This window comes from Pristiophorus japonicus, chromosome 2 (genome assembly GCF_044704955.1).
Source record: "Pristiophorus japonicus isolate sPriJap1 chromosome 2, sPriJap1.hap1, whole genome shotgun sequence".
In the NCBI taxonomy this organism is placed as follows: Eukaryota; Metazoa; Chordata; class Chondrichthyes; family Pristiophoridae; genus Pristiophorus; species Pristiophorus japonicus.
Window position 1 is genome coordinate 150,496,316 of NC_091978.1, and position 227,723 is coordinate 150,724,038.

Consider the following 227,723-nt stretch of genomic DNA (forward strand, 5'->3'; position numbering starts at 1 on the left):
GGAGGGAGAGGGGGAGGAGGGAGAGGGGGAGAGAGGGAGGGGGGAGAGAGGGAGGGGGTGAGAGAGGGAGGGGGGTGAGAGAGGGAGGGGGGGAGAGAGGGAGGGGGGAGAGAGGGAGGGGGAGAGAGAGAGGGGGGGAGAGAGAGAGGGGGGAAAGAGAGAGGGGGGGAAGAGGGAGGGGGGAAGAGGGAGGGGAAGAGAGGGAGGGAGGGAAAGGGGAGGGGGGAGAAGGGGAGGGAGGGAAAGGGGAGGGGGGAGAAGGGGGAGGGGAGAAGGGGAGGGGGGAGAAGGGGAGGGGGGAGAAGGGGAGGGGGAGGAAGGGAGAAGGGGAGGGGGAGAAGGGGAGGGGGAGAAGGGGAGGGGGAGGAAGGGAGGGGGAGAAGGGAGAAGGGAGGAGGGAGAAGGGGAGGAGGGAGAAGGGAGGAGGGAGAAGGGAGGTGGAGAAGGGGAGGGGGAGAAGGGGAGGGGAGAAGGGGAGGGGGGGAGAAGGGGAGGGGGGGGAGAAGGGGAGGGAGGAGAAGGGGAGGGGGGAGAAGGGGAGGGGGAGAAGGGGAGGGGGGAGAAGGGGAGGGGTGAGAAGGGGAGGGGAGGGGGGAGAAGGGGAGGGGGAAAGGGGAGGGGGAAAGGGGAGGGGGAAGGGGAGGGGAAAGGGGAGGGGGAAAGGGGAGGGAGGAAGGGGTGGGGAAGGAGTGGGGAAAGAGGAGGGGGGAAAGGGAGGGGGGAAAGAGGAGGGGGGAAGGGAGGGAGGAAAGGGAGGGGAGAAGGGGAGGGAGGGAAAGGGGAGGGGAGAAGGAAAGGGGAGGGGGAAGAAGGGGAGGGGGGAAGGTGAGGGGGGAAAGGGATGGGGGAGTGGAGGGAGAGGGGCTGAACGGGGGAGGGGGGGAAGAGTGAGAGGGTGGGCTGAACGAGACCCGCCGCCGCCGGCTCCCAGGGGGACTTTGGGCGGGGCCCGTCCCCAGCGAGAGGTCGGGTGAGCGGGCCCCGCCGCCGACGAGGTAAGATGTCTCAGGCCACTTGGCCCAGGTTAGGGGCGACGTCCCTTCAGTCTGAAATAGGGTAGTCACCCGTAGAAGGGACGTGCTGGGAGTGCCAGGACTTACAGCGCAAGCACACAGCTGCTGGCACTGTTTTTGGCGCAGGGCTGTAGCTCCGCTCCCAGCAGCTCCTGCTGCGCCGCGCCGAGCTGGAAATGGGCCTACAGATATTGGAGAATCGTGAGGTCAGTATTCGGCGCAATTTTTGTTTTACAAATTAGGCAGGCCTCTTCGATGTCTGCCATTCTAGCGGAGGTCTGAAACTTGAGCCCCATGTTACTTGGAAGGTGAGAGTCTGGGTGGGGTAGAAGAGCAAAGGGATCGCGGAGTAGATGCATGGGTTAACAAGGCCATAAAGAAAGCAAACCAAGCACCAGGGTTTATTTCTAGAAGGATAGAATTGAAAAGTAATGAAGTTATGCTAAACTTGTATCGAACCTTGGTTAGACCACACAGAGTAGTGCGTACAATTCTGGTCATCATATTATAAAAATATTATAAATCATCATCATCATCATCATAGGCAATCCCTCGGAATTGAGGAAGACTTGCTTCCACTCTTAAAATGAGTCCTTAGGTGGCTGAACAGTTCAATACGAGAACCACAGTCCAATACGAGAACCACAGTCCCTGTAACAGGTGGGACAGATAGTCATTGAGGGAAGGAGTGGGTGGAACAGGTTTGCCGCATGCTCTTTCCGCAGTCTGCGCTTGATTTCTGCATGCTCTCGGCGATGAGACTCGAGGTGCTCAGTACCCTCCCGGAAGCACTTCCTCCACTTAGGGCGGTCTTTGACCAGGGACTCCCAGTGGTGATGTTGCACTTTTTCAGGGAGGCTTTGAGAGTGTCCCTGTAACATTTCCTCTGCCCATCTTTGGCTCGTTTGCCGTGAAGGAGTTCCGAGTGGAGCGCTTGCTTTGTGAGTCTCATGTCCGGCATGCGAACGATGTGGCCTGCCCAGCGGAGCTGATCAAGTGTGGTCAGTGCTTCAATGCTGGGGACGTTGGCCTGGTCGATGACGCTGTTGTTGGTGCGTCTGTCCTCCCAGGGGATTTGTAGGATCTTGTGGAGACATCGTTGGTGGTATTTCTCCAGCGACTTAAGATGTCTACTGTACATAGTTCATGTCTCTGAACCATACAGGAGGGCGGGTATTACTACAGCCCTGTAGACCATGAGCTTGGTGGCAGTTTTAAGGGCCTGGTCTTCAAACACTTTTCCTCAGGCGGCCGAAGGCTGCATTGGCGCACTGGAGGCCGTGTTGAATCTCGTCGTCAATGTCTGCTCTTGTTACCAATTTAATCAATTTCTGAATCTAAATGCTTAATGTAAATTTAGAAACGGGGTCTCAACATGGAGCTCTGGTACCCGCCCCTCCTCAGCATGTCCCTTCACCATAACTGAGCTCTCAACTGCATTGAAGTTTCAACCAGATTAGAACAGGTATTTCACATCTTCATACTTGTGATCATCAAAATAAATGGATTTTAAAATTCTATCACCTTTCTATATTAAAAATCTTACTTGTATGCACAATTCCTGCCTGGAGTGTTTTACTTTCCGTCGTTACATTTTGTTATGCTTTTGTGTCAACTTCTTCCCATTGTAAGTTCCTGTGTCATTTAACATGTATTTTGCCCATTAAATTTATAATGTTGATGGCACTATTGCAGGTGACTCTGCAGCAGCTATCAGAGTTGCTTGTGCCAGTTCAGCCATCATCTTGATTTTCTTCCCCATGATTTTTCCTTTTAGCTTACTTTAAAACTTTACTGAAATGGACCTCCATCTATTATCCACTAAATACAGTTCCTGTACAGTATGTGGGCTTGCATTTCATTGAAAACTCATTACAAGTACTTGCAGTAAATGTCACTCCTGTGAGTGACATTATAATAGTGTGACACACAATAGCTGCTATTTTATAGTGAGTATTTTAGAGTGCACAATTTGGCTGCTCAAAATGCTTTCTGAAAAAAAATTCATCCACCTTTTTTTCCTCTAAATGAAATTTCTAATGCCCAAAATAAGGGTTTAAACAAAATAAAAATTCATTTCAGAATAACTAAATAAAATGTATCCATTGAAGGCAGCCTTTGTTTTGTAATGTACCAAAAATTGCCTTGAAACCAGAATAATGCCTTCGCAGTCCACAACTACACCTGTTTTAAATATGTAACAAAATGACTCACCATCTTATGTAAAAACAAAAATGCATTTGAGTGCCTTGGTATTCAAAAATTCTATGAAACTTTGGTGTATTAATGAACATGCCAAAATGTTAAGAGCATGAATTTTTGAGCTTCTAGGCAATAATCCAATATATTTTAGTACCTTTGCTTCTTGAATTTCCTTATCAGCAATTTCGAGTGCAATTTCTTTGTCCCTCTCTAACTGCTGTGCCAAATGGTCGATCTCATTCAGTTCATTACATAAGTGCTCATTTTTGGTGCTCAGGTTTACAACCTCATTTGCTGCATCACTTTTTTTCTCCAGAAGCTCCTTCATCTGCTTCTCCAGATCACAGTTAGTTCGCTGAAGATATTCAACCTGTAATTATCATTTGAGAGGGAAAATAATCCTGAGTATGGCACCTATATCATAGGATAGTACAACATAAGTATGAATTGACAAAAGGTCAATGAACAAAATCACTATATTGCAAATTCTACTAACTCCAAAGTTGTAAAGCTATTGATTGATTTACAACGATCTTCTACTGTATGAGCTACTGCTTGCTTTACACATTTTGTCTTATGATAAAACCATCAAAACATTTGGACACCAATTAATCTCTATCCCAACCACTTAAAAAATCCTGTACAAATTTGGTCCTTAAATCTAAAACAAATAATCCCCTCATATCCTCCACTCCAGATGGCCTTTCAACTATTCAGAGAGGACAAACCTACATCTTAAGTTTTACATTTGATTATGCTTCTATGTGAGGCACACTCCGAATTAATAATTATAATTTAATAAATATTTTAAATTGTGTGCAATTTTATAAGTCACAATTGAAGGCATTTAAGCACTGATTTTAACTCTAGGTGAGAATCAGGTGTGGAGTCCCCCAATACGTCATTAGCATTAGGCCTGGGCATTTTTCTATTTCACTGACAGACATCTCTACCGATTGCATCGGGAATCAGGCAGCCTACCCACACGATGCATTGGAATTTCCGGCGCGCCTCCAGGGAACAATTTAAAGCAGGGATGCACCTCTTAAAGAAAGGTTGTAATCGCCACTCTGATTTTGCTTAACCAACTGTGGCTGAACTTTTTGGCACGAGATGAGTCGAAGGGTTGCGCCCCTCCCTTGTCTGATGTCTCCATGGAGGAAATCAGTGCAAGGACTTCCCCATCAGCTGCAGGAGCATCCCCAGGGTCACTAGATAGAGCTGACTGACTGCACCAGAAGTGAAACAACAGCATCACCCCCAGGACCTGGGTTCAATGTTGAAAGAGGTTCAATGATCTCACAATAGCAAGGGTGAGTCTTCACCTCTCTCAACAGCACCTAACAACACTCCTGTCACCCATCCCACTCTTAACAATTCCCTCCCCTCAATCACATCCTTCAGTGTACAATCACAAGGACACACTGCAAATCTTGTATTTCTCATTCCAAATTTTATTTTGCATTCCTCCTTTGTTCTCTTCACACCACACACTAACACCATTTTTTCCTCCAATCCTTGCACTTGCATAACCATTACTCTCTCCCTCAGTTCACATTACTTGGCTTTACATTCATCACCTCGCCATCTTCATTTCATCTACTTCTCGAACTCTCAATACTTGCACAAATCCTACACGTCTTTACTTGCTTTTTCAATAACCTCTCACTAACTTTTCACCCTCTTCCTGCAGGACATTGCAAGGGAGAGGATGAAATCCAGGGGAGCAGTCACTAACATCAACACCCTCAACCCAAGCAGAACAAGAAACCGTGGAGATCAGTGGCCCGCACGAAACCTAGTTTATCCAAATATCTGTCAGCTTAATAATCCTCAAGGAAATTTACCTCAGAAAGGATTTCAATTAAATCATAGTATATGATTACTTAGTCCTTAAATATTGCAAACTAAGGATTTTAACTCGCACCTGTAGGTTTAAGTGTGCTATAAGGCGCTCATTACTTTTGCTTTTAGCTTCAAGAGAAATAACATCGTGAGGACGACCACCTTCAAGCGTTCGGTTCAGGCGCTCTATTTCCTCGTCTCTTGCTTCAACCTATAAAAGAATGGTCATTAAGCATATAATAACAAAGGTGATTAGGGTGAAAGTAAATGTTTTATGTATCAAAGCAATTGGAAGTGGATATTGTACTGAAGGAGAGTCCATGCCATGTTTCTCTGGAAAGCTTTATACAATTGGTGCTTAAAATTATGCAAATTTAATGCACCACAGTTGAGGTGAATGCATAGTCTCTGAATGCAAATAACCCGAATATAAAGGCACTTAATAAAGATACACTCCATCCTCATTTTAACAGTCCTTCACAGAACATTGTACATTATAACAAGTTTAATAAAAAATAATGAATATTGCACAACAAAATGCAAAATAAAATTTGAAACGTCAGTTGTCACAGTTCATTAGTTTTCAACAGTGATCCAAGAGACTTATGATGATAGGGTGCTTTTGTAAAGCTTAAATTCAAATTATATGCATTTTTATTTTAATAAAGTCTTAGTGGAAGTGTTACATATGATCATAGAATGGTTACAGCACAGGAGGCTCTCTGCAAGAATATTTACAATATACATCAGTGTCTTGGATGAAGGAATTGAGTGTAATATCTCCAAGTTTGCAGATTACACTAAACTGGGTGGCGGTGTGAGCTGTGAGGGGGACGCTAAGAGGCTGCAAGGTGACTTGGACAGGTTAGGTGAGTGGGCAAATGCATGGCAGATGCAATATAATGTGGATAAATGTAGGGTTATTTACTTTGGGGGCAAAAACACGAAGACAGATTATCTGAATATTGGCAAATTAGGAAAAGGGGAGGTGCAACGAGATCTGGGTGTCATGGTTCATCAGTCATTGAAAGTTGGCATACAGGTACAGCAGGTGGTGAAGGCGGCAAATAGTATGTTGGCTAGGGGATTTGAGTATAGGAGCAGGGAGGTCTTACTGCAGTTGTACAGGGCCTTGGTGAGGCCTCACCTGGAATATTGTGTTAGTTTTGGTCTCCTAATCTGAGGAAGGACGTTCTTGCTATTGAGGGAGTGCAGCGAAGGTTCACCAGACTGATTCCCGGGATGGCTGGACTGACATATGAGGAGAGACTGGATCAACTGGGCCTCTATACATTGGTGTTTAGAAGGATGAGAGGGGATATCACAGAAACATATAAGATTCTGACGGGACGGGACAGGTTAGATGCGGGTAGAATGTTCCCGATGTTGGTGAAGTCCAGAACCGGGGACACAGTCTTAGGATAAGGGGTAGGCCATTTAGGACTGAGATGAGGAGAAACGTCTTCACTCAGACAGTTGTTAACCTGTGGAATTCCCTGCCGCAGAGAGTTGTTGATGCCAGTTCATTGGATATATTCAAGAGGGAGTTAGATATGGCCCTTATGGCTGAGAGGATCAGGGGGTATGGAGAGAAAGCAGGAAAGAGGTGCTGAGGGAATGAACAGCCATATCTTATTGAATGGTGGTGCAGGCTCGAAGGGCCGAATGGCCTACTTCTGCACCTATTTTCTATGTTTCTATGTTTAATACTTCAGCTAGTCCCACTCCCCCGCCCTTTCCCTGTAGCCCTGCAATTATTTTTCCTTCAGCTACTTACCAATTCCCTTTTGAAAGCCACGATTGAACTGCCTCCACCACCCTTTCAGGCAGTGCATTTCAAATCCTAACCACTTGCTGCGTAAAAGGTTTTTCCTCGTGTCGCCTTTGGTTCTTCTGCCAATCACCTTAAATCTGTGTCCTCTGGTTCTCAACCCTTCTGCCAATAGGACCAGTTTCTTTCTATCTACTCTGTCTGGTCCCATGATTTTGAACAGCCATCAAATCTCCTTTCAACCTTCTCTTCTCTAAGGAGAACCATCCCAGCTTCTCCAGTCTATCCATGCAACTGAAGTCTCTCAACCCTGGAACCATTCTTGTAAATCTTTTCTGCACCCCCTCTAAGGCCTTCACATCCTTCCTAAAGTGCGATGCCCAGAATTGGAAACAATACTCCCAGTTGTTACCAAACCAGTGTTTTTTTATAAAGTTTCATAACTTCCTTGATTTTGTACTGTATGCCTCTATTTATGAAGCCCAGGATCCCATATGCTTTTTTAACCGCTTTCTCAACCTGCCTTGCCATCTTCAATGATTTGTGCACATATATCTCCAGGTCTCTTTATTCATGCACCCCCTTTAGAATTGTACCCTTTAGTTTATATTGCATCTCCTTGTTCTTCCTACCGAAATGTATCACTTCGTACTTTTCTGCATTAAATTTCATCTGCCACATGTCCACTCATTCCACCAACCTGGCTATGTACTCTTGAAGTCTATCACTATCCTCCTCACTGTTCACTAGACTTCCAAGTTTTGAATCATCTGCAAATCTTGAAATTGTGCCCTGTACACTCAAGTCCAAGTCATTAATATATCAAGAAAAACAGTGGTCCTAGTACCGACCCCTGGGGAACACCAGTGTACCTTCCTCCAGTCCGACAAACAACCGTTCACCACTACTCTATTCCCTGTCACTTAGCCAATTTCCTATGCATGCTGCCATAGTCCCTTTTATTTCATGGACTTCAACTTTGTTGGCAAGCGATATACTAATTAAAATATTTCCAATTCACATGCCAACTCATGGTTGTGACAACTATTTATTATTTTGATCATAGGTAGAGAATGGAGAAGCTTAGGGAGAGAATTCCAGAGCTTAGAGGCTAGGCAGCTCAAGGCGCAGCCATCAATAGTGGAACAATTAAAATCGGAGATGCGCAAGAGGCCAGCATTGCAGAGATTTCAGAGGGCTGCAGGAGATTACAGAGATAGGGAGGGGTGAGGCCATCAAGGGATTTGAAAACAAGGATGGATTATTAAAATTGAGACATTCCCGGACCAGGAGTCACTGTAGGTCAACGAGCACAGGGGTAATGGATGAACAGGTGCGATTTAGGGTTTGGGCAGCAGAGTTTGTGGTTGAGCTCAAGTTTATGAAGCGTGGAAGTATGAAGGCCGGCCAGGAGGGCATTGTAATAGTTGAGTCTAGAGGTAAAAAAGGCATGGATGAGGTTTTAACAAATGAGCTGAGTCGGGCAATGTTACGGAGATGGAAGTAGGACGTCTTGGTGATGAGCGGATATGTGGTCGGTAGGTCATCTCGGGGTCAAATATGACATCAAGCTTGCGAACAGTATGGTTCAGCCTCAGACAGCTGCCGGGAGAGGGACCGAATCGGTGGCTGGGAAACAGAAATTGTGCCGGGACCGAGGACAATGGCTTTGGGGGCAGGGAACCCCCAAACAGCTTCCAGGCTGCATTCAATCAGCCTTAAATATGGCAATAAGAGGTTACTGAGAGAAAAGACTGAGAGCAGGGTGTTGAACCATTTGGAGCAGGGCATAGCAACCATTTGCTACAACCAGCAAGAGAATCACGTGATTAAAACACATTAGGACAGGCTGAATCATAATTCAACACCATGTGCAACACAATCCTTTGTTTACCAATAAAGCATTTCTACATTTATCGAAGAATCCGTATTTATTGGAGTGATTTATAAACATTTAAAACAAAATACTCCCAAAAATTGAAGGATTTTAAAGTATTCACAACACAGCTTACTATTCCCCACTGACATTTATAATAAAAATAATCAAACGACCATACGTTGAAAAAATCAAATGGCTATATATTTATTTAAAAATCAGACATCCTTACACTATAAAGAAATCAAACACCTATACATTACAAACTTCAAACCCCCATACAAATAAATTTAAATCCCAACACTAAATGATTTAGAACCTCATGCAAAAATTGCCTGGCTGCCAGCTCCTTACTTACCTTTGTACTACCCACTCTCTGTTTCCTGTCGTGGTCAGGATTTCTCCATCGCCACCTGCAACCCTGTTGCCTAGCCTGATCTGTTCCAGCACTGCCTGCTCTATTCACTGCTGGTGATCACCCAGTGTCCTCTGCAACTGCCTGTTCTGAAGGGATGAAGAAGCCTTTTCAACTTCCCCATCCTGGGTGATCAGTAAAGGCTACTCTCTGTTGGTGGTAAAAAGTTGCTCCCGAGTAAATTTCACTAATGTTGGAGCAGTCTTTTCCAATATCAGGCTGAGGAAGTTCAAAAACGTACACGCACAATTGTCCATACAGGAAACAACCTGGCTGAGTTTTAATGGCTGGAAAATGGGGCTTGTGGGCTGGATCTTGCTTGTGGGATATGTTTCTTCACCTCCAACTTGGAGGACAATTTAATATATTTGCCTTTTTAACTCAAGTTCAAGCCAAAAATGCATTTCATGTACAATACAAGCATAAAGTCCTTTGTAAATGAGGTACTGAACACATTTCTTAGAATGCAGAAGCAGGAATATGCCAGTAATCAGTTTGATCGAAAATCAAGATATATATTTGCCATTTTTCATTTCAATTGACCCATTCGTATTTTATTAAAAAGAGAAAATAACAAATATCAAAAGTTTGTGTTCAGATGCGACCATCTCACCTGCCTCCGGAATTTTCTCATCCCACGATCTGATTTATCCAGTTCATCCTTCAGATTTTCAACAGTTTTCTGCAGGTCCAGTATTCTAGGAAAAAACATCACAAAAGTCAAAAGTAAACTTAAAATAAGGATTATCTGCATCTCTGAGATAACAAGAATATACTGGAGGAAGAACAGATTTAGTAAAAAAAAACAATGAATGAAAATAGGGTTTCCAGAACAAGAGGGCACAATCTTAAAATTAGTGTTAGGTCACTTTGGAATGGAATTTCCACTCAAAGGGTAGTTGAAATGTGAAATTCTCTATCAAAAGGCTGTAAGTGCTGGGTCTATTGAAATTCTTAAGACTTGAGATTAGATTTTTATTAGGTAAGGGTACAAAGCATTATCGATCAAAAGCAGGCAAATGGAGTTGAGGTACAGATCATCCATGATCTAATTGAATAGAACAAGCTCGAGGGGCTGAATAGCCTACTCCTATTCCTATGCTTTACTGGTCAATTCCTGCACCAGTGAGTTTGGATCACATTATTTGCCGTATGATCACACCACAAATAACTGAAATCAAGCTTAATCTAATCATTTAAAAATGTTAGCAAGTGGCTGTCTTGTCAGCCCTTTATTAGCATTAGAGCTATATATTTATATGTATTATAAAATATTATTTATTTGCATTCTAGTATGAGATTGTTTCCATTTTAAGAAAGTAAATAAAGCACCACATACAACAGAAAAAAGAAAATAACTTGAGTCGCATGTGAAAAAGATAAAATTAAAGTGACTTGAGGGTAGGTCGTGTCTGACTAACTTGATTGAAATTTGAGAGGAGATAACCAGGAGGGTCGATGACGGCAGTACGTATAATGTAGTGTATGTGGATTTTTAGCAAAGCTTTTGATAAGGTGCCACATGACAAACTGGTCACGAAAGTAAAAGCCCATGGGATCCAGGATAAAGTGGCAAGTTGGATCCAAAATTGGCTCAGAGGCAGGAAGCAAAAGGTAATGAATGGTTGATTTGTTGTTTTTGTGACCGGAAGGCTGTATCCAGTGGGGTTCCGCAGGGCTCAGTGCTGGGTCCCTTGCTTTTTGTGGTATATATCAATGACTTGGACTTGAACGTTGGGGGTATGATTAAGAAGTTTGCAGATTACACAAAAATAGGCTGTGTGGTTGATAATGAAGAAGAAAGCTGCGGACTGCAGGAAGGTATCAATGTACTGATCCGGTGGGCAGAACAGTGGTAAATGGAATTCAATCCAGATAAGTGTGAGATAATGCATTTGGGGAGGTCGAACAAGGCAAGGGAATGCACATTAAATAGTACGACACTGAAAAGTGCAGAGGAACATGGAGTGCAGATCCACAGATCCTGAAGGTAGCAGACCAGGTAGATAAGGTGGTTAAGGCGGCATATGGAATACTTGGCTTTATTAGTCGAGGCATGGAATACAAGACGCACTCATGGAGGCAAGAAGGTTATGCTTGAATTGTATAAAGCACTGGTTAGGCCGCAGCTGGTGTTCTGTGTGCAGTTTTGGTCACCGCATTACAGGAAAGATGTGATTGCACTGGAGAGGGTGCAGAGGAGATTTATGTTGCCTGGACTGGAGAATTTTGGCTATGAGGAAAGATTGGAGATGCTGGTTCTGTTTTCTTTGGAACAGAGGAGGCTGATGGGAGACCTGATTGTGGTGTATAAAATTATGAGAAGCCTAGATAGAGTGGATAGGAAGGGCCTGTTTCCCTTGGCGGAGGGGTCAACAACCAGGGGGCATAGATTTAAAGTAATTGGTGGGAGGTTTAGAGGAGATATGAGGGGACATTTCTTCATCCAGAGGGTGGTGGGGATCTGGAATTCACTGCCTGAAAGGCTGGTAGAGGCAGAAAGCCTCACCACATTTTAAAAATACTTGGATGTGCACTTAAAGTGCCGTAACCTACAGGGCTACGGACCAAGAGCAGGAAAGTGGGATTAGGCTGGATAGCCTCTTGGTTGGCCGGCGCGGACACGATGGGCCGAAATGGCCTCCTTCCGTGCTGTAACTTTCTATGATTCTATGATAAAAACAAATAAAGCTAGCAAGTCACTCCTGGAGATTCCATACTGCTGGACTGCTTTGTTGAACTGAATCCATGTAAGCTCAGAGCCCTTTATTTTGCACTCTGACCTGGGACACTATCTACTCTATCCTTCTTATCTAGGTTTTGATCCAAAACAATTATATTGGACAATCATAGGCCCCATTTTAAATCTGTAATCTAATGTCAAAATTAAATGTCCTATTTCACTGCCTTAATAATAAACAATTTTACTGGAGTGCGAGCAGCAGTGAGTCTGGGGATGTCGGAGGCCGAAAAAAAGCCCAACGTGGTGAGTCGGAGAGGTGGGAGTGCAAGCAGCAGGGAGTCCGGAGACGTCGGAGGCCTACAAAAGGACCAATGTGGTGAGTCGGAGAGGCCGGAGTGCGAGCAGCAGGGAGTCCGGGGATGTCTGAGGCCTACAAAAGGCCCAACGTGGTGAGTCGGAGAGGCAGGAGTGCGAGCAGCAGGGAGTCCGGGAACGTCTGAGGCCTAGAAAAGGCCCAATGTGGTGAGTCGGAGAGGCCAGCTTGTGCAGCTGCAGCAGGGAGTCCGGGGACGTCGGAGGCCTAGAAAAGGCCCAATGTGGTGAGTCGGAGAGGCCAGCTTGTGCAGCTGCAGCAGGGAGTCCGGGGACGTCGGAGGCCGAGAAAAGGCCCAATGTGGTGAGTCGGAGAGCTTGTGCAGCTGCAGCAGGTTGAGAAGGCAAAAAAGTAGAAAGAAATCGAAAGATGACGTCACAGCCAAGTGATTGGTAAGTGGTTTTTCTTTTTCTTTTCTTTATCAGTAAGTAATCTTTTAGCATTGTTGTTGCCAAATTAAGTTTATCTAGGGGTTAAGTCATGGCAGGAGAGCTAGGACAAGTGTTATGCTCCTCCTGTACTATGTGGGAAGTCAGGGACGCTTCCAGTGTCCCTGACGACTACGTGTGCGGGAAGTGTGTCCAGCTGCAGCTCCTGACGGACTGCATTGCGGCGCTGGAGCTGCGGGTGGAGCACGCACGATGCTGAGAATGACGTGAATAGCACATTTAGTGAGTTGGTCTTACCACAGGTAAAGGGTACACAGTCAGATAAGGAATGGATGACTAACAGGAAGAGAAGTGCAAGGAAGGTAGTGCAGGGGTCCCCTGCCGTCATCCCCCTGCAAAACAGATACACCGCTTTGGGTACTGTTGAGGGGGATGACTCATCAGGGGAGGGCAGCAGCAGCCAAGTTCATGGCACCGTGGATGGCTCTGCTGCACAGGAGGGCAGGAAAAAGAATGGGAGAGCGAGAGTGATAGGGAATTCAATTGTAAGGGAAATGGATAGACATTTCTGCGGCCGCAACCGAGACTTCAGGATGGTATGTTGCCTCACTGGTGCAAGGGTCAAGGATGTCTCGGAGCGGGTACAGGGCATTCTGAAAAGGGAGGGTGAACAGCCAGTTGTCGTGGTGCATATAGGTACCAACGATATCGGTAAAAAAAGGGATGAAGTCCTACGAGACGAATTTAGGGAGTTAGGAGCTAAATTAAAAAGTAGGACCTCAAAAGTAGTAATCTCAGGATTGCTACCAGTGCCACGTGCTAGTCAGAGTAGGAATCACAGAATAGCTCAGATGAATACGTGGCTTGAGGAGTGGTGCAGCAGGGAGGGATTCAAATTCCTTGGACATTGGAACCGGTTCTGGGGGAAGTGGGACCAGTACAAACCGGACGGTTTGCACCTGGGCAGGACCAGAACCAATGTCCTAGGGGGAGTGTTTGCTAGTGCTGTTGGTGAGGAGTTAAACTAATATGGCAGGGGGATGGGAACCTATGCAGGGAGATAGAGAGAAGTAGAATGGGGGCAAAAGCAAAAGATAGAAAAAAGAAAAGTAAAAGTGGAGGGCAGAGAAACCTAAGGCAAAAAGCAAAAAGGGGCACATTGCAGCAAAACTCTAAAGGGGCAACGTGTGTTAGAAAGACAAGCCTGAAGGCTCTGTGCCTCAATGTGAGGAGTATTCGGAATAAGGTGGACGAATTAACTGTGCAGATAGCAGTTAACGGGTAAGATGTAATTGGCATCACGGAGACATGGCTCCAGGGTGACCAAGGCTGGGAACTCAACATCCAGGGGTTTTCAACATTTAGGAAGGATAGACAGAAAGGAAAAGGAGACAGGGTGGCATTGCTGGTTAAGGAGGAAATTAATGCAATAGTAAGAAAGGACATTAGCTTGGATGATGTGGAATCGGTATGGGTGGAGCTGCTGAATACCAAAGGGCAGAAAACGCTAGTGGGAATTGTGTACAGACCACCAAACAGTAGTAGTAAGGTTGGGGACAGCATTAAACAAGAAATTAGGGATGCATGCAATAAAGGTACAGCAGTTATCATGGGTGACTTTAAGCTACATATTGTTTGGGCAAACCAAACTGGTAGCAATGCGGTGGAGGAGGATTTCCTGGAGTCTATTAGGGATAGTTTTCTAGACCAGTATGTCAAGGAACCAACCAGGGAGCTGGCCATTCTAGACTGGGTGATGTGCATTGAGAAAGGACTAATTAGCAAACTTGTTGTGCGCGACCCCTTGGGGAAGAGTGACCATAATATGGTAGAATTCTTTATTAGGATGGAGAGTGACAGTTAATTCAGAAACTAGGGTCCTGATCTTAAGGAAACTTCGATGGTTTGAGGCGTCAATTGGCTAGAATAGACTGGTAAATGAAACTTAAAGGGTTGACGGTGGATAGGCAATGGCAAACATTTATAGATCACATGGATGAACTCCAGCAATTGTACATCCCTGTCTGGTGTAAAAATAAAACAGGGAAGGTGGCTCAACTGTGGCTAACAAGGGAAATTAAGGATAGTGTTAAATCCAAGGAAGGGGCATATAAATTGGCCAGAAAAAGCAGCAGACCTGAGGACTGGGAGAAATGTAGAATTCAGCAGAGGAGGACAAAGAGTTTAATAAAGAGGGGGGAAATAGAGTACAAAAAGAAGCTTGCCGGGAACATAAAACTGACTGCAAAAGCTTCTATAGATATGTGGAGAGAAAAAGATTAGTGAAGTCGGATTCAGGTGAATTTATAACGGGGAACAAAGAAATGGCAGACCAATTGAACAAATACTTTGGTTCTGTCATCAGGAAGGAAGACACAAATAACCTTCCGGAAGTACTAGGGGACCGAGGGTCTAGTGAGAAGGAGGAACTGAAGGGTATCCTTATTAGGCGGGAAATTGTGCTCGGGAAATTGAAGGCCGATAAATCCCCGGGGCCAGATAGTCTGCATCCCAGAGTACTTAAAGAAGTGGCCATAGAAATAGTGGATACATTAGTAATCATTTTCCAACAGTCTATCGACTCGGGATCAGTTCCTATGGACTGGAGGGTAGCTAATGTAACACCACTTTTTAAAAAGGGAGGGAGCGAGAAAGTGGGAAATTATAGACCGGTTAGCCTGACATCAGTGGTGGGGAAAATGTTGGAATCAATTATTAAGGATGAAATAGCAGCACATTTGGAACGCAGTGACAGGATCGGTCCAAGTCAGCATGGATTTATGAAGGGGAAATCATGCTTGACAAATCTTCTGGAATTTTTTGTGGATGTAACTAATAGAGTGGACAAGGGAGAACCAGCGGATGTGGTCTATTTGGACTTTCAAAAGGCTTTTGACAAGGTCCCACACAAGAGATTGGTGTGCAAAATCAAACACATGGTATTGGGGGTAATATACTGACGTGGATAGAGAACTGGTTGGCAGACAGGAAGCAGAGAGTCGGGATAAACGGGTCCTTTTCAGAATGGCAGGCAGTGACTAGTGGAGTGCCGCAGGGCTCAGTGCTGGGACCCAGCTCTTTACAATATACATTATTGATTTGGATGAAGGAATTGAGTGCAATATCTCCAAGTTTGCAGATGACACTAAACTGGGTGGCGATGTGAGCTGTGAGGGGGACGCTAAGAGGCTGCAGGGTGACTTAGACAGGTTAGGTGAGTGGGCAAATGCATGGCAGATGCAGTATAATGTGGATAAATGTGAGGTTATCCACTTTGGGGGCAAAAACGCAAAGACAGATTATTATCTGAATGGTGGCAGATTAGGAAAAGGGGAGGTGCAACGAGACCTGGGTGTCATGGTTCATCAATCATTGAAAGTTGCCATACAGGTACAGCAGGCGGTAAAGAAGGCAAATGGTATGTTGGCCTTCATAGCTAGGGGATTTGAGTAGAGGAGCATGGAGGTCTTACTGCAGTTGAACAGGGCCTTGGTGAGGCCTCACCTGGAATATTGTGTTCAGTTTTGGTCTCCTAATCCGAGGAAGGATGTTCTTGCTATTGAGGGAGTGCAGCGAAGGTTCACCAGACTGATTCCCGGGATGGCTGGACTGACATATGAGGAGAGACTGGATCAACTGGGCCTTCATACATTGGACTTTAGAAGAATGAGAGGGGATATCACAGAAACATACAAGATTCTGACGGGACGGGACAGGTTCGATGTGGGTAGATTGTTCCCGATGTTGGGGAAGTCCAGAACCAGGGGACACAGTCTTAGGATAAGGGGTAGGCCATTTAGGACTGAGATGAGGAGAAACTTCTTCACTCAGAGAGTTGTTAACCTGTGGAATTCCCTTCCGCAGAGAGTTGTTGATGCCAGTTCATTGGATATATTCAAGAGGGAGTTAGATGTGGCCCTTACGGCTAAGGGGATCAAGGGGTATGGAGAGAAAGCAGGAAAGGGGTACTGAGGGAATGATCAGCCATGATCTTATCGAATGGTGGAGCAGGCTCGAAGGGCCGAATGGCCTACTCCTGCACCTGTTTTCTATGTTTCTATTATTAAGTTCGATAACAATTCAATTGATGTGGCTTCACTGTTCAGTTAAGAATTATAAATACCTACCTATCATCGGCCACATTCAAGAGATCCAAAAAATAAGGATCTTTAGTATGAATTTGTGGTGCTGATGCAATCCCTGATGGAGGAATTGGCTGATCAATTTGCATTCGCTGTCGACGAAATGGGATGGAGCGCTTTCTACCACCTGCAAAAGAAAAAAAGTTAATTGCTTCGCAATAAATCTGAGATATTTAATTTCAATTTCCAGTTCTCTTCAGATTTGTATTGTACATACGTTCCATGTTTGGCACTCCACTAAGATTGGCTTGCCAGATCCCGTTCCTTTACTTTAAGGTGCAGCTTTGAAATAACTTTGTGGTTTAAATAAAATAAACTACCCCAACACAGATTAATCTTGACATCTGTACAATTTGACAACATTTCGACCCCTGATCTTTGTAGTCCTCCTCCATGAAGGAGTATACAAAATTCTTGGTAACTGGGTTACACAAATCTATTTGTTCTATGATGTCATTTTGTGACCTAACCTTCTATGATGCAATATTATTTACTGAGCATTTGGTGACATCAATGCTATTGTGATGTCATTACTTCAAGGCCATATTTTGATAGGCTTTCTGATCCAAATATTTTTGTCTACAATTCTCTACATTATAATTGACCAGAACTTACAGCCAAGCATTTACAACTCACTTGTGCTCTTGTTATCACAAGAGGGGATTTCATCAAGATAGTATCAAAGGTCTGCAGTGACAAAAACATCAAGAACCAAAATGCTCGCATACCAATGATTAGCAGTGAGTAAATCTGCTGTTAGATACAAATCTCCAAAAAAGATGATCTCAGGTTGCTCACGAGTGTGCAATTGAATGAATATTGGGCCGCTACAATTATTGGGCTCAGGGTCCACATGCCACAGAGAAAGTGGTCCATGGTTCCTACTCTGATACTAATCCAGCGATCCACCACTGGAAAAGTGCATACGTGAAAGTACGTCTGTGTGGACTTGTGTGACACATATCAAGCAATGGTAAAATAGCTTATCAAGGTTAACACCAATGTTCCCGTTAATTTATTTTGGGTGCAGGGCTGCGCGGCCCATTCAAAATTCGAAGTGATTACTTGCACATAGATTTTTGTTTCCTTCTGCGCATGCGCACGGTCGCCCCCGCCCCTTTTTGCACATGCGTGGCCGATCCACTTCTGCGCATGTGTGCCATCAGATCCTGCCGCGCATGCGCGATACACCACTGTTGCGGCTCAGTGAAGCGTGGACCACGGCTTCTTCAGGTGCGTGGGTCAAAGCCCGGGAGAAATTGGATCGAAAAGGGGGGGGGGCGTGGGAGGAGGGTTTTGAAGAGATTGGAGCGTGACAAAGAGGGAGGTGGGGGTGGAGAGATCAGAGAGGGCGAGGGGGGACGGGACGGGAGGAGAGCGAGAGAGGGCGGGGGTGGGGGGAGAGCGAGAGAGGTGGGGGGGAGCGAGAGAGAGGACGGGGGGAGAGAGAGAGAGGGCGGAGGGAGAGAGAGAGAGGGCGGGGGGAGAGAGAGAGAGGGCGGGGGGAGAGAGAGAGAGGGCGGGGGGAGAGAGAGAGAGGGCGGGGGGAGAGAGAGAGAGGGCGGGGGAGAGAGAGAGAGGGCGGGGGGAGAGAGAGAGAGGGCGGGGGGAGAGAGAGGGGCGGGGGGAGAGAGAGAGGGCGGGGGAGAGAGAAAGAGGGCGGAGGGAGAGAGAGGGCGGGCGGAGGGAGAGAGAGGGCGGGCGGAGGGAGAGAGAGGGCGGGCGGAGGGAGAGAGAGGGCGGGCGGAGGGAGAGAGAGGGCGGGCGGAGGGAGAGAGAGGGCGGGCGGAGGGAGAGAGAGGGCGGGCGGAGGGAGAGAGAGGGCGGGCGGAGGGAGAGAGAGGGCGGGCGGAGGGAGAGAGAGGGCGGGCGGAGGGAGAGAGAGGGCGGGCGGAGGGAGAGAGAGGGCGGGCGGAGGGAGAGAGAGGGCGGGCGGAGGGAGAGAGAGGGCGGGCGGAGGGAGAGAGGGGGCGGGCGGAGGGAGAGAGGGGGCGGGCGGAGGGAGAGAGGGGGCGGGCGGAGGGAGAGAGGGGGCGGGCGGAGGGAGAGAGGGGGCGGGCGGAGGGAGAGAGGGGGCGGGCGGAGGGAGAGAGGGGGCGGGCGGAGGGAGAGAGGGGGCGGGCGGAGGGAGAGAGGGGGCGGGCGGAGGTAGAGAGGGGGCGGGCGGAGGTAGAGAGGGGGCGGGCGGAGGGAGAGAGGGGGCGGGCGGAGGGAGAGAGGGGGCGGGCGGAGGGAGAGAGGGGGCGGGCGGAGGGAGAGAGGGGGCGGGCGGAGGGAGAGAGGGGGCGGGCGGAGGGAGAGAGGGGGCGGGCGGAGGGAGAGAGGGGGCGGGCGGAGGGAGAGAGGGGGCGGGCGGAGGGAGAGAGGGGGCGGGCGGAGGGAGAGAGGGGGCGGGCGGAGGGAGAGAGGGGGCGGGCGGAGGGAGAGAGGGGGCGGGCGGAGGGAGAGAGGGGGCGGGCGGAGGGAGAGAGGGGGCGGGCGGAGGGAGAGAGGGGGCGGGCGGAGGGAGAGAGGGGGCGGGCGGAGGGAGAGAGGGGGCGGGCGGAGGGAGAGAGGGGGCGGGCGGAGGGAGAGAGGGGGCGGGCGGAGGGAGAGAGGGGGCGGGCGGAGGGAGAGAGGGGGCGGGCGGAGGGAGAGAGGGGGCGGGCGGAGGGAGAGAGGGGGCGGGCGGAGGGAGAGAGGGGGCGGGCGGAGGGAGAGAGGGGGCGGGCGGAGGGAGAGAGGGGGCGGGCGGAGGGAGAGAGGGGGCGGGCGGAGGGAGAGAGGGGGCGGGCGGAGGGAGAGAGGGGGCGGGCGGAGGGAGAGAGGGGGCGGGCGGAGGGAGAGAGGGGGCGGGCGGAGGGAGAGAGGGGGCGGGCGGAGGGAGAGAGGGGGCGGGCGGAGGGAGAGAGGGGGCGGGCGGAGGGAGAGAGGGGGCGGGCGGAGGGAGAGAGGGGGCGGGCGGAGGGAGAGAGGGGGCGGGCGGAGGGAGAGAGGGGGCGGGCGGAGGGAGAGAGGGGGCGGGCGGAGGGAGAGAGGGGGCGGGCGGAGGGAGAGAGGGGGCGGGCGGAGGGAGAGAAGGGGCGGGCGGAGGGAGAGAAGGGGCGGGCGGAGGGAGAGAGGGGGCGGGCGGAGGGAGAGAGGGGGCGGGCGGAGGGAGAGAGGGGGCGGGCGGAGGGAGAGAGGGGGCGGGCGGAGAGGGTGGGGGAAGGGGGGAGGAGAGGATGGGGGAAGGGGGGAGGAGAGGGTGGGGGGGAGGGGGAGGAGAGGGTGGGGGGGGAGGGGGAGGAGAGGGTGGGGGGGAGGGGGAGGAGAGGGTGGGGGGGAGGGGGTGGAGAGTGTGGGGGGGGGGGTGGAGAGTGTGGGGGGGGGGGTGGAGAGTGTGGGGGGGGGTGGAGAGTGTGGGGGGGGGGGGTGGAGAGTGTGGGGGGGGGGGGGAGGAGAGTGTGGGGGGGGGGAGGAGAGTGTGGGGGGGGGAGGAGAGTGTGGGGGGGGGAGGAGAGTGTGGGGGGGGGAGGAGAGTGTGGGGGGGGGAGGAGAGTGTGGGGGGGGGAGGAGAGTGTGGGGGGGGGAGGAGAGTGTGGGGGGGGGAGGAGAGTGTGGGGGGGGGAGGAGAGTGTGGGGGGGGGGAGGAGAGTGTGGGGGGGGGAGGAGAGTGTGGGGGGGGGAGGAGAGTGTGGGGGGGGGAGGAGAGTGTGGGGGGGGGAGGAGAGTGTGGGGGGGGGAGGAGAGTGTGGGGGGGGAGGGGGAGGAGAGGGTGGGGGGGGAGGGGGAGGAGAGGGTGGGGGGGGAGGGGGAGGAGAGGGTGGGGGGGGAGGGGGAGGAGAGGGTGGGGGGGGAGGGGGAGGAGAGGGTGGGGGGGGAGGGGGAGGAGAGGGTGGGGGGGGAGGGGGAGGAGAGGGGGGGGGGGGGAGGGGGAGGAGAGGGGGGGGGAGGGGGAGGAGAGGGGGGGGGAGGGGGAGGAGAGGGGGGGGGGGAGGGGGAGGAGAGTGCGGGGGGGGGAGGGGGAGGAGAGGGGGGGGGAGGGGGAGGAGAGGGGGGGGAGGGGGAGGAGAGTGCGGGGGGGGGAGGGGGAGGAGAGTGCGGGGGGGGAGGGGGAGGAGAGTGCGGGGGGGAGGGGGAGGAGAGGGAGGGAGAGAGGGGGCGGGCGGAGGGAGAGAGGGGGCGGGCGGAGGGAGAGAGGGGGCGGGCGGAGGGAGAGAGGGGGCGGGCGGAGGGAGAGAGGGGGCGGGCGGAGGGAGAGAGGGGGCGGGCGGAGGGAGAGAGGGGGCGGGCGGAGGGAGAGAGGGGGCGGGCGGAGGGAGAGAGGGGGCGGGCGGAGGGAGAGAGGGGGCGGGCGGAGGGAGAGAGGGGGCGGGCGGAGGGAGAGAGGGGGCGGGCGGAGGGAGAGAGGGGGCGGGCGGAGGGAGAGAGGGGGCGGGCGGAGGGAGAGAGGGGGCGGGCGGAGGGAGAGAGGGGGCGGGCGGAGGGAGAGAGGGGGCGGGCGGAGGGAGAGAGGGGGCGGGCGGAGGGAGAGAGGGGGCGGGCGGAGGGAGAGAGGGGGCGGGCGGAGGGAGAGAGGGGGCGGGCGGAGGGAGAGAGGGGGCGGGCGGAGGGAGAGAGGGGGCGGGCGGAGGGAGAGAGGGGGCGGGCGGAGGGAGAGAGGGGGCGGGCGGAGGGAGAGAGGGGGCGGGCGGAGGGAGAGAGGGGGCGGGCGGAGGGAGAGAGGGGGCGGGCGGAGGGAGAGAGGGGGCGGGCGGAGGGAGAGAGAGGGCGGGCGGAGGGAGAGAGAGGGCGGGCGGAGGGAGAGAGAGGGCGGGCGGAGGGAGAGAGAGGGCGGGCGGAGGGAGAGAGAGGGCGGGCGGAGGGAGAGAGAGGGCGGGCGGAGGGAGAGAGAGGGCGGGCGGAGGGAGAGAGAGGGCGGGCGGAGGGAGAGAGAGGGCGGGCGGAGGGAGAGAGAGGGCGGGCGGAGGGAGAGAGAGGGCGGGCGGAGGGAGAGAGAGGGCGGGCGGAGGGAGAGAGAGGGCGGGCGGAGGGAGAGAGAGGGCGGGCGGAGGGAGAGAGAGGGCGGGCGGAGGGAGAGAGAGGGCGGGCGGAGGGAGAGAGAGGGCGGCGGAGGCAGAGAGAGGGCGGGCGGAGGGAGAGAGAGGGCGGGCGGAGGGAGAGAGAGGGCGGGCGGAGGGAGAGAGAGGGCGGGCGGAGGGAGAGAGAGGGCGGGCGGAGAGAGAGAGAGGGCGGGCGGAGGGAGAGAGAGGGCGGGCGGAGGGGGAAGGGGGGGGAGGAGAGGGTGGGGGAAGGGGGGAGGAGAGGGTGGGGGAAGGGGGGAGGAGAGGGTGGGGGGGAGGGGGAGGAGAGGGTGGGGGGGAGGGGGAGGAGAGGGTGGGGGGGGGAGAGGGAGGTGAGGGTGGGGGAGGAGAGGGAGGAGAGGGTGGGGGGGAGGAGAGGGTGGTGGGGGTGGAGAGGGTGGTGGGGGTGGAGAGGGTGGTGGGGGTGGAGAGGGTGGGGGTGGAGAGGGTGGGGGGGAGGGGGAGGAAAGGGTGGGGGGGAGGGGGAGGAGAGGGTGGGGGGGAGGGGGAGGAGAGGGTGGGGGAAGGGGGGAGGAGAGGGTTGGGGGTAGGGGGAGGAGAGGGTGGGGGGGAGGGGGAGGAGAGGGTGGGGGGGAGGGGGAGGAGAGGGTGGGGGGGGAGGGGGAGGAGTGGGTGGGGGGGAGGGGGAGGAGAGGGTGGGGAGAGGGGGAAGAGAGGGTGGGGGGGAGGGGGAAGAGAGGGTGGGGGGGAGGGGGAGGAGAGGGTGGGGGGGGAGGGGGAGGAGAGGGAGGGGGAGGAGAGGGTGGGGGGGAGGGGGAGGAGAGGGGGGGGAGGGGGAGGAGAGGGAGGGGGAGGAGAGGGAGGGGGAGGAGAGGGAGGGGGAGGAGAGGGTGCGGGGGGAGGGGGAGGAGAGGGTGGGGGGGAGGGAGGGAGGGTGAGGGGGGAGGGAGAGAGTAGAGAGATTGGAGAGAGCTGGTGGGGGGAAAGAGAGATCAGAGAGTGGGGAGAGAGCAGAAAGAGGTGAGGGGGTAGGAAGAGAGATCGGGGCAGGGGGGAAAGAGATTGGGTAGAGATCAGAGAGTGAGAGGGGGGAGAGATCAGAGAGAGAGGGGGGGTGGGGAGAGATCAATCGTGGGGGGGTGGGGAGTGGGAGATCAGAGAGAGAGAGAGATCGGGGGGGAGGGGTAAAGATCGGAGATAGAGGGGGAGAAATTGCAGAGAAGGGGGAGAAATCGGAGATTGGAGGGAAAGATCGGAGAAACAGGGGGAAGAGATCGGAGAGAGAGTGGGGGAAAGGATGAGAGGTGGTGGGGGGGGGGGAAGGGATGAGAGGTGGTGAGGGGGGGGGGAGAGAAGGAGGGGGGGGCGGAGAGAAGGAGGGGAGAGAGAGAGAGGGCGGAGAGATCGGGGTGGATGGGGGTGGGGGGAATGAGAGAGAACGGGGAGATTTTAGCGGGGGCGGGGGGGGAGGAGATCGGAGAGACAAAGGGGAGATCGGGGGGGGGGGGGGGGTGATAAGAGGAGGTCAGGAATGGTGGGGGGGGTGGGTATGGAGAGCACAGTGGTGATGGATAAGATTGTGAACCCGGTCTAAAGGGGTTGAGAGCAAGAACATCATCCAGATGGTAAGACTGGATGAAATCCAGAAGTCATGACACTGTCATTTCATTCACAAGAAACCCGTTAACAATCTGTGACCTACACACAGTGCCCCATCTATGGTTGGGGGGATGGGGAAGAGAGAGAGGTTATGAATCTGTGGGGGAGGAACTTGGGCTGGAGGAGAAAGTCAGGAGCCTGAGGGGGGTGGGGGTGAGGGGGGTGGGGGTGAGGGGGGTGGCGGTGTCAGTGGGGGAAGGTCAGGAACTTGGGCAGGGGAGGTCGGGAACTTGGACAGGGAAGGCGGCGAGAAGGACATGGACTCGGGTGGGTGGGGGGCAAGAAAGAAGGAAAGGTCAGTCACTTGGGCGGGGGAAGAATGTCAGAAACTTGGGGGTTGGGGGCAGGAACTTGAGGGGAGGCCAGGAACTTGGGCTGCGGGGAGGAACCTGCTTGGGGGGAGGAACTTGTTTAGGGGAGGGTGGGAGATCTTAACCCATGAGTGTGAGCCTTGTCTGTTACAAGTGAGCTCTGTTCTGTCTGGAGTCGGCAGTCAGAATGGCTCAAATTACTTTACAAAGTCACTCTTTACGTCGGCAGGGTGGATCTAATTACACATTCCAGAGAAACTGTTGGATGTGTCTTATCCTCCAAAGGGACCAATCAACAATCAGGTCTTGTGATCAAGGGGACCCAATCAGAGCTTTAGGTGTTGCAAATTAACATGTCCTTCAAAATACCACGTGCACAATTTTTAATTGAAAAGCCAGCAAACCGGCTGCACAGGAGATCCAGCCGTGCAGCTTAAAGGGATCATTGGGTCACACATTAATGGCTATTTGGGTGAAATATTCAAGACTGAATCACCACTTGCAGTACTGGAGAAATAAATTGCCAATACTTCCAGGAAAGTTTAATTTTTCCTGATATCCTCTTATTGCATATTAGGCAGAATCTTATTCTTGCTATTATCCAGCACTAACATGAACACTTGTAACCACCGTACCATTCATCTGCAGACATAGGAACTGCTAGAGAAAAATAACCTGTTCCATCGAGTTCACCATCAACCACCCCGATAGTCGCATGATACAGCAAACATGGAGTTGTTGGCAAATCATTGCAATCAATCTGGATCAATTCATCTATAACAGACCTAGACTTCTTAGATGTGGAAATCTTTGGTAACCATTGGTCCAAAGTCACCTGTTCTTCCCAGACATGCTACATTTCTATCATGTCATGTCTCAAATTACTCATATACTGTATCCCAAAATATTCTTTTGTGAAAGAAATCCATCTAGAAATTATGGGGCAGTGGTACAGCATAAAATACCTGCAACATATAATAGATTGACCCATCAAAGGTTGATTAAGAGCTCTTTATTTATTCCAATACTTGCCTCACTGCATACTGTTTAGATAAAAATTCTAATGAAAGTCTTATCTTTTAAACTTAACTTATTTTTAGATCCTTGCACGTTTAGAGTGATCGAGAAGTCGTAGACATATTTGAACTTCATCCATCAACAATCTTCCAACCACAAGGAACAGCGCGGAGATCTGATGTTTTCTATGTAACTGGGGCCATGAAACCCAAACAGGAAAGGGAGCGACTATTCCAAGCACTAACTTGGAGCTCAAGAAAGGAGTGCATCCATTCACAGCGTAGATACATCAGAAGTGGACGCCTGGGAGCCAGACTGGATAGCGTGATTGGGCAGGAGTAGCTGCATACAGCCGAGTCAGAACATTATTTTTATATATCATCAATTTGCATCTTTAAAGCTTTAAAGTAGAAAAATATCATGGCACTTTACAGAAGCACGGAAAAAAAAGGATGCCGAGCTAACAAAGGAGTTTCTGGTTCAATATTTGCAGTCCGGAGGACGGCAAACTGGCTGCGTTTTCCGTCATTCCGCCTTTGAAACTGACCATAACTTTGGGATTTGGTGCAGGCGGAAATTCTGAATTTGGGGTCTATCATTCACTGCTCCTTCACAGGCTGCACTTTGCCCTACCCACCCCCGCCACCCCCCCACAAAGCCGGCAATCAGTGTAATCACTCAAATCAGGGAAACTGACAAAAACGTTGCCACTTCCGCAATAATTACATTGGTTAGACGCAAAGTGATTCGGTGTAACTGGGGTTTTAACAGCGTATTGATGTGGGCCTGAAAAACTAATTTTATTTTTGTGCAGTGTAAAATATATCCATTTTAATAAAAATGTACATTTTTAAGAAACTTAATATATATATATATTTTTTTTAGTTTATTCATTGTTATTTCAGGTTTGCCTTTTCCACATGTGAGTGCCCCAATCTTGCATTTGCTCTCTCTAATATTTTTTTTTAAACTTAGAATTTTAAGAGCTTACCCACTTCCTGGTTCGCTGACTGAGAATTCTGTGTTGTAATTGGCTGCTTATACAGCTTGTTGATGTCACAGCAGCTCACAAGGGGATCCCCACTATACTCCACTGATTTGAATTGAACGTCAAAAAACCTGAACTTCTCAACTGAAATCGCGAGATCTTTGTGCGAAGCTTACTTCGGGGCCAGCGGTGACGCCTTTGCTTCGCCGCGGATTGCAAATTGCGGGCCATTAGGAGAGGTGAAAGCAGTGGGTTTTAAGGAAAGTCTTAAAGAAAGGGAGGTGGAGAGGCAGAGGGGTTTATGGAGGGAATTCCAGAGTGCTGAAGGTACGACCATCAATGGTGGGGCAAAGTGTGTGTGCGTTGTACAAGAAGCTGAAGTCAAAGAAATGCAGAGTTTGGTGGGTGGGGTGGGGTGGGAGGGGGGGGGGAGAGGTGGAACTTATAATGCTGGAGAAATAGGGAGGAGAAAAAAACCACAGAGGGATTTAAATGCAACAATGAAAATTTTAAATTGGAGGCATTAGAGCCGGAAGCTAAGGCGATCAGGATGATGAGGAACTGGGATAGTGCAGAATAGGATATGGGCACCATGGTTTCAAATGAGCTCTTTAATTTATGGAAGGTGCAGAAAGGATGGCAGGCCAGGTGAGTATTGGTGTAATCAAGCCTGAATATAATAAAGGCATGGTTGGGGTTCAGTGGCAGAAGGGCTCAAATAGGGGCAGAGGTGAGATGATACAGTGGTGGAAACAGGCATTCTTAATGATGGAAAGGATATTGGGTCAGAAATTCAACTCAGGGTTGAATAGGATGCCAAGACTGCAAACAGTCCTGTTCACCCTGAGGCAGTGCCTTGAGAGGGGATGGAATTGATGGTGAGGGTGAAGAGTTTATGGTGAAGGCAATGGCTTTGTTCTTTCCAATGTTTACCTGGAGGAAATTATGGCTCATCCAAGACTGGATGTTGGACAGTCTGATAGCATTGAGGCAATGGAAGGGTTGAGAGAAGCGGTGGAGAAGTAGAGCTGTCTGTCATCAGTGTATATGTGGAATCTGACCACATGTTTGCCGAAGGTCAGTTATGTAGATGAGGATGGGAAGGAGGCTCCCTTGGTGATGGTGTAGGTGCAGGAAGAGATGTTATTGCTAGAGATGCTCTGGTTACAGAAGCATGGTATTAGAGAAGGATGGAGTGATCGACTGTGTCAAAGGCTACAGAGAGATTGAGGTGCAATAATCCACAAAATTCAGAGACAATGTCATTTATGACTTTGATTAGGAGTGTTTCGGTGCTGTGGGAGGGGTAGAAACCTGATTGCAGAGAGTAAAACAGTGAGTAGAATCTACCAAAATTCTCTGGACTCTGGGGAGGTACCATCGGATTGGAAAGCAGCTAATGTAACGCCGCTGTTTAAAAAAGGGGCAGACAAAAGGCAGGTAACTATAGGCCGGTTATAGTTTAACATCTGTAGTGGGGAAAATGCTTGAAGCTATCATTAAGGAAGAAATAGCGGGACATCTAGATAGGAATAGTGCAATCAAGCAGACACAACATGGATTCATGCAGGGGAAATCATGTTTAACTAATTTACTGGAATTCTTTGAGGATATAACGAGCATGGTGGATAGAGGTGTACCGATGGATGTGGTGTATTTGGATTTCCAAAAAGCATTCGATAAGGTGCCACACAAAAGGTTACTGCAGAAGATAAAGGTGCATGGAGTCAGAGGAAATGTATTAGCATGGATAGAGAATTGGCTAACGAACAGAAAGTAGAGAGTCGGGATAAATGGGTCCTTTTCAGGTTGGCAATAGGTGATTACTGGTGTGCCACAGGGATCGGTGCTGGGACTACAACTGTTTACAATATACATAGAGGGGATAGAGTGTAGTGTAACAAAATTTGCAGATGACACAAAGATTAGTGGGAAAGCGGGTTGTGTAGAGGACACAGAGAGGCTGCAGAGATTTAGATAGGTTAAGCAATGGGCTAAGGTTTGGCAGATGGAATACAATGTCGGAAAATGTGAGGTCATCCACCTTGGAAAAAAACACAGTAAAAGGGAATATTATTTGAATGGGGAGAAATTACAACATGCTGCGGTGCAGAGGGACCTGGGGGTCCTTGTGCATGAATCCCAAAAAGTTAGTTTGCAGGTGCAGCAGGTAATCAGTAAGGCAAATGGAATGTTGGCCTTCATTGCGAGAGGGATGGAGTACAAAAGCAGGGAGGTTCTGCTGCAACTGTACAGGGTATTGGTGAGGCCGCACCTGGAGTACTGCGTGCAGTTTTGGTCACCTTACTTAAGGAAGGATATACTAGCTTTGGAGGGGGTACAGAGACGATTCACTCGGCTGATTCCAGATGAGGGGGTTACCTTATGATGATAGATTGAGTAGACTGGGTCTTTACTCGTTGGAGTTCAGAAGGATGAGGGGTGATCTTATAGAAACATTTAAAATAATGAAAGGGATAGACAAGATAGAGGCAGAGAGGTTGTTTCCACTGGTCGGGGAGACTCGAACTAGGGGGCACAGCCTCAAAATACGGGGGAGCCAATTTAAAACCGAGTTCAGAAGGAATTTATTTTCCTAGAGGGTTGTGAATCTGTGGAATTCTCTGCCCAAGGAAGCAGCTGAGGCTAGCTCATTGAATGTATTCAAATCACAGATAGATAGATATTTAACCAATAAGGGAATTAAGGGTTATGGGGAGCGGGCGGGTAAGTGGAGCTGAGTCCACGGCCAGATCAGCCATGATCTTGTTGAATGGCGTAGCAGGCTCGAGGGGTTAGATGGCCTACTCCTGTTCCTAATTCTTATGTTCTTATGTATAAGTTGCAAATGAGATGGGCATGGAGTTCGGAGGCAACAATGGGATAGAGGGAACACGAGGTGGGTCTTGGATGAATTGAGCTTGGAGAAGGCAAAAGCGGAGATGGGAGAGAGATTAGAAAGAGACAGGATTTCAGATCTCGGGTAGTATTAGGACTGGGTGGTGGTTTGGCTTGGTGGGTAAGGGTAAGGGGGAAGACTGAACAGATGGTCTCCATCTTGGCGAGAAAGAAATCCATGAGATTCCTGCACTTGTAGTTAGAGGTGAGGTTGGAGAGGTTTAAAGAAGCAGCTGGTAGTGGAGAGAGAGAGAGAGTGAGGGAGTCTGGGGTTATCTTTGTCCTTCAGGATGATCCTAGAACAGAGTAGTTTAGGCAGAGGACAACGAGGCCTGGTAGAGCTTGACGTGGTCCAGTCAGATCTGGTAACGGATGGTTCAGCCAATTGTGCACCAAGTACACTCAAGTGTGTGTCCTTTGGACTTGAGGCGACTAAGATAGGGCTGTACTGAGAAAATGACAGAGTTGGGAGATGCTGAAAAGGTTTCTGGGGATCAGGGTATCAAAGATGGAGATGAAGGAAAGGTTGAGCAAATAAACTGCTACAGAGACATTGTAATACGTGTGGGGGAGAACTAGGTTTCAACTTGTATATCAATATATTTCAGTTATTGAAGTTTAATACTTCAAACAAGACTTTATTAATTGAAACAATGTCCTACAATGTATGTGGAGTATATTATCCTATGTAACACGTGGTGAATTAAAACCCAGTACAGGGGCAACGTCGAGAATCCGGACTTCCGGAATCTGGACTGTTCTGGAATCCAGACGGATCGGTGGCAGGGTCGACCGGAATCCGTAAAATGTTCCGGAAACTGGACTCGATGACCCCGGGGCCCCGCCGCTGCCCGACCTTGGGCCTCGCCGCCGCTGCCCTTACCTCGGGGCCTCCTCGGTGGGGTCCGCCTGCCCGAACGCCTCCTCGGCAGGGTCCGCCTGCCCGAACGCCTCCTCGGCGGGGTCCGCCTGCCCGAACGCCTCCTCGGTGGGGTCCGCCTGCCCGAACGCCTCCTCGGCGGGGTCCGCCTGCCCAAACGCCTCCTCGGCGGGGTCCGCCTGCCCAAACGCCTCCTCGGCGGGCCCGCCCACCTGAATGCCTCCTTGGTGGGGCCCGCCCGACCGCCCAACAACATACTTGGCGGGGGCATGCCCTCCCAACAGCTCTTCATCGGGAATCACCCCCCCCCCCTCCCCCTCCCCCCCGATGTTCCGAAATCCGAAAAAACCCGAACCTGTGCTCAGGTGTCTCCAGATTCGTGATGTCAGAAAACAAATCGAAAATCCAGAAAAGCCCAGAATCTGAAACGGCCTCGGTCCTGAAGTTTAGGCACTGCACCTGTATTGATCCAGTTCAACTCGTATGATTTAATCACTGATTCAGCAGGAGGGGGAAGAAAATCGCAGAGTTACCCAAAACAAAGTATGCCTGGCCTCCACACTAACTGTGCCTATACATCTTACATTATATTTTTGAAATGCATTATGATTTTAATGTGACATTGGTAAAACACTAGCATGATTTTGAAATCTCTCCCACTTGATCTGTTGCTGCCCAGGAATATACATGCTACCTGGAGGCTAATATTTCATCAACTACTGAGTCGATACCTGATCAATGGAACTCACATGCAATAGAATTTATGAACAGGGAGAGATTCTAAATTTGGAAACAGAATGCTACTGTTGGTGATTGGAACAGTGAATTCTGACCTATCCCCTCGAACTATACCCGCCAGTCACAAAATCGCTTTGTTCCACTTGTTCATATTAAGATTGACTTCAATTAGGGCTACTAGAAATGAGTGTAGTAGCCTCTGAAAGAGTGACAGGGATCCACATAAAATGTTTTTTTTAAATCTAGAAATAAAATATGCACAATAGACTTCAATTAAAACATTGAAAATATTTTCAAAGTAGTAAATTACAATTATCTTTTTACTTTCTCCATATCCATTTTCTGTGTATGTGGAAATTCAAATTATTTCAATATACTAAAAATATTAATATTCTAAAACGAGAAACCCAAGTGCTTTTATATTCAACTGAGTGATTTTCTCTCTCCCCCTCCCCTTCCCACCCCCATCCCCTCCCCTTCCCTTCCCCCCCGCCGCCACCACCACCGGAGACAGTTGGCTCTGAATTGCTTCCGATGCAGGTCTGAGGTACTGGCCCCATTGACGTATGATGACAATGACAGCAGGATAACAAACCCTAGAATAGATTTCAAATTATATTTCTCGCCATAATTCTAATTCAATACAGTTATGTAGCACACTCCGTCACTGCCCAGCAGCACATTAGTGTGTACCAAATTAAAGCATCATCATTACATCCATATTTTCTTTGAAGGGAATGAAACAAATCAGATATGAAAGTAGTAATCTTACCTGGAGTTTGAACCACTGCTTGCAGATTTTTCTCTTGCAACTGCTGGATCTTTTCATTCTTTGCTTTACTCTCCTTCTCGACAGATCGCACTTTGTGCACATACTGGTTATTTAAGAATTTCAAATCTGCAGTGTCATGTTCCAACTTTCGAATGGTGTATTTTAAATCTTCAGGTTAAAGGAACAACAATTGAAATAAAATCACACCTCATAACACAGCAGCCAGTTTAATAGGTCAAAAAAGCAGTAAAACAGTGTAGAAATGGCCTGAATTTTACTGAGCTTTTTAACCATACTCTTCTTACTGAGCTTTTTAATTGTACTTCCATATACAGCTCAGGTCTTAAACACCTAGATTGTATGGGCCGGTAATGGAAAGAGCACTAAACTGGAGAACGGGGGGAAAATATGGTGCACAAGGTTCTTTTGGCCCCAACTGCACCCGTAATCTGATAGTGCTTCCTCCACCCATTACAATTGCATAGCAAAAGTGAGTGGGGAAGAAATAAAGCAGCAAAGATCCAGACTCATGGATCTTCACCCACTTTTCCAATTGCCAAATATTTTTATAGAATGTCTTTGAAATGCCCAGCAAAATAAATGTTAATATCCATTTACACATGCAAATATTTACATCAACTTGATGTTAACACTTAAACTGTGATATACATTTTAGGCAACATAGTGCACTATTTCCTGTTGAACTGGGATCCATGGCTCAAAATCCAGCTATATTTGAATTAACTAATCCTTAGTGGGCAAGTTTCATGTCGATACTCCCACAGGTACAAGATGGTGTCAGAGAAGTACATGCTCACACCATCTCAGCCTCTGAGCTAAAGACAGACAGTAGTGATGGCACAGCTTTATTCACACAGCACTTTCATACATAAGAACATAAGAAATAGGAGCAGGAGCAGGCTATTCGGCCCCTCAAGCCTGCCCCGCCATTCAATACGATCATGGCTGACCCGATCATGAACTCAGGTCCACTTCCCTGCCCGCTTGCTGTACCTGCATACTAACCGTTTGTGTTTCATGCACAAGTACCCCCAGGTCCCGCTGTACTGCAGCACTTTGCAATCTTTCTCCATTTAAATAATAACTTGCTGTTTGATTTTTTTTCTGCCAAAGTGCATGAGCTCACACTTTCCAACATTATACTCAATCTGCCAAATTTTTGCCCACTCACTTAGCCTGTCTATGTCCTTTTACAGATTTTTTGTGTCTTCCTCACACATTGCTTTTCCTCCCATCTTTGTATCATCAGCAAACTTAGCTACATTACACTCGGTCCCTTCATCCAAGTCGTTAATATAGATTGTAAATAGTTGGGCCCCAGCATTGATCCCTGCAGCACCCCACTGGCTACTGATTGCCAACCCGAGAATGAACCATTTATCCCTACTCTCTGTTTTCTGTTAGTTAGCCAATCCTCTACCCATGCTAATATGTTACCCCCAACCCCGTGAACTTTTACCTTGTGCAGTAACCTTTTATGTGGCACCTTGTCAAATGCCTTCTGGAAGTCCAAATACTCCAAATCCACTGGTTCCCCTTTATCCACCCTGTTCGTTACATCCTCAAAGAATTCCAGCAAATTTGTCAACATGACTTCCCCTTCATAAATCCATGCTGACTCTGCCTGACCGAATTTTGCTTTTACAAATGTCCTGCTACTGCTTCTTTAATAATGGACTCCAACATTTTCCCAACCACAGATGTTAGGCTAACTGGTCTATAGTTTCCTGCTTTTTGTCTGCCTCCTTTTTTAAATAGGGGCATTACATTTGCAATTTTCTTATCTGCTGGGACCTCCCCAGAATCCAGGGAACTTTGGTAAATTACAACCAATGCATCCACCATCCCTGCCGCTACTTCTCTTAAGACCCTAGGATGCACGTAGCATGTAGCAAAACTTCCCAAAATGCTTCATAAGCAAAGGTCAGACCAAAATAGAAGTAAGGGAGGAGTTAGAGAAGGATATTCAAAGAGGAAGCTGTTAAAGAGGCTTTTGAAGGAGAGGAAGATATATCAAGGAGGCTTTTGAAGGAAAAGACAGTACCACTTATGCCTTTGTCACTTCCAGACTCAACTATTCCAATGTTCTTCTGGCAAGCCTCCAAACCTCATAAACTTCAGCTCATCTAAAATGATGCTGTCTGTATCCTATACTTCCCCAAATTCAACTCCGCAATGAGCTGTTATTGCTACACTGACTTCCAGTCCCCAAACACCTCCAATCTAAAATTCTCATCCTTGTGTTTAAATACCTTCATTACCTCGCCGCATCACACCTCTATAACTTCCTCCAGTACTACTTCCTCCAAATCTCTGTTCCTCCAACTCTGGCTGGAATGATTATTCCCACGGCATTTTTGACTCTCTCTGCACATGCACGCCCATTTGTTACTGCGCTTGCCCACTCGATCCGGTTGTGCATGCGCAGTACCAAACGGTGCAGCGACCGCAGCTTGCACGGCCACATTTTCTTTGGCTCAGTACGGAAAAGGGCAGGAGATCGAATGGTTTGGGGGGGAAGGAGGGGGAAGAGTGGTGGGGGTGATGGGAGGGAGAAAAGAGGGGATCGGGGGAGGTGGGGGGGGGGGAGGGGAAGAGGAGCTCGGGGCGGGGGGGGGAGAGGAGCTCGGGGGAGGTGGGGGGGGGGGAGAGGAGCTCGGGGGGTGTGTGGGGGGGGGAGAGGAGCTCGGGGGAGGTGGGGGGGAGAAGGTGGGGGGGGGGGGAGGTGGGGGGGAGGAGGTGGGGGAGAGGAGGTGGGGGAGAGGAGGTGGGGGAGAGGAGCTCGGGGGAGAGGAGCTCGGGGGAGAGGAGCTCGGGGGAGAGGAGCTCGGGGGAGAGGAGCTCGGGGGAGAGGAGCTCGGGGGAGAGGAGCTCGGGGGAGAGGAGCTCGGGGGAGAGGAGCTCGGGGGAGAGGAGCTCGGGGGAGAGGAGCTCGGGGGAGAGGAGCTCGGGGGAGAGGAGCTCGGGGGAGAGGAGCTCGGGGGAGAGGAGCTCGGGGGAGAGGAGCTCGGGGGAGAGGAGCTCGGGGGAGAGGAGCTCGGGGGAGAGGAGCTCGGGGGAGAGGAGCTCGGGGGAGAGGAGCTCGGGGGAGAGGAGCTCGGGGGAGAGGAGCTCGGGGGAGAGGAGCTCGGGGGAGAGGAGCTGGGGGAGAGGAGCTCGGGGGAGGTGGGGGGGGAGAGGAGCTCGGGGGAGGTGGGGGGGGAGGGGAGAGAGGAGCTCGGGGGAGAGGAGCTCGGGGGAGAGGAGCTCGGGGGATGTGGGGGGGGGGGAAGAGGAGCTAGGGGGTGGAGGGGGAGAGGAACTCGGGGGAGGTGGGGAGGGGGGGGGGGGGAGAGGAGCTCGGGGAAGGTGGGGGGGGAGGGGAGAGGAGCTCGGGGGAGGGGAGAGGAGCTCGGGGGAGGTGGGGGGGAGAGAGGAGCTCGGGGAGGTGGGGGGGGAGAGAGGAGCTCGGGGAGGTGGGGGGGGGGGGGGTAGAGGAGCTCGGGGGAGGGGAGAGGAGCTCGGGGGGGGAGATGAGCTCGGGGGAGGAGATGAGCTTGGGGGGGGGGGAGAGGAGCTCGGGGGAGGTGGGGGGGGGGGAAGAGGAGCTCGGGGGAGGTGGGGGGGGGGGGGGAGAGGAGCTCCGGGGAAGGTGGGGGGGGGGGGAGAGGAGCTCGGAGAAGGTGGGGGGGGGGCAGAAAGAGGAGCTCGGGGGGGGGGGGGGGGGGAAAGAGGAGCTCGGGGGAGGTGGGGGGGAAGAGGAGCTCGGGGGAGGTGGGGGGGGGAAGAGGAGCTCGGGGGAGATGGGGGGGAAGAGGAGCTCGGGGGAGGTGGGGGGGAAGAGGAGCTCGGGGGAGGTGGGGGGGGAAGAGGAGCTCGGGGGAGGTGGGGGGAGAGAGTAGCTCGGGGGAGGTGGGGGGGGGGGGAAGAGGAGCTCGGGGGAGAGGAGCTCGGGGGAGGTGGGGGGGGGGAAGAGAGGAGCTCGGGGGAGGTGGGGGGGGGGGAGAGGAGCTCGGCGGAGGTGGGGGGGGAGAGGAGCTCGGAGGAGGTTGGGGGGGGGGAAGAGGAGCACGGGGGAGGTGGGATGGGGAGAGGAGCTTGGGTGAGGTGGGGGGGAGAGGAGCTCGGAGGAGGTTGGGGGGTGGGGAAACATAGAAAATAGGTGCAGGAGTAGGCCATTCGGCCCTTCGAGCCTGCACCGCCATTCAATGAGTTCATGGCTGAACATGCAACTTCAGTACCCCATTCCTGCTTTCTCGCCATACCCCTTGATCCCCCTAGTAGTAAGGACTACATCTAACTCCTTTTTGAATATATTTAGTCAATTGGCCTCAACAACTTTCTGTGGTAGAGAATTCCACAGGTTCACCACTCTCTGGGTGAAAAAGTTTCTCCTCATCTCGGTCCGAAATGGCTTACCCCTTATCCTTAGACTGTGACCCCTGATTCTGGACTTCCCCAACATTGGGAACATTCTTCCTGCATCTAACCTGTCTAAACCCATCAGAATTTTAAACGTTTCTATGAGATCCCCTCTCATTCTTCTGAACTCCAGTGAATACAAGCCCAGTTGATCCAGTCTTTCTTGATATGTCAAGTCCTGCCATCCCGGGAATCAGTCTGGTGAACCTTCGCTGCAATCCCTCAATAGCAAGATTGTCCTTCCTCAAGTTAGGAGACCAAAACTGTACACAATACTCCAGGTGTGGGCTCACCAAGGCCCTGTACAACTGTAATAACACCGCCCTGCCCTTGTACTCAAATCCCCTCACTATGAAGGCCAACATGCCATTTGCTTTCTTAACCGCCTGCTGTACCTGCATGCCAACCTTTAATGACTGATGTACCATGACACCCAGGTCTCGTTGCACCTCCCCTTTTCCTAATCTGTCACCATTCAGATAATAGTCTGTCTCTGTTTTTAACCACCAAAGTGGATAACCTCACATTTATCCACATTATACTTCATCTGCCATGCATTTGCCCACTCACCTAACCTATCCAAGTCACTCGGCAGCCTCATAGCATCCTCCTCGCAGCTCACAATGCCACCTAACTTAGTGTCATCCGCAAATTTGGAGATACTACATTTAATCCCCTCGTCTAAATCATTAATGTACAATGTAAACAGCTGGGGCCCCAGCACAGAACCTTGCAGTACCCCACGAGTCACTGCCTGCCATTCTGAAAAGTACCCATTTACTCCTACTCTTTGCTTCCTGTCTGCCAACCAGTTCTCAATCCACGTCAGCACACTACCCCCAATCCCATGTGCTTTAACTTTGCACACTAATCTCTTGTGTGGGACCTTGTCGAAAGCCTTCTTAAAGTCCAAATACATCAACTGGTTCTCTACTTGTCCACGCTACTGGAAACATCCTCAAAAAATTCCAGAAGATTTGTCATGCACAATTTCCCTTTCACAAATCCATGCTGACTTGCACCTATCATGTCACCTCTTTCCAAATGCACTGCTATGACATCCTTAATAATTGATTCCATCATTTTACCCACCACCGATGTCAGGCTGACCGGTCTATAATTCCGTGTTTTCTCTCTCCCTCCTTTTTTTAAAAAGTGAGGTTACATTGGCTACCCTCCACTCCATAGGAACTGATCCAGAGTCTGTGGAATGTTGGAAAATGACTGTCAATGCATCCGCTATTTCCAAGGCCACCTCCTTAAGTACTCTGGGATGCAGTTCATCAGGTCCTGGGGATTTATCGGCCTTCAATCCCATCAATTTCCCCAACACAATTTCCCGACGAATAAGGATTTCCCTCAGTTCCTCCTTCTTACTAGACGCTCTGACCCCTTTTATATCCGGAAGGTTGTTTGTGTCCTCCTTCGTGAATACCGAACCAAAGTACTTGTTCAATTGGTCTGCCATTTCTTTGTTCCCCGTTATGACTTCCCCTGATTCTGACTGCAGGGGACCTATGTTTGTCTTTACTAACCTTTTTCTCTTTACATATCTATAGAAGCTTTTGCAGTCCGTCTTAATATTCCCTGCAAGCTTCCTCTCGTACTCTATTTTCCCTGCCCTAATCAAACCCTTTGTCCTCCTCTGCTGAGTTCTAAATTTCTCCCAGTCCCTGGGTTCGCTGCTATTTCTGGCCAATTTGTATGCCACTTCCTTGGCTTTAATACTATCCCTGATTTCCCTTGATAGCCACGGTTGAGCCACCTTCCCTTTTTTATTTTTACGCCAGACAGGGATGTACAATTGTTGTAGTTCATCCATGCGGTCTCGAAATGTCTGCCATTGCCCATCCACAGTCAACCCCTTAAGTATCATTTGCCAATCTATCCGAGCCAATTCACGCCTCATACCTTCAAAAGGTACCCTTCTTTAAGTTCTGGACCATGGTCTCTGAATTAACTGTTTCCTTCTCCATCCTAATGTAGAATTCCACTATATTATGGTCACTCTTCCCCAAGGGGCCTCGCACAACGAGATTGCTAATTAATCCTCTCTCATTACACAACACCCAGTCTAAAATGGCCTCCCCCCTAGTTGGTTCCTCGACATATTGGTCCAGAAAACCATCCCTTATGCACTCCAGGAAATCCTCCTCCACCGTATTGCTTCTAGTTTGGTTAGCCCAATCTATGTGCATATTAAAGTCACCCATGATAACTGCTGCACCTCTTTTGCATGCACCCCTAATTTCCTGTTTGATGCCCTGCCCAACATCACTACTACTGTTTGGAGGTCTGTACACAACTCCCACTAACGTTTTTTGCCCTTTGGTGTTCTGCAGCTCTACCCATATAGATTCCACATCATCCAAGCTAATGTCCTTCCTAACTATTGCATTAATCTCCTCTTTAACCAGCAATGCTACCCCATCTCCTTTTCCTTTTATTCTATCCTTCCTGAATGTTGAATACCCTTGGATGTTGAGTTCCCAGCCCTGATCATCCTGGAGCCACGTCTCTGTAATCCCAATCACATCATATCTGTTAACATCTATTTGCACAGTTAATTCATCCACGTTATTACGGATACTCCTTGCATTAAGACACAAAGCCTTCAGGCCTGTTTTTTTAACACCCTTTGTCCTTTTAGAATTATGATGTAGTGTGGCCCTTTTTGTTACTTGCCTTTGTTTACTCGGCCTTCCACTATTGCTTTTTACCTTTCTACCATCTGTTTCTGACTCCATATTACTTCGCCATATCTCGCTGCATAGGTTCCCATCCCCCTGCCATATTAGTTTAAACACTCCCGAACTGCATTAGCAAATGTTACCCCTAGAACATCAGTTCCAGTCCTGCCCAAGTGCAGACTGTCCCTTTTGTACAGGTCCCACTTCCCCCAGAACTGGTTCAAATGTCCCAGGAATTTGAATCCCTCTCTCTTGCACCACTGCTCAAGCCACGTATTTATTCTAACTAACCTGCTCCCTCTACTCTGATTAGCACGTGGCACTGGTAGCAATCACTACCTTTGAGGTCCTAGCTCCCTAAATTCAGCTTGTAGGACCTCTTCCCGCTTCTTACCTATATCGTTGGTACCTACATGTACCACGACAGCTGGCTGTTCACCCTCCCTCTCCAGAAGCATTCAAAATGGAATAGAAATATTCGGTAAACTATTGCAATTTGCTGCATTCTATTTGATATTGCTCATCAGTTACTATTAACATGTTCCAAAGTTGATAAGTCTACGTGTTTATTCTACCACTTTCCAAAGTCTAGAAGAACACACATGGCGCGTGACATATCAAGTAAGCTCAGTACAGTTACGATGGCTAGACACAGAGCATATAAAAAGGTACAGTACCATTTGTAATGAACAGGGATTGATAAGGTTTTTAAGTGCTAAGCAGGAGAGAAATAACCGAGTAAAAGATGCAACAGTGAGCTTAATGAACTAAATATAGACTTTTTAAATAAGTGCCAATTGGGACAAATAACTGTGTGACATGCGTAAGCACACATTACCTACCTACCACCCCACCCCCGCAAATTTGTCAGTCAGTATAGAAATTGAACATGTGGCATTGGCTAGATACCCCCTACTAGATGATGGAAGGCAATGACGTGGAAAGTTTGGGACAAGTTGATATACAAATCAGTTCTTAAATAAATCCATTACTATCTAAAACAACTTCATAATCAGCTGTCTAAACATAGGCACATAACACCATACTGCTCTCACTTTTAAGATTATCTCTGGAATCTAATTAGACTTTCATGCCAACTACAATTAGCTGATTAATCAAGAAATTATTTTGGAACTTGATTGTAAAAAGAGGAGCTCGGGGGAGGTGGGGGGGGGGGGGGGAGGAGGGGAGACGAGCTCGGGGGAGGTGGGGGGGGGGGAAGAAGAGCTCGGGGGAGGTGGGGGGGGGGGGAAGAATAGCTCGGGGGAGAGGAGCTCGGGGGAGGTGGGGGAGAGGAGCTCGGAGGAGGTGGGGGGGGGGGGAAAGGAGCTCGGGGGAGGTGGGGGGGGGGAGAGGAGCTCGGGGGAGGTGGGGGGGGGAGGTGGGGGGGGGGAAGAGGAGCTCGGGGGAGGGGGAGAAGCTCGGGGGAGGGGGAAGAGGAGTTCGGAGGAGGTGGGGGGGGGGGGTGGGAGAGGAGCTCGGGGAAGGTGGGGGGGAAAGGAGCTCGGGGGAGGGGGGAGTTGAGCTCGGGGGAGGTGGGAGAGGAGCTCGGGGGAGGTGGGGGAGAGGAGTTCGGGGGAGGTGGGAGAGGGGGGAAGGAGCTCGGGGGAGGGGGAGAGAGGAGCTCGGGAGAGGTGGGGGAGGGGGGGAAGGAGCTCAGGGGAGGTGGGGGGGGAGGGAGAGGAGCTCGGGGTAGAGAGAAGCTCGGGGGAGGTGGGAGGGGAGAGGAGCTCGGGGGAGGTGGAGGGGGTGGAGAGGAGCTCGGGAGAGGTGGGGGGGTGGGGAAGAGGAGGGGGGAAGGAGGACCTTGGGGTAGAGAGGAGCTCAGGGGAGGTGGGGGGGGGAGGCGGGGAGAGCAGCTCGGGAGAGGTGCGGGGGGAGAGGAGCTCGGGAGAGGTGCAGGGGGAGAGGAGCTCGGGAGAGTTGGGGGGGAGAGGAGCTCGGGCGAGGTGGGGGGGGGGGGGGGGGAAGAGGAGCTCGAGGGAGGTTGGGGGGGGTAGTAGCTCAGGGGAGGTGGGGGGGGGGAAGAGGAGCTCGGGGGAAGTGGGGGGGGTTGGGAGAGGAGCTCGGGGGAGGTGTGGGGGGGGGGCGAAGGAGCTCGGGGGAGGTGGGGGGGGGAGTTGAGCTCGGGGGTGGGGGAGAGGAGCTTGGGGGAGGTGGGAAGAAGCTCGGGGGAGGGAGAGGAGCTCGGGAGAGGTGGGGGAAGGAGCTCGGGGGAGGTGGGGGGGGGGCAAGAGGAGCTCGGGGTAGAGAGAAGGTCGGGGGAGGTGGGGGGAGAGGAGCTCGGGGGAGGTGGGGGGGGGGGGAGAGGAGCTCGGGAGAGGTGGGGGGGCGGGGAGAGGAGCTCGGGAGAGGTGGGGGGGGGGAAGAGGAGCTCGGGAGAGGTGTGGGGGGGGAGAGGAGCTCGGGGGAGGTGGGGGGGGGGGAAGAGGAGCTCGGGGGAGAGTAGTTCATGGGGAGGTGGGGGAGAGTAGCTCGGGGGAGGTGGGGGGGGGAGAGTAGCTCGGGGGAGTTGGGGGGGGAGAGTAGCTCGGGGGAGGTGCGGGGGGGAGAGGAGCTCGCGAGAGGGAGGGGGGGGAAGAGGAGCTCGGGGGAGGTGGGGGGGGGGGGGAAGAGGAGCTCGGGGGAGGTGGGGGGGGGGAGAGAGGAGCTCGGGGGAGGTGGGGGGGGGGAAGAGAGGAGCTTGGGGTAGAGAGGAGCTCGGGGGAGGTGGGGGAAGAGGAGCTCGGGGGGGGGGGGAAAGAGGAGCTCGGGGGAGGTGCAGGGGGAGAGGAGCTCGGGAGAGGTGCAGGGCGAGAGGAGCTCGGGAGAGTTGGGAGGGGGGGGGGGGGGAGAGGAGCTCGGGGGAGAGTAGTTCAGGGGAGGTGGGGGAGAGTAGTTCAGGGGAGGTGAGGGAGAGTAGCTCGGGGGAGGTGGTGGGGGAGAGTAGCTCGGGGGAGGTGGGGGGGGGGGGAAGAGTAGCTCGGGGGAGGTGGGGGGAGGAGAGTAGCTCGGGGGAGGTGGGGGGGGGAGAGGAGCTCGCGAGAGGGAGGGGGGGAAGAGGAGCTCGGGGGAGGTGGGGGGGGGGGGAAGAGGAGCTCGGGGGAGGTGGGGGGGGGAAAGAGAGGAGCTCGGGGGAGGTGGGGGGGGGGAAGAGAGGAGCTTGGGGTAGAGAGGAGCTCGGGGGAGGTGGGGGGGGGGGGAAGAGGAGCTCGGGGGAGGGGAAGGAGCTCGGGGGAGGTAGGGAGAGCAGCTCGGGAGAGGTGCGGGGGGAGAGGAGCTCGGAAGAGGTGCGGGGGGAGAGGAGCTCGGAAGAGGTGCAGGGGGAGAGGAGCTCGGGAGAGGTGCAGGGGGAGAGGAGCTCGGGAGAGGTGCAGGGGGAAGAGGAGCTCGGGAGAGTTGGGGGGGGGGGGGGGGAGAGGAGCTCGGGAGAGTTGGGAGGGGGGGGAGAGGAGCTCGGGAGAGTTGGGAGGGAGAGGAGCTCGGGGGAGGTGGGGGGGAAGAGGAGCTCGGGGGAGGTGGGGGGGAAGAGGAGCTCGGGGGAGGTGGCGGGGTGGGGGGGAGAGGGGAGAGGAGCTCGGGGGAGGTGGGGGGGGAGGGGATGTGGGGGGGGGAGGGGGAGAGGAGCTCGGGTGGGGGGCTGTGGGTGGGGGGAGAGGACTCGGGGTAGAGAGGAGCTCGGGGGAGGGGGAAGAGGAGCTCGGTGGGGGGAAGGAGCTCGGGGGAGGTGGGGGAAGAGGAGCTCGGGAGAGGTGCGGGGGGAGAGGAGCTCGGGAGAGGTGCGGGTTGAGAGGAGCTCGGGGGAGGTGGGGGGGGAGGAGCTCGGGGGATGTGGGGGGGAGGAGCTCGGGGGAGGTGGGGGGGGAGGAGCTCGGGGGAGATGGGGGGGGAGGAGCTCGGGGGAGGTGGGGGGGGAGGAGCTCGGGGGAGGTGGGGGGGGAGGAGCTCGGGGGAGGTGGGGGGGGCGGCGGGGAGAGGAGCTCGGAGTAGAGAGGAGCTCGGGGGAGGTGGGGGGGGGGGGGAAGAGAAGCTTGGGGGAGTTGTGGGGGGAAGGAGCTCGGGGGAGGGAGGGAGAGGAGCTCGGGAGAGGTGCGGGGGGAGAGGAGCTCGGGAGAGGTGCGGGGGGAGAGGAGCTCGGGAGAGGTGCGGGGGGAGAGGAGCTCGGGGGAGGTGGGGGGGGGGTGGGGGAGAGGAGCTCGGGGGAGATGGGGGGGAGAGGAGCTTGGGGGAGGTGGGGGTGGGGGGAAGAGGAGCTCGGGGGGTGGGAGAGGAGCTCGAGAGAGGTGGTGGGGAGAGCTCGGGGGGGAAGTGGGGGGGAGAGGAGCTCGGGGGAGATGGGGATGGGGGGGAAAGAGGAGCTCGGGGGAGGTGTGGGGGAGAGGAGCTCGGGGGAGGTGTGGGGGAGAGGAGCTCGGGGGAGGTGTGGGGGTGGGGAGGAGCTCGGGGGAGGGAGCTCGGGGGAAGTGGGGGGGAGAGGAGCTCGGGGGAGGTGGGGGGGGAGGAGCTCGGGGGAGGGAGCTCAGGGGAGATGGGGGGGAGGGGAGGAGCTCGGGGGAGATGGGGGGCGGAGAGGAGCTCGGGGGAGATGGGGGGGGGGGAAGAGGAGTTCGGGGGAGGAGAGGAGCTCGGGGGAGGAGGGGGGGGTCGAGAGAGGAAGGAAGTGGAGCTTGTTGGGGGGTGGGGGGGCGTGGTTGAAGCAGATGGAGATCATGGTGCAGGTGTAAAGAGGAAGGGGGAGAAGAACATGATCCAGGCCTAACAGAGCACAGGAGAACTTGATCTATCTTCCCATCTGGATCACGTTCTTGCTCTCTTCAATACATTTTTTTAAATTCTGTGTTGGTTCTACAACATGCATGAGATTGCATTTATTTGCCGGACTTGACTATTCCAATGTTCTCCTGGCCAACCTCCCATCTTCCACCCTCAATGAACTTGAGCTCATCCAAAACTCTGCCCCATGCATCCTAACATGCATCCTAACATTTACCCATCACCCCTGTGCTTGTTGACCTACATTGGCTCATGGTCTACCAACAACATTCCCGCTAAGCCGCACGGCCACGCAGTTGTCTGGAGGTACCATGCTGGCTGCATACCAGCTTTTGAATGGGAGATTTTGTGCATGCACAAAATTTTTGCATGAATTGCGCAGCCTGTTAAAGCAACCACACACCCCCCAAAAAACATTGGTGGAATATTTTCCACCAACACTTGGATTTTAAAATTCTCATCCTCATGTTAAAATCCCTCCATGGCCTCACCACTTCTTGACTGAACTCGACAGTGTGAGCGCTGGGAATGCCCCTAACCCGGAAGGGTGAGCCCTGTCTGTTCTCTGAAAGCAGTAGTATAGCTGTGAGCTCCGGAGCCCGGCTGTCACAATGATCTTGCAGGCAGGATCAAATTGTACATTCCAGACAAACTGTTGGGTGTGCCATGTCCTCCAAGGGGACCAATCAAAAATCTGGTGTTGGAAATAGACATGGCCAAGTCTTGTGCATCACCCACTCCAACCATTGGTGGCCACGCCTACAGCCGTCAAGGCCCTAAGCTCTTGAATTAACCCCTTAAACCAGTCTGTTCCCCAAAGTCCCTCTCCTCCTTTAAGAGTCTCCTTAAACCCCACCTCTTTGATCAAGTTTTTGGTCACCCCTCTTAATGTTTCCTTCTTTGGTTTGTTGTCTATTTTTGTCTGATTATGCCTTTGTGACGCACTTTGGACATTCTGCTGTGTTAAAGGTGCTATATAAATGCAAGTGGTTGCTGAATAATATTTTAAAAACTGAAAGAAAAGATTTTAAATCAGAGTTGAAAATAATTTCAACACATTCATGCACCAGACAAAATAAACTCCATTTGTCTGTAATTACAACAGCAATATCGTTACATCAATACTTTAAGAATTTTCTCCAAGCTACACACAGCCCACACATACCTTTGATGTGTTGATCTGACTCTTCCTTTACTCTCAGTAATTCCTGGTGGAGCTTGTTGTTCTCCTGAACAAGACGTGCATTCTCGGCTCTATATGGTTCAAGTACAGAGTCCAAATTCTTGCTCTCTTTTTCTGTTTTTCCCGATGACAGCTTGGCATTGCGGAGGCTTTCTGTAGTGTGCACCAAATCACTGCAACACATTAACTATTGTTTAAAATGCTATAAACAATGGAAACACTCCCTAAATTCAATTAGCAATTAACTTCTTTAAAATTTCCAACATTGCAGGAGATACTCTTTTTTGGATGATTTAGCATTTTCACCACACCAGAACCCCCTCAGACATTAATTTGTTTAATTTTTAACTACAGCTATTTAAAAATGCATTACAGTGAGGACCAACTAGTACGACAGGGGCAGCCAACCTTTTGGAGCAGGGGTCCAGATCCATGTGCCACTACTAGTAACAGGTAAAAATACAGGGTTTAAACTTCTGGGTGACAAGAATTTAAACAAAATATGTACAAAATGCTTTGTCTGTGGTGATCTCCACTGATACAAATACCCATTAAAAAAAATCAAACGCGCACCTATTATACATTAGAAATGTTGCATGGTGGCAACAGTAAAAAGGTGGCATTGTAATATAACAATGTTATCATGTGACAGGGCTATCTAAAAGAAATATTTAAAACCCATCTCTGGAATCCGAAAGAAGAATCAAAAAATATTTTAAATTGCTCGAAAAAACAAAAGCAGACACCCACGGCCAGAAAGGGTAGCAGTGAACTCCTCAGGATTCTGCGAATTTAAGAAGGCACTCCACAACTCGAAAAAGACTTTGCAGGATTCAGTACCAACCAACCAGAGGATGTTAAAACCATAAAGCTGCACAAGACAAACCACAAGGAATGCTCACCACCACTCCACAGAAAACTACCCCAGAAAATGTGGAAGAGACCTAAAATGATCCATAGACCAAAGAAAGCACCCGGCTAAAGTACTCAATCCTCCAGTCCTCTCATGCAAAGATCGGACAATGGTACTCCCTCCCATCCGTAGAAATTGAACACTGGCCCCTCCCACCACCACTCTGAGGTTAGAAAAACCACACCAGAACCCCCTCTCACCACCAGACACATAATTAGCTCGCAGTCCTATCACCCCTCCTCCTGCTGAGGCAAACTCTCCTTGCCCTTTAAATTTCACCTCCCTCTCTGCCTTACCCCTCATCTCTCATCTCTCTTTCGGCTCCTTCTCCTTCCTCCTCTACTCCTCTCCTTTTCTCGTCACTGCCTCTCCTCTCCTCGTTTTTCCTTCTAACCATGCCCCCACTATTTAGGCTGACACTCCAGTGCAGTGCTGAGGGAGCACTGTACTGTCGGATGTGCCATCTTTCGGATGAGACATTCAACCGAGGCCCCGTCTGCTCTCTCAAGTGGATGTAAAAGATTCCATGGCACTATTTTGAAGAAGAGCAGAGGTGTTCTCCCCGGTGTACTGGCCAATATTTATCTCTCAATCAACATTAAAAAAAACAGATTATCTAGTCATTATCACATTGCTATTTGTGGGAGCTTGCTTGTGCACATATTGGCTGCCGTGTTTCCCACATTACAACAGTGACTACACTCCAAAAATACTTCATTGGCTGTAAAGCGCTGAGATGTCCGGTGGTCGTGAAAAGCGCTATAGGGATCCAAGCCTTTCTTTCTTTCTCTTTCTTCTGCCCTGAACCGAGGTATTTTGTCCTGAGTAACTTTCAATCGATTCACAGAAGTGGAAGGAGGCAAAGCTTACAAATATCGAGCCCAGCTTGCTTTGAAACCAGTCAGTCTTGCTCGCAGTTATAAAAAGATTCAGGGTTCTGTATTCTGCCACCTTGTTGAGTTTCTGGCAGTGAAAGGTCAGGGAAGCCCCATAAACTCATAAACCTCCTCAGGGCTTCTCACAAAAGCACAAGCATCCGAAGGAAAACATTGCTAAAAGTATTTTAAAAACAGAAAACGCTGTTATAGATGCAAGCTTAATAATTTTCTTGTAAGTTTTGCAATTTATGTTACAAACCTTATTTCCATAATAAGTCCTTAGCTTAGTGGAGAATCAAACATTTTCAAAAATATTTTGAATGATCATTTTACATTTTCCTATTAGTTTTAGCAGCTCTTTCTGATTGCTAATTCTCGATTGGCTATTTTTATACCTCCTTAGTAATTTTTCCACTCGTTATTGTTATTGTTGTGTTTGATTGGATCTTTGCCAATCTCTTCAGTTGTAATGTTCTGTGAATATGAAATTTCAGCCCAAGTGTAAATGTGGCACAAAATTTACATATAGAAAAGTGTGACAACAAGTGTGACAGGGAAGACGGGCATGTATTTGAACTAGGCGTAAAATTATGACTGTAGGGGCAATTTTATCACCGTCAATACAATACTACAGAATACTTTTAAAATCAACTAAAATATTTACAATGCTTTGAAATGTGTTGTAACTATTCTCTCCACAGAATGAGCCCCTCAACTTGTCTGAAAAATATTGCAGAGCAACAAAGGACACAATGATTTTTTTTTACCTGAAAAGTTTTTCTACCAGTGGGAGTGTCTCTATCCCAAGAGGCTGCCTGTAGCCAAGCTGATCTAAACGCTTCCGCAGGTTTACAAACTTTCTCTCCGAAGTGGTGGTCATATTAAGAAATGTTTCACTGCAAATTTAGGTAAAATCCTAGACGTTAAAACAAGTAGGAAGTATAATACAAGTGATCAAAGCAGATGCAGGAAAAACATCAAAGGAATATTAATGTTAAGGAGTGGAAATCACACTTGCCATACTCCAATCTAATGGCCATAGAAAGAATCTACTATAAGGAAAGACAACAAAGAACAAAGGGAAAAATCTGTAGCACAATGGAAGACAATCACTGTAGAACACTGGCATTTATAACCTCAACAATGCAATACTCTATAGAAAAATAAATCCATTTAAATTATCTGTTCATCTCCCAAAGAGGTAGATTGGTTTAGCTCTGTAAAGAGTGGCTGTTGTATAATACAAGCTAAATGTTAAGTTAAATTAAACCACTAGAAATAGGAATATTAATGGCTGCTATGAAGGCTACGACACGAAGATGTTATCAGGAATGAGAGATTACAGTTACATCGACAGCTGAGAAGTTAAAGCTTTATTCGCTGGAGCAGATAAGATCCTGTGATGACATGGTAGAGGCCTTTAAGATTATGAAGAGTTATGATAAATAGAAACAGATTATTTCCACTGATCAACAAGATGGTAACATGGTAGCTTGAGTTCAGGAAAAATGTTAGTGACACAAATGAATACTTTCCAAACCTCTTGACACAAGGCACGAGTTAAATCAACTGACAAAAGTGAACCCTCAAAAATCTAAAGCCTTGTTTGAAACACAAAAGGGTAATTTTCCAACTTCAGGGACCATCACTCACTCGGATTACATAATGGATACTTTGACACATAGAAACATAGAAAATAGGTGCAGGAGCAGGCCATTCGGACCTTCAAGCCTGCACTGCCATCCTCAGTACCCCACCCCTGCCTTCTCTCCATACCCCCTGATCCCTTTAGCCGTAAGGGCCACATCTAACTCACTTTTGAATGTGTCTAAAGAACTGGACGCCACAACTTTTTGCAGGGAATTCCATAGGTTCACAACTCTCTGGGTGAAAAAGTTTCTCCTCAGCTCGGTCCTACCCCTTATCCTTAGACTGTGTCCCCTGTTTCTGGACTTCCCCAACATCGGGAACATTCTTCCTGCATCTAACCTGTCCAGTCCCGTCAGAATCTTATACATTTCTATGAGATCCTCCCTCATTCTTCTAAATTCCAGTGTATAAGCCTAGCCGATCCAGTCTTCCCTCATATGACGGTCCTGCCATCCCTGGAATCAGTCTGGTGAACCTTCGCTGCACTCCCTCAATAGTAAGCATGTCCTTCCTCAGATTAGGAGACCAAAACTGTACACAATATTCCAGATGAGGTCTCACCAAGGCCCTGTACAACTGCAGCAAGATCTCCCTGCTCCTATACTCAAATCCCCTCGCTATGAAGGCCAGCATGCCATTTGTTTTCTTTACTGCCTGCTGTACCTGCATGCCTACCTTCAATGACTGATGTATCATGACATCCAGGTCTCGTTGCACCTCCCCTTTTACTAATCTGTCACCATTCAGATAAGAATCTATCTGCCTTCGTGTTTTTGCCACCAAAGTGGATAACCTTACATTTATCCACATTATACTGCATCTGCCATGCATTTGTCCATTCACCTAACCTGTCCAAGTCCCCCTGCAGCCTCTTAACATCCTCCTCGCAGCTTGCCCTGCCACCCAGCTTAGTGGCATCTGCAAACTTGGAGATATTACATTCAATTCCTTCATCTAAATCATTAATGTATATTGTAAATAGCTGGGATCCCAGCACTGAACCCTGCGGCACCCCACTAATCACAGCCTGCCATTCTGAAAAGGACCCGTTTATTCCCACTCTTTGTTTCCTGTCTGCCAACCAGTTGTCTATCCATGTCAATACATTACCCTCAATACCATGTGCCTTAATTTTGCACACCAATCTCTTGTGTGGGACCTTGTCAAAAGCTTTTTGAAAGTCCAAATACACCACATCCGCTGGTTCTCCCTTATCGACTCTACTAGTTACATCCTCGAAAAATTCTAGAAGATTTGTCAAGCATGATTTCCCTTTCATAAATCCATGCTGACTTGGACCGATCCTGTCACTGCTTTCCAAATGCGCTGCTATTACATCTTTAATAATTGATTCCAGCATTTTCCCCACCACCGATGTCAGGCTAACCGATCTATAATTCTCTGTTTTCTCTCTCCCTCCTTTTTTTAAAAAGTGGGGTTACATTAGCTGCCCTCCAATCCATAGGAACTGATCCTGAGTCCATGGACTGTTGGAAAATGACCACCAATGCATCAACTATTTCTAGGGCCACTTCCTTAAGTACTCTGGGATGCAGACCATCAGGTCCTGGGGATTTATCGGCCTTCAGTCCCTTCAATTTCCCCAACACCATTTCCTGACTAATAAGGATTTCCCTCAGTTCCCCCTTCTCGCTAGACCCTCGGTCCCCTAGTATTTTCGGGAGGTTATTCGTGTCTTCCTTAGTGAAGACAGAAACAAAGTAATTGTTCAATTGATCTGCCATTTCCTTGTTCCCCCTTATGAATTCACCTGATTCTGACTGCAAGGGATCTACATTAGTCTTCACTAATCTTTTTCTCTTCACATATCTATAGAAGCTTTTGCAGTCAGTTTTTATGTTCCCTGCAAGCTTACTCTCAGACTCTATTTTCCCCTTCCTAATTAAACCCTTAGTAGTCCTCTGCTGAATTCTAAATTTCTCCCAGTCCTCAGGTTTGCTGCTTTTTCTGGCCATTTTATATGCCTATTCCTTGGATTTAACACATTCCCTAACTTCCCTTGTTAGCCACGGCTGTGCCACCTTCCCTTTTTTATTTTTACGCCACACAGGGATGTACAATTGTTGTAGTTCATCCATGTGATCGTTAAATGTCTGCCATTGCCTATTCACCAGCAACCCTTTAGGTATCATTCTCCAGTCTATCCTAGCCAATTCACGTCTCATACCGTCGAAGTTTCCTTTCTTTAAGTTCAGGACCCTAGTCTCTGAATTAACTGTGACACTCTCCATCTTAATGAAGAATTCTACCATATTATGGTCACTCTTCCCCAAGGGGCCTCGCACGACCAGACTGCTAATTAATCCTCTCTCATTACACAAGACTCAGTCTAGGATGACCTGCTCTCTCGTTGGTTCCTCGACATATTGGTCTAGAAAACCATCCCTTATACACTCCAAGAAATCCTGTATATGATTTCCCAATCATTTAAATGAATGGTCAGAACATTGTAAGCGGTGCACGCTCAAATTTCCCTCAAGCGCTTTAAACGGGCAAAGCTAAAGACTTACCTTTACAATGTTTACATGAGCAACACACAGTAAATTATATAATGCGAGTTATCTTAGAACGGTAAAATCTCAGAGAAAGGATCAATTCGTTATTAGCATACTCTTCACATTATGAGCCTCTTTACGTCCCCTTTATCAGACATTTTCACATACCTGTTCTAACGTAGAATGAGTGACAAGAAAGATTTCCTGCTCTTCAGAAAAACTTGTAACAGTGATATCACTATTTGCTGGGCAATGATGGTAAGCTGCCCTGAGAAAGTGATGGTGGCAATTATCTTTATAATTGAGTGGTTTGGTAAGCCACTTCAGACAGCATTAAGAGTCAACCATGGGTAGGAATAGCAAATTTTAAACTCTGCATGCGCGAATTGCTGAGCATGCATTTTGTACAGCTCCTTTTACTGTGTGGAGAGTGGAACTGAATCCTATAAAATTCTTCCAGGAAGGGAGCAACACAGCCAGCGAACAAAGCCCTGGTTCTTTGCTACTGCAGCTGCTCTAAGGTGGCATTTAGTTTACTTCGAATGGCCTTAATTTACAATTTGTTTAACAAGTTCAGCTCCTGTTTGCTGAAATTCTGTGTTAAGCAGTAAGGTAATACAGTAGTGCGAGTTGTTAATGTAATATAAAAATAGCAGTAGGGATTAAGTTAACATTCACATATCTGTGTAAGTGGAGTATTATGTAGTTTAGTCAGTTTACAAGACAACAAAAGCAGTATTTGATGTCAAGTTTGCTTCTAATCACAGTTGATAGAAAGATCCTGCATGCATTCGCTAATGAACTATAAATTAAAACACCTTCTGGGAATAGGGTATTGACCAATATCCACTATAAGCCATTATACTTCCTCCCATCCCGCTTCCTGTAAGGACTCCATTCCATTCTCCCAGTTTCTTGTCACATCTGTTCTGATGATGCCACCTTCCATACACCAGTGCTTCTGATACATCTTCCTTTTTTTTCAACCGAGGATTCCGTCCCATTTTCCGCACTTCTGCTCTCGCCCTGTCCCCTCTCTCCCAAAACCACAACAGGGTTCCCCTTGTCCTCACTTCCACTCTACCAGCCTCCACGTTCAATGGATCATCCTCTGCCATTTCTGCCACCTCCAGCGTGATCCATTCACCAAACGGATCTTCCCTTTCCCACCCCTTTCAGCATTCCGAAAGGATCGCTCCTTCCATGACACCCTGGTCCACTTCGCAATCACCCCCAACACTACCTCCTCTTCCCACGGCACCTTTCCGTGCAAGCGCAGGAGATGTAACACCTGCTATTTTACCTCCTCCCTTCCCACTGTCCAGGGTACCAAACACACCTTCCAGGTGGAACAGCGATTTACTCAATTTTGTATACTGTATCTGCTGCTCACAATGCAGTCTCCTGTACATTGGGAGACCGCTTTGCGAAACACTTCCATTCAGTCGCAAGCGTGACCCTTAGCTTCTGATCACTTGTCATTTTAATTTTGCGCCCCCTCCCACTCTGATCTCGCTGTCCTCAGCTTCCAACACTGTTCCAATGAAGCTCATCACAAGCTCGAGGACTTTGAGCTAGAAATTGTGTAGCACTTCATTTGGGGCGATAATTTTTGAATAATCACAAAAAGTATTGCCAGGCAAAAATGATTTGCTGATAAAGTTGAATATGAACTTCAACTTTAGCGCTCCAAGAGGGAAGTGGAGCGCTAACTCAAGTGCTACCACTTCCCTTAGAGCGATAAAATGTGTAAGAGGGACGGTAGTGGCAGAGCGCTGAACAATGTTCCGTGCAGTGCTGTTGTCTTTAGAGGCTCCTTCCCTTGCTGAAAGGGAAGGGCCAATGATGGGTTGAATGATTCCTAAAGCTCTCTGTGAGGCCACAGGACTTGCGCGACGTGCATTACAGCCCCAAGCACTCAGAGAGTGGAGGGCTGAGGAATCGCAGGTTCAAAAGCAATCAGAAGGCACCAGACTGCTACAAGTAATCTACCTGACCACCACTGTTAAATGTCATTTCCCAAATGGTCAGCCGAGGTGACAACTGCAGTTGCTGTTGTTGATGCCCGGCGATGCTACAGGCGGCGGGAGCGAATATTGCATCCGGGGCCCTGCACACTGGATGACGTCATGATCTACAGGGCGCAAGATGGCGAGGCAGTAAGTGTTAGCGTCAGCACAAAACCACCAGGGATGTTCGCGGGCGTCGGTGAATTCGCTGCGCCCGGTCGATAACTCCTTAGTACCCTGTTCCCACCCCCTGCAAGCATTAACAGGAGGCGCAAAGCAACCGAATTTCTACCTCTTTATAGCCCCTGGATTCAAGTACTGAGTTCAACAATTTCAGATCATAACCTTAGCCTCATTTTTTCGGACAGCAGCTTTTGGTAATGATTCTGCTATGCCCAATTACACTTTCTCTAGTTTCTTTATTTGTCCCATTACCATTACCAATTCCTTTTGTAATTTAATCTCTCCTGCCTTCCACCACATCGCAGATCTTCCCTTTTGTTCTTTCCTACTCTCCCCCCTCTCCTTGCCCCAGTTTCATCTCAAATTTTCTCCAGTTCTGACAAAAGATCATCAACCTGAAACGTTAGCTCTGTTCCTCTCTCCAGAGTATTCCTAACATTGTGTTTTTTTTTTCAAATTTCCATCATCCACGGTATTTTGCTTTTGTGTTGCTGCAGTAAAACACCTTTCTCTGCATTGTGCATCTTCTAATTACAGTTCTTACCTTGTTACTTATTTAAAGAATAACTATTCGAGACAGCTGTTTAAATTGTCAAACTGCATGGATTTCACTGCATCAATTGTACTGCGCAGACACTGGTATGAAAATAAAGATCAATGTTTTAAGTTTTACCATTTCATTAGCTCCATTTAAATTAATTCTGTACCCGCATTGCTTCAGCATCACAAAAATCTATTTTATATAAACATTTTTGCATTGGCAATATTGTAGTGAACCTCGAATGTTGCCAGCCATGCGATGTCATGGACCAATAAAACCCCAACATTGTGCCAAAAATTCCGGCATCACCGGGTCCTTACGAAGTGCGCACAGACCCGGCACGGCCTTGCAAAAGCCAGTTTTACATAACATAAGAAATAGGAGCAGGAGTAGGCTTTTTGGCCCATCGAGCCTGCTCCGCCATTCAATAATATCATGGCGGATCTGATCATGGACTCAGCTCCACTTCCCTGCCCGCTCCCCGTAACCCTTTACTCCCTTATCGCTCAAAAATCTGTCTATCTCCGCCTTAAATTTATCCAATGACCCAGCCTCCACAGCTCTCTGAGGCAGAGAAGTCCACAGATTTACAACCGTTAGAGAAGAAATTCCTCTTCATCTCAGTTTTAAATGGGCGACTCCTTATTTTAAGACTATGTCCCCTAGTTTTAGTTTCCCTTATGAGTGGAAATATCCTCTCTGCATCCACCTTGTTCAGCCCCCTCATTATCTTATGTGTTTCGATAAGATCACCTCTCATTCTTATGAACTCCAATGTGAATAGGCCCAACCTACTCAACCTATCTTCATAAGTCAACCCCCTCATCTCCGGAATCAACCTAGTGAACCTTCTCTGAACAGTGTCCAATGCAAGTATATCCTTCCTTAAATACGGAGACCAAAACTGTATGCAATACTCCAGATGTGGCCTCACCAATACCCTGTACAGTTGTAGCAGAACTTCTCTGCTTTTATACTCTATCCCCCTTGCAATAAAGCCCAACATTCCATTTGCCTTCCTGATTACTTGCTGTACCTGCATACTAACTTTTTGTATTTCATACACAAGGACCCCCAGATCCTGCTGTACTGCAGCATTTTGCAATTTTTCTCCATTTACATTGTAATTTGCTTTTGTATTTTTTCTGGCAAAGTGGATAACCTCACATTTTCCCAAATTATACTCCATCTGCTAAATTTTTTCTCACTCAGTTAGCCTGTCTATATTCCTTTGCAGATGTTTTGTGTCCTCCTCACAATTTGCTTTCCCACCCATCTCTGTATCATCAGCAAACTTGGCTCCATTACACTCGGTCCCTTCATCTAAGTAATTAATATAGATTGTAAATAGTTGAGGACCCAGCACTGATCCCTGCGGCACCACAATAGTCACTGTTTGCCAACCGGAAAATGACCCATTTATTCAGACTCCCTGTTTTCTGTTAGTTAGCCAATCATCAATCCATGCTAATATATTACCCCCAACCCCGTGAACTTTTATCTTGTGCAGTAACCTTTTATGTGGCACCTTATCGAATGCCTTCTGGAAATCCAAATATACTACATCCACTGGTTCCCTCTTATCCACCCTGCTCGTCACATTCTCAAAGAACTCCAGCAAATTTGTCAAACATGATTTCACTTTCATTAAACCATGCTGACTCTGCTTGATTGAATTATGCTTTTCCAAATGTCCTGTTACTGCTTCCTTAATAATGGACTCCAGCATTTTCCCAATGATAGATGTTCGGCTCACTGGTCAATAGTTTCCTGCTTTTTGTCTGCCTTCATTTTTAAATAGGGGCGCTACATTTGCAGTTTTCCAATCCGCTGGGACTGCTCCAGAATCCAGGGAATTTTGGTAGACTACAACCAATGTAGCCACTATCTCTGCAGCCACCTCTTTTAAGACCCTAGTATGTAAGCCATCAGGTCCAAGGGACTTGTCCGCCTTTAGTCCCATTAATTTACCGAGTACTACTTCATTAGTGATAGTGATTGTACTAAGTTCCTCCCTCCCTACAGCCCCCTGGTTATCGACTATTGGGATGTTTTTAGTATCTTCTACCGTGAAGACCGATACAAAATATTTGTTCAACGTCTCTGCCATTTCCCTGTTCTCCATTATTAATTCCCCAGTCTCATCCTCTAGGGGACCAACATTTACTTTAGCCACTCTTTTCCTTTTTTTGTACCTGTAGAAATTCTTACGATCTGTTTTTATATTTTGTGCTAGTTTACTTTCATAATCTATCTTCTATCATTTTTTTCTTAGTCCTTCTTTGCTGGCTTTTAAAAGTTTCCCAATCCTCTGCCCTCCCACTAGTCTTGGCCACATTGTATGCCCTTGTTTTCAATTTGATACCATCCCTTATTTCCTTAGTTAGCCACGGATGGTTATCCCTTCTCTTACAGTTTTTCCTTCTCATTGGGATATATTTTTGTTGAGAGTTATGAAATATCTCCTTAAATGTCTGCCACTGCTCATCAACCGTCCCGTACTTTAATCTATTTTCCCAGTCCACTTTAGCCAACTCTGCCCTCATACCTTTGTAGTCTCCTTTATTAAAGCTTAGGACACTGGTTTAAGAACCAACTTTCTCACCTTCCAACTGAAGTTGAAATTCAACCATGTTATGGTCACTCATTCCTAGAGGATCCTTTACTATGAGATCATTTATTAATCCTGCCTTATTATACAGTACTAGATCTAAGATAGCCTGCTCCCTGGTTGGTTCCGCAACGTACTGTTCAAGGAAACTATCCCGGATACACTCTATGAATCCCTCCTCAAGGCTGCCCTGGCCAATTTGCTTTGTCCAATCAATATGAAGGTTAAAATCACCCATGATTATTGCAGTTCCTTTATTACAAGCCTCCATTATTTATTGATTTATACTCCGTCCATCAGTATAGCTACTGTTAGGGGGCCTGTAGACTACGCCCACCAGCAACTTTTTCGCTTTATTATTCCTTATCTCCACCCAAACTGATTCAACATCTTGATCTTCTGAGCCAATATAGTTTCTCACTAACACATTGATCCCATCCTTTAACAGAGCTACCCCACCTCCTTTTCCTTTCTGTCTGTTCTTCTGAATTGTCAAATACCCCAGAATATTTAGTTCCCAGTCCTGGTCACCTTGCAACCACGTCTCTGTAGTGGCTATCAGATCATACCCATTTGTCTATTTGTGCCGTCAACTCATTTATTTTGTTACGAATACTACGTGCATTCAGATAAAGAGCTTTTAAACATGTTTTTTTACCATTTTTTCCTGCTTTGACCCCACTTTCTGATTCACCTTTATGTTTATACATTCTGTCCCTTCCTGGCACGCTCTGGCTTTTATTTCCCCCAGTGCTACCCTGCTTTATTGCCTTCTCCTTGTTCTTTGACTTTTTAAATTTTCGCTCATCTGAATCCCCAACGCCCACTAATTAGTTTAATGCCCTCTCTACAGCCCTAGTTATTCGCCAGGACCCTAGTCCCAGTACGGTCTAAGCGGAGCCCATCCCAATGGAACTGTTCCCTCTTAACCCAGTACTGGTGCCAGTATCCCACAAACCAAATCCCATTTCTCCCACACCAGTCTTTGAGCCACGTGTTTAACTCTCTGATCTTTCAGGGTGCGATGCGCATGCATCAAAACCCAGCTTTTCCGATCTGTCAAGATTTCGCTTGACATATCCTCCACATCCCCAGAAGGACATTCGCGCGGGAGAGTTTGGGCTATTTGCCCATCTCTTGCCCAGCGAATATCCATCAAACTTTAACGCCTGGTAAAAGCAGGCATATAGCTCACTTTTACCAGCGTACGAGTTTTAAAATATATAAAAATTTAATTTAATTTTTATGTTCAAAACCCTGTCCATTAAGGTAAGTTTATTTTAAACCTATTAAAACACTTTAAAAAAAAATCTCACATTTTTTTTTCTAAAACATTCAATTAACTTTAATTTCAATTAATTTAAAATGTGAGGTGTTTTTTTAAATTATGTTGCATTTCTTGTTTTAGGAGAGTTTTCTCATTGATAGTAATGGGAACTCGTAAAAACAGAGTTCCAATTATCAATGAGAATACTAGACAGTGATTGGTGGTCCAGGCCCATGTGACTCCAGCATTTTTGTACGTACAGGGAAGTCATATCCCCATAAGCTGCGCATCGAATGAAGGCCTCTGACTGGAATCGAAGGCGCCTCCGTGATCACCAGGAATTTCCCCCCCATTAGTTCATGATACCATAGATCAAAAAACACTTGGGAGGAAAAAACATTTTGATCCGTTTTTAGCCAAGTAATAGCTCCCCGTTCCTCTATTAAACATCTACTTGGGAATGCCATCCACACTGCCTCACTGCTGCTACTCCAAGTGCTGCAGCTTTGCTCTGCTCCTTTCCTCAAAAGGCGCATCAAGTATTCCAACAAGTTTTAAGCAAGGTGTGGAAATGTATTTTTATCTAAGCTGATACCATACGGTATTTGTGTGCCTTTTGATTAAAATGGAGTCCTGGCCCTTCCAGAACTTTCTGCATTTTAGCAGCCAGCTTATTATGAACAGCTAAACCTGCTGTTAGATGGCTGATGGTTATCAGACAGCTAGGAGACAAGTCATGCTGAGACAAGTAACCCCCCATGGTGCTCTCCTATTGTCTACACTACAGGAGTTCCATGTCACCCCACCCTTATCTTCTAGCCATTATCTCTTTCCTTTACCTCATCCATTTGAAGCAAACAGGTAAACTGACCAGGAAATTGGATAATCCTGATACAATACAAGACAGGTGATAGCCCATTACCTATGACTCATGGAGTAATGGCCGTTTGGCTTTCTGATAACCCTGACAAAAGGAAATATCTTGACACCATTTCAGGACCAGGATATAGTAATTAACTCTTTATCTGTATTCACTGACTGTGAGACAGAGCAATACACAGGGAGAGGCCAGAACTTGGGTTTTACTGTATAAATATCTTGTGAAGCTGTACCATTGCGGAGGTTTCATTTAGCCCTTGACTGAGTGAAACCTACCCCTTGCGAGCAAGTAAATTAAAAGGGAAACTTCCATCGGAGCTGTAAGTGTCGGAGTCATTCTTTTCTGAGGTCGAGATTTCGACAAAGGCAGCCCAGCACCTTAATCCCAGCTCCAAGCACAGTTCCGAAGCATGTTGAGGTGCTGCTGTAGACAACAAGCGCGAGTTTTAAGCATTCGCACAGGCTCCCTTGGATTCAGAACTTGCAAATCAGCTGATTGTCAAGCACTGGCTCAGCTCCTTCTCTAAATTAAACCAGAGAAGCAGCAACACAACATTCAGGAAGTGACCTTATCGGCCATTCCTGACACTGGCTCATCCTCTGTGCCCTCACCAGCGGTGAGAGCAGTGTCTCTAATTCAGGTTCCGGCAATGCCTCCTTAGTCCCCGAACACAAAGAGAACAGCATCAGCCACCTTTCCCTGCCCCAAATCTGCTACATGTCTAACTTTTTCCAGTTCTGACGAAAGATCATCGACCTGTACCGTTAACTCTGTTTCTCTCTCCACAGATGCTGCCTGACCAGCTGAGTATTTCCAGCATTTTCTATTTTTATTTCAGGCCCCACTGTGTTCTATCCTGTCAAGGTTCAGGCTTCAGGCCCTGCTACATTCCCTCCCACTCCAGCCTCTGGCTCTCCTGAATCCTCTTCCTCCAATCATGGGCCCTGCTCCTTCCACAACCTTGAATCCTTTGGCATGTCCCCACTCCCATCCAAGTCTTCATCTACCGGGTGTGTTCTCTCATCAGCATGCAATATTACTCAAGGTGTTAGCTTCACAACTACCCGGACATCAATGGAACCATTCCAGCTGGGGATGCAAGGTCTGTATCCTCGGCTCCCTTTGAGGTCAGACCTTACCGCATGCCCCCACCCACACCCCACCCTAACTTGTCATGCTCCTTCTCAGCCCAGGACTCAAGCCCAAGTTTCTCTTACACTTATGCAGATACCCATCACATACATTCCGGCTTTCATCTCTAAAAAGGTATAGCATACAAATTCAGTAAATAAACGAAGGAATGTGTGATTTACATGTGGGGACAGTAAAACAGACAGGAGAGAGGGAACTACTCTGACTCTCTGGCAGATGCCCAGGAGCCCACCTCTGGTATGGCAATGATACCATCTCAAAGAGGTGGTACAGTATGACACTTTTTCAGCTTCACACCAGCTATGGCGTAATCAAAATCAACTTGAACAAAACTTTAAAAAGTTCCCAGATGGTTTAATGATTTTTTTTGTTGTAAACTTCACCATAATGTTAATTGAGTCAGTGGTCAGATGGAGATCACAGGGTTTGGGGAGCAAAATTCATAAGTGCAGTGGGGAGTTATAAAATTCATAAGTCCAGCCCCCATAGTCTACACTGCTCTAAAGTATAGAGTCCCAACTTTTGCAAACTATCTTAACGAAGATGCTTTAGACTTGGAATTAGTCTAGTGGCCCTCTTCTGCACCCTTTCCAGAGTCTGAATATCACTCACCATGTGAGGAGACCAAAACTGGACACAGTATTCCAAGTGCAGCCTGACTAAGGCCTTGCATAAGGACAAAACAGTATGCCTCGTCTTATACTCAATTGTCCTATGGATACACTGCAACACCCTATTTGCTCGAGTTATCACATCATGGCTATGCTCATGTACCTTTTAAGGATGTATGCACTAGAATGCCCAAATCTCTTTCTATCTCCATCTTTAATGCCTTTCCCTGGACGGTGTATGAATGTTGAGCATTTGCTCTGCCCACATGCATAACACTGCACTTTTCTAAGTTATACATCATTTTCTAGTCTTGAGCCCAATCTCCCAATACATTAAGATCTGCCTGAATCAGACAAGCCTCTTCTACAGTTCTAGCACTTGCACAGATATTGGTATCATCTGCAATTTTGCAAATTGTGCCCCCAACACCTACATCCAGATCATTAATAAAACTAGTAAAAAGCAACGGTCCCAACACTGATCCCTGCGAGACACCACTGATGATCGGTCTCCAAACAGATCCAAATCCATCTATAATTACTCTTTGCCTGTGTCCTGCCTGCCAGCCAGTTTTGAATCCAGCTCAATATACTTCCACTAATACCAGAGGCTCTGATGCAGTACCTTGCCAGTTCCTTCATCCATCAACTTAGTAACTTTTTCAAAAAATACAATTAGATTTGACCTCTTTTTTTTTTATGAAGCCATGTTGGATGTTCTTAATATGTCCCTCTCTATCCAAGTTTTCATATAGAGGTTGGACCTCTCTGGTCCAGAAACATCCATGGTTCGACATTAACTGGGCCTGAGGGAGAGGAGGGTTTATTTTTTTAAAAATTTTGATTGGTTGGAGCAGCTGTCAGTCAGTGAGTGTGCGCGCAGGTGCTGAGGAAGCCGCCCAGAGGCTGCCAGCTTACGCGCGCACGTACACACACACACACACACACACACACAGGTGCCCGCGCGTTGTCGACGGGTAAGTGTGACTCTCGTGGTTTGTAAAATTCTCTGTTCCGGCACTGATCAGCTCCCAAGGGTGCCGAAGCAGAGAGGTCCAACCTGTATTACATCCCTCATGATTCTTTCAAGCATGTTACGTATTACTGATGTTAAACTGATGGGCCTAAAGTTACCTGGGTCTGCCTGGTCACCTTTTTTTAAATGGGGACTACGTTAGGCTCCTTCTAATCTGTAAGAACCATTTCAGAGTGCAGTGAGCTGTTAAAAATACAGGCCTGGGGCTCACACAGCACATGTCCCATCTCCCGGAAGACCCTTGGGTGGATATCATTCGGCTGCTGCTCTATCTATTTTAAATTCTTAATTCTTTCTAAAACAATATGCTTATCTATGTTAATGTTACTGATAAAACTAGTATTATTAAATTCTAATATTCGAGCATCATCTTCAAGGGTGAATACTGATGCAAAGTATTGATTTAATATTTCTGCCATATTTTGTCATTTGTAACCTGTTCTTGAACACCCTTCAGTCTTTGATATAATAATTCGCACCGTCTCACTCGCCCATCACCCCTGTGCTCACTACATTGGATCCCAGTTAATCAACGCCTCAATTTCAAAATTCCCATTGTTTATAAATCTCTCCATAGCCTCACCCTCCCTTTCTCTGTAATCTCCTCCAGACCCACAACCCCAGAGATGTCTGCGCTCCTCTAATTCTGCCCTCTTGAGCATCCCTGATTATAATCGCTCCACCATCGGTGGCCGTGCCTTCTGTTGCTCTGGAACTCCCTTCCTAAACCTCTTCACCTTTCTATCTCTCTCTCCTCCTTAAACCCCACCTCTCTGACCAACTCCTGCCCTCATTTGCCCTTGTGTGGCTCGGTGTCAAATGTAATTTGAGAACACTACGGTGTAGCGCCTTGGGACGTTTTACGGCATTAAAGGCGCTATACAAATGCAGGTGGTTGTTTTTGGCGAGGACACTGCTTTGTGACAGCTCGACTCGGAGCGAGCAATGGGCCCCGGCTCCCGGCAGTGTGGTTCCCCGAGGCCGCCGCCGCTCCTCCCCCGGCCCGGCCCAACAACCCTTCCTGCCAGCCCTTTAACTACAGGCCGCCCGGCCCGGAGCTCTCTCTTTCTCTCTCTCTCTCCCCGCCCGGCAGTTGCTGGTGTTTCCAACACTGACCCCAGGCCCGGGCCTCCTGTCCGCTTACCGCTGATTCCCCGGCCGCCCCAACTGCTCTCCCAGTGGCTCCGCTCCCGCCGCCGCCCGGACCCGAGTCTCCGCGGCAAGAGTTTGAAAATGGCGCGCACAGCACCCGGGACAGACAGCGCCGCCCCGCGGGGAGTGAGGTAACTGCACCCGGGACAGACAGCGCCATCCAGCGGGAAGTGAGGTAACTGCACCCGGGACAGACAGCGCCGCCCCACGGGCAGTGAGGTAACTGCACCCGGGACAGACAGCGCCGCCCCACGGGCAGTGAGGTAACTGCACCCGGGACAGACAGCGCCGCCCCGTGGGGAGTGAGGTAACTGCACCCGGGACAGACAGCGCCGCCCCGCGGGGAGTGAGGTAACTGCACCCGGGACAGACAGCGCCGCCCCGTGGGGAGTGAGGTAACTGCACCCGGGACAGACAGCGCCGCCCCGCGGGGAGTGAGGTAACTGCACCCGAGACAGACAGCGCCGCCCCGCGGGGAGTGAGGTAACTGCACACGGGACAGACAGCGCCGCCCCGCGAGGAGTGAGGCAACTGCACCCGGGACAAACAGCGCCGCCCCGCGGGGAGTGAGGTAACTGCACACGGGACAGACATCACCGCCCCGCGAGGAGTGAGGGAACTGCACCCGGGACAGACAGCGCCGCCCCGCGGGGAGTGAGGTAACTGCACACAGGACAGACAGCGCCATCCAGCGAGGAGTGAGGGAACTGCACCCGGGACAGACAGCGCCGCCCCGCGAGGAGTGAGGAAACTGCACCCGGGACCGAGCGGGAAGTGAGGGAACTGTACCCGGGACAGACAGCGCCATCGAGCGGGAAGTGAGGAAACTGCACCCGGGACAGACAGCGCCGCCCCGCGAGGAGTGAGGAAACTGCACCCGGGACCGAGCAGGAAGTGAGGGAACTGCACCCGGGACAGACAGCGCCATCGAGCGGCGCCATCGAGCGGGAAGTGAGGAAACTGCACCCGGGACAGACAGCGCCGCCCCGCGAGGAGTGAGGAAACTGCACCCGGGACAGACAGCGCCGCCCCGCGAGGAGTGAGGAAACTGCACCCGGGACAGACAGCGCCATCCAGCGGTGAGTGTGGGAACGGTCTCCCAAGTTTTGGGGTGGGCGGAGGATATCGCCGCTTAGTGGGAGAGTGGGGGAACCGCACCAACAGCCAGACAGCACCACCGAGCGTGGCTGAATGGTAGAACGACGGCACCTGGCACAAGAAAGGGTGAACTGTGCTTTTCACGATCCTTAGGACGAACTTTTTTGAAGCGTAGTCACTGTTCTCATGCAGGAAATGTGCAGCCAAATTGCGCACAGCAAGGTACCACTTATTTTTTAAGTGGTTGGTTGAGCGATAAATATTGGCCACGACACTGGGGCAAAACTTCCCAGTTATTCTTTGCAATGGTGCCATGGGATCTTTTACATCCACCTGAAAGGCCAGACAGGGCCTTGGTTTTATGTCTTAACTGACACTGCAGTGCTCCCTCGGCACTGCACTAGAATCCTAGATTTATGTGCTCAGGTCTCTAAAGCGAAACTTGAACCCACAACCTTCTGATTCAGAGACGCGATTGCTACCAATTGAGCCACTGCTGACACTACGACACGCATCCAAGGAAGTGGAGAGTATTCCATCATACTCCTAATGTGTGCCTTGTAGGTGGGAGAGAGGCTTTGGTGAGTCAGGAGTTGAGCTATGTGCAGCAGAATACCCAGCTTCTGACCTGTTCCAGTAGCCACGACATTTATATGGCTGTTCTCGTTTAGTTCCTAGTTGATGGTGAGGGACTATTAAATGTCAAAGAGAGGTGGTTAGGCTCTTTCTTGTTGCAGATGGTCATTGCCTGGTACTTAAGTGGCTCGAATGTTACTTGAAAGAAAGAAAAATGCATTTATACAGCGCCTTTCACTACCTTGACATCATAAATGCTTTACAGTCAATGAAGTACTTTTGAATGAAGTCACTGTTGTAATGTAGGAAATGTGTCGGCCAATTTGTGCACAGCAAGCTCCCACAAACAACATATGATAATGACCAGATAATGCCTTTTAATGATGTTTTGGGTACGTTCGAGGTACATTCCCACTAGTGGGAAAGGTAAGGCAACTAAAGTCAGGGCTCCCTGGCTGACGAAAGAGATAGCGAGTAAGGGGCCGAAATTCATCAAATCACTGCCCACTGCCGCCGACATTGCTCTTGGAGATCCACCCAGTGCCACTTTCGAGGTGGCTTGGAGCGGGTGGGAGGAGAGAGCCGCCGGAACCGCCAGCGGACATCAACGGACGGCCGAGTGGCACAACTGACTTCCCGCCCGCCGAGCTCCCATATTGATGCGGGCGGGAGTCAGCGGCAGAATGGGAGTGGACCGCTGCAAGGTAAGCTGGTCTGTCCCCGACGGTAAGTATGAAAATCATTGAAAAAAGGTTAGTGAACATTTTTTAATTGGTTTTTCCACAGCGACTTACCTTGATGGGGTTCCTCTGAAGGTCATCCGATAGTTTTTTAATTTTTGTTATTGCTTTTTATTTTTAGGTCTTTGACCCTCCGTGGGCTTGACTCCATCCTCGGTGGCAATGCCTCTGCCACCGAGAATGAGAGCTCCCGCTGGCTGCTGCCCAGGTTGGTGGCATAAGTCCCTCATTTGCCACCCGCCAACCTTCAAGGGACCTTCTTCATGAATATCCTGCTGAAAGTACCGTCAGGTACCTCGGCGGCCATCGGGCGGGTGGAGGCCTTCACCAAATTCGGCCCCTAAGATGGAGCAGAAAAAGAGCACGTATGACAGATGTCAGGTCAAAAATATATCTGAGAATCAGGCTAAATATAGAAAGTTCAAAGGAGCAATGAAAAAGAAAATAAGATGGGCAAAGAGAGGGTATGAGAATAGAATGGCAGCCAACATAAAAGGTAATCCAAAAGTCTTCAATAGGCATATAACTAGTAAAAGGGTATTAAGGGGGGCGGGGGGCGCGATTCGGGACCAAAAAGGAGACCTACGCATGGAGGCAGAGGATATGGCTGAGGTACTAAATGAGTACTTTGCATTTGTCTTCACCAAGGAAGAAGATGCTGGCATAGACATAGTAAAAGAAGAGGTAGCGGAGATACTGGATGAGATAAGAATTGATAAAGATGAGTACTAGAAAGGCTGGCTGTAAGTCACCAGGACTGGATGGGATGCATCCTAGGATGCTGAGGGAAGTAAAGGAAGAAATTGCGGAGGTACTGACCATAATCTTCCAATCCTCCTTGCTAGAGAAATGGAGTATTAAAAATGTTACACCCTTGTTCAAAACAGGGTGTAAAGATAAATCCAGCAACTGTAGGCTGTCAGTTTAACCTCAGTAGTGCGGAAGCTTTTAGGAACAATAATCAAGGACAAAATTAGCAGTCACTTGGACAATGTCATATATGTAGACCATGTATACTAACTGTATAGTCACATAAGATGTGTCACCAAAGGGCACTGCGGTGGGAGACCTGAGGGTCACCTGCATAGGTGTGCAGGGCCCAGTATAAAAGGCTGACCACCATGCTTGTGCCTCACTCTGGAGTTACAATAAATGGGACTAAGGTCACAACAGCTCAAGTACAATACTAGACCTCGTGGAGTCATTCATAAGAATATTAAAGACATAACAACTGGCGACGAGATTACAAACTTTCATGCAAAAATGACTAACGTTGGTGCATTAGAAAAGTTCTCAGAGGGTGAAGATTGGGAAGCCTTTACGGAGCGGCTCGACCAATATTTCATAGCAAACGACCTGGTAGACGATGATCTGACCACGCTGGCAGATAAGCGCTGAGCTATCCTGTTGACCAGTTGTGGGCCCGCGGTCTACGGCCTCATCAGGGACTTGTTTGCACCAGAGAAAACAACGACCAAGTCATACGAGGAGCTCAAAGTGCTAATTCGGGACCAACTTAAACCGAAGGAGAGCATCCTCACGACTAGGCATCGATTTTATATACACCACCGCCCCGAGGGCCAGGAAATTGCGAAGTACGCTGCTGACCTCAGGAGGCTGGAAGGGCCGTGTGAATTCGGCGCATCCCTTGCCAATGCGTTGCGGAACGTCTTCGTAATTAGCATCGGTCATGAGGCCCTTCTTCACAAGCTACTGTCTGCTTAAACCACCGTCACTCTGCAGAAGGCCATCAGCATCAGCCAGGCGTTCATGACCTCAAGCGGCAACTCCAAGCAGCTCCAAGCAGCTCACTCTCAGGACTCAAACCCGGCAAGTACTGTAAATAGAATGGCGCCTTTCATAGCAGAACTGTTGAACGTGAATCTGCCCAGGGCAGAGCATACAGGCCCCCGAGTCCTTTAACACAGAGTCCTTTAACGCTGAGGGGTGCAAACATAAGTCGAGTAGCACCATTCTGGCGTTGCGGAGGTAATCACAGGGCTCATCAGTGTCAGTTCAGAGACTATGTGTGCAAAGGCTGCAGCACAAAGGGCCACTTCCAGCGAATGTGCAAAAGAGCTGTGACTCACCACTTGGAAGAGGAGTCAGCAGATGGCTGTGAATCCAGCACGGATTACGAGGAGATGGCTAGAGAGGCAGCTCAGTCCCAGGACAAAGTGTATGGAGTATACCTGACTGCAGATTGTCCTCCAGTGATAATGGAAGTCGAGATAAATGGCATTCCAGTCTTCATGGAAGTGGACACGGGGGCGAGTCAGTCAGTAATGAGCCAGGAAGCCTTTGAGAGGCTATGGAATGATCAAGCTGAATGACCCAAGCTGGTCCCGGTTCAGGCAAAGCTGCGCACCTACACCAAGGAACTGATATCAGTTGTTGGTAGTGCGGATGTAAGTGTATCCCATGATGGCGCGGTGCACAATTTACCATTGTGGATTGTTTCAGGTGATGGACCAACGATACTTGGAAGAAGATGGATGGGGAAGATTCATTGGAACTGGGAAGACTTCATCCCTCCAGCGATCGACATCCCCCGTGCTCAGAGGCAGAGCAAGCCCCCACCTTCAGTTGGACCAGGCACCGGAGAGCAGATCCGCGCAGCCCCCGAGGCACAGACCGCTCATCACAACTGCGTGGCGATGATCCGGCCGGGATGACTTGAACGCACCTACCCAGTTTCAGGGGCAGGACTCCTGGGGAGGAAGATTGGATCCGAGGGCGCCTTCCCAGCTTCAGTGGCAGAATTCCTGGGCAAGAAGATCGTGGCAGTCGACATCATGGACAGGGAAAATATGGCGTCCAAACCAGGAGGTGCAGCACTAATGGAGCAACGACACGTGGTTCCACGCAAAGAAGACGATTGGGGTAAAAGTAGTAAGGCCATTTTAAAGGAGGCCAGCAACCCGCCATTTTTGAATGAACTGCTTGAAATTGGTAACCAATGTAAAAGTCTTAACGAGCAAAATGTTGTTGAGCGATGTCAGGTGCAAATTGCAATCAGCCAATGTAGCGGGCGAACACCTAACGATCGTATACAGATCCAGAGGGCCACCCAATGCTGTAGTCTGCATCCCCGGGACCAGAACGATGTATCATAAAGTGTCCCCACAGCTGACAGAAGTAGACAAGCCGCAGAGTAAACAACCCCCAGAGAGCAGTATCGATACCCTGCCTCTGATCGGTTTAACATTGCAGGCACCCGATGGCATGAACCGCCATGGGCCAGAAACAGTAAACTGCGCCAAGCTCGCAGTCAGCTACCGTCGCCCACCACCCGGGTGGAAATGGCGCAGCCCACAAACCCACTCGCCACCACGGCTATGCCCAAGAGCGAAGGGTCACCCGCAACGGCTTCTCCGAACGGGACCTGGACCAGCCAGGATCCCAAACTAGAGAGTGCTCACAATGGTGCCCTCAAGGAAAGCAAGTCAGCAGTCCCCTGCGAACTGCTAGACGAGACGAGGCAGCCCCACATTACTTAGCCGAAACGCTCACTCGCTCAGACCACTTCCCAGAGAGCAGCAGCGATACTGTGCAAACAAAAAGGACAGGGAGGTCACAGATACATCAGCTGTCTTTGGGCTTGCCCAACACTAGAAGTAACGGCAAGAGCCCTGAGCTCTGGCAACTCGAGCAAAATGAGCTCACCTCGCCCACAGAGCCACTAGCATGGGGCGCTGCGCTGCCACCAGACGACCCGGATCTCATCCGGCCGTGCTGGAACTAGACTGTACTGATATACCTGTACTGATCATGTAAATGTACCACACAAAAAGAAACGCAACTGTAATCTACCCAACAAATGTACCAAGATGTAAATGTAAAACCCATGTGATGAACTTGAATGCAACTTGCTTGTAACGGGCCATTAGCATGATCTCTGTGTGGGGGGGAGAATGGAGTAGTCATGGACTCACAACCAGAAACCACTGGAACCTCCACTGGCAACAAATCTCACTACCAACCCACCCAAGCTAGAAACGACCCTCCAATGGTCAACCAGGAAGAGCAAAGCCCAGGTCACCATCAATGTACGAGTCAATTTGCATTAAAGACTTGGGGGGGGGGGGAGGGGGGGAGAGAGAGAAAGTGATGTCATGTATGTAGACTATGTATACTAACTGTATAATCACATGAGGTGTGCCACCAGAGGGCATACGGTGGGAGACCTGAGGTCACCTGCATAGGTGTGCAGGGCCCAGTATAAAAGGCTGCCCACCATGCTTGTGCCTCATTCTGGAGTTACAATAAATGGGACTAAGGTCACAACAGCTCAAATACAATACTAGACCTCGTGGAGTAATTCAAAGGAGTATTGAAGACATAACAGACAAGTGTGCATTCATTAAAGAAAGCCAGCACGGATTTGTTAAAGGCAAACATTGTTTTATGTTTTGATGAGGTAACAGAGAGGGTTGATGAGGGCAATGTGATTGACGTGGTGTACATGGATTTCTAATGTGTGTTTGATAAAGTGCCAGCAAAGTTGAAACTCATGGAATAAAAGGGACAGTGGCAGCATGGATACAAAATTGGCTAAGTGACAGGAAACAGAGAGTAGTGGTGAACAGTTATTTTTCAGACTGGAGGAAGGTACACAGTGGTGTTTGCCAGGGGTCGGTTGTAGGATCACTGCTTTTCTTGATATTTATTAATGATTTGACTGTGGGTGTACAAGGTGCAATTACAAAATTTGCAGATGACTCAAAACTTGGAAGTATAGTGAAAAGTGAGGAGGAGAGTGATAGATTTCAAGAGGACATAGACAGGCTGGTGAAATGGGCGGACATGTGGCCAATGAAATTGAATGCAGAAAAGTGTGAAGTGACACATTTTGGTAGAAAGAATGAGGAGAGGAAATATAAACTAAAGGGTACAACCTTAAAGTGAGTGCATGAACAGAGAGACCTATGGTCGAAAAAAACCCGACAAAGACCTGAATATCGATCAGGAGTCGACCTCTTCCCATACGGCGGTAAGAACAGTTAAAAAATCGTAGGTGCGCCAGGTTTCTGGCGGGCCTGAATTTCGGCCCCACCATGTGATGGTGATAAAGAAATCTGTGACATTGACTGACAGGTTTGGTTAATGGACCAGCTGTGGGTTTACGACAGTCCAACAGCATTATGGTTACTTCTACCAACTTTTTATTTCCAGGTTTTGTTAACTGAATTCAAATTCTCAAACTGCCATGATTTGAACTCACAAAGAATTATTAGTCTAGACCTCTAGATTGCTATTCCAGCAACATAACCACTACACTACTGTATCCCTGTCTGAATGAGAACACTGACGTTGGTGCGTCTATCCTCCCACTACACTACTGTATCCCTGTGTAATATTGTACTGGCTCTTTGCTCTTTGTGCACTAAACCCCTATATCTGGATATCCCAAGGAAACCAATATTGAATTAGGGACAGGGAGTCACTAAAATGAATGTAAACAAAATAACAATAATGCAGAAAATAATGGCACTAAAGAGTGACAAATCCCAGGACCAGATTGTTTCCATCCAAGATTTTAAAAGAAGTAGGTGAGAACATTGCAGATTCCTGAACTCTAATCTTCCAAAGTTCTCTCGATTCAGGAATCGTTCCTTTAGATTGGAAAATTGTGAATGTCACTCCGCGAGAGAGGGAAACAAGAGAATTATAGACCAGTAGCTTAACATCTGATGTTGTAAAATTACTGGAATCTATAATTAAGATAATGAAAAATTATCAGTTGATCAGAGAGATCCAGCATAGATTTGTAAAGGGTAGCTCATGCCCAATTGAATTTTTTGAATAGGTGACTAAAGGGAGAATGGGCAGGTACTCTAATTGTCAGGACTAATGGTGCCTCGCAGGGATCTGTGTTGGGGCCTCAACTATTCACCATATTTATTAACAACTTAGATGATGGGATAGAAAGCCACATATCCAAATTTGCCGATGACACAAAGATAGGCAGCATTGTAAACAATGTAGATGGAAGCATAAAATTACAAAGAGATATTAATAGATTAATAGATTTTCAAGATATTGAGGGGAACAGATAATGTAGATAGAGAGTAACTATTTCCACTGATTGGGGACTGTAGGACTCGGGGGCATAGTCTAAAAATTAGAGCCAGACCGTTCAGGTGTAAAATTAGGAAAAACTTCTACACACACAGGGTGATAGAAGTTTGGAACTGTCTTCTACTCGATCAATTGTTAATTTTAAATCAGAGATTGATAGCTTTTGATAACCAAAGGTATTAAGGGATATAGACCAAAGGCGGCTATATGGATTTAGGTCGCAGATCAGCCATGATCTCATTGAATGGCGGAGCAGGCTCGAGGGGCTGAATGGCCTACTCCTGTTCCTATGTGAATGGGTAAAACTGTGGCAAATGGATTTCTGTGTAGTCAAATGTGAGGTCATCCACTTTGAACTTAAAAAGGATAGAACAGAATACTTTCCAAATGTGAAAAGCTATAAACAGAGAGACTTAGGTGTCCATGTACATAGATCATTAAAATGTAATGGACAGGTACAGAAATAATGAAAAAGGTTAATGAAATGCTGGCCTTTATATCTAGAGGCCTAGAATACAAGGGGGGTAGAAGTTATGCTGCAGCTATACAAAGCCCTGGTTAGACCACGCCTGCAGTACTGTGAGCAGTTCTGGGCACCACATCTTAGGAAGGATATATTGGCCTTGGAGGGAGTGCAACATAGGTTTACCAGAATGATCATAGAATAGAATAATAGAATGATACCCAGCCTCCAAGGGTTAAATTATGAGGTGTGATTACACAAACTAGGGTTGTATTCCCTGGAATACTAGATCATACTGGGTGGTATGATCAAAGTTTTCAAAATATTAAGGAGAACTGATAGGGCAGATAGAGAGAAACTATTTCCGCAGGTTGGGGCGTCTAGGAACGTAAGAACAGGAGTAGGTGTAGGCCATTTAGCCCTTTGAGCCTATTCCACCATTCAAAAAGATCATGGCTGATCTGATCATGGACTCAGCTCCACTTCCCTGCCTGCTCCCCTATCGCTCAAAAATCTGTCGACTTCCACCTTAAATATATTCAATGGCCCAGCCTCCACAGCTCTCTGGGGCAGAGAATTCCACAGATTTACAACCCTCTGAAAGAAGAAATTCCTCCTCATCTCAGTTTTATTCTGAGACTATGTCCCCACTTTTAGTTTCCCCTATGAGTGGAAATATCTTCTCTGCATCCACCTTATCGAGCCCCCTCATTATCTCAAACACAAAAGCAAAATACTGCGGATGCTGGAATCTGGAATAAAAACAGAAAATGCTGGAAATCTCAGCAGGTCAGGCAGCATCTGTGGAGCGAAAGCAGAATTAACGTTGCAGGTCAATGTCCCTTCATCAGAACTCATTATCTTAATCGTTTCGATAAGATCACCTCTCATTCTTCTGAAATCCAATGAATATAGGCCCAACCTATCTTCATAGGTCAACCCTCTTATCTCAGGAATCAACCTAGTGAACCTTCTCTGAACAGCCTCCAATGTAAGTACCGTATATACTCGCGTATCCTACGATCTCACGTATCATGCGACCCCTAAATTTTCGTCCCCAAAACATGATTTTATCATATATCTCATGTATCATGCGAGTCACTTTTTTGAGATACCAGATGACACTAGGCTAGGCTTTCAAACAAGTTTAACAAGTACCCAACACGTAACAAGTACCCTAACACATAACAACGATCGAATACAGACCTTAACAACCGAATCATGAAACGAAAAAGGATGGATGAACGATAATGGCTGCAAGATTTGGCTGAAGAGAGTTTGGGAATCAAGAGCAGGTGGTTTACGACGCCAAAAAAGTTTATTTGTGTGGGATATGTTTAGGTCACATCGAGTGGATTCTGTTGTGAAAGCTGTTCGCGAATCGAACACCGATATAGCAATCATTCCAGCTGGCTTGACTAGCGTCGTTCAGCCACTTGACGTATCCATTAATAAGCCATTTAAAGACAATATAAGAAAGAAATGGAATGACTGGATGATGGAAGGAGAGAAATCATTTACGAAGGGAAGGAATATGAAGGCTCCGGATTTGCCTCTACTGTGTTTGTGGGTAAAAAAAGCATGGGCTGAGATAGATGGAGATTTGATTGTTAAAGCATTTAAAAAAATAAATATACCGGTAATAGTTTCATTAAGAATCGTTTCTGTTTTCCTTTGGTAGTTAGCCTCTCAGCTGATTTGGAAAGCGTAAACATTACGTGTGTATCAGCAAGTAAAACAGCAGTTTTATCAAAATCATCTTTATTTGATATACATATGTACTATTTGACTTACCGTAAATGGATACGGTCTGCTTAACAGCCTAACAGCCTAATCTTGGCCAGCACTTCACACCCGCAAATTTTGTATCTCGCATATCATGCTACCCCCCAAATTTAGGTTACAATTTAGGTCTTCAAAAGTCGCATGATATGCGAGTATATATGGTATATCCTTCCTTAAATACGGAGACCAAAACTGGATGCAGTACTCTAAGTGTGGCCTCACCAATACCCTGTACAGTTGTAGCAGGACTTCTCTGATTTTATACTCTATCCTCCTTGCAATAAAAGCCAACATTCCATTTGCCTTCCTGATTACTTGCTGTACCTGCATACTAACATTTTGTGTTTCATGCACAAGGACCCCCAGGTTCCTCTATACTGCAGCACTTTGCAATTTTTCTCCATTTAAGTTATAATTTGCTTTTCTATTTTTTCTGCCAAAGCGGATAACCTCACATTCACATTATACTCCATCTGCCAAATTTTTGCCTACTCACTTAGCCTGTCCATATCCCTTTGCAGATGTTTTGTGTCCTCCTCACAATTTGCTTTCCCACCCATCTTTGTATCATCAGCAAATTTGGCTACATTACACTCGGTCCCTTCATCCAAATCATTAATATAGATTGTAAATAGTTGAGGACCCAGCACTGATCCCTGCGGCACCTCACTAGTCACTTTTTGCCAACCAGAAAGTGACCCATGGTTGACAGCGTCAAAGGCTTTTGTGAGGTCAAAGAAAGCCATGTACAAGGGTTGGTGCTGTTCCCTGCATTTCTCTTATATCTGCCGAGTGGTGAAGATCATGTCCATTGTGCCCCTGAGTGGGCAGAATCCGCATTGCGACTCTGGGAGGAGCTCTTCAGCCATAAGGAGAAGGCGATTGAGGAGGATTCTTGTGATGAATTTTCACGATGGTCGACAGCAGGGAGATTCCTCTGTCGTTACCGCAGTCAGACTTGTCACATTTCTTGAAGATGGTCATGATTACAGTGTCTCTGAGATCTTCTGGCATGATCTTCTCCTTCCAGATAAGAGAGATGAGATCATGAATCTGCGCCAGTGGTGCTTCTCCGCCATGTTTTAGTGCTTCAGCGGGGATTCCATCTGCTCTTGATGACTTATTGTTCTTCGGTTGTCAGATGGTCGGGTTGGGGTTGTGCTGAGATGGTGGCGGGTGGCATGCTCTGGGATGGAGTCTAGGACACTCACGTCGAAGACAGAGTCTCGGTTGGGGAGATCCTTGAAGTGCTCCTTCCAGCGGGCACAGATTGCCTCTCTGTCCTTGATGAGCACCTCTCCATTCTTGGCCAGTAGTGCTTGGGCCGTTGTTCGTCCTGACTGCACTGAAGAATCCTTGCAGGTCGTGGTTGTCGGCTAGCTGCTGGATTTCTTGAGCTTTCTCCACCCACCATCTGTTCTTTAGGTCGCGGGTGTTCTGTTGGACCTCGGCCTTCAGACGTCTGTAGAGCTGCTTTCTTGCCCTCGAATTGTGTTGCTGTTTCCAGTCCAAGAATGCCTTGCACTTGCGGCATAGTAGCTCCTGGATCTCCTGGTCATTCTCGTCAAACCAGTCTTGGTGTTTCCTGGTCGAGTGACTGAGCGTCTCTTTGCAGGTGCTGATTATGGAAGCCTTGAGGGCAGACTAGGCACTGTGAACACTCTGCGTCTCTGGGTCACTGGGAGTCATCAGGTTGGTAGCGAAGTGCTGGCTGAATAGAGCTTTCTTCGCAGGATCTTTGAATGCTCCGGCGTTGATTTTCCTGTGGCATTGTTTTTGTTTTGCGGCAATGTTGATGGTAATGACAGAGCGAATTAGGCGGTGGTCTGCCCAGCAGTCGTCAGCTCCTGTCATGACGCGGGTGATGCGCAGGTCTTTGTGGTCCCTCGCTCGGACAATGACATAGTCTAGCAGATGCCAATGCTTGGAGCGACGGTGTTGCCATGAAGCTTTATATTTGTGTGATACATTATACCGGTTGTACATTAGCTCTATTAGGAGGGTTTCTTTCAACCTCGCGTATGGCATCTTTCCGTAGTGCCACTTCCTCCAGCATGATCTCCAGGTTCTCTTCAGTAAATCGGACAAGTCTTCAGGTTCCTCCATCAATTTTAGTATTAGCAGTCAATCAGAAACGAAGTTATGCCTTTATTTAAATTTAAGAGCTGCTACACTCAAGATTCACCTTCTCCCTCTCCCCAGGTGCAACATTTCTGAAATGTGAAAACAGAGAATATAGAATCATAGAATATTACAGCACAGAAGGAGGCCATTGGGCCCATTCAGACTGCGCCGGCTCTTTTGAATCTTTTGAAGAGCGATCCAGTTAATCCCACTTCTCCGCTCTTTCCCTATATCCCTTCAATTATTTATCCAATTTCCTTTTTGAAAGCTACTATTGAATCTGTAACCACCACCCTCCCTATCAGGCATTACATTCCAAACCCTAACTACTTAGTGCGTAAAAACCTTTTCCCTCATGTCGCCTCTGGTTCTTTTGTCAATCACCTTAAATCTGTGCCCTCTGGTTATTGTCCCTTCAGCCATTGGGAACAGTTTCTCTTTATTTACTGTATCTAAACTGTTAGCGTTAGTGTTTTCTTAGAAGAATCACTCAACACTCAGGGTCGGTTCCAATGCTGAAGCAGCTTTTATTACGCTCAGCGGGAAGGAAAAACTCAGGACCGTATCCAGGTTTCTCTTCACAGAACAAAGAGTTACATGTACCTTTATATGTTTCACAACAGTTACAAAACAGTTTACTACAGCTACACAGCCCATCACGGCTGGACACAAGCCAATCAGAACGATTATAGATTACATATAGGTTCTTTAACCCAATAGAATTAGTTCTTTCATCTGGGAGAAATAATTGGTATATAGCCTTGTTTACAGCAAATGGTTTCCCTCTTATCTTTCTTCCTGGGGAATTAATTGGTTTATGGCCTTGCTCACAGGAGATGGCTTCCTTCTTATCTCTGTCTTCCCAGGCATTCCTACAGTGGGCCTCACAGGGTTATTGCTCGGTCAGTGAACGTTCAACAGTTCACAGTTTGACTACCTGATTTCCCATAATGCCTGGGCAGCCATTTTATGTGTGTGTCCATTTAAGCTTATGTGAGTTTTAAATATCCAGCAGGTGCCTAATGCCTAAGTCTATATATATTTCTACTCTCTACAACAATTCCCCCCTTTCGGTAAAGGGACTAGTCCTAGTCCCCTTTTAACCGACCGTACTGCCTTTATCTGATATTTGTGCACTGCCCGGTACTCCTTGCCTCAACGTGCTGGCCAGTCACGCGGTTTCAGGAGTTCCGGTTGCTTAAATCAAATTAACACAGGCTAGCTCCTCCCGTCCCCTTATCAAACAGGCTTGTTTAATATCCAGGGAACGGTGATTGGTCCGTTTCCGCCGTTTGTGGCGCCTGCATACCTGGCAGGCCATCACGCCCCATGTTATTGCTAAGATTAATTGTATTCCGACCAGTGTGTGTGAAATAATTCGGATCCATGGGTGGATGTTCACATTTATTCCCCAGTCCCAGACCTTTCTCCACCAACTCTGACTTTGTAAGTCTACCTCGGTATCTTCTTTGATTTTAGTTTGTAGCTGGTGATAGAGTTTTACGGATTGCCCCACTCTGAGCCTTAACTCCCGTAATACCTCGGTTAGATGTGGGATAGGGACCTGCTCTGGCTCGTCATAATCCAGCAAATGATCATGGAGCTGATCAGTTACTTCAATAACTTCGGACTTCCGGCGCCTAACCTGGGTGATATGCGCTTGCCCGATCGCGACAGGTCGTAGTGGTGTAAAGCAAAAGTTTGGCTGCGGTATAGGGCACTGCAGGTCATTATACTGGTATGAACGCTCAGTAGTAGAGACGCAGTATCTTCCCCTCCCTCCGTAGCCTGCCCTCGCGAAGTGCATGTGTGCGGGCACTATTTCTAGTACACACCCGTTGGTTCGGTTAAACCCGCACTCGTCTAGTTCCCCTCGGCCCACCGGGTGAGGGCATACTGTGATTTCCCCCCTTTGCTTGCAATCTGCTAGGGAAATCCCAGTAAGTATGTTGTTTCGACGAACGGCAGAGGTGGTGGTTAGGTAGTAGCGTATGGAGACATTTTCCCGTATTACTCCGATATTCTCTAGTTGGTATAAGGGGAACGGCCCTGAGTCCGGCGTTGCTATAGGGATCAACAGGACTATCCCTATCCCGGTAGTCCTACCCATCTGGCAATCTGGAATTGCGGGGTATACTCGGGTCAGTCCCTTCAGAGTACAATTATCCAGTGTCCCCCTTTGGTTCGCCAACTGAGCCAAATGTGAACTGTCTATCCAATCGGGTACTTCCCCGCGTTGGATCTGGTCGAGGTTGTGGCGGATCTGTCCCACCATCCACAGACCATAAGCATGACAGAGTTGCCCCTGTCTTTGCTTTATTGTATCTTCTTGTTCTCTATCAATGAGGTGATTGATGGTTTTAGCGTGAGCTTCCAGGACTGAGATGCCATCCAACTGGATTTCGGCACCCTCCTTTCCTAGGTTGGCCTGGTCTTCCTGGTTTTGCTCCACCCTCTCCAATAACCCCTTCATCACCCCTTTAAGCTGTTCTACCCTCTCATTTAGCCCTTGTATGTCTATCGAGTTCACTACGGAGGTTCCTGTATTGAAAACGGTAGCAACATCATTTACTATTTCCCTCTTCACCCTGGGTGCTAACCCCTGTCCCCGGAACTTACTGGCACCCATGGCATCGGCAGCCTGCTGCATTACGACTTTACTTAATACATTGTACATCTTCCTTGACTGTTCGGTACAATATTCCGGCATCTGGATGCCTGAAATATTGATCAGAACAGGCACAATTTCATGTTTAACATTATCATACAATAATTCCCCTTCGTTGTACATTGCAATCCCATTTTCTGGTCCCTTAGTAGTTATGGGACAAGGCAGTTCTTCGGGCAATGTAGTGATTCTTATGGGGCGCGGTGTCGGAGGGGGTGAGAAACATACATACAATTATATTGCAGCCGCCCCCGCCTCCTCGTAATACCCACACAGCCCCATTCCCTTCTTGCGGATGACTGATTGCTGGGATTGTCCCGGAGGCGCGCAAATTATGTCGAAAGTACATTCATCAGGCCCTATGACATCCCTCCGTTTAATGCATCTGCTCCTTATACCCGTGGAGCACTGTACACATACTCTTATTCTTATTAGGATTCTTATTAGGATTCACTTGTAACCATGCATTAAAATAAGTCCTGTCCTTGCTCCAGTCCTTGGCTGCTGGGATGCACATTCCGTCCGTTAAATTAAACAAGACTCCATAGTTCATATAGTTGTTTATTTCCAGCGTGCTCTGCTGTCCGTCGGTGTTGCCCAGGGTACGTGCATGTCGCAGGGCTATCCATATTACGAGTAGCGCCTTTCGTATTCCCATTCCGGTAAGTATTATCTGTAATTTTAAACAGACGGCCTGGTCGTCACCAGGGGTTAAGTTTTTTTGCTCTACGAGTGTCCCTGTCACCCTGCAAAATCAGAAGGACAAGGTTATAATCGAACCATTTCGAGCTGAATCTGTAGGGCGTGCGCCCGTGTCTTTACCCACTTAAATATTACCCAAACTCCTATTATGACCAAGGCCAAAGCTATTCCTCCAAACATCGCTGTCTGCTTTACCGTTAGGTTGGGTTTGTGGACTACACCTACCCACCGTGGGGTACATTGGCTCTATTGCCAGAGGTGATGGTGCTATGGCTGCGCACTGCACTATCCGTCTCGTCCCGTTATCTCTTCCAGCCTGTTTATATTAGCTTTTAACTCTTCAATTTGTTTTATTGAATATCTATTTCTTTATTGTATCAGGCAAGTATTATTACATAAGCTAGTTCTGTTTTTATTTTTGTTTCCTCTGTTAGGTGAGTCGTTTTTTTTTTCCTATTAAGAAATCCAAATTAATAATGTTCAGTATAAAACGGCTGTCAATGGAAAGGGTTAACTCCTTTCCAGGTTTGTAAGAAGACCTGATGTCATTACGTGACTTCACGTAATCATCTGAAAAAAAAAAGTCTTTGTGCCTTCAAAACTGGCTTCGAAATTAGGAATCCGTTAAACAGCATAAATCATTAGAGTAAACTCCAATGTTTTCTTAACTTCTAATTCAAGTACTTGCCAAAGAATTTTTTTTTTAAATTGTTTTAAAACAAGACCACACATACAATAGCAATTTTGTTTACTGAAATTCAATTCAGTTTTTTTTTAATTTCTCTCTTTCTCCTCGTTATCTTCAAAACCCTCCTGCTTGTTTAGACTGTTCGGGACATTTTTGATAAACACTGTCCATTTTGGAAATCTTTTCAAACTGCATTGAAACTTTTTCATAATTGAAAATTCGAATCCATGTAGAGTGTTTTTTTACTTATTCCAATTTTTTTTTCTCTTCTAATTAAACCAATATCTTTTTCACAGCAAACATCAACTAGTATTTAGTAAGTTATGTCTTTTTCCATTTAGTCCGTTACATCTTTTTTTTTCCTTTCTTCAAATTAGGTTTTGTATTTTACACGGAGGGTTCGTAACTCCATAAAGTTGTTAATTTAAAATCATTTGTTTACTTTCAAAGTGGCGTCTTTATCTTTTTCTTTTTCTCCATAACTGGAATGGAGACCAGCTTTGAGAGTTTGAGTGCTGCTTTTCGTTATCTCAAAATGCTCCAGTTTCAAAGTCGTTACTAAAGCTTGCTGTTTTTTAACATTTTCCAAAAGTTCCTTTTACACCTTCGCAGATAGCTCGCCACTTGCCCAGGAGTTTGACCTGATCAGATTTAATTTAATCTTTCTCTTTTTTTTTTAAATCCACCTCAGTATTTCCTGTGCCTTCTCTGAATATCTCAAAATCCCAATTCAAACGTTGTAATTTCAATCTTTATTTAAAACTTTTTTTTAGAAGCTCTTTTTTTTTAAAGCATTCTTTATCTCATTCCGAGACTAAATTTATGTCTTTCAACCCAATCAATCATTGCATGTTTTCTTTCGGCAAGTAAATGAGCATGTCAAATAAATATTTTGCTCAACAAACCTATTCTTTATTTGTTTATTTTCCTAGCTCCGTAACTTATCATCCGAATAAATCCACACCTGCGTTTCTAACTTAAATGTCTTAAAACTTCCCACATACAGGACAACATTACAAAGGGTTTAAAAAAAGACTTTCACTCTGTTTCTAAAATAAACAGACACTTGCATTCCTCTTCCAACCAGGCTTTCGGAACATGAAAACATAAAAAATTCATTCTGCAGTCAAAAATCACACAGACACTTCTCACTCAACGATCAGACATTTACAACAATCTCTCTTCTTGTTTTGGCCGGCTCTATTTTTGGATCCATGACCTTTCAGGGAATTCGTAGTTTTATCTAAATAATTCCTCACATAACTAATTCCTGAGGATTCCACCCTGCTTTAATCATTTTTTCAATTAGCTTCTTTTGTTTTTCCGCCAGGTGGCGGGTAAGCGACCCTTCTGGTCCCCACTCGAGTTTATTTGTTTTCATGGCCATTCCTGGGTAGGACTACTACCGTTAGGAATCTACTCTCAGAGGTCCGCTTTCTTTCTAGCGCGACTTGTAGTAAACTGTCTCTTGGCTACTGTCAGGTCACAAGTTCTGCTGTTGCACAAACTTATACAATTCTTAAAAACGCGTTTAAGCAATTCCCGCAGTGCTCTACGTATCCTTAACGACTACCTACCACTGCTCAGCCTGTTGGTCCGACCCTGTTCACAGGTTTGGATTCCGTTAGCCGCTGTACACCGCTTGGTTCTATCCCGGGGTATTTCAAATTACACTACTGAGTCCAGAAGATGTCTCTCGGTATCACGATCCCACGGTCTAAGTGTGTTCCCTACGCCTACTTGGTTCCTGGCCGTCACGTGGGACAAAAGTCCTCTTAATTCAGGCTCAGGCTAGGCGTTTGAGATATTAGACCGTCTCCTCATGTCGATCAACCAGCTTCCACCTTCCGCACCCTTTATACTTAAAAATTGTTTTTTATACTCACCCGGGTTTTTTTTTTTCCAAGGGCGTCCAGCGACTCCAGGAAATCCTGCTGACTACGCCATTGTTAGCGTTAGTGTTTTCTTAGAAGAATCACTCAACACTCAGGGTCGGTTCCAATGCTGAAGCAGCTTTTATTACGCTCAGCGGGAAGGAAAAACTCAGGACCGTATCCAGGTTTCTCTTCACAGAACAAAGAGTTACATGTACCTTTATATGTTTCACAACAGTTACAAAACAGTTTACTACAGCTACACAGCCCATCACGGCTGGACACAAGCCAATCAGAACGATTATAGATTACATATAGGTTCTTTAACCCAATAGAATTAGTTCTTTCATCTGGGAGAAATAATTGGTATATAGCCTTGTTTACAGCAAATGGTTTCCCTCTTATCTTTCTTCCTGGGGAATTAATTGGTTTATGGCCTTGCTCACAGGAGATGGCTTCCTTCTTATCTCTGTCTTCCCAGGCATTCCTACAGTGGGCCTCACAGGGTTATTGCTCGGTCAGTGAACGTTCAACAGTTCACAGTTTGACTACCTGATTTCCCATAATGCCTGGGCAGCCATTTTATGTGTGTGTCCATTTAAGCTTATGTGAGTTTTAAATATCCAGCAGGTGCCTAATGCCTAAGTCTATATATATTTCTACTCTCTACAACATAAACCATTCATGATTTTAAACACATCTATCAAATCTCCTCTTGCTCTTCTCTGCTCTAAGGACAACAACCCCAGCTTCTCCAGACTATCCACATATCTGAAGTCCCTCATCCCTGGAACCATTCTAGTAAATCTCTTCTGTACCCTCTCCAAAGCCTTCACATCCTTCCTACAGTGCGGTGCCCAGAACTGGACACAATACTCCAGCTGGGCCTGAACTCGTGTTTTATATAAGTTTAGCATAACTTCCTGGCTTTTGCATTCGATGCCTCTTATTTATAAAGCTCAGGATCCCATATGCTTTATTAACCTGTTTTATTAATCTGTCCTGCCACCTTTAAAGATTTGTGATCAAACACTCTCAGGTCTCTCTGTTCTTGCATTCCCTTTAAAATTATACCATTTAGCGTGTGTTGTCCCTCCTCATTCTTCCTACCAAAATGGATCAGTCCACGCTTACTTTTTTGCGTTGAATTTCATCTGCCATGTGTTCACCCATCACACCAGCCTGTCCATGTTCGCTTGAAATCGATCACTATCTTCTTCACTGTATACTACACTTCAAAGTTTCATGTCATCTGCAAATTTCAAAATTGTGTCCTGTATCCCCAAGTCCAAGTCATTAGTGTATATCAGAAACAGCAGTGGTGCTAGTACTGAACCCGGGATAAACCTCCAGCCCAAAAAACAGCCATTCACAACTCTGTTTTCTATCCATTAGCCAATTTTGTATCTATGCTGCTCCTGCTCCTTTTACCCCATGGGCTTCAATTTTGCTGAGCCTAATATATTTAAATTATTTAAATGATCCGCTCCTGTGGAATCAGAGTCAAACTGCCTACAACCAGTACAAATACACCTGTGTACATTGATAGCTTTGATTAGAGAGTATGCCCTTCAGTTCTAGTCACCAAGATGCAAGGAAGACATTCAAGCCCTAGAGATGATGCAGGGAAGAGTCATTCCTAGCATCTGAGGAAATACCAGAGAAAATTTACAGCCTACAGAAAGCCTTGCATGTATATAGTGCTTTTTATGATCTCAGGGCATCCCAGAGTGCTTTACAGCCAATGGAGTACTTTTGAAGTGTAGTCACTGTTGTAATGTAGGAAACATGGCAGTCAATTTGTGCACAGCAAGCTCCCACAATAGCAATGTGATAATGACCAGAGAATCTGTTTTAGTGATGTTGGTTGAGGGATAAATATTGGCCAGGAACTCAGGAGAATTCTCCTGCAATTCTTCAAAATAGTGTCATGGGATCTTTACATTCACCTGAGAGGGCAGATGAGGCCTTGGTTTAAGGTCTCATCCAAAAGACAGCACCTCCAACAGTGTAGCACTCCCTCAGTTCTGCACTGCCGTGTCAGCCTAGGCTTTGTGCTCAAGTGTTTGATTATGAATTCAAGTCCTGCTTCAGAGGTGAGAGTGCTACCACTGAGCCTTGAAAAGAAGTGACAAAGCCAATCTTACTGAGATATATAAAATTGGAGTGACTATTTGTCCTAACTCTCACTTGTGCTCATAGCGAGAGTTAGGACAAAGTCTCCAACTCCACCACCCAACGCCCCCGATCCGAAATCGGCCCCAAACATCATGTTGCCTCCACTGAGGAGCCCCGAGCCTCTGCTCAGGCAGTGGGTGGCCAGGACCAGTTCCTTTCTCAGCGGCAGTTTGAGTGAAGAGTGTGGGTGGCGGGGAGAGAGAGCAGCGGGGTGGCGGGGAGAGAGAGCAGCGGGGTGGCGGGGGAGAGAGAGCAGCGGGGCGGCAGGGAGAAAGAGCAGCGGGGCGTGAGAGCGGCGGGGAGAGAGGGCGGCGGGGAGTGAGAGCAGCGGGGTGGTGGGGAGAGAGAGCAGCGGGGAGAAAGAGCAGTGGGGCAGCGGGGAGTGAGAGCAGCGAGGTGGCAGGGAGAGAGAGCAGCGGGGTGGCGGGGAGAGAGAGAGGCGGGGCAAGAGAGAGCAGCGGGGAGTGAGAGCAGTGGGGCGGCAGGGAGAGAGAGCAGCGGGGTGGCGGGGGGAGAGAGAGCAGCGGGGCGGCCAGGAGCAGTTCCTTTATCATTCAGTGCCAGTTTGAGTGAAGAGTCAAGTGGCAACGTAAGGTACTCCGTGAGGAGAGATATGGGGGCAGAGGGGGGGGGGGGGAGCCTGGTGGGGCAGGGGGGGCAAGAGAGAGAGAGAGACTAGGGGTGCGGGGGTGGGAATAGAGCGCCTGGAGGGGGGGGGGGGGAAAGAGAGCTGGGTTGGGGATGGGGGAGGGGGGTGGAGAAGGAAGAGAACCTGGGGGGGGGGGCGGGGAGAGAAGAGAGAGCTTTTGGGGGGGGGGGGAGAGAAGAGAGCTTTGGGGGGGGAGAAAGAGAAGAGAGAGCTTGGGGGGGGGGAAAGAGACACAGTTTGGGGAGGGGGGGGGGGGGGGAAAGAGATCGGAGGGGAGGGAACTCAGGGAAGATGGATCATGTTCTTCCAAACCCCTGGTGCGTGCAAGCTTGGTGCGTGTTACAAGGGACATCATTGGGGTGGACGAAATCTGGAAATCACGACACTCACTATTCACTTCACAGCCAATAAACCTGTAACAATCCGCACAAAATACCCCACCTATGGCCAGGGTGGGATAAGGCCATTCACTTGCGCTTGGGTAAGAGACTTAGGCTGTGGAATGCAGCACATGTGCTGTGGTAAGGGTCTTAGAAACATAGAAAATAGGTGCAGGAGTAGGCCATTCGGCACTTCGAGCCTGCACCATCATTCAATATGATCATGGCTGACCATGCAACTTCAGTACCCCATTCCTGCTTTCTCTCCATACTCCTTGATCCCTTTAGCCGTAATGGCCACATCGAACTCCCTTTTGAATATATCTAACGAACTGGCCTCAACAACTTTCTGTGGTAGAGAATTGCACAGGTTCACAATTCTTTGAGTGAAGAAGTTTCTCCTCATCTCGTTCCTAAATGGCTTACCCCTTACCCTTAGACTGTGAGCCCTGGTTCCGGACTTCCCCAACATCTGGAACATTTTTCCTGCATCGAACCTGTCCAATCCCGTCAGAATTTTATGTTTCTATGAGATCCCCTCGGATTCTTCTAAATTCCAGTGAGTATAAGCCTAGTTGATCCAGTCTTTCTTTATATGTCGGTCCTGCCATCCCGGGAATCAGTCTGGTGAACCTTCGCAGCACTCCCTAAATAGCAAGAATGTCCTTCCTCAGATTAAGAGACCAAAGCGGTACACAATATTCAAGGTGTGGCCTCACCAAGGCCCTGTACAACTGTAGTAAGACCTCCCTGCTCCTATACTCAAATCCTCTCGCTATGAAAGCCAACATGCCATTTGCCTTCTTCACCGCCTGCTGTACCTGTATGCCAACTTTCAATGACTGATGTACCATGACACCCAGGTCTCGTTGCACCTCCCCTTTTCCTAATCTGTCACCATTCAGATAATATTCTGCCTTCCTGTTTTTTCCACCAAAGTGGATAACCTCACATTTATCTACATTATGCTGCATCTGCCATGCATTTGCCCACTCACCTAACCTGTCCAAGTCATCCTGCAGCCACTTAGCATCCTCCTCACAGCTCACACTGCCACCCAGCTTAGTGTCATCTGCAAACTTAGAGATATTACATTCAATTCCTTCGTCTAAATCATTAATGTATATTGTAAATAGCTGGGGTCCCTGCACTGAACTGAACCTTGCGGTACCACACTAGTCACTGCCTGCCATTCTGAAAAGGACCCGTTTATTCCTACTCTTTGCTTCCTGCCAACCAGTTCTCTATCCATGTTAATACATTACCCCCAATACCACTTGCTTTAATTTAGCATATTAATCTCTTGTGTGGGACCTTGTCAAAAGCCTTTTAAAAGTCCAAATACACCATATCCACTGGTTCTCCCTTGTCCACTCTACTAGTTCCATCCTCAAAAAATTCTAGATGATTTGTCAAGCACGATTTTCCTTTCATAAATCCATGCTGACTTGGACCGATCCTTTCACTGCTTTCCAAATGCACTGCTATTACATCTTTAATAATTGATTCCAACTTTTTCCCCACTACTGATGTCAAGCTAACTGGTCTATAATTATCCCCTTTTTCTCTCTCCCTCCTTTCTTAAAAAGTGGTGTTACATTAGCTACCCTCCAGTCCATAGGAACTGATCCAGAGTCGATAGACTGTTGGAAAATGATCACCAATGCATCCACTATTTCTAGGGCCACTTCCTTAAGTAATTCTGGGATGCAGACTATCAGGACCCGGGGATTTATCGGCCTTCAACCCCATCAATTTCCCTAACACAATTTCCCGCCTAATAAGGATTTCCTTCAGTTCCTCCTTCTCGCTAGACCCTCGGTCCCCTAGTATTTCTGGACGGTTATTTGTGTCTTCCTTAGTGAAGACAGAACCAAAGTATTTGTTCAATTGGTCTGCCATTTCTTTGTTCCCCATTATAAATTCACCTGATTCTGACTGCAAGGGACCTACATTTGTCTTCACTAATCTTTTTCTCTTCACATATCTATAGAAGCTTTTGCAGTCAGTTTTTATGTTCCCTGCAAGCTTACTCTCATACTCTATTTTCCCCCTCCTAATTAAACCCTTTGTCCTCCTCTGCTGTATTACAAATTTCTCCCAGTCCTCAGGTTTGCTGCTTTTTCTGGCCAATTTATATGCCTCTTCCTTGGATTTAACACTATCCCTAATTTCCCTTGTTGAGCCACCTTCCCCGTTTTATGCCAGACAGGGATGTACAATTGTTGAAGTTCATCATGTGATCTTTAAGTGTCTGCCATTGCCTATCCACCGTCAACCTTTTGAGTATCATTCGCCAATCTATCCTAGCCAATTCATGTCTCATACCATCGAAGTTACCTTTCTTTAAGTTCAGGACCCTAGTCTCTCAATTAACTGTGTCACTCTCCATCTTAATAAAGAATTCTACCATATTATGGTCGGTCTTCTCCAAGGGGTCTTCAGCTGGGGTTAGGGATGCACTTGCGCTGGGATAAGGTCTTCGGCCGGAACTTGGTGGCTTTTGGGGAGATCTATCCTCTGAGGCTTCTGAAGTCAAAATGGAACAAATTACAAATTGGAAAGTCAGTCAGAACTTGGTCTGGGTAGTTCCAGTTACACATTCCAGAGGAACTTCAGGGTGTGGCTTATCCTCCAAGGGGACTAATCAGCAATAGGTCATGTAATAATGGAGAGCCTTTCAGTTAGTACAAATAAACGCATCCATATAAAAGAGTAAATGGTACATTTAAAAAATCAGGAAAACTACTTCTAATTAAATAGTTACAGTAAAATAAGTGAGCACAAGTTCAAATTGGAGAAAGTAATGATGGCAGGAATCAGTTAAAAAGCAATTGTGATATTTTGAAGGGAAGCGTTATAAAATATGATAATTGGAGGCCATTTGACCTATCATGCCTGTACCAGCTCTCAGGGATCTATCATCCACTGTCTCATTCTCCTGTCTTTTCCCCATTTTTTAACCATTTATTTTTTTAAATATGTATCCAATTCCCTTGCGAGTTATTATGGGGTCGACTCCCACACTGTTGCTGGCGGAGCATTCCATAGCCTAAGAACTCTTTGTATAAAATATAAATCTCTCCAAGTCAAGTTTATCCATATATGTAATCATAATTTTAATCACATAGTTCTTCTTTGCTGGCTAAAACAAATTGATAGATCACATAAAGGTTCTAAGTGATTCTGTAATATAGCTCCCAATGCAGCTAATGTTGCAAAATCCACCCCCATTCACGTTGCCAGGCAGATTCTCCAGCACTGAAGCAACTGGCAAAAAAACCTGCACATGTACAAACATGGATGGCTCCACCTCCCACAGATGTGAATTTACAATGCTATCAGAGGCTCCAGCCAAAATCAGCTCTGATGAGCATCACTTCATTTACACACTTGGTTTGCTGCCGAACTTCAAAACCATCTTTGATGGAGTCTATATTTATGTAGCTGAGTTGCCAAGATTGGATCCTCTGTTGCATTGGCCGTTGAATGCTCAAGTATTTGGTTCCAATATTGGCTTTCTTCAGATATGCTTCAATATTACTAATTAACATAAGCTGGAACAGGTACACAATTGTCTGTAGTGCCGGCACTCAATTCAAAACACAAAGCAATAAACTGCAAATGTTGGAAATTGGAAACAGACAGAACATTCTGGAGAAATTCAGAAGGTCTGTCAGCATCTGTCGAGAGAATAGACAAGCTAACATTTCTGTTCTGACAAGGGTCTGTACCTGAAAAGTTAATTTATCTGTAGTCGTTCCACAGATGCTGGCTACCTTGCTGAACATTTCCAACATTTTCTATTTTTGTTTCAAATATGTGTCCCTGTGCACTGGTGTACTACCCACTATGGAATAAATCACAGGCTAAAAATAACACGAGTATGAAGTTCACTTCCTTTTATTGATAGTGTTTTAAATGTAGCGATACATTGTTATGGGCCATCGAGAACCCCTCAGGTTCTCATAGAATTTTACTGTTTACAAAGCAAATGACAAATCCTAGTTGTAGAAATCGATATGAGTCAGAAGGTGAAATGATATTAATTGCAATCCCTAGAGCTCAAACAGTTAGGATTTTTGCACCAACAGTAATTTTCCAGAATAAAATCCAATACAAAACCCAAAAAGTGTTTTATGCCATAAAGCATACTCATTATCAGTAGGTACTTGCAGTGACAGCAGACTAGTGATCAGTTAAATATATAAATCTTCCTTTACTAACACTTAATAACCATGCAGTTCCATTCAAATGCCAGCAAAATAAAGGTGCTGCCTACACACAAAATGTTTATCAAATTATTTAACTTAATGTGATCAAAAATCACCAGTCTTCCATCAGGATTTATTCACATCGTGTACTGAAATATCTCTGTCACCTGCTAGCTCCTCCAAAGACACATTATGATACTGAAAGGAAATTCCATAGGTTTGATTTAGGAGACAGGTTTGTCATAATTGTTACAATAAAAAAGGAGTCTCTCAATTATAATAACGGACTGAAATACTGATAACAGTCTGGCGTAATAATCATTATTTCAGTCTGCTTATTATGATTGTGCAGTTTTAACATTAAACTGTGCAATACTATAGTTAATGTCTCTAGATATTTTAAAGGCTAATTCACTCTACTTTCACAATAATGCACAAGAACAGTGCTTTCACAAAATTTTGCAGTCATGATTAGTGTTAAGAAAGAATTAATGCACGTACATACATCACAAAATAGCCTTCTAAGTGTTAGATAAATATCAGCATTGTATTTCTATTTTGGAATTATTAAAATCAAAGTTGGGGAACTTGCAGACTTCCATGAGTGAGTACATCAGTGCTATCTGCATTTCTAGTGTTAAATCATTTTGATTTTCTATAATAGTTCATCCTATACTGCTCTGTATTGTAAAATAAATAATTTCGCACTCTCCTCAAGTTAGTGGGAATCAAATGTGTAAAATTAAAGGTACATTTTCTGAAGAGCTCTACGCCTAATTCTCCCCCATTCTAGATCCCATTCTATATTCCAAATGTATTTTATGTGGATTGTATTTACTGAAGAAGAGTTTCCATAGTATTCCAAAATCTGTGTTTTAGTATTTCTAATTAAATTAAATACTTCAAAGATGTTTCTCGAGAAGAGTGATGTATTTCACAAAATTTTGCTTTCAATTGGCTTTGGATTTCTGCATGCTTAATCTGCACTTTCTGTACTGTTACACATTGATGTCCCTTTTTCCACAGAAGCTTGAATAAAAAGTAATTTAACCTTTTTTTTTTACATGTTTGACTGCAGTTTATTTTATGTTGAATAAAATAACATGCTAGACATTATCTGAAATGATGTGTTATTTTTTAGTGTGGGCTTAAGTTTTCAATACGACTTCCCCAAAGAAATTTAGAAAGACAAGAGCAAAACATTTATTTATGAAGTCACAGCACAGTTTAGCTCACAGTTCAGCCATTTTACTGACAAAGCCTGACAAGCGCCATTAATGGCAATAACATAGAATATAAGTAATTTGGTTCATTGAAAAATCAAATTATGCACATTAGCCTGGTCAAGAACAGACCAAATTATTCCATCTGTTTAATATTTTGTAATCCCTTATGACCCTTCCCAATCAGGGCATTGGACAACAAAGAAACACACTGCCTAATATTAAAGTTGATTCAGGAAGGGAAATAATGCAGTGCATATGATTTCAACAAGTGACATTAATTATCTAAAGTGAAGAAGTTTTTTTGATGAGACTGCTACTGAATGAGGGGAAAGGTCACAATCTCCCATCTCCAACTTGCCTCTTTATGCCCATTATAAAGATTTAGTAATGACTGCAACCTATCAAGCTAACATTTTTAAATCAAAAAGTAGAATATTCATTAAGCTCCATGAAAGTGTTGGGAGTTGCACTATTTGACTGGCTCTCGATAGATACAAGAGTAACTTTAACAATCTTCTTGGTTTTGTATACAATTTATGGATAATTCAAAATAATTTTATTTCCCTAAAAATTTGAATTGTCCAATAATTTGCATTAATCAGCAGAAATAACACAAAAAGTCAGAATTTAGTGCAAACAATAAAAGTAAATTGAGATGATCTGAATTAAGCAATTTTGAATTAAGAGTAGACTATATATTCTTAATGTTAAATATAAGTAGATCAGTGCTGGTTTTTGGCATTATTCTGGAATATGGTAACCATTTTCATCAGAACAGATGGTCCAGTTATGGATTGTTCGAAGAAACAGTTTTCTTTAAAAAAAAATTTCCTTTGGAAACACCTTAAGGTTCAGTAATTTTTCAACATCTATGAACCTTTCCACAAAACTCTACTAGAAAAAAATTAACGGCCATAGATCGGCCATTGCTCAGAAATTGATTAAATATTTCACTCCAATATGCTGCTAGATATTTAGAGTCAAAAGCTATCTTTTTTTTTAAAAAAGAATATTGCAGACAAAAAGTTATAAGTATTTTAAATCAAACTTTTCTAACCTGAAACTCTTTCATGAAGTAACATGTATTTGTTAACAGCATCATGCATTTGCATCCCTAAGTGAACATACTGTTAGATATATATGTAAGTTAGTTCAAGGCAATGTCAGAAGAACTAACTGCTTTTCAGCTTTGGCCTGCTTTGGTGAGCATCTATGTTCCTATATGCAGGTAACATTAAATAACAATTCCTTCCATAATGAGCTTTTACAGGATTTAACAAAGAATATTTTGTGAAGTTTGCACAGGACACACTTAAAATGATGCCTGACCCCTTGTTACTGTTTACACATATTATTCTTCAGTGAGATTGAGCAATACTAGAGAAATACTCTAGAATGTCCTGAATGGTGAACTCCATAATAATCCCAGAGCCAGGATAACAGCGAGCTATCAGTCCCTCAAAGTGCTTATACTGACGAATGAACTCATCCTGCATGGAATGCCACATAACCTTTGAAAGAAGAAAAATCAGAATCAATAAATGAGACAATAAATCTTTGCACAAGCTGCAATCCAATAATTCACCAATGTATCACTATGCAAAACTATTTTCTATATTCCAAAATAAGATTTTTACAAATGCTTCTATATTGTTTATAGTTTTATAATATAAATGAAGTGCTTTTAATTATTTTCCCTTCATCCGCCCCAATACATATATCATAGACTGAGGGAATAATAAAAACACCAAAAAAAAGCAATTGATTAGTTTCATTGGCGCCGATAGCAAGAAGCTTTGGGTGGGGGGGAGGGGGATTTGAGGGCAGCCACCAATACATGAGACAACATGCATATATTACATTTGTCATTCAAGGTTAAAACTTTGAAGCGACAGTGCCTCAAATAGAGTCTCTGCGCTCATAAATGTGCCAGATACAGTATCAATAAAGATTATGGGGTACAATTTCCGCAGAAGATTGGCAGAACATTGTTTCTGCAGGATTTCGGTTGCTGATACGGTGGGAGATCAGAAGAACCGCTACAGAATATTACACATGATGGCTGGGGTATTCTCAAGAGAAAACATGAGCTGGCAACCTGGTGTAGAAATGGAAAACCAAAGGCGATGTCATTTTACTCAATATAATAGACTATGGGAAGCATTATGATGTGGCATACCCAAACTTTCAAAAAACTGGACAAAGTTTTGCAGGAAAGGTTGCTAAGGCGGTGGGAATTATAGGCTAAAATGGAAATGGATAGAATGTGCTACAAGAAAGGAAGCACAAAGAACTTTCCTCCACCCTGCCAAGTACAAAGAGTTGAGTTCCCCAGGGATTACCGCTGTGGCTCTTACTGTTTCTAATTTTATTCGATTCAAAAACTCAATGCAAACTGGTCAAATTTGCAAATTATACAAAACTAAGGGCAGCAGTGAAATCTGAAGAAATGTGGAATGGATGGACCAGCGGCAGGTGAAATTCAATATCAATAAGTGTAAGGTAATGAACACTTAGGAAATAGGTAACAAATGCAATTTCATGAACGCTGTTGAATTAGCTTAGAGTGAGATTGAGAGAGATCTAGGAATGCTGGTAAACTCAGCATGGAATAGCAATCAACAAACAAAAAATGCACCATGAATTATATTGGTAAATCAGTATAGTATGAGTTGGAAGATGTCATGCTGAAACAGAGCAGCACTCTGATCAGCTTGAGCACTGCATCCAACTTTGGTCATCAAGACGTAGGGGATGCACTCAAGTAATAGAGGCGGTACAGAGAACTGAACCCAGTTGTCACAGGATCAAGTTATGAGGAAAAGAATTGAGAAAAGTGTGTTCTTTAACCCTGAAAGAAGGCAACCGAGGGGAACTTACAAGATAAAAGACAGTAAATGGTATAGAAAAAGTAAATCCAGAGCATTACTCCTTGACTGTGGGCAAGGGGCCTACAGGCTTAAACATGTGAAAGAAAATTTGGGACTGATATCAGGAGGTTATTCATGTAAAGAACAATCAACATTGTGAACGGACTCCCAGGTAGGATAGCAAAGTTGAACTGTTTTGACGAAGTAATCTGATGAACATCAAACAATATTGGATGTTTAGGAACATAAAATATTTGTTCCAAGTTATTACTGGACTATATTTAATGCTAGCAAAGAGAAAATGGGTTCACTCCATACTGTGTCATCTGGATGCACCTGCGCAGTTTACTACACAAGAAACATAAATTGAAGCAGATACAAGCTTAGACATTCCACAGACACTCACCTGCAGCAGGTTTTCCTCCTCACAGAGATGCTTGTCCACTTTTTTGTAGAGGTTATCCAGTCCTTTTTTCACTTCCTTTCCAGGATATTCTTTGATAACCTTCCGTAGCTCTTGCTTGTTGAAGGCTAGCTGATAGCTTACTTCCTCTTCTCTGATACCCTGTGCCACACGAGCTTCAATTCCTTCAAAGAAATGCTGCATCCACAATAAACTACAGTTAGTAGTAACACCACAACTTGCAAAAAGCTTTAGTTTACTCAATGTTCCAAGTACTAAATTCATCAGGCTGCACACAATGTGCTTCATGAAATTAGAAATTACATTAAAAGAGAGAACCCTAGGATTATTCATGACAAATTTAATCTGCAGCAATGTGATTTCAACAAGTACACCTCAACAAACTGTGGCACTATAGGTAGACTAATAGCTCACTCTAGCTTTTCAGGGCTAGCATTGCATTTTATGATTTCCTCTCCCAAAGAATGTTCAGAAATATTTAGTTGATTTTCCACAATTTCTTTTAACTCCAGTCAGTTTTCAAGCATGTCTACATAAAACACACTTTATATTTTAGACTCTACCAACATTAAGTTTTCCAGTGAATCAAATTTCATTACATATCAAATATTTTGTCACATTAGGCGCTCCAACTATATAAAATAAATATGAAAACATTGAAACACCAAACCTCAGTTTCATTCATCTTTTCCAATGATATAATTTTTAAAATTTCTTCAAATAAATAGTATATTCGCAGTGCTATTATTTGTACCTTTACCCTGGTCTGAACAGTTATTTCATGGCAACCAATATCGATGGAAATTGAAATGACCCTTGCATAATGAAGTCACTTATACAGTTTGGACCACTCTGGTCCGGCACTGAAGGGGTTAAAAATCATTAGTATTTCTAAAAGTTTGTGGCTACGCTTAGAGAAGTGTGGGACTGGAAAATATAACTCTCAAAAAGGGAGTATTTGGCAGATGTCTTAGCATAGACAGATAGCATAGAAAAACTAGACAAATCGTCTAGAATAGCGAAACTTTATCTTAGAAGAACATGAGATAATAATACAAAGGAGGATTGAAACATTCCAGTTTGTCTGTCATTAATAACACATGTAATCAAGGACACATAGGTCTGGGAACAAGTTCTTTATAATTATTTAACCGTAGAAAAATAATGATGGAGCACATAGCTAATCAAATAAGAGGCACACGATAGTGACATAATGAAATTGTATGTACCAATGAAATTGTTGTAACTAGGTGAGGTCTTGTTAGGGGAAAACTCCCGTGCATATGCTTCATGATTTTGTATGTATTTTGAATGTATAAAAATAGCAGCCCCAAAGCTGCTCGGAGAGAACGGCTGGTTGAGACACCGAGTTACTGAACTCGAGTAGAGGCGTTTCTCCCTTGATAAAGTTCTTGAAATAAATGATTCTTTTCTCTAAAACAGACCTTTGTTGAATATCTTTGTAATACTCCACAACAGGCACCCTTGGGACTTGACCGATGCTGAAAGAGAGTGTTTTCCAAACCACGTAAGGTCACACCTTACCTAATGACAGCGCCCGGGCTCCTTAATGTCTCTGCCACGCTCTGGCTCAGGCTGCGCAACATGGGCCTTGCTCTCTCTCTCCGTGCTGGTTTGGTGTTTTTTTTTTAAACCCTCCTCTCCCTTAGGCCCAGCTTCGGTGCCTCAGTCAGCCACTTGCCCTTCCCTTTCCTTGCCCAGCCCGCTTACCTCACTGAATAGAGCCAGGAAGCGCGGGAAACCGGGAAGCCACCCAAGCTGGGACCGATACCGAACCACGGATGTTTCTGGATTAGAGTGTCCTGGACTGGAGAGGTACAACCTGTACCATTTTTTATTTTTAAAAAAATCTAGTGTTCTATACCATTATAAACCTTCGTAGTGTTCTTTTAGAGAGCAATATTTGAAACCGTCATCTTGCCTTTAAATATTTTTTGAAAAAGCATAAAGCACTATTTCTACCAACATATACATCACGAACAAAACTTGACATTTTGTGGTCTCCATGTTTGAAGTTTTCACTAATATTTTTCTGACTTCCCTGATGTATCACTGATTTATTTCTAGCTGAATAGTAAGCTTCTTCGTGAACCAAAGAATCGTGGGGTTCCTTACAACCCTGAAAGTCTCACACTATTGACATTTCCAGCATTCCTTTGAAGTGGTGCCACATGGAACACAGTCTATACCTCAGTATAGATTCTGAAAGATTATTGTATCCAGTCTAAGATTCATTTTTTACATCTATGCTATCCCAAGAAGAACTCTTAGCAACTTCAGATTAAGGGCATACTCGAAATTTTCTACTCCAGTGGAATAAAGAAAACTCACATTAAGTTTCTCAAGAGGTTGTCCCAGTGAGTATATTACGTAAGATTGCAGATGTTCTGTATATTTGTGCTTAGCTTCTCTCCTTTCTGTTTCGAGGCATGCAATTTTAAGGCGAGAGAGTGTTGAAAAAATGTGGTGAAAGTTTTCCATCATCACAACATCTCGTGGAGTCTTCTGGCTTTCATTAGCCACTTTTTCCACTGAGAATGGAATACATAAATCATATAAAGGAACACTGTTACAAATACAGATATTAAATCTGTGTATTCAATTCACATTTTAACAGCCTCTCACCATTGTTGTAAACAGCCCGAATTAGTTTGGTGTAGGCCTTGTCCAGGTCCCCCCTGCGCTCAGCAATTCTGAAGATGGACTCTGCTAGTTCTGCAAACTCTTCAAACCCACTAACAAATGGTAGAATTCCAACTTTACTCTTCTTCGATATCTTCACTTCTTCCATCTGTTTAACTTGATTCCACTGAAAGAACATACAACAAAAACAAGCTAATTCAGCTCTATGTATTTACAGATCTGAAATTTGGATACTAGTATAAAAGCTACAACCTTTAGTCATGACACCGTATTTATAATATATAGTAGCAATCATCTGGAGTTTCCTTATCCAATGGATGACCATATTAGATAATGGCCCTAAATTTACAATTGGCGGCATAGCTAAGGAATATGCCGCTGACCTCCGAAAGAAATCCGCACTTACCTGCTGCAAGGCCTCCTTCGAAAATTTGTGTTGTTTTGATGCAGACTTGACTGCAGTGTAGTGCCCACGAATCCCATGGCACACCGTGTGCCTAAGCGTACTTGGGATCACGTGGGGCAGTGCTCCAATCAGGAAACAGAAATCTCCAATGTCCATTCATGATTTTTTAGTCTCACTCACCCCGGTAAATTAATAAATAAGCCAGTCTCTTATTCACCCCGGTAAATTAATAAGTCAATTAATTAAAGAAAAATTACGATACAGAAGGAGACTATTCGGCCCATTGTGTCTGTGCCGGTTGAGCTAGAGCTACCCAGCTTAATCCCACCTTCCAGCACTAGGTCCGTAGCCCTGTAGGTCATAGCTCTTTAAGTGCACATCCAAGTACTTTTTAAATGTGATGAGGGATTCTGCCTCTACCACCCTTTCAGACAGTGAGTTCCAGACCCCTACCACCCTCTGCGTGAATTTTATTCCTCCTCATCTCCCCTCTAATCCTTCTACCATTTGAAATCCATACCCACTGGTTATTGACCCATCTTCTACGGGAAATAAGTCCTTCCTATCCATTCTATCTAGGCCCCACATCATTTTATACATCTCAATTAAATCTCCCCTCAGCCTCCTCTGTTCCAAAGAAAACAACCCCTGCCTATCCAATCTTTCCTCATAGCTAAAATGTTCCAGTCCTGGCAACATCCTCGTAAATTTCCACTGTACCCTCTCCAGTGCAATCACATCCTTCCTGTAATGTGGTGACCTGAACTGTATGCAGCACTCAAACTGTGGCATAACTATAGTGTTTTATACAGTTCTAGCATAATTTCCCTGCTCTTATATTCTATGCACCGTCTAATAAAGGAAAGCAAATCAATAACTGGTGTATATTTCAAGCTGCTGCAAATCTGCCCTCCCCTTACGCTATGCAACCAGGCTCCTGTGCCTGTTTGCACAAACCGTAAAATTTTACTGAGTAATTGCTGGGCAGCTGGTGGGCAATTTGCCCAACTCTGCACCATCAATAAAGGTTTTACAGTTGGAGCGGATGATCTGTCAAGTCGGAACAGATCGCAAGTTCGGGAAGTGCGGGAAAATCCCAGACATGCTGTCCATTTTGAAGGCAGTAGGACGATGTACTCAGAGTATACTGTCATATCGACCACAATTTCTGCCCTAATATATTTTTTGAGGTCAAACAAAAACTCGAGAAACTTATTTGAAACTTTGGTACTATGTGCTGTATAATAATCTCTGTAACTAGTCTGTAAATTCACTCTCCACAAAATCAATTTTGTTAGCACCAATACAGAATTCTCTCCGACCATAAGTTGTAGACTGACTGAGGTTTGTTAGTTCCATCTGATTTTATTGGAAACAAGGTGTTCATTAATTAATTTATTCAACGCTGCGCATTTTTTGTTTTATTGCAATAATTTGAAACATATTTATTGAAGAGTTAAAATTTTAAATCTTACTGTCTAGCCAAAAGACTGTCCAAGTTCAATGCATGGAATTCTTGCTTTTGGATGAGCTATTTTTGTTCTATACCAGGGCACAACAGAATATGTGCACTATTTAAAATGTAACAGTTGCTTTCCTTCACCCAAGTGCTATGGAAATTTAGCTTAAACAAAAGATTTTCAAGTAACCACACTACAAAAAACACAGAAAGCCTAAACTAATTAAAATGGGCCAAGGCTCCCCAATGGCTCAGCTGGTTAATGTAATCAGTAGCTGAGCCCACAATCAAGAAAGACCCAAATTAATTCCCAGTCTATGTTGACGTGTGGGTGCCAAAATTAACCTCAGTATCCCTGGGTTAAGGAGGGGGGGGGGGGGAATCACTATGCCTTGAACCCAGGAAATGTTCCCATCAAGGAGTCAACATCTTCAGCAGAGAAAATTAGAAAAAAGTAAAAAAAAAAATGAAAAAAAAATAGGAGTAGTCCATGACTATGACATAATAACCAGTAATTTTTTTCATTACTTTGAGAAGAATTTGTCTATGTTACAGCTTGTTTCATCATATTAAGACTCTCAGTTTTTGTTTTTATTTTATGAGTTCCAAACTAAGAAATCATTTCTACACACACCTATGGTATGGATAGAATCTGTTGGATACAATACTTGTCAAATAAATACAGCCAACATCATGACATCATGAGGCATAACTTTGGTTAACTGGTCATTTGTTTCTGATACAAATTTCTTCAAAAAAAATACTTACAATGCATTTGTCAAAATTCCTCTTGACGGTCACAAGTACATTTCCTAATGTGGTACTGAGAAAGGAGGCAGGATCCACATTCTCTGCTGTCCAAACGTGATGGCTCATCTTCACCAACATATACAATGAGTTAAAGCTGTCAATCTTGTCTCCAAGTGAAATGAGGTTGTTTAGCTCTGGCTCGATACAGCGGAAAACTTTTATCATCATTGATCGAATAATGCCTGCCTCCTCTTTTCTGTAATTATAAACATGGCTTTTAAACACACAATTAGATGCTTAAAAAAGCCCTACACACAAATCTGAGTTTTCAGCCTTTTTGACATAGAAATTTCCATTAATTAGTCTACAGTCCAAAAACACACAAATAAAAAGGATGGTGCAGCTATTAGAAGATTATTTGATCTTTTGGAAAAAGTATTACAACCAGTGTAGTTCGAATATAAGCTGTAAAAATGACTGAACACCTTTCTTCAAGATAAAGTGCAAATCAAATCCAAAAAATGTCAAAGAACAAAGCTAATTTACCTTTATAACACACAATTATTATGTTTGCTAATAAGCAATTGAAAAAGAACTATGACAAATAGGGAGTTTCAGTTTCAATTCTAATCATAAGTCAACATATTTGAAGATGTTCAAGAAACTGACAGCCACTTTACATTTTGCTGATTGACAGTCAATGTTCAGCTCAAAATACACTGCAGATGATTTTTCACAGCTTGTGTATTCAACAGGCAGTTCCTATGCATATGCATTTAGTTTACAAAACATGTTAAAAGTAAATGCCTTTCAGTTGAGAGCTATTTGACGCAGAAGGAGCAACGTAGCGGCCTGGCCTGGCAGTCTGTGCGGCCCCCGGCCTGCGAGCACCATCGAAGCAGGCCGGGGAGCGGAAGGAGCAGCAGAGGCATACCACTCCAGGGAGCAGCACGTGCTGGAGCAGGAGAGCAACGGCAGTGAAAAGGGACGTCATCAAGGTCCAGGTCGGTGACTGGAGCGTGGGCAGGTACAGCAGGAGCGGCGAGGTTGGGCCGAAGGAGCGGCGAGAGATCGTAGAGGGACGTGATCGGGGCCCAAGAGAGGCGTGAGTTCGGGGCCCAGGGGCAGCATGGGCCAGTCCACACTGTGATATGTGTGCGCACTAGGTCCGTGCAGCAGAGCTGGTCTCCGGTCGCCTTGGTTAATCCTTGCCACTGGGCCAAGACCTAGCTCTCTCAAGCCTGTGTGGTGGCTGGTGTGCAATGGTTACCACACGTTAAAAGAATCCAAGCACAGGTATCTTCCACCCCTCAAGATTTAGTTCGGACCTGGAATTTTAGGTCCTTCATTGAAACACCTGCGAACGTTTTGACGTGGAAGCAAGTCATCCTCGATTCGAGGGACTGCCTATGATGATGATGATGATGATTTGACACAATGGGGGAAAAATTGATTATCGCCCCGTTTGGGGGCGGTAACTTTTGAGAGGCGGGAAACTTAGCCTCAAACACTAAAATTGGCCCCTTCTCAAAAGATTCACTTTAGCACTCCCGGAAGGAAGTGGAGCGGTAAATCAAGTGCGCCACTTCCGTCATGGAGCACTAACAGGACACACACTTCAGCAGCGCTGCACAGTGGGTTGGGCCGTGTAGTGTTGCCACGTATAAAGAGCCTCTTCCTCCCTTAAAGGGAAGGGCCATCGCTGCAGGTTCTGCCACCTCGCCTTTAATTATCAATCCGGTAGCGGCCGGCCGCCTGATCCACGCCACCTGCAGCTGCCAGTGTTTTCGCCCGGCACTGCTGCAGGGGTCGAAAGTCAATTTTGGAGCCAGGGTGCTAACAGATTTGCGATGCGCACGGCGATTACATCACGTTCTCTGGTGTAGGAGATCGGGGCACAACGCTGTAGCGCCACAGCTAAACTGCCGCCCAATATGATGGGAAATGTCAGTGCCACACCTGGGTACGAATGCATTTTCACCCTGTTACTAATGGGAGGCGCAAATGCACCGAATTTATAGGCCAATGACTTGTTTTGTTCTGCAAGTGATCAACTAATTCAGATAGGGTTTTACAACCAAGTGATAAATGGATTTATAGCAAATGCCTATTGGATGAACTCTGCTGGCACTTCAGTGAACAGTACCTGGAACCACTGAGATCCTCCATGTGTACAAGTATTTATTTGATTGGCAGCTTTATTTGATTGAGAGAGTTTTGATTTCCTTTGGTCCCCGTAAAACTTCAAAGGGTATCAGGTTATAAGTGGGGGAGCATGCACCCAGATCACTAGTTCTGAGGACCAGATAGAGCCTAGTGATTGCTTGGGCCTAACAAAACCCCACATACAAGTTGTTAATGTGCAGATCTATATTTAGTATTTGAAGAGTTAGCAAAGCATCGAGTTTTATTGTTAGTGTATTCGAGGGGCAAATATGAATTAAAAGTTCTGTGAAGATAGTGCAAATTGCTGTATTGTCTTAGCTGTTTATCTGTTACTTTTCATAACATTGTTTCATAATTGTGTCTGATAGTGATTATTCTATCACTGTCTAGAATATCGAGAAGGATATTGGTATATCCAGTAAGCTAGATACAGTCTGTCGACTCTGGGGCTCACTACATCACTAGATATCAGGAAGGGAGTGAGGGCTTGCTCATGAAAAAGAACCTTTGGTACAAAGAGGGAAATAGCATAATTAAAAAAAAACAAGGGTGGCAAGTACCTTCTACATGCGTGTACACTGCCGACTACTTAAGTTAGCTGCTAGGGAGACTTTGTCAAGCTTTGTGCAATATTTGATTTACCCTAAACAGAGATTTTCATGAAATGACAAAGACTGCAATGTTGAAATAAAACGGTAGTAATGTAAATTTTTAATTTTCGCTTTGTCACTGTTTGGCAACATTGGTCATAATTTTAATTTAATTATCTGCATTGTAATTGCCGATTTGCAGTACAGTGTTCTTTTACTTCCTAGTTGCATCAACGGATTTTATACTGGACATTCAGCTTCAATAACTGTGAGGACGAGCCTAAAACTGTAATTAAAAACCTGAATTTATCAATTCATGCTAATATGAAAAAAAAGAACAGAACTATGACATGTGTTGCATCATTTTTCTAGTTATTATATTATACATTATGTACATTAACGATTGATGTAGCTAAAATTTATGAGTCCTCATGTGAACTTCCTGTGAGGAAGTGACAGATCCATGTAAATAAAATCTATTATGGCACACTAGTGCAATGTGCTGTGCTACAGAGTGATCGATATAAGGTTATAAAAACTGGTTACCGAGCAGATTCCCAAACTTTAAAATCAGCCAGTATCACTCTCAACACTTCCCAATGATTCCTATTATCGTCAAAGTTCTGGGAAACCATAAAGTTGCAAGCACAGAACATAACATAGTAAGTAATTACAAAAAGATCAAATTATTACAAAAAAAAACATGCTCGTAAGTCCCATTTCACTCTATCTGTTTAGTGGGATGTGTACAGCATTGCCCATTTAGTAACTTTTTTCCCCCCATTTGTTCACGGGATGTGGGCGTCGCTGGCAAGGCCAGCATTTATTGCCCATCCCGAACTGCCCTCAAGAAGGTGGTGATGAGCTACCTTTTTGAACCGCTGCAGTCCAGATGGTGAAGGTACTCCCACAGTGCTGCTAGGGAGGGAAGCCCAGGATTTTGATCCAGCAACGATGAAGGAATGGCAATATATTTCCAAGTCAGGATGGTGTGTGACTTGGAGGGGAACTTGGAGATGGTGGTGTTCCCATGCACCTGCTGCCCTTGTCCTTCTGGGTGGTAGAGCTCACAGATATGGAAAGTGCTGTCGAATATGTCGTGGCGAGTTTCTGCAGTGCATATTGTAGATGGTTCTGAAGGGAATCCTTATTAGGCGGGAAATTGTGTTAGGGAAATTGATGGGATTGAAGGCCGATAAATCCCCGGGGCCTGATAGTCTGCATCCCAGAATACTTAAGGAAGTGGCCCGAGAAATAGTGGATGCATTGGTGATCATTTTCCAACAGCCTATCGACTCTGGATCAGTTCCTATGTACTGGAGGGTAGCTAATGTAACACCACTTTTTAATAAAGGAAGAGATAAAACGGGTAATTATAGACTGGTTAGCTTGACATCAGTAGTGGGAAAAATGTTGGAATCAATTATTAAAGAAGAAATAGCAGCGCATTTGGAAAACAGTGACAGGATCGGTCCAAGTCAGCATGGATTTATGAAAGGGAAATCATGCTTGACAAATCTTCCAGAATTTTTTGAGGATGTAACTGGTAGAGTGGACAAGGCAGAACCAGTGGATGTGGTGTATTTGGACTTTAAAAAGGCTTTTGACAAGGTCCCACACAAGAGATTGGTGTGCAAATTTAAAGCACTTGGTATTGGGGGTAATGTACTGACGTGGATAGAGAACTGGTTGGCAGACAGGAAGCATAGAGTTGGGATAAACGGGTCCTTTTCAGAATGGCAGGCAGTGACTAGTGGGGTGCCGCAGGGATCAGTGCTGGGACCCCAGCTATTTACAATATACATTAATGATTTAGATGAAGGAATTCAATGTAATATCTCCAAGTTTGCAGATGACATTAAGCTGGGTGGCGGTGTGAGCTGTGAGGAGGACGCCAAGTGGCTACAGAGTGACTTGGACATGTTAGGTGAGTGGGAAAACGCATGGCAGATGCAGTAAAATGTGGATAAAAAAGTGAGGTTATCCACTTTGCTGGCAAAAACACGAAGGCAGAATATTATCTGAATGGCGGCAGATTAGGAAAAGGGGAGGTGCAACGAGACCTGGGTGTCATGGTACATCAGTCATTGAAAGTTGGCATGCAGGTACAGCAGGCAGCGAAGAAGGCAAATGGTATGTTGGCCTTCATAGCTCGGGGATTTGAGTAAAGAAGCAGGGAGGTCTTACTGCAGTTGTACAGGGCCTTGGTGAGGCCTCACATGGAATATTGTGTTCAGTTTTGGTCTCCTAATCTGAGGAAAGACGTTCTTGCTATTGAGGGAGTGCAGCGAAGGTTCACCAGACTGATTCCTGGGATGGCAGGACTGACATATGAGGAGAGACTGGATCGACTGGGCCTGTATTCACTGGAGTTTAGAAGGATGAGAGGGGCCTCATAGAAACATATAAAATTCTGATGGAACTGGACAGATTAGATGCAGGAAGAATGTTCCTGATGTTGGGGAACATAAGAACATAAGAACATAAGAATTAGGAATAGGAGTAGGCCATCTAGCCCCTCGAGCCTGCTCCGCCATTCAAAAAGATCATGGCTGATCTGGCCGTGGACTCAGCTCCACTTACCTGCCCGCTCCCCATAACCCTTAATTCCCTTATTGGTTAAAAATCTATTTATCTGTGATTTGAATACATTCAATGAGCTGGCCTCAACTGCTTCCTTGGGCAGAGAATTCCACAGATTCACAACCCTCTGGGAGAAGAAATTCCTTCTCAAGTCGGTTTTAAAGTGGCTCCTCCGTATTTTGAGGCTGTGCCCCCTAGTTCTAATCTCCCCGACCAGTGGAAACAACCTCTCTGCCTCTATCTTGTCTATCCCTTTCATTATTTTAAATGTTTCTATAAGATCACCCCTCATCCTTCTGAACTCCAACGAGTAAAGACCCAGTCTACTCAATCTATCATCATAAGGTAACCCCCTCATCTCCGGAATCAGCCGAGTGAATCGTCTCTGTACCCCCTCCAAAGCTAGTATATCCATCCTTAAGTAAGGTGACCAAAACTGCACGCAGTACTCCAGGTGCGGCCTCACGAATACCCTGTACAGTTGCAGCAGGACCTCCCTGCTTTTGTACTCCATCCCTCTCGCAATGAAGGCCAACATTCCATTCGCCTTCCTGATTACTTGCTGCACCTGCAAACTAACTTTTTGGGATTCATGCACAAGGACCCCCAGGTCCCTCTGCACCGCAGCATGTTGTAATTTCTCCCCATTCAAATAATATTCCCTTTTACTGTTTTTTTCCCCCAAGGTGGATGACCTCACATTTTCCGACATTGTATTCCATCTGCCAAACCTTAGCCCATTCGCTTAACCTATCTAAATCTCTTTGCAGCCTCTCCGTGTCCTCTGCAAAACCCGCTTTCCCACTAATCTTTGTGTCATCTGCAAATTTTGTTACACTACACTCTGTCCCCTCTTCCAGGTCATCTATGTATATTGTAAACAGTTGTGGTCCCAGCACCGATCCCTGTGGCACACCACTAACCACCGATTTCCAACCCGAAAAGAACCCATTTATCCCGACTCTCTGCTTTCTGTTAGCCAGCCAATTCTCGATCCATGCTAATACATTTCCTCTGACTTCGCGTACCTTTATCTTCTGCAGTAACCTTTTGTGTGGCACCTTATCGAATGCCTTTTGGAAATCTAAATACACCACATCCATCGGTACACCTCTATCCACCATACTCGTTATATCCTCAAAGAATTCCAGTAAATTAGTTAAACATGATTTCCCCTTCATGAATCCATGTTGCGTCTGCTTGATTGCACTATTCCTATCTAGATGTCCCGCTATTTCTTCCTTAATGATAGCTTCAAGCATTTTCCCCACTACAGATGTTAAACTAACCGGCCTATAGTTACCTGCCTTTTGTCTGCCCCCTTTTTGTAAACAGAGGCGTTACATTAGCTGCTTTCCAATCCGCTGGTACCTCCCCAGAGTCCAGAGAATTTTGGTAGATGATAACGAATGCGTCTGCTATAACTTCCGCCATCTCTTTTAATACCCTGGGATGCATTTCATCCGGACCAGGGGACTTGTCTACCTTGAGTCCCATTAGCCGATCCAGCACTAACCCCCTAGTGACAGTGATTGTCTCAAGGTCTTCGCTTCCCACATTCCAGTGACCAGCAATATTTGGCGTGGTTTTTGTGTCCAGAACCAGGGGACGTAGTCTAAGGATAAGGGGTAAGCCATTTAGGACTGAGATGAGGAGAAACTTCTTCACTCAGAGAGTTGTTAACCTGTGGAATTCCCGACTGCAAAGAGTTGCTGATGCCAGTTGATTAGATATATTCAAGAGAAAGAGTTAGATATGGCCCTTACGGCTAAATGGATCAAAGGGTATGGAGAGAAAGCAGGAAAGGGGTACTGAGGTGAACATTCAGCCATGATCTTATTGAATGGTGGTGCAGGCTTGAGGGGCTGAATAGCCAACTCCTGCACCTATTTCCTATGTTTCTATGTTACTCACTGCAGCCATGGTGCACTGGTGGTGGAAGGAGTGAATGTTTAAGGTGATGGATGTGGTGCCAATCAAGCGGGCTGCTTTGTCCTGAATGGTGTCGAGCTTCTTGAGTGCTGTTGGAGCTGCACTCATCCAGACACGTGGAGATTCTTTAATCACACTCCTGACTTGTGCCTTGTAGTTGGTGAAAATGCTTTGGAGTCAGGCAGTGAGACACTCGTCACAGAGTACCCAGCCTCTGACCTGCTTTTGTAGCCACACTATTTATGTGCCTGGTCCAGTAAGGTTTCTGGTCAATAGTGACCCCGGGATGCTGATGGTGGGGGGATCTGGTGATGGTAAAGACATTGAATGTCAAGGGGCGGTGGTTAGACTCTCTCTTATTGGAGATAGTCATTGTCTGGCACTTAAGTGATGCGAATGTAACTTAGAAACATAGAAAATAGTGCAGGAGAAGGCCATTCGGCCCTTCGAGCCTGCACCGCCATTCAATAAGATCATGGCTGATCATTCCTTCAGTACCCCTTTCCTGCTTTCTCTCCATACCCCTTGATCCCCTTAACCATAAGAGCCATATCTAACTCCCTCTTGAACATATCCAGTGAACTGGCATCAACAACTCTCTGCGGCAGGGAATTCCACAGGTTAACAACTCTGAGTGAAGAAGTTTTTCCTCATCTCAGTCCTAAATGGCCTACCCCTTATCCTAAGACTATGTCCCCTGGTTCTGGACTTCCCCAACATCGGGAACATTCTTCCCGCATCTAACCTGTCCAGTCCCGTCAGAAACTTGTATCTTTCTATGAGATCCCCTCTCATCCTTCTAAACTCCAGTGAATAAAGGCCCAGTTGATCCGGTCTCTCCTCATATGACAGCCCAGCCATTCCTGGAATCAGCCTGGTGAACCTTCGCTGCACTCCCTCAATAGCAAGAACGTTCTTCCTCAGACTCGGAGACCAAAACTGAACACAATATTCCAGGTGAGGACTCACTAAGGCCGTGTACAACTGCAGTAAGACCTCCCTGCTTCTATATTCAAATCCCCTAGCTATGAAGGCCAACATACCATTTGCTTTCTTTACCACCTGCTGTACCTCCGTGCCCACTTTCAGTGACGGATGAACCATGACACCCAGGTCTCGTTGTACCTCCCCCTTTTCCTAGTCTGCCGCCATTCAGATAATATTCTGCCTTCGTGTTTTTGTCCCCAAAATGGATAACCTCACATTTATCCACATTATACTGCATCTGCCATGCATTTGCCCACTCACCTAACCCGTCCAAGTCACCCTGCAGCCTCTTAGCGTCCTCCTCACAGCTCACACCGCCACCCAGTTTAGTGTCATCTGCAAACTTGGAGATATTACACTCTATTCCTTCATCCAAATCGTTAATGTATATTGCAAAGAGCTAGGATCCCAGCACTGAGTTCTGCGGCACTCCACTAGTCACTGCCCTACCATTCTGAAAAGGACCCATTTATTCCGACTCTCTGCTTCCTGTCTGTCAACCAGTTCCCTATCCACATCAGTCTATTACCCCCAATACCACGTGCTTTGATTTTGCACAACAATCTCTTGTGCGGGACCTTGTCAAAAGCCTTCTGGAAGTCCAAATACACCACATCCACTGGTTCTCCCTTGTCCACTCTGCTAGTTACATCCTCAAAAAATTCCAGAAGATTCGTCAAGAATGATTTCCCTTTCATAAATCCATACTGACTTGGTCCGATCCAGTCACCGCTTTCCAAATGCGCTGCTATTTCGTCCTTCATGATCGATTCTAACATTTTCCCCACTACTGATGTCAAGCTAACCGGTCTATAATTACCCGATTTCTCTCTCCCTCCTTTTTAAAAAAGTGGTGTTACATTAGCTACCCTCCAGTCCATGGGAACTGATCCATAGTCGATAGACTGTTGGAAAATGATCACCAATGCATCCACTATTTCTAGGGCCACCTCCTTAAGTACTCTGGGATGCTGACTATCAGGCCCCGAGGATTTATCGGCCTTCAATCCCATCAATTTCCCTAACCCAATTTCCCGCCTAATAAGGATATCCTTCAGTTCCTCCTTTTCACTCGACCCACTGTCCCCTAGTACCTTCGGAAGGTTATTTGTATCTTCCTTCGTGAAGACAGAACCTAAGTATTGGTTCAATTGGTCTGCCATTTCTTTGTTCCCCATTATAAATTCACCTGAATCCGACTGCAAGTGACCTACGTTTGTCTTTAGTAATCTTTTTCTCTTTGGATATTTATAGAAGCTTTTGCAGTCAGTTTTTATATTCCCTGCAAGCTTCCTCTCGTACTCTATTTTCCCCCTCTTAATTCAACCCTTCGTCATCCTCTGTTGAATTCTAAATTTCTCCCAGTCCTCAGGTTTGTTGCTTTTTCTAGCCAATTTCTATGCCTCTTCCTTGGCTTTAACACTATCCTTAATTTCCTTTGTTAGCCATGGTTGAGCCACCTTCCCAGTTTTATTTTTATTCCAGACAGGGATGTACATTTGCTGAAGTTCATCCATGTGATCTTTAAATGTTTGCCATTGCTTATCCACCGTCAACCCTTTTAGTATCGTTTGCCAGTCTATTCTAGCCAATTCACGCCTCATACCGTCGAAGTTACCTTTCCTAAAGTTCAGGACCCTAGTTTCCGAATTAACTTTGTCACCCTTCATCTTAATAAGGAATTCTACCATATTATGGTCACTTTTCCCCAAGGGGCCTCGCACAACAAGGTTGCTAATTAGTTCCTTCTCATTACACAATACCCAGTCTAGGATGGCCAGCTCCCTGGTTGGTTCCTCGACATATTGGTCTGGAAAACCATCCCTAATACACTCCAGGAAATCCTCCTCCACCACATTGCTACCAGTTAGGTTCGCCCAATCAATGTGTAGATTAAAGTCTCCCATGATTACTGCTGTACCTTTATTGCACACATCCCTTATTTCTTGTTTGATGCTGTCCCCAACCTCACTACTACTGTTTGGTGGTCTATACACAACAGCCATTCGCAATTTCTGCCCTTTGGAGTTCCGCAGCTCCACCCATACCGATTCCACATCATCCAAGCTAATGTCCTTCCTTACAATTGCATTGATTTCATCTTTAACCAGCAACGCCACCCCGCCTCCTTTTCCTTTCTGTCTATCCTTCCTAAATGCTGAATACCTTTGGATGTTGAGTTCCCAGCCTTGGTCCCCCTGGAGCCATGTCTCCGTGATGCCAATCACATCATATCCGTTAATTGCTATCTGCGCAGTTAATTCATCCACCTTATTCCGAATACTCCTCGCATTGAGGCACAGAGCCTTCAGGCTTGTCTTTTTAACACCCTTTGTCCTTTTAGAGTTTTGCTGTACAGTGGCCCTTTTTGTTCTTTTTCTTGGGTTTCTCTGCCCTCCACTTTTCCTCATCTCCTTTCTGTCTTTTGCTTTTGTCTCCTTTTTGTTTCCCTCTGTCTCCCTGCATTGGTTCCCATCCCCCTGCCATATTAGTTTAACTCCTCCCCAACAGCACTAGCAAACACTCCCCTGAGGATATTGGTTCCGGTCCTGCCCAGGTGCAGACCGTCTGGTTTGTACTGATCCCACCTCCCCCAGAACCGGTTCCAATGTCCCAGGAATTTGAATCCCTCCCTTCTGCACCACTCCTCAAGCCACGTACTCATCTGAGCTATCCTGCGATTCCTATTCTGACTAGCACGTGGCACTGGTAGCAATCCTGATATTACTACTTTTGAGGTCCTACTTTTTAATTTAGCTCCTAGCTCCCTAAATTCGCCTCGTAGGACCTCATCCCGTTTTTTACCTATGTCATTGGTACCTATATGCACCACGCCAACTGGCTGTTCACCCTCCCTTTTCGGAATGTTATGCCCCGCTCCGAGACATCCTTGACCCTTGCACCAGGGAGGCAACATTCCATCCTGGAGTCTCGGTTGCGGCCGCAGAAACGCCTATCTGTTCCCCTTACAATTGAATCCCCTATCACTATCGCTCTCCCACTCATTTCCCTGCCCTCCTGTGCAGCAGAGCCAGCCACGGTGCCATGAACTTGGCTGCTGCTGCTCCCCCCTGATGAGTCATCCCCCTCAACAGTACTCAAAGCGGTGTATCTGTTTTGCAGGGGGATGACCGCAGGAGATCCCTGCACTACCTTCCTGTTGGTCTTCCATTCCCTATCTGGCTGTGTAACCTTTACCTGCAGTAAGACCAACTCACTAAACGTGCTAGTCACGTCATTCTCAGCATCTTGCTACTTATCAGCCCAAGCCTGAATGTTGTCCAGGTCTTGCTGCATGCTGGCATGGACTGCTTCATTATGTGAGAATTTGCGAATGGAACTGAACACTGTGAAATCACCAGCGAACATCCCTACTTCTAATCTTATGATGGAGGGAAGGTCATTGATGAAGAAGCTGAAGATGTTTGGGCATAAGATATTGCTCTGAGGACCTTCTGTAGCAATATCCTGGGGCTGAGATGATTGGCCTCCAGCAACCACAACCATCTTCCTTTGTGCAAGGTATGACTCCAGCCAGTGGAGAGTTTCCCTCCGATTCCCATTGACTTCAATTTTACTCGGGTTCCTTGATGCCACACTCGGTCAAATGTCGTCTTGATGTCAAGGGCAGTCAATCTCACCTTACCTCTGGAATTCAGCTCTTTGGTCTAGACCAAGGCTGTAATGAAGTCCTGGAACTGAGTGGTCCTGCCCAACCCAAACTGAGCATTAGTGAACAGGTTATTGCTGACTAAGTGCCACTTGATAGCACTGTCGATGACACCTTCCATCACTGTGCTGATGATCGAGAGTAGACTAATGGGGTGTTAATTGGCCGGATTGGATTTGTCTTGTTTTTTGTGGACAGGACATATCTGAGCAGTTTTCCACATTGTCAGGTAGATGCCAGTGTTATGGGCCCAAGTTTCCACACGATAAAAAACGGGCGCCCCTCCGAGCTGGGCGCCCGTTTTTCACGCCTAAAACGGCGCCTAAAAAAAAAATAATCGCGATTCTGGAGCGTTCTGCAGCTCCTTGTCTGCCTGGCGCGGCGCCCAGGGGGGCGGAGCCTACACTCGCGCCAATTTTGTAAGTGGGAGGGGGCGGGTACTATTTAAATTAGTTTTTTTCCTGCCGGCAACGCTGCGCGTGCGCGTTGGAGCGTTCGCGCATGCTCAGTGTGAAAAAAACATTGGCACTCGGCTATTTTTGTAGTTCTTTGTAGCTGTTTAATTTTTGAACATTTTTTTAATAAAAGCACATTGCCATCAGCATTTGCAGCCTTCTCACTGTCTCCTCCCCCCCCCCCCCCCACCGCGAGAAGAACGGGCGCCTCCTAGCCCCCCGCGGGAAGAACGGGCGCCTCTCCCCCCCCCCCCCCCGCGGGAAAGAACGGGCGCCTCCTCTCCTCTCCCCTCCCCTCCCCCCCCCCCCCCCCCCGCGGGAAGAACGGGCGCCTCAGGCTGACTGCAGAATTCTCCGTGCCTGAAACACTTTCACACAGGTAGGAAGATGGTTTATTTAATCTTTTCTTTGCTTATAAATGTTTATTCAGGTTGGATTTATTTGTATAATATTTGTATAAGTATAAATAAGTATTTATTGCAGAATTTAATGAGTTCCCTCCCCCCACCCCTCGTTCTGGACGCCTAATTTATAACCTGCGCCTGATTTTTTAATGTGTAGAACAGGTTTTTTCAGTTCTACAAAAATCTTCACTTGCTCCATTCTACTTTAGTTTGGAGTACGTTTTCACTGTGGAAACTTTGAAATCAGGCGTCAGTGGCCGGACACGCCCCCTTTTGAAGAAAAAATTCTGTTCCAAAGTAGAACTGTTCTACCTGACTAGAACTGCAGAAAAAAAATGTGGAGAATTGCGATTTCTAAGATAGTCTGTTCTCCACCAGTTGCTCCTAAAAATCAGGCGCAAATCATGTGGAAACTTGGGCCCTATAGCTGTACAGGAACTGCATGGCTAGAGGCGCAGCTAGCTCTTGAGCATAAGTCTTCAGCATGTCAGCCGGGATGTTGTCGGGGCCCATAGCCTTTGCTGTATCCACTGTGCTCAGCCAGTTCTTGATATCATGTGGGGTGAATCGTATTGGCTGAAAACTGGCATCTGTGATGGTGGGACCTCATGAGGAGGCTGATATGGATCATCCACTCAGCACTTCTGGCTGAAGGTGGTTGCAAATGTTTCAGCCTTGTCTTTTGCTCTCGCGTGCTGGGCTCCGCCACCATTGAGGTTGCGGATGTTCATGGAGCCTCCTCCTCCCGTTAATTGTTTAAGTATCCAGCAACATTCAAGACTGGATGTGGCCAGACTGCAGAGTTTTGATCTGATCTGTTGGTTGTGGGATTGCTTAGCTCTGTCTATATCATGCTGCTTCCGCTGTTTAGCATGCATCATTATCAGACCGTCTTAATTTTGTGAATTCTGAACAAATTTAAATCCGAGACTGGCTGAAAGTTTCCCGCAATAAATCACAAGCCGCAGAAAGTTTTCATTAATGTTGGTGCCAAGCACGTTGATAAATCTAATTGCATTACTTACTCAGATGATATTGAGTGCTTGTCTCCCAAAAGGTTATGTGGTCGAGACAAATGTGCCCCATCTACATCGTCCGAGTCTGCCTGATGTTATGAATAAAACACAAAGTAACTTTATTAAACTCCATGTCATTCTATGCAAAGTAATTTTAATATACTGCAAGTCATTCTATTTAAAGTAACATTAGTAGACAAGTCATTCTATTTAAAGTTATTTTAATATACAAGCCATTCTACTTAAAGTAACTATAATATACTACAAGTCTTTCTATTTGACAAACATATCTGGAATAAAAGAACAAAACATAACTTAAATAAAATTCCAACTTTATTTGTATTTTGGGGATTTAATTAAATATTTACCCATATTTAGTCCGCAGCAACTAAGCCTAGTTTATACAGCTGTATCGTCACTTTCAATTCTAAAGCAATTGCAGCTAACAAGGATATGGGCCATAATCTTACTGAACTAAGAAAATGCTGCAGTGGTCCATTTTGACTGAAAATCTATCAGAACACATTAGATTGAGGGTCAATATTGCTTAAAGTCTTGTTTTCATTGCAATATCTTCCTATAGAACCTACTGCTGCTGACCATGAAGAAAGCTGCTCACAAAGATCTCGCAATCTCTGTGGCGAAAACATAAGGTTTCTTGACGTTAAATTGATTGTAGCGCTGTCAAAAAGGTACCCCAGAGCGATGCAGCAGTGACATTATCGAGCTGTCTAAGCAGCCAATCACACTGAAGAATTCTCAGAGACAGCAAACCAGGAAATAAAATTCACTGATTCAATTCAATTTAAAAAATGTTTTTATCGAGTGCAAAATAAAGATCCAGGTCCAGCACGGTTGTAACGGCATTAAAACCCCAGTTACACCTATTCCAACAAGGCTTAACTTTTAATGGGGTGTTTAACAACACAATTAGATCGGAAAAGTTCAAGTTACTGATTGCCGGCTATGGAGAGTCACACAGCCCAGCCGTAAATGACTAACCGCAACTTCAAGATTTCCACGTTTCTGTGCATGCGCTAAATCCTGAAGTTATGGTCAGTTTCAAAGGGATAATGACCACGAACGCTGACACTTTGCCATCATTATCACTGCAAAATCCAGGCCGATATAGTGGACTTTCTTTTGTTTTGATATTATCTATTTGCGTTACCATTAGTCACTTAAATAAAAAAGTTTAGTTATTAAAAACTACTGATGCTTTGTATTTAGGTAAACCAAAGCAATTGATTTCACTTAGATCAGTGGTGAATTTCTTGAGTGTGTTCAGGATAGTTTTCTGCAATTATATGTCCTAGAACCAACAAGAGAGCAGGCCATATTAGATTTAGTAATGAGTAATGAGCCAGATTTAGTTAACAGCTTAACAGCACATGAACATTTACCTAATAGCGATCGTATTATGATCGAGTTCAATGTAGTGTTTGAAAGGGAGAAACACAAAACAGCTACTAAGATTCTAAATTTAGGTAAGGCTCACTTCAATGTGATGGGACAGAGACTGTCCACAGTAAACTGGGCAAATCTGTTAATAGGTAAAATGACAGAAGGGAGGTGTTCAAACAATAATTTGTGATACAGAACCAGTTTATACCCCTAAGGGGTAAGAGCCCTAAATGCCTAAATAAAACGACCATGGACGTCTAAAGAGGTAGGGATAACATAAAACTAAAAGAAAAAGCATACAAAAATGCAAAAACTAGCATATATCCTGACAACTGGGAGAGGTACAAAGAACAACAAAAGGTGACAAAACATATAGGAAGAGCTACAAAAACGGAGTATGAAACGAAACATGCAAGGGATATAAAGATCATTGCAAATTGCTTTTTTTTTTACAATTACATTAAGAAAAGAGGGTGGTCAGGAACAACATGGACTCCTTGAAAACTGAGAATGGTGATATTGTAAATGAAAATAAGGAAATGGCGGAGATGTTGAATAATTACTTTGCATCAGTATTTACAGTAGAGGTAGAGAATAGCATGCCGGACATTCCAAGGAAACTAATATTGAATTAGGGAAAGGGAATCAATAAAATTAACATAAGCAAAATAGCAGTAATGAAGAAAATAATGGCACTAAAGAGTGACAAATCCCCAGGACCAGATGCTTTCCATCCCAGGGTTTTAAAGGAAGTAGGTGAGAGCATTGCAGATGCCCTAACTATAATCTTCCAAAGTTCTCACGATTTGGGTACCATTCCTTTAGATTGGAAAATTGCGCATATCACTCTGCTATTTAAGAAAGGCGAGAGGGAGAAACCAGGGAATTATAGACCAGTTAGCCTCGCATTTGTTGGGAAATTACTGGAGTCTATAATTAAGGATAGAGTGACTGAACACCTTGAAAACTTTCAGCTGATCAGAGAGAGCCAGCAAGGATTTGTAAAGGGTAGGTCATGCCTGACGAACCTGATTGAATTTTTTGAAGAGGTGACTGAAGTAGTAGACAGGGGAATATCGATGGCTGTTATTTATACAGACTTTCACTAGGGATTTGATAAAGTCCCTCATAAGAGTCTGTTAGCTAAATTTGAAGTTCATGGAATTGAAGGCAAGTTATTGACCTGGTTAGGAGATTGGCTGAGCAGTAGGAAACAGAGAGTAGAGATAATGGGCAGGTAATCTAAGTGGCAGGGTGTGACTAGAGGTTTCCTGTAAGAATCTGTGTTGGGGCCTCAACTATTCACCGTATTTATTAACAACTTAGATGATGGGATAGAATGCCATATATCCAAGTTTACCAATGACACAGACATAGGCAACATTGTAAGCAGTGTAGGTGAAAGCATAAAATTACGAAGAGATATTAATAGATGAAGCAAATGAGCAAACTGTGGCAAATGGACGTCAATCTAGGCAAATGTGAGGTCATCCACTTTGGACCTAAAAAGGATAGAACAGAGAACATTCTAAATGGTGAAAAGTTAGAAAGCGTGGCAGTCCAAGGAGACTTGGGTATCCATGTACATAGATCATTAAAATGTCATGAACAGGTACAGAAAATAATCAGAAAGGCTAATGGAAGGCTGTCCTTTATATCTAGAGGACTAGAATACAAGGCAGTAGAAGTTATGCTGCAGCTATACAAAACCCTGGTTCAATCTCACACGCTGAACTGTGAGCAGTTCTCAGCACCACACCTTAGGAAGGATATATTGGCCTTGGAGGGAGTGCAGCATAGCTTTACTAGAATGATACCTGGACTCAAAGAATTACATTATGAGGAGAGATTACACAAACTAGGGTTGTATTCCCTGGAATTTAGAAAATTAAGGGGTGATTTGATCGAAGTGTTCAAGATATTAAGGGGACCAGATAGGGTAGATACACAGAAACTATTCCTGCTGGTTGGGGAGACTAGGATTAGGAGGCATATTCTAAAAATTAAGAGCCAGGCCCCTTCAGGAGTGAAGTTAGGAAATACTTCTACACTCAAAGGATGCTAGAAGTTTGGAACTCTCTTCCGCAAACGGCAATTGATGCTAGGTCAACCATTCATTTTAAATCTGATAGAGATTTTTGTTAACCAAAGGTATTGAGGATATGGGGCAAAGAATATGGAGTTAGGTCACATAGCAGCTATGATCTCATTGAATTGTGGAACAGACTCGAGGGGCTAAATGGCCTACTCCTGCTCCTAAGTTCCTATCAATACATGTCAATTTGAATCAAAGAGAAACATGAATATGCTCTTGTGAACTGCTTTACTTTTCCCTTAGTATTCTTAATAAATGTATCATTTTTCTTATTAAACCAAATTAATATTCTTATACCTAAATTAATATAACCCAACATAATTTGACAAAACGTATGTGAAATGCACTTTAAACAGCAAATTCACATGCAGATATGCATAGTCTATCACAGGTTTGTTGCAATATTTAGGGACCAGTGAAAAATTGAATATGAAAAACTGAGAAAACAGAGTACAATTTGCTGAGTTTCATTAGCAACTACTGTCACACACGCTGCTGTGATAGATGATAAAATATAATTGTGGTACATGTTATTTATAGAACAAATGGATCCATTAGTGACGAATTAGAAGTCAGACCATAAGCTGTATTTTTTATCACACCAGGACACATTGACTACAAAATTTATCCAGTAAGTGCTAAGGAAGTATAATTTCTATACTATATTAATACATTTCATTATTTTCTTTTGACCCCTTACACCATTCCATACTGAAGAGAGCAGACAGAAAACCTGTCTTCAAGCAACAGACAATGCTGCTCTTGAGAAAGGAGGTGCAGGTCCTCAGATTTGGTCACATTCTGAATAGAGGAGAAGTGCTTCCTGCCCCATTCTGTTCAACCCTTTATGAGCCAGTTTTTGATCACTTCCATTGACTCAGTTTAGAAAGGAACACCTTCAGCAGATGCAGCTGAATGGATGGGGGTGGGGTGTCAGTGGGGGGAGAGAGAGGAGTTTAAAGAGGAAATTGAAAGAAAAATAAAACAGCGGATGCTGGACTTAAAGAGGAGTTTGATAGTAGAGGGAAGGAGTCTAATGTTATCTTTGCCATCCAGGATTATCCTACAGTAGTGGCCAATTTTGGCAGACGAGAGTGAGGCCTGGAAGAACTTGATGTGATCAAGCCAGGTCTGACAATGAATGGTTGAGCCAGTTGTATGCCAGGTACACTCAAGTTTTCACCCTTGAACATGAGGGAGTGAAGATGGAGGCCCTATCATGGGGAAATGACCAGGACTGGGGATGGTGATGGTTTGGCGGAGCATTGAAGGTGGAGGTGAGAGAGTGATCAAGCAAATCAACAACTGCAGAGGTAGCCCAATGGCTATTTGTTTGAGAGTGTGGTTGTAAGTTGTAAACTTGGGGAAAGTTTTTCAATGGGTGGATGTAGAAAGAACTAGAGTTCAAGGAGGGTTGGTAAATGTGGGTGATAAAGGATTCAAAAAAGTGGTTGGCAAGAGCTTGAATAGTGATCGAGACCACTGGATTTGGTGAGGATGAAGGACATGCCATCGATATGGGTATGGGAGTTTATATGGAGGAGAAAGGGCAAGGGGAGCGGAGATTAAGATTGAAATGACCAAGGATAGAGTTATTCGGTGCAGTGCCAGACATTTTACATTTAACGTACCAATAGATTAAGCTACACAGTCTGCCACAAGTTCATCAAAAAACAGATCGAGCTTGTACGTAATCATATGGTTTAAGAGTTTTGGGCAGATTAAATTTTAATGTGCTGCATACGGAAACTGACATAAGCATAAAGTTGCTAACACTTTGTATTCCCCTTTCCAATTATTTTTAACTGCTGGTGTATAATCAGTTTTGATGTCTCTGCTGAACTTCCAGTAAAGCTTTATTATTCAAGAGAATGATTACATGGCACTATCTTTATTGACGAGCAATGCAATTTTAATGGTTTCAGACAACTTGCATAATACAAAGGAAATGCATTAAGTCCATAAATGACTAAACCACTACATTCCATTTTAAACTTAAATGGAATGTATTAAACTGTTGAAGTAAATTCCTTGTTGCATTAATTATTTTAACTATGTTCTGAAAAATGTAGATGTACTGTAACAAAAGTAAAAAACAGTTTTCAACAATCATATAGCTTACTTATCTATCACAGCCATACTGGTGGTTGTAATTTTCAAAAAGGGTCACAGTCTCAGAATAAGGGGTCTGCCATTTAGGACTAAGATGAGGAGAAATTTTTTCACTCAAAGGGTTGTGATGCTTTGGAATTCTCTTCTCTAGAGGGCAGTGGAAGCTCAGTTGTTGAGTATATTTAAGACAGAAATCAATAGAATTTTGGATATTAAGGAAATCAAGGGATATGAAGATCGTGCAGGAAGGTGGAGTTGAGGTAGAAATACAATAACCCATTTGGGTCATTGTCTCACAAAACATCAATATGATAAAAATAATGCATGGCTATCCTCCCTCCTCATACATAAATGTGGCATCTCTTTCCACAGCAATAGATTTACTTATGTAGTATAAAAAGGTCATACCACTACAGATCCTGGTAAGGCTGGACTCTGTTGTAGCTTGAAGAATTTGCTAATGAAGTCTTGTTCAGCCAAACACAGGGGCTCTAGCTCACTTAGGACCTGCTCAAAAATCTGCATAAAAGGAAACAATGATTAATACCAGACCATCAAGTTGTATCTTATCTACAACGGGATCCAATGCTAAACCAATAAAATCATAAAATGCCATAAGCTATTGCATGAAGGTGCTCAACACTTTATGTTAGCAAACTTTTGTGTACTTTTAAAGCCAGAATCTTCAGGACATTTATCACTCTCCTGCTCGCAAAATTTCCAAGTAGAAAGCTGTTTCATCTGCATCATTCAAACGTCACTGATATATTTATAAGTGCTACCCTTGCAAGTTACATGCAATTTCCTATGTTACAACAGCGACTACACTTCGAAAGTACTTAATTGGTTGTAAAGCACTTTGGGACTGTAAGGGGGTAGAGTATTGTAAGGGGGTAAGTATTGTAAGGGGGTAAGTATTGTCGCCAAAGTGGAAGCAGACAGACAGATAAAGTGGATACTGAAGGTAGTGAATTGAAATGACACATAAAATGGTCCAGATTAAAGGGCTTATCAGTATTAGGAGGTTGTGAGGAGTCGGGAGTTCCTCCACCTCATGGTAAGGATTGTAATATATCACCAATTGACAGACTGCATGTAAAACCCGCTTATGTATGTAAAGCTTGCATATAAAACTCACTTACAAATGGGTTTTTGGAGCAAGGCTAAGAAGCAAAGCTGAATGGTAAATGAACCATCAACTGTGCTGAACTTTGGTGCAGACTGATAGAGAATGGAAACTTACATATTCAGTACAGAACAACACCTACCAAGGACAGTGGGCTGTCTGGAAACATAGATTGTAGCAGCAGCTGCACCCATGGGAATGAGATAGTTTTGACTGGAGCTCTCGGGAAAGGGATAAGAAACCAGGTGCATGGGAACGAGATAGCAAACCCTTGGAAGCAAGGTTAATCAACACGTCATGAGAAACTGAGGCAAAGTTAACACTGTTGAACAACACATTCCAGCAGGTTGACATGTGATGGGAGATGGACAGGTTGGGAAACCACTCAGCATCCAGTCTGATAAGGGTCTATGAATCAATGAAGCTCCGTTGATAAGCTGTAGGCCAATCGGTGGTCATAGAAGTTTTGTAGAAGGGTCACACACCTCGAAAAGCTGTATAACTGTGCATGTAAAAAGCCTTGTATTTTGAAGGTTCATTCCTGAACTCTTCCCTTGCATGCTTGAACCGAGGTTTCGTCTGAGTGATTCCGTGGTCGCTATACGGGCAGGCGTCGACTCCTTATATCAGGGAGCCCACCTTGAAGAAGAGAAGTCTTCTTTTTACCCCAACAGGGACATTGTGGTTGTGAAAGGCACTATATAAATGCAAGTTCTTTCTTTCTTTTTGATGCCAACGTATGAGCTTTTAAATCTAACTTTGTACTTCGCATAGGTCCTACAGAGTGGTACAAGTATGTGAAGTGGCTGGCTGTTGCAATTCCTATAGAAGCCTCTGGGACTGAGCTTCCATGAGATGGACATGCTATAGATTGCATCTCTTGTGTGGCTGCATGGGCAGCACGGTCCTTTCATCACAAGTGAAGGCATTGGGAAGGACTGCTGAGTGGGCCCCAGTGTGCTGTTACCCTAACAGAGAACAGACCCATTCCTACTATTTCACTAGTTCTGTCTCCACTGATCGGCACGAAGCCAGATGTAATGATACCAATAAGATCAGTGAAGCCCCACGAGATGCTTGTCTGCAACGCAGTCCCAATTGCTTGACTGACAAATACACAGCACTCACAAATATGGCACCCCGGGCTGCCATGGACTGCCCTTTGCTGCCACGTTCCATTTAATAGCATGTGCCTTTATTTTACAAAAAAACCTTTTATGTGCTACCGTACCAAATTATTATAGGTATTATATTTGCAAAGGACCTGCTCAATAGCCACAATGCATGTTTGGCAAGTTTTATTGTACATTTTTACAATTACACTGTGATAGATTCACAATCAGAGCTGGAAACGATATCCCTCTGGAAAATTCAGCATAAACTATTCATAACAACTGGATAGACTGTAGTGACCACCCCACACAGCAACAAAGTTAGATGACGGAGGGCTTGCTGGTTTGGAATCAGTAATTTTTTTATCTGGCTATATACAATACCGGCACTGGGTACCATCTAATATATTTTGCACCATCACTCCTTCCAATATAAGTACAAGTATTCAAAACTCAAGTCTTGAAGAAAAAGATTAATAAATCTGTTTAGACACCTTAAAATCAAGAACAAAAAATGCTGGAAATATTCTGCAGGTCAGGTAGCATTTGTCGAGAGAGAAACAAGAGTTAATGTTTCAGGTCGTTGGCCTTTCATCACATTAACTGTTTCTCTTTCCACAGATGCTGCCTGACCTGCTGAGTATTTCCAGCATTTTGTGTTTATATTTCAGATTTCCAGCATCCACAGTTTCTTGCTTTTGATAAAATCAAGGACTATGCTTAACAGATTTTGTTTTAAAGAATCTAGCTTGTTTATTTTATTTAATTCATTCTTAGCAACCTGGTGCTCTTTAAATAGTATATGAACTGAGCATCATTATTTTCTCTTTTATTAATAGGGATCACAGTATGAAGCTGGTGGGAAATCTGAATCCGGGACTGAAAGTAAAGGCTAGATAATATATGGAATGCTTTTTACCAACATTACCTAAAAAAACTTCAACAGCAGCATCTAATAACAGCTTTTTAATTACATGCATATTTTCATTTTCTAATAATAAAAGCACATGGATGCTTGCATCTTGGAGCAAACATTACACAAAGTATAAAATAACTGCCAAAAAGCTGAACATTTGTACCTCTATATTACTCAACTAATTAAGATATTTACCTTATCAAACTTAGTTCTATCAGCCACATCGAGGTCTGAAGCAGACATGTTTCCCATATCCAGCAGTGAAGATGACTGAGATCGGCGATTTCCTGATCCCTGAACAGATAGTTTGTTTAGGCTGGAGGTGGAACCAGTAAGTTTTCCAGAACTTCCATGAAGACCTGCAGTTCAATAAATCTAAATCAACGACAGCAACTTCCAATCACATTACTGGGGTCCCAAATTGTATGGTATGGTTAGGGAATCAGATCTTTAATAAAAATCAAACATTTCATTTAAAGTCTGAGAGGAGAATTCAGTTTTATAACTGGTAATATCGTGAATGATTGTTCATTATCAACTACATGTTTGCATATATTTTTGAGGGATAATCTTAAAAATAATCTCCTTGGTGAAATGCAAGAAACTAAGTAGTCCAAGACAATATTAGTTTTCGTAAAGGAGAGTTTACTTACACAGTTCTAAAAATATATTAATTGTGTCACTAAACCCAAAAGCACAAGAAAAGTCAGAGTTGAGAAAAGGCCATTCAGCCTATCGAAACTCACCTATAGAGTTTAACAACTGTCTCATTATGACATCTAATTATATTTTGAATAACCCCAATGCTTTTAAATTTAGTAACCTGGTTGGCAGATTATTCTTAATATTTATCACTCTGAGTAAAGAAGATTCTCTAGATACCCATTCTAAATTTTACCTTGCACTAATTTATATTTACGTCCTCTGGATCTACTTTCTTTTGTCTACTCTGAAGTAATAATTTGGATTTATCTTTCCCACGCATTACTTTCCCATTAGATCTGTCCTTAAATTATAATTTTTGTCCATGACTTTTTGCGTCACATTCATTATTAGAAAAAAAGCAGTTAAAACATTGAATTCAAATAAAACAAAATTACACACATTCATATACAATCTACTCTTAATGCAAAGTTAATTCAAATGATCTGATAAAACAATTTTAGCATTATTTTCCCACCTTGCTGTTACTTTCTTTGCTTAATTCAAAAAATTGCATAATTCACATTTTTAGTGCAAAATGACTGTGGATTAGGTATTAACTATACATGAGGGCAAGGGTTATGTCCAGAGGGCAAGGGTTATGTCCAAGAACCTTTTGGCTTGAACCCAAGTTTGCTTTACTATCGGTGGCCAGCTTTTATTCCCTGAAACTGTACTTGACAGCTTATTTGAAAAAATTTAAGTCAGTGAGAGACATCATCTTGAAAAATGTCAAGCCATACTCAGCTTACATCTGCTAGGTATCCGTTTGAAATAGAAAGTTTTGCTGCCTCAATCCTCTGATCCCTAAAAAATATATTTTATGCCATGTGAAACTGTACAACATTAAAGGATGGTAAAATCTACCTTTAATGTTGTCATGTTCAGTATAAACACAGAAAGAAAAGGAGTAGCCCACTGACATTCTGGATGTAAATAACTTAGAGCAAAGATCTCCTGGACTTTTAGACCAGGGTTAAACAATGTACCAAAGCACCCACAGATTCACACTCTGTGTAAAAGAGTCATTTCTTGTCTTAAGTATGAAAGCAATATTTACATCACCTGCTTTTCTCCTAATGTAATTCAGCCTTTACATCCAAACAGAAGACAAACATCACCCCGTAGTGTTCCTTCTGAAGTCCCATACAAACATGTGGCTTATCCCAGATTCTGCTGTATACAAGGCCCTATTCTAGGAAACCCCGTGTTTTTGAATGAGGCAACAATAAAGACAAGTTGCTGTGGCAAGTACGAAATACATATAAATATGAACCTCAAAATAAAGAGAGGGAGAACGGAAAAGATGGTAGGAGGGCAACTTTGCACATGGAGGTCGAGGCATCGCCAAAGAAAGAATACAATATCAAATACAAAAGGGACATGGTGCAATGGATTAGCACTGCACCCCTTCATCCTGGGTTGAGAATTCAACCCACATTGATGGGGTTACTATCTCTTCCCAATGACTATAATGGTTCTATATGTTTGGGCAGGCTCAACCCAGTTCTCCATGGGTGTGGGCAAAACACCAAAAAATTCCATAGAACTGAAGACACTGTAATTGCACGTTGAAGTTATCTACAGCTAATTTTAGGAATAGTGCTTTAAATGGGATTATGCAGCTTTAATAGTATTATGGTTTAGCATCAAAAATGCAAAAACAATTTTCAAATTGATTTGTCACAAGTCTCTGCAGGATTGAAATACATTAGACATACGGTTCCTAAAAAATGCTGACTTTCCAGTGGGACAGTTTTATACTGGTTAATTCCCATTTTGTGCATACTTTTGTGACCACAGCATAGCCTTACTGACCTCAACTCATTAACTACAAGACAGATTATGATGATTTTGTTAAGATTATGATTTCACTGTATTACATACTGATGTATTTACCAGTACCAAAGAACTCTCATTAATACTTCACTTTCACCCAGCCCAAATATTAACTATTATACCAAAAGCAAAATGGAAACTTCTACTGTATTTATATTTGGTTTAAAATAAAGAATCTTTCATGACTCCAGGATGTCCCAAAGCACTTCACACCCAATGAAGTTCTTTTAAAGTGTAGTCACTGTTGTAATATAGAATAATGTGGCAGCCAATTTGAGCACAGAAATGTCCTACAAATAACAATGAGACAAATGGCCAGATAATCTGTTTTAGTGATGCTTTAGTGATGTTGGTTGAGAGATAAATATTGGGCAGGATCTGGAATAGAGCCATCAGATCTTTTACATCCATCCAAAAGGACAGATGAGGCCTTGGCGTAATGTTTCGTCCTGAAGACGGCACCGCCAACAGTGCAGCACTCGAGCTAAAGATTGAGTTACAGTACATGGACGACGCCTGCGTCTATGCACATACAGAGGCTGAACTCCAGGACATAGTTGATGTATTTACTGAGGCGTACGAAAGCATGGGCCTTACGCTAAACATCAGTAAGACAAAGGTCCTCCACCAGCCTGTCCTCACCCCACAGCACTGACCCCAGTCATCAAAATCCACGGCGCGGCCCTGGACAATGTGGACCACTTCCCATATCTCGGGAGCCTTCTATCAACAAGAGCAGGCATTGACGAGATCCAACACCGCTTCCAGTGCACCAGTGCAGCCAGAGTGTTTGAAGACCAGGCCCTCAAATCTGCCACCAAGCTCATGGTTTACAGGGCTGTAGTAATACCCGCCCTCCTGTATGGCTCAGAAACATGGACCATGTACAGACACACCTCAAGTCGCTGGAGAAATATCACCAACCATGTCTCCGCAAGATCCTACAAATCCCCTGGGAGGATAGACGCACCGACATTAGCGTCCTCGACCAGGCCAAATCCCCAGCATCAAAGCACTGACCACATTTGATCAGCTCCGCTGGGCAGGCCACATAGTTCACATGCCAGACACGAGACTCCTAAAGCAAGTGCTCTACTTGGAACTCCTTCACAGCAAACGGACCAAAGGTGGGCAGCGGAAATGTTACAAGGCCACCCGCAAAGCCTCCCTGATAAAGTACAGCATCCCCACTGACACGGAGTCCCTGGCCAAAGACTGCCCTAAGTGGAGGAAGCGCATCCGGGAGGGCGCTGAGCACCTCGAATCTCATTGCCGAGAGCATGCAGAAATAAAACGCAGGCAGCGGAAAGAGCGTGTGGCAAACCAGTCCCACCCACCCCTTCCCTCAATGATTATCTGTCCCACCTGTGGCAGAGACTGTAGTTCTTGTATTGGACTGTTAAGCCACCTAAGAACTCATGTTAAGAGTGGAAGCAAGTCTTCCTCGATTCCGAGGGACTGTCTATGACGACGCCCTCAGAACTGCGCAGGAGTGTCAGCATAGATTACGTGCTCAAGTCTCTGGAGTGGAGCTTGAACCCGCAACCTTCTGACTCAGAGATCAGTGTACTACGGCTGAGCCAAGGCTGATATTTTTAGTAGAAAAAGGTAAGGTAAGCACTTCTGTTAAGTATATGAAAAGGACATCTGGAAATTTTCCATAAAAACAAAAACAATTGGGATAGCAGAGATACTTATGTGCTCAGTGACAAATACTGTGCAATGGAACATTTCCCATTTTTGAACCCATTATTAATGACAAAATTGACATCTTTTGTTTGATGTCATAAAATATTTATAGTTTCTCTAGTAAGGGGAAGGGTACCACTTTAAAATGATTACTGTAGACTTGGTTTCCCTGCATCTGCAGTATTTTGCTTTTGATTCCTCTGTTGGACAGGAATCAACAATCGTGTGTCTGGACTACTATGGTGGGGGGAGGGGGGAGGAGAGGGGCAGGGTCAGTCTGTAATTCGCTAGGGAACATGTGCACAATCACTCAACTGTTTCAATTATCTATTCAATCACTCAGGCCTATGGCAGGATAATACCTAGATGCCCATGACTCTTAAACCATTCCTAATATCTAGGCTTTCAGAGACTGTTCTGAAAAAAAATGATTCAGCCAGATACAACTATATCTTTTGATTGACAAATGACAATCTCGAATTCTTGTGAAACTTGAACTTAAGTAACCTAGTTCTCATGGCAGGGATTGGCAGTTCCATATCCAGGAAGAGAAATATATTTCAATAGCCTTTGCTAATTCAGCAGTTCTTCTGTCTCTACCCTTGTGAAAGTGAACACAATAAAGCTCCATGGAGTGGATGCAACCTCAAGTATACGTTTTATATTACAGACACTGGTTACAGCTGCTACACAGAGACTTTTATCCTATAAATTAGGGCAGGATTAAAATTATGTTCAAAGACATGAAAGCAGTCCTTTGGTCACTCCAGTAAGTCTTTATCTGAAATATTTTCTTTTTCTGGAGTTTAAAGTTTGGGCAAGTGACAGGAGCATTACTGCTCAACCAGACACTATCTGTATTAGCCAAAAACCATGTTATAACCCTTTAACTCTGAAAACATCCAGCTATTTATCATTAGAAAAAATGTTGTGTCCAAAAGACCCAGAAAAGCTCAATGTAAGTAATGAACCAACTCATGAAATATTCAAAATACAAACACAAAGGTTTTTAAACAAAAAAAATCCTTTAATAAAGTAATCAAACAAGATTGTTCAAATTAAAAAGATTAATTTTCTGTCTAATTCAATATTATGGCAATGACATTGTGATCCAAACTGCACTTAAATCTCTAATTGTGAACCTGCAAGGAAATCACCGATTATGGGGCTCAATTTTCCCCAAAGCTGTTTTTTGGCGTACTTGAAGAGTTACGCCTGTTTTTTTGGGGCCCAAATACGGCAAAAAAAATCATCCAACTTTCCCCATTTGAATTGTTCATTCTGGCGCCGCCTTGCCTGTCCTTTAGCTTTGGGGGTGGAGCCTAAGATCTGCGGCAAAAAGATCGGGTTGCCAGGGTAACAAGGGACACTGCGGGCTGAGGCTGGAAAGTGATACAGACAACACATTCTGGCCAGCTCACAGCAACCTGCACAAGCACCTTGCACATTGCAGCAGCATTTCATCATTAAATTATTAAAGTGTTTATGCTAAAAGTCTATCCCCCTCCCACCACCCCCCTCCACTCCCTTCCCGGTGCCGTTCCTAACCCTGGCCGTAGGGCCTCCCCCTCCCGATGCCAGTTGTCGCTGCTAGTCCTGGCCAACGGGCCTCTCCCTCCCGGTGCTGGCTGCTAGCCCTGGCCGAAAAGCCTCCCCTTCCCGATGCCGGTTGCCACTGCTACCTTGGCCAAAGGGCCTTCCTCCTCCCGATACCGCTGCTAGTCCTGGCTGAAGAGCCTCCCTCCTCCCGATGCCTGTTGCCGCTGCTAGCCCTGGCCGAAGGGCCTTCCCCTCCCGATGCCGATTGCCACTACTAGCCCTGGCCTAAAGGCTTCCCTCCCCTGCCGGTGTCGGTTGCCGCTCCTAACCTTGGCCGAAAGGCCTCCCCCACCTCTCCCTCTCTGCTGCTGCTGTCCGGGCCGTGGAACTGTATCTGCTGCACTGATTCTCTTACCTGTGCCGATTTTGTTAACTGCCCAGAAGGTTTTTCCAGAGTGGTCATATACGCCGTCCTAAGAAAAATTAGAGTAAATCGGAGCTGGCCAAACTTGCTTAAATGGCCAGAATTGATGCGGGTGGCATTGAGGTAAAAAAATCGTAGCCGAAAAAAAATCGTACCCAAGTGAATTACACTAGTGCAGAAACTTTGGGGAGACTTAGAGATTTTAATTTACTCCAAAAAAAACGGTGCAGGCCAAAAAAATGGCACAGATAATTGGGGAAAATTGAGCTCATTGTTTGTACAAAACATAACTTTCAAAATTTATCAGTGAACTACTTAACTTCTGAACTGTACCATAGCCAATAGATATTTAGAAAATTAAAAAAAAAATTAAACTATTTTTGGTGTTTTTATTTTCATTGAGGTGATAAATTTAGTGTTGGGAAATACAATCCTTTCTTATTTTGGGCACTCAATGTCACCAGAAACATACCCAAGTAATGTACGGTACAGAATAAATATAAAGCAAAGCACCATTGCCTCTGCCCCAGCAATGTACCCAACATTCAAAAGAAGGAGCAAGCCTTTGGCTTAATGCTAGTATCCCTGTCTCTAAGCTAGAAGGTGCAGAGTTTCCACCCCACTCCAGACAGTTCTAGAGACCAGAGCTCCACCTCTGAATTCTGGATTGGCATCCAGCGTGATACTCATGTCCGGTGAGTGTGGGAGCCCATAAAACCCTCCCGCCTATAGGATTTTTGGCTGGTATAAAGATGGTTATGTCCTGTCAAGAGTGTTAATCAGCCTGCAAATTCTTCCGCTACTTGTCACCATTGCAATGGAAGTGTGTGAAGATACGGAAACAACCTTCAAGAGAAAATCCCCATATGCAGCAGAGTAACATTCTTTCCCACACCACCTGGTGCCAACTTAGGGCCCATGCTTACTGGGAGCTGCATTGAGATTGCCCGTTTCATGTAGTATTTTGCAAGCAACACAAGAGAGGAAACTTCCATCCATCAACCTGTTCTAGATTCAAACCGAGGTCCCAATAATGAAATGAAAATATGATCACCTATTTTACATTTTCCTAGTGTTATGTATTTAACCCTTGGCAACCTGTATCACACCACCACCAGAGGGCGTACCTGTTGGAGTCCCAAGGAATCCCAGCGTCCCTTGGGAGCACAGTATATAAGCAGGCCACCCACGCGGTACCTGCACTCTGGAGTCTAATTAAAGGAGCTAAGGTCACACTTACTCATTCCTTACAGTACCCGGGTTCATCCTTTATTTTGAGCGTAATAATTGGCGACGAGATAACGAACAACCGAGCGAAAATGCAAAGAACAGTTGGTATCCTGGAGAAGTTCTCAGAAGGGGATGATTGGGAGGCCTCCGTGCAGAGACTCAACCAATACTTCGTGGCCAACGAGCTGGAAGGGGACGGGAATGCTGCCAAAAGGGCGATCCTCCTTACCGTCTGTGGGGCAACAACCTATGACCTCATGAAGAATCTTCTAGCTCCGGTAAAACCAACAAACAAATCCTATGAAGAATTGTGTATGCTGGTCCGGGAGCACCCAAATCCTAAGGAAAGCGTTTTGATGGCGAATTATCGGTTCTACATGTGTCAACGGTCGGAGGGTCTGCAAGTGGCGAGCTACGTCGCCGAACTAAGGCGTCTTGCAGGATACTGCGAATTTGATGGATTCCTTGAACAAATGCGGAGAGACTTTTTTGTGCTTGGCATTGGCCATGAGGTAATCCTTCTCAAACTATTCACTGTTGAAACACCGAATCGGAGCAAAGCCATAAAGATATCCCAGGCATTTATGTCCACCAACGATAACACCAAACAAATTTAGCAACATAAAGAGGTTTCGGCCAGTACTCTGCATAAAGTAACGTTGTTTTCGAGCAGGAATATACATGGCAGAACGTTATCGCCGGCTGCTGCACGATGACCCAGAGTCCGTCATCAATCGTTAATGCGAGACAGTTAATACCTTGTTGGTGTTGTGGAGGTGATCATTGGGCCCATCAATGCCGCTTCAAGCACTATGCGTGCAATGGTTGCAGAACAATGGGACACCTCCAGCGAATGTGCAGGCGAGCTGCAAACCACCACGTTGCAGAGGAAGATCGATCCATGGTGGATTCGGCTGAACTAGAGACTCGAACCGAGGAGGCAGAAGTGTACGGGGTACACACCTTCACCACAAAATGTCCACCAATAATGTTAAAAATTGAACTGAATGGAATTCCAGAACGGGTGCGAGTCAGTCCATAATGAGCAAAAAGGCCTTCGACAGGCTGTGGTGCAACAAGGCACACAGGCCCAAGCTCAGCTCCATTCATACCAAGCTAAGAACTTACACCAAAGAACTGATCCCTGTAAGTGGCAGCGCAGAAGTCACAGTCTCCTATGATGGAGCAGTGCACGAACTCCCACTATGGATCGTGCAAGGGGGATAGCCCCACACTGTTTGGCAGAAGTTGGCTGGGAAAAATCAGCTGGAACTGGGACGACATCCGAGCGCTTTTGTCCGTCGACAACGCCTCATGTGCCCAGGTTCTGAGCAGATTTCCTTTGCTATTTGAGCCAGGCATTGGAAGTTTCTCGGGGAGAAAGTGCAGATCCATTTGGTTCCCGGTACACGACCCATCCACCACAAGGCACGGGCGGTACCGTATATGATGCAATAGAAAGTGGAAATTGAGCTAGACAGGCTGCAACGAGAAGACATCATCGCGCCGGTGGAATTCAACGAGTGGGCCAGTCTGATTGTCCCGGTACTCAGAGGTGACGGCACGGTCAGAATTTGTGGGGACAATAAAGTAACGATTAACTGTTTTTCACTACAGGACCAGTACCCGCTACTCAAGGCAGACGACCTATTTGCGACCCTGGCTGGAGGAAAGACGTTCACCAAGTTGGACCTGACCTTGTTCTGCATAAAGCAGGAGCTGGAGGAATCTTCGAAAGGCCTTACCTGCATCAACAAGCACAAACGTCTGTTCATCTACAACAGATGCCCGTTCAGGATTCGGTCGGCCGTGGCAATTTTCCAATGGAACATGGAGAGTCTGCTAAAGTTGGTTCCACGCACCGTGGTTTTCCAGGTCGACATACTGGTCACAGGTCGGGACACCATCGAACACTTGAAGAATCTGGAAGAGGTTCTAAGTCGGCTAGATCGCGTGGGACTCACGTTGAAATGCTCAAAATGTGTTTTCCTGGCGCCAGAGGTCGAGTTCTTGGGAAAAAGAATCGCAACAGACGGCATCAGACCCACCGACGCCAAGACAGAGGCCATCAAGAATGTGCCGAGACCACAGAACGTGATGGAGCTGCGGTCGTTCCTGGCACTTCTCAACTATTTTGGTAATTTCCTACCCGGGTTAAGCACCTTGCTAGAACCCCTACATGTGCGACTATGTAAGGGAGACGACTGGGTATGGGGGAATTCACAAGAGGCTGCCTTTGAGAAAGCCAGAAATGTGTTGTCTTCTAACAAATTGCTCGTCCTGTATAACCCATGTAAATGATTAGTGCTAGCTTGTGATGCGTCGTCATACGGGGTCGGGTGTGTTATAACGAATCGGGGATTTTGCAACCGGTTGCTTATGCGTCCAGGAGTCTGTCCAAGGCCGAAAGGGCCTACGGCATGATTGAAAAAGAAGCTCTGGCGTGTGTTTACGGGGTGAAAAAAATGCACCAATACTTGTTTGGTCTCAAGTTTGAGCTTGAAACTGACCATAAGCCGCTCAATATCGCTATTCTCAGAGAGCAAAAGGATCAACACCAATGCCTCTGCCTGCATCCAAAGATGGGCGCTCATGCTGTCGGCATACAACTATGTAATCCACCACAGGCCGGGCACAGAGAACTGCGCTGATGCTCTCAGTCGGCTACCATTGCCCACCACCGGGGTGGAAATGGCACAGCCTGCAGACTTGCTCATGGTGATGGATGCATTTGAAATCGAAAAGTCACCCGTTACGGCCCGCCAGATCAGGACCTGGACAAGCCAGGATCCTTTACTGTCCCTGGTAAAAAGAAGTGTGTCCTCCATGTGTCCAGCGTCCCAGTGGAGATGCAGGAAGAGATTAAGCCGATCTTCAGGCGCAAAGACGAAATGTCCTTACAGGCGGACTGTCTTTTATGGGTTAAATGCATGGTCTTGCCCAAGAAAGGCAGAGAAACGTTCATACGTGACCTACACAGCACCCACTCAGGCATTGTAATGATGAAAGCCATAGCCAGATCCCATGTGTGGTGGCCCGGCATCGACTCAGATTTAGAATCATGCGTGCGCCAGTGCAACATTTGCTCTCAACTGAGCAATGCACCCAGAGAAGCACCGCTAAGTTTGTGGTCGTGGCCCTCCAAACCGTGGTCTAGGATCCACGGTGACTATGCGAGCCCATTTCTAGGCAAAATGTTCTTGGTTGTTGTGGATACTTATTCAAAATGGATTGAATGTGTAATAATGTCTGTAAGCACGTCCACCGCCACCATCGAAAGCCTACGAGCGATATTTGCCACACACGATGTGCCTGATGTCCTAGTCAGGGACAATGGGCCATGTTTCACCAGTGTTGAATTCAAGGAATTCATGACCCGCAATGGGATCAAGCACGTCACATCTGCCCCGTTCAAGCCCGCATCCAATGGCCAGGCAGAACGGGCAGTTCAGACCATCAAGCAAAGCTTGAAACGCATGTCGGAAGGCTCCCTGCAGACCAGAGTTCTGTTCAGCTACCGCACCAGACCCCACTCACTCACCGGGGTTCCCCCAGCTGAGCTGCTCATGAAAAGGGCGCTCAAAACAAGGCTCACTCTTGTCCACCCTGATCTCCATGATCACATCGAGGGCAGGCGGCATCAACAAAGCATGTACCATGATCGCGCAAATTTGTCACGCGATATTGAGGTCAATGATCCTGTGTTTGTACTCAATTATGGACATGGTCCCAAATGGCTTGCTGGCACGGTCATAGCCAAAGAAGGGAGTAGGGCGTTTTCAGGTCAAATTGGCCAATGGACTAATTTGCAGAAAGCATTTGGACCAAATCAAATTGCGGTTCACTAACAGCTACAAGCAACCCGAAGAGGACACCACCAACTTTGACCTTCCAACACACACACACACACACAAGTGGCAATCAACATCGTAGTTGACCACGAAGCCCAACTCATCATCCCCAGCAGCCTGGCAAGGCCAGCTGCCCAGCAGCCCAGTGAAGAATCAACCAACTCACCCACTTGTACCGAGATGATGGACAAGGGAGTGAAAAGCCCCAGATCGTCTCACCCTGTAAATAAGTGTACTATTGACTTTACGAGGGAGTGATGTTATGTATTTAACCCTTGGCAACCTGTATCACACCACCACCAGAGGACCTACCTGTTGGAGTCCCAAGGGATCCCTGCATCCCATGGGAGCATGGTATATAAAGCAAGCCACCCACGCGGTACCTGCACTCTGGAGTCTAATTAAAGGAGCTAAGGTCACACTTACTCATTGCTTCATCCTTTATTTCATCCTTTATTTTGAGCGTAATACCTAGGATCTCAAAACTATGAAACTTATTTCCCACAGTATTCTTTTTTTCTACAACCCACAAGCTTTTAAATCTAAACTTTGCATAATAACTAGTCTTCTCTTACTCTTTTCAAATTTGGTGGTGTGCCTCACTATGGACCTTGACAAGGCATTGTTTTGCCCTTTCAATAACTGAATACATCTTACTGTGTCAGTAAGTAAACTGCAATTTGAGTATCATAATTCATATATTTACATGCTATCATTGAGAAAACTGATATTGTAGAAATATATTAATTTACTTACAGTACAATATTGAGAGTATATTCAGCATTTTCTAAACATTTAAAACATGTACCACTTGTATTTAAATGCTAACTTTTTCAACTATGCAAATAAGAAAGTGACAGCACTTAATGTATATTCTTAGCCAACATTCACACCCACAATGAAAAAATTCATCAACTTTCACTAGGCTCTTGAAATCATATACTTAAACCTTCAAATCACGAAGCCATTATCCAACATAGTTGCAGATAATTGAAAAGAATGTTAACATTTTTATTTTGTTAGAGTCTAATGAGAGATATTAGATAGCAGCTCGACAAAGGATGCAATACTCACTCTCTAGGTCTTGTTTGACAGCACTCTCTTTTCGAGGAAGTGTAGCTGTGTGGGATTAGGTAGCAGGCATCAAAACACAAAGATAGGTTAGATTAAATGCCTGTAGCACAAACCATGTAGATGAATGATGTTTGTTAGATACTAGGCAGAAAGAGAAGCACATGCATGCAAGACACAACTATGGTGATGTTATTCTGTATATCAGCCAAAGCATGCTATTATACAAATATACATTATTTCATAGTTCCCTTTAGCAGACATTATCTTGACAATATTCAGACTGGCTTATAATATATTTGTAGTCATCAGGGAAGTTTTGGGATACTAAACACGAAGGCCAAGAGATTTAATTGAGGATTTTGAAATTATGATGGGTTTTGATGAGTGAATTGAGTGGGTTTGAAAGGGTAGTCCAATGGGATTTTCATGGCCAAAATAATACTTTAGAACAATATACTCGGTATCCCCTTTTGCAGGAGGAATTTATCTAATCATTTGTAAATCCTTATCAAAGTTTTCTATTCCACCACCCTCACTAGTATTCCACATTTCTATCACCCCCCCCTTAATTAAAAAAAAATTCTCTAAATTTTCTTCGATACCCTTTAACGTCTCCTATTCCTGCATCTGATAGAAGAACTTTCTTTCTCTATCCCTGAAAACATAAATACCTCCACCAACTCCTCTTCGCTGCCAGACAGCAAAGTCCCAGTAGTCAACATTTCCTCACTCAGCCCTCTTAGCTCAGTATCAGCCTCATGACTCTCCCTTGGACTTTCTACAATAATTCTATGTCTGTCCTGTAATGGAGACAAAAATTAACACAGTAGTCCAGAAACAGTCTCATACAAGATCAGGAACAACTTCAACATTACTTCCTTAGATTTGCAACTCAACACTTTATTTGCTTTTTTGATCACCTGAAAATACTGACCTGACAGTTTTAAAACCTATCGATCAAAACCCTCAGAACTCCTTCCTGCTCTGTTACTTCAGGCATGTTGTCATATAACATGTACTCCACGGTCTCACTTCTTCTACCTAGCCTCATAAGGAATTCTACAGTGTTGATCCACCAGGATGATGCCAGTGATGAGAAACTAGTTACTGGAGCAGACTTGAGATATTGAGACTATTTCCACTGGAGCAGAGAAGTCTGAGAAGATTTCAAAGATTTTTAAAACTATGCAGGGTTTTTGGCAGAATGAATTGGGATAGAATATTTAATTTAGGTTTGTTTGATGAAGTGGGGGGGGGTGGGGGGGGGACATCATTTTAAAGTTATCAAGAGAGTGGTAAGAGTGGTTAGGAGAGTTTTTATACAATTCCTTGAGCATGGAATGCTTTATCACAGTTTGTTAGTTAAGGGACGAGTAGATAAACATTTAAAGCAGAGAAGGCACATTGCTATGGGAAGCAAGCTGGGTACAGGGATTAGTTTCAGATTGGTCCAGCAAAGAGCTAGCATAGACACAATGGGCCAACTGGCCTTTTGTTGTGTTGTAAACATCTATGATTCTTGACTTTACATTCATCATTGTTAAACCTTCACTACCTCTCCTATGGGGTATGGTGAGAAAGCAGGAATGGGGTACTGAAGTTGCATGTTCAGCCATGAACTCATTGAATGGCGGTGCAGGCTAGAAGGGCCGAATGGCCTACTCCTGCATCTATTTTCTATGTTTCTATGTTTCTAACCTATCCAGGTCCCATTGGATTATTGCACATTGAGTAGCATCTACATCCACTGTATCCAACTTGGTGTCATCTTGGACAATACTTTGCTCTCCAAGTCATTTATAAAATGATAGTGAACAGTATATCAATCCTGATCTCTGTGGGACTTCACTACCAACAGCTTTGACTTTGACACCCCCCCATTGGCAACTTGTTCCACTCTGATATAAAAACAGAAAATGCTGGAAATACTCAGCCGGTCAGACAGCACTCTTGATACATCCCCATACACCACTACCATTGCTGTCTATCCTACTGCTGATTCCCCGTTTCTTTCTTTCAGCAGGGTATAAACCTTCCCTGAGGAACAGTGCCATTCCACCTCTTCTCTATCCTGAGACACACATAACACTGTAGGTTTGCTCCTCATTTATCGTTCTTTAACCAAGTTTCAGTAACTCCTAGGATGTCGAGTAGTGCCACATTTATGCTCACTTTTAACTTACCTATTTTGTTTTTTGTGCTTCTTGCATTCATGCAAATACATCCTGGATCATTCCTATCTTCCTTGCTGCAGTTACATGAATCGGTCCTAATAATTGGTCTGCATTGTTATCTCCTCTGCTTTCAGATATTTTTCTTCCTATATATAATGCACAGTGACTACAGGGTCCAGCTATTGATTTTTAAGAGACTCAATAAATTTGCACTTCAGGCAAATGCATTTCCCCTAGATAGTTTTGAGCATCCAGGATGGGCCACATCTTGCATGGCACACATGCCAATTGTTTAGCATCCCCAATTGCCATCTCAATTCCAGCTTGTGGGAAAAAGTGTAGGGATTTAAATTTTTAATAATATTTTTCATAGACCAATGTCTCCCCAGCCCTAACCCATTCAACAGTGCCAACTCCCTTAAAAAATTCATCTTGTTCTGCCAAAATGTCTCTCCACTAAACTGCTTTTTATCTTTAACTCCTTTTCGGACCTTAAACACACAAGTTACTACTTCCAGTCAGCAGCCAGTTAACATGTGGAGCCTTCCCACTGAAACTCCAAACAACTGAAACATTCTTTACACCACTTAATACAATTACACAAATATCAATTTCACTCAACCACTTAAACCAGAAAACCAGTCAGTTCCAACCCTCTTGGTAAATAAGAGTAACACTGCCAAAAATCCTGCTCTATTGTTTAGAACAATCTAAATAGGATTTATACATTATTCAAACACATTTTCCAGCAAATTCAATTTGGCTTAATTTGAGATTGCTGAATTTGGCTAAATGAAATGGTGCAATTTCTTCTCAAAAAATTGTGAACAAGCATTGCCCCTCTATCTCATGACTTGAATCCAGTGAAAAGATAAAAATGTAACTGCCAATTAAGCAACAGAAATCATCTAAGCAGTATCAGTGTTATAATGCAACTACATAATGATTCAAGTGTGTTCAGAATCTATACAGAATACATCATTGTAATCAAAGTATGTAATTTCTCCAAAATGAATGAAGGTATTTCAAAAATGGAGCTTCAAACATCTGAAATGATTAAAAAGAAACATTCAAATTTAAAATGAATTAATACTAATGCCATGAACATCAAATGGGTCATTTTTTCAGTGGCTTCAGCTAATATTTATTCAATTGTACATAAGAGTTAATTTATATTGTTCATCCATACAAAATATACCAGCATATCAATCCAATCAAATTAGGAAATAAGCAAACAATGGAGCAAAATTCATGCAACATTTAGTTATATAAAACCCCTTTAAAATTTAGTCTGGTGTAATATATTTAATCATGATCAAATTTTTTGAATGCAAAGACGAAAAAACTTCTAAAATTAATTGTTGCGCATTTCTCCATTTGGCTACCTTCTCAACATTGCTCATTATTTGACCATCCAGCAAAAATTGAACAAAAGTAACTTCTATGCTCACTTTTGCTCATTATAAATAAGATGCCACTTTTCAGACAATCATTAATACAGATCCTACAAATATTGGTAAGTGGTAATCAAAAGTGAAGCAAGCTTCAGTAAATATGAGTAAATAATAAAATCACATTATGCAACTTCAAGAGGAAGAAAATACCAATTATACCAAGATGATACCAGCATCACTGAAGAAACACTTTCCTTTCTGCAAATTTCTTTGCATCTTCTAAGACTGGGAGCTAGGTACTGTTTATATTGACGAAGGACCTTATTCAATTAGATGGTCCCCTGCGGATGGAAGGACAGACTTACCAAACTTTTTTCCTTCTTTTGATGTGCCAGTCATCTTGATCTTTGCAACTTCAAAGAATTCCTTAATTTCCCTTTCATATAACCTGGATATATAGTCTACATAGTTCTGCAAAGAAAAAAAGGCTACATATTCATATATTTAATATACTCTGTCCTACTGGGCACTTTGTAAATTCAACTGTGAGGTAATATAAGAACTTGAGAAATAGGAGCAGGAGTAGGCCATTTGGCCCCTCCAGCATGCTCCGCCATTTAATAAGATCATGGCTGATCTGATCTTGGGCTCAGCTCCATTTCCCTGCCCACTCCCCATAACCCTTCACTCCCTTCATATTATATGAAGGCACACACTCTTTAATGGATAAAATAATCATTTGAGTCAAGCAGCAATAATCAGTTACAAGTGTGTAAGAATCAAGAATCAATCTGCTGAGAAATCCACAGACTTTATTTGATTGACGAAGAGTGCACACTCCGCACTTAACTATGTCCAGAGAGCTTAAGTGGAAGGCAGCCAGAGTTTAGGGACCACCAAGTAAGCATAGAGGTACCACGGAGTTAATCAGCTAAGACCATGCAGGCCTGCAGCACAGAACATTGGTATCTTGCTGCTGCTTGTCCAGTCAGAACCATTGTAACTGTTATGACCTTGGCTTGCAGGATCACCTGGAGCTGCACAGGAAGAATTCCAACCACCAGTCTAGAGATTACCATCAAACTCCCCAAAACAAGCCAGCTGGTTTGGTCAATCATCAGTGCTTTGCTGGCTGATTTATCAGGTTCCGAAATCTACCATGGAAGGTTGACTCAATACAAATCTTTCATCATCAAATACATCATCTTGGAGCTATCTTAACTCCAGAAAGACTTTGCTTATTTCCCCTTTCTGTCCCCTCTTCCCCCACCACCTCCACACTATCACAGCAAGAATAGTCAAGATGTTCTATACATGCACAACAGCTACCTAGAATGTTGGACTAATAATTTAGATTGTGCCACAAAGTAGTAGGAAACGAACTGAAACCCATTACCCCAGTGCTCGCTGAACAACATTGGCTCCCGATCTGGCAACGCCTCAATTTTATAAAATTCTCATTCTTGTTTTCAAATCACTCCACAGCCTCGCCCATCACTATTTCTGTAACCTTCAGCAGCCTTACAACCCTTTGAGATCTCTGCGCTTCTCCAATTCTGGCCTCTTCCACACCCATGATTTTAATCGCTCCATCTTTGGCAGCCGTGTTTTCAGCTGCCTAGGCCCTAAGCTCTGGAATTCCCTCCCTAAACCTCTCCGCCTCTCTCTCCTCCTTTAAGGGGCTCCTTAAAACCTGCCTCTTTGACCAAGATTTTGCTCATCTGTCCTAATATCTTATGTGGCTTGGTATCAAATTTTGCTGGATAATGCTCCTGTGAAACGCCTTGGGATGTTTTACTATGTTAAAGGCGCGATATAAATGCAGGTTGTTGATTGCAAGGTTTCCAATCCACAACTAACATCCCCCCCATCCCATAATAAACAGATTTCATAAATAATATTCACGAGTTAGAACTGGGTAGTATACATACTGAGAAATATCCTCAGTAATTTGAGGAAGAAAATAAGCGAAATAAAGAACTTTACCTCTTGTGCTGACTTTTATTTTGGAAAGGGACCCTCAGTATTGAGTTAAGCTCAAAGCACAATGTGGTACCTCATTTGTAGTACCTCTGCAGATATATTTCTCTTTTTAATAATTATATAATTATAGGGTTCCATAACCTACACTCATCCATCTTAACTCTAGAACATTGAAAGCACTAAATTATATGTGCTGTCTGTTCATGAACATTTAGGAGAATTCTTACAAAACTATGTAAAACAGTGTGAGTACTCAGTATGGTCAAGGGAACAAAATACATCAGAAGACTGATGAAGGGATGAGCTTCTTGCACTTAGCCTTCTATTTCTTTTTTATAATATACATATTAATTCCATTGCAAACCTGCATGACTGTATCGCCTGTGGATGTAAATTATTCACCATTACAATCTCATATCTGTCATTTAATCAAAGTGTTCAGAGAATGTCCTCAGCCCTCTGAAATTATGCCTTTACATTTTACACTATCATCTTAATCCTCAGTTACCTGCAGCCTAGTTGCTCAGTATCATCCTTTAATCTAAATTATTTCTCCTGATCAAAGCTATCAGTTTTAGAACAAAAGGTTTAAATAGAAGAAAAACAGAAGTTTATAATAGCATGTTTATTTTTAAGAAGAAATACATTATTACCCTTGCAGAACAAGAACTGCAGACAGCTAGCCAGAGCAGTTGCTGCACTAATACTTAAAGGGCAATACAAAATGTGTATTAAAAAACTGAAATAATTGTGAATAGTTTTAGTTCTAATCGAGTTGTGTGACAAAGACCTATTTATCAATGTATTGTCTGCCATATAACATTGCAATAGTAATTTTAGTAAGAAAGACACTTAGCATATCATGCAAATTCAGTTCATGATCATAAGTAAAGCAAAGGGGTGCAGCGAAATATTTTCAAATTTAGAATTCAATCCCATGCACCAGAAAAGCTCCAGGACTTTATTTGCAATAATGGATGCCAATGAAAGCAATAGTGCAGATTGGTGGGACAGAAGGTAGGAATCACAGGGAAGCTGGAATGATACTTTGAACCACACAGAATAAACAAAGCTTCAAATCTTTGTTATCTGTGTGCTTATCTTAGTTCTTTAAAAAGTGGAAGTACTTCAAAGCCAGAGAAGAATATCAAAACTTTTAAGTTAAGTAAAGGAAAGGAAAAGGTTAAGCCAAATGCTATATATGAGGGTCCAAACAAAGAGAAAGGAATGAATATATGGCTACAAAGGAAAGACAGCCTTTCAGTAAGTATTATTGCAATGAGTGGGTGCAACAAGAGTTCACTAGATTGATTCCTGGGAGGAGAGGGTTGACCTATAAGGAAAGATTAAATAGAATGGGCCTATACTCTCTTGAGTTTAGAAGAATGAAATCGCATTGTAACATAAGATTCTGAGAGGGCTTCACAGGGTAGATGCTGAGAGGCATAGTCTCAGGATTGAGAGGTCGGCCATTTAGGACTGAGATGAGGAGAAATTTCTTCATTTAGCGTCGTGAATCTTTGGAATTCTCTACCCATAGGGCAGTGGATGTTCACCCATAGGGCAGTGGATGCTCAGTCATTGGGTATATTCAAGGCTGAGATCGATAGATTTTTGGACTAACGGAATCAAGGGATATGGGGATTGGGCAGGAAAGTGGAGTTGAGGTGGAAGATCAGCCATGATCTTACTGAATGGCAGAGCAGGCTTCAGGGGCCAAATGGCCAACACCTGGTCCTATTTCTTATGTACCTATGAGTAATTAGGTGTATAAATGTAATTTTTTCCAAACTCTTAAGATTTTTGGTACACTGAGCGTGGAAGATCTGAAACTCTATAACCTCAATGTTTAGACAATCACTTTAAAGGTATATTATGAATTTATTAAGAAACAGATGAACTAAAGCTTTGGGTTGAACTTTGTTTAATATGATTAAAATATTTAATATTTAAAGCCCAATTCAAAAAATTATTTTGAAAACAACACAACTCTGGCAGCTACTAATTTAATTAAAACTCTAGGATTAATAACAATGTAAAAATTCCATAAGTAAAAAGCTTAATAATTTATATGAAGCCAGATTCTACATGTAATAGTTCAAGACTTAACTACTTATAAAAGGCACTATTGCCTTGATTGCTGATCAACAAAAATAATAATCTATCAAGAGCCAATAAAGTGGCACACATATTGCACTGTACTGGTGTATTACCAATTCAAAAGTGATCAAAACCACAAATGGCACCATTTTGGTTGGTCCATCTCATTTAATTAGATATCTGAGAAATGGGGAAGGCGGCCAAAAGAAACACACTTTCAACAAATGTTGATGCTGTAAATAACCCAATGCAACATTTTAATTTCTTCAAATTCAAAACATCAAAATAGATGGTAAACCATATGCACCTATGATTCAGTACAAGTCATTTATTTACCTTATTCAAACCTTCATATTTCTCACAGTCAGTATTCTTTAACCATTCCATTAGCTTGGCATATCTAAGTAGATCTCGATGGAAAGGAAGGTGTTTAGGAAGAGTCAGCTCAACGGAGTGCTGAGCCAAGGTAGAGCTTTGATCATGTCCCTAAAAACAAAAATGCCATAAATAATCCACTGCTGTATTAAGTTATAGCTAATAACTCTGCGTTGGCCAGAATTTAACCTGGTACCTTTCTGCCACACTACATGATAACCTGCTGAGCCATTTGGAGAATGATTATAATTACTAAACAAATTGAGTAAAAATAAATATAATCAATATAAAATCCAGTGTACTGATAGGATCACTCTAAAAGCTGCACCTGGTTGGTAACATTTCAAGTCACATTGTGTATTTTCAAGTCATAAAGGAAACATTCAGGCACAAATTCTGTATCAATTCTATCTATAGAAAGCAGTGAAAACATTTCAGAGTTTACCATCAACAGAAAGTTGCGTGAGGGAAAAAAGTTGGAAATATTCACTACAAAAGCTCATATAATCCAGTCATTAAATAAACGGATGTAGATAAGCAAAATTAGTTAAAAATATCCTGTTGATTTAAATTGCATTTAGAATTTACTTTTAGATGACCAATACTCTCATCTTTGGACAAAAGGCATATCACTTGATGGATTATTCTATGTTAAGACCTCATACTGATCTTAACCTAGGCTACCAATGTGATAAAAACAGCCCTGTACGTTTTTGTTCATTACTCATCACAATGTGACTGGTCTCCTAATTTGGTCCGCCATATTCTCCCTACTCAAAAACTAAAAAACTCGCTGCCTAAAATTGGCTCCCAGTACCTCTTGCTGAATTAAAGCTTTGATTTGTATTGACGTCCATATTTACTATTAAAATGTTAGGTAGAGCTTGAAAAAGCCTTTTGTCCAACGATGAGAGTATTGGCCATCTAAAAGTAAATTCTAAATACAATTTAAATACAATACAATTTACAACAATCATCTATATAATTAACTAAGAATGGATGTTTCTATGTTGTAACAATCTATGATTGTGATGATACTGGTTTTTGATTGAAGTAGGTGAACCAACCAATTCCATTAAATTTAAAAGATTTATACTGATGCTCACTCTGATATATAACTACAGATTTCCATGCCAACCAGTCTAGTTATAGTGTACTCTTAAGAAAATAGAAAAAAATCAACAACTTATTCACTAGTGAAATCTTCAAAGACTTAAACTACGGCAGAAAAACACTGTCCGGTTTTCTCTCAAATACATATTACAAGACCAAAGTCAATTATTAAATACATAACATACGCCTATTTTACTAATTGTAATTCAAAACACTAACATATTTGTAATTGGTGACATCTTGCTTCATGCATCAATAGTCAACTCATATGGTGTCTACTTTGTTCAGTGGTAACACTCTTGCCTGGAGTCAAAATGTTGTGGATTCAAGCGCACTTTCAGAACTTGAACAAATGATCTAAAGCTGACACTATAATGCAGCAATGAACGAGTGCTGCAATGTTGGAGGTGCTGTCATTCCGCTAAGACATTCAACTATTTTTGTTTCAGCTGAGACATTCAATCAAGTTCTCGTTAATCCAGGTGGAAATAAAAAATCCCATGACATTAAGGACGTGACTGCTGCCAACGAACCGGAAGTAGATGCGCATGTGCAGTGTGTTTTTTTGGTCATTCGCTTCGGGACTCATGGGGTCTGTGGGAAAACATGTCGGGGACACGGAGTGAGCCTGGGAACAAATGTCGGGAAGATGGAGCGGGCCTTCGGGTCTCACGAGCTCTGTGAAAAACAGCAGAATCATAATTGATATCTCCAAATTAATTTGCAAAACGCTTCTGTACAGCTTCCGGTCATTGTCATCAGCTTTCGATCGTTGTCAGCAGTCACTCCGTAACATTAATCCCATAACATTAATTCAAAGAGGAGTAAAGAGTTCTCCCAGTGTTCTGGACAACATTCCTCCCTCAATCATCACTAAAAACAGATTAATTAAGTCATTTATTTCATTGTTGCCTGCAAAACGACAGTGACTGCACTTTAAAAGTAATTCATTGGCTGTGAAGCACTTTGGGGCATCATGAGCGTGTGAATGGCACAATATAAATACTGAGTAACTATTTGTACTAACTGCTTTCTGCGCATGAGTCTCCCGACTCTGCCACCACCACCCCAAGCAAAATTTGTACTAACGATTTTCTGCGCATGCATCTTCCCAACGCCCAGAACCGGAAGTAAGGCCCCCGAACACGTTCATTCCCAAGCTGCCGGACCCCGAGCCTCCCACTGCACCTCAGACAGGATCCGGGGGGGGGGGCAGAGAGAGAGAGAGAGAGAGAGACTTGGGGGAGGGGGTGGGGAGAGAGTGTGTGTCTTGGGAGGGCAGGGGGGAAGAGTGTGTATGGGGGGGGGGCGGGGGAAAGAGCGAACCTTGGGAGGGGGAAGGGAGGGGGGAAGAGAAGAGAGCGCGCCTTGGGAGGGTGGCGGGGGAGAAAGCGAGCATTGGGGTCGGGGGGGGAGGAGAGAGTGAGAGTGTGTGTCTTGGGGGGGTGGGGGAGCGAGGGGGAGAGAGTGTGTGTCTTGCGGGGGTGGGGGGGAGGAGGAGAGAGAGAGTGTCTTGGGGGGGGCGGGGGAGAGAGAGAGAGAGAGAGAGAGAGAGAGAGTCAGGGGGGCGGGGGAAAGTAAGAGAGTCTTGGGTTGGGGGGGCAGGGCAGAGAGTCTGGGGGGGGGAAAGAGAGCCTTGCTGGGGGGCACACGGGGGAGAGAGAGCGCCTGGGGGGCAGGGGAGAGTGAGGGTCTTGGGGGGAGACAAAGAAAGAGAGAGTGTGTGCCTTGGGCAGGGGGGAGGCAAAAGAGAGAGAGAGAGCCTTGGGGCGGTGCGGGGGGGGGGGGGGAAGAGAGAGTCTATGGGGGGCGGGGGGGATAGAGAGTCAGGAGGGGGGGCGGGGGAGAGAGTCTTGGGAGCGGGGGGGGGAAGAGAGAGAGCACACGTCTTGGGGGGGGGGGGGAAAGAGAGCCTTGGCGGGGGGGGGGGGGGAAGAAGAGAGCCTTGGCGGGGGGGGGGGGGGGGGGGAAGAAGAGAGCCTTGGCGGGGGGGGGTGGGGGGAGAGAAGAGAACCTTGGCCGGGGGGGGGGGGGCGGAGAAGAGAGCCTTGGGGTGGGGGGAGAAGAGAGCCTTGGGTAGGTGGGGTGGGGGGAGAGAGAGAGACTTGGGGGGGTGGGGAGCAGAGGAGAGAGAGAGGGAGAGACTTGGCGGGGGGTGGAGAGAGAGAGGGAGCCTGGGGGGGGGGAGGCGGGGGGGGGGAAAGAGCCTTGGGGGCGGGGGGCAGAGAGAGCCTTGGTGGTGGGGGGAAAGAGAGAGCCTTGGAGGCGGGGAGAGAGAAGGCTAGGGAGTTGGGGGTAAGAGAGAGGGCCAAGGTGGGGGGGCCGAAGGAAGAGAGAGGGCTGGGGGTAAAAGAGAAGAAAAGAGCCTTGGGAGGAGGGGTAAGAGAGTGGCGAGATGGCGGGGGAGGGGGGTAAGAGAGGGGGCTGGGGAGAGGGAGAGAGAGAGAGAGAGAGAGAGAGAGAACGGGAGTGTCTTGGGGGGGGGGGTCAGAGGGGAGAGAGAGAATTCAGGGAAGATGGATCACGTTCTTCCAACCCCCTTTACATCCACACCCTATTTCTCGGAAAGCTCGGTGCATGGAGTAGATTAAATTACAATATGCATTAATGATTTAGATGAAGGAATTGAGTGTAATATCTCCAAGTTTGCAGATGACACTAAGCTGGGTGGTGGTGTGAGTTGTGAGGAGGATGCTAAGAGGCTGCAGGGTGACTTGGACAGGTTAGGTGAATGGGCAAACGCATGGCAGATGCAGTATAATGTGGATAAATGTGAGGTTATCCACTTTGGTGGCAAAAACACGAAGGCAGAATATTATCTGAATGGCGGCAGATTAGGAAAAGGGGAGGTGCAACAAGACCTGGGTGTCATGGTACATCAGTCATTGAAAGTTGGCATGCAGGTACAGCAGGCGGTGAAGATGGCAAATGGTGTGTTGGCTTTCATAGCTAGAGGATTTGAGTATAGGAGTAGGGAGGTCTTACTGCAGTTGTACAGAGCCTTAGTGAGGCCTCACCTGGAATATTGTGTACAGTTTTGGTATCCTAACCTGAGGAAGGACATTCTTGCTATTGAGGGACTGCAGCGAAGGTTCACCAGACTGATTCCCGGGATGGCAGGACTGACATATCAGGAGAGACTGGATCGACTGGGCCTGTATTCACTGGAGTTTAGAAGGATGAGAGGGGATCTCATAGAAAGATACAAGTTTCTGACGGGACTGGACAGGTTAGATGCGGGAAGAATGTTCCCGATGTTGGGGAAGTCCAGAACCAGGGGACATAGTCTAAGGATAAGGGGTAGGCCATTTAGGACTGAGACGAGGAGAAACTTCTTCACTTAGAGTTGTTAACTGCAGAGAGTTGTTGATGCCAGTTCATTGGATATATTCATGAGGGAGTTAGATATCGCCCTTACGGCTAAAGGGATCAATGGGTATGGAGAGAAAGCAGGAAAGGGGTGCTGAAGGAACGATCAGCCATGATCTTACTGAATGGTGGTGCAGGCTCGAAGGGCCGAATGGCCTACTCCTGCACCTATTTTCTATGTTTCTATGTCACGACACGGACACTATTCACTTCATACCCAATAAACCTGTTAACAATTTGCACACAATGCCCCATCAATGGCTGGGGGGGCGGGGGGGGGACTGGGGTAAGGTCATGCACTTGCGCTTGGGTAAGGGACTTTGGCTGGGGGAGGGATGCACTTACGTTGGGGGAGGGATGCACTTACGCTGAGTAAAAGGACTTTGCCTGGGGGGAGGAATGCACTTGCGTTGGGGTAAGGGACTTTGCTTGGGGGGAGGGATGCACTTATGCTGGGGTCAGGGACTTTGGCTGGGGGAGAGATGTGTCCTCTCTGACTTCTAAAGTCAAAATGGATCATGTTACAATGTGCAAAATTAGGCTGTGTAGTTCCATTTACACATTCCAAAGAAAGTTCAGGGTGTGGCTTATCCTCCAAGGGGACCAATCAGCAATCGGTCATGTTATAATGGAGAGCCAATCAGAGAAATGGCTGCCATTCAGTTAGTACAAATAGTTCATTCATATTAATACAAGTTCCTTCTTTCTACACATGTGATGACCTAATTAGAATTAGTTTCCTGCAAACCACCAGCAACTGATAAAAATTCAGTTAATGCTATCACCACACTGATAGCTGTCACCAAACCAATTCACACCTACTAACTGCGCCTTTGCTTTCACTGTGGCATCTGTACTGCAAAATAGTTCTGTGTTACACAGCTGACCCAGTGTAACAATTAAGTGCCTTTATAATTGCTCTCAGCAGTTGTGAACATCCAGTCACCATCGGATCAATCATCTTGGTATCCTGCTAGAAACTGCCACATTGCTAAAAAGGTGTGACTGAGTATAGTACTATTCTTTGTTTTGTGACACATCCTGTATTCTATCAGATTGGGCAGGCTTTTTCTCCCATCACAAATTGCATTTAGTTACTTAAAAACAACATAGCTTAATTTCTTCCCTAATTTAAAATGGGCCCTCCCCAACTGTATCCTCAAAATGGACAGTCTAGTTCATACAAGATCGAGGCAGAGAGGTTGTTTCCACTGGTAGGGGAGACTAGAACTAGGGGGCACAGCCTCAAAATACAGGGGAGCCAATTTAAAACCGAGTTGAGAAGGAATTTCTTCTCCCAGAGGGTTGTGAATCTGTGGAATTCTCTGCCCAAGGAAGCAGTTGAGGCTAGCTCATTGAATGTATTCAAATCACAGATAGATAGATTTTTAACCAATAAGGGAATTAAGGGTTACGGGGAGCGGGCGGGTAAGTGGAGCTGAGTCCACGGCCAGATCAGCCATGATCTTGTTGAATGGCTGAGCAGGCTCAAGGGGCTAGATGGTTTACTCCTGTTCTTAATTCTTATGTTCTTATGTTCTTATTGGACACAACTCTGAAGCCAGCTAATGCTCGTGCCTTTGACATGGCATGAAGCACCCAAGAGGTCCTTTTTAAAAAAAATAAGACTCCAGTTTCTGTGGCCCAGACCTGCAAACTCTCCAGTCAGTGAAACCTGTGTGCAAATTTCAATTGAAACTAGGATTCCAAACAGGCTATCCAGCCCAAGGCTGTCACATTGTAACAACTGGTTTACAAGTTACAACCATTCTTATAAAAGTTCATTTCTAAGCAAACCTTTCTAAATGTTAAATGACATTACGATACAGTAGGAGACAAATTTGCTTTAAAATGGTTTTACTAAGTAACTTGTGCAGGCCAGCCAAAGCAACAGCCATCTTCCTGCAATTTTAGAATTGCATAAATTAAAATACAACTTAAATTTTTTAAAAAGCAATTTAGCTGGCAGTACAATGCAAATGATATCACTAGAATTCAGCACACACTCCATGCATCATTTTTGTAGAACAAATTTGAATTGCTAATCAAAATTTTGGGACATAGTTGTTTTTCAGTGAATCAAAACTATGCAACAACATATGCTAGATAAGCTATATAGTCAAATCTGTAACAAGATTGTCACAGGCTTAAAGAAGCAATGTGTTCTACTGGACAGTAACAATGGTAATTATTAAGAAAGCGAATCTGTACACTGGTTGTTTCTGAGCTTTAAAACCGTTAGGCAGAGGCAGACTGGGAGAAACTATTTTGTGCAGAACTCCCTTGATGACAGCAAGAAGCCCCAGTCCTGTGAGATTATGAATAGGACAGTGAGCTTTGTACAGCAGTCTTCACTATTTCTATCATGTATGGGGAATTCTACACAAAACATCTGCTGGCTCTGGATAGCAGTTCTAAAGCATAAAACAGTATGAGAGAGAAAATAAGGGAGATAATGATAAATTAGTATGATGTATATAAACCCAAATTGTAACCTATTTTTTCTCTTTGATAGAGGGTTTTAATGGAGTAAATAAAGAAAAACTGTTTCCACTGTCAGGAGGGTCAGTAACCAGAGGACACAGATTTAGATAATTGGCAAAAGTACCAGAGGGGCGAAGAGAAATTTATTTACTCAACAAATTGTTATGATCTAGAACGTGCAGCCTGAAAGGCTGATGGAAGCAGATTTAATAGCAACTTTCAAACTGGAATTAGATTTTGAAAAGGAAAAATGTATGCGGCTATGGGTGAAGAGCAGGGGTTTGAATTGGATACCTCTTTCAAAAGAGCCAGCATTGCCACGATGGGCTGAATGGTTTCCTTCTGTGTTGTATAATGCTACGATTTACAGATAATGACAGGCATATTATGTATTTCCAGCATTTTATATTTTTATTATTTGTAAGTGTACAGATCTCCATTATAATACAAAAGAATTATGAAATGATTTAATTAAATAACAGATCTTAAGAATGAATAATTTGCATCAGTGAAATTCCATCGGGAAGAGTTTTAAAAAAAAACGTTGCGCTTGCCAAAAATGATCTCAACATGGTTCTGCTACAGTTACATTTCAATTCAAAAAAGTTAAAACAAACAAAAGAACAACATACTTGAATACAAAGGAAGGGTAAACTGAAATCTGGGTTTAAGATGATGTTGATAAATCTTAAGCTAAGATTAGGAAAAGTGCGTGTTGGTGCTCAGCAGGCATCATCAGCCATTACCAAGCCTTACAAATAACAGACATATAATTTAACCTTTAGAGGAATGCAGTGGAATTACAAGTTTTACTTTGTTTAATGAGTGGTGATGGTCTGTAGTTCAAAACTTCAATCACTATGATATTGTTGCAGTAAAAACTATTAATAGGAAAACACATTTTGAAAGCTGCATTTAGTACTCAAAGGTTTAAAAGCCCGACAAGCAGCAAGAGCTGAAATAGTATTCCATGCTCAGCGTACTCACAGAAACTGAGTGGTAGGAGGCTCTGCGATAGTACAGGGTGAGAGTCTGAGTAAACTGATTAAAAACAGAAAACATGAAACAAAAGAGTGACGCAGGAAAAGGAGAACCAATATAGAAATGTACTAGTATTGGGATATTGACAATGGCATATATATGGGAGCCTGTAGGAAAAACAGATCTGTCTTCAAACAAGTTACAAAGTTGCAACACAATCAAGGGGTTCAGGGTTCCCCTTACTTCTAAAATTCAGGGTATAAACTGCCAGAGCCAGCCTGTATGTTTTATAAAGTGACACGAACCCAGAGATTTTATTTATAACACAATCCAAACCAGCTGAATATACATATCCCAATACATGGAGGTATACACACATACACAATTCTGTTTTGCAAGTGTGTTAGTTTATTTTGCTAAAGCTCCTTTTGCCATTTATTGCTATCACGTTTGCTATTCGCAGTGGGACAGCAGCACATGAAAGGAAAGTGATGCATAGTAAAGCAACTCTCACCTGTCAGGAAGAAAATGCAGGCAACGGATTTTTTCTTCAGTCCTTTACCAGAATATTCCTGTACTTAAATACTATATTAGCATCTTATCTCATAGCAGGTATTGAAAATAATATGACACACTTTTGAACAGGTGTTGGAGAAAATAAAACTCTGCATATATATGGCCCAAGTTTCGGGCTGCGCCGTTGGACGCCCGTTTTTCGCGCCACAGAGTGCGCCTAAAAAAAACTTATCTATTCTCCGGCTCCCTGCAGGCCCTCTGGAGCTGTGCACGGCGCAGCACAAGCTGTGGAGGGCGGAGCCAGGTCCCTGCGCTGAAAACAGTGCCGGGTCCTCTGCACAGGCGCTCTACAGTGGGCGCGCCTGTGCAGTAGCTCCAGGCGCCCAAATCTGTGTGGGAGGGGCCCGAAGCACACAGCCCCTAGGCCTGGCCGAATGGCCTCACTGGGGCTGCGTCGATAAGGCTGCCTCCCACAGCCAGCTCCTGCTTCCTCCGGACCGGGACCCGACCCAACTTGACTCCCGCTCACCCCACTACCCCCCCGGACCCGACTTCCCCGCACTCCCCCGATCTCCGCTCCCGTACTCCGCTCCCAATCTTCCCCCTGACCGACCTCCGCTCCCGACCCCACCCCCCGACCGACCTCTGCTCCCGACCTTATCCCCTCCCCCTGATTGACCTCCCCCCCACGACTGACCTTCGCTCCTGACCTCTTTCCCCCCTCCCGACCTCTCCCCCACCGCTGACCGACCGACCTCCACTCCCGACCTCCCCCCCATCCCTGACCTCCTCCCCCCTTCTCTCTCCCCGCCCCCCCCTCTCTATCCCCCCTTCCCTCTCCCACCCTCCCTTCTCTCCCTCCGCCCTCACTTCTCTCCCCCCCCTCCGCTCTCATTTCTCTCCCCCCCATTCCCCTCCCTCTCTCCTCTCCCCTCCCCTCCCTTACCCCCCTCCCTTCTCTCACCCCCCTCCCTCCCTTCTCTCACCCCCCTCCCTCCCTTCTCTCACCCCCTCCCTCCCTTCTCTCACCCCCCTCCCTCCCTTCTCTCACCCCCCTCCCTCCCTGCTCTCACCCCCCTCCCCTCCCTTCTCTCACCTCCCTCCCTTCTCTCCCCTCCCTCCCTTCTCTCCCCTCCTCCTCACCCCCCCTCCCCTCCCTCCTCACCCCCCACACCCCCTCCCTCCTCACCCCCCCCTCCCTCCCTCCTCACCCCCCCTCCCTCCCTCCTCACCCCCCTCCCTCCCCACCCCCCCACCCTCTCCCTCCCTCCTCACCCCCTCCCTCCTCACCCCTCCCTCCTCACCCCTCCCTCCTCCCTCCCTCCTCACCCCTCCCTCCTCCCTCCCTCCCTCCTCACCCCTCCCTCCCTCCTCACCCCTCCCTCCCTCCTCACCCCTCCCTCCCTCCTCAACTCCCCCCACCCTCCCTCCCTCCTCAACTCCCCCACCCTCCCTCCCTCCTCAACTCCCCCACCCTCCCTCCCTCCTCAACTCCCCCACCCTCCCTCCCTCCTCAACTCCCCCACCCTCCCTCCCTCCTCAACTCCCCCACCCTCCCTCCCTCCTCAACTCCCCCACCCTCCCTCCCTCCTCAACCTCCCCCACCCTCCCTCCTCAACCTCCCCCACCCTCCCTCCCTCCTCAACCTACCCCACCCTCCCTCCCTCCTCAACCCCCCCACCCTCCCTCCCTCCCTCCCTCCTCAACTCCCTCCTCAACCCCCCCACCCTCCTCAACCCCCCCACCCTCCTCAACCCCCCCACCCTCCTCAACCCCCCCACCCTCCCTCCCTCCTCAACCCCCCCACCCTCCCTCCCTCCTCAACCCCCCCACCCTCCCTCCCTCCTCAACCCCCCACCCTCCTCAACCCACCCTCCTCAACCCCCCCCACCCTCCCTCCCTCCTCAACCCCCCCACCCTCCCTCCCTCCTCAACCCCCCCACCCTCCCTCCCTCCTCAACCCCCCCACCCTCCCTCCCTCCTCAACCCCCCCACCCTCCCTCCCTCCTCAACCCCCCCACCCTCCCTCCCTCCTCAACCCCCCCACCCTCCCTCCCTCCTCAACCCCCCCACCCTCCCTCCCTCCTCAACCCCCCCACCCTCCCTCCCTCCTCAACCCCCCCACCCTCCCTCCCTCCTCAACCCCCCCACCCTCCCTCCCTCCTCAACCCCCCCACCCTCCCTCCCTCCTCAACCCCCCCATCCTCCCTCCCTCCTCAACCCCCCCACCCTCCCTCCCTCCTCAACCCCCCCACCCCCCTCCCTCCTCAACCCCCCCCACCCCCTCCCTCCTCAACCCCCCCCACCCCCTCCCTCCTCAAACTTGGCCCCATAGTTTGGGCATAGTATATTTAAGAAAGTTGTGCTGGCATGCAAGATCTCTCAATTAATCAATTACAATCCACTATTGTGCCTTTCAGTAACAAACATTTCAGTTCTATCACAAACGTTTCATTATCAAATGATTGCTATCTGCTTCACTATGTCCTTGGGAAAAATCTTGTTTTATATATAGTTGCTAACCTAATTTACAACTTGAGGACTGACTTCCATCCAAGCAACAGAAAAGCAGACAGAATATGGCTAGACAATGATGCTTTTGACATCAGTCAAAAACTAGAGATATAAGCAGCAGCACCACTGAAGCAAGCCTGGAATTTCTGTATTTACGAAATTATTCAACAAGATCATGCAAGAAATGAAAAGGGATGAGAAAAACGACAAAGCAATTCAATGGAAAACCCTGGAGATGCAAAAAGTTAAATAAAACAAAGCATAATCTGAGGCAAGCATCAATTGTTCCAATTAGAAGATGACGACTGACGAGTCACATCAGAATTCTGTCCAATATCAATATGGCTACCTGCTCTTTTTTCCCGAGATGAGGAGCATTTGGCTTCCACTTTCAGGATCAGCCTTGAATCATTATTGACCACAAAGTCACTTCTTCAAGATGACTGCTGAAAGATTTTGTTTGAATACAAATTTGGCGCCTTCTCTATTAGATTCTTCGCTTGACTATCCTGCCTTCTTTCATTTCAGCAATAATCAGGACAAAAATTATTTTTAAGATGAATTTATACCATCTGATTAAGCTTGGACATGAAGACAGATCATTTTTATACGTAAAAATGTTTTCATTGATTTACATGTCAATGAATAGAAATTAAGTTAGGGTCAAGAGTTAATGTAGCAACAAATTAAGACAAAATATTTCTTTCCCCAAAAGGTATATTACATATATGCGATCAGACTGAAACATACAAAATAAAGCATGCTTCAATCCTAAAGTTAGATGAAGATTTAGTATTTGGCATACCTGCTGGACAAAGACATTATTAAGGTGGTTGGCAAGTCTCCTAGCAAATTGTTCACGTAGATCCTTGAACTGCTGTTGCTGCTGCTGCACAGCGTGAAGCTTGTCATGTCCTAGAAGAAATGATCAGTAACTTAAGGTCAATATTTAGAATTGTTTTTAAATGATTGCTATCTCCAAATGAACTTCCATTCTTTCTTAAAAGAAATTGGTAATTTTACAGATTTTGTTGGAAAACAGAAATCAATAATATAACATTCTTTGAACATTCTCCTCTCCTCCCCGCCCCCCCGCCCAAACCACAGAATTAGCCCCTTTAAGATGTCGTAAACTGAACCATATCTTGTTTAATATAAGCTTGCCTCCTTTAATTCAGTCACAACAGAGTTTAAAACAAGCTGCACTCAGAGGTATGGGCAAAGTTGGCTGAAGTGGACTGGGAAAATAGATTAAAGTATGGGACGGTTGATGAGCAGTGACATTTAAGGAGATATTTCATGACTCGCAACAAAAATATATCCCAATGAGAAGGAAAAACTGTAAGAGAAGGGATAACCATCCGTGGCTAATTAAGGAAATAGGGATGGTATCAAATTGAAAACAAGGGCATACACTGTGGCCAAGACTAGTGGGAGGGCAGAGGATTGGGAAATTTTTAAAAGCCAGCAAAGAACGACTAAAAAAATGATAAAGAGAGGGACGATAGATTATGAAAGTAAACTAGCACGAAATATAAAAACAGACAGTAAGAGTTTCTACAGGTGCATAAAAAGGAAAACAATAGCTAAAGTAAATGTTGGTTCCCTGGAGGATGAGACTGGGGAATTAATAATGGAGAACAGGGAAATGGCAGAGACATTGAACAAATATGTTGTATCGGTCTTCACGGTAGAAGACACTAAAAATATCCCAATAGTGAATAATTAAAGGGCTATAGCGAGGGAGGAACTTAATACAATCACTATCACTAAAGAAGTAGTACTCAGTAAAATAATGGGACTAAAGGCAAACAAGTCCCCTGGACTTGATGGCTTACATCCTAGGGTCTTAAAAGAAGTGGCTGCGGAGATCGTGGATGCATTGGTTGTGGCCTACCAAAATTCCCTGGGTTCTGGAGCGGTCCCAGTGGATTGGAAAACCGCAAATGTAACGTTCCTATTTAAAAAAGGAGGCAAACAAAAAGCAGGAAACTATGGACCAGTTAGCCTAACATCTGTCGTTGGGAAAATACTGGAGTCCTTTATTAAGGAAACAGTAGCAGGGCATTTGAAAAAGTATAATTCAATTAAGCAGAGTCAGCATTTTTTAATGAAAGGGAAATCATGTTTGACAAATTTGCTGGAGTTCTTTGAGGATGTAACGAGCAGGGTGGTTAAGGGGAAACAAGTGGATGTGGTGTATTTGGATTTCCAAAAGGCATTCGATAAGGTGCCGCATATAAGGTTACTGCACAAGATAAAAGTTCACAGGGTTGGAGGTAATATATTAACATGGATAGAGGATTGGCTAACTAACAGAAAAACAGAGTCAGGCTAAATGAGTCATTTTCCAGTTGGCAAACAGTAACTAGTGGGGTGTCGCAGGGATTGGTGCTGGGGCCTCAACTATTGACAATCTATATTAATGACTTGGATGAAGGGACCGAGTGTAATGTTGCCAAGTTTGTTGATGATACAACATGGGTGGGAAAGCAAATTGTGAGAAGGACACAAAAAATCTGCAAAGGGATATAGACAGGCTAAGTGAATGGGCAAAAATTTGGCAGATGGAGCATAATGTGAGGTTATTCATTTTGGCAGAAAAAATAGAAAAGCAAATTATAATTTAAATGGAGAAAAATTGCAAAGTGCTGCAGTTCAGAGGGAACTGGGAGTCCTTGTGCCTGAAACACAAAAAGGTGAGTATGCAGGTACAGCAAATAATCAGGAAAGCAAATGGAATGTTGGCATTTATTGCAAGGGGGATAGAGTCTCAAAGCAGAGAAGTTCTGCTACAACTGTACAGGATATTGGTGAGGCCATACCTGGAGTATTGCGTACAGTTTTGGTCTCCGTATTTAAGGAAGCATATACAGGTACTTGCATTGGAGGCTGTTCAGAGAAGGTTCACTAGGTTGATTCCAGAGATGAGGGGGTTGACGTATGAAGATAGGTTGAGTAAGTTGGATCTATACTCATTGGAGTTCAGAAGAATGAGGGATGATCTTATCGAAACATATAAGATAATGAGGGGGCTAGACAAGGTGGATGCAGAGAGGATATTTCCACTCATAGGGGAAACTAAAACTAGGGGACGTAGTCTCAGAATATGGGGCCGTTCAATTAAAACTGAGATGAGGAGGAATTTAAATCTATGGAATTCTCTGCCCCAGAGAGCTGTGGATGGTGGGTCATTGAATATATTTAAAGTGGAGATAGACAAATATTTGAGCGATAAGGAAGGGAATAGTTGTGGGGAGCAGGCAGGGAAGTGGAGCTGAGTCCATCAGATCAGATCAGCCATGATCTTCTTAAATGGCGGAGCAGGCTCAAGGGACCAGGTGGCCGACTCCTGCTCCTATCTCTTATGTTTTTATGTCCCCGGCCTAACTCAATACAAAGGTTGGATGAACTTGCATTTGGTCATAACATCTACTGACAAGACACATATTTCAACAAAAATAACTAGCAGTTCCTTTTGAAGTTAGCTAACAGTTATTCAAATCCAAGGAGCCCCAAGTATTGTTCAGGAGTATTTAATTAGCTTGGTCAGTTCAAATGGTTAAAATCAGCCAGGAACATCTGCAGATATAAGCCTGACCCAGCTAGCCCCCATAGTTGTTATTGTTAAAACAAAATAACTAAATTTTATTTATTCATTCATGGGATGTGGGCATCCCTGGCAATGCCAGCATTCATTGGCAATCCCTAATTGCCCTCGAGAAGGTGGCGGTGAGCCGCCTTCTTAACCGCTGCAATCCGTGTGGTGCAGGTACACCCAGTGTTATTAGGAAGGGAGCCCCAGGATTTTGACCCAGTGACGATGAAGGAACGACAATATATTTCCAAGTCAGGATGGTGTGTGACTTGGAGGGGAACTTGGAGGTGATGGTGTTTCCATGCGCCTGCTGTCCTTGTCCTTCAAGGTGGTAGAGATCTCGGGTTTGGGAGGTGCTGTTGAAGAAGCTTTGGCGAGATGCTGCAGTACATCTTGCAGATGGTATACACTGCAGCCACGGTGTGTCAGGGAGGGAGTAAATGTTTAAGGTGGTGAATGGGATGCCAATTAAGTGGGCTACTTTGTCCTGGATGGTATAGAGCTTCTTGAGAGTTGTTGGGGCTGCACTCAACCAGACAAGTAGAAACTATTCCATCACATTCCTGACATCTGTCTTATAGATGGGTGAAAGTCTTTGGGAAGTCAGGAGGGGAGACATTTGCTGCAGAATACCCAGCCTCTCACATGGTCTTGTAGTCACAGTATCTATGTGGCTAGTTCAATTAAGTTTCTACTCAATGGTGACCTCCAGGATGTTGATGGTGGGGAATTCAGCGATGGTAATGCCGTTGAATGTCAAGGGGCGGTGGTTAGACTCTCTTGTTGGAAATAGTCATTGCCTGGCATTTGTGTGGCACGAATGTTACTTACCACTTATCAGACTAAGCCTGAATGCCATCCAGGTGTTGCTGCATGCGGGCACAGACTGCTTCATTATCTGAGGAGCTGCGAATGGAACGGAACACTGTGCAATCATCAGCGAACATACCCACTTCTGACCTTATGATGGAGGGAAGTCATTGATGAAGCAGGTAAAGATGTTTCGGCTGAGGACACCGAGGAACACTTGCAGTGATGTCCTGGGGCTGAGATGATTGGCCTCCAAAAACCGCAACCATCTTCTTTTGTGCTAGGTTATGACTCCAGCCAGTGGATAATTTTCCTCTTGATTCCCATTGATTTCAATTTTAGTAGGGCTCCTTGATGTCACACTCTGTCAAATGCTGCCTTCATGTCAAGGTCAGTCACATTCACCACACCTCTGTAATTCAGCTCTTTTGACCATGTTTGGACCAAGGTCCTGGCAGAATGCAAACTGAGCATCGGTGAGCAGGTTATTGGTGAGTAATTGCTGCTTGATAGCACTATCGATGACACCTTCCATCACTTTGCTGATGGTTGAGTAGACTGATGAGGCGGTAATTGGCCGGATTGGATTTGTCCTGCTTTTTGTCAACAGGACATACCTGGCCAATTTTCCACATTGTCGGGTAGATGCCAGTGTTGTGGCTGGACTGGAACAGCTTGGCTAGAAGCGCGGCTAGTTCTGGAGCACAAGTCTTCAGCACGACAGCCGGGATGTTGTCAGGGTCCTTAGCCGTTGCTATATCCAGTGTGCTCAGCCATTTCCTAATGACAGGTGGAGTGAATCGAATTGGCTGAGGACTGGCTTCTCTGGCGACCGCAGGAGAAGACCGAGATGGATCATTTATTCGGCACATCCAGCTGAAGACAGTTGCAAATGCTTCAGCCTTGTCTTTTGCACTCACATGTTGGGCTCCGCCAGCATTTAGGATGGGAATGATCATGGAGCCTCCGCTTCCCTTTAGTTGTTTAATTGTCCACCATCATTCACAACTGGATGTGGCAGAACTGCAGAGCTTTGATCTGATCCGTTAGATGTGGGATCACTTTGCTCTATCTACAGTATGCTGATTAGCATGTATGTAGTCTTATGTTGTAGCTTCACCAGGTTGGCACCTCATTTTTAGGTACTCCTGGTGCTGCTCCTGACATGTTCTTCTACACTCCTCATTGAACCAGGGTTGGTCCCCTGGCTAGATGGTAATGGAAGAGTGAGGGATATGCCGGGCCATAAAGTTACAGATTGTGGTGGAATATAAATCTGCTGCTGCTGATGGCCACAGCACCTCATGGATCAGTTTTGAGTTGCTAGATATGTTCTGAATCTATCCCATTTAGCACGGTGTAATGCCACGATGGAGGGTATCTTCAGTGTGAAGACGGGACTTTGTCTCCACAAGGACTGTGCGATGGTCACTCCTACCAATACTATCATGGACAGATGCATCTGCGACAGGAAGATTGGTGAAGACGAGGTCAAGTAGGTTTTTCGCTCGTGTTGATTCTCTCACCATCCGCCGCAGGCCCAGTCTGGCAACTATGTCCTTCAGAACTCGGCCAGCTCAGTCAGCAGTGGTGGTACCGAGCAACTCTTGGTGATAGACATTGAAGTACCCCACCCAGAATACGTTCTCAGCCCTTGGGACCGTCAGTGCTTCTTCCAAGAGGTGTTCAACATGGAGGAGTACTGATTCATCAGCTGAGGGAGGGTGATAGGTGGTAATCAGCAGGTTTCCTTTCCCATGTTTGGTCTGATGCCATGAGACTTCACGGCGTTCGGAGTCAATGTTGAGGACTTCCAGGGCCATCCATTCCCGACTGTATACCACTGCACCGCCATCTCTGGTGAATCCGTCTTGCCGGTGGGACAGGACATACCCAAGGATGGTGAAGGAGGAGTCTGGGACGTTGGCTAAAAGGCATGATTCTGTGAGTATGACTAGGTTAGGTGGTTGCTTGACTAGTCTGTGGGTCAGCTCTCCCAATTTTGGCACAAGTCCCCAAATGTTAGTGAGGAGAACTTTGCAGGGTTGACTGGGCTGGGTGTGCCTTTGTAGTGTCCGGTACCTGGGTCGATGCCAGGTGGTCTGACCGGTTTTATTCTTAGTATACACAGAGAAGTTAATTATAAAATTATCGTTTAGCATTGAGGTTACAAACCATTTATTATTTCTCTTATTGGAGAAGACAGTATAGTCCAACATAGAACTTTACAGCACAGAGGGAGGCCATTTGGCTCATCATGTGCTGGGTCTCTGAAAAAATTATCTACTTAGTCTCATTCCTCTGCCTTTCCCCATACCCTTTTAAGATTTCCTTTTTCAAATAGATATCCACCCTTTTAAAAGCTATTATTGAGTCTACTTCTGCCACTCTTGGTAGAGCATTCCATACTCTAAAATCCCTTTGTAGCCTTGCCCCGCCCTATCTCTGTAACCTCCGATATAAATGCACGTTGTTATTGAGTAGCAGCGCTGAGTGCCATAAAACATCTATGTTTCTGCAACTTATCCTCAGTTGAAAGTCACCCTGGTACAAAATGCACTTGCTGTGTATAAAATCCACTGTTGTACTCAGTTCAGGCTGTAGCTTCATTATTGAACAGATTTCTTGTATATGCACCTGAACATTGTTAAAGCATCTGTGAAACAGGTAACTTCTGAAATAGCATGCCACTGGCATTAACTTTTCAAAATTGGTTATCTACAAATGATCATAATTATAGAACTTGATCAATCAGTTCTTTGTAAACAAAAGAATGAAGCAAGATTTAAATTAAGTGCTGGGATCCATCACAAGGACACTTGATTAGAAGTTGGAACAGGTTATTTTAATTTTCTATTTGCTAATAGTCGTCACTTTTTGGAATTATTTGAAATTTTTTTCCACAAAAAGAATTTGAAAATGTTATATTGAGTCATTATATTTTAATGAAATTAAATCCACAAAGAGGTAAAGTCCAGTTTGCAGCTAAGGCTAGAAAAAAAAGTTGTGCAGTCAAGCTAGATGAGCCAAAACCAAGAAGCTATATTCCTTGCGACCTGGGAAATTTGGGGGCACGTGAGAAGGAGCGTTATCTTACCTCAGAGTTCCCATCAAATATCCACACCGATCATGGTTGCGATGACCCCATTTATCTGAGTTGCCGCAATTACTGCTACAGGATATTTCGTATGGCTGATGTAGATGTAGAGCGAAAATTAAAATTTCACATTTAGGTGGTTAAGCCAGATAATTGCGTCAGGAGTAGCGGAGGGTATTTCTGTGATGCCTCCTTCGTATTTGTGAATAGGGCAGAGTCGTTATATGTTCCGTGGTCTATTCTGGGTTACCACAACCGCACATTGGAGAGTTTTTAATTCCCCATTTGTGCATCAAGTATCCCCATCTGCCATGGTTTCTGCGGATACGGTTTAGGGTTGCCCATAAGCTTTGCGGAAGATCGAAGCCAGGCATCTTCCATGTCAGATCTTTAACAAGGTGTTTATTTGTGACTTCTTGTGGTCTCCACTCGATTTTCCAAGCAAAATTAGAGTTGAAGTTGATTCGTCAAAGTTTAAGCTTATGGGTCCAAAAGAGCTTGCGCGACTTCAAGCAGGGTAAGGGACGTGATCGAGATCCAGGTGGATAGGGAGACCTTCATTTTCCATGATTCCCTGGACTTCCCGGAGGGCTGTCGCATGGATGGGGGTACAATATGCGACAACCAGGGTAATCTGGTAAGAATGCACTGTTTGGAGGAGGGTAGCAAGCTTGATTGACAGCTCTACTGACCAACCCCCAGACAGGTGGGCAAATCAGGAACCAAGCCAGGCTTCATGGGCTGAGGAGCAACAGAGTAAGGGAACCAGAGCATGGTGAGGCAGCTCCAACAAAGGATGCCGGAGGCCAGCCTTGGTCTGAGCTGGAAATTAAGATATAGTTGGTCGGTTTTTATAGCTAGAGTCTGACTAAAAAGGAAAACTCAAATGTGAGCGTTGTGTCCACCATTTGGAATAGAATAGCATTTTTTAAATGTTTTGCACAGAAAGCTTTATATCATTTAAGTACTATCCTGTTCAGTCATGTACATTATGCATTAGCAAAGCCCTGTGGGGAAGAGTGACCATAATATGGTAGAATTCTTTATTAAGATGGGGAATGACAGAGTTAATTCAGAGATGAGGGTCCTGAACTTAAGGAAAGGTAACTTCGATGGTATGAGACATGAATTGGCTAGAATAGACTGATGAATGATACTTAAAGGGTTGACGGTGGATAGGCAATGGCAGACATTAAAAGATTACGTGGATAAACTTCAACAATTGTACATCCCTGCTTGGAGTAAAAATAAAACGGGGAACGTGGCTCAACCATGGCTAACAAGGGAAATCAGGGATAGTGTTAAATCCAAGGAAGAGGCCTACAAATTGGCCAGAAAAAGCAGCAAACCTGAGGACTGGGAGAAATTTAGAATTCAGCAGAGGAGGAATAAGGGTTTAATTAGGAGGGGGAAAATAGAGTATGAGAGGAAGCTTGCTGGGAACATAAAAACTGACTGCAAAAGCTTCTATAGATATGTGAAGAGAAAAAGATTAGTGAAGACAAACGTAGGTCCCTTGCAGTCAGAATCAGGTGAATTTATAATGGGGAACAAAGAAATGGCAGACCAATTGAACAAATACTTTGGTTCTGTCTTCATGAAGGAAGACACAAATAACCTTCCGGAAATACTAGGGGACCGAGGGTCCAGTGCGAAGGAGGAACTGAAGGAAATCCTTATTAGTCAGGAAATTATGTTCGGGAAATTTATGGGATTGAAGGCCGATAAATCCCCAGGGCCTGATAGTTTGCATCCCAGAGTACTTAAGGAAGTGGCCCTAGAAATAGTGGATGCATTAGTGATCATTTTCCAGCAGTCTATTGACTCTGGATCAGTTCCTATGGACTGGAGGGTAGCTAATGTAACCCCACTTTTTAAAAAAGGAGGGAGAGAAAGCAGAGAATTATGGACCAGTTAGCCTGACATCAGTAGTGGGGAAAATGTTGGAATCAGTTATTAAAATGAAATAGCAGCGCATTTGGAAAGCAGTGACAGGATGGGTTCAAGTCAGCATGGATTTATGAAAGGGAAATCATGCTTGACAAATCTTCTGGAATTTTTTGAGGATGTAACTAGTAGAGTGGACAAGGGAGAACCAGTGGATGTGGTGCATTTGGACTTTCAAAAGAGTTTTGACAAGGTCCCACACAAGAGATTGGTGTTCAAAATTAAAGCACATGGTATTGGGGGTAATGTATTGACATGGATAGAGAACTGGTTGGCAGACAGGAAGCAGAAAGTCAGGATAAACGGGTCCTTTTCAGAATAGCAGGCAGTGACTAGTTGGGTCCGGATGGTTCAGTGCTGGGACCTCAGCTATTTACAATATACATCAATGATTTAGATGAAGGAATTGAGTGTAATATCTCCAAGTTTGCAGATGACACTAAGGTGGGTGGCGGTGTGAGCTGTGAGGAGGATGCTAAGAGGCTGCAGAGTGACTTGGACAGGTTAGGTGAGTGGGCAAATGCATGGCAGATGCAGTATAATGTGGATAAATGTGAGGTTATCCACTTTGGGGGCAAAAACAAGGCGGCAGAATATTATCTGAATGGCGACAGATTAGGAAAAGGGGAGGTACAACGAGACCTGGTGTCATGGTACATCAGTCATTGAAAGTTGGCATGCAGGTACAGCAGGTGGTGAAGAAGGCAAATGACATGTTGGCTTTCATAGTGAGAGGATTTGAGTATAGGAGCAGGGAGGTCTTACTGCAGTTGTACAGGGCCTTGGTGAGGCCTCACCTGGAATATTGTGTTCAGTTTTGGTCTCCTAATCTGAGGAAGGACATTATTGCAATTGAGGGAGTACAGCGAAGGCTCACCAGACTGATTCCCGGGATGGCAGGACTGGCATATGAGGAGAGCCTGGATCGACTGGGCCTGTATTCACTGGAGTTTAGAAGAATGAGAGGGGATCTCATAGAAACATATAAAATTCTGACGGGATTGGACAGGTTAGAGGCAAGAAGAATGTTCCCGATACTGGGGAAGTCCAGAACCAGAGGTCACAGTCTAAGGGTAAGGGGTAAGCCATTTAGGACCGAGATGAGGAGAAACTTCTTCACTCAGAGTTGTTGACCTGTGGAATTCTCTACCGCAGAGTGTTGTTGAGGCCAGTTCGTTCAATATATTCAAGAGGGAGTTAGATATGGCCCTTAAGGCTAAAGGGATGAAGGGATATGGAGAGAAAGCAGGAAAGGGGTACTGAGGTGAATGATCAGCCATTATCTTATTGAATGGTGCAGGCTGGAAGGGTCAAATGGCCTACTCCTGCAGCTATTTTCTATGTTTCTATGCAAAATAAGTGAGCTTCTTGTCTCACTAGAGTGTTTGTCAGTTTCACCTACCAGAAAGTTGGAAGGTTACTCTTAAGGGCATGTGCAAAAGATATGCTATTCTGTTCATATGACAAGGGGTGGGGCACGCTGCTACATTCCCCAGGTTACACCATTGTATCAGTCGATATGTGGCAGTGCATGAACAGGATTTAAGTTGTTATAAGGACAACATAGACAGCAAATTAAATAGTTCATGGAATGTGATGATTGTTGTGTTTTCGGAACCATGGAAATACTATTTGTTTAAAGTAACTTGTTAGGATTGAAAAATACAGGTTTTAATATCTTCTCCAATTAAACTTGATGGGGTCCATGATTGAGCAACTTGTGCTGTGGAAAAAATAGAATTCATATACCAAATAGGTTTTTCCTGTTTTATGTTTTCTTACATAATGCAACAAAATGTTAAAAATAAAAGTTAGTTGATAATTATTTATATGCAAAAAGATTAAGTAGATATATTATAAAACTTTAGTTACAATACCTGGTCGAAGGGCTATATTCATACACTGCAGAAGGGCCTCTGCGGCATTGGTACATGCTTCAATACCTTTAGAAGAAGAAAGATCCCCATCTGTAAGGGCTTTAATATGGCCTTTGGATAAGTCCAGATAGTTCTGCAAAATAAGCATGTTGCACATTGAATCTCATAAGGCATAAAATACATGAATTAGCATCAGTTTTTTGGTTTGCAAGATCAGTTTAGCCTCTCATATTATTTAGCACTCTGCATCATCCCTCTGATTTTAAGTTTAAAATAATCCCAGCACTCGGGTATCATTTCCAGCAGCTTAGAATGGCAACACAGGAAATTATTTGGATTAACCCATTACTTAATACCATTAAGTTCACGTAATAAATCTGACAAGCGTCTGAATCATACAAATTAATGGCACAGAAAGAGGCCATTCGGCCCATTGTGTCTACACTAATCAAAAAACAGCTAATCAGCCTGATCTCACTTTACAATTCTTGGACCGTAGCCTTGCAGGTTACAGCACTTCAAGTGCATATCTAAGTAGTTTTTAAATGTGATGAGGATTTCTGCCTTTACCACCCTGCATTCCAGACCCCAACTGCACTCTGGGTGAAAATAATTCTCCCTCTAATCCTTATACCAATTACTTTAAATCTATGCCCCCTGGTTATTGACCTCTCTGCTAAGGGAAATAAGTGCTTCCTATCAACTCTATCCAGGCCCCTCGTAATTTTATACACCTCAATTAAGTCTTCCCTCAGCCTCCTCTGTTCCAAAGAAAACAATCCCAGCCGATCCAATCTTTCCTCATAGCTAAAATTCTCCAGTTCTGGCAACATCCACGTAAATCTCCTTTGGATTCTGGGGAGGTCCCAGAAAACTGCAAATGTAACACCCATATTTAAAAAAGGAGGCAGACAAAAAGCAGGAAACTATAGACCAGTTAGCCTAACATCTGTGGTTGGGAAAATGTTGGAGTCCATTATTAAAGAAACAGTAGCAGGACATTTGGAAACGCATAATTCAGTCAGGCAGAATTGGTATGGATTTATGAAGGGGAAGTCATGTTTGACATATTTGCTGGAATTCTTTGAGGATGTAACGAACAGGGTGGATAAAGGGGAACCAGTGGATGTGGTGTATTTGGCATTTGACAAGGTGCCACATAAAAGGTTACTGCACAAGATAAAAGTTCACGGGGTTGGGGATAATATATTAGCATGGATAGAGGATTGGCTAACTAACAGAAAACAGAGAGCCGGGATAAATGGTTCATTCTCAGGTTGGCAATCAGTAACTAGTGGGATGCCGCAGGGATCAGTGCTGGGACCTCAACTATTTACAATCTATATGATTTATAGTAAGAACATAAGAAATAGGAGGAGTGGGCCATAAGGCCCCTCAAGCCTGCTCCGCCATTCAAGAAAATAGTGGCTGATCATCTCAACTCCACTTTCCTGCCTGTTCTCCATATCCCTTGATTTCCCAAGACTCCAAAAAGCTATCTATCTCAGCCTTGAATATACTCAGAGACTCAGCATTCACAGACTTGGGGAGAGAATTCCAAAGATTCACGTGAATCTTTGGAATTCTCTCCCCTCTGAATGAAGGAATTCCTCCTCATCTCTGTCTAAATGGCCTACTTATTATCTTGAGACTGTGCTCCCTAGTTCTAGGTACTCCAGTCAGGGGAAACAACCTCTCAGCATCTACCCTGTCAATCCCCTTCAGAATCTTGTATGTTTCAATGAGATCATCTCTCATTCTTGAAAAATCAGAAGAGTATATGCCCATTCTCATAAGACAGCCCTCTCCTCCCAGGAATCAATCTGGAGAACCTTTGTTGCACCTCCTCCAAGGCAAGTATATCCTTCCTTAGATAAGGAGAACAAAATTGTGCACAGTACTCCAGGTGTGGTCTCACCAAGGCCTTATACAATTGGAGCAAGACTTCCTTACTCTTCCACTCCAACCCCTTTACAAAATGGGACAGCATGCCATTTGCCTTCCTTATTGCTTGATTTCGGTGTTTCTTGCATGAGGACACTCAAATCTCTCTGAACACCAACATTTAAAAGTTTCTCACCATTTCAAAAATATTCTTCCCCTCAAAATTTTTCCAATAATTTTCCCACCTCCGAGGCTGACTGGTCTGTAACTAATCAGTCTATCCCTTTCCCTCTTTTAAAACAATGGTGCAACGTAAGCAGTCCTCCATTTGTCTGGCAACATGCCTCAGAGATGGTCAGAGCCTCCGCTATTTCCTCCCTTACCTCTCTAATTTCATCCAGGCCTGGCGATTTAACGACTTTCAAAGATCCTAAACCTCTTAATGGGCCCAAGTTTCCACAAGAAAAAAAACGGGCGCCCCTCCGAGCTGGGCGCCCGTTTTTCGCGCCTAAAAAAATCCTCGGTATTCTCCACCTACTTACAGGTCCTCTGGCCCTCAGCGCAGCGGGCACGAGCTGTGGGGGGGGGGGCGGAGCCAGGTCCCGGCGATGAAAACAGTGCCGGGACTTCTGCACATGCGCGCTACAGTCGGCACGCAAGTGCAGTAGCTCCAGGCGCTGAACTGTGTGGGAGGGGCCCGAAGCACGCAGCCCCTAGCCCTGGCTGAATGGCCTCACTGGGGCTGCGTGAATAAGGCTCCTCCCACGGCCAGCTCCTGCTCCCCCCCGCGACCAGATCCGACACTCGCTCCGCCGACCAGACACCCGCTCCCCCCCCCCGCCGACCAGACCCGACCCGACACCCGCTCCCCCCCCACCCGCTGACCAGACCCGACCCGACACCCGCTCTCCCCCCCACCCTGCCGACCAGACGCCCGCTCCCCGCCACCCCCCCTCCGCTCCGACCAGACACCCGCTCCCCCCCCCGCCCCGACCCCCCCCACCCCCCCCGAGACCCGCTCCCCCCCGCCCTCTCTCTCTCTCTCTTCCCCCCCCTCTCTCCCCCTCCCTCTCTCTCTCTCTCTCCTTCCCTCCCCCCCTCTCTCTCTCCCTCCCTCCCCCCCTCTCTCTCTCAGCGGCACGAACGGCTGCAGAATTCTCCCTGGCTGAAGCACTTTCACACAGGTAGGAAGATGGTTTATTTAATCTTTTCTTGGCTTATAAATGTTTATTCAGGTTGGATTTATTTGTATAATATTTGTAGAAGTATAAATAAGGATTTATTGTCGAATTTAATGAGTTCCCTTCCCCCCCCTCACCTTGTTCTGGGCGCCTAATTTGTAACCTGCGCCTGATTTTTTAATGTGTAGAACAGGTTTTTTCAGTTCTACAAAAATCTTCACTGGCTCCATTCTACTTTAGTTTGGAGTACATTTTCACTGTGGAAACTTTCAAATCAGGCGTCAGTGGCTGGACACGCCCCCTTTTGAAGAAAAAATTCTGTTCTAAACTAGAACTGTTCTACCTGACTAGAACTGCAGAAAAAAAATGTGGAGAATTGCGATTTCTAAAATAGTCCGTTCTCCACCAGTTGCTCCTAAAAATCAGGCGCGAATCATGTGGAAACTTGGGCCCAATACTTCTGCTGTCTCTGACTCATGTAAAAATCCAATCATTACATTTAACAAAAAACAGAGTGTCAGGATAAATGGTTCATTCTTGGATTGGCAATCAGTAACTAGTGGGGTCCCACAGGGATCAGTGCTGGGACCCCAACTATTTACTGTTGTGTATCTGTAAAGCATGCACTCCCATGTTCCGCCATCAGGGAGTCCCAAGGGATCCCAGCATCCCTTGGGAGCACTGTACATAAGCCGGCCCCGAAGGCCTGCTCCTCACTCTGGAGTGTCTTAATAAAGATTGAGGTCACTGTTACTTTAACCTCCCTGTGTGCAGTCTCACCTGTGTTAGGAACACAATAACTGGCGACGAGTATACGAATCCAACGCAAAGATGCAGCAAACTGTGGGCATCCTGGAGAAGTTCTCGGAGGGTGAGGACTGGGAAGCCTATGTCGAATGGCTAGACCAGTACTTTGTAGCCAACGAGCTGGACGGAGAAGGAAGCACTGCAAAACGGAGAGCGGTCCCCCTCACGGACTGCGGGGCACCAACCTACAGCCTCATGAAGAATCTTCTGGCTCCGGTGAAACCCACAGATAAGTCGTATGAGGAGCTGTGTACACTGGTTCGGAAGCATCTTAACCCGAGGGAGAACGTGCTGATGGTGAGGTATCGGTTCCACACGTGCCAGCGATCTGAAGGTCAGGAAGTGGCTAGCTATGTCGCCAAGCTAAGGCGACTTTCAGTACAATGTGAGTTTGATGGCTACCTGGAGCAAATGCTCAGAGACTTTTTTGTACTGGGCACTGGTCACGAGACCATCCTTCGAAAACTTTTGACTGTAGAGACACCGATCCTCAGTAAGGCCATTGCGATAGCACAGGCGTTTATGTCCACCAGTGATAACATCAAACAAATCTCTCAGCACACAAGTGCTAGCAATGTTCAGAAATGAACTGGAATTGTGTTTGCAAGCAGAAATGTACAGGGCAGAAACCACGAGTCTGCAACTGCCAGCAGGCCTCAGGTGACCCAGATGACTCAGAGTCCGCAACAAAGGTTGAATGCAAGGCAATTCACACCTTGTTGGTATTGTGGAGGCTTCCATTCAGCCTATTCATGCCGCTTCAAAGGGTATGTTTGCAAGAGCTGTGGAACAATGGGGCACCTCCGACGAGCTGCAAGCTCTGCAAAACCTGCTAACCACCACGTGGCAGAGGAAGATCGGTCCGTGGTAGATCAAAGCAATTTCGAGCCTGAGAGAGAGGAGGCAGATGCTGAAGTACAAAGGGTGCACATATTTGAGACGAAATGTCCACCTATAATGTTAAATGTAAAATTGAATGGCTTACCCTTAGCCATGGAACTGGACACTGGCGCTAGCCAATCCATCATGAGTAAAAATATGTTTGAGAGACTGTGGTGCAACAAGGCACTCAGACCAGCCCTGAGCCCCATCCACATGAAACTAAGAACAAACACCAAATTGCTTATCACTGTCCTGGGCAGCGCCATGGTCGAGGTCACAGTGCACGGTGCACGAACTGCCACTCTGGATTGTCCCGGGCGATGGCCCCACACTGCTTGGAAGGAGCTGGCTGGGCAAAATCTGCTGGAACTGGGATGACATCCGAGCGCTATCACATGTCAATGAGGCCTCATGTACCCAAGTTCTTAACAAATTTCCTTCCCTTTTTGAGCCAGGCATTGGAAACTTTTCCGGGGCGAAGGTGCGGATCCACTTGGTCCCAGAACCACGACCCATTTACCACAAGACGCGAGCGGTACCTCACATGATGAGGGAGAGTGTGGAAATCGAGCTGGACAGGCTGCAACGCGAGGGCATCATCTCCCCAGTGGAACTCAGCGAGTAGGCCAGCCTAATTGTTCCAGTGCTCAAAAGTGATGGCACAGTCAGGATTTGCGGTGATTATAAAGTAACTATTAATCGTTTCTCACTACAGGACCAATACCCGCTAGCTAAGGCAGATGACCTATTTGCGACGCTGGCAGGAGGCAAGACATTCACCAAGCTCAACCTGACTTCGACCTACATGACGCAGGAGCTGGAGGAGTCTTCGAAGGGCCTCACCTGCATCAACACGCACAAGGGAATGTTCATCTACAACAGATGCCAGTTTGGAATTCGGTCGGCGGCAGTGATCTTCCAGAGAAACATGGAGAGCCTACTCAAGTCGGTACCATGCACGGTGGTTTTTCAGGACGATATATTGATCACGGTCGGGACACCGTTGAGCACCTACAAAACCTGGAAGGAGGTCCTCCAGTGACTGGATCGCGTAGGGCTGCAGCTGAAGTGGAGTTTTTGGGGAGAAAGATCACAGCAGATGGCATTCGGCCCACAGACGTCAAGACAGAGGCTATCAGGAACGCGCCCAGGCCACAGAACGTCATGGAGCTGCGGTCGTTCCTGGGACTCCTCAACTATTTTGGTACCTTCCTACCGGGGTTAAGCACCCTCTTAGAGCCCCTACACCCTCTTAGAGCCCCTTATTGCGCAAAGGTGAGAAGTGGGTATGGGAAAAAAAAACAAGTAATTGCCTTTGAGAAAGCCAGAAACATTTTATGCTCCAACAAGCTGCTTGTACTGTATAACCCGTGTAAAAGACTTGTGCTAGCATGTGATGCGTCGTTGTACGGAGTTGCGTGTGCATTACAACAAGCTAACGTTGCGGGGAAGTTGCAACCTGTCGCCTATGCCTCCAAGAGTTTGTCTAAGGCCGAGAGGGGCTACAGCATGATTGAGAAAGAGGCATTAGCGTGTGTGTTCGGGGTAAAGAAAATGCATCAGTACCTGTTTGGCCTCAAATTTGAGCTGGAAACCGATCACAAGTCCCTCATATCCCTGTTCGCTGAAAACAAGGGGTTAAATACTAATGCCTCAGCCCGCATACAAAGGTGGGCACTCACGCTATCAGCGTATAACTATACCATCCGCCACAGGCCAGGCACCAAGAACTGTGTGGATGCTCTCAGTCGGCTACCATTGCCCACCACGGGGGTGGAAATGGCGCAGCCTGCAAACTTGTTGATGGTGGCGCAGCCCGCAGACTTGTTGATGGTCATGGAAGCGTTTGAAAATGATAAATCACCTGTCACGGCCCGATTAGGACTTGGACCAGCCAAGATCCTCTGCTGTCCCTAGTAAAAAAACTGTGTACTGCATGGGAGCTGGGCCAGCATCTCCGTTGAAATGCAAGAGCTAATCAAGCCGTTTCAGTGGCGAAAGGATGAGCTTTCCATTCAGGCAGACTGCCTGTTGTGGGGTAACCGCGTAGTGCTACCCCAAAAGGGCAGGGAGACGTTCATCTCGGATCTCCACAGCACACACCCAGGTAGAGTAATGATGAAAGCGATAGCCAGATCCCACGTGTGGTGGCCCGGTATCGACTCTGACTTAGAGAGTCCTGTGTACGGCAATGCAGCGTGTGTGCTCAGTTGAGCAACGCGCCCAGAGAGGCACCACTAAGTTTGTGGTCCTGGCCCTCCAGACATGGTCAAGGATCCATGTCGACTATGCGGGCCTGTTTCTCAGTAAAATGTTCTTGATGGTGGTGGATGCTTTTTCAAAATGGATTGAATGTGAAATAATGTCGGGAAGCACTGCCACCGCCACCATTGAAAGCCTGAGGCCATGTTTGCCACCCACGGCCTGCCTGACATACTGGTCAGTGACAACGGTCCACGTTTCACCAGTGCCGAATTTAAAGAATTCATGACCCGCAATGGGATCAAACATGTCACCTCGGCCCCGTTTAAACCAGCCTCCAATGGGCAGGCAGGGCGGGCAGTACAAACAATCAAATAGAGCCTTAAACGAGTCAACAAAACGACAGCAACAAAATGTAAACAATGGTCGCGCTACTGTGTCACGGGAAATTGATCTGAATGACCCTGTGTATGTGCTAAACTATGGACATGGTCCCAAATGGATCGCGGGCACGGTGATAGCTAAAGAAGGGAGTCGGGTGTTTGTAGTCAAACTAGACAATGGACAAATTTGCAGAAAGCACCTGGACCAAACGAGGCTGCGGTTCACAGACTGCCCTGAACAACCCACAGCAGACACCACCTTTTTCGAGCCCACAACACACACCCAAAGAATCAACGACACCACCCCGGACCAGGAAATCGAACCCATCACACCCAACAGCATAGCAATGCCAGACTCACCCAGCAGCCCTGCAGGGCCAACAACACGCCAGCCCAGCAAGGGCATAGCCAACACACCAGAACAGACATTTGTATCGAGGCGGTCCACCAGGGAAAGAAAGGCTCCAGAGCGCCTCACCTTGTAAATAGTTTTCACTTTGACTTTGGGGTGGGGGGGGGGGGGGGGGGGGGGGAAGTGATGTTGTGTATCTGTAAAGCATGCACCACCATGTTCTGCCACCAGAGAGTGCCAAGGGATCCCAGCATTCCTTGGGAGCACTGTATATAAGCCGGCCTCTAAGGTCTGTTCCTCACTCTGGAGTGTCTTAATAAAGACTGAGGTCACTGTTACTTTATCCTCCATGTGTGCAGTCTCATCTGTGTTAGGAACACAATATTTACAATCAATATTAACGACTTGGAAGAAGGGACCGAGTGTAACGTAGCCAAGTTTTCTGACAATACAAAGATGGGAGGAAAAGCAATGAGTGAGGGGTTATGGGCAGCGGGCAGGGAAGTGGACCAGAGTCCATAATTGGATCCGCCATGATCGTCTTAAATGGCGGAGCAGGCTCGAGGGGTCGTATGGCCTACTCCAGCTCCTATTTCTTATGTTCTTATGTTAAGAAGCTCCAAATCAGGCTACTTGGAAATTTGCACCTGCCTTTAGGGTTTCTGTTCAAAGGAACATAGGAACAGAAGTAGGCCATTTAGCATATCGAGCCTGTTCTGCCATTCAATGCTGTTGGTCCATATCCCTTAATACATTTGGTTAACAAAAATCTATCAATCATAGATTTAAAATTAATAATTGATCTAGCATCAATTGCCATTTGCAGAAGAGAGTTCCAAACTTCTACCACCGTGTGTGTGTAGAAGTATTTCCTAATTTCACTCCTGAACGGTCTGGCTCTAATTTTTGGACTATGCCCCCTAATCCTCGACCAGTGGAAATCATTTCTCTCTATCTACCCTATATGTTGCCTTTAATATCTTGAAAACTTCGGTCAAATCGCTCCTTAATTTTCTAAATTCTAGAGAATACAGCACTAATTTGCGTAATCTATCCTTGTAATTTAACCCCTGGAGTCCGGGTATCATTCTGCACTCCCTCCAAGATCAATATATCCTTCCTTAAGTGTGGTGCCCAATACTCCAGGTGTGGTCCAACCAGGTCTTTGTATAGCTGCAGTATAACTTCTACCCCCTTGTATGCTAGTTCTCTAGATATAAAAGCTCGCATTTCATTAGTTTTTTTGATTATTTTGTGTATCTGTTCATGACAATTTAATGATCTATGTATCTGAACCCCCAAGTTTCTTTAGACCTTCACTGTTTTTAGCTTTTCACCATTTATAAAGTCTCCTGTTCTATCCTTTTTCGATCCAAAGTGGATGATCTCACATTTGCCTACATTGAAATTCATTTGCCAGTTTTGCCCAATCACTTAATCTATCAATTTGTAATTTTATGCTTCCATCTACACTGCCTACAATGCTGCCTATCTTTGTGTCATCGGCAAATTTGGATATGTGGCATTATATCCCATCATTTAAGTCACTGATAAATACTGTGACTAGTTGAGGGCCCAATACAGAACCCTGTGACACACCACTGGTTACATCCTGCTAATTAGAGTACCTAGCCATTATCCCTACTCTTGGTCTCAGCCAATTTCCTAATCAGGTCAATAATTTGCCTTCAATTCCATGGCTTCAGCTTTAATTAACAGTCTCTTATGAGGAACTTTATCAACTGCCTTCTGGAAGTCCAGATAAATAACATCCATAGACATTCCTCTGTCAAGTACTTTCGTCACCTCTTCAAAAAATTCAATCAAGTTTAGCATGACCTAGCCGTTACAAATCCATGCTGGTTCTTTCTGATCAGCTGAAAATTTTCAAGGTGTTCAGTTACTCCATCCTTAACTATTGACTCTAGTCATTTTCCAACAAGAGATGTTACGCTTACTGGTCTATAATTCCTTGGTTTCCTACCTGTCCCAAATCCATGCTGGCTCTCTGATCAGCTGCAAATAGCAGCTGCTTCAACTTTTTGCCATTAATCCAGCTCACAATTTGGTCCTGAATCATAGGAGGCCATTCGGGCCATCGTGCCTGTGTCGGCTCTTTGGTGAAGCTATACAACTAATCCCAATCCCCTGCTCTTTCCCCATATCCCTGCAAATTATTTCCCTTCAAGTATTTATCCAATTCCATTTTGAAAGTTGCTATTGAATCTGCTTCCATCACCACATCGTCCGCATGCCTGACATGAGACTCCCAAAACAAGAGCTCTACTTGGAGCTCCAACACGGCAAGCAAGCCCCAGCTGGACAGAGGAAACACTTCAAGGACACCCTCAAAGCTTCCTTGAAGAAATGTAACATCCCCACTGAAACCTGGGAATCTCTAGCCCAAGACCGCCAAAGTGGAGGAAAAGCATCCAGGAGTGCACTGAACACCTCGAATCTCTTAGTTGAGAGAAAGCTGAAGCCAAGCGCTTACAGCGGAAGGAGCGCACGGCAACTGAGGCACCCGACCTACCAGTTCCTTCAACCACTGTCTGCCCCACCTGTGACAGAGACTGTAGGTCCCGCATTGGACTCTTCAGTCACCTTAGAACTCATTTTTAGTGTGGAAGCATGTCATCCTCAACTCCGAGGGACTGCCTATGATGATGATTTCAGATCACAACCACTCGCTGTGCAAAATAATGTTTCCTCATGTCGCCTCTGGTACTTTTGCCAATCACCTTAAATCTGTATCCTCTACTTACCGACTCTTTTGCCACTGGAAACACTTTCTCATTATTTACTCTATCAAAACTGTCCATGATTTTGAACACCTCTACCAAATCTCCTCTTAATCTTTTTCTGCTCAAAGGAGAACAACCCCCAGCTTCTCCACACAACTGAAGTCCTTCATGCCTGGTACAATTCCAGTAAATCTCTTCTGCACCCTCTCTAAAATCTTGAAAATGAGGATGTCCTTCCACTGCATGCTTAGGAATTTTGAACCATGCTTTATATGCCATGTGCTTAATTTATGTTGAGATTTTGCTGACAATGAAGAAACATTAGAAATACCGAAGCATCCTTCAGTCTTTGGCACATTCCCAAAGAACTGTGTCCAGGCTGAAGTTTGCATTCAATAGGATCCTGAGGTACCAACCTCAATAAATAATTGTTAAAAATACCCCTTGTATTTTCAATGTAATGCCTTTAATGTTACCTCATGACACATGCAAGACAATACCACACTCGGACTTGCTATGTACAATGTCACCAGAAATAAACTCGTTATATATTTAAAATTTTATACCTGCATACGCTTCCCATCAACTTTTCCATTAAATTCTTCTATCCACATTTATAATGTAAACTACCTATGGAAACTTGTTATGCTGAAATGTTCCCCTCCCACCAGTGGAAGTGCAATTACAGCATAACAATTTATTATGGGCACTATCCATTATAAATGTGGACATAGGATTTTATAATGGTAATATGAAAATAAGGACAGAATGTATGACTTTAAAATGAGGACTAAAATCCACCTGCAACACTCTGGTTTAACCAGCACCCTCTAACGTTGCTTCACTTGAAGACTATACTTGGTCTTTCTCTATATGCAATGCCACAGAAATTGAGTAATAATACGTTAAAAATCTTACATCTACCAACTTATTGCATTAGAAATTCTTATGTCCATAATTATAATGGAAACTGCCTATGTAAACTTGTCACATTGTAATTATACCGTCTCTCCATCAGACCTGCTGCAGCACCTATTTGTAATGGAATTACATAAAAATAAAGATAAATGCAAAATGTATAACTTGATGAAATGGTGCAAATATAACCTGGCTTCGAATCCTGCCAGGACTACACTTAGTCTCGACTTCCCAAGTACAATGCCATGGGTGATTGATTAGCATGTGCATCTTAAGTACATGATTTCAAATTCTAGAATCGAATTGTAGAGGTAGGTGCATTCAACATTAACTCAGCAACCAATGGGGCCCAGAAGAGCAGAGGACCCCAAGTGCAGCACGGGCCAGCCCACACTGCAGTGTGTGTGCACACTAGGTCCATGCAGGTCTTCAATTGTCCTGGTTAACCCTTGCCACTGCATAAAGGCCTAGCTCTGTCAAGCCCGGGTGGTGGCTGAAGTGCAACGGACACCACACGTTAAAAAAAAATCCACGCACAGCCATCTTCCACCCTTGGAGTTCAGGATTGGAATATTGGGTCCTTCATTGAAACATCTGTGAACTCATCCCTTTTGGTGTGGAAGCAAATCATCCTCATTCGAGGGACCGCTTATGATGATAATGAGCAACTAACAATAATTCATTATGAGAAAGGGAGGGGGTGGGGAGAAAGAACATCAGACATACCACTAGAAATTCTATTTCCTCCAGGAGCTTCATATTGTTAGTGTTACTGAGCTGTATGAGGTCATTGCTTTGGGAGATATGATCCATCTGCTCCTTTACACTCTGTAGCATCTCTTCATAGCTGCTCAGTTTATGTTCAATCTCATCCACTTCTTTAAGTGCTTCATCCAGCAGCTGCATTAGAATGTTCACCTGCTTTTCCGAAGCCATAATCGATTGGATGTTGGCCTGATGGTGAGACAATTTCCAAGTTAGACAAAATACTATATGCCATTGCTGCATCCTTTTAATTCGGTTACCGTAGATTATTTTAGCGCTTGTTTCTTAAATCACTCTCACTGGCGAATCCCAACTCTCCAAACCTTTGATCTATCTTTCCCTTCAAATCTAGTTAAGTTTTCAGTAAGCTACCCGAGGAAACAAATAGCAAGCTCTGTTCAGTAAATGCTTTCAGGTATTGCCCTCTTATACCTCCAAAAGATCCCATTTCAATCTTTGAAAGTGGTAGAGAATCACATCGGATCTCATCTAATATTTCAAATATGAAGGAAATATATGATACAAATAATGTGAATAAAATAACAATTATATAATAGTTATAATGGGCCCAAATTTGGCCAGGAGTTGCTCTGTTTTTTTTTGGAGCAACTTGATTTTTCTGGAGTATCTTAAAAATCCCCATTCTGCACATTTAATTTGTGCCAGTGTAAGTGAGTTAGTTAGGATTTTTTTTAAGTTGATTTTTTTTTCCAAAAGGGGGCGTTACCAGCCACCTATGCCTGTTTTGGCCATTTAAGCCAGTCTGGACAGCTAATAGTTGGTCCAAACTAACTTAGGCCAGCATATGTGGCCACTTGTGGCCGCACAGAAAACCCTTGCAGAGAGTTAAGAGATCAGCGCAGGCAAGTACATTCTAAAGCACCAAACACTAAACAAAGCACAAAAATAAGTATTCAATAATAAAAAATACAAGGAAGCTGAGAGGACCTGCACCGAGCACCAAGACTTACAAAGCACTAAACAAAGCACAAAAAGTAGTAAGCAATTAATTAATAAAAAATAGAAGGAACCATGCACCTAAAGCACCAAGACCAAAGTAATAAGCAATCAATCAATCAATAACAAATAAAAAATAGAAGTCCTACCAAAACACAGCCTGGGAAGGCAGCGGGCCGCCGATGAGGGAACCCATTCGGCCAGGGATAGGGGCGGCACGCTTCGGCCCCTCCCACACAGCCTGCAGCACACACTCAGATTCTGGGGGTGAGGAGCTACTACGCATGCGTGCACACTCTAGCGTGCATGTGCAGAGGTCCCGGAACGGTTTTCAGTGCCGGGACCTGGCTCCGCCCCCAAATCCAGTTGCCACCATCGAGGAGAAGCTGGGGAGCGGCCAAACTCGGCCCGAAGACTTTTGGCGCCTTTGGAGTTCTACAAAAGCGGCGCATCTCTGGTGAGTGCGCCAGAAATCTGTACTGGCCAAATTTGGGTTCATAGTTACAACTAAAAGTCTTTTATCTATCTCGTAGTGGATAAAACAATAAAAAAAATTGTAACTTTCACAACTAATTTAATCTTTCATAAATGACTTTTAAAATACACAGAGTTTAAAATTCCTGGAAGAAAAGTGAAACAATCAGAACTTTTTCAAACTGTCACTGGTTGCTTTGCTGAAATTTCAAGCATTGTCTTTCTCATGACTTTCCAATAGCCTTGAGTCAAACCAAACAATCTCGTACATCCCGGAAAAGTTACCAAGACATCCTGGAGTTTGGATATTTGCTAATGGGGGACAATCTGGTGGACCCAATAGTAGATCCCTGCCACAAAATATGCTGGCAAGATCTTCCTCTGGCTTCAATAGGGCAGACATCCATGGCCATTGCAGCATCACCTAGCACATTTAAATGATGGCAGTTGTCGGGGTTTGTTACACATCGCACTCTGACCACCCAGTGGCTGCTGACAGAAAGGAACACCTCGGAGAGCACTGCTGTGGACCTATTTGTGGTGAGTTCCATTTTTGAAGTTCAGAAGGCATCCACTGTAGGGAAGTGTTTAAACGTGATAACTAAAACATTTAATAGATGGCTATTAAATCTCTGCACAATGACTGAGCTTTAAAGGGGCAGCCACCAAACCAAAACATATTTGTCACAGCCAGTAATCAACATTGTTCTTTAATCATCCGAAATGATTCAATGATCCAAAAACTAAGCAAACATGTGATTTACAATTTACCAGATATCAAATATATGGGCAGAACTTGACATAGGACGGGTTGTAGTCACTTAATTTCAGAACAACTCATCTTCCCTATATGGAAAACAGTTCCCCCTTTTCATATTCTAATACTCACCCCATCCAGCACCTGCAATTCTCTAGATAACTTTTCTGCAAAAGCTTCAGCATTTGAGACGGCATATTCACAGCCATCCATCATTATCTCAATATCCTGTTCTTCTCTTGCATTCAACTCCTGGTATTCATCCAAGGATTCCTCATCTCCACCAGCCACACTCTGATTTTCACCACTCGGAACAGACTCTTTGGAGAAATTTGTAAAATGGTGCTTGATTAAACTTCAGAATGTTACAATATGATTAAAAATATGTACTGTGGTAGCAAGGCACAAATTATTTAACTGGTGAACATATTTGGTACCTTTAAAATAACATTTAAAAGATAGTAGAGAACCAATAAGGGAAGTGAAGAAATAGTGGAATGACTACACTGAAAAGCACTCAAATTTAAAATGACTTACTAGTTACTGGCTTCACAGAAATTGTTAAAAACAAGTGTTGTCTGATAGCTTTCCATGTGTATGTGTGCGTGTTTTTAAGCAAGGTGGCAGTTTTGTGTCTGTGCTTAATATATAAATACTGCAGAAGATCATAGCTAAGTTTGCAGACATCCATTATGATTTGCAGAGCTATGGGGAAAGGGCGGGGGAATGGGACTAGCTCAAGTGCTCTTGCAGAATGGGCACAGGCTCGCCAGGCCGAATGGCCTCCTTCTGCGCTGTAACCATTCTGTGATTTTCATGAACATTACATACTTTATATATTAACTTAACAGGTTTAAAGATGTAACTTTGATCCTTGCACTGCAACTGATCAAGTATGCAACTATCCTGATGGCTGAGTTTATTCAGTGTTGTTGAGTCATAGAGGCCAGTAAAATTCCTGGTGTAATCCTGGTCAGCCGATCTCTAGGTTAGCCGATCTCAGCTGGGGCAATGGTGGGGGGTTACAGTTGGCTTCAGTGTCGCTAGTTTAGTTATGAGAAATATTGATCAGGGTTCCCACACCTGGTTTCTATCCAACAACCCCTTCTGAAAGTATGTGAGTTCAGGCTCAGCTGCAATGGCCCCCACAATGGAAATATCTTGCTAACAATCACAGTCAAGGCTCACAGATACAGAATGACAACTTGAGCAAAGTACTTATGGGCCAGCAGAACCTGTGAACCATATACCAGGTTTCAGAGTTAAATATCAATTAAGACTATTACAAAGATGCAGCTCCTGAAATAGAGTGTAATACTCTGTAGCTACTATTACTAACACGATGTAAACTTTCAAAGTACTAAATAGGAATTTCCTAATAAGTCCATTGAGAGGAGAAAATCATATTGCCATCAATTATTCCACACACCATCTTATTATTGCAACAACAATCAATAGATATACTAAATAATAATGCAAAAAATTGAAGGCCTCAACTGTATCAGTTTTCCTTTAATTCAATAAACTAATAACTATTTTATATTCAAAATTATTACATGATTATTTTCTTTGGACATATTTGGATCCAAAATTCCACTGTAACCAGCAACATAACTGATCAATCCAACACATTGGACTGGAATATGGTGAGCATTTCCGCCAGGTTTTTCGGCGGAAAACCACCCCGGTGCTAGTTTGGTCAAAGTGTTCCGCTGGTGGTTTCGAAATACCACTGGGGAGTGGACCGACGGCGTGCACTGCCGAAAACAACGCTCAAGTTTGGTCACAGCGGTTACCCGTAGTGAGCAGAAAAAAAATCACCAACGAGAAACCAGCCGGAGCTGGGCGGCAGGTATGAAACCCTTCAAGATAAGGTAAATTAAAGTTTTTTTTAAATTCTTTTACAGCAATTCAGTGGAAAAGGGTCCTGAGTACGTTTTCCAATTTTTTATTTTTTGTTTTATTAAAAAATATTGTGTGTGTTTTTACCCCCTCCCTCGGCCCAACTTGCAGCCTCGGTCTAAATTTGATGAGGCTCAGGTTTTCTGCCGAGAATCGACGTACAACGCCAATTTTTCCCACCGGGCAGATTTTTCCCTCATTTTTTGATTAATTTTCCGCTGGCCTTAATTTAATAATCTTAGCATTTTTGAGGGTGGTATACTGACGGTGGCGGTTTTTCATCAAATTCCAGCCCATTATCTTCATAATTCAGTTAACCCTCAAAATCCATCGGTAGCCTGCTGAATAGGATTAGAAACTTACCCAGCACGACTGGAAATTATCATATTTTCTTAATATACGAAGTATACACAGCAGAGTGATAAATAAGTATGAATGAAATGCAAGAATGTTGCTTATTCCAGGAATTATGTTAATTAATAAGTGTTCTGTACATTTCTATATTGCAATATTAATCACACATGCACGTTATATGTCAGGAAAAGTGTGTGTACTTTAAAGACTACAGGGTTAAGTAATCCTGTCTTCATTAGTACCTTGTTTTGCAAATTTCATTAAGGCCTACTGAGAGAAAACTAAAAAGCAATTCACAACATATGATCACGTTGTACTCCGTGGTTTAAATAAGTGATCAAATTCCAACGAGGGCTAGAATGGAAAATAAGGATCACAAGACATTAAGCTTTGTTGTGGACTTCTGTGCATTAAGTATAAAGACATTTTCCAATATACAGTCCAAATAGTTTTTGCTTCAAAATAGAAAGATCATAGTTTAAATCTCTGCTTTTTTAAAAGTATTATTAATTCTTGATTAAGATATATTTTTATATATTTTTTAAAACTAGTTGATGTAAATGGCTAGAGTAAATCTTCTTTTGAAAAAAAATGTTTACCAAAAATCTTTAATCTAGTCTATAATCCTTTTTAATAAAAGAATCCTCTTTCCATCTCACTAAAGGCGATGAATAAAGTTAATGCTCGACATAATGGCCACAGTAAAGGATGATATTCATTCAAATCAGTGGTTTAAAATTCAAGTTCGGAAATTGTGCTAAAACTGCAAGTAAGTGTCACAGAAAATACTATGGGCTAGAGTTTCCATTATGGTCCAGATCGCACAAAAGTGGCCGATATTTCCAGCGTTAGTGTTTATATTGGTTTTTGAGATCACCGGAATATCGCCCATTTTCAAACCCGCTAGTTTCCACTTTATAATTTGGGCATTAGCAGGAGCGATGTGAAATGGGCATTAGCGTTTTTTTTCTGTCTTAAAACGCCGGCGTCCACAGCAACGGTTTTTTCCCGCATTTCAGGAGGTCAGGGGTCATCGGCACATGCACAGAACATAGAGAAGGAGAGAGAGAGAGAGAGAGAGGGAGAAGTAGAGGAGAAAGCTTGTGGGGATTGTAGTAGAGATGACTTATATTTAGAGTTTTTTTTTAATTATCTACAGTTAGTGAGTGAATATATGTATAATATATAGTATACATATCTAACAGAAAAAACAAAAGAATGGAGAGGATGGAGGAGGTGGGAGTTCGTGGCGTTGGTGAGGCCTATAAAAGGCCCAGCGGCAGCCGAGAGGTGGGAGTTTGTGGCGCTAGTGAGGCCTATAAAATTGCGAAACTGGAGCTGCTGGTGGATTTACTCTGGAGCATCCACGATGCTGAGAATGACGTGAATAGCATGTTTAAGTGCGATGGTCTTACCGCAGGAGAAAGGTACACAGCCAGATAGGGAATGGAAGACCAACAGGAAGAGCAGTGCAAGGAAGGTAGTGCAGGGGTCCCCTGCGGTCATCCCCCTGCAAAACAGATACACCGTTTTGGGTACTGTTGAGGGGTATGACTCATCGGGGAGAGCAGCAGCAGCCAAGTCCATGGCACCGTGGGTGGCTCTGCTACACAGGAAAAAGAGTGGGAGAGCTTTAGTGATAGGGGATTCAATTGTAAGGGGAATAGATAGGCGTTTCTGCGGCCGCAACCGAGACTCCAGGATGGTATGTTGCCTCCCTGGTGCAAGGGTCAAGGATGCCTCGGAGCGGGTGCAGGACATTCTGAAAAGGGAGGATGAACAGCCAGTTGTCGTGGTACATATAGGTACCAACGATATAGGTAAAAAATGGGATGAGGTCCTACGAGACTAATTTAGGGAACTAGGAATTAAATTAAAAAGTAGGACCTCAAAGGTAGTAATCTCAGGATTGCTACCAGTGCCACGTGCTACTCAGAGTAGGAATCGCAGGATAGCTCAGATGAATACGTGGCTTGAGCAGTGGTGCAGAAGTGAGGGATTCAAATTCCTGGGGCATTGGAATCGGTTCTGGGGGAGGTGGGACCAGTACAAACCGGACGGTCTGCACCTGGGCAGGACCGGAACCAATGTCTATCGACTCTGGATCAGTTCCTATGGACTGGAGGGTTGCTAATGTAACACCACTTTTTAAAAAAGGAGGGAGAGAAAACGGGTAATTATAGACCGACCGGTTAGCCGGACATCAGTGGTGGAGAAAATGTTGGAATCAATCAATAAGGACGAAATAGCAGTGCATTTGGAGAGCAGTGATAGGATTGGTCCAAGTCAGCATAGATTTATGAAAGGGAAATCATGCTTGACAAATCATCTGGAATTTTTTGACGATGTAACTAGTAGAGTGGACAAGGGAGAACCAGTGGATGTGGTGTATTTCGATTTTCAAAAGGCTTTTGACAAGGTCCCACACAGGAGATTGGTGTGCATAATCAAATCACATGGTATTGGGGGTAATGTACTGATGTGGATAGAGAACTGGTTGGCAGACAGGAAGCAGAGAGTCGGGATAAACAGGTCCTTTTCAGAATAGCAGGCAGTGACTAGTTGGGTCCGGATGGTTCAGTGCTGGGACCCCAGCTCTTTACAATATATATTAATGATTTAGATGAAGGAATTGAGTGTAATATCTCCAAGTTTGCAGATGACACTAAACTTGGTGGCGGTGTGAGCTATGAGGAGGACACTAAGAGGCTGCAGGGTGAATTGGACAGGTTAGGCAAGTGGGCAAATACATGGCAGATGCAGTATAATGTGGATAAATGTGAGGTTATCCACTTTGGGGGCAAAAACACGATGGCAGAATATTATCTGAATGGCGGCAGATTAGGAAAAGGGGAGGTGCAGCGAGACCTGGGTGTCATGGTTCATCAGTCATTGAAAGTTGGCATGCAGGTACAGCAGGCGGTGAAGAAGGCAAATGGTATGTTGGCCTTCATAGCAAGGGGATTTGAGTAGAGGAGCACGGAAACATAGAAACATAGAAAATAGGTGCAGGAGTAGGCCATTCGGCCCTTCTAGCCTGCACCGCCATTCAATGAGTTCATGGCTGAACATTCAACTTCAGTACCCCATTCCTGCTTTCTCGCCATACCCCTTGATCCCCCTAGCAGTAAGGACCTCATCTAACTCCTTTTTGAATATATTTAGTGAATTGGCCTCAACAACTTTCTGTGGTAGAGAATTCCACAGGTTCACCACTCTCTGGGTGAAGAAGTTCCTCCGCATCTCGGTCCTAAATGGCTTACCCCTTATCCTTAGACTGTGACCCCTGGTTCTGGACTTCCCCAACATTGGGAACATTCTTCCTGCATCTAACCTGTCTAACCCCGTCAGAATTTTATATGTTTCTATGAGGTCCCCTCTCATTCTTCTGAACTCCAGTGAATACAAGCCCAGTTGATCCAGTCTTTCTTGATAGGTCAGTCCCGCCATCCCGGGAATCAGTCTGGTGAACCTTCGCTGCACTCCCTCAATACCAAGAATGTCCTTCCTCAGGTTAGGAGACCAAAACTGTACACAATACTCCAGGTGTGGCCTCACCAATGCCCTGTACAACTGTAGCAACACCTCCCTGCCCCTGTACTCAAATCCCCTTGCTATGAAGGCCAACATGCCATTTGCTTTCTTAACCGCCTGCTGCACCTGCATGCCAACCTTCAATGACTGATGTACCATGACACCCAGGTCTCTTTGCACCTCCCCTTTTCCTAATCTGTCACCATTCAGATAATAGTCTGTCTCTCTGTTTTTACCACCAAAGTGGATAACCTCACATTTATCCACATTATACTTCATCTGCCATGCATTTGCCCACTCACCTAACCTATCCAAGTCGCTCTGCAGCCTCACAGCATCCTCCTCGCAGCTCACACTGCCACCCAACTTAGTGTCATCCGCAAATTTGGAGATACTACATTTAATCCCCTCATCTAAATCATTAATGTACAGTGTAAACAGCTGGGGCCCCAGCACAGAACCTTGCGGTACCCCACTAGTCACTGCCTGCCATTCTGAAAAGTACCCATTTACTCCTACTCTTTGCTTCCTGTCTGACAACCAGTTCTCAATCCATGTCAGTACACTACCCCCAATCCCATGTGCTCTAACTTTGCACATCAATCTCTTGTGTGGGACCTTGTCGAACGCCTTCTGAAAGTCCAAATATACCACATCAACTGGTTCTCCCTTATCCACTCTACTGGAAACATCCTCAAAAAATTCCAGAAGATTTGTCAAGCATGATTTCCCTTTCACAAATCCATGCTGACTTGGACCTATCATGTCACCTCTTTCCAAATGCACTGCTATGACATCCTTAATAATTGATTCCATCATTTTACCCACTACCGATGTCAGGCTGACCGATCTATAATTCCCTGTTTTCTCTCTCCCTCCTTTTTTAAAAAGTGGGGTTACATTGGCTACCCTCCACTCCATAGGAACTGATCCAGAGTCAATGGAATGTTGGAAAATGACTGTCAACGCATCCACTATTTCCAAGGCCACCTCCTTAAGTACTCTGGGATGCAGTCCATCAGGCCCTGGGGATTTATCGGCCTTCAATCCCATCAATTTCCCCAACACAATTTCCCGGCTAATAAGGATTTCCCTCAGTTCCTCCTCCTTACTAGACCCCCCGACCCCTTTTATAACCGGAAGGTTGTTCGTGTCCTCCTTCGTGAATACCGAACCAAAGTACTTGTTCAATTGGTCCGCCATTTCTTTGTTCCCCGTTATGACTTCCCCTGATTCTGACTGCAGGGGACCTACATTTGTCTTTACTAACCTTTTTCTCTTTACAATTGCTGCAATTGTACAGGGCCTTGGTGAGGCCCCACCTGGAATATTGTGTTCAGTTTTGGTCTCCTAATCTGAGGAAGGACGCTCTTGCTATTGAGGGAGTGCAGCGGAGGTTCACCAGACTGATTCCAGGGATGGCTGGACTGACATATGAGGAGAGACTGGATCAACTGGGCCTTCATACACTGGAGTTTAGAAAGCTGAGAGGGGATCTCATAGAAACATATAAGATTCTGACTGGACTGGACAGGCTAGATGCGGTAAGAATGTTCCCGATGTTGGGGAAGTCCAGAACCATGGGGACACAGTCTTAGGATAAGGGGCAGGCCGTTTAGGACTGAGATGAGGAGAAACTTCTTCACTCAGAGAATTGTCAGCCTGTGGAATTCCCTGCCGCAGAGAGTTGTTGATGCCAGTTCATTGGATATATTCAAGAGGGAGTTAGATATGGCCCTTACAGCTAAAGGGATCAAGGGATATGGAGAGAAAGCAGGTAAGGAGTACTGAAGGCATGATCAGCCATGATCCTATTGAATGGTGGTGCAGGCTCGAAGGGCCTACTCCTGCACCTATTTTCTATGTTTCTATGTGCGTGCTGATGCTGTGTAGGTGGAGGTGGTTGGTGAGGGCAATGATGTGAGTGAGGTTGGAGAGGAAATGGGTGGAAGAAAGAGAGCCAGGCATCTTTTGGATGAGGCCAATGCTGCCCTCCTCCAAGAGGTTGAATCTCGTTGGGCCCAATTGACCCGGGGTAGGCGTGGGAAGCCAACCCCAAAAGTTTACCAAAAAATCTGGGGTGAGATCGCTGAAGTGGTGTCGTCGGCGACACACGAGGTCGGTGAGGCCAATCAGTGCCGCAAGTGCTGGAACGACCTTCTTGGTTCCGGAAGAGTATTACATTTATTTATATATAATATATATATTTATATAATTGTAATTGTAAGTGTGATAAGGCAATGATGATTTTAAATTCAAATCTGATGTATTGCAGTTAGAACGGTAATCTTTTAATCCAAACCTACGTTTGCGGTGGACCACCATGTGTGTTGTGTAGCATAATAATAATAATAATAATAATAATAATAACATCTGTCAGTAATGTGCCATGTGTTGTATCAGTATCTGTAACAGTAGCTCGCAATAATCCTACGCCATGCCATTGTCACCTTTTGCAGAAGAAGCTTTCGAAGAATAGGGCCGAGGAGCAGCGCACGAGTGGCGGCCCACCTGTATTTTGTGAACTCACCGATATTGAGGAACGGGCGCTGGCACTCGTGGGTATCCACAACCGGTCGGCCACCCGCGCAGCATCAGAACCTGTTCTCATGCCACGTGAGTAAAGTATAAACCATTGCGTGATGTAAAGTAAATTAATGCCATACCTCCTCATATCCGTTTAATATGATTGATGATGTGATGTATTTTATTGATGCAATGTTATGTAATTAATGATGAGCTCATGAAAATCATTGTAATGCAGATTTTCTACTGTCATAATGTTCATTAAATGTGATCTCTGTGATTATTTTTTTATCGAGGTAGTGCTGCTCTCGTGCATATGCTGCGTGTAGTGTTTGCATTCCCCTGTGACTCTAGCACCCCCTTCTCCTCTAATTACTAATTTATGTTTTCTAGATCAGCCAAGAGCGCAGGCCCTTCCAATTGAACTGAGGCAAGCTTTCGATCCGGCAGTGGTGGATCGTGTTTCTGGCGGTGAGGAGCCCCGAATCTCGCCATCATGCTGCAGGTCATCCTCTCCACTGAGGACAGTGAAGAGATGGAGGAGGAGCCTGCAGCAGCATCACCAGTACCTTGCAGTGCTCCTGCAGTCATGTCCTCCTCGACCGTGGAGGTAGCAGGCCCAAGAACTTTGCTGCAAGGTACCCCAAGGGACTCCATGCCAGCGCCGACCCCACCAAGGTGGGTTCGGCGCAGGACTGCTCCACGATTGGCAGATCTGAGCATGGACATGGTCAATTTGTCCAGGAGGAGTGTTGAAATAGGTCAGCAGCTCCTCCAGGCAATGGGCGAAATATCTGAACAGATGGCCACCTTATCCACGAACATGAACGAAAAAATGACGCAGACAGCGGTGGTCCGGGAGGTAATAGCCAGGAACACTGGTGCCAGAGGGCTATCAGTGTTCCCGGAATCTGGCACTGCACCCCAAGGTGCTGCATCCCCATTGCAAGAGACACATGCGAGCCAGGAGGAAGCTGTTGCTTCTGGCTCGGAGGACGTTTCCTCGGAAACCTTCTCTCCAGCATTCGGCCAAATAACGGATCTGCCGTCATCCCTTCCACCGCCCCCCCCCCCCCACTCCCTGCCAACGAAGAAGCGCTTGAGGAGCACTGCGGCAAAGTGGCTTGGAGTTGGTAGGGGAAAGGGAAGAGGTGGGGTAAAGACCCGGGGGGGGCGGGGGGGCGGGGTGGAGAGGAAAGGAGGGGCATGGCCGCAGATAGGGAGGGAGGGAGTTGTTACACGTTGGCTGTTAAAAATTGTTTGTTGTTGTCATCAAGTTTTTCAATGTTGGGATGGTTTGGGGGGTCGGGGGGGGGAGGGGTGCTTTTTATAACCCTTGTTGTATTTGTTATTGTTAAAATGTTCTAAATTTGTGTGGGGGTGGGGAGGGCGTACTGTTGTGTTCTTTTATGTTTTTTTGAATAAGAAAAAAATCCATGTTAGCATTAAAAAAAATGATTTAACATAACATTGTTGTGCATTTTCTCAGATGGCTATTAATGTTAAACACTGGCGAGTCCATACTATGAAAGGGGATCATTAAACGTAACGTAAATCAACTGTAACTGTCACCAAAAAATGCACATAATTCATGTATGAGTTGCAGACACAACAGTCTTAGAACATAAGAACATAAGAATTAGGAACAGGAGTAGGCCATCTAGCCCCTCAAGCCTGCTCCGCCATTCAATAAGATCATGGCTGAGTCTTGAAGCTGTGTAAATACCACCAACGTTATTTCAAGCAAAGCGCTCATTTATGAGCCCCTTCCATAACAGTCTTGCAGCTATATAGCCACCATGGGCCCTTTCCTGTGGTCTAGAGGGGAGTAGTGGCATGGTTTCAACATCAGCCTGATTGTCTGCCCCGAGGTCATCGTCCACCTCATCATCTTCCTCTTCTCCTCTCTCCTGAGGTGGACCGGCAGTCCCTTCTGGCAATTCTTGACCCCTCCTAATAGCCAAGTTATGCAGCATGCAGCACACCACCATGAATTGAGCTACTTGCTCAGGGTGGTATTGTAACTCGCCTCCCGAGTGATCCAGGCATCTAAAGCACTCCAATTGCCTTTTCGACGATGTTGCGTGCGGCTATGTGACTTTTGTTGTATCGCTTCTCGGCTTCTGTCTGGGTGTTACGCGGGGGGGGGTCATCAGCCAGGTGGCGAGACCATATCCTTTGTCACCAAGCATCCAGCATTGACCTTGTGGCTGACTGCTAAACAGGTCAGCTACAGTGCCCTCACGCAAGGTGCACGCATCATGGATGCTGTCTGGAAATTTTGCATTTACTGCTTTGATTATTTGCTTGTGGTCGACAACGAGTTGCCCTTTCAATTCCAAAAAACCTCTGCATCCTGAAAAGGTGCTCGTATGGTGATGTGCGTACAGTCTATTGCTCCCTGCACCTTGGGAAGTTTGCTATTCTCGAGAATCTTAGAGCCCTCTCAGTCTATGTCTCCCTGGTCATAGAGAAGCTTATAAAGTCCAGCCTGCGTGCACAAAGGGCTTCAGTCATCTGTCGAATGCAGCAATGTGTGGCATGCTGATAGCGCAAATGTCGCCAGCTGAGGCCTGAAAGGAGCCCGATGCATCGAAGGAAACTGCCGCAGTTACCTTGACCTCAACGGTCAGTGCGGTCCTGATGGTGCTGTAGGCTGCAGATCTCCCCTAATGAGCTGGCATATCTCTCTGATGATCTCCTTTCGGAAGCGCAGTCTCCTGAAGCACGTGTTCTCGGACAAGTTCAGGTAAGACAGCTTCTCCCTGTAAGTTCGTCGGGTGTAAGTTCTCCTCATTCTCATTCTGCCACCTCTTTGATTGGGCACATAATGCTCTTCAATATACCTTCTCCCATCTCTAGTCTGCAGCATGTGAATAGTCATCAATACAGGCTGAGAAATTACAGGCCCCATTACAATAACAATCACTATTATACCTATTCTTCACAAACAATAAATTTTCCTACTAAAACTCAAAATAAATTCAATTCGTCCACAATATGATAAGATGTTTGTTCAGATTTTCAAATCAACTTCAAATAACTCACAGATTAAATCAAAACTCCCCAGAACTTGAAGCATGAAAAGTCCTCCGATTTACAAAATGGCATTAAGATCAGGTTGAGTGCAGCTTTTTTCTCAGTGTTTTTTTGGGCGAGCAATATTTTTGGTGATATATGGGAGATATGCCGAAAGTAACGCTCAGCGATATTATCGGCGGTTTCTGAGCGTTAGTTTCGTTTATAAACTGTATTCTGAGCCTTTACAGCAAAAAAATATGGGCGGGCGGCTTAATTATTTCTCACCGTTATCTAGATGCCGAAAATAACGCTGAGCGATAAATGGGCGTTCGTTTCCATTTTTTTGTAAAATGGGCATTTTACTTCATCTGAATGTTAAAATGGACGGTAAGTGGGCAGTAGCAAAGCAAAACTGATGGAAAGTCTAGGCCCAAGTCATTTTGCTGTTATAGGATTTAAATGCATCATATTCTTGTACTTTTCTTTTCTCTCTAGAAATTAAAAAAAGCTTTCCTGCAAGATGATACAAAACAATCATGTTTAACAAAATTAAATTAAGAATTTTAGACCGGAAAATAATTTTTCTATGTAGTCCTGACTTCAACATTATCTTTTCATAGAGTGGAAGCAAAAAGTATTTAGTTACAATTTTGTGATTTATGAAAATGTAGAGGGTTATTTTTGCCACATGCATATACCAAATAATCAGTTATTCCAAAAGGAAAAGTTAACTTATTTTTGTTTTTGGATCCAGAAAGTAATTGTTGGGTGAAAGCATCTCTATCATATGGTCATTATCATTAATTATAGGATAAGAAAATCAGTTGCAAGGAAACACAGGGAAATTAAGCACATATTAAGTTATACAGACCTGCCAAGGTCATTCAAGAGGAGTGATCATCATTCACTTTGGATTAAAATTGCAGCTCATTTTGATACAAGTCTCTCTTAAGAAACAAACATGGTTCCCAATGTTTAATCTGGGTCGCATTTGCCAATCATAAATATAATTCCCAACACTGTGCTGAAGAGGCTAGACATGGGTTAAGTGAACTTGTTGAGCTCCACCAGAATTGGAACTACAGTATATATAAATCTTGCATCTGCATGCACTTGGTTTTTATCATTAAAAATTCCTCTGATCACATTTATAATAGGTTTTGCCAATGCAAACTTGCCTCTGATTGCCTAATCTGACCACTTGGCTCCCATAAATCTCTCAAAATGCATTCTGAAAAGAAAAATGTAGCCACCATTGTTTCCTCAGTAACTAAAATTTGTACTGTTCAAAGTAAAGATTTAAACAACATTTTAAAAATATATATTAAATGTTTTAAAGAATCTGTGTCAATGTGTGTTCATGAGACAAAATGGGTGTGCTAATTATACATCTGTTGTCGCTCTTGTTTTGTGTTTTATAAACTTCATAAAATGTATTAAGTGGCAAGAAAAGGAGAATGTGGACTCCAGCTCCCCCCTCCCCACCACCCCCATGCTCTCTCCCTCTCTCACCTCCACCAGGATATACTTTGTGACTGCGACTTTGACACTTTATCCCTCCTTATTCTCTTTGCAGTGTTCAAAGCGGTCGATCATACCATCCTCCTCCATTGTTTCTGTTTGACAGAGTACTGCCCTGCTCTCTACTTCATTGCCCTTTATCTTCCTCCACTTCAAATATGTATCCACTTTCCCTTAAAAGATGCAATAATGTCTGCCTCAACCATTCCCTGTGGCAAAACCATGCTCTAGCTCATGTGTAAAGAAATTTTCCGAACCTCTCTCTCTTAGCGGCAATTTTAAAATGATGGCCTCTCATCGCTGACTCTCCAATCAGAGATCATTCCCTTTTCTTATTCATTATTAATATCTTTATAGGTTTAAAATTTCTTAAATCTCCTCAGCCTTCTTTGCTGCGGTAGAAATAGTTGCAGTTTCTAATCTCTCCTCATAATTATAGTTTGCCATCCCTGCTCAATCTTGGTGAACCTATGTTACACACTGTCCTTTCTAATAATGGAATACCCAAAATGACAGCATCCCTACCCATCGCCTTGTACAAATTGCCCTTTATCTTCCTCTATTTCAAATATTTATCCACTTTCCCTTAAAAGATGCAATAATGTCTGCCTCATCCACACCCTGTGGCAAAGCCATGCTCTAGCTCATGTGTAAAGACCATCAGCAGGCCAGGGCCATTGGAGGGAGCAGTGTGCAGCGGCCCTGCCCGGAAATCGGTGCGGTCCCAGCCTACAAGATCAGCAACAGACTGGGGCCATTGGAGGGAGCAGCATGCGGCGGCATACCACTGCAGGGAGCTGCGCGTGCTGCTGCAGGAGGGAGACGGCTACGAAGCCAGGTCGGTGATTGCAGTGCTGGCATGCACAGCAGGAGGGGCGAAGGAGCGGCAATAGTCCGTAGAGGGAAGTGACCGGGACCCAGAAGAGGCGTGAATCTGAGGCCTAGAAGAGGCGAGGGCCCAAAGGCAGCACGGGCCAGCCCACACTGCGATATGTGTGAGTGCTCGGAATGTGCAGCAGAGCTGGTCTCCAGTTAGTCTTGGGTAATCCTTGCCACTGGACCAAGACCTAGCTCTGTCAAGCCCGTGTGGTGGCTGGTGTGCACCAGCCACCACGTTAAAAAAATCCAAGCACAGGCATCTTCCACCCTTCACAATGCAGTTCAGGACCTGGAATATTAGATCCTTCATTGAAACAGCTGTGAATTCATCTCTTTTTGGCGTAGAAACAAGTCATCCTCGCTTCGAGGGACTGCCTATGATGATGATGTACAAATTTATCATTACCTCCATCATTATCCCAAGAGTTAATTTCATCAACACTGCATGCAAGCCGTGAACCTGACCAATGGACCCACCACAGACCCATTCCACGTTCGGGCCGGGGTCAAGCAAGGCTGTGTCATCACACCTTCGCTCTTCTCGATCTTCCTTGCTGCAATGCTTCATCTCACCCTCAGCAAGCTCCCTGCTGGAGTGGAGTTAAAATGCCGGACAAATAGGAATTTGTTTAACCTCTGCTGCCGCCAGGCCAGACCCAAGGTCATCCCATCCTGCATCATCGAATTACAGTCCAAGTGCACAGACGACGCTTGCGTCTGCGCACACTCGGAGGATGAATTCCCAGCCATCGCCAACAACTTCACCGAGGCATACGAGAGCATGGACCTTACACTAAACATCTGTAAAATAAAGGTCCTCTACCAACCTGCCCCCTCCATACAGCACTGCCCCCCAGTTATCAAAATCCACGACAAGGCCTTGGACAACGTGGACCATTTTCCGTAACTCGGGAGCCTACTGTCAACAACGAGGTCCAACACTGCCTTCAGTGTCCCAGTCGCCTGAGGAAGAGAATATTTGAAGACCAGGACCTCAAATCCGGCACAAAGCTCGTGGTCTACAGAGCAGTAGTGATACCCCCCTCCTATATGGCTCAGAGACATGGACTATGTACAGCAGGCACCTCAAAACACTGGAGAAGTACCACCAACATTGCCTCTGCATGATCCTGCAAATCCATTGGCATGATAGGCGCACCAAAGTCAGTGTTCTCACTCAGGCCAACCACCCCAGAATCGATGCATTGACCACACTCCATCAGCTCCGCTGGACGGGCCACATCGTCCGCATGCTTGACACGAGACTCCCAAAACAAGTGCTCTACTCAGAGCTCCGACACGGTAAGCGAGCCCCAGGTGGGCAGAGGAAACGCTTCAAGGACACCTTCAAAGCCTCCTTGAAAAAATGTAACATCCTCACTGACACCTGGGAATCCCTGGCCCAAGACCACCCAAAGTCGAGGAAAAGCATCCGGGAAGGCGCTGAACACCTCGAGTCTCTTCGCTGAGAGCAAGCTGAAGCCAAGCGTCGACAGCGGAAGGAGCGCGGCAAACCCAGGCACCCCAACCTCCCATTCCTCCAACCATCGTCTGCCCCACCTGTGACAGAGATTGTAGGTCTCTTCGGTCACTTGAGGACTCATTTTTAGTGTGGAAGCAAGTCATCCTCGACTCTGAAGGACGGCCTAAGAGAAGAGACTTGACCTCCATAAATGCCAAATCATTTAAAACTCCAGTTTGCATCCTATCCCACACTAAGCCCACTTGGCCATCTCTACCATCCTCGCTGACCTTCATTGGCTCCCCATTCCCAAACTGATTTAATCTTCAACCTTGTCTATAAATTCCCACACAACCCCATCTCACCTATCTCTGCAACAGTCTCCAGCCTTGCGTTTCCGTGTGCAACTCAGACTCGCCTTCTGCACGTCTCGTCACCTCCTTCACCATCTTCAGTGGCACAGCCTGTAGCTGTCTCAACTCTACTGCTTGTATCTCACTTTCCAAACCCCACTGCCTCCCATTTTAAAATACATCTCTTCAACTAAGCTTTTGGTCACCTCTCCTAATGCTTTTAGAAAGACTCAGTGCATGTTCCTTTCCTGCTCTGCGAACACATTTCCACATTAAGGCAAGCTGTTCTCTCCAAACCATCAAAATCTGTATCACAGCAGCAAAGGCATCAACATAATGGCATAATTTTTCTGCACTTGCTTGAAAAATTGTATTTTCTTGTATGTTACTTTAGTACATGTGAATAGACTGATGAACAATGCAAGCTCCCACGGCCACAGAAGTCAACATACACATACTTGTCTGCTTCTTTAGTTTTTGTTCTGATTCTGAGTCACAGCAGCGTTAGCCTGCTGCAAAATTGTGGATGAGCTCACACTAGTCTGATGAAAGCCCCAGCAGTCAGCTTTTGATGAGCAATGAATCAAAAACTAAAGTTTTAAGTTATAAACCTGAAAGTCATCTAAGAAAATGTTTTAGCCTTCAGTAGTATTCTTAAAACAGAATGGATGCATTCTTACGATGTCATCCAAAATTATCTGCAGCAGGCTAACGCTGCTGTGACTCAGAATCAGAACAAAAACTAAAGAAGCAGACAAGTATTATGCAGAAATTAAAATAGAAAATGCTGGAAATACACAACAGGTTCATCAGCATCTGAAAAGACAGGGGTTAACATTTCAGGTGGCGACAATACATCAGAAGTAAAAAAAGCAATGCAAGAGAGCATCTTTAACGACCTGACCAAAACACAAACATGAGGGAAAAGGAAACAACAGGTAAACTATCCTTTTAACTTTCAGGATTTTTAATTTAAATTATGTTTTTTGATATAAAGTCAGATTCAGGATTCAAAGGATTAATTCTCAAAAATCCAGCATCCTTATTTCTTTTAACTTGACAAAGAAAAAAGGCATCATTGGAACAAAGGGGACTAAGTATTTTAATGAAATCTCCATCCATAAAAATGGTTATCCATATTATCAGACAATGCAGAGGTCATTAGTAAATTCCAACACTTCTTACTGATACTCACACACGTACTGTCCCTTTTCACTCTGAACAGCTGAGTTTTGGCTGAACAGGCCATTGCATGTGAAGTGCTTTGGGATGTTCTGAAGTCGTGAAATATACTATTTATTTTCTTTATTTGAACCCCTGTACCCCACTGCATAACATGGAACATAAATTACAGAAATACACCAGAAAAACAAAAGTAAGAAAAATATTACCAACCTTCTGTAACTTTAGGAAGTTCTTTGCAGAGAAAGAATAGAGAAAGAGGATTAAAGGAAGGTAAGCAAAGAAACATTACAGCAAGATAGCAATACAGATTACAAAAGGTACAATATTACAGCGAGTTCGCTAACACAGCCAAGCTTGCCACATCCACCAATACCATCTAGTAAAGGCATTGCAACAGAAGTAATCATTTTCAATGATTTAAATTTTAGAAACCAAAAATAAGTGTTTACTGAAGACAAGCCATTAAAATACCCATTCACAAAGCACTACAAATCCAAATTTTACATACAGCAATGCATCTTAGTCCTTGTCCATACTGAGCATTCTATAAATGACAACAGGCAAGACAAAACATACAGACAGTAAAATGGCAGAAAATAGTGTAACGTTAAACTGGACTTGATGTAAAGCAATCACCAGCATGCCAAAAATTATATTCCAATATTGTACTGGACCTACTGCCTCGACGGGCAGAGAAAGCCCAACATTAAATTATGCACATCATTATTCATTACATGAATGTTTCATGATAACTTTCCTTAGCAGTCACTTATATTTCATTTAAATACTATGAGTTGGAAAAAGAACAGGAGCTTGAAAGAGATAAATGAAACAGAATAAACTGTAAGAAAGAGACTGGAAGGAAATTTTTAGTGTACATATTCACTGGCAAATCGTCAAAATAATTTAACGCAAGAAGGAAATTTATTTTGAAAACTCCTTCACACTAAGTAGATTGAGCGAAGCCAGCAATTGCTGTAAAAAAAAACATTCATCATCATCACACCAGGTCTTACCTTCCAGTAACTGTGAGCTAACATTGACAAACTCAATCTTCTTTCTAAGGTACCGCTGATTAAGCTTCCAAATACAGGAAATAAAAGCATTTTTCTCTGCTGTGCTGCTGGCAACCCACTTGTAAACTTTTTCAAAGTGCAAATCGAACTCTGGATTCTCCTGCATGAATAATACAAATCCATTTAGTTACAGTATTGAATTTAATGGGAAAAAAAACATTGGAGGTGATGAAGTAGTTGGGTTGTAGTTTGTTATTGATGTTACATTTCAAACTTCTCTGTATAGTTTAACAGTGTATTCAAATTAATAATACCAGTGAACTCAGTAAGTTCAGAAGCTATATTTGAATCTTGGTATACAAGTGATAGGTTTCTTCCTGTCAATATTGGGAAGGGTGCACCAGGCTGTTAATACCTCGTCATCCTATTCGACCCCAAGTTGAGTTTCTGAACCTATAATTCTTCCCATCACAAAGATTAACTACTTCTACTGCCATAACATTCCCTGTCCCTCAGCCGATGCTGAAACTCTATCCATGCCTTTATCATTTCCAGACTTGACTCTTCCAATGCTCTCCTGCCCATCCTCCACCCTCCGTAAACATCAGCTCATCCCAAACTCTGATACTTGGATCCTATCCTGCACCAAGATCCGCTCTCGTCTTCACTGTTCTACACTGAGGTGTTGGGAGACCGATAGCCAAATTTAAAATTTTTATTCTCGTGTTTAAATCCATTCATGACCTTTCCCCTCCCATTTCTTTACCTTCGCCAGGCTTTTAACCCTTCCCTCCACCCCCTCCCCAAACTCACCATTCCCAATTCCAACCTTTTGTGTACTTTTGTCCCACTGGTGGTGATCATTCCTTCACCCGCCGAGGTCCTATGCTTTGGAATCCCCTCAATAAATACCTCTGCCCCTCCACCTCCCTTTCCTCCTTCAAGACCCTTTTGAGCAAGCTTTTGGTTAAAATTCCCAATATCTTCGCCTTTTTTTTGATTACACCTCTGTAAAGCATCTTGGAATGTTTTTCTACATTAAAGTTGCTATATAAATGTAAGTTGTTATTGATAGCTATAGAGCTGTGAACATCAATGAAATGGTAGAAGTGATACACTTCCTTGCCAAGTGTACCGCATATTGTGACCTGCTTAAAAGACATGGAGCTGTATGAATTTTTAAGAGAAAAATTCACGTCATATTTTATAATCAAAATAAGGGATTCTCACTGGCAATGAGAGATACTTGGCAAGACTGTATCCACAAGATCTAAATGCACAGGTTTCTATCCAATCATCTTTATAAGCTAGTGCAGTGGCTGCACTGCAGGAAGGAGAAAGTCAGCCCAGCGATAATCATCATTGTGTTAGATTAAAGGAATGAAATCTTTTGGTTCCAAATTGTTATCAACACAAACACTAAAAAAAAAGACAAAAGCTCTTCTGGGCTTCTCCTTCTCTGCAGGGAGCTGTTTACCGAATGTCAGCTCCGAACTGTCAGCAAAACATTCCACAGGAAATCCTGTAGATGAGGATCCTTTCCAGTTCTGGATGCTATTTGCGAGGTTTGAAGTGGGAAATTTCAGTACCAGTTGAGCATTGCTGTACTTGCTCAGGAACTATTTAATTATTTTTTTCCCAGCAAAGGCATCTCCCAACTGGCATCCAGAATCAGAAAGTTTTTAAGATTTCCTGTGGAACTGTTTAGCTTACTCACCCTCCCATTTTTGGGTACTGGTGCATCTTGTTGAGTGTGTAGATTGGCAGAGCTCTGTGGAACAGAGTAAATAAAGATTAATATCTCCTACAAGGGAAGGGCTTTTAAAATTTTAATTAAACTTACCTTTTTGGGGGGGGAGATAAAGGAGGAAACAAGGAAATACTTCATATTGAAAATATAACTGTACACTTTCTGCTTCAAATCAATTTTTCTCCATTAAGAGTTCTATTTTGTATTCTCCTTGCCACTACAAAATTCTGTTTTTACTGGAAGGATGAGGCACTGGGCTATGGACTTCTGTGCTTACCAATGTTACTGGTTCACAATTAATTGACAGGATATGCACTTTCAGGTTGCAATTTGGACTCTTGCCAATTTCTTGGCTCCACGACTCTCTCCCTATCAAACCATACTTGAAATGTGACTGCACACAAAGTGAAATTGATGCAAATTACTCTCAAGTTCATTGTGAGTCTGCTAACTTTATCTGGTTTCAGAGAGCTCAATTTAACTTAAAATTCAAACTTTAATGAATTAAGAGGCACTAGGAAACCCAAAACTACTTCTCAACATTTGGACAATAGTGAGACAGCTGGTGGTAGAACAGGGGAAGAACTAGCTCAGAGTAATAAGTTAAAAGTCATGTGTTAGAAGAGTTTAGGTTTTCAAATGAAAAGTTGTCATTTATAAAGCAAGCAACTGATCTTGATCATCAAAGATGGTGACAAAAAAGTGCCCCCAAAATTCTCCAATAGAAAGCTCCTGCAGCATTTTAAAACATTTAAAATGACTCGCCAAGGAAACAAAAAAGTGGCAAACTTGTATATCCAGGATGATCTCTAATTGTTCACAGTTAATACCATTATTAGGCCAATCACTCGGACTGAAAGGCCTTGGAGGCCTTTAATTGCTTCACATCATACCTTGTTGGCATCTTTGGCATCAACTACAGCCAAATCTCGCAGTGCCCATGCCGTCTGCCGTTTGTAGAAATCTCCCTTATCTGATTTCTTCACCTTTACAACATTTACTTGGACTGGTCGCTCTGTTGTTACTGCAAATTTTAAATGTTAAAGAGTTAACAAATCAGTTATGGTATGGAAAAAAAATCTGTAAAAACCAAAATATTTTTTTCATGTCAATAAAAAGATTGAAGTACCAATCTAAAAGTTTACTACAGAAATAATGTTTATTTAATCCTTTGGGAAGGTCATATGCAAGACATGTCCCACAGCCCGGTGAGCTTTAACCGATCCACAGTTCCTTTATTCCCTTTGTGGCATCCATTTTTTCATTACACCACTGTGCAATGCTTTGACGCACTTTTCTGTGCAAAAGGTATAATTGAATGCAAGTTCTTCTTGTTGTGCACAGCAACAAACCTTTCCATCTCAGCTACTTAAACTTCACAGGCCTTGAGGACTTGAACAGACTACTTCCTGATTTATGCATTTAGATCACAGTAGGAGCAATCCTTTGGACCAATCCTATTAATTAACGAAGCTGAAGCTTCCAATTTACGAATTTCACAATGGACCCCTCTGGCAAAAACAACAGCCACAACAAAGTCAAGTGTAGTAGAAGAAACAGTAGTGAGTGCAGCAGGAATAGCACAGTGCCAGAGGCAACAGCAGCAATGGCATCAAAAGGCAGAAAAGAAAGCAGCATATAACTGTTGGTGGTAAGTCAGAATTGGAGGAAAACAGAGTTCTTGGAGGATTGTAGGGCTGGAGGAGGCTACAGAGATAGCCACCAACTCCAACCCCCTTCCTGGCAACTGTCTGAGGCTGAACCAGACTCCTCGCAACTTTGGTGTCGTATTTAACCCCGAGATAAGCTTCTGACCACATATCTGTGCCATCACCAAGACCATCTATTTCCACCTCTCTAACATCGCCCGACTGCGCCCTTTCCTCAGCTCAGCTGCTGCTGACACCCTCATCCATACCTTTTGTTACCTCTAGAATTGACTATTCCACTGCACTCCTGGCTGGCCTCCCATCTTCCACAAGCTTAAGCTCATCCAAAACTCTACAGCCCATATCCTAACCCGCACCAAGTCTTGTTCACCCATCACCCTTGTGCTCGTTGACCTACATCGGCTCTAGTTAAGCAACGACTCAACTTTAAAATTCTCATCCTTGTATTCAAATTCCTCTTTGGCCTCACCCCTTTCTATCTCTACAACCCTCCCAGATATCTGCATTCTTCCAATTCTGGCCCTTAGTGCATCCCCGATTTTAATTGCTCCACCTTTGCCAGCCGTGCCTTCAGCTGCCGAAGCTCTAAAATTACCTCCTTACAACAACAACTTGTATTTATATAGCGCCTTTAATGTAGTGAAACGTCCCAAGGCGCTTCACAGGAGTATTATGAAATACCAAATTTGACACCGAGCTGCATATGGAGAAATTAGGGCAGGTGACAGGTAGGTTTTAAGGAGCATCTTGAAGGAGGAAAGAGAGATAGAGAGGCAGAGAGGCTTAGGCGGGGAATTCCAGAGCTTGGGGCCTAGGCAACAGAAGGCACAGCCAGCAATGGTTGAGCGATTATAATCAGGGATGCTCTAGAGGGCAGAATTAGAGAAACGCAGATATCTCAGGCGGGTTTGTGGGGCTGAAGGAGATTAGAGATAGGGAGGGGGCAAAGCCATGGAGGGATTTGAAAACAAGGAGGAGAATTTTGAAATCGAGGCGTTGTTTAACTGGGAGCCAATGCAGGTCAGCAAGCACAGGGGTGATGTGTGAGTGGGACTTGGTGCGAGTTAGGATATGGGCAGCCGAGTTTTGATCACCTCTAGTTTACGTAGTTATAGCAGATGCATGTGTTATAATCTACCAAAATTCTCTGGACTCTGGGGAGGTACCAGCGGATTGGAGAGCAACTAATGTAACGCCTCTGTTTAAAAAAGGGGGCAGGCAAAAGGCAGGTAACTATAGGCCGGTTAGTTTAACATCTGTAGTGGGGAAAATGCTTGAAACTATCATTAAGGAAGAAATAGCGGGACATCTGGATAGGAATAGTGCAATCAAGCAGACGCAGCATGGATTCATGAAAGGGAAATCATGTTTAACTAACTTACTGGAATTCTTTGAGGATATAACGAGCATGGTGGATAGAGGTGTACCGATGGATGTGGTGTATTTAGATTTCCAAAAGGCATTCGATAAGGTGCCACACAAAAGGTTACTGCAGAAGATAAAGGTACGCGGAGTCAGAGGAAATGTATTAGCATGGATAGAGAATTGGCTGGTGAACAGAAAGCAGAGAGTCGGGATAAATGGGTCCTTTTCCGGTTGCAAATCAGTGGTTAGTGGTGTGCCACAGGGATCAGTGCTGGGGCCACAACTGTTTACAATATACATAGATGACCTAGAGGAGGGGACAGAGTGTAGTGCAACAAAATTTGCAGATGACACTAAGATTAGTGGGAAAGCGGGTTGTGTAGAGGACACAGAGAGGCTGCAAGGAGATTTGGATAGGTTAAGCGAATGGGCTAAGGTTTGGCAGATGGAATACAATGTTGGAAAGTGTGAGGTCATCCACCTTGGAAAAAAAAACAGTAAAAGGGAATATTATTTGAATGGGGAGAAATTACAACATGCTGTGGTGCAGAGGGACCTGGGGGTCCTTGTGCATGAATTCCAAAAGGTTAGTTTGCAGGTGCAGCAGGTAATCAGGAAGGCAAATGGAATGTTGGCCTTCATTGTGAAAGGGATGGAGTACAAAAGCAGGGAGGTGTTGCTGCAACTGTATAAGGTATTGGTAAGGCCGCACCTGGAGTACTGCGTGCAGTTTTGGTCACCTTACTTAAGGAAGGATATACTAGCTTTGGAAGGGGCACAGAGACGATTCACTAGGCTGATTCGAGAAATGAGGGGGTTACCTTATGATGATAGATTGAGTAGACTGGGTCTTTACTCCTTGGAGTTCAGAAGGATGAGGGGTGATCTTATAGAAACATTTAAAATCATGAAAGGGATAGACAAGATAGAGGCAGAGAGGTTGTTTCCATTGATGGGGGAGACTAGAATTATGGGGCACAGCCTCAAAATACGGAGGAGCCAATTTAAAACCGAGTTGAGAAAGAATTTCTTCTCCCAGAGGGTTGTGAATCTGTAGAATTCTCTGCCCAAGGAAGCAGTTGAGGCTGGCTCATTGAATGTTTTCAAGTCAAAGATAGATAGATTTTTAAGCAATAAGGGAATTAAGGGTTACGGGGAGAGGGCGGGTAAGTGGAGCTGAGTCCACGACCAGATCAGCCATGATCTTATTGAATGGCGGAGCAGGCTCGAGGGGCTAGATGGCCTACTCCTGTTCCTAATTCTTATGTTCTTATGTTCTTATTACGTAGGGTAGAATGTGGGAGGCCAGCCAGGAGTGCTTTGGTATAGTCACGTCTAGAGATAACAACAGTATGGCTGAGGGCTTCAGCAGCAATGAGCTGAGGTAAGGGTGGAAACGGGCGATGTTACGGAGGTGGGAATAGGTGGTCTTAATTATGCTGCGGATATATGGTTGAAAGTTAATTTCAGGGTAAAATATGACACCAAGGTTACAAACAGCGTGGCTCAGCCTCAAACAGAAGTTGAGGAGAGGGATGGAGTCAGTGGCTAGGCAACGGAGGCATGGACCGAAAACAATGGCTTTGGTCTTCTAAATATTCAATTGGATAGATAGATAAGAATGGAACCAGGCAAGTGCAGTCCCACCCAGCTGGACGACGGTGGAGAGATGTTGGAGAAGGATAGTGATCAACCATGTCAAAGGCTGAAGATAAGTCAAGAAAGACGAGAAGGGATAGTTTGCCTTTGTCACAGTCACAAAGGATGTAATCTGTGACTTTGATACTGTGGCAGGCCTTAAACATCGCTTTCCTCCTTAAAGATGGTCCTTAAAACCTACCTTATCAATCTTTTGGTCATCTGTTCCAATATCTATGTGGCTCAGTGTCAAATTTTGTTTGATAACGCTCCTGTGAAGTGCCTTGGGACATTTTACTGCATTAAAGGTGCTATATAAATGCAAGTTGTTGTTGTTGAGATAGGGATTGGCATTTCCTGGTAGGAAATGAAGGTAACTAAGGTAGAGTTTTTTGTGGGGATAACTATAGTGCTAGTTTACTAGAAGAAAGTCACGTCAGCTGATTGAGAAGACTTCAGTAGTAAAGTTTACGGTTATAGTGTACTGTAACATATGTGAAAGTAAAGTATACACAACATAGGCCGGAATTTGCGGTCGGAGGCGTACCTCTGGAGCATGCCTCCCACCCAATAAAAATATCCACACCGACCTGCTGGCTCCCAGGCTTCAGAGACTTCGGGTCCTGGGCCTGTTGGTGTATACCTGCGTAAATCCTACGAATCCAAGGGATGCAGGCAGTTCGGAAGCATCCCTGGAATCATGTAGGCCCAGTCCTCCAATCAGAAAGGAGAATTCCTCATATGCTCATGAGGATTCCATTTACAAACGGAATCCCCATAAGCATGAAACCAATCCCCAAATAATTAAATAATTTATGCAACTGGAGTAAAAATAAATGTTCTCACTTTTAAATTTAATTTTAAAATCCCTTTAATTAAGCATTTACAATAAAAAATAAATGTTTTCAATAATTTTAATCTCGGCCAAAATTTACATAAACTAATTTTAAATGTTTGTGTATGTATTTTAATTTTTAATTTAACATTTACCAGGCATAAGGGTTTTGTGGGCTTTTGCTGGGCCAATAGCCCAACTCTGCACCAGTGAAAGTAATTTTTGGGTTGGTGTGGATGATCTGTTAAGGTAAACCTTGACAGATCGCAAGTTCCGGGATTTCGCGCATGTAGAAACCCGGAACTTACGGGGCTTTTACAAGGCTTATGACGGTGTATGCGCCATGGGGAACAGAAAATCCGGGCCATTATTTGTAGAAATATAGATGGCTGCAGTAGGATCACAAAACAGAGATTGAGTTGTGTTGCACTGCATAATCTGGCTAAAATACAATGATGTAACAAGAATCCACTGAAAGCTATATAAATCATAATGTATATTACACTGTTTAAAATTTTAACAGAGCGAAGTATTTACAGTCAGATCTGATTAGCCTGTATGCACTGAGATAAGTCACCTTTTACATAACAAAATCAACATACAACTTACACTTACATACTGCCTTTAACACAAGGTAACCTCCCAAGGTGCTTCATTGAGGGGCTGGGAGGGAAGAAAGAGACTGAACACTAAGCAGGAGCTGGAGAAGAGTTAAGGGAGGTCACTAATAGCATTGACAAAAATACTTGAAAACAGGGAGATGTGTAGCAGGGTAATGGTGGAACAGAAGGGTAACACAGAGCAGACGAGAATCAAAAGAGAGAAGGGTACAAGCTAGAATGGTAGAAGAATGAAGGAGGGATTTGTAAACAAGGGTTAGGACTTTGAAATTAATGTACTGGAAGATGGGGGATGATGGGGAGATGGAGCTGAAGATGAATTTGAGTTTGGAAGGGCAGTGACAAAAGTGTGGAAGTTGAACATGGAGATGATGAATATATGGTTACAAGTTTCAGCAGTGGTAGGTGAGGTCGAAACAGAAGTGGGAAACATGGCAGTGGTGGAATCGAGCACTTTATTCATTGCATCAATAAAAACAATTAATCACTGATAATTCATTATTAAAATGCACTCTTTTGTTTAACCACAAATCATAGCTTTTGGAAGTGTGTGATGGTAATACAAAAAGTGCTGTTAGCATCATTTAAAATCATTAATTATATTTTATCTGAGTATTTCATTGAGAGCTATCATAACAGAGCTAAAGCCTACAGTGCCAACATTTTCTGAGAATAACTGGTTTTAATTGATCAAAGTGATTGGATGCAGTTAGCCAAGTACTAACAGTAAAATAGCTATTAAAAGGCCGTCCTTCATCAGAGTCAGCTTAACATATGAAAGGTGTCAACTGGCTTCTCATATTAAAGAGGCAAAAATTATGGGAATTTGCCATTTGCTGTTTTCAGTCAATTTGAATTCAAAATTAAAGGTGCATGGATAAACTATAAAAAAAGCAATGGCTTAGATTGGTAATGAAAAATTTTTTTATGCAGCCCTAGGCATATGTACCAATGAGACATTAACAAAACTGTCTGACTGCATAAAATGTTAAACTGTACCTGTAGCACACAGAAAGCAGTTTTTCTTCTTTTTGCCTGCCTTGCAAACATTGACGATGCTGAGCAATCGTTCATCATTTGGGGTGAAAATATCCCTCTGTAAAGCATGCTTGATTGCGGTCATTCTGAACACTGATAAGATGAAAAAAAAGTTTAATTTTGTTTTATCAGTGCAAAGTTTATCAGAAAATAAACTTCCATAATCTTAAAAGTTATGGAGCACAAGAGGATGGATGGCGCAGTGGCTTTGAATAATGAACGTTCACACCTTTGGAACTTGGCTTCAAATACAGCCTGGATTGATAGAATGAAAGTGTCCCTCAGTCTCAATAGGATTGTAAGTTATACGGTTGGACTTAGAAATACAAATATAAGTTTACAGTTCTGAACTACAAACTGATCTGTTGAGGCAAAGACCCACTTTTGAGGCAGAGTAGAGGGAACAACAACAAAAAAGAAAAAAAAAGACTTGCATTTATATAGCACCTTTCATGACCACTGGTCTCAAAGCACTTTACAGCCAATGAAGTACTTTTGGAGTGTAGTCACTGTTGTAATGTGGGAAACGCGGCAGCCAACTTGCGCACAGCAAACTCCCACAAACAGCAATGTGATAATATCCAGATAATCTGTTTTTGTTATGTTGATTGATGGATAAATATTGGCCGGGGATAACTCTCCTGCTCTTCTTCAAAATAGTGCCATGGGATCTTTTACATCCACCTGAGAGCGCCTCGGTTTAACGTCTCATCCGAAAGACGGCACCTCCGATAGTACAGCACTCCCTCAGCACTGCACTGGAGTGTCAGTCTAGATTTATGTGCTCAAGTTCCTGGAGTGGGACCTGAATAACAACAACTTATATTTATATAGCGCCTTTAATGTAGTGAAACATCCGAAGGCGCTTTACAGGAGTATCATGAGATACCAAATTTGACACCGAGCCGCATTAAGGAGAAATTAGGCCAGGTGACCAAAAGCTTGGTCAAAAGGTAGGTTTTAAAGAGCATCTTGAAGGAGAAAAGAGAAGTTGCCTAGGCAACTGAAGGCACAGCCACCGATGGTTGAGCGATTATAAATCAGGGATGCTCAAGAGGGCAGAATTAGAGGAGCGCAGGGTGGTTGTGGGACTGGAGGAGATTACAGAGGTAGGGAGAGGCGAGGCTATGGAGGGATTTGAAAACAAGGATGAGAATTTTGAAATCGAGGCATTGCTTAACCAGGAGCCAATGTAGGTCAGCAAGCATAGGGGTGATGGGCAAGTGGGACTTGGTGCGAGTTAGCACAGGGGCAGCCGAGATTTGGATCACCTCTAGTTTACGTAGGGTAGAAAGTGGGAGGCCAGCCAGGAGTGCGTTGGAATAATCAAATCTAGAGGTAACAAAGGCATGGATGAGGACTTTAGCAGCGGATAAGCTGAGGCAAGGGCAGAGATGGGCGATATTACGAAGTTGGAAATAGATGGTTTTAGTTATGCTGTGGATATGTGGTCGAAAGCTCATTTCAGGGTCAAATATGACACCAAGGTTGTGAACAGTGTGGTTCAGCCTCAGACGGAGATTGGGGAGAGGGATGGAGTCAGTGGCTAAGGAACGGAGTTTGTGGCAGGGACCGAAAACAATGGCTTCGGTCTTCCCAATATTCAATTGGAGAAAATTTCTGCTCATCCAGAACTGGATGTCGGACAAGCAGTCTACCAATTTAGAGACCGTGGAGGGGTCGAGAGAAGTGATGGTGAGGTAGAGCTGGGGGTCATCAGCATACATGTGGAAACTGATGTTGTGTTTTTGGATGATGTCCCCAAGGGGCAACTTGCAGATGAGAAATAGGAGGGGGCCAAGGATAGATCTTAGGGGGACACAAGAGGTAACGATGCGGAGCTGGGAAGAGAAGCCATTGCAGGTGATTCTCTGGCTACAATTAGAGAGATAAGAACCAGGCAAGTGCAGTCCCACCCAGCTGGACTATGGAGGAGAGGCATTGGAGAAGGATAGAGTGGTCAACCGTGTCAAAGGCTGCAGACAAGTCAAGAAGTATGAGGAGGGATAGTTTACCTTTGTCACGGTCACATAGGATGTAATTTGTGATTTTGATGAGAGCCGTTTCGATACTGTGGCAGGCGCGGAAACCGGATTGGAGGGAGTCAAACATTAAACATACATACAATGCTGCAAATACTTGGGACAGTACAGTGCTAATTCTAAATGTAAAATGTGCCTTTCAAGACCTCAAGATATCCCAAAATGCTTATAGACAATTAAATATGATTTGAAGTGTAGTCACTGTTGTAATGAATATGTATTTATTTATAAAAAAGGGCCAAATACATTACCACCTCTCACAATCACATGAATTTTCAGACTTGAAGCTGGATCTCCCATTAAATCCAGCACCAATAATCTGTATATGATCAGATTAGTCACAAACACAGTAGGTTTGAATTATATAGAGCTGGGCCTGACCAGCATACACAGCTTTAAACTCAAAGTCAGGATTTTCCTTCCAATGGCCGGGTACATATTAAGGCAAGTCTTTCTAGACTTGATCAGTTCCTAAAAGTTAGTTAAAAATCAAAAGAAGGAGAATTGTGAACATGTACTCATGCTCTGGTAGCTGGTTGTGATGGAGTCAGGATTTGTCCAGTTTTTATATTTTTATCCGTTTATAAATAAATTTGTAGCTAGGCTTATTATTGCAATAATTTAGTTTTCGTAGTGTGTGTGTCTGAACGGTTCAGACCATGGGTTCGCAACCTTTTTGCTTCTGAGGCCACCCATCGTGTGCTAGAAAAATTCCTCGGACACCCTGTTACACAAAACAACAACTTGTATTTATATAGCGCCTTTAATGTAATAAAATGTCCCAAGGCGTTTCACAGGAGTGTTATCAAACAAAATTTGACATCAAGTCACATAAGGAGATATTAGGGCAGAGGTAGATTTTAAGGAGCATCTTGAAGAAAAAGAAAGAGAGGTAGAGAGGTGAAGTGGTTTAGAGAGGGAATTCCAGAGCTTAGGGCCATGGCAGCTGAAGGCACGGCCACCAATGGTGGAGAGATTAAAATCTGGGATGCTCAAGGGGCCAGAATTGGTGGGGCGCAGATATTGCAGAGGTTTGTCGGGTTGGAGGAGATTACAGAGATAGGGAGGGGCGAGGCCATGGTGCGATTTGAAAACTTATACAATTAAACATATAAACTTTAGGAATTAGTAATAGACATCAGGACTATGGTTAGGGCGTTACAGTTAGGGGTTGGGGTAGGGATTACATTAATGTTTAGGGTTAGAATTTTACGGTTACATTTAGGGTTAGAATTTTACGTTTACAGTTAGGAATCGAGGTTACAGTTAGGATGTTAGGTTTTGGCTTGGGGATTCCAAGGCTAGGAGAGGCACTCTGAAAGTTATGGGGAGCTGACCCTAAGCAGTCACCATTTCCCTTTATTTATAGACACTCACTAACCTGTCAACTTTTCTTCTTCATTTACAGATACTCCCTTATCCATCACATTTCTCCATCATTTACAGACGCTCCCTGAGAGTTCACAGCACTTGCTGTTGCTCCCAGAATTTAGCATTTACACGGAGTTTCCAGCAGGGTGAACTTGAACCCGGGAACTGTCCTCCCAGAGTTTAACAACCCGCTATGGTCCAGACCTCTTACCTGCTGCGTCTCCACCAGCCAGCACTGCCCACACAGGCTCAGCTCACACTGCCCGGGTAATTGACTTGAATTTCAGACCAATATGAAGAGGGGCTGGAGGTCCAAACGGGTCCTCCAACCAATCCGAATGCGTGAGGAGCAGGAGGTTGTGTAGAGTTTAGCCCTTCGAGCCTGCTCCGCCATTCAATGGGATCTACGACCGAACTCCATATACCCACCTTTGCCCCATATCCTTTAATGCCTCTGGTTAACAAAAATCTATCAATCTTAGATTTAAAATTAACAATTGATCTAGCATCAATTGCCATTTGCGGAACAGAGTTCCAAACTTTTACCACCCTTTGTCTGTCAAAGTGTTTCCTAATTTCACTTCTGACTCTAATTATTTAGACTATGCCCTCTAGTCCTCAACTTTCCAACCAGCGGAAATAGTTTCCCTCTATCTACCCTATCTGTTCCCTTTAATATCATGAAACCTTTGATCAGGTTACCCCTCAACCTTCTAAATTCCAGGGAATACAACCCTAGTTTGTATAATCGCTCCTCGTAACTTAACCTCGAGTCCGGGGATCATTCTGGTAAACCTAAGCTGCACTCCCTCCAAGGTCAATATATTCTTCCTAAGGTGTGGTGCCCAGAACTGCAGGTGTGGTCTAACCAGGGTTTTGTATAGCTCCAGCATTACTTCTACCCCCAAGTCAGAGAGGATTAATTGGCAATCTTGTTGTGCGAGGCCCCTTGGGGCAGAGTGACCATAATATGATAGAATTCTTCATTAAGATGGAGAGTGACACAATTAATTCAGAGAACAGGGTCCTGAACTTAAAGAAAGGTAACTTCAATGGTATGAGACGTGAATTGGCTAGGATAGACTGGCAAATGATACTTGACGGAGATTAGGCAATGGCAGACATTTAAAGATCACATGGATCAACTTCAACAATTGTACATCCCTGTCTGGTGTAAAAATAAGGTGGCTCAACCGTGGCTAACAAGGGAAATTAGGGATAGTGTTAAATCCAAGGAAGAGACATATAAAATGGCCAGAAAAAGCAACAAACCTGTGGACTGGGAGAAATTTAAAATTCAGCAGAGGAGGACCATGGGTTTAATTAAGAGGGGGAAAATAGAGTATGAGAGTAAGCTTGCAGGGAACATAAAAACTGACTGCAAAAGCTTCCATAGATATGTGAAGAGAAAACGATTAGTGAAGACAAATGTAGGTCCCTTGCAAACCGGTTAGCCTGACATCGGCGGTGGGGAAAATGTTGGAATCAATTATGAAAGGCGTAATAGCAGCGCATTTGGAAAGCAGTGACAGGATCGGTCCAAGTCAGCATGGATTTATGAAAGGGAAATCATGCTTGACAAATCTTCTAGAATTTTTTGAGGATGTAACTAGTAGAGTGGACAAGAGAGAACCAGTGGATGTGGTGTATTTGGACTTTCAAAAGGCTTTTGACAAGGTCCCACACAAGAGATTAGTGTGCAAAATTAAAGAACATGGTATTGGGGGGTAATGTACTGACGTGGATAGAGAACTGGTTGGCAGACAGGAAACAAAGAGTAGGAATAAACAGGTCCTTTTCAGAATGGCAGGCAGCGACTAGTGGGGTACCGCAAGGTTCAGTGCTGGGATCCCAGCTATTTACAATATACATTAATGATATGGACGAAGGAATTGAATGTAATATCTCCAAGTTTGCAGATGACACTAAGGTAGGTGGCAGTGTGAGCTGTGAGGAGGATGTTAAGAGGCTGCAGGGTGAATTGGACAGGTTAGGTGAGTGGGCAAATGCATGGCAGATGCAGTATAATGTGGATAAATGTGAGGTTATCCATTTTGGTGGCAAAAACAGGGAGCCAGAATATTATCTGAATGGTGACAGATTAGGAAAAGGGGAGGTGCAACGAGACCTGGGTGTCATGGTACATCAGTCATTGAAGGTTGGCATGCAGGTACAGCAGGCGGTTAAGAAAGCAAATGGCATGTTGGCCTTCATAGAGAGAGGATTTGAGTCCAGGGGCAGGGAGGTGTTGCTACAGTTGTACAGGGCCTTGGTGAGGCCATACCTGGAGTATTGTGTACAGTTTTGGTCTCCTAACCTGAGGAAGGACATTCTTGCTATTGAGGGAGTGCAGCGAAGGTTCACCAGACTGATTCCCGGGATGGCGGGACTGACCTATCAAGAAAGACTGGATCAACTGGGCTTGTATTCACTGGAGTTCAGAAGAATGAGAGGGGACCTCATAGAAACGTTTAAAATTCTGACGGGGTTAGACAGGTTAGATGCAGGAAGAATGTTCCCAATGTTGGGGAAGTCCAGAACCAGGGGACACAGTCTAAGGATAAGGGGTAAGCCATTTAGGACCGAGATGAGGAGGAATTTCTTCACCCAGAGTGGTGAACCTGTGGAATTCTCTACCACAGAAAGTTGTTGAGGCCAATTCACTAAATATATTCAAAAAGGAGTTAGATGAAGTCTTTACTACTCGGGGGATCAAGGGGTATGGTGAGAAAGCAGGAATGGGGTACTGAAGTTGAATGTTCAGCCATGAACTCATTGAATGGCGGTGCAGGCTAGAAGGGCCGAATGGCCTACTCCTGCACCTATTTTCTATGTTTCTATGTGACAGATTAGGAAAAAGGGAGGTGCAATGAGACCTGGGTGTCATGGTACATCAGTCATTGAAAGTTGGCATGCAGGTACAACAGGTGGTGAAGAAGGCAAATGGCATGTTGGCATTCATAGCTAGAGGATTTGAGTATAGGAACAGGGAGGTCTTAATGCAGTTGTACAGGGCCTTGGTGAGACCACATCTTGAATATTGTGCACAGTTTTGGTGTCCTAATCTGAGGAAGGACATTCTTGCTATTGAGGGAATGCAGCGAAGGTTCACCAGACTGATTCCCAGGATGGCAGGACTGACATATGAAGAAAGACTGGATCGACTAGGCTTATATTCATTGGAATTTAGAAGAATGAGAGGGGAAGTCATAGAAACAATAACATTCTGACAGGATTGGACAGGTTAGATGCAGGAAGAATGTTCCTGTTGTTGGGGAAGTCCAGAACCAGGGTCACAGTCTAAGGATAAGGGGTAAGCCATTTAGGACCAAGATGAGGAGAAACTTCTTCACTCAGAGAATTGTGAACCTGTGGAATTTTCTACCACAGAAAGTTGTTGAGGCCAGTTCGTTAGATATATTCAAAAGGGAGTTAGATGTGGCCCTTACGGCTGAAGGGATCAAGGGGTATGGAGAGAAGGCAGGAATGGAGTACTGAGAGGCCAGTTCGTTAGATATATTCAAAAGGGAGTTAGATGTGGCCCTTACGGCTGAAGGGATCAAGGGGTATGGAGAGAAGGCAGGAATGGAGTACTGAGGTGAATGATCAGCCATGATCATATTGAATGGTGGTGCAGGCTCGAAGGGCCGAGGGCCGAGTGGCCTGCTCCCACACCTATTTTCTATGTTTCTATTCTAGTCCTCCAGATATAAAGGCCAGCATAACATTCGCCTTTTTGATTATTTTCTGTACCTGTTCATGACATTTTAATGATCTATGTGCCTGAACCCCCACGTCTCTTTGGACTTCAACTGTTTTTAGCTTTTCACGATTTAGAAAGCACAGGTACCCTGTTCTATCACTTTTAGGTCCAAAGTGGATGACCTCACATTTGCCTGCACTGAAATCCATTTTCCACAGACTTGCCCAATCACTTAATCTATCAATATCTCTTTGCAATTTTATGCTTTCATCTACACTGCCTGCAATGCCACCTATCTTTGTGTCATCAGCAAATTTGGATTGTGGCTTTCTATCCTATCATCTAAGTCGTTAATAAATACTGCGAATAACTGAGGCCCCGACAGAGATCCCTGCGGGACACCACTAGTCACATCCTGCCAATTAGAGTACCTGCCCATCATCCCTACTCTCCATCTCCTACTGCTTAGCCAATTTCCTAACCAGGTCAATAATTTTCCTTCAATTCCATGGGCTTCAATTTAGTTAATAGTCTTCCTACTACAGCAGAGCATGTAACAAAAGATTCAACCAAAGCATTCAGTTTGCTTTGATCACACTGGCCTGGGATTTATTGGTAATGCATTTAGGGAGGGTTAACAAGGCAAAGGAATACACAATAAATGGTAGGATACTGAAAAGTGCAGATGAACAGAGAGACCTAGGAGTGCATGTTCACAGGTCCCTGAAGGTAGCAAGACAGGTAGATAAGGTGGTTAAGAAGGCATATAGGATACTTTTCTTTATTAACCGAGGCATAGAATATAAGAGCGGGGAGGTTATGTGTGAACTGTATTAAACACTAGTTAGGCCACACGTTGGGCCAGATTTTCGGCGTTGTTTTTTTTTGGCGAAAACAGTAGCGATACGTAAAACTTACTGCTTTCAGGCCGAACTTTCGGGTTTTACGTTTGAACCAGGGGCGCTTTGGTAAGGGGGCATTGCACGCAGATTCGCGGTGCAAAAACCAGAGTTTCACCAAATTTAGTCCAGGGAAGGTACACTGCAAGAGAGGCCTTGGGAGGGGGAAAAAAATTCAAAAAACATTTGCAAGACACTTATCTATCGAATCGCTGAAAAAAAAACTTTAACTTATCTTTTTTGCAGGTTTTCATACTTACCACTGCTGGCAGGGCTGCACCGACTGGTTTGACTGTCGGTATTCTGAGTGCGGCATACGGGTCGGCAGAGAGCTGAAAGTCCGACGGTAACACAATCCGCGGCATTGTACACCGGTGCTCCTCTCCCCATCGGTACGTCCCATCGCTGCCGCAAAACAACGAGCCGAGGATCCCGCCTGGACTTTGCGACCGGGCTTTTGCCGCGGAGGGTCAAATCGCGGTGAAAACACAGTCGCAAACTTCTCAAAAATCCAGCCCTACTGCGTACAGTTCTGGTCACCACATTACAGGAAAGATGTGACTGCAGTGGAGAGGGTACAAAGGAGATTTACGAGGATATTTCCAGGACTGAAGAATTTTAGCTAAGGAAAGATTGGATAGGCTGGTGTTGTTTTCTTTGGAACAGAGGACGCTGAGGGGAAACTTGATTGAGGTGTATACATTTATGAGGGGCCTAGATAGAGTGGATAGGAAGGACCTATTTCCCCTAGCAGAGAGGTCAATAACCAGGGGGTCATAGATTTAAAGTAATTGGTAGAAGGATTAGAGGGGAGTTCAGGAGAATTTCTTTCCTCCCAAAGGGCGGTGGGGGTCTGGAACTCACTGCCTCAAAGGGTGGTAGAGGCAGAAATGCTCATCGCATTTAAAAAGGACTTGGATATGCACTTGAAGTGCTGTAACCGACAAGGCTACGGACCAAGAACTGGAAAGTGAGATTTAGGCTGGATAGCTCTTTTTTGGCCACCACAAACACGATGGGCCGAATGACCTCCTTCTGTGCCATACATTTCTATGATTCTATGAAGTATTTAATCAAAATGATATCACCTAATGGTTCAGTTCACTTGATTCTGTCCAAGCAAGTAATTCTCGCATTTTTTTCCCTCAAGCTCAAACCTATAACACTGTATTTCAGGGTGCATCCTTTGTGACTGTGACAAAGGCAAACTATTCCCCCTCGTCCCTCTTGACCTGTCTGCAGTCTTTGACATGGTTGACCACTCTATCCTTCTCCAACGCCTCTCCACCGTCGTCCAGCTGGGTGGGACTACACGTGCCTGGTTCCATTCTTATCTCTCTAATCGTAGCCAGAGAATCACCTGCAACGGTTTCTCATCCTATCTCCACATCGTTACCTCTGGTGTTCTCTAAAGATCTATCCTTGGCCCCCTACTATTTCTCATCAACATGTTGCCCCTTGGCGACATCATCTGAAAACACAGCGTCAGTTTCCACATGTATGCTGATGATACCCAGCTCTACCTCACCACCACTTCTCATGACCTCCTGCCTCGGTCTCTAAATTATCAGACTGCTTGTCTGACATCCACTTCTGGATAAGCTGAAATTTTCTGCAATGGAGTATTGGGAAAACCAAAGCCATTGTTTTCGGTCCCCGGCACAAACTCCGTTGCCTAGCCACTGACTCTATCCCTCTTCCCAACTTGTGTCTGAGGATGAACCACACTGTTCGCAAACTTGGTGTCATATTTGACCCTGAAATGAGCTTTCAAACACATATCCGCAGCATAACTAAGACTGCCTATTTCCGTCTCTGCCCTTGCCTCAGCTCATCCACTGCTGAAGCCCTCATCCATGCCTCTGATACCTCGAGGCTTGATTATTCCAACACACTCCTGGTTGGCCTCCTACATTCTACCCGACATAAACATGATCCAAAACTCGGCTGCCCATGTCCTAACTCGCACCAAGTCTCACTCACCCATCACCCCTGTGCTCGCTGACCGACATTGGCTTCCGGTTAAGCAACGCCTCAATTTCAATATTCTCATCTTATTTTAAAATGCTTCCACGACCTCGCCCCTCCCTATCTCTGTAATCTCCTTCGGCCCCACAATCCCCACCCCCTTCATGGCACCATGGATGGCTCTGCTGCACAGGAGGGCAGGAAAAAAAGAGTGGGAGAGCTATAGTTGTAGGGGATTCTATTGTAAGGGGAATAGATAAGCGTTTCTGCGGATGCAATCGCGACTCCAGGATGGTATGTTGCCTCCCTGGTGCAAGGGTCAAGGATGTCTCGGAGCGGCTGCAGGGCATTCTGGAGGTGGAGGGCGAACAGCCAGTTGTCGTGGTGCATATAGGTACCAACGATATAGGTAAAACACGGGATGAGGTCCTACAAGCTGAATTTAGGGAGCTAGGAGTTAAATTAAAAAGTAGGATCTCAAAAAGGTAGTAATCTGAGGATTGCTACCAGTGCCACATGCTAGTCAGAGTAGGAATAGCAGGATAGTTAAGAAGAATACGTGGCTTGAGGAATGGTGCAAGAGGGATGGATTCAAATTCCTGGGACATTGGAGCCGATTTTGGGGGAGGTGGGACCAGTACAAACCGGACAGTCTGCACCGAGGCAGGACTGGAACCAATGTCCTAGGGCGAGTGTTTGCTAGTGCTATTGGGGAGGGTTTAAACTAATATGGCAGGGGGATGGAAATCTATGCAGGGAGACAGAGGGAAGTAAAATGGGAGCAGAAGCAAAAGGTAGAAAGGAGATAAAGAAAAGTGGAGAGCAGAGAAATCAAAGGCAAAAATCAAAAAGGGTCACAGTACAACATAATTCTAAAAGGACAAAGAATATCAAAAAAAACAAGCCTGAAGGCTCTGTGCCTCAATGCGAGGAGCATTCGTAATAAGGTGGATGAATTAACTGCGCAGATAGTTGTTAACGGATATGATGTAATTGGGATTACGGAGACATGGTTCCAGGGTGACCAAGGCTGGGAACTCAACATCCATGGGTATTCAATATTCAGGAAGGATAAACAGAAAGGAAAAGGAGGTGGGGTAGCGTTGCTGGTTAAAAAGGAGATTAACGCAAAGGACATTATGTGGAATCTGTGTGGGTAGAGCTGCGGAACACCAAAGGGCAGAAAAGGCTAGTGGGAATTGTGTACAGACCACCAAACAGTAGTAGAGGTTGGGGATGGCATCAAACCGGAAATTAGGGATGCGTGCAATAAGGGTACAGCAGTTATCATAGGTGACTTTAATCTACATATTGATTGGGCTAACCAAACTGGCAGCAATACGGTGGAGGAGGATTTCCTGGAGTGTATTAGGGATGGCTTTCGAGACCAATATGTCGAGAACTAGAGAGCTGGCCATCCTCGACTGGGTGTTGTGTAATGAGAGAGGATTAATTAGCAATCTTGTTGTGTGAGGCCTCTTGGGGAAGAGTATCCATATATGGTAGAATTCTTCATTATGATGGAGAGTGACAGAGTTAATTCAGGGACTAGGGTCCTGAATTTAAAGAAAGGTAACTTCGATGGTATGAGACGTGAATTGGCTAGGATAGACTGGCGAATGATACTTAAAGGGTTGACGGTGAATAGGCAATGGCAAATGTTTAAAGATCACATGGATCAACTTCAACAATTGTACAGCCCTGTCTGGAGTAAAAATAAAATGGGGAAGGTGGTTCAACCGTGGCTAACAAGGGAAATTAGGGATAGTGTTAAATCCAAGGAAGAGGCATATAAAGTGGCTAGAAAAAGCAGCAAACCTGAGGACTGGGAGAAATTTAGAATTCAGCAGAGGAGGACAAAGGGTTTAATTAGGAGGGGGAAAATAGAGTATGAGAGGAAACGTGCAGGGAACATAAAAGCTGACTGCAAAAGCTTCCATAGATATGTGAAGAGAAAAATTAGTGAAGACAAATGTAGATCCTTTGCAGTCGGAATTTATAATGGGGAACAAAGAAATGGCAGACCAATTGAACAAATACTTTGATTCTGTCTTCACTAAGGAAGACACAAATAACCTTCCGGAAATACTCGGGGACCGAGGGTCGAGCAAGAAGGAGAAACTGAAGGAAATCCTTATTAGTCAGGAAATTGTGTTAGGAAAATTGATGGGATTGAAGGCCGATAAATTCCCAGGGCCTGATAGTCTGCATCCTAGAGTACTTAAGGAAGTAGCCCTAGAAATAATGGATGCATTGGTGGTCATTTTCCAACATTCTATAGACTCTAGATCAGTTCCTATGGATTGGAGGGTAGCTAATGTAACCCCACTCTTTAAAAAAGGAGGGAGAGAAAACGGAATTAAAGACCGGTTAGCCTGACATCGGTCGTGAGGAAAATGTTGGAATCAATTATTAAAGATGTAATAGCGCGCATTTGGAAAGCAGTTAAAGGATCGGTCCAAGTCAGCATGGATTTATGAAAGGGAAATCATGCTTGACAAATCTTCCAGAATTTTTTGAGGAGGTAACTAGTAGAGTGGACAAGGGAGAACCAATGGATGTGGTGTAGTTGGACTTTCAAAAGGCTTTTGACAAGGTCCCACACAAGAGATTAGCGTGAAAAATTAAAGCACACGGTATTAGAACATCAGAACATAAGAATTAGGAACAGGAGTTGGCCATCTGCTCCGCCACTCCACAAGATCATGGCTGATCTGGCCGTGGACTTAGCTCCATTTACCCGCCCGCTCCCCATAACCCTTAATTCCCTTATTGTTTAAAAATCTATCTTTCTGTGATTTGAATACATTCAATGAGCTAGCCTCAACTGCTTCCCTGGGCATGAATCCCAGAGATTCACAACCCTCTGGGAGAAGAAATTCTTTCTCAACTCGGTTTTAAATTGGCTCCCCCTTATTTTGAGGCTGTGCCCCCTAGTTCTAGTCTCGCTGACCAGTGGAAACAACCTCTCTGCCTCTATCTTGTCTATCCCTTTCATTATTTTAAATGTTTCTGTAAGATCACCCCTCATCCTTCAGAACTCCAACGAGTAAAGACCAAGTCTACTCAATCTATCATCATAAGGTAACCCCCTCATCTCCGGAATCAGCCTCGTGAATCGTCTCTGTACCCCCTCCAAAGCTAGTATATCCTTCCTTAAGTAAGGTGATCAAAACTGCACGCAATACTCCAGGTGCGGACTCACCAATACCCTGTACAGTTGCAGCAGGACCTCCCTGCTTTTGTACTTCATCCCTCTCGCAATGAAGGCCAACATTCCATTCGCCTTCCTGATTACCTGCTGCACCTGCAAACTAACTTTTTTTTGGGATTCATGGACATTGCAAGTTCCACAGGGCGTTCTGGGACTACGCGCGGGTCCTGGGGGAAAGTCTGGCGACCGGGGAGATGCCCCTCTCTTGGCGCAGGGCAGTCATCGTCCTGCTGCCTAAGAAGGGCGATCTCCGCCTCCTTAAGAACTGGCGCCCGGTCTCCCTCCTCAGCACGGACTACAAAATCTTCGCCAGGGCGATGTCTGCTCGCCTTGGTGCCGTGCTGGACCACATGATCCACCCCGACCAGTCATACACGGTCCCGGGCCGGACAATCCACGATAACATCCATCTGGTCCGGGACCTCATCCATTGTTCCCAGGAGGCTGGTCTGTCAGTCGCCTTCCTATCCCTCGACCAAGAGAAGGCGTTCGACAGGGTGGATCACGACTATCTGCTCGGAACTCTGCGCGCTTTCGGGTTCGGGACGCATTTCGTCGCCCGGATCCGACTTTTGTACGCCGCCGCGGAGTGTCTGATTAAGGTTAACGGGTCCTTGACGGCGCCCCTTCGCTTTAGGAGAGGGGTGCGCCAGGGATGCCCCATGTCCGGCCAGTTATACGCCGTTTGCGTGGAGCCTTTCCTGCGCCTCTTGCGGACGAGGTTGACGGGACTGGCTCTGCAAGGGCCGGGCGTGGAGGTCGTCCTCTCGGCTTACGCCGATGACGTGCTCCTCGCGGTAGAGGATCCCGCTGACCTGCGGAGGATGCGTGAGTGCCAGGAGATTTACTCGGCCGCGTCCTCCGCCAGGATCAACTGGGAGAAATGTTCCGGACTCCTGGTGGGTCAGTGGCGGGTGGACTCCCTGCCGGAGGAGCTCAGGCCTTTTGCCTGGAGCACGACCCATCTCCTCTATCTGGGAGTCTACCTTAGCCCCGACGAGGGAGCCTGGCCGGCGAACTGGCAGGAGCTGGAGGCCAAGGTCGCCGCTCGCCTAGGGCGCTGGACAGGACTGCTCCGAGTGCTGTCCTACAGGGGTCGAGCGCTAGTCATAAACCAGCTGGTGGCCGCAATGTTGTGGTACCGGCTGGTCACTTTGACCCCTCCCCCTGCGTTTGTCGCCAAGATACAGAAGAAGCTGGTGGACTTCTTCTGGAACAACAGGAAGCACTGGGTCTCTGCCGCGGTCTTGAGTCTCCCGCTTGAGGAGGGCGGTCAGTCGTTGGTGTGCGTCAGCGCCCAGCTCGCGACTTTCCGTCTTCAGACCCTGCAGAGATACCTTTACGTCGAGCCCCCTCCTAGGTGGTGCGCTCTGGCGAGGTATTTCTTCCACCAGCAGCGCGACCTAAATTATGACACGCAGCTCCTGTTTGTGAACTTGGGGGGTGCCAGGACCGCCCTCCGGGAGCTGCCTGTCTTTTACAGGGAACTTATCAGGGTCTGGAACAAAGTCTCCACCAAGCGCAGCTCTCCGCCGGCTGGAGTGGCGGCCGTCCTGCAGGAGCCGCTGCTCGGGAATCCGTACCTCCACGACCGAGGTTTTATGTGGCGGTCGGAAGAGAGGGCTGTGGCTGGTGAGGTGACCAGGGTCAGGAACCTGCTCGATGGCGGAGGAGTGGGCTGGATGGCGCCAGACACGCTGGCGCGGCGCCTAAATTCTGCCAACGTCCGCCACGCGGCCGATGCCATCGAGTCGCTAAAAACAGCTCTGGGCCCTGACTCCGTTAGGTGTATCGAGGAGGCTCAAGCACGTGGGGAGATCCTGTCCGAACTGACCCCCGTCCGGACGGAATTCCTCATCGGCGCCAAACCCCGGAACCTCCCTCGGGGGCCGGCGCCTCACAACTTGAGCCGCCTCGGGGAAATCCCCTCCGTGCCTTTCAGTTCCGCGCGGAGGGGTTTCCTGTACGGGCTGCTCCTGCACACTCTCAACTTTGCCATCCTCGCCGGCCGTCTGGACACGCCGTGGCGTACCATCTTGCCGTCCGGAGGAGGCGGGGGTCCCCGATGGAGGGCACTCTACGCAGGGGTCCTCCCACTATTCATCGGGGACTTGGCCTGGAGGGTGGTGCACGGAGCAGTGCCATGCAACAAATTTTTAAGCCGGTTCACGGACTCCCAGGCCGCCTGCAATTTCTGCGGTCTGGAAGAGTCCGTGTTCCATGTTTTTATGGAATGCACAAGGTTGCAGCCCCTGTTTTATTATTTGAAGGGGCTGCTCCTGAAATTCTGGCTGCACTTCAGTCCCACTCTCCTGATCTTTGGGCACCCTGTGCGGAGGGGAGCGGGTAGGTCCGAAGGCCTCCTCGTAGGACTGCTCCTGGGCACGGCCAAGGGTGCCATCAGCCGTTCCAGGCAGCGGGCGGTCGAGGGGGTCGTTCAACCTGACTGCCTGCCTCTCTTCCGCTCTTACATCCGGTCCAGGGTGTCCTTGGAGATGGGGCACGCGGTGTCCACCGGTACGCTCGCGGCCTTCCGCGAGATGTGGGCACCGGAGGGACTGGAGTGCATCATCACGCCCGGCAACCAAATTTTAATTTGATTTTACGTTTTAAAGTTAATTTGTTTTAATTGCCGGTGCTTTTAGTATCCCCTTCCCTTTTATAGGGGGCACTGGGGAAAAATTGTGATTTTAGTGCCCAAAAAAAAAACCAAAAAAAGAAAAACACAAAAAAAAAACAAAAAAAGGGGGGAAAAAAAAGGGCCTTGTAAATGTCTGGAGTGTCACCCAGGTTGGGTGGCACCTTTAATGTTTTATGTTTTGCAGGTGAACTCCAAAAAGAGTTTCATGGACATTGCAATGTTTTACGTTATCCTGGACTCCAAGGGACTGTCTAATTTAAAATTACAACGTTTTCTAAAAGAGTTTCATGGACAAGGACCCCCAGGTCCCTCTGCACCGCAGCATGTTGTAATTTCTCCCCATTCAAATAATATTCCATTTTACTGTTTTTTTTTCCCCCCAAGGTGGATGACCTCACATTTTCCGACATTGAATTCCATCTGCCAAACCTTAGCCCATTCGCTTAACCTATCTAAATCTCTTTGCAGCCTCTCTGTGTCCTCTACACAACCCGCTTTCCCACTAATCTTTGTGTCATCTGCAAATTTTGTTATACTACACTCTGTCGCCTCTTCCATTTCATCTATGTATATTGTAAACAGTTGTGGTCCCAGCACTGATCCCTGTGGCACACCACTAACCACCGATTTCCAACCCGAAAAGGACCCATTATATCCCGACTCTCTGCTTTCTGTTAGCCAGCCAATTCTCGATCCATGCTAATACATTTCCTCTGACTTCTGCAGTAACCTTTTGTGTGGCACCTTATCGAATGCCTTTTGGAAATCTAAATACACCACATCCATCGGTACACCTCTATCCACCATGCTCGTTATATCCTCAAAGAATTCCAGTAAATTAGTTCAACATGATTTCCCCTTCATGAATCCATGTTGCGTCTGCTTGATTGCACTATTTCTATCTAGATGTCCCGCTATTTCTTCCTTAATGATAGCTTCAAGCATTTTCCCCACTACAGAAGTTAAACTAACCGGCCTATAGTTACCTGCCTTTTGTCTGCCCCCTTTTTTAAACAGAGGCGTTACATTCGCTGCTTTCCAACCCGATGGTACCTCCCCAGAGTCCAGAGAATTTTGGTAGATTATAACGAATGCATCTGCTATAACTTCCGCCATCTCTTTTAATACCCTGGGATGCATTTCATCAGGACCAGGGGACTTGTCTACCTTGAGATCCATTAGCCTGTCTAGCACTACCTCACTAGTGATAGTGATTATCTCAAGGTCCTCCCTTCCCACATTCCCGTGGCCAGCAATTTTTGGCATGGTTTTTGTGTCTTCCACTGTGAAGACCGAAGCAAAATAATTGTTTAAGGTCTCAGCCATTTCCACATTTCCCATTATTAAATCCCCCTTCTCATCTTCTAAGGGATCAACATTTACTTTAGTCACTCTCTTCCGTTTTATATATCGGTAAAAGCTTTTACTATCTGTTTTTATGTTTTGCGTAAGTTTACTTTCGTAATCTATCTTTCCTTTCTTTATTGCTTTCTTAGTCATTCTTTGCTGTCGCTTAAAATTTTCCCAATCTTCTAGTTTCCCCTAACCTTGGCCACCTTATACGCATTGGTTTTTAATTTGATACTCTCCTTTATTTCCTTGGTTATCCACGGCTGGTTATCCCTTCTCTTACCGCCCTTCTTTTTCACTGAATATATTTTTGTTGAGCATTATGAAAGAGCTCCTTAAAAGTCCTTCACTGTTCCTCAATTGTGCCACCGTTTAGTCTGTGTTCCCAGTCTACTCTAGCCAACTCTGCCCTCATCCCACTGTAGTCCCCTTTGTTTAAGCATAGTACGCTCGTTTGAGACACTACTTCCTCACCCTCAATCTGTATTACAAATTTAACCATACTGTGATCACTCATTCAGAGAGGATCTTTTACTTGGAGATCGTTTATTCTTCCTGTCTTATTACACAGGACCAGATCTAAGATAGCTTGCTCCCTTGTAGGTTCTGTAACATACTGTTCTAAGAAACAATCCCATATGCATTCTATGAATTCCTCCTCAAGGCTACCCCGTGCGATTTGATTTGACCAATCGATATGTAGGTTAAAATCCCCCATGATTACTGCCGTTCCTTTTTCACATGCCTTCATTATTCCCTTGATTATTATCCGCTCCACCGTGAAGTTATTATTTGGGGACCTATAAACTACGCCCACCAGTGACTTTTTCCCCTTACTATCTCTAATCTCCGTCCACAATGATTCAACATTGGGGGTAATGTATTGACGTGGATGGCGAACTGGTTGGCAGACAGGAAGCAAAGAGTAGGAATAAACAGGTCCTTTTCAGAATGGCAGGTAGTGACTAGTGGGGTACCGCAAGGTTCAGTGCTGGGACCCCAGCTATTTACAATATACATTAATGATTTAGACGAAGGAATTGAATGTAATATCTCCAAGTTTGCAGATGACACTAAGCTGGGTGGCAGTGTGAACTGTGAGGAGGATGCTATGAGGCTGCAGGGTGACTTGGACAGGTTAGTTGAGTGGACAAATGCATGGCAGCTGCAGTATAATGTAGATAAATGTGAGGTTATTCACTTTAGTGGCAAAAACAGGAAGGCAGAATATTAACTGAATGGTGACAGATTAGGAAAAGGGGAAGTGCAACAAGACCTGGGTGTCATGGTACATCAGTCATTGAAAGCTGGTATGCAGGTACAGCAGACGGTGAAGGTGGCAAATGGCACGTTGGTCTTCATAGCAAAAGAATTTGAGTATAGGAGCAGGGAGATCTTACTGCAGTTGTACAGGGCCTTGGTGAGGCCACACCTTGAATATTGTGTACTGCTTTGGTCTCCTAATCTGAGGAAGGCCATTCTTGCTATTGAGGGAATGCAGCGAAGGTTCACCAGACTGATTCCCAGGATGGCAGAATTGACATATGAAGAAAAATTGGATTGACTAGGCTTATATTCACTGGAATTTAGAAGAATGAGAGGGGATCTCATAGAAACATATAAAATTCTGACGGGATTGGACAGGTTAGATACAGGAAGAATATTCCCGATGTTGGGGAAGTCCAGAACCAGGCGTCACAGTCTCAGGATAAGGGATAAGCCATTTAGAACCGAGATAAGGAGAAACTTCTTCACTCATAGAATTGTGAACCTGTGGAATTCTCTACCACAGAAAGTTGTTGAGGCCAGTTCGTTAGATATATTCAAAAGGGAGTTAGATGTGGCCCTTACGGCTAAAAGGATCAAGGGGTGTGGAGAGAAAGCAGGAATGGGGTACTGAAGTTGCATGATCAGCAATCATCATATTCAATGGTGGTGCTGGCTCAAAGGGTCGAACTGCCTACTCCTGCACCTATTTTCTATGTTTTCTATGTTTCTACATTTGCAGTTTTCCAATCTGCTGGGACCCCTCCAGAATCCAGGGAATTTTGGTAAATTACAAGCAATGTGGGTGGCAGACTGTTAAAACGAGTTTGAGTTTGCGTAGGGAAGAGCTGGTTACGCCAACCAGAACAGCAACGGAGAGGCAACAAACTCCTGGATGAATGTTTCAACAGCAGTGGCAGTGACGTGATGTTGTGGAGGTGCAAATAAGGAATCTGGATTGTGGACGCTATATGGATTTTGAATCTCGGGCTAAACAGGACTGAGGATGTATGCAGTCTGATTCAGCCAGACTGAGTAACTGCAGAGGGCACAGAGCCAGTTTCATCAACATATAGAAGCCAACCCCATGCCATCAATTGATATCGCCATGGAGCAGCATGTAGATGAGAAGTAGGAGAGAATCAAGGATGGAACCTTGAGGGAATCCCAAGGGGACCATGTGGCAGTGAGAGTAAAGAACTTTGCAGGCTGCCGAACAGGAGCTTCTTTTCGTTTGAATGGACCATATTATATTAGCAGCGACCGAAAAGGGATACTTGTTTGGCAACACTGGGACAACCCAATGTCACCCTTTTTGGTTCATCAAAACAGGACCAACCACTCAGTGCTGGAGGAACTGGAAGTGGCCTCAGTTACCTCTGCATTTTTAAAAAAAAGGAACATACAACAGATAGCATTTCCTACTTTGCAATTTAATATCACGATAATATATTGATGTCTAAGCTTGGAGAGATGGGACAAAACTAAATAACAGACGTGTCACATTCAGCAACTCCCCCAAAAACAACAGCAGCAACACACCGGGCGCTTGCAGCCAACCGGGCCGCACTGCGAACCAATCCCCGCGCCTCCACGGCCCGCCCCCCGTGCTTACCTTTAACAACACACCGAGGCCCCACGAACACAAACCGATCCTCGGCAACAACTCACAGCTACCATCCTAGGCCAGGAACTGGTCCGCCCCGTCACTTCCGGCTACAGTCACCCTCCCTCCCTGTGACAACTTGAACATGGCCATGATTGAGACTGGCAAATCGGTCCCTCTCATGCTCTCAACACAGAGGATGCACGATCGATCCAAAACTGCTCGAAATTCACACCCTAGTCTTTTTCCTCAGAACACTAGAAGTTTTAATTGTTTGATACAGACAAACATTTGATGGATTGTGTTTTTTTTTTGTTTTATTTAATTGCCAAAAGTGAAATTCGTACTTCGTCAGTTATGGGACAGGAAGAGTAGTTCTAACTGTTCCCCCATTTCTTACCCACATTGCTTTCAAGCTTGTCTTTTCAGAATTATGTATTTGTGTCCTGGTCCTTAATGGCGCTGACTGCCAGATAATCGTAAATGGAATCATATTGTAGTCACTATTTTCAATTATATTTGATTACTTCTGGAACAAGATTGGATACAAGTTACGCCAAGTAGGATTCTTGACGCATTGAGTCAAAAAGTGATTGTATACCATTTCTGATTTTGTTGCATTACTTGTATTAAATAATTCACAGTTTATAGTGAGTTTATAAAATGATTACAACATTCTTATGTCAGGTTGGGCCTATACGTTGAGGACTCCCGGGGCCACTCCCTCCCGACTGTATACCACTATACCCCCCACCTCTGGTGGGTCTGTCCTGGACAGGACATAAAGACAGGAATGGTGATGGAGGAGTCTGGGATGTCGGGTTGATTCTGTAAGACTATGTTACACAGCTCTCCCAACCCAGGAAAGGTGGCGTGGTGTGTTGCTGGACGGGTGGTCTGGAGGCCGAGGCTAGTGATCCAGGGATGTGAGTTCAGGTCCTGCCGCGGCAGCTGGGGAATTTAAATTCAGTTAATTAAATAAATCTGGAAAAAAAGCTGGTATCAGTAATTGTGTCCAAGAAACTTGTCGTGAAACCCACCTGGTTAACTGGTGCCCTTTTGGGAAGGAAATCTGCTGTCCTTACCCATAAGTGCATATCCAAGTACTTTTTAAGTGCGATGAGCATTTCTGCCTCTACCACCCTTTCAGGCAGTGAGTTCCAGACCCCCACCACTTCTGGTGGAAAAAAGTTCTCCTCAACTCCCTCTAATACTTCTAACAATTACTTTAAATGTATGCCCCTGGTTATTGACCTCTCTGCTTGGACCGGCGGAAATTAGCGGGCGGTGAGGATCGGAGGACCGGGGCAAAGGAAAGGTTAATCTCAGGCTAACAATGAGGTTGGGACCCAGAGAAGGTTTAGCACGAACCAACAGCCATGTTGGGACCCAAGGCCAGCAGTGAGGCCGGGACTCAAGGCCAGAACATGTGCATGTGTGTGTGCGAGACCCATCCAACAGAGCCTGGTCTCCAATCATCTTGCATCCCCTTGCCATTGGATCAAGACCTTGCTCTATCAAGTCTGTGTGGTAGCTCGTGTGCAATGGCCACCCCACGTTAAAAGAATTCACGTACAGGCATCTTCCACCCTTTAAAATGAAATTCTGGACCAGGCATCAATCACCTTAGAACTCATTTTAGTGTCAAAGCAAGTCATTCTCGACACCTTGGGGACTACCAAAGAAGAAGAAGAATACTCATTGGAGTTTAGAAGAATAAGAGGTGATCTTATTGAACATAAGAAATAGGAACAGGAGTAGGCCATACGGCCCCTCGAGCCTGCACCGCCATTCAATAAGATAATGGCTGATCTGATCATGGATTCAGCTCCATTTCCCCGCCCGCTCCCCATAACCTCTTATCCCCTTATCGTTTAAGAAACTGTCTATTTCTGTCTTAAATTTATTCAATGTCCCAGCTTCCACAGCTCTCTGAGGCAGCAAATTCCACAGATTTACAACCCTCTGAGAGAAGAAATTTCTTCTCATCTCTGTTTTAGGATCATGCCCTCTAGTTCTAGTCTCCCCCATCAGTGGAAACTTCCTTGCTGCATCCACCTTGTCAAGCCTCCTCATAATCTTATACGTTTTGATAAGATCACCTCTCATTCTTCTGAATTCCAATGAGTAGAGGCCCAACCTATTCAACCTTTCCTCATAAGTCAAACCCCTCATCCCCGGAATCAAACTAGTGAACCTTCTCTGCACTGCCTCCAAAGCAAGCACATCCTTTCGTAAATATGGAAACCAAAACTGCACACAGTATTTCAGGTATTAAAACGTATTAGGTTCTGAGGGGGCTTGCCGAGGTAGATACAGAGAGAATTTTTCTCCTCATGGGGGAATCTAGAACTAGGGGGCATAGTTTCAGAATAAGGGGTTGCCCATTTAAAATGGAAATGAAGAGGTATTTCTTTTCTCAGAGGGTCGTGAATCTTTGGAATTCTCTACCCCAGAGAGCTAAGGAGGCTGGGCCATTGAATATATTTAAGGTGGAGATGGACATTGTTATGCATGTAAACTTGAATTTACATTGTACTGCCACTAGAGGGCTCATCCCCTGGAGTCCCAGGGGATCCCACAATCCCTTGGGAGCACAGGTACTTAAGGAGGCCTCACAGGCTGGAGAGGCACTCTGGAGACCTGCAATAAAAGACTACGGTCACACTTTACTTCGAACTCACAGTATCCAGTCAGATTCTTTATTCATACACAACAACTGGCGATGAGATATAGATGCCGAACCCAACGATGTGGGCATCCTGGAGAAATTTTCAGAGGGAGAAGATTGGGAAACCTTCGTGGAGCGACTCGAGCAATACTTCGTGGCCAACGAGCTGGAAGGAGAAGCGAATGCTGCCAAACGAAGGGCGATTCTCCTCATCGTCTGCGGGGAACCAACGTATGGCCTCATGAAAAATATGCTTGCTTCAGCGAAACCCACAGAGAAATCGTACGATGATTTGTGCAGACTGGTCTGGGAGCATCTGAACCCAAAGGAAAGCAGTCTCATGGCGAGGTACCGGTTCTACACCTACAAAAGGTCTGAAGGCCAGGAAGTGGCGAGTTATGTCACCGAGCTAAGACACCTTGCAGGACATTGCGAATTTGAAGGACATTTGGAGCACAAGCTCAGAGACTTTTTCGTACTTGGCATTGGCCATGAAGTGATACTTTGCAAACTTTTGACTGTAGAGACCCCAAACTTGAGGAAGACCATAGCGATAGCCCAGGCATTCATTGCCACCAGTGACAATACTAAGCAAATCTCTCAGCACACGAGTGCTGCTACAAGTACTGTGAACAAAGTGATGTTGTTTTCAAATCGCAACGTAGAGGGCAGGCCCAACTTACCTGCAGTTGCACGTCCACAGATGTCTCAGAGTCCACCATCAAGGGTGATGAATGCAAGGCCATTAACACCTTGTTGGCGCTGTGGGGGTGATCATCGGTTCCATTCATGCCGCTTCAAAGGGTACATTTGCAGGGCTGTGGAACAATGGGACACCTCCAACGTATGTGCAGAAGACCTGCAAAGCCCGTTAATCCTGCAAACCACCATGTTGTAGAGGAGGAAAGGTCCACGGCGGATCACGACGAACCAGAGCCTCACACCGAGGAGGCAGAGGTATATGGGGTGCACACATTTACCACAAAGTGTACCCCGATAATGCTGAAGGTTGAATTAAATGAGCTCCCGGTGTCAATAGAGCTGGACACGGGCGCGAGCCAGTCCATTGTGAGCAAAAAGACTTTCGAAAAATTGTGGTGCAGCAAGGCCTCAAGACCAGTCTTGACTCCCATTCGCACAACACTCAGAACTTACATAAAGGAACTGATTCCCATAATCGGCAGTGCTACAGTAAAGGTCTCCTATGATGGAGCGGTGCACAAGCTACCACTCTGGGCGGTACCGGGCGATGGTCGCACGCTGCTCGGCAGGAGCTGGCTGGGAAAGATACGCTGGAACTGGGACGACATCCGAGCGCTCTCGCCCGCTGACGACATTTCGTATGCC

General features: G+C 45.3%; 2 protein-coding genes across 8 annotated transcripts in view; both read right to left on the reverse strand.

Annotated features, from left to right (window-relative positions):
- The window catches only part of cep135 (centrosomal protein 135), a 233,192-nt gene extending 171,725 nt beyond the window's left edge, over positions 1-61,467 (reverse strand). Inside the window, exons 1-8 of the mRNA XM_070869899.1 lie at positions 61,396-61,467; positions 46,563-46,691; positions 43,987-44,177; positions 30,958-31,125; positions 16,695-16,836; positions 9,736-9,820; positions 5,143-5,271; positions 3,370-3,585 (exon numbers count right to left, since the gene is read on the reverse strand). Coding sequence (XP_070726000.1) covers positions 3,370-3,585; positions 5,143-5,271; positions 9,736-9,820; positions 16,695-16,836; positions 30,958-31,125; positions 43,987-44,177; positions 46,563-46,675 — 1,044 coding nt within the window. The 5' untranslated portion in view covers positions 46,676-46,691; positions 61,396-61,467. The remainder of the gene's footprint in view (positions 1-3,369; positions 3,586-5,142; positions 5,272-9,735; positions 9,821-16,694; positions 16,837-30,957; positions 31,126-43,986; positions 44,178-46,562; positions 46,692-61,395) is intronic.
- A 25,829-nt stretch (positions 61,468-87,296) lies between these two features.
- On the reverse strand, positions 87,297-223,804 carry exoc1 (exocyst complex component 1). 7 transcript variants are annotated; one of them, XM_070869910.1, is made up of 21 exons: positions 223,715-223,804; positions 203,607-203,738; positions 197,373-197,503; positions 194,730-194,889; positions 193,924-193,944; positions 177,109-177,296; positions 174,750-174,977; positions 162,671-162,803; positions 152,147-152,256; positions 148,318-148,371; positions 140,326-140,475; positions 136,272-136,377; positions 132,339-132,383; positions 120,186-120,349; positions 117,245-117,355; positions 111,235-111,314; positions 97,441-97,678; positions 94,790-94,973; positions 94,496-94,695; positions 92,126-92,320; positions 87,297-90,360 (listed from the first exon to the last, which is right to left on the reverse strand). In XM_070869910.1, exons 2-21 carry the CDS (start codon positions 203,728-203,730, stop codon positions 90,208-90,210), a joined length of 2,775 nt encoding a protein of 924 aa, XP_070726011.1. In that variant the 5' UTR covers positions 203,731-203,738; positions 223,715-223,804; the 3' UTR covers positions 87,297-90,207. The 7 variants fall into 7 exon arrangements, with proteins under 7 accessions (XP_070726011.1, XP_070726017.1, XP_070726027.1 ...); XM_070869916.1 differs by lacking the exon at positions 193,924-193,944; XM_070869926.1 differs by lacking the exon at positions 148,318-148,371.
- Positions 223,805-227,723: the final 3,919 nt, after the last annotated feature.

What these genes read in the sequence shown, in the direction of transcription:
- exoc1 (XM_070869910.1), bottom strand. Translation starts at nt 203,730, where the DNA reads ATGACCGCAATCAAGCATGCTTTACAGAGGGATATTTTCACCCCAAAT. An exon ending in CTGCTTTCTGTGTGCTACAG is followed by an intron (nt 197,504 to 203,606) that starts GTACAGTTTAAC and finishes TAAAATTTGCAG; the next exon opens with TAACAACAGAGCGACCAGTC. An exon ending in AACCTCTTGAGAAACTTAAT is followed by an intron (nt 92,321 to 94,495) that starts GTGAGTTTTCTT and finishes TTGTGGATGCAG; the next exon opens with CATTTCTTTGAAGGAATTGA.